This window comes from Orbicella franksi, chromosome 6, assembly GCF_964199315.1.
Source record: "Orbicella franksi chromosome 6, jaOrbFran1.1, whole genome shotgun sequence".
In the NCBI taxonomy this organism is placed as follows: domain Eukaryota; kingdom Metazoa; phylum Cnidaria; class Anthozoa; order Scleractinia; family Merulinidae; genus Orbicella; species Orbicella franksi.
This window is the reverse complement of record NC_138150.1, coordinates 15,345,974-15,628,893: the sequence shown is the minus strand read 5'-3', so window position 1 is coordinate 15,628,893 and position 282,920 is coordinate 15,345,974. Positions and strand designations below refer to the sequence as shown.

General features: G+C 38.7%; 22 protein-coding genes, 1 long non-coding RNA gene and 2 pseudogenes across 35 annotated transcripts in view; 11 read left to right on the top strand and 14 right to left on the bottom strand.

Annotated features, from left to right (window-relative positions):
* LOC145491074 (uncharacterized) overlaps positions 1 to 2,656 on the top strand; it is a 12,407-nt gene extending 9,751 nt beyond the window's left edge. The window contains exon 3 of the long non-coding RNA XR_014049769.1: positions 1,011 to 2,656. This is a non-coding gene — a long non-coding RNA (uncharacterized LOC145491074). The remainder of the gene's footprint in view (positions 1 to 1,010) is intronic.
* A 5,868-nt stretch (positions 2,657 to 8,524) lies between these two features.
* On the bottom strand, positions 8,525 to 10,437 carry LOC145490358 (uncharacterized; annotated as a pseudogene).
* A 667-nt stretch (positions 10,438 to 11,104) lies between these two features.
* Positions 11,105 to 16,271, bottom strand: LOC145489202 (uncharacterized). The gene is made up of 3 exons (XM_081468135.1): positions 13,515 to 16,271; positions 12,235 to 12,870; positions 11,105 to 11,674 (listed from the first exon to the last, which is right to left on the bottom strand). The coding sequence occupies exons 1-2, from the start codon at positions 15,154 to 15,156 to the stop codon at positions 12,263 to 12,265; spliced, it is 2,250 nt and encodes a 749-aa protein (XP_081324261.1). The 5' UTR covers positions 15,157 to 16,271; the 3' UTR covers positions 11,105 to 11,674; positions 12,235 to 12,262.
* Positions 16,272 to 16,364: 93 nt separating this feature from the next.
* On the bottom strand, positions 16,365 to 18,263 carry LOC145489204 (uncharacterized). Its single transcript, XM_081468138.1, has 3 exons — positions 17,431 to 18,263; positions 17,005 to 17,207; positions 16,365 to 16,723 (listed from the first exon to the last, which is right to left on the bottom strand). Exons 1-3 carry the CDS (start codon positions 18,181 to 18,183, stop codon positions 16,720 to 16,722), a joined length of 960 nt encoding a protein of 319 aa, XP_081324264.1. The 5' UTR covers positions 18,184 to 18,263; the 3' UTR covers positions 16,365 to 16,719.
* A 73-nt stretch (positions 18,264 to 18,336) lies between these two features.
* Positions 18,337 to 30,066, top strand: LOC145489203 (uncharacterized). 2 transcript variants are annotated; one of them, XM_081468137.1, is made up of 10 exons: positions 18,337 to 18,629; positions 19,752 to 19,813; positions 20,504 to 20,549; positions 22,857 to 24,076; positions 24,831 to 25,024; positions 25,577 to 25,654; positions 26,204 to 26,251; positions 26,598 to 26,679; positions 28,249 to 28,331; positions 28,938 to 30,066. In XM_081468137.1, exons 1-10 carry the CDS (start codon positions 18,391 to 18,393, stop codon positions 28,983 to 28,985), a joined length of 2,100 nt encoding a protein of 699 aa, XP_081324263.1. In that variant the 5' UTR covers positions 18,337 to 18,390; the 3' UTR covers positions 28,986 to 30,066. The 2 variants fall into 2 exon arrangements, with proteins under 2 accessions (XP_081324263.1, XP_081324262.1); XM_081468136.1 differs by lacking the exon at positions 28,938 to 30,066 and having other exon boundaries at positions 28,249 to 28,400.
* A 12,319-nt stretch (positions 30,067 to 42,385) lies between these two features.
* Positions 42,386 to 60,709, top strand: LOC145489795 (RING finger protein unkempt homolog). The gene is made up of 13 exons (XM_081468848.1): positions 42,386 to 42,532; positions 42,612 to 42,821; positions 42,941 to 43,209; positions 43,948 to 44,083; positions 45,804 to 45,921; positions 46,856 to 46,940; positions 47,250 to 47,299; positions 47,812 to 48,027; positions 48,575 to 48,652; positions 54,549 to 54,932; positions 55,743 to 56,072; positions 56,618 to 56,779; positions 57,940 to 60,709. Exons 1-13 carry the CDS (start codon positions 42,426 to 42,428, stop codon positions 58,114 to 58,116), a joined length of 2,322 nt encoding a protein of 773 aa, XP_081324974.1. The 5' UTR covers positions 42,386 to 42,425; the 3' UTR covers positions 58,117 to 60,709.
* A 62-nt stretch (positions 60,710 to 60,771) lies between these two features.
* LOC145489806 (uncharacterized) lies at positions 60,772 to 65,464 on the bottom strand. Of its 2 annotated transcripts, none has more exons than XM_081468861.1 (2): positions 65,444 to 65,464; positions 60,772 to 61,991 (listed from the first exon to the last, which is right to left on the bottom strand). In XM_081468861.1, exon 2 carries the CDS (start codon positions 61,963 to 61,965, stop codon positions 61,237 to 61,239), a length of 729 nt encoding a protein of 242 aa, XP_081324987.1. In that variant the 5' UTR covers positions 61,966 to 61,991; positions 65,444 to 65,464; the 3' UTR covers positions 60,772 to 61,236. The 2 variants fall into 2 exon arrangements, with proteins under 2 accessions (XP_081324987.1, XP_081324988.1); XM_081468862.1 differs by lacking the exon at positions 65,444 to 65,464 and adding an exon at positions 62,093 to 65,433.
* A 2-nt stretch (positions 65,465 to 65,466) lies between these two features.
* On the top strand, positions 65,467 to 75,809 carry LOC145489800 (uncharacterized). Its single transcript, XM_081468853.1, has 5 exons — positions 65,467 to 66,220; positions 68,387 to 68,690; positions 69,121 to 69,258; positions 72,905 to 73,260; positions 73,917 to 75,809. Exons 1-5 carry the CDS (start codon positions 65,901 to 65,903, stop codon positions 74,365 to 74,367), a joined length of 1,569 nt encoding a protein of 522 aa, XP_081324979.1. The 5' UTR covers positions 65,467 to 65,900; the 3' UTR covers positions 74,368 to 75,809.
* On the bottom strand, positions 69,327 to 72,500 carry LOC145489807 (androgen-induced gene 1 protein-like). The gene has a single exon (XM_081468863.1). It carries the CDS (start codon positions 71,974 to 71,976, stop codon positions 71,296 to 71,298), a length of 681 nt encoding a protein of 226 aa, XP_081324989.1. The 5' UTR covers positions 71,977 to 72,500; the 3' UTR covers positions 69,327 to 71,295.
* Positions 75,810 to 75,938: 129 nt separating the features above from the next.
* Positions 75,939 to 78,263, bottom strand: LOC145489808 (ADP-ribosylation factor 3 pseudogene; annotated as a pseudogene).
* Positions 78,264 to 78,405: 142 nt separating this feature from the next.
* On the top strand, positions 78,406 to 86,793 carry LOC145489803 (uncharacterized protein SYNPCC7002_A1628-like). Of its 3 annotated transcripts, XM_081468856.1 has the most exons (6): positions 78,406 to 78,540; positions 79,262 to 79,567; positions 80,533 to 80,726; positions 82,193 to 82,460; positions 83,824 to 83,966; positions 84,362 to 86,793. In XM_081468856.1, the coding sequence occupies exons 1-6, from the start codon at positions 78,408 to 78,410 to the stop codon at positions 84,383 to 84,385; spliced, it is 1,068 nt and encodes a 355-aa protein (XP_081324982.1). In that variant the 5' UTR covers positions 78,406 to 78,407; the 3' UTR covers positions 84,386 to 86,793. The 3 variants fall into 3 exon arrangements, with proteins under 3 accessions (XP_081324982.1, XP_081324981.1, XP_081324983.1); XM_081468855.1 differs by having other exon boundaries at positions 83,824 to 86,793; XM_081468857.1 differs by having other exon boundaries at positions 78,483 to 78,540; positions 79,266 to 79,567; positions 83,824 to 86,793.
* Positions 82,356 to 109,538, bottom strand: LOC145489794 (inactive rhomboid protein 1-like). Of its 3 annotated transcripts, XM_081468847.1 has the most exons (16): positions 106,627 to 109,538; positions 106,190 to 106,336; positions 98,698 to 99,016; positions 98,297 to 98,422; positions 97,808 to 97,971; positions 96,774 to 96,950; positions 94,070 to 94,181; positions 93,090 to 93,173; positions 92,519 to 92,680; positions 92,292 to 92,365; positions 91,688 to 91,754; positions 90,775 to 90,948; positions 89,768 to 89,868; positions 89,123 to 89,276; positions 83,431 to 83,577; positions 82,356 to 82,443 (listed from the first exon to the last, which is right to left on the bottom strand). In XM_081468847.1, exons 1-15 carry the CDS (start codon positions 106,809 to 106,811, stop codon positions 83,446 to 83,448), a joined length of 2,178 nt encoding a protein of 725 aa, XP_081324973.1. In that variant the 5' UTR covers positions 106,812 to 109,538; the 3' UTR covers positions 82,356 to 82,443; positions 83,431 to 83,445. The 3 variants fall into 3 exon arrangements, with proteins under 3 accessions (XP_081324973.1, XP_081324970.1, XP_081324971.1); XM_081468844.1 differs by lacking the exons at positions 82,356 to 82,443; positions 83,431 to 83,577 and adding an exon at positions 87,619 to 88,645; XM_081468845.1 differs by lacking the exons at positions 82,356 to 82,443; positions 83,431 to 83,577; positions 106,190 to 106,336; positions 106,627 to 109,538 and adding exons at positions 87,619 to 88,645; positions 105,521 to 106,174.
* An 82-nt stretch (positions 109,539 to 109,620) lies between these two features.
* Positions 109,621 to 112,135, bottom strand: LOC145489805 (small ribosomal subunit protein uS5). The gene is made up of 6 exons (XM_081468860.1): positions 112,083 to 112,135; positions 111,604 to 111,738; positions 111,206 to 111,295; positions 110,803 to 111,084; positions 110,495 to 110,654; positions 109,621 to 109,835 (listed from the first exon to the last, which is right to left on the bottom strand). Exons 2-6 carry the CDS (start codon positions 111,733 to 111,735, stop codon positions 109,666 to 109,668), a joined length of 834 nt encoding a protein of 277 aa, XP_081324986.1. The 5' UTR covers positions 111,736 to 111,738; positions 112,083 to 112,135; the 3' UTR covers positions 109,621 to 109,665.
* Positions 112,136 to 112,229: 94 nt separating this feature from the next.
* Positions 112,230 to 122,265, bottom strand: LOC145489804 (Golgi to ER traffic protein 4 homolog). The gene is made up of 9 exons (XM_081468859.1): positions 122,099 to 122,265; positions 119,802 to 119,880; positions 118,887 to 119,044; positions 117,996 to 118,075; positions 116,064 to 116,202; positions 115,377 to 115,520; positions 115,110 to 115,188; positions 114,635 to 114,713; positions 112,230 to 113,842 (listed from the first exon to the last, which is right to left on the bottom strand). Exons 1-9 carry the CDS (start codon positions 122,212 to 122,214, stop codon positions 113,757 to 113,759), a joined length of 960 nt encoding a protein of 319 aa, XP_081324985.1. The 5' UTR covers positions 122,215 to 122,265; the 3' UTR covers positions 112,230 to 113,756.
* A 63-nt stretch (positions 122,266 to 122,328) lies between these two features.
* LOC145489801 (diphthine methyltransferase-like) lies at positions 122,329 to 132,109 on the top strand. Its single transcript, XM_081468854.1, has 9 exons — positions 122,329 to 122,561; positions 123,691 to 123,741; positions 124,017 to 124,101; positions 124,374 to 124,456; positions 125,013 to 125,167; positions 125,592 to 125,664; positions 128,909 to 128,974; positions 130,287 to 130,459; positions 130,579 to 132,109. The coding sequence occupies exons 1-9, from the start codon at positions 122,329 to 122,331 to the stop codon at positions 130,821 to 130,823; spliced, it is 1,164 nt and encodes a 387-aa protein (XP_081324980.1). The 3' UTR covers positions 130,824 to 132,109.
* A 1,389-nt stretch (positions 132,110 to 133,498) lies between these two features.
* LOC145489796 (SEC14-like protein 1) lies at positions 133,499 to 150,357 on the bottom strand. Its single transcript, XM_081468849.1, has 18 exons — positions 150,273 to 150,357; positions 149,802 to 149,951; positions 149,367 to 149,498; positions 145,376 to 145,504; positions 144,746 to 144,959; positions 142,405 to 142,481; positions 141,853 to 141,888; positions 141,669 to 141,728; positions 140,794 to 140,923; positions 140,264 to 140,352; positions 139,544 to 139,614; positions 138,813 to 138,871; positions 138,068 to 138,246; positions 137,300 to 137,368; positions 137,061 to 137,189; positions 136,329 to 136,562; positions 135,390 to 135,532; positions 133,499 to 135,060 (listed from the first exon to the last, which is right to left on the bottom strand). Exons 1-18 carry the CDS (start codon positions 150,333 to 150,335, stop codon positions 134,949 to 134,951), a joined length of 2,076 nt encoding a protein of 691 aa, XP_081324975.1. The 5' UTR covers positions 150,336 to 150,357; the 3' UTR covers positions 133,499 to 134,948.
* A 585-nt stretch (positions 150,358 to 150,942) lies between these two features.
* On the top strand, positions 150,943 to 165,942 carry LOC145489797 (sodium-independent sulfate anion transporter-like). 3 transcript variants are annotated; one of them, XM_081468852.1, is made up of 4 exons: positions 150,943 to 151,836; positions 160,626 to 161,447; positions 162,622 to 162,910; positions 163,583 to 165,942. In XM_081468852.1, exons 1-4 carry the CDS (start codon positions 150,943 to 150,945, stop codon positions 164,212 to 164,214), a joined length of 2,637 nt encoding a protein of 878 aa, XP_081324978.1. In that variant the 3' UTR covers positions 164,215 to 165,942. The 3 variants fall into 3 exon arrangements, with proteins under 3 accessions (XP_081324978.1, XP_081324976.1, XP_081324977.1); XM_081468851.1 differs by lacking the exon at positions 150,943 to 151,836 and adding an exon at positions 158,751 to 160,518; XM_081468850.1 differs by lacking the exon at positions 160,626 to 161,447.
* Positions 165,943 to 172,859: 6,917 nt separating this feature from the next.
* On the bottom strand, positions 172,860 to 187,897 carry LOC145489305 (ER lumen protein-retaining receptor 2-like). Of its 2 annotated transcripts, XM_081468263.1 has the most exons (5): positions 187,702 to 187,897; positions 185,273 to 185,532; positions 182,991 to 183,041; positions 178,464 to 178,716; positions 172,860 to 176,747 (listed from the first exon to the last, which is right to left on the bottom strand). In XM_081468263.1, the coding sequence occupies exons 1-5, from the start codon at positions 187,790 to 187,792 to the stop codon at positions 176,713 to 176,715; spliced, it is 690 nt and encodes a 229-aa protein (XP_081324389.1). In that variant the 5' UTR covers positions 187,793 to 187,897; the 3' UTR covers positions 172,860 to 176,712. The 2 variants fall into 2 exon arrangements, with proteins under 2 accessions (XP_081324389.1, XP_081324390.1); XM_081468264.1 differs by lacking the exon at positions 182,991 to 183,041 and having other exon boundaries at positions 172,861 to 176,747.
* A 2,283-nt stretch (positions 187,898 to 190,180) lies between these two features.
* Positions 190,181 to 200,618, top strand: LOC145489235 (uncharacterized). 3 transcript variants are annotated; one of them, XM_081468182.1, is made up of 8 exons: positions 191,150 to 191,175; positions 191,213 to 191,489; positions 191,522 to 192,047; positions 193,034 to 193,114; positions 193,355 to 193,809; positions 194,815 to 196,169; positions 196,718 to 196,895; positions 198,117 to 200,618. In XM_081468182.1, exons 3-8 carry the CDS (start codon positions 191,810 to 191,812, stop codon positions 198,540 to 198,542), a joined length of 2,733 nt encoding a protein of 910 aa, XP_081324308.1. In that variant the 5' UTR covers positions 191,150 to 191,175; positions 191,213 to 191,489; positions 191,522 to 191,809; the 3' UTR covers positions 198,543 to 200,618. The 3 variants fall into 3 exon arrangements, with proteins under 3 accessions (XP_081324307.1, XP_081324309.1, XP_081324308.1); XM_081468181.1 differs by having other exon boundaries at positions 190,181 to 191,489; XM_081468183.1 differs by lacking the exon at positions 193,034 to 193,114 and having other exon boundaries at positions 190,181 to 191,489.
* Positions 200,619 to 200,700: 82 nt separating this feature from the next.
* Positions 200,701 to 206,492, bottom strand: LOC145489236 (uncharacterized). The gene is made up of 4 exons (XM_081468184.1): positions 206,102 to 206,492; positions 205,033 to 205,077; positions 203,408 to 204,504; positions 200,701 to 202,734 (listed from the first exon to the last, which is right to left on the bottom strand). Exons 1-4 carry the CDS (start codon positions 206,400 to 206,402, stop codon positions 201,979 to 201,981), a joined length of 2,199 nt encoding a protein of 732 aa, XP_081324310.1. The 5' UTR covers positions 206,403 to 206,492; the 3' UTR covers positions 200,701 to 201,978.
* Positions 206,493 to 209,397: 2,905 nt separating this feature from the next.
* Positions 209,398 to 225,133, bottom strand: LOC145489298 (uncharacterized). The gene is made up of 4 exons (XM_081468256.1): positions 224,238 to 225,133; positions 219,177 to 219,218; positions 213,116 to 214,242; positions 209,398 to 211,586 (listed from the first exon to the last, which is right to left on the bottom strand). The coding sequence occupies exons 1-4, from the start codon at positions 224,530 to 224,532 to the stop codon at positions 210,477 to 210,479; spliced, it is 2,574 nt and encodes an 857-aa protein (XP_081324382.1). The 5' UTR covers positions 224,533 to 225,133; the 3' UTR covers positions 209,398 to 210,476.
* A 3,355-nt stretch (positions 225,134 to 228,488) lies between these two features.
* LOC145489240 (uncharacterized) lies at positions 228,489 to 239,859 on the top strand. Its single transcript, XM_081468190.1, has 4 exons — positions 228,489 to 229,990; positions 232,706 to 232,750; positions 234,238 to 235,301; positions 236,302 to 239,859. Exons 1-4 carry the CDS (start codon positions 229,696 to 229,698, stop codon positions 236,836 to 236,838), a joined length of 1,941 nt encoding a protein of 646 aa, XP_081324316.1. The 5' UTR covers positions 228,489 to 229,695; the 3' UTR covers positions 236,839 to 239,859.
* An 8,936-nt stretch (positions 239,860 to 248,795) lies between these two features.
* On the bottom strand, positions 248,796 to 256,133 carry LOC145491037 (uncharacterized). The gene is made up of 2 exons (XM_081470175.1): positions 255,693 to 256,133; positions 248,796 to 252,155 (listed from the first exon to the last, which is right to left on the bottom strand). The coding sequence occupies exons 1-2, from the start codon at positions 256,114 to 256,116 to the stop codon at positions 251,671 to 251,673; spliced, it is 909 nt and encodes a 302-aa protein (XP_081326301.1). The 5' UTR covers positions 256,117 to 256,133; the 3' UTR covers positions 248,796 to 251,670.
* A 413-nt stretch (positions 256,134 to 256,546) lies between these two features.
* Positions 256,547 to 277,247, top strand: LOC145490969 (DNA excision repair protein ERCC-6-like). The gene is made up of 19 exons (XM_081470090.1): positions 256,547 to 256,870; positions 258,358 to 258,478; positions 260,104 to 260,191; positions 260,994 to 261,570; positions 261,847 to 261,981; positions 263,922 to 264,074; positions 264,541 to 264,676; positions 265,763 to 265,933; positions 267,676 to 267,852; positions 268,241 to 268,357; positions 269,079 to 269,174; positions 269,678 to 269,932; positions 271,086 to 271,196; positions 272,125 to 272,339; positions 272,760 to 273,547; positions 274,016 to 274,168; positions 275,001 to 275,208; positions 275,838 to 275,886; positions 276,205 to 277,247. Exons 1-19 carry the CDS (start codon positions 256,554 to 256,556, stop codon positions 276,577 to 276,579), a joined length of 4,242 nt encoding a protein of 1,413 aa, XP_081326216.1. The 5' UTR covers positions 256,547 to 256,553; the 3' UTR covers positions 276,580 to 277,247.
* A 782-nt stretch (positions 277,248 to 278,029) lies between these two features.
* LOC145490991 (nuclear pore complex protein Nup85-like) overlaps positions 278,030 to 282,920 on the top strand; it is a 44,112-nt gene continuing 39,221 nt past the window's right edge. Inside the window, exons 1-2 of one of the 2 annotated variants that reach the window (XM_081470124.1) lie at positions 278,030 to 278,295; positions 279,373 to 279,454. In XM_081470124.1, the coding sequence (XP_081326250.1) occupies positions 278,272 to 278,295; positions 279,373 to 279,454 (106 nt within the window). In that variant the 5' untranslated portion in view covers positions 278,030 to 278,271. Of the gene's footprint in view, positions 278,296 to 278,902; positions 279,455 to 282,920 lie in introns of those variants that run through there. The other variant, XM_081470123.1, reaches the window with a different exon arrangement.

The window sequence follows — 282,920 nt, the reverse complement described above, 5'->3', positions numbered from 1 at the left end:
AAATAAAAACTAGCGCTAAAAAGTCACGACGTTTCGACCTCTACGAGGTCATTTTCAAGTAAGTAAATTTTCTACAATAGCATATAGCCATAAATATGTTAAAAACAACTTAAAATAGATAAAAATGTTGTGAACGCTAAAATGTGATAAAATATGTGAAAAAGTGTTAAAAATATACAATGAAAAAATAAAATAATCTTAGCAAGTGGTGAACGCTAAAATGTGATAAAATATGTGAAAAAGTGTTAAAAATATACAATGAAAAAATAAAATAATCTTAGCAAGAATTGCTCTAAACAAATAATTGGGCGCGAATTGAATCGCACTGTTTGTTTAGCATTGGTTTCAGTTCTTTGATAAAGAAAAGAACATTTCAAAAATAAGGTAGCCAAATTTGTTCTGACACTTTCTTACGATTCGAAAACTCTGTGCGATGTCTTCTGGCTCCATATCGTGCTGCTCTCTGAGGTGGTTTCCGATTGCCGATCCTTTGTGTTCTTCAATTCGTTGGTGTAGGTGTCGGCACGTGTAACCGACATAGCCTGCATCACACAGGCCACACTGAAATGAATACACCACGCATTGTTGACTCACAAGAGGCTGCTTGTCTTCCCTGACCTTAATTTCATCCTTGATCTTTCTACTTGTGTAAACTGGGTTAATATCTGCGTTGATCTTCCGACTGAGGTCAGCCAGCTGTTTACGTACTACGTTTGCAGATTTCTGGTCCTTGTAGGGCAACACGATTCTGACTGGGGCTTCTCTTTTATCAGCCACTCGAGTATGTGAATCCTCGGACACTTTTGATTCAATAAATCTGCGAATGATTGACTGCACAAGGTCGTCAGGATAGCACAGTCGGGAAAAGATCTCTTTAAGGCGTTCACATTCCTCGTGAAAAAACTTCCACTTTCAAAATACAGTATGAATGTTTATAATTTGAATTATAATAATATTACTGTTGTACTTTAGATTGTAATTCCAATGCTCTTTTTAAAAACTGATTTCAGTTTCATTAGGTAGTTTGGTGCTTTGGGCCCAAAACAGCAGCCTGAAAACGGTCCTTGTAAGTTGACAAGCCCTTGAATAGCCAGGAAGTTTCAAGAAATGGGCCCTGAAGAGGCAAAGGGCCGACTTCAGACACAACTTAAAGCGAGTTTTAATTAGTCCAGCAAATTTATTTCACTTTCCGTAGGAGGAAGGTAAATTCCTAAAGATAAACATGAAACGAATTACTACAAATAACTAACTGAAGACGGCAGAAAACTAAGAGGAAAACACAAACAGACGATAAACTAAACGGCTTACCAAAATGCTGGCAACGGGGTTCAGGGAACCAAGAAGATACAAGTGTACCAGACGATAAACTAGCACTAAACGAACATGAAAGGATAACACAAATATATACGCAACGAAATTTACATACGACGCGAGAAAAAAAGCATGCAGAATGTGAAAAAATGCACTAACATACGGAACAAAAAAGGATACAAAGAAAACACGAAATAGCCGTAACAGGCCCCTTCACAGAAAGTTTCAGTTTTCCACAATATTGTTGTGTCTATTGATGAAGTAAATCCATCTCCATATTTTTAATAGCCTGGCCAAACCATACCTGGAGGCATTAGATGATATGATCGATGAGGAGGAGGGGGAGTTAGAAGAAGACAAAGAAGAAGAAGAAGGACAAGAGGATCAAGAAGAACAAGCGGAAGGGCAAGAAGAACAAGACAATGATGATGAGTTTAGTGACAGTGATAAAATCAGTATTTATTTCGTAGATTTTTTAAATTTTTATCAGGATTTCTTTAACAGATGTATTAATAAGTAATAATGAAGTAAATAGAGGATGAGTCTGAAATTGTTTTGATTGTTCTACATTTACAACAGCTTATTCAAATTAGCCCAAGCTCAAAGGCTGAAGAAAATATGTCATTACTTTTTTTTTTACTAAATGAACCACAAATCACTGTGTTGCCTGTGACTAGTTTGTTGGATCTAGATTTAAGGGACAAAAGAGTGACAGAACTTTTCATCTTTGTAATAAGAACCCAGCCACAGTCGTGCCTGACTAACTGTGTCCACCTTCCTTGGTTTAAATAAGCTAATCAAAATGCATGAATGGTGAAAATATCAAGCATCATGTAACCTGTTGATCAGTCGACAACTCCACCTCTCACATTTCTTTTCATAATTTGGATTTGCCAGATTTGAATGGAAGCCGTAGGAAAGTTGTTGAAAACATGTCAAAAAATGATGAAAAAAAATTAGTTTGGTGGTCTGTGTTAGAAGTACACCACTGTAAATGCAATGATAAGTATTATATTAGTATGTCCAAAAGGCATTTATCTGTCAAAAATAGAATTTCTCAAACTAATTCTAACTTTGGTTATTTTGCCTTTGTAACAATACAAATCTCAAGATTATAGTGGTTTTACAACACAGGCTAAAAACATGCCCTAAAATATAATTTTCGAAAATTTTTGGATAAAGCAACGGTTTGTATCATACGTGAGCATTGCAGATAATTCAAGCCAGTTAATTCAAGGTCACAAGTCAGATTGTTTTGGTTCGCCCGTGTGTAGAAAGATCTATACGATTCCAGTTGATAGTGATAATGGTAATTATACCTGCTCATGAAAACACCAGTTGTATAAATTCCGATAGAAATCTTGTGAGGTAAATGCTATTCTTGCAAATAGTCGCTGCATATTTACGTTCAGAGTCACTCTGGTTCAGAGTAAAGACATACAAAGTCAAATACTGCTTCCGAACGCTACCCCTCCAAAAATCAATTTTGCTCGAAGACCGAACTGCAACGGAGTTTAGTTACCAGTCTTATGCTGCGTGTTATTAGATAGAACGCATGATATGATTGGCTTCGTATATCACATTACGTCAGAGGACATGTCTGCTACATAGGACATAACTGCAACGGTACAACTACACTCCACTCTTCGTCTGCAAATCTGACTGGTTGACAACAGAAAACCGCCAGCAGATCACTTCGGCGAGTATCAGGTGCCAAAAATTCAATAAATTATCGAAATATCAACTTTCACACACATTTATGGTATTCTGATGCGAGCTCGTGATTATGGCTGATTCTGCCTGTGCTATGACAGAATAAACCCCAAACTCATACTTCACTTTCATCTACTACCGCAGTTCAAATATGAATTATTTCATATATACTTCACATCATTTCACTCACGGGAAGATATGAACTCAATTAATTGACCTCGCTCCCAATGTGTGGCTTCATAGCTCAGTTGGTAGAGCATCGCACCGGTATCGCGGAGGTCAGGGGTTCGAATCCCGTTGAAGCCCTGATTTTTTTCAGGCTTCTTCTTTCCAGTTGCTTAAATTGGAAAATTTACTGCGATGATCATACTTCACTTTCATCTACTACCGCAGTTCAAATATGAATTATTTCATATATACTTCACATCATTTCACTCACGGGAAGATATGAACTCAATTAATTGACCTCGCTCCCAATGTGTGGCTTCATAGCTCAGTTGGTAGAGCATCGCACCGGTATCGCGGAGGTCACGGGTTCGAATCCCGTTGAAGCCCTGATTTTTTTCAGGCTTCTTCTTTCCAGTTGCTTAAATTGGAAAATTTACTGCGATGATCATACTTCACTTTCATCTACTACCGCAGTTCAAATATGAATTATTTCATATATACTTCACATCATTTCACTCACGGGAAGATATGAACTCAATTAATTGACCTCGCTCCCAATGTGTGGCTTCATAGCTCAGTTGGTAGAGCATCGCACCGGTATCGCGGAGGTCAGGGGTTCGAATCCCGTTGAAGCCCTGATTTTTTTCAGGCTTCTTCTTTCCAGTTGCTTAAATTGGAAAATTTACTGCGATGATCATACTTCACTTTCATCTACTACCGCAGTTCAAATATGAATTATTTCATATATACTTCACATCATTTCACTCACGGGAAGATATGAACTCAATTAATTGACCTCGCTCCCAATGTGTGGCTTCATAGCTCAGTTGGTAGAGCATCGCACCGGTATCGCGGAGGTCACGGGTTCGAATCCCGTTGAAGCCCTGATTTTTTTCAGGCTTCTTCTTTCCAGTTGCTTAAATTGGAAAATTTACTGCGATGATCATACTTCACTTTCATCTACTACCGCAGTTCAAATATGAATTATTTCATATATACTTCACATCATTTCACTCACGGGAAGATATGAACTCAATTAATTGACCTCGCTCCCAATGTGTAGCTTCATAGCTCAGTTGGTAGAGCATCGCACCGGTATCGCGGAGGTCAGGGGTTCGAATCCCGTTGAAGCCCTGATTTTTTTCAGGCTTCTTCTTTCCAGTTGCTTAAATTGGAAAATTTACTGCGATGATCATACTTCACTTTCATCTACTACCGCAGTTCAAATATGAATTATTTCATATATACTTCACATCATTTCACTCACGGGAAGATATGAACTCAATTAATTGACCTCGCTCCCAATGTGTGGCTTCATAGCTCAGTTGGTAGAGCATCGCACCGGTATCGCGGAGGTCACGGGTTCGAATCCCGTTGAAGCCCTGATTTTTTTCAGGCTTCTTCTTTCCAGTTGCTTAAATTGGAAAATTTACTGCGATGATCATACTTCACTTTCATCTACTACCGCAGTTCAAATATGAATTATTTCATATATACTTCACATCATTTCACCCACGGGAAGATATGAACTCAATTAATTGACCTCGCTCCCAATGTGTGGCTTCATAGCTCAGTTGGTAGAGCATCGCACCGGTATCGCGGAGGTCAGGGGTTCGAATCCCGTTGAAGCCCTGATTTTTTTCAGGCTTCTTCTTTCCAGTTGCTTAAATTGGAAAATTTACTGCGATGATCATACTTCACTTTCATCTACTACCGCAGTTCAAATATGAATTATTTCATATATACTTCACATCATTTCACCCACGGGAAGATATGAACTCAATTAATTGACCTCGCTCCCAATGTGTGGCTTCATAGCTCAGTTGGTAGAGCATCGCACCGGTATCGCGGAGGTCAGGGGTTCGAATCCCGTTGAAGCCCTGATTTTTTTCAGGCTTCTTCTTTCCAGTTGCTTAAATTGGAAAATTTACTGCGATGATCATACTTCACTTTCATCTACTACCGCAGTTCAAATATGAATTATTTCATATATACTTCACATCATTTCACTCACGGGAAGATATGAACTCAATTAATTGACCTCGCTCCCAATGTGTGGCTTCATAGCTCAGTTGATAGAGCATCGCACCGGTATCGCGGAGGTCACGGGTTCGAATCCCGTTGAAGCCCTGATTTTTTTCAGGCTTCTTCTTTCCAGTTGCTTAAATTGGAAAATTTACTGCGATGATCATACTTCACTTTCATCTACTACCGCAGTTCAAATATGAATTATTTCATATATACTTCACATCATTTCACTCACGGGAAGATATGAACTCAATTAATTGACCTCGCTCCCAATGTGTAGCTTCATAGCTCAGTTGGTAGAGCATCGCACCGGTATCGCGGAGGTCAGGGGTTCGAATCCCGTTGAAGCCCTGATTTTTTTCAGGCTTCTTCTTTCCAGTTGCTTAAATTGGAAAATTTACTGCGATGATCATACTTCACTTTCATCTACTACCGCAGTTCAAATATGAATTATTTCATATATACTTCACATCATTTCACTCACGGGAAGATATGAACTCAATTAATTGACCTCGCTCCCAATGTGTGGCTTCATAGCTCAGTTGGTAGAGCATCGCACCGGTATCGCGGAGGTCACGGGTTCGAATCCCGTTGAAGCCCTGATTTTTTTCAGGCTTCTTCTTTCCAGTTGCTTAAATTGGAAAATTTACTGCGATGATAATACTTCACTTTCAAATACTATTTTTATCCCCGAGATTGCGTGACATCGTCGAAGCTGTCTATTTATAGTACTAAAATCGTGAAATCTCCGATCTTTAGTTACCCCAGAGAATGGCGTTTTCACGATTCGAAAGCCCAGTCAATTCCTTACAGTAACACTTATTTAGCTTGTCCACATCAGAAGGAACCACCGGCTTCGAAAGTAGTCACGCAATGAATCGGCAGGAAGTCCGAAGGAAACGAAAGGTTACGAAAGGTAATGTGCACACAACGACGGAACCGGAAGTCTAAGCAAGAATAGATAGGCTAAAGCGAGATTAAATCTGTAAACCGTACGGAGAGAAGGTTTCTCAGGTTTTACCTGTGCCGCTGCTTCCATCTTGCACGATCTAAAAGAAATGACCTGAAAAGATTATTTTTTTTACTTTGGCGGCCTGGAGAGGTACTTGCCACTGAATAAAAGGAAGGGGGTGACTGAAAATGGTGACTAAAAGCTACAATCATGGACAAATTGTGTTGGAAAATGCCAAAAACATGAAATCATAATCGTAATGCCTACAGAATAAGTGTCAACACCCCCATTCCCCCTTCCAATGTTGGAAAATGGTAAAATGCAAATTTGTGTCAGGTGAAAGTGTTTTTGTCAACATTGCACAGGGGTGGGGAGGGGCAAAATGTGTATAAAATGATTTTTTTTCCAACCCTTGTGACCAAGATTGTAGATGCAGGATGTGAAACCACCCTGTGAGCAGCAGGTTCTCCTACACTTTCCAGTCAAAGAGAAACTTTGTCTGGAAGTTTATGAAACTACTTCTTGTAGGTATATGTTGATCTATTGTTGTATATCTCTCCCAATCCACAAGTCAGTGTATACAATATTATTAGCCACTGGTATAATGTCAGTGGTTTCTCTTACACTTCCCATTGAAAGAGAAACCTTGTCAGGAGTCACAGGAATGCCTCTCCTCAACCATGATTTGTTAGAGCAACCTTGTTAAATGCCAGAGGGGTTGGGGAAGTGGGGCATTAGTGAAAATTTACCATACCATCCAGGGGCAGAAGTCATATAAATTTTGAAAACATCACAATAAAAATATTATGCAGACTTAGGCTACTCCTTTACATCCTGTGCATGAAGATAAAAATATGATGGCATGGCATTTAAGCTCTGAGTGCAAGGAATCATACTTCACAAATAGCATATTATAAGATGGAACATTTTATTAAAAACAAATTATTGAAATTATTTTTTATTGATTTTCTAGCAATGTACCATTATCATGATCATGTTTCACGGCTTACTGATATAATAGATGTCTTTAGCCTTGCAAATCACCAAAATAAAGACTATTTGTTGAATGTAATACTGCAGGTACCTTCTTCTAACTGGTTACATTTCACTGCACATGTTTCAGTGCCATCACTGACTGCAACTCTAAATACATGCAGGAAGTAGCCTATGATTGCAGCCTAACTTCCTAACTCCAGTGAAATTCATGCTGGGATGGCTTGTCATTTAAAACTGCCAGTACCCCCCCAGTACCCCCCCCCCAGTACCCCCCTCCCCCCACCCAGAGGGACTCCCATGTAAAAAAGACAGGGTTGCTTATCAGAAATTTGGAAAAAAAAAACCTAAGAGGTACCAAGATCCTACTCTGCAGGTGTGACTTGAATTTTGTTTTCACCCACAAGAGGTAATAATGTTATTCTAAGACAACACATTCTGGCATATTTTCTTCAACTCAATACCCTAAAAGGTACCCAAAAGCTCCTGCTGTGGACCTTCTGAGGCCAAACTTCCTAAAAGGTAACAAAACTGCTTTGTTAACCCCTAAAAGGTCTGACAAACACCCTGTCCTTTTAAATGGCAGTTGCCCCCGCCCCCGGTTGAGAGAATCTTCAGTTCTGGTTCAATCTGGTCGCAGCCTAACTTCTGTGCAGGTTTTCAGGGCCAGCATTTTTCTGAGAGAACGTGGCAAGGTATCCTTCTCTCCATCACCTACTCTAATAGTCTCCTTCGCAGCTATTATTAGGGTCGTCACGCAACGCTCAATAACGGCTGCAAAGGAGACTACTACTCTAAGAGCTATCTGTTAATGCTATTTAGAAAACAGCGCTAAGAATATATGCACACTGATTGGTTAAAAATGGTGTTTCTATAACTCTTTAGTATAAATCTACTAGCATTCTATGTATCATGAATGCCATTCTCTGATTGGCTACGCTACTCACTACCTATTCTGATAGATAGTGAGTAGCGTAGCAGCGTGCACCGTTTAACAAAATCATGGCCACTTCTTTGCGTTTTCGAGGGGTCTGTGAAGAGAATTTAGATAAAGTTTTGAGCGACTAATAGATTTATACTAAAACAATAATAGATTATTAGATTATTCGCTCTCGATTTCTAACCGTGATAGTTGACGAGGGCGATAGAAATCTCGAGCTCATAATCTAATATTGCTTAATAGAAACACAGAACTAGCACGAGCTTTTGACGTAATGATGGCGTGAGCAAAGACAATTTACATTTTGATAATCAAAGTTAGCAAGTTGTTTTCCTTTTTTTCGTTGTGGTGTTTTCTAAAAGAAACAGAAAACATGTTCTCCATGTTTCTATCGAGTTATAAAAAAACACTCACCTGCGGCTCGTGTTTCCACAGCATTTCTTGCTCTCCCAAACTTCCACTTGTGTTTCTATAACTCGATAGCAACACGGTACATGTTTTTTATTTCTCAATTATTAATAATAATTGTTAATAATGATAATAGTCACACTTGGACTGTTTTTTTACCATAATGAAGTTGTGTTCACCATGACAATTTTTAGTGTGACTGACAATTCAAGTGTGGCATGCAGGGTTGAACATCAACCAACGATGCACAAAATACATTATTGTACTCTAGAATTTTTTCTAAAGCTGTCATTTTGTCTGTTAGTCTCATTTAATGCACTATCGCACATACTGTAGCCTTGACTCGAAAGTTCTTTCCCTCCAGTTCATGACCTCCTCCACCGCCAGCATTATTCATAAACCGGTAAAAATCTCCCGCTTTAGCCTCGGCTACGACCGGATGATCTCCACGAATCACATTTTGTGCCTCTTTCTCGAAGTGCTCTGCAATACCGAACAATCTGCGGTACTCTGCAATCTTCATGGGCTCTCCTCTCTCTGCAGCCGGTCGCATCAACATCATGAAGATTTCGCCCTTCCTGTTGCCCCATCCCTAGTCTTTCCACACGACGGACACTTCCAGTTCGATCACCATGCCAGGAAGTATTGGTCCGTCGAAGTACAATTCAGGAGCCCAATGTATGTATGTATGTCCTCCACTGGGGCCAAAAATGTGAAAGTCCGGCCCCTTCCACAATTCGGTGGTTCGAACAACTTGGGGCATCATTGCATGCATATGTCGTGATGTTCTGCCCAAACGGACTACATCTTCTGGATCGAGAAATTTGATGATGTTTCGCAACACAACGTTATCGAGTCGCTCCATGTAACGGCTGAACTGTCCACAGTTTATGTTTAGGCTTATTGAAAGCTTCGCACTCGACTACAGACTAACAAGTTCGAAATTTTTGCCGAGCTGGTTTCTTTGAAAATTTTCCCCCGGAAGTCGTGTCACCTCATAAACGAAATCGAAATGCATCCAATGTCTATATATAGAGTCGCTGTGCGAACTCAGAGAACGTATATAGATACTCCTCTAAAAGGACAAAAGCAAAGTTTTCTATATCATTCCATCAAATAAAGTGATTTTTAAGGCGATATTTGCGTGACTATTTGCGCTATGTCTACCAGGTTTTCGCTCGGGTTTTCGCAACCTGTCGCAGCTGCTGACCGCTGATGCACGCGGGTCAAAACTACACTACACTCTTCGTCTGCAAATCTGATTGGTTGGCAACTGAAAACCGCCAGCAGATCACTTCGGCGAGTATCAGGTGCCAAAAATTCAATAAATTATCGAAATATCAACTTTCACACACATTTATGGTATTCTGATGCGAGCTCGTGATTATGGCTGATTCTGCCTGTGCTATGACAGAATAAACCCCAAACTCCTTCTCAAAAGTGCTGCTGAAAGGAACAATTAAAAGTGAGATGAATAGGTCCAAGGAGTTTACTGCACAAAAATCACAGAACAGACCCTTTAACAGATGCGCAACCTTTTTACTTATTTACTGACTATTTCTTTATAGCCTGTGGTCCCTGTGGACAGGCTCTGGCTGGAATGGCCAAAAAGGAACTGAATGAGAGTGAAGTGGCCGAGGGGAGAACGGGTTAGGGGTTGTGGCATCCCCTCCTCCTCTCTCTGCCATTCTTTCTCTTCCTGCTTTCTCTTCACCCCATCCTCGACAAGAGAGCCTGTTCACAGGCTATTTCTTTAACTTGGGGAGTGCATGTGTTTGAGAAATTGTGAATTGGAGGCTAACAGTGTTTTATAATTGAGTCACACAACATCACATAATACACATTTCTTGTGGTACTCAAAATATTAATGCAACTACCAGACATACTCAAATAACAATAATTTTACACCAAGTCGTGTGTTTTACACAGGCACATGAAAGTGCATATCTTTTTAATAGAGCTCAAACAATGGTATGTTTGACTGAGTTTTGTTTTTAGTTATTTAGTTCAAGATGAAAGTAGTCAAATATTTCAGAGAATTTATAAACAAATTCATTTGCTGTGAAACACTAAGACAGTTACAAAAAAGGAATTAAAACATGATAAAGTGCATGCCCTCAATTACATATTCCTTATTTTAAAACAGAATGCGGAAAGAGAGTGTCCTACTTCCGTTTTACAAATGACTGGATGTCTCTCCCAGTATTTTTAAGAAAGTCAATGCCATGTACAATTTTTAAGAATAACCTTATAAGGTTCTTAATGGATAAACATTTTTAGAAAAAATGACAGTAGGTAGTTTTGGTAGTTTTAGTAGTTTTAATTATAATTTTGTATATTTTATATTTTAGATCTGTGATACTTGTATTTCTTACTTTAGATTTTAATACTTTTTATTTTATAGAGGACCTCCCTGAAAACCACGTATTTACGTGACGGGCGCTTCCTCTTTAAAGATTGTTTTTATTATTATATTATTATTATATAAAAGATTCAGATGACAACCCATTTACAAAGATCTTACAACATAGTTTTGATCAGCCATATAATCACCCAACTCGATTAAAATTATTGCAGAAGATTAAGTTCAATAACCAATTTAGTTTGTTTCTTTTATTTCTTTAACAATGTTTGCTATGAAGAGTTACATCCCCAAACTTACTGGGCAGGGAACTATTACCAGAAATTTGATGCTTCTGCTTCATTGAAAAGCAGCGTACATTCACATAACAATCATTGGCAACAATAAAATTACAGTCCTCAGTTCTGTCATAATAGAACTTACATTAGCTTGAAAAAATAGGTACCAACATTACCATATAACTGATCAAGTAACATCAAAAGGACTAATTTAATGGTCTGCACTGTAATAAAAAAAACTACAGACAGCATCAAAGCTGTACATTTATTCATGACAACACGGTAATAACATAAGGTGGCAGACTTACTTCTGCCTGCACTTACAAACAATATAGTGTTTATGGAGAATACAGTGTCAAGTTCAATACCCTGTAACATTGTACACGTTTTTATCTCTTAGGCAAGGTCTCCAAAAATTCCCAGAGTTATTGTGTGCTTCACCGTGCAAAAAGCATCCTTTCATCTTACACCGGTAACCTTCAACGCAGACCTTGGCTCACTGTGATGTCTTCAACACCAGTCTAAGATATAAAATAAATGCATTTGCAAAGATTTTGGCAAATACAACTTACTTGAAAAAAGTACTAGATGGGCAGTGCATAGATACAAGCAAAATCTCTAATTTACTGTAGTTTGTGTAATAACATTTTGTTTTTGAGCTGACAAATAGAGGATATTACATGGCTTGGCAGAGATTTTCTCCTTGAGTGTTCAAAAATATTGTGTGGAAATACTTTTCAAGACAAGAAGAGAAATTCTGTATCTCCAAAAAGGTATGTAATGTCCTATTTATTATTATAAACACTGATGAAATACCACAGCATTTCACTTTCAATGCTAAAGGAACAAAGGCCAATGCTTGTCATGGCCAGTTACGGCCAGCACAGGTGTCAATGGGTTAAAAAGTTTTTTTACGTACTTGTCTCCAATCAGTTATAAAAACTTATGTGAGAATCCCCCCACACTGTAATAACAGTCAGTTGATAGGAGAACAAGTACACTATTTTGAACAACATGGCCAAGCAGGTGTCCTAAGGACAGCCTTTATCACTCATTACAGCTTTTTCCTTGCATCTCTCACCTTTAGCAATGTGACAGATTCAAGTGGCTCAAGACTCCATTGCACCATCTTCATCAGCATCATCAAACTGCCCAGTATCTGCCGGGCTTGGTGGCTGTACTTTGCATGGAGGTGGCAAGGAAGAAGAATATATAGCTGATTCATAGTTTGCAGTCTTGGTGAAAGCTTGAGAAGCAGGGGGATAACAGTACAGCAAGTTTTGCAGCTGGTTTTGAAAGTACACTTTGTTATAGCTCCTTTCTTTAAATGTTTCCAGCACAAGATTATAGGCCAAGGAATCTTGTATTTCCTTATCCCAATCTTCAGTCGTGTCCATGTTGTTTGATGGAGGGTCATCTGAGAGAGAACTTTCCATCTTCAGCCCTTTTGACTGAGGTCCTTCTGAGTCAACACTGTTGGATGGAATCTCATTTGCCATGTTTCTAATGGCATCTGCTTGATCTTTCAGCTCATTCAAAATCTCAATGTGAGATTCATTGTCAGGGAAAGCATCAGCATCTTCAAATATGTTACTGTAGAGGTTTTTGGAATGTTCAAGAAGGATGTCTCCTTCTTGAGGTTGGGACACTGAAGACGAATTTGGGATGAATTCTCTCATAGCTTGTTCTTTGACTTTAGCCTCCCTCTCGTCTGGGCCTAGCAAGACAGGTTTACATTAATGCTATTGTCATTTGTACTATTTTAGGATTGGGTAGCTGCACTGCAGAGCAGTGCTACAGTGTTTGCAGAGCTTCAAAAAACTTGAATTCCAGCTCACCCTTGGGACAAGTAGCTCTCAAATTTTGCTTGTTCTGGACAAGTCTTAGTTGCTCTTTTAATAACTTAGTTGGCGGATGACTTGCTTGATCCCTTGCCCGTTGGGCAAGTGAGAATGAAAAGTTACTTGTCCAGAAAGAAAATGTACTTGTCCAGGACACAGGGATGGCACTCTTGTCGAGACCTGGTTTGTACATGAAGAACGAGTAAATTGATTTGATTTTTGTCACACAGCATATCAGCACATATTTGAAACAGAAATAGATTTTATTGCCTTTATAATGCATGCTTCCGCATCCTATTAGTTGCCTTTCTCATTCCAGGTCCACTTAATTAGTATCTATGCAACTTAGGCAGACAAGGGTTTACATAGAGGATATTACATGGTGGTGCATGTGAAAAAATGAACTCTATTACTGAGTGGTAAAATATTATTAGGGAAAATAAAATCCATCTCTTCAAGCCACCACATTCAAATAATTGATGTGTTTCCTACATTTTGTGTGAAACTCTTTATGACTAACCTTTGTGTGACTTCCATATGGACAAGCTCCTTTTCATGGCATATTCCAATGCTGCTTCACTAAAATTTGTCTCCTCCCCATCCTCACCTGTGTCAGTTTCATCTTCACTAGCTCCGTCATCTACCTCATTTAATATCTCAATTGTCGTCACCTTGTCTGGCTCAATATAATCTTCCCTCAACTTTCCACGCCAATTGTCTTTAAGATTAAGATCTTTCTCTGGATATTTGACCTGCTTTGTCAACTTAGGAACTTTTTCCGCTCTCAGTTTAAACTTGTTCTTATCCAAGTCAAGTCTCAGAAGTTTTTTGAGATTTAGGAGTTCCTTTGGAATCTTTGTGAGTTCATTGTGGAACAAATCCAGGGTTTGAAGGTTGATCAAATTTGCAAATGAACTGGGAAGTTCTTTGAGATAGTTGTTGTTCAACCTCAACTCAATGAGACTGGTGAGGTTGCCAAAGTTTTCAGGAAGTGTTTGCAAGTAGTTTTGTGACAACTGAAGGTACCAGAGCTTGGTAAGTAAACAAAATGAGGGAGGTAGGCTTTGTAAACGATTTTGCCCAAAATCAACCCATTCCAAATTAATCAGTGAGCCAAAGTTTTCTGGCAATTCAACTAGCTGATTCTCGTCTAAATGCAGTTTTTGTAGGTTAACCATCCAGCCAAAACTACTTGGCAAAGTAAAAAGCCTGTTTCCATTCTGGAAAGCCCTCCTTTCAAGTTCACAAATAGTGCTTCCAAGTTGTAACTTCTCTAGCTTTTTCAGTTCTCCCATAGTTTCTGGCAAGTTTGAAATGTTATTTGCTGAGAGATCAAGTGTCTTCAATGACTTACCAGACACAGTTCCAAAGGAATCTGGCAGGGGACTCCCTAACAACTCATTATCAGCAATCCCCAGATTCTCAATGCTTAACAAATTTCCAAACCAGGATGGCAATATCTTAAGATAATTTTTGTCAACAAAGAGACTTTCAATAACTTCTGCAGACTGAAACTTTTCTGGTAAATTTTCAATGCTGTTACCACTCAAGTCAAATGTCTTCAAACAAGGGAGATTCCCTAGTGATTCAGGCAAGTCTGACAGTTCGTTGTGGCTCAAGTTGAAAATCTCCAGTTTGCTCAACGCTCCAGTATCATCTGGAAGGCTTGTAAGATTATTGTCTCCCAACTCGAGCACCTTTAAATTCTTCATGCAACTGAAAGAATGGGGCAGGTTCCTTAAGTTGTTCTCGTCCAACCGCAGTTCCAGCAGGCATTCCCCGAATCCTTCCTTCCAGGATTCGATTCCATTGCCAATGGCGTCCAGAATTTTCAAATGCTGGAGCTTTGACAAAAACACAGGCAATTCGTGAAGGCAGTTCTCGTTTAAGTGAAGTGACTCCAAATTTTCCAGTTCTTTCATCGTATCTGGAAGCTCTTGCAGCTGGTTTCCTGTAGCAGATAACACTTTCAATGACGATAAATAGGAGATTTCCTTCGGCAAGAACTTCAAGTCGTTGTAGTCGAGATTTAGAATAGTGACATATTGAAAAGTTTTTGAGAGAATTTCACAAGGAAACGTGTCGAGATCTAAAGAAGACAGCTCTAAACTGGTTCCTTCATTCAAAGCAGCCGTTTGTACGATTTTCTTCGCCTCTTCCATCGTTATATTTGGCAGCCAAACTTGACAGAACACACGTGTTTTGAATGAACCAAGGAGCCTCGTTTTGGTAAACGCGCCTTGTTGTTGATGGGGAAGGAGCGGGGAGAGGGAAGGGAGGTATCAAGCTTTTGTCCCTCTGAGGCCCTGCATTTTTCTGTTAAACTTACAATGTCTGGGAATAAACTATCACAAAAAAGTACACCTTTTGAAATTCACTTTGAAAACCAGTTCAGTGCTCAGAAATCATGTGTTAAAATAATGCTCTTCTATAAAGCTGAATCACATAAGGAAGTCTTAAAAAGACTTGAAAGGTCTTTAAAGGGGAAGGCAGAGACGGATTTGGCCAGCGTGTTTACATCCTTGGTGCCACCAAATTCAGACCATGTGATAATTCATTTGGGAGCCAGGTTACAATAGTGTAATTTATCACACGCAACTGATTTGCATGCATGTATAGTACAAACGGAACAATTATTGTAACCTGCCAAATGAATCATGACATGATCTGAATTGGGCGATAAGGATGTGAACATGCTAGCCGAATCTGTATATTGACAGGTAACAACAGATCACATAAATTTTGGTGATCAAATCAGACAAATCATTATTGTGTAGTTTCAGAAATTTCCATACCTCCCCTACAGAAGAGATTTTTTCTTAGACCCTCTCCCCACCCCTCTGAAAATTCTAAATAAGCTTCATACATTTCTCTAAATTTTTTGGTCTTAGAGAGCTCTACACCCCAGGAAAAATTCCAATCACTTCTGTGAAGGGAGTATGGATATTTTTGTCTTGGAACTCTACCTCTATATAATTTTTGAGCAACACATCTGTTGGGGAAGTATCAGCAGCATGGATGCTACTGTAAGCTTATGAGAATGAAGACAGCTGGAAGGGCGTGTTTAAAACACAAAATGACACTATGGTTATACTAAATAGCACTTTGGTTAGCTTAAATATCACTGACTTGGCAGTGGTTACCTCTCAGTAATCATAAGCGTTAACCCTTACAGACATCTGTATATTTCCACATTGACTCTTACCCGTAATAGCATTTTATCATTTTGCCCTCTCATGTTTTAAGCACAGCAGGACATGCCACATGTATGAAGAGTCATCAAAAATACATCTAAATGATGAAGCAATAAAATTCTTCACAGATTATTTTAGCTGAAAAAAATTTTATTTCTTTATATTCTTGATAAAAAATTTCTTTATCAATAAATTTTAATGTACCAGTAGCTATTTTTGAGTCAATAGGCCCTCTATTTGCATGACACTGGTTATCAAGCTTTCTGAGTATCAATATTTTACAGTGGCTGGAAACTTGATTTTAGAAAATTAAGCAAACTTCTTGTTCCTTGGTGACCAAAGGATGATTCATTGTGTCATCATGTAATTAACACTTTCTCCGTCATAAATTGTCAAGCAATATCAGTCATCACTGCCATGCATTTTCTATCTTCATCAATTTCACCATCATCATCAGCGCTGCCATTTTCATAGTTGTTGTCTTCATCACCATCATCAAAATAACCGCTTCGCCCAAACCAAAACCCAGCATTACCTATGAAAATAAAATTCAAAATCAACCATCTTCAAATATTTATTTAAACCTCAAATTTATGTCTTTCTCTTTCCTTACAAACCAAACAATATTGGCAATAAACAATTCAAAAAGGTGTTGGCCGCCTTTGTCTGGCCTGAGGAACATGGAATGGTATATCAGGTGACGCAGCATGACCTTAGCTAGCAAGCTTTTTTCATGAGAAGGCAAATGACCACTCAGAGAAAATCTCCAAGACTAATTTCTGCATTGGTTCTAGCAACACCAAAATCATCACTCACATTCTATATTCAGTAGAATGTTTCCAAGCAGAGGCATTTCCCTCACACAGAGCTTTAACAGCTCTTCTGTACGCTTCATCTGGTGTAAATCCCACCAGCTTAGTTCCATAAAGTTTGACACCTTCCTTTGCTACCAATTCTCCCACTCTAGTTTCTATGACTTCTGGACTTGTGTACTGAAAATGTCCCTCACTAGAAAGTTCCTGCAACCATAGTACAATTAACACCATTAACAAATAGACACTTAAACTGTTTGCATTTCTAACATCTGCGTATTTAAGCAGGTTAATGTAAGGGAAAAAGTAGCCTTGTAGCCCAATGGAAACAGACAGATTTCTGACTTTTGTTTCATGCTGCTGATTGGCTCCCAAGCCAGAAATCCGTCTGTGTTTGCAAGCTACATTCTCATGGTTATGTAAGAACTACCTTTGAAGCTTCAACATTACAAGCAATTTCAACTCTTCCCTCATGCTTGAACGCCATTGACTGCACCCCAGCTAGACCACCAGGAGATGATGCACGAATCGCACTGGCAATTTCCCTTCCAAGCCCCAGATCTTGACTGTCTATAGTGACATTGCAATTAGTTACGTATGGAATAGCACCAACCCCTGTACAACCATACCTCTGGGAGGGAGGGGTCCCAAGATCCCACCCTACCCTACTGAAATCCATACCATGTTGACCATAGTACCAGTTGACTGCTTTGCGTCGCTCAACCAGTCCCCTTACTAAAGGCTGATCAGCGTGACCAAACAAGAACACAGAGGTGCCTTTAATGTTGTTAACAAGGCGTCTTCCAAGGTTTAAGGCTATGTTCCCACAATCTGCAAGAGACACACTGGTGGTTATGGTATGGATAGGGATGAGATCCACAGATCCCAGCCTGGGATGCCCACCAGTATGCTTTCCCAAGTCTATTTCTCTGTAAGCAACTTGACAGGCTCGGAAGACACTTTCCTCTATGTTTTCCACTGGTGCTGCTATAGTGATCACAGATCTGTTGTAGTCATAGTCTGAGAAAATGTTCAAAACTGTTGACGAGCATTTGAGGCTTTTCGACTTGGAAGGGAAATTGATTGCTGCATTAGCCACAGATTCCACTATGCCCTTGTTTCGTGCTTCGGAAATGTTCAATAGACAAGCCACAAGACGGAAAGATGGGACACTGTTGGTCATCTCTGGTACAAAAGGGAAACGAAGACAAGCAGATACGGTGATTCCAAGGACTGATACTATTGGCTGTTTTATTTTCGCGGGTAAAATAAGCCAATCACGAGGCTCGGAATAAAATCTGCAATGATTGTGGTCAGCAGTAGACGATATAAAAACAATGGCGGTCGAAGCTGCGAAAAAACCTTGAAAACTTTGTAGCGGTTTGTGAAGATGTCTTTCATTCGAATACGTCTTACTTTTCAGCGTGCTCTGCCTCTAAAAGAGGTCAAGAACTGTTGGTTCCTTGTGGATACCTCCACTTGTAGCACGATCGCCGATTTAGAGTATTTGATAAAGAAGAGATTCATAGCGCTTTCCAAGAGCTGGAGCTCAGTGGACCTGTTTCTGGAGGACTACCTCCTACCTTCACAAGAGAAGATAGAGATTATTCAAAATAATGACAACATACGGTGAGTATTCTCCTGGCCTTACTTTTTTAAGTAATGCGACTCAAAATTTTGCTCAAATGTTCTTTGTTTGGATTAGACAGTAATAACTTTAATAAAGTCTTGTTCTACTTTATTTGCAATGAAATGTACAGTAGGCTTACGATTTAGTTACCTACAATCCCGAGTTGCATGATTTAGCTGATTGGTGTTCAGTCAGTGATGAATACGAAAAATGTAGAAATGGTGAGCTGAAGTAGGAAGTACTGGTAGTAATCAAAGATTAGAGCAGTGCGTTCACGCGCGTACTTTGCATGTTTGGTCTACTTCTGTCGCGTTCAAATGGCTCGATAGAAATAACGTTTGATCGAAATAACGATCCGCACGTGAAGTTGAAGCCTGCAGTAAAAGTGTTTTAATTAATTAATTATTAACTTGTACTGGACAAAATAATTTCCAGGAATTTGAACTGTTGGTGACACTTAGAATTCAATTTCAGATCGCCAACACTTGTAACAAACATTTCTTGAGAAAATAAAGTTTTGACCAGCGACCCTGCAAGACAGCACGTTGCCAAATGTTTTTAAATTTTGTGTTTGTATTTGTTTACATTTCTCAAATTTACATATTGTTTTCACAAATGAAAAAGGTGAATTAACCATTCTGACCACAAAACATGGCCTTTTGGCTAGTTACACAACACGGAAAGTTTGTTTCCTGACAACCAATTATGGCCACAATGGATTTGCTGAGCTACAAATCAGAAAAACTATTTTCTGACCACTAATCTGAGGGTAATCATTGTCATTTGCCGAACTACACGGAAGATTTGTTTTCTTACCACAACTCATGGCCATTTGCTGTCGCCGAGCTACAAGACATTCTTTCCTGACGACTCAGGCTTTAGTTACTTGTTGTTGAAGACTAGCAGGTCAAAATACATGCAGCTTTGCAAAAATCATACACACTTTGAATCTATACAGCGGGGGTTGTTGATTATACCCCCTCGACTCCTCAGAAAAATTAAAATCTTAGGCTCTCTAAGATGTTATTTTCACAACTCAAAACAGAACTTGCACAATGGTGATTATCGTTATCAGTGAACTAATTTAATTGATAGATTCAGTTGCTACTATTTATTTGTAGAGTGGAGGTTAGACAAATGATAATCAAGCAGGCAGGCAGAGAGGAGGACTGTGACGACCAAGGTGAGAGGAACTGACTGCTAAGTGTGCTTTCTGTTCTTTTAACTATAAGAACAATAAATACCATGAATTCTATTTGTGCCAAAACTTTTATTTTATATTTTAGAAAAAATAGGCAAAAACTGATTGGGATACAGGCACCTTTGGACTTGGGGGAGTGGTTACCTTCTTGCCTGAGAATATTGTATTATGCAATGCCAATTAAAAATATTTCAGAGCATTGTGTAACACTGAGATTGGTGAGTGTTAAATTGGAAACATACAAATGACCTCAAATTGCGGTAAAAACAGAAATGCTCATGATTATTATGATGTCTAATGGTTCTGTTATAATTCCAAACAATAATAGCTGTTTTGAAACCTTGCATACTCTATGACCTCGATCAATAGCCTAGTTGATTAAGTAAAATCAGAAACTTATATAAGAAAAAGTTATTTCTTCCTGATACAAGCACTACAATAAGAATTGTAAAATTTAAAACGGCTATATGTGGAGCCATTCAAAATGGCTCTTTTCAGAAGTGGCACAAAAATAAAAATCCATGTCCCTTCCACCCCCTCCCCAGCCCATATGCCTATGCAAAAATTATGATTAAAGATTGGGTTTCATATCAGTTTTTAAAAATAAAGTGTTACTTACAGTCTGATAGTTTAAATTAAACTGAAGTTGTTTTGTTTTATTTCTAATGACAGAAAGAGTGAAAAGGAGGAAACAGAACAAACGCTTGCCAGATGCAAGGTACTGGTATTTAAGTTTTGTTGTCCCTGTTTTAAATTTCAGTTTGAGTCCCTGTTGGCAATTAATTTGTGTTACAGATTAATAAGATATTGTGTAGAATAATGAGGAAAAATGTGCACCTTACAAAGTTGCTAATTCAAAGGCCTTCAGCCAACCCAGATCAAACATACTCCTTCAGTACCCCTTGTGAGCAGAGAGTGACATATTTATAAGCCAAATAATTTAATTTTGTTCGCATTTTAACTTCCCTTTCATTCAAAATGAGACAGAATTTTGGTTGATTACTGAAGCAGTGATATTTTAAGAATGTGATTTCCTTAACTTTCCAAAGTGATGATCCCAATAAATTGTTAATGACTTTTTTTGGCCTTTTCTATTTTTTATTCATGCATTTTGTAACTGCCTCAGAAATTACCAAAATCCCTTACCCCTTTTTGGTATTAAGAAAATCTTAAGAGGGTCTTGAAAGATAAGTGACAAAGATGACAGGACAGCTCTGTCCAATCGTCAACACATTCAGATTCTTTCATGCTTATTGCATGAAGTTCCAGTTAAAAGTAATTCTTCTTGTGCCTTGCCAAAATCTGTAGAGGAACATTTCCACAAAACATTTAACTTCTTTAATTTGTCATAAGAGTCCCTGTCCATAAAAATGGAAAATAACTCGGCAAGGATCGAAAATTTGATTTCGCTCATATTTTTATGGTAGACAGGCTAGGGCATGACAAAAACTACTGGATAGTTTTTTTGGCAAAATATCCTTTTATTTCAAAGAAATATGCAAATTACGAAATCCCGTTAAAATCGTCATTTGACGCACCATTTTATTAAACAAGTTTGAGAGCCTCGGATGCAAAACCACATCATTCTTCCATCTTTAAAACACTCAAATATTTTTGTGCAATGTTTAAATGTGTACTGGGTTGATTTTAGGGAATGTTGCGTTGTCTTTTTGGGTGCACAATAATTAAATTTCGAAGACATGTATTTCATTCACTTAAAAGTACTTCGTGAATATAATTAAAACTTCTGCTTTATGTACGACGAATGGTGATAGAAACACGTCAAATCGGCTTTGGACCTGCCTCTTACAGCAAATGAGGTTAGAACATTTCGAAATTATCAGCTCTGTGTCTATTTCAACTTAACATAGGTCAAGTCATGTGGCGCATGCTAAAATATACGTCTAACCCATAAATTGAAATTTGACGATGGATGGTCAAATATTTGCATTTTCGATGTACTTTGAAAAGCCCACGCATCGCTCACAATCATTTGCCCAAAGAAATTTTTACAGGAATCTGTAGACCATCCTTCTGCAATTCAACCACCAGAAGCTTGGTCCATTTGAAGGTTTAGCACATGGTGAAAATTAATTACATTCACGAAGTACTTTTAAGTGAATGAAATACATGTCTTCGAAATTTAATTATTGTGCACCCAAAAAGACAACGCAACATTCCCTAAAATCAACCCAGTACACATTTAAACATTGCACAAAAATATTTGAGTGTTTTGAAGACGGAAGAATGGTGTGGTTTTGCATGCGAGGCTCTCAAACTTGTTTAATAAAATGGTGCGTCAAATGATGATTTTAACGGAATTTGGTAATTTGCATATTTCTTTGAAATAAAAGGATATTTTGCCAAAAAAACTATCCAGTAGTTTTTGTCATGCCCTAGCCTATCTACCATAAGAATATTAGCGAAATCGAATTTTCGACCCTTGCCACGAAATTAAGAATTTGTCTGATTTTTACAGGCAGGCACTCATAAGTGTTTCTATTAGAAATCTAAGATATGAAGACAATCAATCATTTATTTTAAGACATTTTGTTGAGGAGCTAAGAACTGGTTCAAAATATAAACGTGTATAAATGAGAACTATAGTAATTACAGCTAATAATATTATTCTATTCTAGCTAATAATGTTGTTCTATTTTAAAACAACTTAATAGATATAGAAAAATTAGCGATAAATGCATATAATACATAATTTGCTGATCCCTGCAAAAAAAGAAAAAAAAGTAAAAAAACTGTAAGATAGCTAAAAACGTGACAGAGAAGCTATAAGACATGTTTCAGACATGATTGATCATTGCAGTTATACACACAACTTGAGCAGTTGTGAAATTAAAGCCTGACAAAAATTCAAGGCTGAATGCGGTTCAAACCCATGACCTCTACGATACCAGTGCAGTTCTCTACCAACTGAGCTATCAAGCTAACTGGGAGCTGGTCACTCAGATATATAATCTTTCATATATTCACTGTTATAGAAATCTAAGATGTTATATTTGTCTTCCAGTAATAAATCAAAAAGGAAACAGGTTGATAACAGTGAAGAAGCTTTGAATGAAAGAAAGAAGAAAAGGATTAAGCCACCAGAAAATGGAGTACAAGATGTTAATAATACAGAACGGAATAACAAAGCCAAGAAGAAAAAAAAATCTACTAAAGATAGGAAAAACCCAGTTAAGGAACCAAAGATGGCAAAACAAGTGCATAAAAAACACAAACCAAATTTATCTACACATATGGTAACAAAAAACAACAATGTATCATCATTGGCACAAGAGGAGAGAAAATCCACAAAGACACTGGCATTAACAGGTGCTGTTAACTCTCAGCAGAGCAAATCAAGTAGACCTTCAAAAGAAAAATCCAACATGGAAGACAAACCTGGTAATCCATCTCAGAGAGTTTCATCTAAATCAAATGTTGGTAAAGGTAAAAGTAATTTAGAGCCTTTGAAAACAAATTCAAAGAAAAGCAAGACCAGTGCCAATGGCAAGGGAAAAGACCTTATCACTGGCAAAAAGACCATAAATGGCATTGTCACTGGCAAAAGAGCTGTAGATAGTGACACTTCTTCCTCTGAGAGTTCAATAGAATCATCGTCATCATCATCTAGCCCAACAGAATCATCCTCGGAGTCAACAGATGAATCAGGGCCATCAACTTCACACTCAAAAGTAAATGGTACAGTATCTCGAACAGCCAGTGCTGAGCTAATTAACAATGATAAATTGCCCATCCATGAAAGGTTAGAGAAGGATGTTCAGCATAAAATTGCAAAAGATTCATCTGTTAGAAAAACAGGAAAGGATGAGACTGGGGTATCTTTGAAATTACACACTAATAGCAAAGGAAATGGTGCAATTAGAGAATCTTCCTCATCATCAGAGTCATCCACTGATACTGACAAGTCTGCAGATGCAGTAAGAAAGGATACCAGGTCTTTGTCATCATCATCGTCATCGTCAAGTTCTTCTAGTGAAAGTGAGGAAGAGAAAGCAAAACTTGATGGCAACAAGGAAACTTCATCATCATTATTACATCCTGTGTTGTCATCACCATCATCACAATCATTTCCGTCACCTTCATTACTTCGGGGGATACAGATGCAGGAGACAAATGAGACATCTGCTAATCAGTCTCCCATCCACAGTATTACAGAAAAGATCAGTCTCTTTGGACAAAAGCAAGCTCAACAGAGCACAAGTAGAAGACAAAATAAAAAGCCAGGTAAAACAGTTTATCGACAGAAAATGTACTCAAAACACACTAGACTTTCTGGCTTGGATATTCTCGGATAACACATTTTACTCTTACATTGTTCACTTAAGAGAATAGAATGGGTACTGTCAAATTGTTGGGGAACCTTAAAGTGGATTAGAATCCCAAAAACGTTAGTCATACTGTCGTATCAAACTACCAGTCCCTTGCGGTTTTTCAAGTGACTTTCCTTGACTAATTAAAACCAAAGTAACAATGGTATCCACTACCCTAGGTACCAAACGTGTTTCTTGTGCTTTGTGAATTGATCAGCAAAGACACTTACTCTCACAGTGATTCTTTCCACCCAGGAATATGAATGGGTATCAGTAAATTGTTAGGGAAACCTCACAGAATGTTGGGCAGTAACCTGTAATGGACTAGCATCCTATCCAGGGAGGAGTAGCAATACTCCTCAGGGGGGATTCAGGATTTTTCTTACGAGGGTTGCACCACTGAGGAATGGCACATTTGACTGGTGAGCTAAACAAATTTTAATAGCAAATATGTCATCTCAGAGGGGGGTGTGCACCCCCTGCACCCTCCCCCTGGATCCACCCCTGCTCCTAGCCACTTCATACTACAGAAACAGGAGGAAAACACCTAGAGATATGAGCCAGTTGGTCTTAACAGGCTTTACATCCTGTATTTCCAAAGTCTCAAGCAAGCTCACCTAAGTCATAGTGGGATTGTCTGCTCACTTTCACCTTGTTTTGCCTTCTAGATTCTAGAAATTCAACAAGCCACATCAGGTTTGATTCAGAAGAGTCTGACGAAGAAACTGTTGAGGAGCAGCAAGAAGTTTGTTCCACGAAGGATATCACTGATGACTTTAATAGCACTCCACCATCTTCAAATATTTCAGCAAGTGAGCAAAACCATCAGGCAAGCTCGGAGAAAGCTGCAAGTGAATGTAAGGTAATGCAACACCTTTGTGATGACTGTGATAACATCTCGATGTCGAGCCATTTTTATGATCATAAAGTATGTGTGTATGGAAGTAATAAAGGATCCTTCAGGGAATCATGTAAGATCCTTGAAGATCTTCGAAGACACAGATGAAGAACCTAAATGATTGTTAAGAAAAAAGTATGAGATAAACATCAATTTTGAATGTCCTGAACTGGGAACAGGACACCATTTCGACGTACGTGAAGTCCTACAAGCAATGCGATGGTCTAACAATTTGCAGAGGTCATAGCGAAGGCGTTACACTCTTCCTTTGTTACGGTATCTCCAGACGCTGCATGTTGGTCTGCACAGGGTTTCTAACCCAGCGCTCACCTCTCTCTCCTAGACAGGCATACTAAAAGCGAGTGCTTCCATCATAGTACTTGCAGTTGACTATTCCCAACGACCACACCCTAACTGCTGCCTCCAAACTACTGACTGTTATATCCTTGATATTCTGAGAGGCGAAAAATGTCAGCCGTGTAAAACATGCAATGAATTTTCGTTATTTATTTGCAGGAACCACTCCAGCGTGATTACAGTCTTTGTACGCCACTTCATGGCCCGCCCAGAAGTAAGGATAAAATAGCCTACAAGGTCAGTAATATAGGCGTCGTAAATCTCTTCCCGCGAAACAAGCACCTTTCATGGTTGAAATTCCGTCTCTGATAATGTAATTTGTGATAATCTCAAATAAGCTTAAATTACTATTGCCGGCATGGAGCAGAGGGCTGTGGGCGGGTTCGAGGTACGCAGTGTTCCGCGGGATTAGAGATTGAAATTAGTCACCGTTAGCAGGGTGAGACATTCTACTACACTTAGTTTTCGAATCTTTGTAACATCTGTTGACATTTAATAAATGGCACAGAGGCTTGACTGTCCAACGCGCCCAATTCAATTACGATGTGTGCCCGAATGAGTAGTGGAGGCAAGATTTAACCTTTTCGACCTCCATGGTGCGATCTGTTGGTGCTTTTAAAGTCATCTTTAGGAATGAGTTTTTGAAGTTTCGTCTTTTATGCGCTATTGAAATAATTGTCTAGGTAAAGTAAACATTCAGTGAAGTATTTAAAGCTGTTGCTATGCACGTTTATCCTTGTTTGTTTATTATGTTGTTCATTGCTATGCTTACATTACTTTTCACAGGTTCTAGAATTATCAGCTTCCTACACACCGGAAGTCTCAAGTTACAAGGTGCGTTTGATCTGAAAGGTTTTGTTTTTGTTTTCCCTTTCCGTTTTCTGTTTTTAAAACCAGTTTAACCTGCTCTAACCAATCAGAGCAAACGTACTGTGCTTTCTAACCAATCAGGAGCCAAACAACTTGACTTGCGCGCCGTTTTCCCGCGCGTGACGCCGATTGCATGTGTCTCTTGAGATTTCATTGGTTCGCTACCTTGGCTTTTGTGTGTTGTGATTAGTCAGTGTTTTCTTCTCGATTTGATAGCATTCATTAAAAGACCACTCCATCCCTCCAGCACTCCATATGCAGTAAATGCCCCCCTGCTTATTCTCCTTGTTTGTTTGTTTTTGCTTCACAGGAGGGTACTGTTGTCGATTTTGACGCAAGCAGTGGAGCCATAACGATAGAACTTTCAAAGGAGTCGCTGAAAAAGACGCGAGGTACACTTGCTGTTGTTACTGTATCATGCCGGTTTCGAAACAAAGTTTGTTTTCCACTGTGCCCGGACTGTAGCCTTCGCTCTGCTTTTGGTAGCCTATGATAGTAGGTCACGAAAAAATGGCAGCTTTCGACTTCGCCTCGCAATTATTATCATCCTCAAAAAACCTGCGGACAGTTAGCTAGGGTGGGGCTAAGAAGGAAACCGCCAAAAGTGCTCAAACAAAGAAACCTTTTACACATTTCTAACTTCTTCTTCCGTCGTAGAGGTATCTTTGTAGCACGCCATGTCGAGCGATTTGGCTCTTCTGTGTTCCTCTGTTCTTTGCCTCCTTCCACTAGACATTTATTTAGCGAATTTTTTCTTTTTTTCCGTTAAGGTATTTTCATTGATTTTCTTTGTCAGGAACTATCACTTCTGGGGTTAATTTTCTTTCTTTTGATTGATTTTGCCTTCCATTTGCGTCACTTTAACGTCGCGTTTTTTGCAAAAAACGACGTTCAGTAGAGCAGTTTTCAATCGGAGTGTCGTAAAACCAAATCATAGTAATAAACTCTGGCCAATCACAAATTACACAAACAGTCCAATGAGCCTTGGACAAAGTAAATACAGATTGTTTACCAGTTACCCCCAAAAATCCGGAAATTTCGGATGGAATGTAAATGAATTGTGCCTCCCCGAACGGAAATTTTCTCGGGGAAACAGGATTTCTTGAAAGGTTGACCAAAATTCCCAAACGGAATTTCCAAATGGAAAATGTGCGTTCCATTTGCCAGTTTTTACTAGTCCTAGGCCTTTTGGCTTGGATCGCCTTATCTTCCGGAAAAAAGCCGTGGAAATGGAACGAGCACATCCCCGTGGAAATTTCCATTCGGGATTTGGCGCGTCCTATTTACTACAACTGTCGACCAACCGCTTTTTCCGAGTAAATGGTATACAACCGTAGCTTTACGCCAAGCGCGGGAAAACGTGTACGCGCCAGTGACGATTGGTTCTGATCTGTCTTTTAATTTGATAACAAAGTAGCGCGAGTTTTCTTGTTTAAACCAAAGAATACGCGAATTACTTTTGACTCGCAAGTCAGTGAAAACCCCTCTAGTCTGATAAATCAAATTGCTGCAGTCTAAGCAAAAACAGGCGACTGGCGCTAAGTGAGATAACACGCTTAATTGACTAAACCAAGTCACCATTGGGTTTGTTTTTTCTCCTGGCCCGGGGGTTGTTCGAAAGCCGGTTAAGTTATAAACCGAAGTGTTAATTTTTCTTGTATAGAAATGCGTTTCGTTGCTTATTTGTTGTGTAGTTTGAGAATACACAAGCTTAAAACTGAAGGGCAAACAATATAATCAGAAAGCCTCATCAAAAAGTTACAAAACTGAAATCAAAATTCTTGCTTATCCTGGGTTAGCTTAATCGGACTTTGAACAACCTGGTGCTAGTGGTACTGGATACGGCAGCGCCTTCGCTATCTGTTAGAACCCTTTGCACGTGTTTCAGTTTGAGGTCAGCGTGTAGGGAAACCAACTTAAACTCGTCCATAAAAGTTTATATTTTCCTTCACCCTTTGTAGGTGATGGAAATATTACAGGAAAGTTTGAGTTGGTTTATGACGAAAGTGAAGAAAACGCGGACAATTTGGAAGAAGACCCTGAGGTAGGAGGTATTCTTGTGTTTTGTCGACGTATATGTTGCAGGCCTTACAAGTGAAAATTTATTTCATATTGTGATTCCATATTTCGATATTTTTTTGTTTCTTCTGTTGACTTTAAGAGCTTGACTTTGTTTATCAAGAAACGCCATTTAAAAAGAGCTCGCTCTTCTGGATTGCTGCCAGACACTGGCTTACAGTACGGAATCACCATATGTCTTCTTGGTATATCTAATAAACTTCAAATCTTCAAAGTCTTATGTACCACAAATATCACATTAGTTTCTAAAGAAACTATGATATTCGTTGCAAGCAGCAGCTCGTTTAATCCGCTACATTCATACATACATACCTTTTATTAACGTGTCTGGTCGCGCTAGCGCCAACGGCACTAACTGGGGACGATTTTGTTATTAACTTGAAAACTCTACTCCAGATCTTAAGAAATGCTCAGAGCCACAAAATTGGCTCGTTATAGTCGACTTCATTAAACCGGGATTACACTTGTTTTGTCTCGTCTCCAGTATTGATAAAAAGATCGCGGTCTTTGGGAGCGAGATTGCTGCGATGGTTAAATTGACGGTAATAGTTTTCATCTGATTTCCTTGCAGGTTGTCGTGCCGTGGAACGCAATGATAGATCCTGTTTTAATCGAGTAGGATAATTAGAAAATTTTCTCTTCACATGACTATGGCGCCTAACAGAATTCAACCACTGATGTGGCGTTTCTTCACGGCCGAGCAAGAGAGCGATAACTAGTACAGGAAGGTACTAGCGAGGGAGAAAACTCTGTTACAGAAAACATCGGTTTATATATTGTTCTACTTGAAAGGCAGATTGAAACTTCGAGACATTTATCACTAAGGTTTCCGTGTTAACGGCAAACCACGTTATTCTGACATCGGTACGTGGAATAAACAGAAATTTAGGATAAAAAGCTTTCTTGTAAATCACTTACGGGAAAGCCTACTTCTTGGCGTTGAAAACTCGTGTTGAGAACTCCGAAAGTGACCGTGGAGATTAGTCACATGACTTCTAGCGATTTGCCGTTTGGCATTTCCGCTGAAAACCTTGGTGCCAAATGTCACTAGTAATGAAGACCCTCAAACTATGAACACTTGGCTTTTTTCTGCATTTGTTTGTTGACTACACAATTAGGGCTCATGACATCAGACTAAAAGATAAGAATGAGGACCAGGCCAAACGGCGAACTTAACATGAGACGAACTAAGCTGAGCGAATTAAGTTTATCAGTGATAAGTTCGATGTTTGATCTCTTTTTATGTAAAGATCTCTCATCGGATAATCTTAATGCTCTGAAAATGTTAAGTGTTCATGGTTCGTGCTTCCTCTTTGTAAACGCTGGGAAAATGTTGAATAGCCTAAACTGTTAGTGAAGATTTTAATAAGCGATTTTATTCTCTTAAACTCAAGGAAACAGTTACTATTTCCCAAAATGTGATTAGGACCGCAAAAATAGTTATTAAGAGGCTGTCCGCGTAAGAACCGACCACTCGATTTTCGGCCGAAGACAGAATTTCATGTCCATATGATAAACAAAAATAGTAATAATTTGGCTTGTAATGCTATTTTTCAGTATTTCTGGTGATGATTTTCGAGGACGGTCCAAAACCGTTTTATAAATCGTTCTTTTTCGAGTCAAATTTTGGTGTTGCGCTGAAGGCGCTGAAAAATTACGCTTTTACTCAATTACAATAAAACTTACGGATGATTTTATTTCATGTTTCGTGTTTTGATTAACGTTAAAATATTTGAAATCAGGCTTAAGAAAAATTAATTATGAATTTTTGAAAATGCACCACAAAGAGCTTTCGCAAAATTTAAGCGGACATGATGCTGGTTGAAGGAGTGTTTCTCAAATCTCAAAAGTATATCGTTATCTGGAGCCCTGACCAATATCCATGTTTAGTGCTAGGGCTAGTGTACCGGGAACAGGAAAAAAGACTTTGGACACTACTCTAGTAACCTTTTTGAACTACAGGGGTTCGACCAACACAGCTAATACTCAGCCGCGAAAGCGTGCGTGACACAATTTTGCACCGCTTATTGTTCCTAAGTTTCCCACTTAAATTTTTAAGTTTCCCGCATAAAATAATATTACCTTGAAGGAAATATTCTCAAAACGTGCTCTTTGCTCGGGATAAGGCGTGATAGCCTTAAATTCACCAAAGGTTCCTCCAAAAGTGGAAATAAAAGCTAAAACGAACGGCTGGCGCGTGAGTTGGGTCTGTTGCGTAAATAATTCCAAATGTTAGCAACGTTTTCAAAAAACTTAACCCTTCAAGAGGCATTTGAAACCGTTGCACGGATAAATGAAGAGCCAAAAAGAACGGAATTCGAAGGTGCATTTTGCAAAAAAATTCAAACTGCTGGTCGATAGATTTTCATTTTTTCGCTAAACGTAGAAACAATTAGCGCGAACGTGCCAGTACTTACCCAGGGTAAAACGATGAGCAGGACAAACCGTCAAATTCTTAACCTGTTCTCCTAAGAGCTCTACGAAACTCGCTCCTGCCAGGATTAGATACTTTTCACAAACATTTTCTGTTGACAAGTGCACGTGGTGATTTTGAATTTGCGAACTGATATCGCTTTTGCAGCTGTTTCGGGCTACACAATCTGTAAAAATCCACGACTACTTCCGCACTTACCACCTGTAACTGCAGAGAAGGAACACAATACCACCATTGCAAACACCAAAAATAACGCAAAGCGCAAAAACTAAATTTTTTATCTCTAGCGTAAACTGAGTGACGGCTGTCTACAATTTGCCTATAAAGTTAAATTTAGCACAAAGGGCTACGCTAAAATAGCAATTCGAAAAGAATATTGAACCAAAAAAGACAAAGCTTGAAAGCAATGTCTAAAATCGCAAAATACGTTGTAGTACCCGGGATTTGGTCTCGCTTTTTAACGTGCAATGCAAAATAAACGAAAAGTGGATAAGCTTTAAGGAGAGCTGCCAAAAAAACTTTTCCGCGTCTTGGCCGACTGAAATCTACATCCTCCTATCTGTACAACTGAGGTATATTCGCGGTACATCATTATTATTTTTGGCACTTAGTCATATAACTTAAGCTTTTACTTGTTAAATATATTAAATATGGTGTTTTTTCATAGTCCAAACCTTATGTTGACCCAATTTCAGCACGTTTTGAAAAGGCTATCTTTAAAACGGGGAACGGGGAATCTTTAAAATGAGGAATCTTTAAAAGCGGGAATCTTTAAAATGGGGAATCTTTAAAAGCGGGAATCTTTAAAATGGGGAATCTTTAAAAGCGGGAATCTTTAAAATGGGGAATCTTTAAAAGCGGGAATCTTTAAAACGGGGAATCTTTAAAAGCGGGAATCTTTAAAATGGGGAATCTCTAAAATGGGGAATCTCTAAAATGGGGAATCTCTAAAATGGGGAATCTCTAAAATGGGGAATCTCTAAAATGGGGAATCTCTAAAATGGGGAATCTCTAAAATGGGGAATCTTTAAAAGCGGGAATCTTTAAAACGGGGAATCTTTAAAATGGGGAATCTTTAAAATGGGGAATCTTTAAAATGGGGAATCTTTAAAATGGGGAATCTTTAAAATGGGGAATCTTTAAAATGGGGAATCTTTAAAAGCGGGAATCTTTAAAATGGGGAATCTTTAAAAGCGGGAATCTTTAAAATGGGAATCTTTATTAAAAGCGGGTGATTTCTTGTCAACCACTATTTTGACTTTCCGTCCTTGTTCCTGGTTTTTGTGATAAAAACGGCTTCAAACGACTATCACATCTTGTTCGCCGAGATCATTCCACTTAAACTGTGGAAGACCTTCAGAGCGACCGATTCTTTCTTCTTTAAAGTGAATGCAATGGGCACTTTGAAATTGTCTTCGCATGACTGCATGGCGTAGAAAGAGGTATCATTAAGCACGCAATGACGGATTATACGCGAAATTCGCCGTCACATCGTTCGGGCATCGAGCATCGAATTGCTTTATTGCCGGTTTTCAGTGTCATGCAATTCAAAATAAGCAAAATAAAAAGCAAAACAGTTCAAACGATAAAGTCCAGAATCTTGAAGAGAAAGAAGGTAAATATGCAATGATTTTCGCTAAGATTCAGGTCACAGCAATGTTTCTTACGCAAGACATGCGGAGAATTTTTTTACCCAAATTTATAGAGATTTTGATGGAGACGCCATGCTGGCGCCCATCCGGATGGCGGCCGGAAACCAACAGAAACATCTGTCACTGAGTTTTGCTACAAAAGCGTGAATTTATCTCTTCAAGAACTCAAAAACATTTTAAAAATAATACTTTTTCTAATACATGAACTGTTCAGATAGCCAAATTCCCCGAAATAAGTCACTCTTTTAACCAACATGACAGCTTTCTTGCCCGTCATGTAAATGCCGCGTCACGCAAAAGATTAGAAATTCAAGCGCAGTCTATTACAAAACCAAGAACCCACTTAGAGCAAAAATTTGTATGACTATTAGTTTTCAGCTGCTCTTACACATCATGAAAGTAAAATTTCAGGATGATTAATAGTTTTGTAGTTTGAATTTCAGCGACGTCATCTGAGGGGACTGTTGATTTATCGATTAGACAATCAAAAACGTGTTTTCCCTGCCATATATTTGTCGTTAAGTCGTAAGTCCTTCCATTAGCACATGATAAGGCTACGACAAATATCCATCGCTGCGAAACTAAATGTCACAGTCCGGAGTTAAGATAAATCCAGGCGGTTAGATTCTTTGGTCGGTCTAGCGGATCTCAGAGTGAGAATCGAGATTTGAACCGCTCCACTATCACGCGAAATCGATGTGCTTTAATAGCGTGCAATAAAATTACAATGAATAAATTCCACAACTGTCTCTGTTCCTGTTGAGTTGATACATGTGAGAGAATAAATAGCTTCCGGCGGGAAACTGAGAGATTCTTGTTCACTTTTCAGTAAAGATTAACGCTATTAAATATTCCCCACTTTAAAGATTCCCCACTTTAAAGATTCCCCATTTTAAAGATTCCCGCTTGTAAAGATTCCCCATTTTAAAGATTCCCGCTTTTAAAGATTCCCCATTTTAAAGATTCCCGCTTTTAAAGATTCCCCGTTTTAAAGATTCCCGCTTTTAAAGATTCCCCATTTTAAAGATTCCCGCTTTTAAAGATTCCCCGTTTTAAAGATTCCCGCTTTTAAAGATTCCCCATTTTAAAGATTCCCGCTTTTAAAGATTCCCCATTTTAAAGATTCCCCATTTTAAAGATTCCCCGTTTTAAAGATTCCCGCTTTTAAAGATTCCCCATTTTAAAGATTCCCGCTTTTAAAGATTCCCCATTTTAAAGATTCCCGCTTTTAAAGATTCCCCATTTTAAAGATTCCCGCTTTTAAAGATTCCCCGTTTTAAAGATTCCCGCTTTTAAAGATTCCCCATTTTAAAGATTCCCGCTTTTAAAGATTCCCCATTTTAAAGATTCCCGCTTTTAAAGATTCCCCATTTTAAAGATTCCCGCTTTTAAAGATTCCCCATTTTAAAGATTCCCTGTTCCCCATTCCCCATTCCTCATTCCCATTCCCCGATTCCCCGATTCCCCGTTCCCCGTTTTAAAGATAGCCTTTTGAAAATGTTTGCTTCAAGGTAATAATATTTTATGCCGGAAACTTAAAAATTAAGTGGAAAGCTTAGGAACAATAAGCATTAAAAGCCAAATTATTGCTATTTTTGTTTATCATATGGACTTCTTGTCTGGCACAAAAAATTTGAAGAAATTCTGTTTTCGGCCGAAAATCGAGTGTTAGGTTCTTACACGGACAGCCTCTTAAACGGTTAAGCGCCAGAGAAAAGGTATAATGGATCTCAAGGCTTAAAACTTCATCACTCCTTTCAAAGAGTTTTATCCTTGTCATGGATAGCCATCCTCACTTTAGTTTCGTGTAATATAGCTATATCTTGCTGAGCTTCTTGAAGTCGCATTGAACATCGACACATGTTCAACTAATCCTACTGAAGCAGTCTGTTTATCGGTTCAGAGATAAAGGCTTGCTAAGACTTACTCGCATAACGGTTAAAAGTTTGGAGTTTTTTTTTTCTTTTCTTTTTCAAGCTATCGTAAATTTAGATGTTGGTTACTTTTGTACTCTGGTGAGCGAGTACCGTTTTCGGCAAATCTATGGAATAGTTCCCGACTCCTACTAGCTAATCAGATTTGCATAAGCACTACCGAGCCTGCTGAAAATACACATCGTTCCAAGGGTCATCGACGGAGAAGGAGACCGAAAGGGTACTTCTTCCCCTAATTTAATATAGATTTGATATAGATTTAATGATAAATAGGTTTCTCTTCTACTATGCTTACATCTCTTCCCCAGACCCTGCAATCGCGGGGCCTTGGCCCAAGGAAAAAGGTGGTTCGGCCACACATGGTTTGATAGGTTAGACTTTTGGACTCAGATTTTGACTAATTCGTTTGAGAAAATGTCCACTGGTTGATATCAAACTAAAACTCTTCGATTACAGCACCTTCAAACCTTAACAAATTTTAACAAGAGATCTAGAGTTTGAAACAGAAGTAAACCTCTGGTCCTGAAAGTCTGTCTGTAGGTGATTTGATGGAAAGGTTGTCGTTGGAGATCAGCTAATGGATAATTCCGGGAAGACAAATCAGCGTTGGATGGCTGAAAGTCTTAGTACAAGAATCCAGCCAATCAAATGTGTCTCCAGGGCCAACTTTTTCTCGTGCCAAGACCCCTTCGGCTAAGATGGACAGGTGGCTTTGGGTACGAGAATGAAATGAAAATAATTTTCAGTCCTTGTTGCCCCCATACAAGGATACTAAATGATCCCTTCACAGTTACGTTAAATGAAAGTGTTGTACGCTGGAAAACAGTTTGTATGGCATTCATATTAAACCTGATTTCTTTATGATGCTGTCATCAATCAGTTCATTGTTTGCTGAAGAGAGTTCCCTTCGAGACTGTAATAAAATCAACACCAAAGTGATCAAAGTGAGTTATCTGGGAACAGTATGACTACAGCTCCTACTGCGGGCGCTGCTGCCAAAATACTACCTATGGCTCGTTTTGACCTAACCTCCTATTCATATGATCTTTAGGCTTGTCACCCAAAAAGATTACGTGCCGACAGAAGTGGTGTCAGAAGTAGAAGGCTATAGTCGATTTCTAGTCCTCCCTCTGTCACGCAACACTAGGGTCTCGGGTGAGAGGGTAGCGTTGCGTGACAGAGTGAGGGCCAGAACTGGCCTAAGGAGGCTTATTTTGACCTGAACAAAAGTCAGGTCATTCAGTCTTCTATTAATACGACCACCTTCAAAGGTCTGTTTTTTTGTGACCCGTGGTCAGATTAATGGGGTTCTACTGAGGCCCCGTCCACACGACTCCGGAGAAATTTTAAAACACAGCTTTATTTCTACGGCTAGACCTACCGTCCACACTAATCCGGAGAAATTGTCCACCGATAACGGAACTTTTCGAAACTGCTCTTCAAACCGGAGGAGTTTGAAAACGCCGTCTTAACGCTTTAGGGTGGACGTCACGAAAAACGTTTTGAAAACGGAGCTTTTAGAAAAAGATGACGTCACGGCATAATTTTTCTGGCTAAGTCTTCCTCAGACACAAATCCGAAATGGCAACCGAAATAATACTGATTGCCATGTTATCTCGTTCTCAGAATCTGACGTTGAATGATTGTTTAGAGTGCTTGGAAGTTTTCAAGTATGCTTTGATATTTGTTTTGGAACGATATCAATTGATTTGTAGCGTAGTATTTAACAATAATTCAACCTAGTTGTCAGAAAACACAAAAAGTAGTATTTTTGTACTTTTCCTCTGATTTCTCATTCGTTCGACCGGACTGCCACGTTTTTCGTTCAAGGCCATTCAAACAGATGTTAAAAAAGGCGGGAACAACGCACACAATGTGGTAAGATCCTTTTAAAAAATACATGGCTGAGCTACTACTCGCGCTCTCATTGGTCGGGTGTGTTAAGACGAGAGTATATAAACACGGTTGTGACGTTTTAGATTCTCGCGTATTTCTCGAAAGTTATGCCAACCCGAGACGTAGACCTCTTCCAACCCTCTTCGTGTTTAGATGAGGCTATGTAAACACGGAAAAAGTGTTCTATTGCTTAAATTATGCGCATGCTCGAGGGTGTACTCAAGTGTTTCCGCTGCCACTCGTTGCTTTTTCAAATTTTTTCGGCGTGCTGTGGATGGGGCCCTTGTCCTTCAAAGACATGAAAGGTTTTTGTTTTGCAATGATAAAATAGCACGTGCGCAAAAGCGCGATCAGGATAATTTCGTCTACAGGGTGTTTCAGATGCCAAGCCCGAGAGACCCTGGGAACGAAATTGTGTTGTGATAGCGCTTTTGTGCACGTGGCATTTTATCATTGCATAACGATTCAAGGTTGGAGCGGGGGTGGGATTTGTTTTGTTTTCCAGCTGCATTCCGCGGATTCAGACAATTTTCCGAGTTGGGATTTGTTTTTTTTTTTGTTCACCCAGCTGCAATACTGTGGAGAAAGAAAGTTGAAGTGCCGAAGTGTCCCAAAATCATAGCAGGATATCAGATATGAACGGAAACTTGGGGGCTTCAATTGTCACGGTGCTTAAATTAAGCGGTTTAGAAACTTTTATATTTAGTCAGCAAATTGGTAAAAGTGTCAGTTTCTGAAACATCAGCCACCAAGAAACAACACACTTCGAACAGCGCTCAACAAAAATATTGGAAAGGTAAGAAAGATAAGTCGATAGTTTTTAATATTTCCTTATTAACGAAAACCTCCCGAATAGTTTACAAAAGCCGAGGGACATCAGACAGGGATCCATTCTTCTTTGCAGCACAGTTTTCACTGAAGGGAAACAGAACCATTTAAGAACAGAATTTCAAATTTCCGCAGTCTCGTTTTGGTTACTTCTGCTTTCCTTGCTTTTTCCTTTGCTCCCAGTCACTCTAAATGATTACCCTAAAGAAACCTCTAAATTAAACAAAAGCTTAGGAAAAATATTTAGCAGAGATTCCAAAGATAACAGATGGCGCAGTTCAGCTCCCTACACGAAACAAAAGTACTACGAGTCAACGACGGAACCAATTTAACAAATCGCTCCAGTGAGCAGATCGTTTCTTCGCTCGCACTAAGCAAGAGAAATACTTCTTAATTTCCAATACGCGATAGTGAAAGCAGTCTTTCAATGGGATTTTCTTGCCCCCAAAAAAGCAGTGGGGGGAGTTTTGTGTATCAATCTGTAATAGACGTAACACATTAAAGATAATTTCGAGTTCATCATCCCAAATCAAAGTTGTTTATCTTTTTTTTTCTTCATCTCTATCGCTATGTTATAAAGGGGGTAAGTTTCTAAAGAAACTGCTATGTTATAAGACTTGTTTTATGCTTTTAGCTGTGGTTGTTCTGATCAAGTTTAAATGCACTTGAGAAAATTCGAAGAGAAAAAAAATTATGTAGTCTGAACCATTTAAAGATCGATTCAAAGCAATTATGGAGTATCAATATATTAAAAGAGTTATGGATGAAAAGAGAAACAAGAGATGCTTGGGCTACACCTCGAAATACTGTCACGTTAATGTTTGAGTTAACTGGTTTTCCTCATTTCTCCGCCTGCTGTTCTTCATATCGCTTCTAATAAATGGTTGAGGTCGATGCCATGAGTCTCTATAGTTGACATTTTCTTATTTGGTTCTTTGCGTCTATCAGACCAAAAAATATTGAAACTTTTTATTTCTTAGCTTTTTATAGTAAGATAACTTTTCCCTTTTCACTATGAGCAGCTCAGCAACTTATTATTTATTTATGCATTTATTCATTTTCTTTCATATATTCATTTCATATTGGTATTTTTTTCTCATCAGTAGATCGTTTTATATGTACTAGCTTATACCGTCTTTACCATGATTGTTCGCATTTTAAAGTTATTAACTAGTTTGCTTTTTAAGTGAGCCTATTTTGGGGGAAAACCATCAACGTTCTCGTGAAATGTTTTGGGACCATTGTAAGTGTAGATCTCGTCTTTTGTGGCATGTTTCCTGTTTATTTCAAAACACGAATATGTTATCGCAGCTGCGTCTCAGATGTCTAGCCTCCTTATTTAAGAACTAAAAATAACGTTTTCAGTGTTTCTATGGAGGTTTAGTATAAATCTACTAGCATTCTATCACGAATGCCATTCTCTGATCACCCTGCGAGCAGAGCCTCTTTTATCGCTTTTTTGAGTGGACAGAAGACGGAAAGCATATGTACAAAGCATATGTACCGTAAGAAAAGGCTCTGCTTGCAGGGTGTTCTCTGATTGGCTACGCTACTAACTACCTATGTAAACAATAGCCTCCATTTGGCGCGAATATATGCTAAGATATTTGTCCGCGGACATTATTTGTTCCGAGAAGTGAACAGCTATAGTGCCAATTACAATTTGCGCAATTTTGACTTTGTTCCACCCAATTTAAATACCGTACCTTTTGGCAAACACTCACTTAGTATGTTAACATGTCTGAAGCTCTTAAGACTCTGATTGGTTTAGGAAACTTGTTCCTACAGACTGAAAGGCACCTCTTCCTTGTTGCTTTCAAGCCACTGGCTTAATGATGATATTCTCGAGCGAGAAGTGCGAAGAAGACGGAACCACGTGAACCCCGAAATGAAATGTACAAAGGGAGGCGGCCGGATCAGCGGTTATCATGGCTTGGCGAGAAATTTCTTTAGAACGAGACGTCATTGCCTTGCCAACAGGTACTCGAAGAAACTGAATTTTAGTGTCATAATCAAATAAACTGGCATATAATCAGACGGCTGGCACTTCAGACTAACAGCTAGGCAATGAACGCACGTTGCAAACGGCACTTGAAATCATGAAAACCGCGCAGTGACATAAACTTTGAGTGTGCCAATCAAAAAGGCCATATTCGTATTCCCGGTAGTGGACTGGACCTAGCTTGTAACTGAGGCTAATGAGTGGAGTGTTTTCAAATGTAAATAACATTCTTCTCTTTTTAATGATATTCCCCCCGCATGAGCCTTCATTGCAAGCTAGTTCCAGTCCAATACCGAGAATACGAATATGGCCTATTGTGCACACTGTTTTCACACGTGTGGCAAGCGCAGTCTGACGTCATCCAGATTCTTGCTGCTGGTGCAATGGTTACCGTGCTGGATTTATTATTTTTTTTTGCGATTTTTGCGTTTTTCATCACGATGCGCAAAAATAAGTTCTCGCGAAGAAAATTAAAGAGCGCGCAAAAATGTTCTACGCAAAAATTTACTCCACTGGCGAAATTATATATACAAACATCACACGTAGAATCTTGGTGGCATTTATTTCCTGCGCCTTTTAATAACATGCGGACTCTAAAATTCAAAGCTTAATCGACAAATGCGTTTTTCGCTACCGCAAATCAAATGTTCGGTGGCTCCTCCCAGCTTCCGACTACTGCCGAGCACTGTTTCGTTGTCTGAACTGTGCTCAGCGATTTGATTACCGCTCGCTCGGCAGTAGTCGGAAGCTGGGAGAAGCCGCCGAACATTTGATTGACGGTAGCGAAAAACGCATTTGTCGGTTGAGCTTTGAATTGTAGAGTCCGCATGTTATTGAAAGGCGCAGTAAAACTTCTCTTTCGTTCAGAAACAAAACTCAAGGGATATTCATCAAGTGGTAGTGCTGAGCCATTGCCGGAGCAATTAGCCAAACTGGGGCAAGATGTAAATGTTTTGGTAGTCGTACTGAGTACAGTGTTCTACATCTCTTCATGTTGTTTCTCTTGTCGATTGCATGTAAATGTAGTTAAATAAGAAAAATGTTTTAATTCCAATTAAACGCGACTTCGTAAAAGTTAATGCCCAGCAAGAAAAAACAGTTTTTCTCTTATCGCCGCAAAAATCTTGATCCTCTTTTATAGGCCATTTTACAGTTGTGTGCTTAGTCTACTTAGTTACCTGGGTCGGGTTGTTCAAAGGCCGGTTAACGCTAACCCAGGATTAAAAGTTAACCGAAGAATTAATTTTTCTAGTACATGTATAAAAATGACTTTCACTGCTCACGTTTTGGGTAGTTTGAGCTTACTCAAGCTCAAAACTGAAGGACAAACATAATAAACAGAAAACCTCACCGAAAAATTAGATGTCAATATTTTCGTCAGCTGGACACAGTATGACGACATACTAAAAGACCTGAAGACACGATAGGCTCGATTTCCGCCGCTTTCTCCAGTCCGGTCTACGTTCGCGGGAGGAGCGCGGGCTCCGATCCTTTCCCGAACAGCGGCTGGTAATCGAGCCTAAAGACACGATTGATCATCGCAGTTTATATGCACAACTTAAGCAGTTGTGAAATTAAAGCCTGAAAAAAATTTAGGCTTGAACATTTTCAGTTTTTCAAGCTTTAATAATTTCGCAACTGCTCAAGTTGTCTATAGAAACTGCGAAGATCAATCGTGTCTTCAGGTCTTTTAGTATGTCGTGTCTAGTTGACGAAAATATTGACGTCTGAAGGCCACGTTTTCGATCAGGAACTAACATTTCGCTCCTGACTTGAGTACCTTTCCCAATATTCTAACCTCATTAGTCCTCCGTCCTACGGACTTAAAACAACAAATTTATATTTTAACCTCGAATTTCGCAATTGGGTACATCTGTTCATTGCGCCCATCTGTCTCAGGACTAGCTCAAGCTAACTGAAAATATGGCAAACATCTGGCTAAGTTGTGGTCTCATACTGTCGTAAGACAGTTTTTATTCTTTTGTCCACTTCATCTTTTCAAATTTTGTTTAGAGAGAGATCTTCTCCCTTTTACTTCCTCTGGGAGGGGGGCGGTTGATATTTTAAAGGCTGTATGTCATAGTTTTGTTTGTTTCTGAGCACGATTTCCAGAATCTGATAGAAACTAGGAAAGCACATTTTTTGCCATGTTTCTGTCGTGAATGCCGGTTTCCTCTTTGTCACAGAAACAGCAGAAAAAAAGAGTTGCCAGGCCAGAAAAATAAATAAATAAGTAAAAACTAAAACACGGCTACCGGAAATAGTTGGTTTTCGAAACTCCTTTTACCCATAAGTCTCACGCAAATTCTACGCCCATTTCCCAGCGTGGGACGTTATATTTTGAGGTGCATGGACGGTGAGTAGTCGATCGAGGACTATTACATCGAGTTTTCTTGAAATTTTCTCGTGTGCTCCTCGTAGTTGTGTCGCTTTCAGCTTATTAGATTGCTGTTATATTATATTTTCACAGTAGATGATTCAGATTTGGCTGTTGTTGATCAGAACAGGTATGTTGATTTTGCGAAGTGTATTTTATAAATAATTGGCCGAAATTATGCAGGTTTGATTTCCGGTAATTTTGCTTGAATTTTTATTCATCTTTGTTATCCGCTGTTTCTTCTTCTCCTCGTTGTTTCAAGTAGCGAATATCACTGACTTACTGTAGAGCCATCACGACAGTTCTCTTAAATACTCGATTATTTCAGCTAACAATTTATTGTCATCGTTTTTCGTGCAAACTAGTGAACAGGATAGCCAAACTGGTACGCTGTAAAATATGGATTTTGATTTCACGTGAAATTTGATTTTCGAAAAGTAACTGGATTCCGTTGTCAATGATTATGACGGTCTGTAAAACTCTTTTCTTCTGCTGTTCTGATATCTGAGAGGGGGCCGGGTCAATCTGGGGTTCAGCTAGGGGTCAGTTGTCCCAGAGGGTCAATACCGTGTTTTGTCTGAAACAGCTGATGTTGTCTTTCAACGCGATAAATAACAGCAGTCTGAGAAGACTGCTATTACCAAAACTTACTCTAAAAAAATCGATACAAGAGTTTGTAGCCAAGAAAATTTACCTCAGCACTCTTCTTAACAGGCAATCATAGAATCAACATCCAAAATATTTTTTGCTGGGTCTCGGGTCTTTCGCATTGTTTACATACTTCGCCCTATTTGCCGGTTTTTTCTTGAGCCGAAAAGTGAGTCACGTGTCACGCTTAAACCAATCAAATCACTAGCTCAGTACAGCTCCCATGATGCCTTGGTTTGTCTATGTTGTGGTGCGCGCGCGTTTGGTTTTTCACGTCCCCAAAACAACATGTCGTCTTCCGATTCTCTAATGACTTCTCCTAGTACCATCATTTCTTCCGAAAATAAATTAGCTGCCTTTTCTCAAACTCAGCCGGAGAAGCCTTTCCACTACACGTAGGTGTATTTGTGATTTTCTGTGTTTTGCTTCCGCTTATACGTGTTGTCATAATTTTTTTCCTTTCGAATCGTCCAGGTACCTGAAGGAGTTTCGGGTCGAGCAATGTCCACTATTTCTACAGCACAAGTGTACAGCTCACAGACCTTTCACCTGTTTTCACTGGCACTTCATGAATCAAAGAAGGAGGAGACCGAAGAAGAAAAGGGATGGCACTTTTAATTATAGTCCTGATGTTTACTGCACTCAGTACGATGAAACGTCAGGGCTTTGCCCGTCCGGTGATGAGTACGTACCAGGGATTTTTTCTTGCATCTGCCTCGTTTATTTGCGGACTTGAGACGTAATGGTTGTTTATTTGTGGTATGATCGATCAATTGCTGAATAAAGGTGCTTTTCTCTTTCAGTTGTCCCTACTTACACCGTGTAGCTGGCGATGTGGAACGTCGCTACCATCTTCGTTACTACAAAACTGCAACCTGTGTTCACGAGACCGATACTCGAGGATATTGTGTAAAAAATGGTCCACACTGTGCGTTTGCCCATGGACCTCACGATCTGAGACAACCAGTTTATGATATACGAGAATTACAAGCCATAGAAAAGGAGGAAACTGAAGTAGGTCAGGCAGGAATAGAGAATAACAAAGCTGTTCTAGAAGATCCCCGCTGGCAAGGTTTGTGCAGTACTGTACGTTGCTCCAATGTACACAAGTGGTATCCTCATTTACACTTTCTTGGTGATTTGTTCACAACCGTAAAAGATACAGTTTTTGTCATTTCGCGCTGTTATGCATTTTAAAGCCTGCCAAATGAGTTTAACCTTTTAAGACTATGATACGACCTCCAAACAGAGATAAGAGTTTAATTGCGTCGTAGTTCTCTAGAATTTTACTTGACAATCCCGTTGTAAATAAGATTTTCTTTCGTCTCTCCATTAGAACTTCATTTTCGTTCAAAACATGGCGTCTAAATCGCTTCCTTTAAGATAATAAACGCTAATGTCGTGAAAGATTTCTCTTCCGTTTAACAAAGTTGTGGCCTAACAGAGTTATTCATTATTTATGGATTCTGCTATTGTCTTCACGGTTAAAATCTGATCGCTGTTAATCTTTAATCTTCCCCAGTTTGCCTGGGGGAGAGGATTTCCTATATTGTTCTCGATTTCCGTCAAATATTTATGGTTGTTCTCATTCACTGTAGCAGAATTAAGTCCTGGTTGGTAAATAGTAAATACCATTTTACTGCATGTACTGTGGTGTTGGTTGTCTGACTTGATCAAAATTTACCTGTGTGCAGAATATTTTATTGGTGTTTGTGACAAGTAGCAGTAAACAATAAATTCAACTGATAACCTCTTGAACTTGTAAGAAATGCAACATTCTAGTGACATTTCCTTGTTTAATGGTTTTTAGATACCAACTACGTCCTGTCAAATTACAAAACTGAACCATGCAGAAAACCACCAAGACTTTGCAGACAAGGATATGCCTGCCCACATTATCACAATACCAGGGATCGCCGACGCAGTCCAAGAAAATTCCGATATAGGTAAGTCGGCATCAGTTTATGAGCCTGATTTCTTACAGGTCATGCTACGATAAATTCAAGTGTGTTATGATAAATTCAAGTAAAATTCAATATGATAATTTAAGTATAAATTCAAGTGAAAAAGCAGGCATGAGAAATGGAAAATTTCACAATCAGTTGTGCTGGCATTGTGCTTCTTTTATGTATATGAACATCACAGATGCAAATTCCAGCGACCAAAATAAGGTATACTACAACAAAACATAGCTTCATCTTCTCTGGTTCTGTAATATTTCTTGTGCTTTAGTGCATGCATTATGATGTAGCATTTGTTAACAAATGTGAGCAATACTTTCATTTTAGTGCAGAGTGCATAAATGAATTAGGGGGCTATTGTCTGCTAACCTGCTATAATGTAAATATTGATAGTTGATTAATTAATAATATCAGTTAATTGACTAATTAGGATTGCAAAGGGGGTGTGGATGGGGGAGGAACTTGTGTTCACTGCAGAAAATGTAGAGTATCTACATTAATTCTTCTTGAATGTTGTATTTGTTTGAGAAAATCTCATATTCTCCTTGTCGTGGTATGCTCATATGCTGTGTTCAGAGAAAGCATTTTGCAGGTAATCCTTAGGTAGAAGATAAGTTTTTGTTACTGTTGACTACTAGAGGAAGGAATATTAAATGCTGGTACACATGCAAATGTTGCATTCTTTTTCTTGTGGTAGAATATATTTGATGTGTTGAGCACCTTTTATTGTGTAGTGCAGCTTCACATGTTTACTCATCATTTCCATTTTGAATACTGTAAGACTTTTTAACAATTTACAGCAACACCAACTACACACTAAAATGAAAAACAAGGTGTAATTTTACATATTATCTGCATTGAATTTTAACAGTGGGGCCTAAATAAAAAAATGGGGAGATATGCTCTATATTCATCATCTATTTTAGATGTTTAAGAATGTCCTCTGTATAAATATTCACTCCTTTGTTCATTATACACTAGCTGTTGATCAATATTCGAAGTGTTTATAAATTGTATTGTACTAATATCTTGATATCTGTTGTCTCTGTTCAAACACTTCATAAATGTTTTCTTGTTTCCATATGATAACCACTAAATTGACAAAAAATCTTGCAAAATTCTTAAGAACTGTTTCGTTCTGTGCTTGAACAATGAGATTGCTTGGCTTCAAAAAGTGGCACAAATTCAGGCATTATGTAAAAGTGTGTGCTTAAATTTTGTGATCGTGATAAGAGAAAGTCACATTTGGGTGCGAAGTAAAGGGGACACCATTTTGAATACCTTGAAACAAACTACCCAGTTTGAGTCAAGTGCCATGACCAGTTCTTAAATTTGAACAAAAAATATGGGTTTGTTTTGTACACTGTCAAGACATGAAATAGTTTCTATCTGTTTGTAGACACTCAACATGTCCTGCTGAAAATCTGTGAATAATTTTGGCTTCTTGGTTGTTGTATATTCAGTGATGAAACATGATTGCTTTTAGGTTTCTGACTGTTATCTCACATAGTGTGTACTAAGGTAATAACTGTCTGATTAGTAAGAGACTTGTTTTTATTTTCTAGGAGTAATAGTCTCAGCAGTATCCAGTCTATTTGCTCATAGAAACTCAGGGTTATTGGTCAAGTGTTTAGAGAATTCCATTAAAAGCTGATTGCTTTTTAAGTTCAGTGTTTTTCTTCAATTTGCTTTATGTCATTTGCAGATCAACTCCTTGTCCTCATGTTAAGCATGGTGATGAATGGGGTGAGCCAACAAATTGTGAGAGTGGAGATAATTGCCCATATTGTCATACAAGAACAGAGCAGCAATTTCATCCTGAGGTATGCAGCATTGTCAAGCTTAGGTCTTGAAATGTTATGTTGAGTAAACTGCAGGACTTGCAACTAACAGTATCTGACTAGCAAGGTTCTGGTAATGTACACCTTTGATAAATATTCATAACTAACATCAGAGAATAAAAGCAGTAGACTGTAACTACCAAAGTTATTGTGCAACATTAAAATGATCAAATTTATTTAAAATAACTCATAAACAAATCAAATATGTTGATTTTTCTTCTGTTGTTTGTAAAGTTATCTGTTTTCATACATTCTGCCATTAGATACCCCATGATAATGCTCCTTAGGAATTCATGTTAATATACAATGAGTGAGTGAGGAACATTCTTGATAATTTCTGAATACAACAAGATTTAAAATATTTCTCAGATTCTGCAAATTCAGTAGTTAAAATGACTTGACTATTTTCCAGTTCCTTGTTGGTAAAACGAAAACATATGACAGTTTTGGCGGATAAAAAATTTTTGTTGACTAAAGCAGTCACTAGCCATTTGGTTAGTAAGCTAAAATAAAAAAGTCATTCTCTATCCCCAAAAAAGAACTGTGAGTGTTTGTTTAAAGTCAGAGCAATACTTCCACAAGATTTTTGCACCTGACATTTAATGTCATCATATGAGATGACAAAATGACAATTTGACATGGTTGTCCTTTTTAAGCAGAATGTGTTTACTTGAGAGAATCTAACTCTGACTTAATTCAAAACACAATAACCACTGTGCAGGAAATAAAAGATGCTGAGAAATTCAATTTCCTTGTTCAAACACTTTTATAGACATATTATACATGTAGTTGACTTACATATAGGTGTCCTGTTCTTTATGTATACTGGTAATTTCTGGCCCCACTGGTTTGTTTCTTTAGTCTTCATTATGCTGAGTTATTTCAGTGTGTGTCTATTGTTGTGTTCGTTTGCCAGATATACAAGTCAACAAAGTGTAATGATATGCAACAGACTGGATACTGCCCCAGAGGACCCTTCTGTGCTTTTGCTCATGTAGATCGTAAGTATTTGTTGACGATTCAACTCCATGTGCATTTTGCCCTACTTTATAATATGAGTAAATCTTTTTCTGTACACTCGTGGCCTTATTGGTCAACAAAATTAGCTTTAGTGACCACTGCACTGAAACTATCCTCTGGCAGTTTGGGGTTCTTGAATTGGTGTAGGAAGGAAATTTCTTCAATAATGTCAAGTCAGCTGAATCAAATGCCCAATGAATATATTGAAGGTATTTTTGATAATTTCACTTAATGCAGAGGACACAGTATGCATATTGAGATAGTTTTGAGAAAATTTTCATTTTCTGCAGAGGACACAGTTGCCTCCAGAGAAGCTAATGGTGAACAAAGTTTTAGCCAGGTATGTAACTTTAACACACAGTCATAGTGGGGAATATCCACTGCTTGCACAAGCCTTGGAAAGGTCTTTTCTGAATAGATAAGGTGTTATAGACTTGGCAGTAAGGCCTTATGCATCCAATGGTACCAGAAGCACTCATGGTAGAGATGGGATGGTTCTCATGATCAGTTTGGGATAAGCACTCATTAAAAGATAAACACAAAACTGTTTTGATTTCATTATCTTGATCAAAAGTCTCTCCACCTCCCAGTATTGATCAAGGAGAGGAGCCTGGAATATTTCAAGATGTGTGTTGGAAGGCATAAATATAGAATTATTGTTTACTCTCTGCTACTGTGATTGGCATCACTAACCACTGGAATTACTATCCTCCTTCATAAGACAGGGAATGACATAGCCTGTGGCTCTGTTACTCGGAGTCGTAGTTTGCATGACAGAAACTTACCTATTGTTTGTAGAGTGACTAGAAACGTTTTCAACTAACTACAGTTTGTTTTGTCCTGTTTGTTCAGTTTTATTCAATGCCTTCATCACCTCTTAGTCCTGTTGATAATGGAGTTGGTTTGGTATCAAGTTTAGCACAGTCAATCAGCAAGCCCACACGATCCATGTCAACATCATCAGGAGGGTCATACTCAAGTGAACCATCCACTCCTTGTAGTATGTATCCAAAAGCGCCTGGCTCGGAGCGTTCTGAACGAAGTGGGAGTAGAGAAGATGAACAGCAGGTCAGTAGAGAAACTATTATTTTATTCAGGTATTGCTTTATTGGGAAAATGCATAATTCACACTTTTTATGTTAAAGTTACTCCACAACTGTCTACTTTCCAGGAGTGATAATTTCTATTTCCATTCTTTTTATATTGCACACAGTGGATTATTTTCTTTACATTCCCTGATGATGCTGCAGATCAGCGAAAGCTTGCAATTAAAAGAATAACAGTAGCTCAAGGGTTCAGTCCAATTGTCTATTATTACTACTCCAAACAAGACCACTGTCAAAAGCAGTTTGGTTGTGTAAACAATAATACTTGGATTGTTTCTGTCACCATGGGGGGAGAAAGAAACAAATTACCCCAATAACTGTGACAGATTTCTAGCAATTGTTAAATCAAAGTTGTTGTTTTACTTGAATGTTTGCATTGTCAGCATTCTTAATAATTTTGCTTGTCTGAAGGCTCTAGACACCATTAGATATTTAAGAGCATATATCAAATTATTTTATGATAGCAAATGTTTATTTCACGGTTTCCATAAAACTATTTTTGATTCCAGGCCTACCTAAGAAAACAGCTTTTGTCCATTGAAAATGATCCAACTTTAGATGATATGGAGAAAGCCAGAAGAAAGCAGGTATTCTATCTATACTGAGTTCCTATCAAGTCATGTTACAATGATTAATTAACAACAACTCGCTCTCTAATAATATTGTATGAACAAAAAAAAACAAGACAAATCTGGCAGTAAATGGGACCATGGACACTGGGTGCTCCCTGGGATAGCAGCGAGAGTGGGTGGTAGCGACACACCCTGGACAGGTAATTGGGTGGTTAGCGGACACACCCTACAAACAAAGTCGAGCGGTTAGCAGACTCAAACCCCAAAGCATCAACACAGCGTGGGGCGGTTAGCAGACACAAACCCCAAAGCAGAAACTTGGGCAGTTGATGGACACACCCAGTGAATGAATTGGGGTGATAGTGCACTCACCCAGAGAACGAAGCTCCCCAACCTAGCTGCTTAGGTAGCTAAGAATAAGGTGGGGTGAGGGACCCACTCAGCTTGACACAGGTGATAGCTAAGTGGAAGGTGTGCACCCAAATTATGCCCCAAATACTGCCAGGTACCTAGTGACAAATATTAGTGCAACTTTAACAAGGTCTACATTGTCCTGTGGTTTGATCCAAAGTTTGTAGTGGAGTACTATGGGTGGCGGCTAGCTGGGCAGGGACTGCTTGGAGTATTGAAGCAGGTGTCCTGATGTATTGGCTGTAGCAATTGCTGGACCAACGGCCAAGGGTTTGGATAAGCCAAGGGGGCAAGCTGGCCTCTGCAGCAGTAGTTGCAGCCCCGATTCGGAAACTGTGGGATGCATAAGACTCTGTGGCAAAACCCAAGCATTGAAGCTGGAGGCGCAGAATTGAGGTTACTTTGTCCCTGGTGAGAAATTGCCCTGTTGAGAAGAAATAAAGCGGGGTGGAATTGCCTGAAAGCTGGTGAGCCAGGTAACGGCGCATTGCCCGTACTGCACAGACTGAACGGCCAGAAGGAACGATCATAATGGAACAGCCCATGCGGAAGGGATCAGTTTTGGATGATTTTAGTTGCAATGATAAGGAGCCTGCAGAGGTAAAACTGATATCTGAGCAGGACAGGTGTACCAGCGGGTTGAAGTGAACTGAAGATGGTGAGGTGAACTTGCTCGAATGTAAGAAGGCAAAGAAGGCCAGAGTAAAGGCTGACCAGAGCATGAGTTTGTCCTGCGATGCGATTTGAGGGTCATCTGCCAAAGCTCCTTTTAGCTGGCGCATGACTGACATGGTGAAAGGTAGACGGTGGCAAGAGGAGAGTCCAATTGTCTGTTTGATGCCTCGTAGAAGTAAACAACGAAGGGGGCATCTGCAAACGGGTCTGCAAGGCTGTTTTTGATGTGGGCAAACCAGATACCAGCCAGATGCAGCTTAATGGTTGGGAAGCTGACTTGATCAGAGATTCAAGGGGCAAAATAACATAGTTGTAACTCTGATGCAGGGAAGGGGTTCCATTGCCTTGAACAACAAAAGGTAGTATACCTGCGAATTCCAGCGTAGTAGGTGCGACGTGTGGAAGGTGCAATGGTTTGGAACTGCAGAAAGGCTAGGCGACCTGCCAGAGGTTCGGCGCTGAGGGAGGCAGAGTCGTGGGTTCCAAATCTGCCTGCTGGGTGAGTTGACGGAACTGGAACATCTGAAAATGGGACAAAGCATCAGCAATTGAATTGTCTGTACCTTGAATGTGAGAGACAAGAACGGAGAATTGGTGGGATGCAGCGCAAAAGAAGATTGAATGAACAAGGTGCATAAGGAGGGTGTCATGAGAAGAACCCTTTGCCCAAATGTCCATGACTGATTGGTTATCACAGTGGAATAGCAGTTTCTTTCCCCTCCAAAGTGGACCCCACAGGAGGCAGGCAAGAGCTATGGGGTAGAGCTCCTTTCACTGGATGGAGCGATCAGACAGGTTGGAGGGCCAGGAACTGTTCAGCCATTGACCTTGAAAGTAGATGCCAAAACCAAGACCTCCAGATGCATTGAAGAGCTCAAGATCAGGAGATCTTGACCAAAAGGGTCAATCAAGCACTGTAGGAATATGCGACAAGCTGGGATGATTTGACAGGCTAAGTTAAGTTTACCAATAAGGGAGAGAAGTTCTCTTTTAACACACTTTTTCTGAGAAGACCAGGTATGAAGTTCAGTCATGAGCTCCGAGAGTTTATCAGGAGGTAAGGAGCATTCCATGAGATTGGAATCAATCAATATGCCAAGGAACACCAGACGAGAGGTTGGACCCTCCAGCTTGTTGGGGGCCAAGGGAATGCCCAGGTGGTCAGCAGTTTTAACCATGAAGTCGACTTGAGATGCGCATAGTGGTGACGATGGAGGACCTACGGTTAAGTAATCATCGAGGTAGTACATGAGGGCAGAGATAGCGTAATTGTGCTTAAGTATCCACTCAAAGGCATCAGTTAAACAGTTAAATAGGAACGGCGAGGAACGGAGCCCAAAAGGCAGGCGGAGATCCACATAGAATTTGCCTTGCCAGTGCATGCTAAGGAGGTCCCAGTCACTGGGGGACACAGGACAGAGATGAAAAGCATGCTCAAGGTCAAGCTTAGCCATGAGAGCACCAGTGCCAAATGAGGATACTAAGGCTAGGGCGTGATCAAAGGTAGCATAGTGTGACGTGTAATCCTCTTTAGAGATAAAATTGTTGATGGACGAACCACAAGGGGAAGAGAGATCCATGATAATACGCCAGGAGCCATCCTTTTTGGGAACAAGGCCTAAAGGTGAGCATTGAAGGGTTGGAAGGGGAGGAGATGAGAAGGGGCCTGCTGTGTGGCCTCTACTAACCTCTTTCATCAGCACCTCAGTGACTGCATTGGGGTGAAGGAGAGTAGATTTTAAATTCGGGGTGATTCTGTGTTAGTGTGGACCCTTACAGCCAAGGCAACAGCCAAACTGGAGATCATAGACCAGATCTGAAGCAAATTGACGGTCAGGGTGATCCATAAGCTCTTGAGCCAGGTTGGGGATGCAAACAGGGGTTGATGGAGAAAGGTGGGGAAGACTGGATGGCACGTTGTTAGACTCCTTTACGGCACTGGGTACTGGGATGGGTTCCACCGCAACCTTGGCTCTGCACATGTGCAGAAATTGGCAGTTGACGCGATGGCAGAAACAAGGGTTGAAATCACAGCAGGTGAGGTTTGGTGAAGGGGCTGAGAGGGTGGCCTGCAGGATGGTGATGGATGGCTTAGGTGTGCTGGGTTGGGAGGAGGTTGAACTAGTGGTAAATGGTGGAGCGTGGGCTGGGGAGCGATGAAAGGACTGGTTGGCCTGGGAACGAGGGGGGCAATTGATGGTGCGATGGCTGTAGGAGTGACAAGTGATGCCGAAGGGAGCGTTTCCTCTTTTAAGATGTCATTGTAGCGTTGGTTGTTTATTTTTTCCCAAGCCAATGATGGGTTGGAAGCAGCCATGTAGCGGAAGGCAGTATCATGCATAATCCATGTGGATGCTCTAAATTTCCTGCTGAACTTACATATCTGGTCCTGGTATGCAAGGAGGTCAGGGGTGAAGAGAGGGAAGTGGTGAAGGACTGTTTGAAGGTAGATATTCCAGGCCTCCAACCAGGAATGAAGTCCGTCCACCAGTCGTTTGCAGTGATGTGAGGGGACTGTGGCCAAGGCTGAGGAATCTTGAGGAAACACTGTACACTAGCCAAGGAAAAAATAGCTGACGTGCCTAGCGTGCTGCTTGTGCAAAGACTGGTGTAGCATAACATGTTCCTGAGTACTGTTTGTTGAGACCGGATATGCAACAGATAGTAAAACTGATAACGTAAGATGAGCACACAATAGTAATGGATAGGATTAATACCATTGACATGAGCCTTAATTGTTGATAAGGATACCAAGACAACATAGCTAGTAGTGTCCATTGTTTATGGTATCAAGTTCCTTGGCATGTTCGTAATGCACTTATACAATAACAGAATAGCATCTCTGTGGCTGAGACATATCGATAGACAGTAATAATAAGTTCTTGTGGTTAACTATACTTTGCACATAAAGTTTACATTTAGTTTGGGCATTAACTTTCTAAAGAATGCTTGAGAATTTAATTGTGGGGTCACTTAGAGAGTTCAATTACAGTAAGATGTTTCAAATAGTATTCAAAATGTTACTGTCCTATGAATAGACTTTTGGTAAATAACTTTTACACTTATTGCTCAACTTTAGCCCATTGATGCCTGTACCGTCTGTAACTGCCTGTGCGAAAAACTCCTCCATTTCCCTGTGCCACCCATAACTGCCCGAAAAAAAAGCACGTGGGGACAATTGTCTTTCCTACCCTTGCTGAAGATTTTTTGGTTCTCCTATTGTTGTATTGTTCTTGAGGACAAATAAATCAATCAGAATGGACTTTCAGAGCATATTTTTAGAGGACTTTAGGGGTCCTAGAAAGACAGTTTTTCTTCTTAAAATTGCGCGCTCGAAAAGTGCAGGTAATCATGGTGCGTTGCAGGCCAAATCTGAAAACTTCCAAGGTCTTGTTTTCATTCCTAACACGGATAAATTACTGCTTTGGGCTTTAACATAGAAAGGAAAAATACAAATCAATGTTCAAGTGGCCTCAGAATGGAGGATCAAGGAGTACAGAGTCCTCAAAACTTTCTGGTGAAGAAGTGTTTCTTCCTACAACCGCTGAGAAAACATGAAGATCGGAGCACTTTCAAGTAAGTTTTGACGACAGATCGCAGGTTTAATGCAGCTTTTCGGACTTCAGAACAAACGTGGTAATGTACATTATTACTTCAAAGTTGAATTCAACTTTTGGAACGATTGGTAAAGCCATGGGCGTTAAAATGACTGCAAAAGCAGTCGGCAAAAACTCAAGCTTTCATGTTAGCGTGAAGAATAATTTGAACATGCGGTCATGCAGCGAAGCACGTCTGTGAAATTTTGAACAATTTTGTGCTTTTAAATAGGTTTCTTCGCCTCAGCTTGAATGAAAATTTATTGTTATTGAGCTTCCTTTCACATTTCTTTCATTTGGTTCCCTGTATTTGGGAATTTTAGGTTTTAAAAGTGAACAGTAACTTGCACACTGGATTTCTGAATATTTAATTTATGGCGACCTCCAGGCGCTTTGTTTATTTAGTTTATTCGCTTTGTTCAAATATTTTTTGGAGTCTTATTCAGCTACTACAGAACAACTGAGAAAAGAACTAAATGGCCACTGATTTAACACAGTTGAAATATGACTGATCTCAAAATAATTGGCTTGTTTTTGTCGTCTTTTTGATTTACGACTTTCATCCTTCTTTCACAGCGCTGTAATATTTTGTCGCACGGCGAAGAAATTACTCGATTTCTTGTTTTCAGATTGATTTTTACATGAGTTCTTCGCTTTTATTTTTTGTTGTTTTCTCAAATGTTAGCCATTATAGTACAAGAATTCAATTTTGTTTTATTTGGTTTTGTTTTTGTCCTCCAAAGTCAATAATTAACTTATTTTCGCAAAGTCAATTTTCTCAGCTTCTGTGGGACATTTTGTCACACAGTAAAGAAATAATATAATTTCTTGTTTTCTCATCAGTTTTACACATTAGGTTGAGTTCTTTTTGCTAGTATTTTTTAATATTTTGACTCTTCATTTATTCAACTTTAAATAAACAATGTCTTGAAACCTGATCTTGTGTCTGTGGTTACTGCGCATATGGTTTATTTTCTTGCTTTTGCTCGCTCTGAAATATTTCACAAAACACTAGGGAGTTAGGGGTGGGTCACGGGCAATTTCATTCAGGCGTCAATGGGTTAAGCGGAATCTGTCTTAGTCATCTTGGCTAGAGGGGTAAAATCAACACACCTGGCCAGTTGGTCAAAAGGTGGACAACGCTATCCACCAGATAAATCAAGACAGTACCCTCCTTGTTGTCCTGCTGTGAAAGCTTAAGCTTGGTGATTTTTTCCCATTCATTCCAGAACATAGTTGGAACAAGACAGCTATTTTCCATTTCCAGTTCTGCCTCATCAAATCTCTCCTCGGTATCTGCCAATGCTCCGCCATTCTATCCTGCAGCTGACACAGTAGAGTCTGTGGTAGAGAGTGCACTAGATGACCTTAACCTTGATGACTTTGATGTCACTGAATTAGAGAAGGAGCTTAATAATGCCTCTCCAGTGTCATCAACACTAGGAGATTCCTTGTCAGCACTGAACATTACTCCAATGTGCTCAGCACCTGTTACAATTCCGGGATCTGCTGAAGCAGGCTCACCCCAACCATTCACACAGTCACCCACCTCACCATTAGGACAGTTTTCTTCTTCTTATAGCTCTACGTCACAGTTAATGTCTGGACAAAAGGTAATGCTTTAAGAACATTTTTATATTATTTACTATTTAGGACTTTTTAGATGTGACCTGTGTTGCACCATTAATAATCAATAGTATTTTTTTAATTTTTTATTTGGTACTGAAAAATGCCCCACAATACAATAAACCAGGAGGAAATTTGTGTAAGATCACTGGTTTTAAAAGAACTGTGCATTACATTATATATAATAAATGCACATTAGCTGAGAGACTTTCTGCTACAAATTAATGGGACTATAGCACAGTACTTAATCTGCAAGTCACTTTTGTTGTCAGATGGAGAGAAACTTCAAATTGATTTATTAATAATAAAGTAATATGATGATGAGGGCCAGCTTCTCATAGGCTGGGCAATTCTTTCCACTGGACAAATCACAATCTGTCTTACATTTGTAGAATATATTTGTTTTGCTTTTGTCCAAAATGGCTAGTGTTATCCAGCTTTAGAAAAACCAGAGCCAGGAAAATAGAAGCTACTCGTTAAGAAGTACATAAAATTGGAACAGATTGAAGTGTATGTAAACATGTAATTTCTATTTGTGTCCTTTCAAAATGCAAATCAAAAGTGTAAACTGTAGTTACTTAGAATCTGTTTTGGGCTTACAAAACCAAGGGTTTTTAGTTTGGTTGTATTTTTTGCTGCTGTTATTGTTGTTTCCATGATTTAGATTGTTTTTAAGACTTCTGTGAATGCTCAGAGTGTCAAGTGTGGCTGGTTTTGGTACCGACACTTCGTCAGGAACTGTTTTGATTTGTACTCTTTATTTGTTGTCACAGCATGGCATTTTGTGTGTTCCATAGGGCTCCAATCCATACCGTGCCAGTCCATTAGTAAGAGGCAGCAACCTACATTCATCTGTACTGGATCCACTTACAGCTCAACTCCATTCACCCAAATCACTTGGCTCTCCCCAATTGTCCTCTCCCTTGGGTCTCAGCAACAGTTCAAGTGAAATTCAGCGACTAAGTGAAGATCTCATGGCTGCCAAGACCAAGTTGGCATCATGGGAAGAGTCGTGGGCTCAAGCCAAGCAGGCTTGTGATGCTTGGAAAAAGGAAGCTGAAGAATCAGCTAAAAAGGCAAAAGAAGCAGAACAAGATAAATTAGAAGCTATTATGAAAAAGGATGAGGTAAACAGATGAATAAAATTTTAAGATTTACATGTGATTTATCTTTTTAGGGAAATAATGGAGCTCAATTTGTGCAGATTTTTATGATACGTCATCTTGATTTTTCATCCAAGATGAATAAATCTGTCCGAGAAATCAACTGGGTTATAAAAAGATTACTTACACTGATGCTTTATTGACAACTCCATACTCTCAAGGGAGTGCTAAACACAAAGGTTTCAACTCCTCATGTGTCAACTTTCCTGTGCTGATGTAAACACCTGTCTCTCCAAAGTTACATATTACAAAATACATACCGGTTTATTAGGAAGAATTCAGGATGAAGTTAAGGATGTTTTTGGAGAAAATGCAGACATTTTTTGTTTTGTAATTTTTTGTACAAATGTAGTTTTGTAAAGGTCAGGAACCTTGTTAATTTAAAACCAATTCAAACTTAATTTAAACATTTGTGTTGAAAAATAAAAACAGTTCTCAAGAAGATGGAGTTCTATAAAGAAAGAAAGGAAACATGTAGAAACTCTGTTGATATGATGCTTCTGTTATAGGTTGAATCTCAAATGGCAAGCTTAAAACAAGAAATTGAAGAAATTAAAGGTGACCCTCACCTTCACATACTAAACACAGTGGAAGACATAAGGGATCTACCACTGTTAAAAATGAAACAGATTCATCGACAGCTTAGTTCAGATTTAGACAAATTAAATCAGGTAGGTGGTCATGACAACAGGTAAAACCTTAAGCAGATAACTTGACTTTCAATGATCTGTCTAGGTTTGCACAGTCATTAGGAATCGTAACACGTCAAAAATACACTGTGTTGAAGTTTTTACTCTTCTGCAGTCTGCGTCTAAGTAATTGAAGTGTTCTACTTGAAAATAAATATATGTACAACTTTTATAAACCTACAAAGGTTTCAGAGTTAGCTGGATTTTTAATTCTGGTACCAATATCATGGGCCCAGGGCTTGAAATAATTGTGACTGTTAATAAAACCAAAACTTTTTCCTTGATGACTAAAATTCTGGTTTAGTCACAACTCTGGTGATGTATTGAGCTCTGAGAAATTAAAGGTATCAATGAGAGACAATTTCCTAACAATTATTGTTTTGCTTTTTCTGCAAAAAGAGTGGGTCAAATCACATTAATGGGCCATTCCCTGTATGAGATATGCCTGCAGGAAATCATGGTAGTTGTACTCATCATCTTGGACTGGATATTTGTCTTGATGAATACAACTACGATTCCCTGAATGAATACAGCTGATTCCCTGTAGGCACATCTCTTAGAAGGAATAGGCCATGTTCTATACATCAATATTCTAACATGGCTCTGAGGCTTTCAGGTCAAAATTTCAAACTTTCTAAGTTTCTCTTGTCCCTCAATTCCCAAAGGACTCTTGGATAGAAAGAAAACAACACCAAATATAGGCGTCTTTCCCAAAAGCCTCGGAGCTGTGTTAGAATATTGATATATCAAACATGGCCTATTAGCCATTGAGTCTGTTTAGCTTCAAGTGTCAATTTCAAACTACAAGTTTTGCAACATCACAGCACATTAACCCAATTATTGCAGGGGCAGAGTTTTATAGAAAGGTTGCCATGTTTGATTCCTTGTGTACACTCACTTGAAACATGAAGTCAGCATTAGATGCTATCCACCAGAACCACATCTCTCTTTAGACTTTCTCTTATATCGCTATGTTGACTAGGACCACCAAGTATGTAAACAAAAAGAACTACAATGTTGATGGTATCTCTGAGAATTGCAACCCGGGACAGTCATATCATGTACGAACATATAGTATGTAGACTATTTGTGAATAATTTTAATATTTAAATGTACAGATTCCTTTTTACTTTCTTTTTCAGGTGATGTACAGTAGAGTAGCTTTAATTTGCAGTCTTTGTGAAGAACAACAGAGATGTGTTATGACAGCGCCATGTTTACATTGTACAATGTGTGAGGCCTGCGCTTCACAGAGATTGGAATGCCCAACATGTCATGTTCAAATTGCACAAAAAACCTTGATAAATATACCTATTTGAGGACGTAATATATTGCAGTTAGGCAGCGTTTAGCCTGTTTTCAATTCCCTGTTAGGACTTGATATGATGTTTAAAAATCTATGAATTTAGCTTTTAAGGTATAATTATAATGCATATATTATTCAAAGAATATTTCTTAGGGATTACGAATGCTTGTTTCATCGTCAAATTATTATTATTAATATTATTATTTCCTTTCAAGTAATGAATTTATTGTGAACTTGGAGGTCGAAGCATTTTGTGCTGGATGTACATTATTCAGTGTATTTATCAGCACTTCTTATTCTAAGGATTCCAGAATAAATGTCAAATATAAGTTGTCCATTGCAATGGCAGACTGAAACAAAGAAATTAAACAGCTGTCAGGTCACAACGAATCACAGTTGTGGGATTCAAATCCTTTGACACACTTCTTACCTTATCCCTGTCCTTGTTCTTCTCATTTATTTTTTTGTTGTTGTTCTTACTTACTTCAGTTTTGCAAAACATTGGAGAATGCAAATCAGCGATAGTGAAATTGAACGTTTTGATGACTCCAACCTAATAATGATGACATGGAGTTATTGAAACATCATTCCATTTTACTATCGCTGATTTTTATACTTCCTCTTTATTTTAGAATGTTGTCTCTGCTTCATTTAACTGGTGACTAGACATATTCATATAGTAGGGGAATACAAAATTGGTAATTTTTGGGGTGTGAGTTGTGTTAGAAAGAGGAGGACATCTCTGTGAAGAGATTAACAATGTTATGTAATGATCTCTCAATTTGAACAGGTCATAATATTTGAGAAATTTATTTATCATATTGGTACTTGTAGATGTTTTAAAATTATTCTAGGGTTTCTTTTGCGCCCTACTCAAGGTGAGTAACCTCTTTCACCTAATACAAGTTACTCTACCTTTTACTTTTAGTATACTGTTTATTATGCATAGAGAAATGGTTATACCATGCAGTGTATGTTTGGGAGAATGGGAAAAACTGCATGGCTGTTTCCAACTACATTATGTTTCAAGTTCAGATTTTTAAATATTAACACATTCCTAAAACTCTATACAAACAAGGAAGGAAATCAATTAAGTTGCTCAAAATATATAGTGTTGCCATAGGGTACTTGGTATCTGGTCTATTTCATGTCACTAATCCCCTGCCCTCTTCAATACTCCTGTCTCGTACCAGTAATCCCACTAGAGAAGATTCCTGTCCAGTATTACTATGACATGATAAGAATAGTTACCACAGAAATATCCCTGGTTTTCAGAAATGAGAAATGAAACACGAAAGACCATGTATGACTGTATTTCCAAACACTGAGAAGAGAGTTGAAAATACCATTTGAAGTGGAGTATTTTTGACAAAATTTGGGGTGTTTTGGAAATGTGGTCAAACACTGTCTTGAGTGTTTGATGTATGACCGTATATCTTCTTAATCGAAAGTAACACTAAGGAGAAAGCTGAGAAATAAAATCACGAAAGTCTCTGCAAGCTATAAGCATGGCTTAAGGTGGCTGAACACAGTTTTTGATACCTGTGTTTCAGTCACCTTTTTCTCTAAAATCTTTGATCCCTCGGTCATCAAAAATGGCAGCAAGCAAGTTAACAACACTGTTGATGGTGAAGCGGACATATATGCCAATGGCTTGGCAACATGAATAAATATAAACAGGCCTTTAAAATCGGTTTTGTTTATTTTGTAGAAAATCTAGTCATTAGGTTTTCTTTGTAATTTGCATGCAACAAGCTTGTAACGATTCTCACAAGTTAACACCATTTTGCTAATAATTAAACAGAAATCTTTAATTATCCCTTGTTGAAGGTTCACTGGAATATCTAGAATTTCCTTTGTTAACGTTCAATTATTTTCAACACTCCAGTTACTTATTTCTTAAAGTATTTTCAAGCCAAATTTCGTGAAATTCTAATGAGTGGTTCTCGAGAAATAAGCGTATTTCCGAGAGTCCAATTTTTCATTCAATTGCAATTTTTTTACTATGCATGCGCTGCATTTAACTGGATTCTTTCAGTAACAAAGAAAAAGCTGAGAATTGCAAGGTTCTTTGCATCATTACCTTTTCTAACATATCTTTGTAATAAAAGACTAAAACCATCAACACTGCATTCAATTATAGAGAAAAATAGCACAAATAGTGTGGGTGTTGAGTAAATAAAATGATCTCTCTATTGACGGCATGTTTGTTTTTTGCAATCTGTGTGCATGCACTGAATTGTATCAGCAAAAATGCGTTCAAAATCTGTGTTCGGCCACCTTAACTGATTGTAAGCTTAATTTAACGCAATTTCAGAACAAAACTAATCACCACACCCTAAATTGTATTTACTTCTGAAATGCTAAAATCACAACAACATTAAAAACTCATTTGGGGGCTAAAAAGAAAAAGAAATTCCCTACACTTCACCTCCAATATTTTTTACGTCTTTCTTCCTGAATGTAGTGACTTTTATGAGCCTTAAAAGGTTTCCATCACTCGTCCTGTTTCAGCTTAACCCTATGACACACCTTGTCACAGCTGTGCAGCAGTTTTGACAGTTATGCACCCATACCTAACATTTCTGCATGGCTGTTTAGAAAACCACTGTCAAATGTTTCCTGAAACTGTGAAAAATTTCCAAAGCTAACATGAAGAGAAATGTGCAAGTTTTGACTGCAAGATTGACTTTATTAATGTACAATAATGTTCTAGTGTAATTTACACTAATTAGGTGTTGACAATAAAAAAGAAATAAAGATCAAAAATAACACTCAATACAAAAACAACAACAACAATATAAAATTACTAGTTATTAATTTCTAGTGAGAATTTTTTTTAAATTTAATAAATAACGTGAAAAATATTTGTGGGCTATGTACAGCATAGTTGAATAATAAATTAAGAATAAAATATAAAAAAATAAAAATAAAACGTTACTAGCTATTAATTTCTAATGACAACTTTAAGTTTAAAAATAATGTTACAAAGTAAGTACAAAATATTGGTGGACTAGCTACACATACTGACGGCAGCAGTTGAAATCAGAACACAACCAATCATCATCATCATCAGAACCAAGTAGTCAAAGGTAAAGAGCACCTGTCGTGCTAAAATTACTCACTCTGGAGTCTACTCTGGACTCACGCTTGGTAATTTCTCATCGCAAGATTTGCTGAGGGCTTCAGCATTTGACTTCAGAGACTTCAATAAAGCCTCGTCACATTTTCCATCCTTACTCAGCTCTTCCATCATGGAAATAATATTACCAAGTGCCAAAATATTCTCATTGCCTGCACTCTTTACCTGGGCTATTGTTTCTTTGACTTTTTCGACTTCTTGCTTCAACACATCTGCATTAATGAAAAGTTCCCCGTCATTTAAAGCTTTATGCATCTCTTCTTTGATGTAACCAAGTAAACCCCAAGTGATATCCTTTACAAGTGTGCTTGCTCCTTGGAGTGCTCTCTCGATGGTGCTATCCACAGCATTGCTGCTTTCCCTCTTGTTCTCTTCTTGCTTTTGACGTTCAGCTACTACAGCTTCCAGTGCTTTAAGCATGCCATCTGCTTGGACTTCATCATTCAGAGCTGTCAGTGTGTCATGAGCGCTACTGGCTTGCATGTTGCCCTTCTTGAAGTCTGCTTGTTCCATGGCAGTGCTCATACGCTTCAGAGTTTTTAGGTAGAAGGAAAGATTCCATCTTGTTTCAGTGCCAAAAATATTAATTTTTGCTGCTTGATCTCTAGCACCCTCCCTAGTGTTGAAGACTTTAGCAGAAAGGCTTGCCAGTGACAGTTTTAATCCATTATAGCACTCAAAAAGGGTGTTCAGTGCCTTTAATAACTGCTCAAATGCCATGTGAAGCTTGGGATTCAGTAGAAACTCTGAAAATTTCAACAAAGTGAAATACATACATGAACTTTTTGCAAATGATTTCCAATTTCTTGTCTTGAATTTGAATATGATTAAATTCAACATCTCAAACCCTATAATTTCCCAGTTGAGAAACTGGAGTTGAAAATGATGAAGAGGTTGCATGTTAGGTTGCATTCCTAAGGGATGATCTGGATCAGGCTTTATGATCTCAGATCATTTGGACCATGGCGTACCATAGGGATTTACTATTGTTTCAGGATCAGTTGCCTGAAGTGCTTCAATGATTAAATTGAAAAGGAAACTCAGAGCAGTCTCTTGCTATCAATGTGGAACCCCTTTCAGATCAGAATTGTTACTCCCAGGTACAGCTTGAACAACTCTTACACTTTTCACATCCTCTCCCTCTCTTAACTATGATGTGAATCCATCACTTGACAGACCAATCTCATCCCCAGAGCCTGCATGTATTTGGTCAGCAGTGACTGAAAGCCCAGTGCTCTGGATAAAGTAGAAGACCAGAACCAGAAAATCCTGGCTCCATTTTCATTGTGTGCATGGGTTCAGTTTTAATAATGGTTTCTGAACATGTGTAGAGCAAGTGCCTGCTGCAGCTAATGCTGGCTTATGCTTAAGGGGCGGGGTGGGGGGGTCAGAACCTCTCACTTCCCATACCCTGCTCTCCTGCTTCCCATACCCTTATCTCCCAAGCGTACATGGGGTGGGGTTCTCATGGGCCAAAAAATTAGATTGTGTTAACTGTAGGTACTGTTAGCTGACACTATCCACCAATAAAACAACAGACAATCGGTCGATACAGTAGTGGTCAACCCCGAGCCAATACATGACCAATGTATCAGCCAACAGTCGGTCAAGTGTCGGTTGAGTATAAGACATAGTTGAGTGTAGGGTTGGGTATCCATCGAGTATCAGTCCATACATCAGCCAATATGTTTGCCAGTCAAGTGTTGGTCAAGTAAGGACCCAAATTTGATCAGCATTCAACTGATACTCAACCATAACTTGACCAACTGTTGGCTGATATATTGGCCGTGTATCAGCCAAGTGTCAAGCAATACTTGGTCCACGTATCGACCCAGTGTCAGTCAATATATTGGTTGACAGTGCTGGCCTACAGTAAACATGATCCAAAAAATTTAAGTCAAGTATAAAAAGGATGAGGGTGCTTGTCATACTTTTTAGGGGTTAAAAAGGCAGCTTTGGTACCTCTTAGGGTATTCAGCCCCAAAAGGTCCACAGCAGGAGCTTTTATGGTAAATTTTAGGGTATAATGAGCTGAAAAAAAAAAATGAAAAGAGATATTTGATAATCAACTGAATTTTAATTTTGGCCCAGAATTGGTTCCTCTTAGGGGCAAAAAAAAAATTTCAAGCCATGCCCACAAAACAGGATCTTGGTACCTCCCTGGGGTTCTTTTTCGAAATCTCAGACAAGCACCCTAATCCTTTTTATATGGGAGTTCCCCCACCCCCCAGGAATTATGATGCTGAACTGGAATTTCTTGGGAGTTGAGGGGTTCAAACCAAACAACCTTTCATGAGGAGAGTACAAAGATTTTCTAGAATAACACATCCCAGACTTCAGACAATAAGAAAGAGTCTTTCAGCTCCTTTTAATTTCTGTATGTCATACTATATGGGAACTAAAAATGTAGCAGGTTGCAATGGAAAACAAGTGACTATATTGTGAACACACTTATCTTGAAATAAACTTTAATGTGGGGGTATCCAAATGAGCGTAGCCTGCAATACAGGCGTATTTTGGCGAGTGAGTACATTTGACAAAGTGAGCACCATCTTGGATTTAAACTTGGAAGAGGTCTAGGGAGAGATGAAAAAGTGTCCTTGGGAGTAGGAGTGAGGCTGAAAGAGGAGTAAGGGATCAGGAGAGGAGGAGGGGAAGGAAAAATATGCCTGCCAGCAGTCATTGTTTGTTTGAGAGATGCCATTTGTAAAGGAACAGAGTCTGTGATTGGTGCAGCATGGAGCTAATAGATTGATGCCTACCAATAAACTGTAAATCGATATATTGGAGTCACACAGACAATCAAGTCATCATGGATTAACACCACTATGAAACATTATTGAAACTCTGTAATGCACTGCAGACATTTTTGCGTTTCTTACGCAAATAATCGTTACTGTTGTTAGTGCAAGGGATTCACATCTGGATCACTCTTCACTAGCACAGACTGTACAGTAAAACCAGATTAGGCAGTAAATTCTCCCCTCTTCCAAAAAAAAAATTGTTTGTTTCAAAGGTATGTTTGCTGCTTAAATCAGTGTGCTTGTCAAAGATGTGTTGGTAAGATGCAAAATTTCCTGTCAGAGTGGGTTGGAGACACGATTAGAAAATCGCAGAGAATCATGCACAAATGGCGTAACCAGCTTAACTACATATTTTGGCTAGTACAACTCCAAAATCAATCCTGCCGTTTCAATGACTTGAAAGATTCTCAGACGAAGAATGGCTTTGTTTGCCAACTTTTCAAAACTTCACGTCATATTCTCACTGATGTTTGGTATCATTTGGACTCTGCATGTGTTTTTGATTTTAATGGGAATTGAATCTTAGCTTTTAGTTCATTTTCACAAACTGGTTGATCATTTCCGGAAGATCAGTGAACCATAACTGATTAGGGGGTGTTTCATGTTTCCATAGCCCGTGTGAGCAGATGTTTTTTCCCCACCTTCTGCCCCCACCGCCTCCCCGCACACTTTTCCTAAGCCAACATGGTGGCGAATTTACTCAATCACCAGCTAATACCGACAACTCATGAAACCACGGAAAACACCTGCACTGCAGGCTAAATGAGCTTAAAAGTTGCGCTGCAAGTTTGTCACTTAATGCACCTCTAATATCACAGAATAAACTCTGATGAACGCTCTGATTGGTACACAAGAAACCCTCAAAATTATGCTGCTCATGCAACAATTTGCACATTCCAACACGTCAGCTCGCACTATCACTTGCACTGTTTACATCCGTATGGACCATTCCATTTTTTATCCACCCCCTCCTCCGCTGTTGACGAAATTTTCTGATAGGGTAAAAGGGAAGGTCGAAATTTCTTAAGGTCATGGTCCGTAGGCGTAATTTACCGAGGGGTATAACGAATAAGTCGAAAATTTCTGAAGGTCACGAGGACGCTTTTGAGATTTTCTGACAAGGTTAATTACCTTTTTTCTGAGGGGTCTTGAAAACCTTTGATCTTTTTCTTAGGGGGTTGGCAGGGGGTTGATCTTTTTCTTAGGGGGTGATCTGAATCAGGATCAGTGATCCAAGACCACTAGAATCATAGGTCATAAGGAGCCGGTTCCTTTGATGCACCATGATCCGAGTGATCTTGGATCACTGATCACGCTGATGCAACATTACGCCCTGTCTCACTATTTAGTCTAGTGTTTGTTAAATCAAACTGTACAGATTAACTTAAGCCTACCTTCGTATGGATACTAGCCTGGGGTGAGCAAAAAATGGGGAGAAGTGGGGAGGGGGGTAAAAAAGTGAAGCAAGTTAGCTATGTATCACATCAAGTCACAACACTGGCGCAAACTGTTTAAAACAAACACCAAACCTTTGGAATTACAGTAAACTTACATTTTCAACTATTCTTCTAGTTGCTCACGTGAAATGTCTCCAGTCTGGTCTCCAGTCAGAGTCAGCTTTGATAGGTCAGCGGCGCCAGTCGAGGGAGTCGGATACGCATATGAAATACAAACACGTGCAATAATTTTCGCAAACGTATAAAGACGCCCTCTATATATTAGCTCTATTTCAGTTTTAAAAATCCACGCTCCTTGCGGCGCGTAAACGCACAAAAACATTATCCATCTACACAGCGCGGAGGATCTAACGTGGTGGACTGGAATCTAGTACAAATAATCTAAACATTCAAGATGGCGGATACCGGTGACTTTTTGACTGCAGACGATAAGGCCACAAACATGCAGTATGTGAATGACATAGAATATCTCAGTGAATGGCCTCCGGTAGAGGAAAGAGGAGAATCTGAAAAACTGACTCGGAGAAAAAGACAGAAAGTGGATCGTGTAGAGGAAAGAACTCTATGTGGTGGGTTAGAGAGTGAAGGCGTGTTGTGGGCTCGGCCTGCCCTGGCAAGATGGTGGAGAAAGAGACAAAAAGACAGAAATCATCTAGATTCCGTAAATATGCCAAAATCAGATAATCCAAATACATTGCTCAAATATGTTGCTAGGTAGGTATTACCACTGTCATTTTGCATTTTACCTCAGAGTGGGAGTGGAGGTGAGTTGGGGGAAGCGGCGCGGGGGGGGGGGGGGGGGGCGGTATTGGTAGGGGAGCCTGGTGCTAAATCATAAATTTGAGTGATCGATTTTGGACCTTGTACAGTCAAACCTGTGTTAGGCGGACATTCTCAGGACCCTTGCTAGTGTCTGCTTAATACAGGTTTTCCACTGAAAACAGGTTCCCCAGAACTCTTCCTAAAGGGCTCATATAATATTCCCTAGTATTAAAAGGCCTTGAAAGTAGTAATTATGTTAGTTTAAAATTCTTATAATAATACCTTTTTCCTTCCCAGAATGGCTAAGACCTTATGCCGTAATGTGTTTCACAGTAATCAAAATAAACTTTTAACTTTTTTAAACTATGGAAATTGATTTTTAACTTTTTAAAACAATGGTGATTAATTTCTAAAATTTCTGTTAACCGTTAGCTGTAAAGAGGCCAAATTATGAACTGTTAGCCGTAAAAGCCACCACCCCATTAAGCTTCATTGAGACCATCTGTGAAGGATCACACAATCATGAAACAAGAATTTAAGCTCTGTAAAAGCAAAATGAAATGCTAAAATGTCGCATTTCTGCGACAGCTCTATCTAGGGAAACGTGGGAAAAACATGCATCCTTTTAGCAGTGTCCTTTTAATACAGGTTTCTAACAATAGAAATAACAATAAAAGTCAAGTTTAAGTTTTCGTTGAATACTGGTATTTGTTATAATAAATGTGAGGGGGGGCAATGGGACTTCTGCTGCTGTTCGCTTAGAGGGTGTCTGCTTAATTTGGGGTCCGCTTAATACAGGTTTGACTGTATTGCACACACATCACCATTTTGTCAAGCACTTGACATACAATTGTGAGAGTGAGATCAGTTATACAGTGAAAACCAGTGTGGATCTGGGGGGGGGGGGGGAATCTCATATAAAAAGGACAGGGGTACTCGTCAGAAATTTTGAAAGAACTCCTAAGAGGTACCAAGGTCCTGCTTTATGGGCGTGGCTTGAAATTTTTTCCACCCCTAAGAGGTACCAAATTCTGAGACAAAATCAAAACTCAGGTCATATCTCCTGTCATATTTTTTTCGGCTCATTACGCTAAAAGGTGCCGCAAAAACTCCCGCTGTGGACCTTTTGAGGCTGAACACCCTAAGAGGTACCAAAAACACTTTTTAATCCCTGAAAGGTACAATGAACTCCCGCCTCCTTTTTATATGGGATTACCCCCCGGCCCCACCGTATGGATCCGTGCCTGAAGCCCCCCTAACCATTAGAACACCACACTTCCAGTGCTATTTAGACTAGCTATAATCTGTTATGCATTGTTGTATCCTGTCATTAAAATACTGGAATAATGTATTACTGGTATTTCCATGAACCTCAAAGTTAAAAACTTACTTTTTTAAATTAGCGTATAGCATGCCATAGTTTTATAATATGGTTTTTAAATTGTATTATTTTTAGACACTTTTTTCTTATATTTTATGAAAGCACTTTAGAATGTTTTATAGAAATTTTAGTGTTATATAAATCTATTATTATTGTTATTATAGGTTTTCCAAGGTGATTTTAATAAAGTTCTTGCTGTTAGAGCAGTTTTCAATTGAGTGTCGTAAAACCAAAACCAAAACCAATTACTTACCAATTAGACTTCTCAGCTAATCTCAAACTGTAGTAAAACCAAAACCAAAACCAAAGTAATTGTCTAATTACTTTTGACACTCAACTGAAAACCGCTCTATGAAAATTTATTTTAAAAGATATTAATTATAATAATTATAATTATTATTATTGCCATTGTCATTGTCATTGTCATTGTTATTGTTATTGTTATTGTTATTGTTATTGTTATTGTTATTGTTATTGTTATTGTTATTGTTATTGTTATTGTTATTGTTATTATTATTATTATTATTATTATTACTTTGCACCATTGGGCCAAGCAGACCAAATCATGTGGCCTTACTTTCCCAGATCTGTAAAGAAAATGTTAGATCAACAAAATAACACCAAACATATTTTCAGGATTGATATTGGCCACAAAACTGTAATGCTACAGAGATTGTTGATGTTGATTAATTTTAAGATATTTCTTCAATCCACTTCAAAAATTATTTTTTCAAAAGCCTTCCAGAAGGAAAAGCATACTTGAAGCAGCAGATTTATGTCTTAAAAGAAAAGGTGGCTTCACATCGTGGAAATGCTGTCCTCCGTGCTGCATTAGCTTCTTATCAGGACCTGTTACAAGATACCTCATCTGCTTTAAACAATCTAAACATTGCTGCCAAGCTGGATCCGCAAGATAAGAATATAGCCTGGCTACATTTAAAAGTACAGCGAGGCAAAGAGCTTGAGGAAAAAAGAAATTCCCTTCTTGACCATCTTGTGCAGTCTCCATCTTTTGAGCACAAGATGGCACAACCAGTTGAGGTAAGGTTTTTTGCCATGACTTTCATAATAATAAATATGCGTTTCTCAACAAGTATTTTTTGTCCATTGGCTGGCCCACCAAAATAAACAACAGTATTGCACTACTTCACCACATGTATAGCTGTAAGTGTTCCCAGTTGAGAAATGAAATTCCTACCTTTTTTATTTACCTGAAACTTGATAAAGGTACCTCTTTCGGGTGGAGTCTACTTGTATAGACCAATATACGCAGGACCCCTCAGGATATAACCATTGAACAAGGGTGGAATGATTGGAAATGGAGGAATATTAAAATAAGTGAGCAGCTTTTTACAGATCAAGTGAAGGCTGTAGTAGTACTGTTCGACAGCAAGGGTGTCAGAGGCATTACCCTTTAAGCCAGCCAACCTTCCATGACTGCCGCTGTTTATGTTAGTGACTTACCTTTCAGGTAGAGCGGCGCCACTGTAGTACCCTTTGTGCAAGAGAGTTTCTGTTTGATTATTGCATGACTGGTACCCCTGTTATCATCACAGGGATTGTCAAGACCTTGACTTCTGTTCCTTGGAACTTTCAACACATCAAAGAGGTGAAAAACCATTCACTGTCCATGTATTTGTTTGTATTGGGAGAATTTGTTTCTACAACACAATAAAGTGGAGTGCACTTTCGTGATTTGAAATTAAGCAGCATAGACTCCCCTTTAGAAGTAAACCACTATGTGTTAGCTGAAATAAAAATCCAACAGGCCTTGTTAAAACAGACTGTGACTAACTTCAACAATGAGGAAATGACAACTATTTCAATAATAATCATATCTATGACAAAATTCTGGATCATGATTGGTTCTCCACATGCCTATTTGTCATGTAATGAGTTCACAATCGTGTGGGTGTCCAGTTACACTGGTTTCGACTTTTTGTAATAATTGGATACAGTAGCCATTTTGCACTTCAATTACGTGACCTTCATTGGCTTCCTTCTTTGTTCCCTACAGTTTTTACAGCTTATGGGAAACACCACTGACTTTTTCACTCAAAAGAAGTTCTTAAAGGAGCTCAGTCATGGTATTTTGAGTCACAGTGAAACCTGTATTAAGCGGACCCCCAATTAAGCAGACACCCTCTATTAAGCGGACCCCCAATTAAGCGGACACCCTCTATTAAGTGGACACTTAGCCTAGTCCTGAAATTAACGTGTTATATTTCCCTTTATAATGAGCCTCTGTTCAGCGTACACCTCTATTAAGAGGACGCAGACTCTAGAATAAATCGTATGTGGCTAATTTCTATTGTTAAAAACCTCTATTAAGTGTACACCGGACTGAATTGACAATGTGGCATTGGATGACGTCCTTGAAATAGTTGATTAACTGTACCTGTATTATCGTTGCTGTATAGAAAGGGCATTATTACAAACAAATTAAAGTTGGTGATGAAAGCTTATGAATTTGAACTCTGGATAGCTTTGTTAACAACCTGGAACTTTACTACAGTACATGGGAACCGTTGAATGTTAATTGTTAACAAACATTGCACAATTGTTATAAACCTTTATTAAGCGGACATCCTCTTTCAAGCAGACAATTGGGAAGGTCTCAAGGGTGTACCCTTTACAGAGGTTTCACTGTATTTTGGCCACATACAAAATTACCTTTAAATGGTAGGAAACCTGAAAATAACAGTTTAATAAGATAGAAAAACACCAAAGACATAATGATAACCCATAAAGGAACAAGGATGGCTAAGGATGGAGAAGATTAACACTGATTACAAAAGACAAATTTGAAAAATTGAGGCTAAACTTTTCAATATGCGCAAACTGTGACTGAGCTTCTTTAAAAGACTTTTTCAATCTTGAAATTTGTTATTGATACGGTTAATTAGTAATTGGACCTCATGTTGTACAATTCAGGGAGAAAGTTTGCTTGTAATTTAAAATCAGCCTTGCACTGTGCACTTGTCCGATTTTAGCCTGCAATGCAGGCGTATTTTGGCAAGCAATTGCACACATTTTGACCAAGCAAGTGCCATCTTGGATTTGAACTTAGAAGAGGCTAGTCAGATTTTGAAATTTCTAGAATTGTGCTCCACTCAGTCCAATTGCTATTACTAATAATATTGACTTTATTTAAGCGTCAGCGTTTCGGTTGGCAATAAAATAATGGTATCCTGTTTTCTTGATGTAATGCTCCTGACATTTTCTTTTCAAATTACTTTTGTAATTTACTTGAGTCTGGATCAGTTAATTAGAGTTTATATTCATCATTTGTGAGAGGTATATCTTATATTTATACCTTAAGCTTGATTTAACTTGAATATAAATTCCTCGAGGGTCTTATTTTCAAATCTACTTGGGAGACCCAGCATTTATTTGGGGGGTGGCATTTAATCGGGAAAATAGGGTACATGTATTATGTAGTTGGCTACACTAATACAGCAAACAATAACATATCTTCCCAAAAAATTCTGAAACACTTTTTTAACGTAGACAACTGTCAGACAATTTTTTTGTACTCTGTCACGCATGTCCCTATCTTGTCACGGAACTCCTATTAAGAAACTACCTGTCACGAACGTTTAAATGCTGTCACGAAAGCGCAAGTCACATGAAAGTCAGTTAATTGCTAAGCTGTTTTCTTTTCCATGGAAGAATCTTGTCCCCATTTGCGTACAGCTACCCACTCTCCAACGAAGTAAATGAACAATGAAACTGCAAAAGCTGAAGCGAAGAAGGCAGCAATGAAGAGTGAGTCCAACTTCTTCAGGAATGGATACACCCAAATATCGGCAGCAAACGCCACCCACAAAACCCAAGCTGTGTAAGCAACTGCGAATCCTAACACGGACAATACTCCTTTCTTTCTTGACGGGTATTTGTGTCGAATAAGACACAATTCTAAAATCGTGACCAAAGGGAACGTGTGCATATAGTGATTGAGCCATGAGGGAATTTGTTGGGCTTCCTCGGGCGTTTGGCAAGAGTACGGATCGGCTGCATAGAGACCCCAGAATAACACACTGACAGTCGTACCAATCGGAAAGACAAAACAGGCGAACGTGTAGTCGCACAAAGACGCGAAGATCTCGCTCTTTCGCTTCCTGACGACTTCGTGAAGCTCGGTGACGGTGGCCATGTTGAAATACACAAGTTGTAACACCATGTTTATGAATGTCAGGAACTTGAATCTTCCTCCATATGTCTTGTGAGCTTCCAGGTTAATCTCCGAGAGATGATAAGTTACTCCAATCAGATGTACAAGGAAGCATAGATAGTGAAAAATGAATGCATGCCACACACCTGCCATGTCTTCTGCTGTCAAGAGTTCGACACGCGCTCGTCGTTATGTAATTCGTTTCCGGGTGTAGCCTGCAGAACAGGCGGATTAGCGGGGCGAGACGCGATACACGGAACACGTGGTTCCGGGTCGCAGATTTTCTCCTGATTTTTGTCTATCCCATAATTTAAATTAAAACATGTGGAAAAAGTTAGGAGAACTGTTGTTTGAAAATTAATCCAATTTCTTAGCTCAATAATACAACATACTGTGTTAGCCCATTCTTAGCTATCGAGCACAAAAAAATAAAACAGTGTGAAGACAAAATTAATTTGCTCACTTGTCTCTAGGCATTTCTTGAAATCGTTATTTCTTGCAGTCTTCATGCCTGACTTTATTTTGTTTGGATAAAAATTGAGTATCAGTCAAGTTTTGGATGGAAAGGGTTATTATGAAACAGTTTAAGAAATAACTTGCCATGATGAATTATAGAACACAAAGGGTTTTTCCAGAAAATCTCCAAATCTCCAAATGGAAACTTTTGGTTAAGCCCCCCCCCCCCCCCCCCCCCTCCATACCCCTTTGGAAATTCCAGTTTAGCTTCATACTTTTCTTTAAAAATTTTGGCATTTGAGACCCCTCACCCCTTCAGAATTTCCAATGGCCTACCAAGAGGTGGAGGGTGGGGTGGGGTGTAGCCGTTACAGATGTTCCTTGGAGTCGTCATGCAGCTTTTTTCTGTGTGGGAAGGGACCTTTATGAGACGTGAAAGATTGCACAATGAGCTTAAAGAGCATCTGCATGGGAGACTAGGGGGAGGGGGCATGGATATTTTCTGGAACTGGACAATGACCATGTAGTTGTGCTGAGACAGTTGTCAAGTCATTTACTATTCTTCTTTTTGCGAGAAAAAATTTTCAGAATATTTATATCACAAGTTTTCTTTTTATCTTCACAGGTAGTTGGTAACAAGACTGCACCCCTCAAAAGGATGGTGAAAGAATCCACAGAATGGGCAAAGCTTGAATCGGCTTGTAGCATGAAAATATGTGACTTTATTGACTCCCTGCAATCATTACAGGAACCTCTTTACCTGTTTGACTGGAGTATACCAACACATGCTCCAGAACTGGCCAAGGAACTGGTAATTCCCAAGTATTTTGCTGGAGATTTCTTACAAAGGACTTTTCCAGGGTCTCTCTACCAGGATAGTTGGCCAAGTCTGTTTATTGCACCTTCAGGTTTACACAGCGATCTTCATGTGGATGCATTTGGTTCAAACTTCTGGATGGCACTCTTTCAAGGCAGGAAAAGGTCAGTAATGCATGGTATATATATATCATCAAGTGTAACTGACAGGTCATAATGACAGACAGCTTTAAACATAGCTGCCAACACAGACACTTCCTTGGCTCATCAAATAGTCTTTCCTCAATTGAGCATCTGCAAGGGGCTATTCAGCAAATTTCTTCAGACAGACACCTCTCACATAATTTATGTCTTTTGAGCAATATCAAGCTCTTAGACAATTAAAGAAAAATGTTTGATTAATGATCAAGGATTAGATATTTTCTTTTGAGCTAGTTTCCCTATTTTAGTCATTGTCCTCGGTAAAATTATCTGCATAAAGGGTTTATCATTATTCACACATTACCACAGAGAAACTGGTCTTCTTAAGTTCCAAAGCTGACTTGTCCATTAAACTTCTTGCGTCAGGAACTTTGGAATTTAAGAAACTTCTAAAAGTGCAGAGCTCTTGCTTTTAAGCTTCACAGTCCTTAGGCAAGAAGTCTGTTTCTGAATTCTTACTTTCAAGTTTTTTAGCATGAAAAAATAAGCAGCTCATCTTAATTAAATATGCACATCAACAGCACATTCTCTCTCTTCAGTATTTAATAACTTATAAAATAAATGTATGGTTAATAGAATTATTAGAGACTCTAACATTAACTGTTACATTTCTGTCACAGGTGGACCTTCTTTAGTAAAGAAGAGGTACCCTTACTTTATCCACACTATGAGGATTCACTAGACCTCGTATTTGATGTTGACCTGAGTTCTCCAGACTTTGATAAACATCCTCTTTTAAGTAGGGCAACTCCTCGGCAGTGCATTTTAGAACCTGGAGAACTTCTCTTTGTTCCTTATGGTTGTCCACACAGAGTAGAAAACTTAGAAGATTCTTTGGCAGTTTCAGCAAATTTTGTTGACATATCAAACTTTGAAGTTGTAGTTGAGGAACTGAAGGGAAATGCTTTGTTAGATCCTCAAGCTGAAGATCTTGTGATACAAATGACAAAGGACAATTTTCCAGTAAAAATGTTTAGTCAGCAAAAAGATTTGCCATGGGATGAGTTCAAGATGTGGCCTAGAGTTGAATACAAAGAGTATGATATTGATATCAGTGATTCGCATAGTTGAGGGCTCTTTACAACACATTACATTTAGAGTACTTTTCTTTGTGAAATAAAAAAAAATCATATACATACATGATGGTCTCACTTTGTTACTATGGAAACCTGCTGGGTCCAAACCTCCAGACAATAGATCCAAAACTATTCTATCATTTAGAGCAGTGGGTAAAAACATGCTTTATTTGTCACCAAATGTCAACAACATTCAGTGACTGATCAGCAAAATTTCAAGTAAACCCTTAGTCAGCAAAGTCAAGAACTTAGTGTTATGGACCAGAAATCCAAGGTATGCTGACAGATCCTAGTTGAATGCATGCCAACCAAACATCACAAATTTGATGACAAGCATCACTTTCAAAAGCATAGCTAGGGGGGTCCTTGGGTGCCCGTTAGCCCTCCTTTTGTAAGCCTTTTTTAAGCAAACAACCTACAGCAGGTAGCAAAAACACCATGACAATCTGGTAAGTACCCTCACTTTGACACAGTGTGAGCTCCCTTTGAAAAATCCTGGCTACGCCCCTGACTTTCATGCAATGTGGTGCCACTTAGACACAATAAATTTATTGTGACGACTTTGTAGCATTATGGTGTACCTTTGCTCATAACAAAATGCTCCTAGAACACCAAGATAAAGATATGAATTCTTGAATGGAGAGCAAATTGAAATACATTTCTAGTAATATTTTTCCAAGACATAACCATAGAATTGAAAAAGTCTGCCAGACGTTTTCAATTTGGATGTGTTAGTTATACACCCTTGTATAGCCTTGTATAGCCTTGTATAGCTTAGGTGCACCAACATAATAATTTTGTTAAACTCCAGATCAAGTGGTCCAGGTTCTTGAAGCCCTCGTTAGGATCTGTTATAATGTGATGCGTGACGCTGTATAACTTAGCAGCATGTGAGTTCTCTTGAGACCTGCTCCTGCGAGTTCAACCTACTTAAATATTCGTAGTCAGTTGCAATGTAGATTTCACTGAGTAAACGTCTCTTAGTTTTATCCTGGTCGTCCTTCATTTTATGACTCATCCCTATTGTGTTAATGTGCGACTGTAGGGTTGGCCTTTCACAAGAGACCATGATCTGCTCTTTGTCAAGGGGCACCTTAGTCAATGGCCCTATTTGCGAATACTTCTGCTATTTACCCACGGCATTGGAGGACAACCTTTGGACAGTAATAACGATCCATTCCTGCTACTGCTGCCCCTTTCTCATTTCTACTTATCTTTTTGCAACATTCTCTTTGAAGTTTTCCCAAGATGGCTTTCTTTTTGAAATTCTTACACTGATCTGCTTTATACTGTGCAATTTACTGTCACTGCATTGTGGGATATCTAATGTGGAAATGCCTAGTGGGTTGTGGCCTCTCTGGGCCTATGGCCACCATGGGCCTCCTGCATTTTTTTCTTTTTTCATAATAAAAAAATAAATAAAATAAAACAAAATAAAAAGAAAGAAAGAAAGTAACAATAGAAAAATAAATTAAAACAAAAAAAGTTGTTTTATAAAAAAGAAAAAAAATAAGATAAAAAAAATAAAACAAAGTAAAAAATATCGGTAATAAAAGACGAAAAAAAAAGACAATAAAATAAAAAATTAAACAAAAACATTAGGAAAAATATCAAAAAACACTATGGCCATAATGGGCCACATTAGACATCCACAGAGCTAACCGGCCCAGAGATTCAGCCCCAAAATACGTGTTTTCATTGTTCATTTGAGGCATTACATCAAGCAAGGGAACTCTGCAAAACAAAGCAACTGAAACTGGAAGAAAAATTCGCAAACAGTAGTAAATACACTTGTTTGTGGTCACACCTGAATAAGAAAAGCGGGGAAACATATCAGTTTATCTGTTGAAGACTGTTTCACTCAACTCATATTTTAAAGCGTTGAAAGCTTAAGCATGTTCTCGGAGCCACTGCAATCAACAATATCAAATTGTTCATGTGGTTTGTTGACTTAAATGCAATATTGATAATTTATGCAGTATGAATAGTTGGATCAGTCAGGACTGTTAGGAAACTTGGGACAATGGGGACAACTAGGACAGCTGAGACACTTTGGGAAACCAGGACATAAAGGAAAATTGCTTTTGCAGGACTGCTGGATAGAAAAACTGTGGAATGGTTTGTCACTTGACACCCGATTCACTTGAGTAGTACTGGGCATCACCTGTAAAAATGATATCTGAATTACCGGGCAGCAGCTGTTATCGTACGCACTGTAGTAAAACTATGGAGTTGACTATAGATGACTATGAATACGACTATGCACTAAGAAACTTATAGCAAGAATGGCGTGGACATACAGCCAATAGATAGGGTGGTGTTAACACAACTGGAAAACCTTTGTATTATATAAACAAAAAACTTCATACCAAAGCAAATTTACTGGAGAAAAGCTGAGAAAAGACGTGGAATGAGACGGCCCTAAGCCAAAAAGAACCCAACCCTTTGGAAATGGGGGTCCCAAGGACCCTTAACTATCAAAACTAGTGCGAACTCGGGCAATACCAGGCTGCTCCTGGCACATCCTTTTTTTTATTGCCAATGCAGTGAAAAAAAAAAATGATAAAAATAAATAAATAAATTGTTAGAAACACCAGTCAAGTCTACAAGTCCAAATAGATTGATATGATTATAGAATTAGAGGTAAACTATAGTTTCTTTTACTACAGATATATACACCCAGTTTATCTAGCTTGTTGCATAATTGCTGGTTTTTATAGTTTCGTGCTGCTTGTGCATGGCATTTTCATTAGGCTGTGTAAACAGGAAGCAGTTATCTTCTTTCTCTTTCATGAAATAAAGCCAAAAAATGTAATGATATGTCCTAACTCAACTTCAAGTAAAACAATAATAACTGCACAACCAGTCTCTGCATGATCATCATATGATCAAATTTTTAAAATGTTGAATCTAACCTGAGTCTTTACAAATGTGTGGGGTCAGAAAATATCCATACCCACCCATGGGAAGGGCTAGGGCTCCCAAAAGCCACATTTTTAAAGGATATTATGAACCAAAATATTTTCTGACCAAAGAAGACAATGCTTAAATTTAAAGACAACTTTACAAAGAGGCTGTTACCTTATATGAAGTGCCGTTTTTTCTGAATCGTTAAAAAATGTGTTCCATTGTTTCAGAGACAAGTACATATTAGTTTATTATTACCTGATCAGTGTTAATTTCTTCGTTCAACTATTTTCATTTATAGTAATAAGCTTAATTACTTCCATCCTCAACAGCTTGTTGTTTGGTACCTTTCCTGTCCACATAAATAAGAACCACATATATATATATTTCCATCTGTTACTTTGTCTGCAGAATCTTGTTATGCTCAGTTCAAACCCAGGATTTCCTGGCTCTAATCTGAGATGCCATCCAGTCCAAACCTTCGTATAAACCTTCACCTTTTACAGCGCAAGAGGACTGCACAAACCACGGCCTTTCTCGCATGTTTACTAAACCAAGCTTTTCGCGAATCTCTGAAGTGCTCATGGCATCTGGCATGTCCTGTTTGTTGGCAAACACAAGAAGCACTACATTGGCTAGCTGTTCTTCGCCCATTAGCTTGTGCAATTCTGTTTTCGTTTCTTCGATTCGTTCCGTGTCGGCGCTATCTACAACAAATATTAGGCCCTGCGTACCCTGAAAGTAAACTCTCCAAAGACTTCTTATCTTGTCTTGTCCACCGATGTCCCAGACTGTGAAGGATATGTTCTTGTAGGTAACGGTTTCCACGTTAAATCCAAGAGTGGGAACTGTCGACACTACTTCTTCAAGTTTCAATCGATACAAAATAGTCGTCTTTCCTGCATTATCCAGACCGACCATTAGAATTCTGACATCTTCCTTGCCGAGAAGACGATTGAGAACATAAGAAAATAAGTTTCCCATGCTTTGCAAAGTCGGAAACTTGCAGTATAGTTTGATGCAAAAGTGAGGACCCAACAACAAAAGAAGTAACACAAGAACTGACACATCACTTCCACATCACTACATTTTAAAAGAATTCCGCTGTACAACTGCGTGCTCATAAACATGACTTCTAGCAGGATGAGTGCAAAATCAACCTGTCTTTTTACGCGTTTATTTGAATCTAAAAGAATTATCAGCCCATTATTTGGCACCTCTAATGCATGCAACCGTTTTGAACGTAGAAGTTTTCAGTCAGGTATGGTGTATCTTTGTCACGATCAGCTGAATGGCAGGGGGGAATCGCGCGAAGGGTTACATAAGCTTGTGCTTTTAGCTAAACTTTATTAAGCCTGTCATCAACAATATTGAGAATGCCAATGTCTTCATAGCGGGAAATTTCAAATAAGCAACGTAACGCAATGAATTTTTGTTGTCGTGATGTTATTGTTTAAAAAATGCTAAAATATTTACAATCAGAGTGATGCCCCCCTGCACTGCACATAGGAATCCACGATGAGATGTCAGTGAACTGTTCGCTTGCCAAACTCTTTCCTCCTGATTCATTTAACCCTCCTCTCCCCACCACCATTCTCCTTTTGCCATTAATTTCTTTGCCTGATCCCCGCAGCTCTTTTCTTCCAGGACATCAACAACCCCCCCCCCCCCTGCCCCGGGACATCCTGTGTAAATCAATCTCGTTAAACTCGATAAACAGTAAACTCAACAGAGCTTTATTCTGAGAACAAAGCACTGTTACATGGCCATGTTGTAAAATAAACAACACAACTAGAGCATATGGTCGGACTTAACGCTGATTGGCTGATCTAGACAGTATTGGCAAATTGTCACACCCCATTTCTCCCAATATACTACTCTGATGCATAACTTAAATGTTATCTGACAACTTACCAGTTTTGTCTTAGTAATAATTCCAGATTTTTGTAAGAATACTGAGTGAACGTTTTTTTTTTTTTAAGCCAGCTGGCAATGTCTTGGCAAGTTACCAGTTGTACATCATGAAGGCTTCACTTGTCAGTGGCCTGAAAAGCACAGATTCAAAATGGCAAAGTTTATTAAAGTCATGGACTGGATTGTTAGAGACAACCTGTTGGAATCCATACAAATCTTTCAGCCTACTGAGGCACCCTATGAAGCAGTGACACAAATTCATGATTGTAACTACACAGATGGTTTTATTCATGGAAATGCTCCTTTGCATGAAATGAGAAAAACTGGATTTCATTGGTCTGAAGGACTTGTAAAGAGATGTTTCCTTGAAGTAGGTATGATTTTGTGTGGGTACTTGTTTTAAGATTAGTTTTGAGAAATAAAGATTAAATGGGGTTAGTTCAATTTTGAGAAGTCTCAGCTCTTCTTTTTACAGACCTAATCACTAGAGAATGAAAAGGTTATCCCCCCTTGCTCAGAATCTCATCCCTGAGACCATGCATTTTTGGTCAGCGGTGACCATACCAATGACAGTCTAGGCAAAATCAAAAACCGGAACCAGAAAATCCTTATTCGTGTTTGATTGCACTCATGTATTCAATTCAATTCAATTCAGTTCAATTCAAGTTCAATAAAGGTTTCTGAACATGTGTAGAGTCTGAAAGAGTAACTGCTGTCACTTTCCGATTTCTCCAGAGGTCTTTATTTCTTGGTGCGATCCAAAAACTCTGGGAACGAGATAATTAATGTCGTACTGATTGCCAATGATATTTTCTTTTTAAGTTAGTTGTCCATAACACAATATCCCTAGCTGATGGTTTTCAGGCTTACTTTCAATTGTTACATGGGTAGCTCCACAAGTGGGCAAAATCAATCCAATCCTATGTTGAGATTGGCTAAGTAGGAAATTTGAGCTACTTGGCTTGTGCAGGATTACATCCTGTTTCTCACTAAAGAAGTGATGTCCACCATGCCAAATAATTAACCCTCTTCCAAGTTTATTTGAGCAAGATAGCCAGATACTGGCCACCCTCCTCTTTCATGTGATTATGGACTTTGACAACACTTCAGTCCATAAACATGTGAAGAAGGAACTTGGCCAACATCTAGCCATCTTGATCTCAAGCTTGGTCAATATCCAATAGTTAATGGTCTTGTTGGCTGTTTTTATATTATAGAGAGAGATAAGTATTTAAACACTCTAGCTTGTGAATCAAGAATTTGCCATTCTTTTTGTTGGTGGTCTAACTTTACAGCATAACACCTGGTAATAGTGGTCTTTTTTATCAAAATATTTAAGGTGGCACTATGCTTGCAGCCAAGCTAGCAATGGAGTATGGACTGGCCTGCAGCACTGGAGGTGGGACACATCATGCCTTCCCAAGTCATGGCTCAGGATTCTGCATGTTGAATGATCTGGCTGTCACTGCCAGGGACATGATCGATAGCAACTTAGTTAGCAAAGTACTTATTGTGGACCTGGATGTTCATCAGGTATAGCTGTAGTCAAAGTTTGTTTGTTGCCTGGTGGGGGCAGGGGTACAAAGTATTATGTGGGAAGGCTCCACTCAAGGTCTATCCCCTTACCCTTTTGTATACCGTTTTGACATAAAAGGTACAGTAACCCCTTTGATATACCTTTGATTGAAAAAGGTAGCCCTTTCACATACTTTCATAACCAGCTCGTATTATGAATAAATCACCAAGAAAGGAAATCTTGTTGTCATTTTCATGAAGCGCTTAATTAAATGATGCAGCCACTGGCACAAGGTGCTTCTGTTCGAAAGTTATGAATTAAAGGCCCTTTTAAATAACTAAATGAGAGATTTTCCTGCCCTTTCATATACCTCAACTTGTGAAATCCTGACCCTTTTAAATACCTAAAGCCTCAAAAAGGTACCCCTTTTGGGCGGAGCCTCCCTTTATAGGCCAATATGGGGGGGGGGGGGGGGGGGAGGAGGGTGGCACTGCCACCATCACATTATTTCTCATGCTTTTTCACAAATGTGCAGCTGGGGTGGAGTTGAAAAGTTGGCAGAAGGTTTTACACAATGCATAATATCAATTGCATTTTCAGACTGCATACTCAGGATAATTTCTCTCTTCTTTTCTTTTTATAATTAGAAAGAAATGACGAAATATGAAATGAAGTATTAAATGAAACAAAGACAAAGCCAAGCTCTACTTAATAAAATTAGGAAATGCTTCGGTGGTGGTATAGACTGCGAGCAGTCTCTCTTTATCCTAGGGTAAGACGTGAATGCTGTGGAATTCCGATTTTTCTAACCTCCAGGGAGGAAGAAAATTGGTTTGAAAAATCAGGGGTAAAACTACAGTGTTAGACTGTGTTAGACTGGGAGAAGAGAAACGACTTTTGGCTCGAGTTATCGTGAGGTTCGTAAAATCAAGGGTTCTTTAAATCGCCGGGATTTCACTGTTTAATTTAGGAACATGTATTTTAGCTAATCAGAACACGATTGATTACTTAACAGGGGCACCCAACGACCGTTTTCTCTTGAGTGCTTTTAAACACTGTTTTAGGCTATCTGGAGTACTTTTAAAGTTCTGTAGGTTAATTTTAGTTTGCGCTAAAAAAAATTGTCTGCTCGGTTATTCTAGGGGAACTTGAGTATTCTCAAATTTATTAGGGCTTTTTTGTCCATTTCCCGAAAACCTTAGGTCTTGTCGCCTTTCCAAAAATGATAGCTGACCTTTTTTCGGTACCCAAAACGACATTTTCAACAATCCGAAAACAACAGACATTAAATTTCTCATATCACGAAAGTTCGAGATGACAATTCTCTTAAGAAAATCAGATGGGATTAAAGGCCTTCTGAACAGATAATTTACCAAAACGATCCATTGGGTGCCCCTGACTTAAGCATCAGAGACATCCAAAAACCAGATAGGCGTCGAGCTGAGGAACATTCAGTGGCCTGATCCAAGTCTTTCTTCTGCAGGGAGATGGGACCGCCTTCATCTTCAAAGATAATGATTCTGTTTTCACGTTCTCCATGCACTGTGAGAAAAACTTTCCGCTCCGGAAGCAACAAAGCGATTTAGATGTTGGTTTGGACTGTGGTTTGAATGACGAGCAGTATCTGAATACAGTACAGGATTATCTGCCTTGGCTTCTTGATTCATTCAGACCTGATCTCATCTTGTATGACGCTGGAGTGGATCCACATCGAGATGATGCGCTTGGCAAACTCTGTTTAACAGATCAAGGTAAAGGATCAATGTATTGAACGATTGTAAGTGGTTTGAAGCTCGTGCAGATCGTTTTTACCTACTTAAGGTCCCATCCACAGTACACCAGAGGAATTCGAAAACGCAGCTTTTTTTCCACGGCTAGTCCTACCGTCCACGCTAATCCGTCACGAAAACGGAGCTCTTCGAAAACGCTTGTCAAACCGGACGAATTTAAAAACGCCGGTTTTCCGTTTAGTGTGGATGGAAAGAATTTGAAAACGGAGCTTTTCGAAAATGATTGCGTCACGATTATCCTGTGACAACACTCACCGAGTTTTCCTCAAACACAAATCCAAAATGACCGGTGATTGTTGCGTTTTCAAATTTCTCCGGCGTAGTGTGGACGGAAAACATTGGATGCGTTTTCAGAGTGAAACTTCCGATTTCAAATTCCTTTGGCGTCGTGTGAGTTAGTGTGGACGGGATTGAAATTTTGGTCAGTTAGGAACAAATTATAACTAATTGGGTCACGTTGCGATCAGTGTTGCAGAATTAGTATCGCTTTCTTCCAAAGACCTGGCCAAATGCATGCAACATTTTAGTCTGTACACAGTGGGTATTTTTCTGCCCGTTGCTTTTTGCCTCGTTCATGTCCCCTGCGGTCAATATTTCGAGTGCGATCTCGACAAGACAAAATAGAGGGTCTATGGACAGACTACCAACCCGGCTACTAACATTTTAATGCAATATATTGCAACATTGTTTCGTGCAGCACATTTCGGCCTCCTGGTTGTACCATCGAACATCTTGCAACATATTGCAACAGGATGACCAGAAGAGTGCAACATGTGCGCAACCTGACAATGTTACAATGTTTTGCCTAGAAATGTTTTGCGTTTGGCAAGACTTTTATGCACGTTTGGTGTGTTTTCTATCTGCAACATTATGTGCAGTGGTGGAGCAAAACGAAGTGTCTCTTTGATTTCTAAACTTTTTAATATCATACCTATAATATCATATGTCACGGATCCTTGACCGTCATGGGTTTTAGCAACGTCCCCTTTTTGATATTTTCACATGTATCCTCACTCAGAGCAAAACCATTTATAACAGCTGCGACGTGCGTTAGATAGCTCCTGATAACATACGACACCTGTGAATTGATTGATCAGATTCAGCAAATTTGAAATGAATCCAGCAACACAGTCACTGTCGAAAGCCGGAAAATCGTTATTTTTTTGTTTTGCCTTTGTGGTGAGGAAAGAGAAATTCTTGTCATGTTACTACGGGTCGTATTCTCGCTTCCAGCCGAAATGGTGTTTGGGAACAATAATTTAAGTCTTTCTTTGAATGTCACAACTTACAGTACAATTGACAGATACATGATGTTCTGTGACAGGGTTATTTGATCGTGATCTGGCCGTGATACAAATGGCTCTCAGCAGAGGGATTCCATGTACGACTGTGATTGGTGGAGGGTATGATGACGACATCAGTGTCCTTGGCAGACGTCACTCAATCATTCACAGGGCAGCAATAAAGGTGAATGATGAAAAAAAAAAAACCCCAGCAAGATTGTATTCATTGGGTTTAGGGAGAATACAGGTCGTGTGAGATAAGGGAAAGCGCTGTGAGGTCGTTTTGGTGTTGTGTAAAAATGATTCTTTTACATGAGAGAGGGCTTTATATTTTTTCTCACAATGTAGGTAAATTGTTAGCAAGCACACTGCGGGATTGAACAACTTCCTGAATTTTGGGATATTGTCTTGATTACCATCAAATTTCTAGAACTGACGCTAAGATCATTTCATGAAATAGTGTAGAAAAAGAAAGAAGAAGGAAAACCCTCGGGATGCAGGAAATGACACTTGGGATTATTTCAACAAGATGTCGACTGTTTGAATCGACTGATACTAAGTATTTTTCCAACTTCAAAGGTTTGGAATGACAGAAGACCCTGAACGGAATTCACAAAAGGAGGTGGAAAATTGGCAAAGCGTTCCCTTCAGGACCAGGGTCAGGAGAGAATTGTGGTAGCCTATCAACAATGGAGATTGAGTCATGTGATGAGAGAAATCCAACAATGAGTGATTTTAAACCTTTCTAGTAACATTTCCCTTCTTTGAAGGGCAATACTGTCTCCTTCGAAGAGCCGGATCTGCGAATTCCTTTTGTCGTGGCTGATGTCGCAGAGTTTGCTAAAAATGCCGTGTTGTCTTGTTGAACTTGACGATTCGGTGAACAAACCATTTAATGACAGAAAACGGTGACAGAAATGTGCCAAACAACTTGAGACATGTTCACATTTTGATGTGAATGGAACGATGGACTCGGATATGGTTTGGAAACTAACGAGATGAGTTTTGTGGAGGGATGATCAAGATCATATTGAAATGTTATGTAACAATATTAAGAAATAAGAATCAAATTAAACGTGAATGATGGATTTGTGTTTGCTCTTTGTTTTTCGTGTATATTCTGCTTGCCATACACCATAGTTTATTGCTATTAGTTTTTTCATATCACACCTAGTACGCGTAAAATTCGTATTTTTTATTTGTCAAACGGTATGGCACTTTTGTTGCTCATTACAAATGTCGACTTTTTTTTACAATTTTTAATGTACCAAACAAAATTTCAGGACACACTAGGCGTCCATGCATCGATATTAGGGAGCTTTAGCAATGATGGTGGCGACGCCGAGGACGATGCCTTGTAAAAACATAGGCACGTAAGGCATGCAAGACTTATTTGTTTTTTTTGAGAAGTGTCGGAGATAGGAGCATTCATGGAGCTGTTTACAGTAATGATTTGGTTAATTTGACAAGTTTTTTTGGTTGCGATGTACAGCAAGAAAGAAACTGGAAATTTATGATGTACATGCGATGTTACATCGGTCATGGTAAGATAGCTAAATAGTAAGCCATAAAATGTTTGACTGAACAAACTACAGCAATCTGACACGTCTCCAGATTACTGTAGATACCATCTTCTTTTCTAACACCCAATTTGGTTCGTTCTTTGTTACAACCCACACCGTGATTGGTGCGACGCGCGCACATGCATAACTCCCTCACTCACCGATCACGTAGCCCTTCCAACCCCCAAGAGGAATTTTTGCTCAAAGATACTCAAGTTAAATAAGAGACCTTTTCGCATTTTATACGAGTCGTAAGTTTACCCTCTTTACACAACACAACACTACTTCACCGAAAATAGAAAGACAAAAAAAACCTCTCTGACACGTTGAAAGTCTGATTTAATTAAATTGCACTTTAACTTGGTGCCACGCAGTCTTCAAAGAACATTTGAGCAGTTTTCATACTTTTTACCTGAAAAAATATCGGACTGAATGAATGTCATCAAATAAAACTATTAAACGGCTACTGCAGAGGCGTAAAAACCGTCCAGAAATGAAAGCTTCTTTTTTGTTTAATATCCCGAAAACAATAGCCGATAACTTGTCAGCTCTAATTGAATTTACTTCCATATAAAAAACAAAAGTGTTAAGTTACCATTTGTAACTTTAGAAAATATCTTGTGGGAAAGAGTGGTGACGATTCGTCAGCTCTAATTGAATTTACTCCCTTGCGAAAAACAAGAGTGTCAAATTACCCTTTGTGACTAAAAAATAAAAATATCTCGTTATATTTGCATGCATCAAGAACAAAACAATCGTTACCTGCACTTACTATTGTACACGTTGTAACTGTTTTAAATCTAAATAATCTCGTCTCCTCTAAAACATGTCTTAAGAACTAGAAGCGACGATTCGTGACCTCTAATTGAATTTGCTCCTTGTGAAAAACAAAGTATCAAGTTACCTTTGTAACTAAAAATGAAAATATCTAGTTGCATTTGCATACTAATAACTCACGTCCTGTTTCAAACCTCAAGGCTCATCTCGTTCATTTAACTAAAATCCTCAGCCTAACCCACAGAAAATGTCGAAGTAAACCCAATATATGAATACTTCCTCCTCTTTTATAGAAGTATAAATATGGCCGTTCTGAACTGTATCGGGATCAAATCTTCTCACATACCATTAACCTTTACAACAAGAAATTTGATTGGCTGTTTATAGCAGATCCAATCTGATTGGTGTGACATAAATACATCTCTCACTCACTCACTCACTCACTCATCCATTGACCCATCCATAACATACCCCGAAGCGCCGACTAAGAGGTATTTTTTTTACAAAAAAAAACTCAAAAATGGATTTATATTTTACCCTTGAATGTCACAACCGTGAAGATCTGTTAAGTACGTACGCCTATCGCTCTAAAAACTTGCTCAGGCTGAATATGAAATGACAGCGTTTAATTCCAAAGGAAGGTACGAAAAGTTAGCCATTGCGGTTCATGTTTTCCAAACTACGTAGAATTTGGTCATTTCACGTTGTTGTTTGCAGATGACGGGTAAGAAATATACCAAGATTCAAAACGCACGTGCAGAACCATTGCTCTGGTCATTAAACCTTTTTTTTGATTCCGTTCTCGTTGGCGTCGCCGTCGTGGTATGCTAAAGCTCTTTATTGTCTCGGTTTATAGATGACGTAAAGACAAGCGCAAACTATCAGTTGTAACCCAAGCACAATGAAATTTTTCTATTCCTTCAGCGCTATGTTCGCATGTATGAACGGGATCCTGTTCAAACAACCTGCACAGTGAACTATTTTTAGCGCACCTTGAATTCCTTTCAAATCGGGAGAGAGTCCTGGGGACGAAGCTAAGGAGCAATTGGGCCGAAACCAATGGTACATACAACAGCTGCGCAAAGAATTCGTTTTTACAACGTAACATATAAGCTTACTTGCTCTCTTGGTACGGTTTTGTTTAGGGTGGAAATCACACCATACCCTGGACTGTGCAGAACTCTGAAAATCCTATTTCTATATCCAGTTAACACTTTCAATTATGGCTTACGTTTCATTCTTTGTTGTTGGACGAGTCTCTTTTCTTAAGGGTGAAATTACACTTTACTAGAAATATAAACAGGCAGCTGAACAGGTCCGTACTTTACGCTTCGTTCTTCGTCAAAACGCCTAACACAAACCGGCGTTCGTGTATCACGTGGGCCGCTCAACTTGTCAATCAAATTTGACGCAAAACCTTACAATGGTTTCCTATTCGTTGACCTTTCAAGGAATGAGGCGGACGGATTCTGACAAAACTAAATACAAAAAGAAAACGATTGCAAAGTCTGTTTTAATACATATCTTGAATTTTCTCTAAGATCGTCCCGAACACGAAACAAAAAGCAAAATGAACAAGCGCGGTCTCGCGTGTTCGCTTAGTTCACTCCAGTTTACTACAATAAAAGCAATTGTGGACAGACTAAAGATTGCAATGAGAAGTGAATGAATGCTAGCTCGTCGTAATCACTGTACATCTTCCAAGAGTCGAGCACAGTTGTGTCTACCTAAATTCTACATACATTCGTGACCTTAAAAACCTAGTTTTATTATCATTTTTTGTGACAGGGTTTGCGAGGCAAACAGCAAGTTATTCGTAACTACAAAGCCGTATTCGGTCAAGCTTAAACTGTCAACATCAAGCATACATTTTCGGATGCATGCATGCGCCGGCATGGAGTTCCTCTGCATGTGCTGTTACCATGGAAACAACAGACAGATCGAAGAAGTGCGGTCTCCAAGCAACGTCGTGTTTTTGAATGCGCAAAAAAATTTATAGAAATATTCTTTACCAATGGGTAAAGGAATTGCTATGGCACGCAAACAGCAAGATCCAGAATACACTCTGACATCTTAACTCTTTTAATTTACTCTTCTACTGCGTCCTTGGCTGTGGATTTTGTCCGCCAAGCTTGCAGAAATCAGGAGTGAAGGGGATACAGTTCAGGTACTCACAGCCATTGCACCCAGCATCTTGACTGATGTAAAACACCAAAAATCCTACAACATACAGCGTTATAACCAGCACAAAGCACACGATAATCTGAATCTGCTTCCTCCGCCGGTCGAACTCGCCAAATGACACGTAAGGAAGGAAGATGAAGGCGAGCAAAAACCCGAACAGGAAGCCTATCATGTGAGCAAAGTTGTCCACGTAAGGCAGCAGGCCTATTAACAAGAGCAGCAGAATTATTCCGCAGAGTTTGAACAGAGCTGTAAACGGCCTGGCTATGATCTGCCAACTCTGAAATAGCTCAACAAACAAGCAGGCGATCACACCAAACACGGACCCTGATGGACCAACCTGACGAATGTAAGTCACAAATTAAAAATAATTAACAAAGAAGAAAAATCTAAAGCCACAGCAGTCCGAAACAGTCACTGAGGCAGCAAATACTGCAACAAACAAAAAATTCCTTTCATAACAACCCAACCACTATCCCCTCTCCCCTCTCTCCGACTAATCCGCAATAATTTACTGAACGAAAAAACTCTTAACCAAGTTATTCTTTTTTTCGTAATTTTACCGGCGGTATAAGAGATCAAGCCGGCAAAAAGGAAGCCCTTAACCTTCCTACAAAATACAGTATCAACGAGATAAAATACGAAACAATCTGTGCATCGGAAGCTTATACTAGTCGAAAGACGAAAACATAAATGTAAGTCCATGAAAGGGAAGGAGGAAAGAAAAGGGCTCTTGTTTAGCGTCTACGTCTTTTGTAAGAAACACAAAGAAGACGAGCGATTTTTATAAAGAAAAAAGGAAGCAAGAGTAAATTACCTCTGCTTGGTAAGGAAGGAGAATTGCACTGTACAGGTATCCACCAACACCACTAAAGATATAAATGATGGCCAGTCGTAGCCAGCCCGCCATCTTTTCAAGATCACGCATGATAGTGAAGTGAAAGATGAAGGTACAGGCCAGATGAATGATCCTGAAATAACAAACTCCATTGATTATTGAACACTTGATTCTCATATTTAGATGAAAAAACTACAAAACAAAATGAAATGAGCGACAGGCGACACTCCCAGATTTTTGGTTAGTTAACTTGAAATTGTCAGTCTCTTCTCTCCCAAATTAAACGCCCTCGAGCCACTTTTCGGTTTTGAACCTAATTTTTTTTTACAGTTTCAATTCATTTTCAAGCGGGCAAGTGTAGAGAGTAAAAAAGATCACCAACTGTTGCCTCAATGGAATGCACCTTTTTTTTCGTGACTTTCAGTGGTTATATTTTTATCAATACGCTGACGTCTATGTACAGTTTTACAGTCCATCCATTACTTTCTCTCTCGTGCGATTGGTATAAGTTACCTCACGCTACCATAGCTTGCCAATATCCGATGAGGTTCATATTTACGCGCCAACCGAAGGCTATTGTTTATATAATTCTCGTTTATATATTGTACTATAATGTTGGTATACCCAGCATGAGCGAAAATTGCCATCCAAAGACGATACACTTGGTCTGGCTGTTCCTTGCGGTGGAAAGACAACATTCCACACGTTTGACTCAAGCAATCCACCTGGGAAAAGAAGAAACGTTCACCGCATTAGTTCGGAGTGTCAACTGTCTTCTCGGGCTTAACCCCCAGCCTGGGGTCCCCGGAAGACGGCTGACACTTCAGAATATCACTACACTGACTAAATTAATTCACTGCGTAAAAACACAACCATTCAAAAATTCCTTTCAGTTATTGGATCATGTGATTATTCAAGAATCAGAACCATTTCTAGACCCCCATGTTTGACGGTGTCACGTGTAGCAAGAGAAACTCGTAACTCCATTCCCTTTCCCATAGCCGTCTTTCGCTCTAAGCCAGCGGGGGACCTTGCACCAGGATAAGGTGGTTCTGGAGACACATTTGATAGGCTAGATTCTTGGACTAACATTTTCAGTATATCAGAGCTGGTCTCCTTGTCAAAACTATCTCCTAGTTGATCTCTAAACTAAAACCTTTCGACAATCAATTCACCTACAGACTTTCAGGGAGATTGAAATTGGCTTCGTTAAAATTTTATCTCGGTTTTTAATTCCCTTGTTAAAATTTGTCAAGTACTACAGGTGCTGTAATCGAACTGTCTTAGTCAGAGGTCAGTCAGTGGACATTTTCAGGAAGGAAACCAGCGTTAAGTTGGTGAAAATCCTGGTCCAAGAATCTAGCCAATCAAAGGTACGTTTTCCTCGCTCCAAGCCCCCGCCGGTTAAGATGGGGGGTGGCTCTGGGGAAGAGAATGGCACGCCTCAAGCTTAACACTTATGACACGTACTACAGCGATCCTGCAAGAAAACCATAAGGCCTCCCCTAAATGTTGCATACGTGTCTTCAAAAGTGTGTTAGCAATCCTTTCATGCACGTGCCGTAGACTCTTCGGCTAAGAGACTAGTGCTCAGTCTCCCCACCTTTCCTAGAGCGAAGCAAGCTACTCACCTGAGAACAAAGCGTGTAATTTTCATGGTATCTTCCGCCATAAAATTCACACTCGTCCTTGCTGACAATCTTACATATAGCCTCGTTGCCCATACAGCATGGGCGGCCGTGGATTTCACATGTCATGTGTGGGTATTCAGCCGGCGATAAGTTAGGTTTAGATTCTTTACAAACCTGCAATGAAAGATCTCCTCTTGTTATCTATTCCATGTTTGAGACAAAAGTAGCAGCCAAAGACAATTTGGCTCTTTTTTATATATATGTATATATCCAAGAAACAGCAAGCTACTAGTGCGCCATACAAGTTCACAGTAACTTAAACCCATTCAGTCTGAAAATAAAACCAAAAATCAATCCCAAAAATCTCTTAAAGCCTGAATTTTTCAATACTTCTGATCCCAGAGGTCTGGGTTTTTTTAACAAGCCATTTCACGCACCGTTGGCTCAAAAACTGCAATCAAGTGATGATGATTTTGCAATTCTTCACTGCAAAAAGTTCTGACTTATGATAGACTTGGTAACTGTGGAAAACAACCCGACAAACTAACATAATACTGTGACAGGCACTGGCGGGAAAGAGAGAGGCTTGATGAAATTCCAAGAGCTTTAACTGAAAATGCAATTGAACTCCACTCTCTGAACTCTAAAGGGACGCAACAAATAGTTAAAGATGGCGGGAAAACAAGATAACCTAAAGTACATGACTGAAAATCATATCCAAGGGAAAAAGATTTGAGTTGAAACGTGAGTTCAAGAAAACTGAGTCCATGATAGCAAAGGTTTCATTGTGTGTATGATCATCAAATTCATCATCTCATGATCATTTAAAGAAAATCATCTCGCATGTCCTTCCCACAGCAAACTTGGTCAATACCCATAAATGACAAAGACACTTTAGATGAGCAATACTTACAGGCCATTTGGTGATGTCTGTAGAATCCCATTTATAGGGTTCCACTGAGGGAGGCTCTAAACACGTGCTATTCAACAAAAAACCAGCTTCAGTAATCAGGAATTTTTTCCGACTTAAGTTTACGAACAAGTCTAAGAAATTCAACAGATATGAACTATATCAATAAATGGTTAATTCATTGTCTGATGAAAAAATCAGATCTTGTTTTTCGCACAAATTTGTTCATGTGAATCGTAAACAAAATATGGAATTCAGGAGCCAAGTAACTAATTTGGTTGACAAGTAATTACAAAGGCTCTGGAATTCATGACAACAGATTTGGCAAGACATGATTTGTGTCTCGCTTGTGCTATTTGCTGGCCTCTGTTTAAAGTGGTCTGAGTTCAAGCTTAGTCCTAGCTGGGTTACTGTGTTGAAACACTTAACTCTCACAGCGCCTCTCGAGATGCAGCCGGAAGTAAAAATGAGCTCCGCCACGGTAAATGCTGGGGGTAACCCTGCGATAGACTAGCTTTTAGGGAGAGAGATGGAAATACTCTGGAGAAAAGCGTGCCCATTTGACAGGCCAGGAGGAGTGAGTATAAACATATTTTTGAATACTCACTCTGGGTCTTGTCCACAAACAACTCTTGTATTGTTATCCTTTTTGGAATACTTGTAGAAGTAAGCGAATGCTGTCTGCAAATAAAAACCAAATTATCCGTGAATTAGAATCCAGCTACTAATCAGATGAGGCCAGGTTTACTGAAGTACTCATTTGCGTCGAGATTACTGATTTGAAAGAAATCAGACGGTGCACAAAGGGGTTTATGTTTGGTGAACATGACTCACTGAACACTCTTTCTCTGACGTCTGGATGCATCCTGAGTCGTCTGATTTAACACAACAACCTGTGTCACTTTCAAATTTCTTGTCTTCTGCCAGCAGTTCTTTCAGTCGCTTATCACTGCGCATGCATGGAGCAAACTTAGCCCCCATTTTGATCAAACCCGCCTGAAAAACAAAACAAAACAAAACATATTAATAATGTTCAGCACAAGTTCATCAAGTTGTCGTTTTGAAATCACATACATGAAAGAAATAGAAAAATTAAAGGTGCTACGCACACACTGCAATGTGGCATTTTTTAGGTTTTTATTTTCTTTGTAATCTAAACCATCTGTATTTCTTTTAGCATTGTTACCTGTGAGTTACACCTTAGTACAGAATTTCATTCTGAGCAGTCTTTACACAGTCATTTTTGAAGGGAATTTTGTACATTATCACAAAAGATGATGTAACAGAGCAAATCAGTATATCTTTCCTTCTATTATATTTTGCTTCTGATTTGGCCTATTAAAACATATGACTGACTAACAGATGGGAATGATCACTACTATGTTCAAAATTTCAACATTCTTACTTGATCAGGACCAATCCAGAAGTTGTCAGGTACTGCCCGTGCCACAAACGTAGGAATAAGTGTTCCTTTTTGACTTTTATCAATCTACAATCAAAGCCAAAGGGAAGGCTTTCAATGATAACAGAGAGCACAATAACAATAATATTATTATTGCTATGCCATTTATGTTAAACTGGTGATATTTAAGTTGAACCATCAACCTAAATGAGCTTTGTGTTATCAATTCTTTCCTCTACTTGAGGATATCTAAAGTTTAACCAACAAAATTCCAAAGTGATGAATAGTGATTTAATGTCTGGGATTGGTTGCTATTTAATACACAAGAAAACCAAGTGACGTAAATACTAGAGAGACCCACCATGGATCTCTGTTGTGCTACATAATCAGCATGGAAAAGATGTTTTGGACAAATCTCGAAAGAATCTCTTCCAGGGGAACAATAATGTTATTACACCTGTAAAGGGAGAGGTCTGTCTTTCTTCTCAGTCACCACAGATAAAAGATCAGGGTTTTTTTGCAACCCCAGCCCTTAAGGGATGTTTTACAAAACAGAATAGCCTTGCATTTCAGAACTGTAGCAGATTAAAATACGTTTGGCAGACATTTCTTAACCAACGGATCAATAGTTACCACATTGATATTAACTTTCATCAGTGTATCAAATCTTGAAAACTAGTAATATAATCTACTGGGGAAATTTTTAATTTGTTATGCCTTTTGGTCTTTGCTGAAGTGAAACCCAGGTATAATTTGCACATTTCACAGTGTGAAGAGGTTGTACTTGGAGGTACCGTGAAAGTAAATTGTATTGCTCAAGAACAAAACACAGCAACACTGGCCACCACGAGGTCCATTAGACAAGTGTACATCCCTGCTTAATACAACTTCTTCTAACCTTGGCTAGTTATTTTACATTATTCAACAAATTTCTAGCAATTTTAATCAGAGTAGACTACAGAAATCAACTAATGTAAAATTACCAACTCTTCTTTTATTGTCTCTGTGAAACCAATGGGCGCAAATCCATGTACGGCCAAGCCCACGATAAGTACAATTAATTGTACAAAAGAAATCCAATACGTAAAGAAAGGTCTGAAAGAAAACAAAAATATTTTAAATATCTCACTACATGCCCTAGAGCAGTTTTCACTTGTCTATGAGTATCAAATGAATGGTAATTCACATCAGCTGTGATATTGCATCAGGCCCCAGTTGTTCGAAGGCTGGATAACCTATCCACTAGGTTAATCACTATACAGTGGATAAGTGCTGACAAAACAAACCACAAATGCACAATCCACAGTATAGTGATTTATCAGGTGAATAGCATTATAGGGGGATTCATGCTGACGTCATTGTTTACATTTTTGCTCATTTGCATACAGCTTTGTGTATGGAAGGACACATGTTAGATATGAATTGACTCCAGGGAGCTAAAGAGCTGGTGAAACTTAAAACATGGTGAAATTTTTAGCTCTTTGGGTCTAATATTCAAGGAGATATTGTCTTTCAAAAACTGCAAAATTTCTGGGTGGCAAAAGCGCTAATGAGCTCACACATTCTTTGTAAAATTTTGAGTTTTTAAACCTGTGTTGCACAAAAAGTATTCAAATATACATCAGGCTCATACTCATTGGCAGAGTTAATCGTACTATGACCTTTCAATATTCAGAACTGATTTATTTGTACCTCCAACAGAAACTGAATTGCTTATGCTAATGAGGCAAATATTGTAAACAAGGATCTGGGCCAGGACATTAAGAGTATTGACTTAAAAGACTCCAAACCAATAGTTATTGTGACTTGTGTGCACAGGTTTCCCATGCTTCATGATAATAACTGTGATAAATAATAATAATAATCATAATATACATGAAAAAATTACTTGACTCTGATTGGCTGAGAGCAGTGCAGTTCAAGTGTAACACCAGTGCAAATTACACATCATAATTCTGGATTATGATTGGCTGAAAGAAAATGGGAAATTTTCAAAGCCAATGGTATTACGTAAAATGATGAGGAAAATTTTGTGCGGAAACTTTGAAAAAAGTTTTCTTGATTAATGAGAAAAAATGGCTTCAAGAAAGGTCTTCCGGCACTTCCTCCACGCAAGTTTTTTCATGCTTATATTATTAATGAGTAATCATATGGTTTTTCTCGTTCAATTTGGAATTAATTTGCACTTGTAAGTTTTTCAAAAAGCTCAAATTGCACTCACTGAAGCGGCTTGTGCAATTTCAGCTTTTTGAAAAACTCACTCGTACAAATTAATTCCAAATTGAACTCGAAACCGTATGATTACTAATAATAATAACAATAATAATAATAATAATAATAATAATGATAAATTATCCCATCCTTCATGACAGTTATTAAATGATAATAACTTCATTCTGCTAGATGTATTGCCTCCAGTTATGATTGGTTCACTGTCATTCACTGGATTGTCTGCATCCTTTCTGATTGACCAGAGTGATAACTTTGGTTTTTGTTATGGTTTTACAAAAATTGAATTGCAAACCACTCTTATACTATTGTCTGATGAATATGATAGCGAGAAAACACGTTTTGTAGTTAATTTTTGATCTCAATCAATTTTTACTTTTTTTTTTTTATTTTGAGTTAGTTATCGGTTTTTTTCAAATTTATCCCTAGTCAAAGATAACTACTGATTAGGGATAAACGCAAAAAAAGTTAACTAAACTTATTACAAAAGTTAAGAACTGACAAACAATGCTTGTCAAGCATTTCTACCGGCAATGAGGCAATGAAGTCAAATGTCTTCTCTTCAGTTTTCCAAATTCTCAACCATTAGCAACACAAGAATACAATTAGGCTTCACAAATTTGCACAAAAGCAAACCTTGGTTAGCAGCAATTCCTTGGTTGTAAAAGATGAATGATGAAAAGAATGAGGTGTACAGCAAATGCTAGTGTTACTGTATTGTGCTACTGATGATAACCAATGAAAATGTTGTGCAACCAGCCAAATTCTCACATGCCTGTAACCAATCTATCTATCTTCTCAATTAGAAGAATAAACTCTTCAGTTGAGAAGTGGAGGTCTGACATAAATCTTAAAGTAATTTTTAATTGATAACTTCAATATCAAGAACACTCGGTCAGTTTTGACTGACATTTTTGGACACAAGACAAAGGAGGAATTATTTAGCTGCAATATATTCTTCTTTTATTACCTTGGTTTTTGCAATTTTCCACTCAGCTAAATGAATTACATTCTCCAACTTGCAAATGTAATAACCCCCAAATCACACATAAATACATGGTCCATTCACCTTACAAAATGTCAGCTCAAGCACACCAATAAAGGATCAATAAAGGTTTCCGCAATCTGGAAATGACCACATCGCCATCCCAGAAGTCTACAAGTTTTTGGCACGTGCATAAGTCTCACGCTACGTTTTCTTCAAACTTCATGCAGAATTTTCCTCTGAATTTTCCACGTGCTGCTTTTTGAATCATGCATACTAACATTAATATTTTCAACTGATGAAGGCTCAAGCACCAGCCGAAACATCTTGAACAATACATCAAAAAATAGTCAGTGTCAAACCATTAACTTACAACACCAAAGAGAGTGGGAATGAATGTTAGATGTAAACAATTTCCTGTGGGTATGCTTGTGTGCTAGTGTTCCATAGAAACTTAACAACATTACACCTACCTATGATCAGTAAGTGATTCCATCTGTTTTTTGATTGTGCTTGTCAGACGTTTTCGCTTGATAGTTCTGTTTAACCATCTGCCAACCAGCCCTTTACCATATTCACGACGATTGGCATTAGTGACTCGGGGTCTATCTCTAATCCTCTGTCCTCGAGTGCTGCGAATGGGTGGCCTCCTGCAATAATTTATTAATAATTACAATAGAGATAGGACCCTGCACGCACCCTAATTGGTCAAAAACCCATGTTCTATCAGAGGATAAAACATAGAAAAAGCGAGTTTTATTGTTTTTCGCCACATTAGCGCTATATCATAAAGCAAATGAAGAAGCCTAAGCTGTGTATTACACTGTGATAAAACACTCTGAACATTTGAGAACACTTGAAAAATATAGAAAACAATCGCCTCAGGCTCGTGTTTTCTACATTTCACTCCTGTTCTCAAATGCCCATCGTGTTTTATCACAGTGTAATACACGGCTTAGGCTTCTTTATTTGTTAATAATTATGGTATATCATGATAACTGATGGCTCAATCTTTGACGCAGAACTTACATTATTATATCTCCCTGTTATTACACACACTGTATTCTACCGAGTGGTCTGCAAAAATGTGAAGCTGATTTATTGGTTTCTTAGCAGGGCAAATGAACATGTAAAAGTTTTTGGTCATGGAATCCTTGATTTTCTATGCCCTTTTGAACTTAGTCAGGCTTGTATCATTACACTTTTAAGAGTCTGGGGCTGTATTATGATTTTCAATGCATAAGTTGCCATAAAATGGGTTCAGTGAACTCAAGCACAGAGGTACAAGTCAGAACAAATTGACTGTTTGTTTGGTCAAGGTGGCTCGACTTCTTTTTTTACATGATCACTGACTTTGATTGCACCTCAGTCCATAAACAGATAAAAAAAATATCTTGGCCAGTATTAAGCAATCTAGACCACATGCTTGGTCAATAGCCCATATTTATTTATTTTTGACATAGCGTTATCATTTGTTCAACACTTTATATTATTATTCAAGACTTACGGGGGTCCCTCAACTTCATCTTTTGCTTCCTGTGGAACAGGTGGGACAGGTTTCTCTTCTTCTTGGATTCCAGGAAGAAATCCTGGTTTGTCAAACCTTCGTCTAGGTTTCTCACTCATAAAATTAAAGAAGACGTCATCATCAATGTCACGATGGTCGATTCCCTAAAAAAAGTAAAATCTGTTTTAAAACAATAAGTAAAATACATTCACAGGATCCCATCAGTATCTTACGCTCCTGTAGGAAATCACAGGTTTTGCCACTAGTATCCCACCAAAGAAAAAATTCTGTAAAATTTAAAATGTAAAATAAATTGTTGACAGGATTTGAGGGGTATCTCTAGTTCTTAAGGGAGTTCTTAAGGTTCTCTCACAGGATCCAACCTCCATCCCACCCCCAAAAAGTGGTTTTACCATGATTACAGTAACTTAAAACCTTACACAATGTTTTTTTTTTCAAATATGATGCAAAACAAAATAATTAACTTACACCATCACCAGGAAAGGCACTGTCCACTTCATCACCCTCTGATTGAGACATAACAGCTGGTGAAAAGCTCCGCCCAGCCTCCAGTAATGTACTAACTGGCTGGGACCTTCCAGGGGATTTAAAAGTCTGTAGGGAAAATTTGGAAAAGAAACAGCTGGGACTAATTATTCTCTTTTATTATTTTACATTTCTTCAACCAAATTATCTTCATTATCACTGCCTTCCTAACAAACTGTTGATTCATGATTAATGTTTAACTGTGATGCCATATCTTCAGAAAATAGTTCAATGAAATCTATGCAGATCATTGAGCTGAACTTCAAGCTTTTACAACTTCCTCACTAACCATAATGCCACATATTGCTAACAGCACATAACACAAATAAAGATTAAAAAGGTACCCCAGGATCATTTTTAATCTTCTTCATCTTTTTCCAAGCCATGGTGGCTACTGATTCCCGTCTACTCATCGTTCGTACAAGATCAGGGTCAGGTGGATGCGAGCTCTGATAGCTGCTAATACTGCCTGTCCCAATTGTTCCACGTTTGCCTGATTGAGGGAAATTATCCACGGCATCTTCAGCATGGGCGTCAAACAGAAGACCATAACGTTTGTGGTAGTGCCGTTTTCTTCTCTGGGTCCACTTTCTTTGTAGATGGTCATGTTGTTCATCACAGTCTCCAAGGCCAAAGAAGTTTTCAGTACCTTTGATTATCTTCCTGTTGAGAAGGGAAATAACACAGATGGCTTTCAATTCAAGTTGCAAACACAATCTTATGTTTTGACCAGGCTGCAGCCTTGAAGTAATGCACTAAAATCCAAGTACCGGTAAATGTGCCATTGATGGTGCACAGAGTCAGGTCAGGATTAAGTGAGCAATGTTTCAATTGAAGAAGCTAGTCATAAAAGGGGATAAGTGATGATTTTGGTTGCTTTTCTTTTTTCTTGCTCCAAATTAGCTGAATTTTTGCATGTGGTCTTCAATGTAATAGAAAAATGTGGTTCTGTATTTTTGTCGCTGGTTTTTGCTTTGTTTTCGAGTTAAAACGTAGGCAAAAAACTTGGCTTTTCCTAGCCATGTCTTTAGGAGTTTATTTGTTGAACAGCAAACAGGCAGACTGTTTATAGTGTATGAAGTCAAAACCAAATCCCACAGCATATAGAGCGGAAATCTGGGAACGGATTGTTTACACCGGTTATTGTGACGTGAACACAACACGTGAATCGATCGAGCGTCAAACAAAATGCCATCAAACAAAAAAGAGATGTGCCGTATTAGAGCTCTGTCAACTAATATCTTAAGCATTGTTTTAAAGTACCTTGTGTGCCTATCTGGTGGTTGAGAGGCATCATAAAGCCTCGATAAACCCGTAAGTCATCAGCACGTTTTAAAGAATCAAAATGTGTTCTGAAACTTCGAAGGCAGCTGATATACCGTAATCGTGTTATCGACGTTCGAAGTCAGATCGAGCCAGGTAGCAAAGTCCAAGAGCAGTTCTTGCCCAAGAAAAATACCCTCTGGTGAGTTGTGGCCCATTTGCCAAGCGTTGCTAGCGTCAAAGTTTGGAAAGCGAGAACTGGTTTTAGACTTATAAAATTTGTCTTGTATCGACCGCCATGTCTTCCCGCGCACGAGGTGTAAAGACCCTTCCCGGCATGCATTGCGATTACGTTCTGCGGACGTTTCTCGAACTGGTAACTAGATTTAAACATAATAATGGCCAGCAAGTGGCGATCGATTGTAACAGATCTGTGATCCAGTTTGCGTTGATTTTATTTCAAATCGGCATGATTTGTAGTGTTTTGAGCTTCTGGGATCAGGGGACATGCAGATGTATGGAGACCCGTACGTTGCGCAGAAGGGTTAATCTGTTAATCTGTCAGCCCTATTTATAGAGCGTTTTCACATGGAGTCATCAAATTCTTAAATCCAAAACTAAACAGCCGCCAAAGTTGTTGTCCTCATCAGACATAAGAGGTACCAGCGCATTTTGAACTTGGAAGTTATGGCGGTGCGTGACATAAAGCTACGATCGCGTTTGTCGAAAACTATATTTTATCTCGTGATTTTTTAGCCATTGAAGACGTTGCCGTATTTGAAAAAGTGTTCATTGAAATGTTTATTTGTTTCATTTTATTTTTATTTACACCTTTTTTTGACCTGAAATCAGCATTTTTGAGCTTATATGTTGCGTGAAATTACCATTTTCAGGAGCCCATCACAGGCTCCTACTATTTTGCCGTTTTCTAAGTGAAACCAACATCCTTGCCGTCACGCGTTAACGCGAAATCAACATTTTAACCTATTTAGACCTGAAATCAACATCATTGAGCTTATGCGCTGCGTGAAATTGACATTTTGCTGGTCTCTAAGTGAAACCAACATCCTTGCCGTCACGCGTTAACGTGAAATCAACATTTTAACCTATTTAGACCTGAAATCAATATCATTGAGCTTATGCGCTGCGTAAAATTGACATTTTGCTGGTTTCTAAGTGAAACCAACATCCTTGCCATCACGCGTTAACGTGAAATCAACATTTTAACCTACTTAGACCTGAAATCAACATCATTGAGCTTATGCGCTGCGTAAAATTGACATTTTGCTGGTTTCTAAGTGAAACCAACATCCTTGCCGTCACGCGTTAACGTGAAATCAACATTTAAACCTTTTTTGACCTGAAATCAACATTTTTGAGCTTGTACATTGCGTGGAATTGACATTTTGCTGGTTTCTAAGAGAAATCAACCTCCTTGCCATCACGCGTTAACGTGAAATCAACATTTCAACCTTTTTTGACCTGAAATCAACATTTTTGAGCTTATACGTGGCGTGGAATTGACATTTTGCTGGTTTCTAAGAGAAATCAACCTCCTTGCCGTCACGCGTTAATGTGAAATCAACATTTCAACCTACTTAGACCTGAAATCAACATCATTGAGCTTATGCGCTGCGTAAAATTGACATTTTGCTGGTTTCTAAGTGAAACCAACATCCTTGCCGTCACGCGTTAACGTGAAATCAACATTTAAACCTTTTTTGACCTAAAATCAACATTTTTGAGCTTATACGTTGCGTGAAATTGACATTTTGCTGCTTTCTAAGTGAGATCAAAGTCCCTGCGGTCGCGGCGGACCGATCCTTTGTTATGATAAACCAAGGCGAGACTTCGACTTATAACAAAGGCTTGGCTTGGTTATTATAACAAAGGATCGGCTCTGTTTATCATAACAAAGGCCCGGCTTCGTTTATTTGCAGCCTCGGCGGGAAAAGGGCGTTAGGTATTTTAATCAAAAGTGAACTTTGTCGAAAACGCTCCAAATTTCGCATAGAGTTTTGTTTAGGTATGTTTAGCAATGTCCCGTAGTTTTTGCGCTAAACCTTGCTTCGTTTTCAGGATATTGCGTATGCAAAAAACCACGCAGTTTTCCTAGCGGCGTCTTTATAAAGCGAAGCAAAAACCAGCAGCAAAAATACAGGAACACGTTTTTCTATTACATTGAAGACCACATGCAAAAATTCAGCTAATTTGGAGCAAGAAAAAAGAAAAGCAACCAAAATCGTCACTTATCCCCTTTTATGACTAGCTTCTTCAATTATTGACAATCAAATATTTAAGTTTTTTCAGCTTGGAAATATAATAAAATGAAAAAAAACACATGAAAATTAACATGTTAAGCCCTTTGACCAGTTTAATTTTTGTTGGTTAAACATATCTTAAACAAAGCTTGATTTTGGCCATCATCTTGGATAAAATAACTGACCATGTGGATTATGCACTTACATTATTGTATGTTATTTGTTCATCGTGGTTTTGACTTCATTTCAAAAACTACAGTCAAGGATTGTAGTAAACTTTGACCCCTCGCCCTTTTCAAGTTCCTGCAGGACCCCCATTTACCAAACAGGAGGGCCCTGAGACCACCCAAGGAAAATCCTGGTAAGGACATTGCTGAGATAATTACCATCAGATGGTTCTTCAATTCCCATGAACCATTAAACCCAAAGGAAGTGTGATGCCATTATTGTTATACTAAAATGACAGCCTCTGGATCAAGCATTGGGTCTGTCCTTGTGTCGTGTTCATGGAAATGGCTCCTAGTTTACACTTGTTGTGCCTCTCCCACTAACTGTGACCAGCTAATAGTTTGGGAGAACAGCAAAAATGCTGGGAAAAGCAACATCTCCTCTAGGGGTCAGGGGCGCAGCAGAACAGGGAACTGAAAGAGTATTTAAATTTTCATTTTACCTTTGAGGAATATTGGTGATTTAAGTGGAAAATTACAATAGTGCCTTCAATTCTTTTTCAGTAATTTTTATACATAACTAAAGTTTGTATGCCAAATTTGATGGCAATTGAATGATAGATCCTGATGCAAATCTCAAAACAAGGTATCTCTCTTTGACCACTCCCTTCTTCCCTCTTTGTTATTTTAAAGATTCAACACAAATAGATTCATTCAGATAACAAAGCTCTACCAGAGATATGAATACAGTCCCTCAAACTGATTCTTTAGTATTCAAAACTAGGCAGCAACCAATCAGACGTCAAGCAGATTGCTGTTTTACAATGTTATCAACAGCATGGTATTTTGGGGTCAAATTCTAGACATCTCTTAAGCAGGAGAAGAATTGAGTGCATGAGGATGCATCACAATGTCTGCTCAATGTATATCAAAATACTAATACTGCCTTTGTGCCTGGGTCAACCACAAAAGAAAAATCTTGTCGACTTCTAAAGTACCGTAAAAACTCGTGTATAAGCCGCACCTTTTTGCTGAAATTTTGGGCTCAAAATGGCGGGTGCGGCTTATATACGAGACCATTGCTTTCAGAGGGAGCTAATTGCCTAGTTAGTGGTCAGATATAGTACTTAAAAACGTAAGTAAATAAACATTCAACATTTTGAAACCTGTTGCTGTTGTTGATCATTGCTTTTGATAGAAGTGGTGGCTCCTAAAGGAGCCTTTGTCTCTTCAGGTTTTAAACCTGAATCTTCTTCGCGAGTAGTTCTTTCAAGCGATTCATTTGTACTTCCTTTCATTTGTACTTCACAACTTGCACCGCGTGTTTATCCATAGGATTGTTAAACTCGCGTCGAGCAACAAGTTTTTCACCAATTGAAGGCTTCCATACATGTTTATAAACATGGTATCCACGCACAGCTGATGTGAAATGGAACTTTTCCATGTTGTTTATCGTTCGTTCGATCGTTCAATTCGATCGATCTACGTGACTCGGCCCAGACTTCTTATCGGTTGCGTGTGTATTTCTCTTGTGTCCAGACTCTCTCTTTAAATGACTGCGTGGTTACTAAGCAATCATTTTGCATCGATCGGTCAGAGATTGTTTTGCTCGGATTTCCGTTTGAATTTCATCGTTTTCCACTATCGCCTTTAGCAATAAAGGCAACATCTTGTCAAAAGAGCCTCTCTTTAGGAGGATATCAGAAATTGCGTTGAAGAATAGCTTGTAAAAGGTATTTCAAGAGTTATTTAGCTCGCAGCAAATACACAGCATCAGATTTGACCAAGCTTACAATGTACAAGTAATCACTTTCTTTTGCTCAGCGCTTTTTAAAGAGTTTTCTTTTTTTCAAAATCAAGCTCGAAAGTTGGGGGTGCGGCTTATATACGAGTGCGGCTTATACACGAGTTTTTACGGTATCTACTTTAATGAGATAGTTATCACCGGAAACTGCTGACATATTACACATTAGGTTTATTATAATTTTTTTCCTTGTAACTACACGTCAAAACATGAAAATTGTTTCCACAAATAAAGAGAAACAAAGTACTTGCAGAAAGAAAATAGTAATCTCGCTCCATTGAGGAAGTATATATTAAATTAAACTGACATTGAGTGAACAGCTTTTATCTTCACGAATGCTTGTTTCTACAGCTAGGACAAATTAGAAAAGACGTAAATGTGCAAGTGTACTGAAATTAAAACATGGGCGCACTTTTTCTGGTCTGATGTCAGCAATAATAATTATTATTAGTGTTTTACCTCTGGACTTGAGTATCAAAATGAAACAGAAGTTGAATGGACGGTTTTATAAACAAAGAAAAATAACAAATCTGGAAGAGATAATACTCTTGACAATCTTAGTGAAAAATAAACTTTTCGCTAAAAGTTAGGTGTATTTTAAAGTAAAACCAAGTCTTTTTTTTTTTAAAAAGGTTGTGAACAAGTAACAAAAATCATTTACCTGTCAACGGGATTATAAAGCTTTCAAAATCACATATGGACGTCTCTATTAGTATTGAACTTACAAAATTACATGTAATGTATCTGGGAAAAAAAGAACATTTTTTTCATTTGTGGCTGTCTATCCATATGCATGCTATAGTTTAGTAGTCCTTCATGAAGGTAATCTTTTTACAGTATTTTGTATTTTCCTTTGAGGAAAAAATTTGTCATTACTAAAAAAAATACGACAATCTGCAAAGTTCAAACATTGACTCCATTTAACTGCCACAGTTTGAGCTCATCAAGCAAATTACTCTTTCTTATAGATTTTGTCATACTTTAGAGATTTTATGATTGGCAGTTATAGCAATTGTATAAATTCTTAGCTGTAATATAGTTAATCGTTTAGTAGTTAGATCAGGAAGTCATACATTTTATCTTAATTGTTATTCAATGCTGTATTGCTTTGCAGAATGTTAGTTACTTTGGTTCATCTATTCCATTAGCTCCACAGACTATGTTAAGGGTCCTAAACTCCACACAATTAACATTGTATCTAGACTAGTTTCCTTTGCTCTTCTCTTTTTTCTCTATCTATCTCTAATATCAAAATTATGACTAATTTTGAATTTTTGCCATAATACTATTTATGATTCTGTATAGATAATTTAATACTCCCTTAACGTGTTTGCGCGAGTTGAATAAAACTGACTTGAAATTGACTTTTAAGTATTAGTCCTGAAGTCACAATCCAATGGTCATCTAATCTTCTTGAGTAAACAAAAAGATCCTGACTGTGTCATGTCTGCCATGAAAATAATTGTTTTGACAATTTTTTAAGGTCACTTCAGCAAATTACTGTGTAATCAAGAGTCAACGCCCTTCTGCGTCAACACAAACACTGTTAATTATTGAGGCCATTTATAACTAGATCACAACCTGCTGACATTAAATAATTGTGTGAGCAGTCAGTCATGTCTCTCTGATTAAATTTTAGACTTTACTATCTCCTTCAGTTTGAATTTCTTACCTCTTCCCACGCTTAAGAGTGTTTGATATACTTGCTATGCTAGGCCTAGCTGCCATTCGTGGAATGCTAGTATTCCCTATACTGGGTCTTGGAGGCCCCCTGTCTTGAAAATACTGAATGAACTCAGGGTAATATTCTTGTTCAGACAGATCATCGAAATTTAGGTGTTGCTGGGTGTAGAAAACACTGGATGCACCCGAGGCGATCGAGCCCCGACCCGAGGAAGCCATCTTTACGACGGATTGGCAAATAATTTTTGTTATATTGAATATTTTATAGATATGGTTTCGCTGCTGAATCTATAATATAAGCTATGCATGAATATTGCTTTGCGTACAAAGGCCGAAGACATGACAGGGCACAGAAAATGGACATCGCACACGCGATTTGGCAAATTCGTTTTAGAAGATCATCGCTATTTTACGGTTTATAAAATGATCAAAATTCATCACCACTGTGTTTTGATGGTAATGAAGCCTTCCTCTGACCCAGATATACAAAGTTTTCGACAGCAAAGTGTTGTACCGGAAGTGAGTAACATCGCAATACATGTTTTCTACCTTGCCGTATATGTTATTGACCGCCATATTTCAACTCCAAGAACAATACCAAGACCACAACAATTGGACATCTACAAATAAAAATATCATCAGCGAATGGTATACGCACTTTTTGATTGTTTGAGCGCGGCTAAGCTTGCTTGGAAGAACAGCTCCTGTAAATGGTGGAAGATGGTGTTCCGAACCTGTAGGAGTGTGCACAGCACTGCCGTCTTCAGTTTGAGCACTTTGTCTTGAAACACAGCGCGTAAGAAGCCTGGAAATTTAAAAGGACAAAGATAAGAAACTGTATTTTTTCGTCCACAATCATCAAGAAGGGATTCAACTTAACCTTTGACGACCTTTGAACGCTAATCGTGCAAGTAAATTCCCAGTTGAAAGACTTGGAAATCGACAACTTGAATGAGTTCGATTTTGGGCTTTGAGAAAGGTGACGATCGATAATAATGCCCAATATTAGATTTGGTAAATATTTATGATTTAAACACTAAAAGAAGATCAAATTATAAATTTGAAAACGATGAGTTAGATCATCATAGTAATTACCACTGATTCACTCCATCGTTCTCTTCTCTGTTCCTATTGCTTGTAGCTTCGTGCTGACGGTTTTGTCTACGTTCATTCTCGAAGCCGCGATGTCTTCGACCGTGAAACGGGTTACAAAAAGCGGTAGCACCGTCATCTTCCCTCTCTTCCTTCTGAACTGTTGTAGGTTGGTAAGCACTTGCCATGGCTGGCTTTACAGCCAGAAGCAACTTAAATACAGTATGCTTGAATCTTTTCTATTTTTCCCTCCACAAGCAAAATTCCAAAGTTTGACTATTGCTGAAACTCACAGAAGTCTGGTGACTAACGCCTGCCTGCGCCTGCCACAACCGGAAAGGGAGTGGCGTTCAGGGGAACACCTCGATCGACTAAAATGAAAGGACAAGTGGTAAAAATAAACGTTAGTGCAATAACAGCAGAGTAGGAGAAACGTGTGAAGAAACAAAAGAAAAAAAATACAGATATTTGCATTTCCACTGATCTTATGTCTTCTCAAGAGAGACTTTGCACTACAGTTCACACCTGCTCACACAGAATATTTAATAAACACTGGAACCAGTGGTATAGCAAAAAAGTCGAAATTGTGCTTGCTTTATCAAAAGATGGAGGGCAATTTTAGGTCTTGGTTTAAGAAAGAGAGGGATTAGAAAAGGTTTTATTTACTTGTTTTCTTTTAACAATATTTTCCCTTCATATTTATTCTAGAAGTATAACATACTCGTCAAGAGCTTTTATTGATTTGTGTATGTGTATGTGTTAACTTAATTGGTCACTCCCCATTGGGGCTTTTCAGGACCAATGTAAACAAACAATGACAAATAAATATTCAAATAAACATAACTAGGTTAAAAATCCCAACTGGCGGGAGGCAGACCGAGAACAACATCAGCTAGTGGTCAGAACGGTTTTCAAATCCGGCGCTCTAACCACCCGCCCACGATGCCTCCAGCAGTTTAATTCTATACTTTGCGCATGGTCTCATTCATCTTTCAGATAAGCCGGGAAGAAGATTGCAGTTTACACTCAGTGGTGTAAGCAAAAAGAAAACAACAACAACAACAAAAACAAAAACAATTAAAATACAAGAAAACGAAGATGCACCAAAAACAGTATGTAAAAAAAATTATGAAAAGCAGTTTGATTGAGATAAATGACAGAACGGACTAATTTGTGTGTCAACAGTTACAGGAAACACCATTTCGAAGCCAGTCAGTCTTTCTTTTGTCACGTGTTGAAAGCCACTTATCTCTTACCAAGTGTGCTGTGATTCTTTTATCACCGAGAAATTGAGTATGTAGAACAGAACTTCAGTTTAGCAACTTCAAGACCTCATGAAGGTTCATTAGAGCATCAAATTTGAATGGATACAGGTACAGGAAGTCCAAGACTAGCCCTGGTTAAACAATGGACGATAGTTGATGGCCTATGACATGCTTCTGTTTGGCCACCAACTATAACGGATTATCATTCACTTTGAGCTTGGTCAAATTTTACCCGCGAATTTACTGGACAATGAGACAGTCAAACAGAGGAAGATCAAGGACAAACATGGAAAAAATTACACAGCAGATAAAAAGAAGGCATTGGCAGCTGATTGGTCATGTGCTGATGAGGAATGCAAATGAATACCCAAAAGTAGCACTAACTTGGACCCCAGAGGGAAGATGTCAGAGAGGAAGGCAGGGGGAAACTTGGAGATGAACTTGGAGGGAAAGAGGAGCGTTCAGATTTCAAGGCTCACTGGATGTTGGTTAATGTGCTAAGAACTAAGAAGCTTGGCAAGCTAGAATGCAAGGCCCTATTTCCAATTGTAGGGAAAAGGACATGATTTTTTGACATTCTTTTTTGCATAGATTGCTTTGATAAATAGGCCATACAGTCGAACCTCCGGTTGCAACCACCTCTTGTAAGCTACTACCTCTCCTCAGCAACCAGTTTTCCAAAATACCAGAAGTTTCAAAGTCAGATCACTATATTTGGAACCTCTTGAAAGCGACCACCTCTCATAAGCAACCACGACCACTTTTAGAACTAAAAGTTTGAAATTTTCCCTTGTTTTTTACCTCCCATTAGGGACCACTTAACAGATAATGGAGCAAAAAATGGATAAAAAGGTGTGACATTATTGTATTCCTGGCTAGTACAAGAAATGGGAATTTCTCAATGGGAAGAACCGGATTTTTTTCTCGAAATTGACTTTTACATGAATAAAACATTGCATCAGCATTGGCACATGGGTCAAGTCTCGGCAGTAACCATATTCTAATTAGAAAAAATTTTGACCATTATGGTCTAAGCTCTCGTAAGCAAACACCTCCCATAAGCCAGCACCAAGGCTTGACATTTTGGCTGGTTGCTTATAGGAGGTTCCACTGTATTCGTATTCCCAGTATCGGACTGGAGCTAGCTTGCAACTGAGGCTAATGTGAGGAGTCTTTTCGAGTGCAAATGACATTCATCTTTTCTTCATGATATTCCCCCCGCATGAGCCTCCATTGCAAGCTAGTTTCAGTCCAATACCCAGAATATGAATATGGCCTATTTGTTAACCCAACACTTCCATGGGGAAGTATTTTCTAACCACCCAGGTGCACCCAAAATGGGGAGAAGGAAGAGACCCCCATCCCCCAGGAACAAGACCCTATAGACTGTTTTCAATATACTAAAATGCAGCTTGTCAGTGAGGCCCAGAGGACACAAATAAAGGGCATTGAAGGACAGGACTGTTAATTCATTCCTTTTGTTTGTGTCCTCTAGGCCTCACCATCAAGCTGAATTTAAGTATGTCAAAAGTGACCTATTGAGATACAAAGTTTACTAAACAGAGTAGTTTCATGGCAGTTATGTTGGTGCTACAAAACGATATTACAGGAAATGATTGCATAAGAAAAAAACTTTCCCAAAGGAAACAATGTTATTGTTGTGGAACACCAATACGGCTGCCATCACATCAGTAAGTCAGCAGCAGATTAGCAAGATTAATCACACAATAAGTTTACATCTTTTGTGACTTTTATTTCAGCTTTTCTTTGCTTTCTTTTACTGTTGTTTTATGGCTTGTTCCTTGGCAACCACTCTCTGTCCACTTTGGTTTTTTGCCAGGAAGTCTGTAAACTCCTGGTATGGAGTCTTGGTAAACACAGTCTCCTTCCACATGTCAGGGGTCAAATAGCTGTAGGTCTTAGAGATGGCTGCAAAGGTAGCTTTGGCTGAAAACAAACAAAAAGTAACGTTAGTCACAAATCAACACCAAATTAAATTATTATTAGTACAAAAAGACCATTCTAGTCCAAAGAACAAGAGGTTTTAGATGGCTTAGATTTATACTCTGTCCATGAAGAAATACAGGGGATTGCTACTACTTCTGCTAAGATAGGACGCTACTCCAATACAGCAAGCATTCTGTCCAGCTTTACTAATGATAAACTGATACAGACTTATAACTCCTAGCCAGAGCTCACACCCACAACTGTACGATCTAGAATCCAGTGCAATTATCAGTTTTGAGTAGACCCAAAAAATCCTTAAGTATAAATTAGCTCTGACACAAAGATCAAAGAAAGGACTCTAACTGGCTTTACAAGCGTAAAATATTTTGGAGCAAGTCTTAGGTATCCCTCCCTCCCAGGTGGTACAGTTGAACCTCTACTAAAGGCCACTTCCCAACAACAGCCACCTCTCTCCACAATGAGAGCTGGACTGGAATGGTCACCTCTCCCCACAATGGCCACAATTTTTTTGTCCCAGTAAAGAGATTTGCTCTTCACAATGGCCAGTAAACTCTGTCCCTGGGGTGGGCATTAAAGAGAGGTTCAACTGTAGTTTGGAAGGGTTATGGCACTTTGTGTACAAAATTAATTCAAATTACCAAAATTGCCAAGAGTGGCTGTCTGTCCGCGAGCTGATGTGTAACAATCCTCAATACCAGCCATCTGAAGCAGCTTCTTGGGGACTGGGGCAGACACAATGCCAGTTCCTCTTGGTGCGGGAATCAAACGTACACGTACTGAACCACATTTGCCTGTCACCTTTAATAAGTAATTGCATAAAGTCAGTCAGAAAGTCAGGGTTTTAATTTGAAGTGAGAAAATTACCTTGATATTCACTGTAACACCTCAAAAGATCAGACACATCAAAGCAACAGTATAAGAGAAGTGGATGATGGCAGTGACAAACCTTGCATGGCACAGTGTGGGGCTGACCGATCTTGTTACCCCAGTAACCACGGCGCACAGGAATGACAGACAATTTAGCAAGGATGATGGCACCACGAATAGCTGTTGCTACCTCCTTGGAGCACTTCACACCAAGACCAACATGTCCATTACTGTCTCCAATGGCAACAAAGGCCTTGAAGCGTGTACGCTGTCCTGCTCTGGTCTGTTTTTGCACTGGCATGATTTTGAGAACTTCATCTTTCAAGGCAGCCCCGAGGAAGAAGTCAATGATCTCATGCTCCTAAAACGCAAGAAGCAGGTATATGAGTCAAACTTAAATCCAAGCATAACAGGAATCACAATCTTTAACAAAAGTAACTTGCTCCTCAACATGTTATCAGTGAACAGATGCATGTGAATACCTTGATGGGAAGAGAAAAGAGGTATATCTGCTCCAAAGTTTTGATCTTCATGTCCTTAACCAAGCGGCCAAGTTTAGTCACAGGCACCCACTGAAAGTAAAGAAGGAGAGTTCACATCTAAGAGTTGAAGATCTTAAATCTTCTAACATCGATTGTTATGATCATTATTTGATATTAAACAAATTAATAACTATACTGTTAAATATTGAATTTTGAATCTTTTAAAACAGAACAAAAAAATAAATAAGCACAATTGAGCACAATTATCAAGAGTACACAAATGGATTCGATTCCATCCCCCTACGTTCAGCTGGGACAAGTGAATATGTTGACAGTCCCTTTAACATTTTCCACCATATTTATATCTTTAAGAGCAAAAGTTTCGGATATTTCTGTACCTCCTTGTCCTCGGCTTTACCCCTTCCACGACCCCGTCCCCGGCCTCGACCACGGCCTCTTCCACGGCCACGGCCGCCGAATCCTCCACGAAAACCTCCGCGAGCACCACCGGCTGGTTCCGAATCCGCCATTTGCTAGAGGAAGAAAATTCAACGATTTTCACTTTACGTTAGTTTTATGCTTTCGTTAAAGAAGATCTTTAACAAAGCTAGCCAAAGTAGCTCAACTGTTATATATTTTCATTTCCGTTAAGCTCCCCTCGTGTCACCTAGCTTCTTCAACATATACGAAAGCTTTACATATACAATGAAACTCTATAATCCATATCGTTCTAAAATCGTCGAAGAAACGATAAAAAAATTACTCAGTACTACTTAGGAATAAAGAACGATTATTTAAGGGCAGCAAATCCTTTCATAGAGACGTGTTGATAGCAGATTGAACTAGATTTTCAATCCAAAGGTCTCACCCTACTTACGTGATGTCTTTGAGCGACTGAGAAGGAAGAGAAAAGGCCGCTCTAGGTACTTATTGTAAAATATATTATGGGATGGTACACTTGCGTAATTATTTTTATGTCCTTAGGGCGGAGAAGGAGGGGTTTGATTCGCTCTATAATCGGTTGATAAAATAGTCGGGAGCGCATCAATCTGAACGTTGGAAAATTAAAACATGAACTGAATAGTGTTTTCTAATGCACTTCTCCTTTGCTTTTGTTTTACGCTGCCAAAAATATTTTAAAATACGAATCTTGTAGAAAATAGTCAGTCTGCAGACCGGTGCCCAATCGTGTCTTTTTACTGGCCCTCTCCCGTTTCTTCCGGTCTTGGCCGTGTAGGTAGGTAAAACGGAGCCTGGGGAGGGTGGAATGAGAGCGCCCGGCGTTTGTCCTCCTAGTCCTGGTGCCCTCCGCGATCTTTCTTCCTTTCTACCCTCACCCCGGCCCTTTCTAGGAACCCTTTGCGGAGGAAAGATATATTAATAGTCTGCAGTCGACTCCATCATCCTCTCACCTCTTGTAGGTTTTGGTATAGAACAACCTTATATCCGTTGCTGCTCTCAGGATGAACGAATGTTGTCCACTCAGACTCCAAAAAGGCGTAGAACTTGCTTGCGGTGGTTGCACAAATTTAATCAGAAAAATAGGTCCGTTATGCGTACGTGTGTGACCACGAACTACCGTTGCCACAAAGATTAGTCAGAAAATAGAATGCTAACTTGAGGCAGTGTATGCTAAGAAAAAATGTAGAGCAAAATGTTCACATCACAGGTAACAACATGACAATATTAAACACTTGTTCCCAGAGTTTTCTTTACAAACTTTATCACTTCAGAAGACATCAAAGTTTTGCAACATAAACACAGGAAATGTGCATTCCCAGATTCCAGAGAATCATACTTCAAAAATAAAAACATTTCACCACAAAACAATGCTATTTATTTTACACTTTTTCAGCTTTGTGGTAAAAATATATGAACAATCCAACTGTTCCTAATTTCCAATGCATATTTTATTTTATTTATATTTTTTTCAAATATAACTCATCAAGTTAAAGGTATTAGTAAAAACTTTCTATCTCTAACAGACTGTCACTCTGACCTCTACAGTCAAGGGAATGAGTGCCTCTTTTCATGGTCCAAATCCAATGTTCAAGAAGATTGAGCCTGTGGTCTAAAGCTCTTAAGCTGCTTGGTGACATGAAGTACACCTACGGCACAGTGCTGGTGTGATGGCTTTTGGGATACTCGTATTACTCTTTTTTTTTTCAATAATAAGGGCCAGAAACTATTTGAGCCATTCAGTAAAGATCAACCCAAATGGCCCATCTTTTCAAGACTATTTGCTACAGTCAATTTCTATGTTCCTATGTTTAAAAGAAAGAAAAACAAACTCAGTTTTCTAGTGAACTGGAGAAAATTTGGTAGTCTTTGTACTTCTATTTCCTTTTCCTTTTCCACTTGTGTCAGGTTAACACAAGTCCAACTGGAAAACGAGGCCTTGAGGCATAACTGAGCAGCTTGGAAGATGGCATTATCAGTCAGTCTTTGTCACTGTACAGAGCGATAAACCAGGACCTTCTACCACCAATCTCAGCCTATGTTTGTTAATGGTCGTTGATATAAAAAACCCTTTGATATACATGAGTTACTATTAGTCCACTTCTTCTGACTCAATGGTTGTGTTAGATGCTGATGTGCCACTGTTCCCTTCACCCATCAGTGTCTGCATTATGTCACCTGAGGAAAACAAGATAACATTTTCAACTTTCTGGTAGAGTTTACAACACACTTTTCACTGCTACGACAAGATTCTTCTCAGAAATGTAACTAAGAAGAAAACTATGATGGTGTGTTAAAAGACCAGACAATGTCTCTGACCTGTGCACCTTCCATATTAACTCGTCTTTGTTTTCTAGTCCCAGAGGGGATGAAGAGGTTTGAACCCAGGAAGAACTGAACTATGAACTACTGAAGAGGACTATGTTAATGGTAAGTTAGTTTTCTAGTGAAATTTGTGCTGGTGATGAGCTCCCTTTCAAGCTATATCCTAAAGAAGCATCCCTAGATTTTATTTCTCAGAGGGGATGATTCTCAAAATGGAAGTGACAGCAATGCTTATCATGTCTTTTGAGGGTTAACAATTTGCATGTTTTCCTACCCATTAGATTATTTACCAGGTATTGTTATGGTTACATCTCCAGCTCAAATGTTAACTACCTTTACATGGCTATGTGCTTCTAAAAAAGTTAGGAGTCCAAAGAAGTGGGCAATAAGTTTGGAACCAAAAGAAAAAGAAAAAATATTTAAACAAAGATTGTAACCAGAAAGCAGACATCAAAACATGTGCCAGCAGCCAGTGACTTTGCTGTCTACAGTCTGTTGTTAATCATTTAGTCCACACAAGTTCTCTGCAAGAGCGCACCCCTCACCGCTCCTCCAGCCAGCAAGCAAGGCTCTTACTATTCCGCCTTCTACGACAATGCTGATATCAGGTTGGGAAACCACAACCATACTCCATACAATACTCACCAATAATTCCCTCCATCATTCCTTTGTTTGAAGGCTTTGGAGTGAGACCAAAGAAGAGCTGTCCAATCCTATCTAAATACTAAGAGGAAAATGCAATTATTAGTTCCATGAAGATAGACATATAAAAAATATATATATTCTCATCTCATTTAAATGAGTAACAAAAAGTTCCTTGAATGTGCACAGTAGCAGAGATTTTGGTACAATATTAAAGATATTACTTCAGTTCAACCCAGTGAAAATGGTTTGAGATGTTGGGGATTCAAGATGGCCAATAATTATTGATTCAAAAAGAAAATCCAAGGGAAAATGATTTGAGTTCAAGATAGTGGGGAGTTTTAGATAACTGAGTTTGAAAAAAGTGAGGTTCTACTATATCCTCATCCCAGAAAAAGATGGAAGAATGCAACAAATAGTAATCACTTTCTTTTAAGTTGGAATCTTCTCACTACTTGTAAAACTAAAGAGAACTTACCTCTTTATATACTGGATCTCTTTCTATGGAGGGCTGATATTTTTCACACAGCACTGTAAACTGACTTAAAGATCCTTTCCTGTAAAATCAAAAATATTTCTTGAGCTTTACTCCTTAAACCTGAATAAGTCTAGTAATGCGAGAAAAGACAATGTTCCTAATAAAGCAACTGGATGTGACCAATGTTCTTCGTACTTAAAAGATGTTAGAAAGCCATGAGTCTATCCCATGATTATTCCAAACATCTTTTCACTTTGAAGTACACACCTTTCTATAACTAGAAGCAAGAACCACACAAAATTAAGAAGGGGTTTTTGGTATGGTGGTCCAGTTCCAGAGAAATCTGGATGTTGTGCTGTATATTTGAAGAACACTAAGTTGGCAGTCATGAGGTTCTGTAGGCAAAGAAACCTGTGGAACAGAGTAATGTCTCAATTAATTGACTTGCTTAGTACAAACAAAATAGGCTGCCCTCTTGCTTGTTTGTTCATTCATTTGTTCGTTCGTTCGTTCATTCGTTCGTTGGTTCGTTGGTTTGTTGGTTTGTTGGTTGGTTGGTTGGTTGGTTGGTTCGTTCATTCGTTCATTCGTTTGTTCATTCAGTAACTGAATCACTGTGAGCTTACTCTTCCAGATGAAAAAGTCCTGTTGATATAACAAACTTTTGCAATTGAAGAAAAAGTTTCAAGTCAAGTACTCATCTCTCAGCTACTCATGATTTATTGTTGTCAATCTGGCAACACTGCACATCCTGTATGTTTTTAAATAAAATAAAGAGTGCATTTAATACTTTGAAGTATATCTTTCTTTTTGTACAAAATATCTGCACTATAGCTATGTCAGTCCAAAATACTAAGTACTGTTCCCAAAAAACGAAAATCCAAGGCATTTCATAATGTCACATCCTTAACTTTCTGCATAATCTAAGCAGAGGGTCAGTGAAATTAGACATACTGTAGAACTGCTTGTGTGACAAATAAATCTGCCTCTCCTGGAAAGCCAAGTGTCGTAGCATTTTCCACCAGCATTGTTGCACACTGTTGCCCATCCGAAGTAAACAGAAAGTGATATTGTGAATCACTGAAGTTTTTCTCTGTTAAATGATAAAAAATCCAACTTAATGTGAGAATCTTGACAGAACAACTCAAACACTCTCTTTTTCCACAGTTTTGAAGCTATTGCCAAAGCTCTGTTAAGTTTGAGCTTAATTCCCTGAAGCTTCAAAAAATTCACTTCCCTTTTTCCTTCAGATTTTAAAAGCACATTTGTTTGACACCTGACTGCCAAAGTCTTGAGCTTCAAATTTTATCCAAAGGCTGTATTTCTTTGAGTGCAAGTTAAGGATTTCACAGTCCACCATTTCACATTCAAGACTCAGTGACCAACTGAACCTCAGAGGGTTGGATTGAGGATAAGATGACGTCAAAGACTCACTAGCTTAAAATTGCAGCGTGTAAACGCAGCTTATTGTACATGCATAACACGAGTTTACAAGTCTGAAAATTCGAAACTCCTGTGCTGCATATTAATTTAGGCATGTACACACGCATTACATTTTTAAACTAGTGAGTCTTTGACGTCATCTTACCCTCGATCCAGCTCTCTCAAGATTTTAAAGTTAGTAATGGTGCACCATTAATTATGAAAATTTTAGTCAAAATAGACAGGTCTCTTTGAAATGAAGGCTTAAAACTTCGGTCACTTAGTGGTTCACTGATATAGTTTTGAAATACAAAGAAAAAGTAGAATTGATTTTTGTTCCAGTAGCACTTTAAAGGGGAGGGAGGAGGGAGGCTTCTAAAATTAAGTCTTATGTTAGACCTTTCCCACATTCCACTTGATCAATGCATACATGAATGATTGAACCAGGTTTTTTAAAAACCTGCTTCTGGAAAATAAAACAACAACTTTCAGAAAATAAAACAATTTATTTTCTTTAAAAAGTAGGTGTCCACAGGACACCTGGTTGCACATCTGGATAAAAATTTTATCCAGATGTGCATCCAGGTGTTTTTTTTAATCCAGATGTGCATCCAGGTGTCCTGTAGACACCTACTTTTAAAAGAAAATAAATTGCTTTATTTTCTGGAAGTTAATTTATAAATTGTTCATTTGAGCAGACCCTATAGCACATTTTGGAGGCCAACTTTTCAAATTCTTCCAAAGAGCCTGGATTGAACCAAACCGAGGTAGGGGTGCACATTTTCCTACATTTCCTGTATTTTTGTCCACTCCAACCTCGCCTTCGCACCAGTGTTTGTAGGAATGTCGGCAGGGTCTATAAGACTAGGAGAGGTGTGGTGGCCTCATGGTTAGTCTGCTTGACTTTGGATCGAGTGGTCCAGGTTCATGTCCTGGCTGGGGACATTGTGTTGTGTTCTTGGGCAAGACACTTTACTCTCAAATTGCCTCTCTCCACCCAGGTGTAAATGGGTACCGAAGAATTTAATGCTGGGGGTAACCCTGTGATGGACTAGCATCCCATCCAGGGGGGGAGTAAAAACACTCTTAGTTGCTTCATGCAACAGAAACTGGCATAAACTCTCGCCTGATGGGCCAGTTAGCTTGTATGCAGACTTTACCTTTACCTTCTTTAAAACTAAGAGACAAATTAAAAGAGGAAATTGAAAAGGAACTGGATACAGAAATTGAAATAAAACACACACGATGGCTTCATTTGTCACAATTTATAAATACTCCTCAGCTCATGGAGTGAACTTGCTTTTGAATGTCAGGAACACAACATTCCAAAACGTTTCAGTTGCTCATGTCACTCAGTAGCTATATAAAACACCTTTCTATCAATACTGTTATATGATTCCATTACAAATTAGCAATGTGCCCTTTATGTTGCTGTGTTTGTTTGCATATTTCAAACCATCTCACCTTTCCAAAATATATGTGCACATACAAGGTGAAGATCAGGATGACCATATTTAAGGGATGAATCTGTATCAGATGTCCATCTGTAAAAACACGACAAATTAATAAAAAACAAATAGGCAAATACAGTAAATGAATGATCATGGTAAGGCCATTTGAAGCCGGTTTACTGCCTAGTCCAGTTTCTCTATTTGCACAGAGAAACTGTTAACATTAGTCATGTCACTATGGTCTATATTATAGAAGCAAATGTTTGATGAGCTGCAGCTAAGCTAACTATGGGTCAAATTTAAGAAAATGACAGCAGGAAAACATTGCACATGGACCTAAAAAAGTTATTTTGGATATTTTGGATATTCCCTTTCAAGTGTAAGTGCACATGATCATCGGCTATCAGAGAATGGTAAACAGTAAGAAAATCAGTAACATTATCAGATTTACATTTAACATTTTAAACTGTTAACTTAACGTTTAAATAACTAGCTTATAGCTGTCAAAGAATGCAGCCCCAACTGAACTATTAATATATCGGTAAACCAAAAGCAAAATCAAGCTTTTAGCCAGATAGGTGTCCAGATGTCCTGTGGATGGCCACTCAATAAAGAAAATTGTTTTATTTTTCATATGTTGCTTATTAATTATTCATTGAGCAAGCCCTTTGGCACATTTTGGATGCCCTCTTTTCAAATCCCAGCTAAAAGCCTGAGTAAAATATTTCATTTGTAAATGGTGTGCTGTCATGTTTAAGATACAGTATTTGCATCATTGCCAGGAGTATGACAATTCACAGTGCAACAGTGTCAATAATGTAATTAATACTAACAAAGCTAAAAACACTATTCATTTGAGATTGAGAAATCAAATTCACGCCATTCCTATAAAATTTCCACTTACTTAATTGCTTCTCTTATAAAACCATATCTGTCCAATGAACCGGGCTCATAAAGTTCAAATAGACTTCTAATTTTATCCAAGGCATCGTGTCCAACAGGTACCTCTGCTGTGCGGAAGCATTCAAGCATCAGCAAAGCAAGATCATTACCACTTCCTTCCTAAAAAGGCACAAGGTTTACATACAGTTATCAAAATGTAAATAAGTGCTACCATTTTCACCTGTGTTGAAGATTGTCGTGTACATCATTGTTCAGTAACATGGCAATGGGTAATTTGTTCAAGTTTGTTTCATTGACAGATAACATTGTTCTTGAAAATTATTTCAAACTACTTCACTAAAATGGGAGGCACAGTAGATGGAGCTGTCCCCATTCAAGCCCTGGTTGGGGTTTCATTGTTTTGTGTTCTTGTGCAAGATACTTGTTCACACATTGTCATCCTCCACCCACATGTGTCAATGGGAACCATTAAATTTACTGAAAGTAGCATTGTCATGGGCTAGCTTCCTATCCAGGGGGGTGTAAAAATACTTATAGTCACTTCATACTACAGAAATCAGGATGAGCTCTGGCACCTGTGGGACACCTGCCTGATGCAAACTTGACCTTATGAATACTAAATGTACTAAAATAATATATGTGTTACTGCAATAACCCTTTGATGATGTACTATCTCTTTCATGCATCTTAAAGTCTAATCAGTCCAAGCATCTTTGAGAGAAAACAAAAAAATACTTCATCTACATGTTAACTTGAATTTTCTTCACTATTGCATTTCAACTAAGTAAAAGCCCAGATAACAAAATAATAATTTTATGCCCAGACAGAAGAACTCTGCATGGCTTATCTCAGTTCACTGAGTGAAATTATGTAAAATTCTGCTCAGTGGAGGAGAGAGATCTGTCCAGATAGTTACCTGTTTGTGTTTCAGGAATAAGCAGGCCCCATTGTGAACTATCTCAATAGCTTCATCATAGCATTTCTGGGAAATATACCTAGAAAATGGTAAATTCAAAGTGTGATACTAATCCTTTCAAGAAAACCCAACCTTGAAGCTAGCTTAGCTGTTAAAATGTTAAACCAATAAATTCCTATAGTTATGTGATATCTGAAGTATAATGCAGAATATGGACTGAAATTCATTCATTTTAGCTTTAAGGTTAGCTTTTAGAGTAAAAGGGTTGGTATTCAAGTCAAGGGTTTAAGTTGGTTTTTGGCTAGTGCTTTGGTAGGATTAAAGTACGTCTACAATCTACTTTTTATAATAACTGCTTTATATTGATTAAACCAACTTGAGGTTTGACTCTGTTACAGATAGCAGGCAGGCTCCCATTTGATTTCACACTCACAAGCGGTAAAGCTACCAAATTGAGCCGACAGGTGAAGCCAGCTGCTCTGGTGGGAAGAAGTGATTTTGTTCTTATTGGTGCAAATTTTGCATTTCCACCCTAGGAAAATTCACAGTTAAAGTTAACAGTCCAGATCTAATCACTTCTGGTTTAACTTCAAACGAAGTTACTGCCAAGGCAAAGAGGAAATAAATTAAATCACAGTGATCAGAACAGGTTAACATTTCAAACTACTTCACTACTGTACATTTTTAATGTGAGCACCTACTCAATGGAATAATCTTAAGTATTGCAAAATAGAACAAGGGTCTTCATGGTATCACAAAGGTTGATAGAATATCACAAGGGTCACAAGAATTCAAAGAGGATTATAACAGCATACAATGTATCACAAGGTAACACACAATATCTTTTACAAAGCTGCTACATCCTTATACAAGATCATCTAAGTCAACTCTCCTGGATTATTTGGGAGTTTCTCGGATACAGTGCAAATCTACTGGTCTCCTAAAGGTCACCAAATCTCTAAGATACATTAGAAAGCTCTCAAAGTACATTTTTCACACTTATGTTGGCCAATTTTTGGCATTTTCAGGGTGAATTTTTGGAAAATTCACATATTTTTAATTCACATTTTTTTTTAGGGTTGAGAATTTAAATTCGCAATCTACCACATTTCATTTTTTTTAAGGTTGGCATCTTGGAAAATGGATTTCAAAGGGAAAGGTTTCATTATCACAGCGTGTGGACAAAGAAGAAGAATGACAACAACAGCCGTTTTTGTGCAAAAATGAAGGAAGTGTTTGAAGTGAGTTGCACGTTGAACAAAGTCTGTCTTCTTAACTTTACTTTGATATATTCAACATCTGGGCCACCTGTGATATAACATGGAAGGATATTTTGACCAGAAGTTGCTTGGAAACATAACGTAAAGATAGAACACAATACCAGGTGTACTTGTTCACTAATTTCACTATCATTTAAAGCAAACATTTTTGTTTCTAAATACCACACAAACTCTTACATTTTTTTCACAATAAAACCAAGTGCAATACGGTGTGATACCTTGTGATAATGTGTGATGTTCTGGTGATGCCCATGTGCTGACAAAGCTTTATTTTTGGCTCATTGTTTCTCTACCCAAAAATATTGTGATACTGTGAAACCTTGTGAGAGTCACAAATATTACAAAAACAATCTTTTTGTTGCCAAATCGAGCATTACTCTTCAGTGGAAACATGAGCCTGCCTATGGGTTTGACAGTGGCAAGAGTAAGGGTTAAAGACCTGTCAAGAGTGGAGCCAAATACAGAACACAAAACTAAGTTATATGCATGGTACATCAATATCTGAAATTATACATTGGCCTCAATGTGTGAAGTCACTGAACAGTACAAAAATACCACTCAGAATTTTAAGGTACAAGTTACTACATTCCCTTCATCAATCATGTACAAGTGTGCAATACAAAACCAACAGCTGGATTCCATGCTGTACACAACATATCGTACGCTTAACGTTTTCATAATATAAGTAACTTGAACATATGTGTTTTTCGTTTTTACAAAAGTGGAATATGCAAACGTAAGCATGTAGAGTTGAAATCTTTTCACGTAACTATCCTTCTACGTTTAGCGTGGAATAAGTAAATTCCTCCAGCAAAAATGACAATCATCACTCAATTACACTACTTAATAGAAAGGAGAAAACCAAAATTTACAAGGGAAATTGTTAATTTAAATGCTTATTTATAAGCGACATAAGAAGTTATTCAATATTTCAACCGGTAAACATCGACAAGGTACAAGAAGTATTTCACTCCCGTCTCTTGCAATCGCATATTGAAAACTTGAAAAAAAACTTACCTAAAGTACAGCGTCCTTATAAGCTGATGGGCTTCATAGTATTCTCCATCCTCTATCGACTTATTTAGTTTCTGCAGAACACGCTGAGTTCCGCCGCTTCGCGTTTTGGCCGCCATCTTGAATTTAATTCCCTTCTCCACAGTCCTTTGCGCGCGTGAGAAGAGGAATTACCATGTTGCATAGCAAGCGATTGTAACAAGGAACGCCTGGGAGAAATTAGCTTTTTGTCGATGGCGACGCGTACGAAGACTTTGTGCTCTTTAGACACTGGTTATTACGCAGATACTGTGGAGTGGTGCCCTGTCGAAAGTTTTCAAGACTACCTTGTTTGCGGAACTTATCAACTTTTCGAGAAAAACGACGAGCATAACGAATCTACGCCATGTCCTGAAGAATGTTCAAGCACTGGTAACGAACGACTAGGCAATGTACAACTGTATTGTCTCGATAAAACGCTTGGAAGGTTTGTACATGAGTTACCACAAATGTACCACATATGCACATACAGGATGTATGCCCTTCATCTACCATGCAGCCAGAGCAACATCCCGGTTTCTGGAGCATGAATCGACTAGGAGTATCTAGATAATGAGTGCTCCCCCTTTATGGATGCTGGCCTTTCAAAGAGCCCCCCCCCCCCCCCCGCCCCAGAATAAAGAGAGAAATATAAAGCATGTGGTAAACAATGGGTAGGGCTGGACAAAAAGTAACTAAACATTCCATTTTCTCATCGTTCTGTGCGCACCAGCTTTATGCCCAGCTTACTGTATTTTGCGAAACGAAACGAAACAAAACGAGTAAACCCGTACTGTATTTTGCAAAACGAGCTCTTCGAAGACTCTAACGATATGTAACTTATTTCTTCCGATTCTTTAACACTTTTTGTAGATACAACTCAGTGCAGTGATGATTTACAAATTACAGATTTGTAAATCTGTAATTTGAAAAATGGGACACTTCTGACCTTTTGGCTTGAACTCTTTGTTCAAAAATCATCACTGCAAAGAGTTGTATCTACGAAAAGTATTAAAGAATCGGAAGAAATAAGTAACATATCGTTAGAGTCTTTGAAGAGCTCATTTCGCAAATTACAGATTTACAAATGTGTAATTTGCAAAACAGGGCAATTCTGATATTTTGGCTCAGACTCTTTGTTCAAAAATCATCACTGCGTGAAGTTGTATCTACGAAAAGTGTTAAAGAATTGGAATAAATAAGTTACATATCGTTAGAGTCTTTAAAGAGCTCGTTTCGCAAAATACAGTATGGGTTTACTTGTTTTGTTTCGTTTCATTTCACAAAATACAGTAAGCCTTATGCTCTGACTTCCCTGTCAATCTCTCTGTTATGGATTCCCCTTGTTAGCCTCTGAGAGAATGAATGATCATTTTTGATATTCACCAACGAATTTTAGTGCATATCAAGAGAACAGGTCATGGGAATTAAGGAAGTGACCACCATGTAGAAAACACTCTCACTATTTTACTCACCCTGTTCCCTGGCACTAGAATTTTCAACTCCTTTCTCATGGGCTCAGGGCACTGTCAATGGTTGTGCACATTAACTCTGTTAACTTACTTCTTTATCTACAGATTAGAAAAACTGCAAAGTCTTGAAACAGCTGGCATTTTAGATACAAAGTGGTAAGCTTTATTTACTAAACTGTGATCCTTTTGTATCGACAAAACATGTCTGTTTTAACACGTGCAAAAAGCAATATGTTTCTCAGTTATGGTGAAAGCAAAAGTTTTTCATTTGGTCACCGAATGACAACATTTCATTACAAATGTGGATGGCAGCATTTTCATCAACAACTGGGCAATGGCTGGCATGCCCTTAGTTTATTTGTTCTTATTCCAAGATCAGGTCCTTGTAATATATATTCCTGTTCATGAATAATGGCAACAAATCTTTACAGGTTGTCAAAGTCTTTGAATGGGCATGCTGTACTTGGTGCTATTACTTCAGCTGGAGAATTAAAGATCTTTTTCCTTGAAGAAAAGGCATGTCAAATAAAATTTTAGTTCAGATTGATTTAAGAAACTGTTGTCAGTCATGATTATGGCAATGATAATGATTTACAGAAGGGCTATGTTTCTGGCAGTGCTGATGACTGTGAATCCCATTATGTTTTCCTCTTCCTTTTCATCTTCCCTTTCATTACAAAATATGTATAATTCCTCCCTACCACCATCCAAAAGACTGGAATAGTGTTGTGGTTAAGTTATTAAGCTTACTTATCATTATAATATAATTTTTTATTTGATATTTATAGCAATTAACTGAAAGTGCAAGCTACTCTGCAAGTCCAGAAAAACTATGTCTTTCAATGGACTGGTCATCAAAAGATGGAAACAGGTACAACTTGTTTAAGTCATGCCTTGGTAGTGTTAAGGATGGACAACACTATCCGTTTGATAAATCACCATCCATTGCATAGCATGGCTTGTTTTCTATTGCCAACAGAAGTTTACTGGAAGAGCAATTATTTTATCAGGTAGATAGTGTTATTTAGCCTTTGAACAGCTTGCTTAATCTAGAACGCAGACCTGACTCTGTTTGATGCTTAAAAGCTTGGTTATGAGAGATCTAGATTGGAGATTTTAGCTTGCCTTGCACATCATTTTGTCTTTTGCAGTAACTAAAGTTGATTTTGAGGGAGGTAAACTCTGTGATTGCCAATACTGATTAACTTGTACTTTCCCCTTGCGATATCAGTCAACTGTCAAGCAAACAGGGTGTTATTCTGACAGTTGTTGCATGCTCAGTTTATCCATTTGGACATTAAAGGTGAAACACTACTGATTCCATATAGCATTACCATGCCAGTCCATTATAAGGAGAAGACATATTTTGAACTTGAGAAAGAAGGGCTAATTTTTAATTAGAGATATTTGTTCTCTCCCTGTTGTAGCTTAATTGCAGTGAGTGACTCAGCTGGTCAGATAGGCCTTTGTAAATTTAATGAAGGTACTTCCAGGCTTTGCCAAATTTCACAGTGGATGGGGCATCAGTATGAGGCTTGGATTGTGGCATTTGATGCTTGGAATTCTTCCACTGTATACTCAGGTTAGAAGCTAACTTCAAAGGATTACTATTCTACTAATTGAAATTTTAAAAAAATGAATTGAAATTAGAATAATGTAATTTGGCCAACATGTCTGAAACATTTTGGGTGAATGATTAGTACACTTCATTCCAAAAACAAATAATTCCAAATCAAAAACTGGGCACTTGCATCTAAGTTCTACATGGTTTCTGAACGTGCGTAAAGAGGGAAACCACTGTCAGTGATTAAAATGCTGGTTCACCTTCTGATTGTGCCCTGAGGTGAAAATTTTGGTGCACTCCAAAACTATTGTGAGTGTCACTATGGGAGTATGTTGAGGGGCCCAACGGTACTAGCAGTCAAGTGGTTTATTTGTCAGGTTGGCTTCTTTCCCATATCTCAACATGGTAACATAACTTATTTTATGTTTACTGGCCACACTAGGTGGAGATGATTGCCTATTTAGAGGATGGGACACTAGAACAGACTGTCAGAAACCCACATTCACAAGTAAAAGGTTTGTTCCAAGATGTTCTGTGTATCAGATACATGTAATAATAATAATTTATTGCTGATAATTGAAGGGGTGAGTGCAAAACCATGCTAAGTGACGATTTGGGTGAAAAAAAAAATTTTCGCGAAAGGGCTTGAATTTTTGCATGCGGTCTTCAATGCAATAGAAAAACGTGGTCCTGTATTTTTGTCGCTGGTTTTTGCTTCGTTTATAAAGACGTCGCTAGGAAAACCGAGTGGTTTTTCTGCATACGCAATATCTCGAAAACGAAGCGAAGCTTAGCGGAAAAACTACGGGACATTGTTAAACATACCTACACAAAACTGTATGGGAAATTTGGAGCGTTTTCGACAAAGTTCACTTTTGATTAACATACCTAGCGCCCTTTTCCCGCCGAGGTCTTCAAATAAACGAAGCCGGACCTTTGTTATGATAAACAGAGCCGACCCTTTGTTATAATAGCCAAGCCAAGCCTTTGTTATAAGTCGAAGTCTCGCCTCGGTTTATTATAACAAAGGATCGGCCCGCCGCGACCGCAAGGACTTTGATTTTACTTAGAAACCAGCAAAATGTCAATTTCACGCAACTTATATAAGCTCAAATTTATTGATTTCAGGTCAAAAGTGGTTAAAACGTTGACTCATGTTAACGCGCGACGGCAAGGATGTTGATTTCTCTTAGAGAGCAGCAAAATGTCAATTTCACGCAACGTAAAAGCTCAAAAATGTCGATTTCAGGTCTAAATAGGTCAAAATGCTGATTTCACGTTAACGCGTGACGGCAAGGATGTTGATTTCACTTAGAAAACAACAAAATGTTAATTTCACGCAGCGTATAAGCTCAAAAATGTTGATTTCAGCTCTAAATAGGTCAAAATGCTGATTTCACGGTAGCGCTTGACGGCAAGGATGTTGATTTCACTTAGAGAGCAGCAAAATGTCAATTTCACGCAACGTAAAAGCTCAAAAATGTCGATTTCAGGTCAAAAAAGGTTTAAATGTTGATTTCATGTTAACCTGTGACGGAAAGGTTGTTGATTTCACTTAGAAAACAGCAAAATGTTGATTTCACGCAACGTATAAGCTCAAAAGTGTCGATTTCAGGTCTAAATAGGTCAAAATGCTGATTTCACGTTAACGCGTGACGGCAAGGATGTTGATTTCACTTAGAAAACAGCAAAATGTTAATTTCACGCAGCGTATAAGCTCAAAAATGTTGATTTCAGCTCTAAATAGGTCAAAATGCTGATTTCACGGTAGCGCTTGACGGCAAGGATGTTGATTTCACTTAGAAAACAGCAAAATGTTGATTTAACGCAGCGTATAAGCTCAAAAATGTCGATTTCAGCTCTAAATAGGTCAAAATGCTGATTTCACGTTAACGCGTGACGGCAAGGATGTTGATTTCACTTAGAAAACAGCAAAATGTTAATTTCACGCAACGTATAAGCTCAAAAATGTTGATTTCAGGTTTAAATAGGTAAAATATGGCGGCCGGAAAATAGTGTTAACATCTGGAACTTACTTTGGTTATCTAGGACAATGACTATCTGCACTGAACAAATAAACATCAAATAAGCACTTTTCCAAATACAGCAACGTCTTAAATGGCTAAAAATCACGAGATAATACATATTTTTCGACAAACGCGATCGTAGCTTTATGTCACGCACCGCCTAACAGTTTAACAAATTAACCCTTCTGCGCAACGTACGGGTCTCCATACATCTGCATGTCCGCTGATCCCAGAAGTTCAAAACACTACAAATCATGCCGATATGAAATAAAATCAAAGCAACCTGGATCACAGATCTATGTTACAATCGATCGCTACTTGTTGGCCATTATTATCTTTAAATGAAAAAAGCCGAAACAGTCTAGTTACCAGTTCGAGAAACGCGAGCAGAACGTGATCGCAATGCATGCCGGGAAGGGTCTTTACACCTCGTGCGCGGGAAAACATGGCGGTCGATACAAGACAAATTTTATCACTCAAAAACCAGTTCTCGCTTTCCAAACTTTGACACTAGCAACGCTTGGCAAATGGGCCACAACTCACGAGAGGGTATTTTTCTTGGGCAAGAACTGCTCTTGGACTTTGCTGCCTGGCTCGATCTGACTTCGAACGCCGATAACACGATTACGGTATATCAGCTACCTTCGAAGTTTCAGAACACATTTTGATTCTTTAAAACGTGCTGATGACTTACGGGTTTATCGAGGCTTTATGATGCCTCTCAACCACCAGGCAGGCACACAAGGTACTTTAACACAATGCTTAAGATATTAGTTGACAGAGCTCTAATGCAGCACATCTCTTTTTAGTTCGATGGTATTTCGTTTGCCGCTCGATCGATTCACGTGTTGTGTTCACGTCACAATAGCCGATGTAAACAATCTGTTCCCAGATTTCCGCTCTATATATGCTGTGAGATTTGATTTTGACTTCATACACTATAAACAGTCTGCCTGTTTGCTGTTCAACAAATAAACTCCTAAAGACATGGCTGGGAAAAGCCAAGTATTTTTGCATACGTTATAACTCGAAAACGAAGCAAAATCCAGCGACAAAAATACAGGGCCGCGTTTTTCTATTACATTGAAGACCACATGCAAAAATTCAAGCCCTTTCGCGAAAATTTTTTTTTTCACCCAAATCGTCACTTAGCATGGTTTTGCACTCACCCCTTCAATTGTAAGTGATTAGCAGGTTAATTTATAACCATTTATTGATACCTATCCTAGATGTACTATTTAAGTTTAAATTACTATTTGTTAATTAATGAATGGATTAATTAAAACTAATGATCAGTTTGTCCAGTCACCCTCATAAGCTAATGTAAACTAGTGCATGTAAGCTAATCTCATTCTCAGAGATCTGGGAACAAGATTACATGTAAGCATGCATTGTGTTTTTTAAAAGCAACATACATGGACACAATGAGATGTTGATAATGGACCTTTTCCGCAATTGGCGGCCATTTTGAAATTCTATTGTTTCAAATAGCTATTATGGGATGCTTAGGGTACAAATACATACTAATTTACCCTCTGAGCATCCCATAATAGCTATTTAAAACAGTGGAATTCAAAATGGCCACCATATCGCCAAAAATGTTCATTAGTTCTTTTTGTTAGAAAATTTCCTAAGGCATCTACATATGTTGCTTATGCTTAGATGCTTATGCTCTAGTGAAGATCAGTCTTATGACCGTCACATTAGGGTTCTCTTTGATGTTACATTCCAGGCATGACATGGGTGTGAGCAGTATTCAGTGTAATCTCTCTTATGAGCACATTATGGCAACTGGCAGGTGAGAAGGTTAGTTTGGACAAGTGGCAGGTATTAGGGGAGGGGGAAAGGAGGGAGGAGGCTGTATTTGACCTCTCCTACCCCTTCCCTGTTTAGGCATGCTACGAAGACCAGTTTGTGCGACCTGGATCCTATAATAGGGCAAGGATACTACACTCTATTGAGCAAATGTTATCAGCATTGACCAAGACAAGAGACTTTGTTCACTACTTTTAAATTGCCTTTTTAAAGGCACCCCATTAAAGAAGCTTTTAAAGTGCCTATGAAGTAAAAAAAAATCCTGCTTATTTGAAAGGCTTTTCAAAGTAAAGAAGAATGGCATTTTCCTTTTTGGAATATCTTTTTTCGTTTTAGAGATATTTACGTTTTTGTATTATGCAAATAAGGAAAATGATGACGTCATAGGTGGTTCCACTAAAACAGCACAACACTCAATCGAGAATAACTCTAGAAATATTAAAGCAGTGTTCTTTAAACTTGGCACCAGAAATGTACATCACAAAAGAAACATAATGACACCTGTCGTTTCATTGCCATGACAACAGTTATGCGGCTGGTTCTGTCTTAATTAAGACTAAAATTTCCAGATTTTATCTTAAACAAGGATCATCCAATCCCACCAATCTAATGGGGAGAGTTAAGACAATATGGGAACCATGTGTGTTCTGAGCAAGACCCTCTGTCCCACTTTAAAAGGTTGCAAATGGGGATATTTGGTTTTTCACAGAAAGAGACTGGAGCCAAGAGTGTTGCCATGGCAACAGCATAGTAGGTGTCATTCTGTTTCTTTTGTGATGTACATTTCTGGAAGAACACTGCTTTAATATTTCTAAAGTTATTCTCGATTGAGTGTTGTGCTGTTCTAGAGGAACCACTTATGACGTCATCACTTTCCTTATTTGCATAATACAAAAACGTAAATATCTCTAAAACGAAAAAAGATATTCCAAAAATGAAAATGCCACTCTTCTTTTCTTTGAAAAGCCTTTCAAATAAGCAGGATTTTTTTTACTTCATAGGCACTTTAAGAGCGTCTTTAATGGGTTGCCTACAGTCCATTAAGTCCAAGACATATCATTTGTGCTGTGGGATAACATTGCAAACTCTTCTCCTTTTCTAACTCTTAGGTGAAGTAAAGTTTTATTGTTGTTGTTGTTGTTGTTGTTGCATAAAGCTTAGGCATTTATTTACAGCCCAACAGAAAATGATTAGCACTTCACACTAAATCTCATGAAATCTGAGTGAGTACTTTTAATAGTAAACCTTTAATATGTAGAGTTCCATTCTGATTTGATTTGTTATCCAATGGGCAGCTATGATGAAAACATTCTTGTCTGGGACACCAGAAATATGAGACACCCATTATGTTCATCCCACCCTGGAGGAGGGGTGTGGCGAATCAAGTGGCATCCACTACATGGCAACACAATGTTGACAGCTTGTATGTACGAGGGCTTCCACATCCTTAAATTCAGCAACAGCAATGGTATGTTCTGTGATGTTTCTGGTGCAAAGGCTGAGGACAAGTTTAAAAATCTGTTTTTATATAAAGGGTGAATTTAAGGTTTATAACAGCTAATGATATTGCTCTCTTTCTACTATCAGGAGAGCAGTGCTTAGAGAAAGTGGTGTCTTACGAGGAGCAAGCATCTTTGGCTTATGGTGCTGACTGGTGCAGGGAAGATATCCAATGTTTAAAGGAGTTACACAGACAGACAATTTCACAGTCAGAAGGAAATGAGGAACTTAAAGGTTTTGATTTAGATAAAAACGATGAAACTTACACAGATCTTATAGCAACTTGTTCATTCTATGATCATGCCTTAAATTTATGGGCAGTGAAACAGTAATATACAAAGAGAAGGCAGACTTGAGACAGCTGTGGAGATTGAAACCTAGTTATGGGATGAAGTGTGGAACAATGAAAAGTGTGTGGAAGATGAAGGGATGTAAAGGCTGGCTCATTGACGTCAGGACCATATAGTCCAGGATCTTGTACTTATTGTTGTTCTCCCCACTCTACTTGTCTAATAATTGGAACCAACTGTTTGCCGGGAAGGCTGGAATTCAGGAGAAGAAATACAACATATCCAAAAAGGTTTTAAGTTACTATTGTAAAAATGTACAGAACAACGTACTTGATGAAATTATTTTTTGCTTCAATTCCATGTAAACAACTTCAGCTTTCATCCATTGGATTTCAAATGAAGAGAACAACACACCAAATAAGATAATAACACAATGTAGATTTTGGCAATTGGCATATGGATTGAAGCATGATATTCTGACATTTTGTATATAGTTGGTCAGGAAAAGTTTATTTTTATCAGGGAAAAGTCAGGGAATCTTGAAAAGTGATGCCTGTGGCAACCATGAGTCAAATGCCTTTATCTTAGTTTGGAGAAACACTGAACTAGAACAAGCTGATGACACAACTAATGATTGCACAAGTAAACAAATAGTTTGCAATCATTTTTGAAAATTGAAGTGAATTTCCTTTCTTTTGCAAGCAGTTTTTTTAGAGAGCTTTCCTTGTTCTCCCAAACTTCCACTCAATCATGTTTCTATAAGAAATAATTACAGAAAATGTTTCCAACTTCTTAAATGGTAACAACTATGAACAAATAAAAAAAAATCACTGCAAAGTTAAATGGAAAAACATTACTACATTTTATTTCAAATTTATTTGCCAGAATTAAGATTTACAGAATTGATCAATTTTGAATAATATACATAACCTGTAGCATCATAATGGCCAAGTTATTCTACAACACTTGAAAATTTAATCTAACTTATAGACAACAAGTAACCTCAAAATAAGTGGAACACTTCAGCCGTTTTAACTGAAACATTTCAATGCCCCTCTTATCTTCAAATTACTTTAGTTACGTTAATCCTTCTTGAATAACTACTACATTAACATACCTACAACTGTACCGTAGAAACTGTAACAAAGCAGGCATTTTACAAACCCTGATTTTTGACTAACAGGAAAAAGCCTTTTCTAACACTTCCAGTCAAAAAGTTTTGATTTCTCAAATTACACGCTGTGATTTACCTGGGTATTCCTATAGAAATAAAACTTACTGATGGAAAAGACTCATTATAACTAAACACTAATATTATTCCTCGCCAAAAATTCCCATAATTAAATAATTATTTAAATTTTATCATTGCTACTATTTTATGTATATTCTGAACCTCAACAATTTTTAGTGTCAAGAAAATTCTTAAAAAGTATTTATTACATAAATAAAATGGTGGTATCGCATTACAATAGAGTCCTGCATTTGAGTTGGTGATGTAATTAATTTTTTACAATTTATTATAAAAAACCTAGCATATCCATAAATTGAAACTTCCAAAATGTAGGCCACTGAAAATATGGAAAAATTGTTTATGGTACTCCTCCATATTTGAAAATTTGCTTTATTTATACAACCTTTTACGTTTAAAGAAGCCAAATATAATTATTGCATGGTTAGTTTCCATAGTGTTGTCATCAAATTGTTCCCAACCACTCCTTAGTTTATAAAGCTTTGTTTTACATGTTTTCGTTCTTATAAATATTAATCTTTTGTTTATCAAGTTGTTTTGGAATTTTAACATTTGCACAGTCACACACACATGTTTCTTAACTATTAGAATTAAGACTACATGCTACCTATAGTTTCACAGCTCAGAGTATTTGCAAGCTAAAACACAGGCCCATTTGATTCTAATGTACATGAAACACAGTGCAAAGTGAGTTGACGACTCTTACAGGAAATTCCTCTGAAATTTTTGTGGTCAATGAAAAAAAGCAGCAATAGATGGGGGTGAAATTTCTCATTAGAATTTCATTTGTATGTTCCAACTAATCAGATCTTTGTAAAAAATATGTGAAGACAAAAGCTTCCAAGTAAAAGTAGTTGAGATATTACAAAATTTATGACATCAGCTTCTAAACCATCTCAAAACACTTCTTTAATTTTGGTTTGTTGCTTCTTTTGCTCCCCAAAACTGATTACCAAGAACAGCACTGCTTGAAAACTAACTTAGATGTTGTTGTTGTTGTTGTGGAAATCCATACTCGAAACATTTATTACAACATAGTCATCTTCCAAGCTATATGCTTCTGTGGTCATGTATAATGTGAAACAAAAATAGTGTTAAGAATGTGAACTAGCTAAAGGCTTACCAGTTGGGTATTAACAATAACATGGTTACAAAATCAAACCTGTACATACAGGCTAAAATACAACTAGTGAGAACAGTACAAGAGCATGAATCCAGAATTCTGGATAACATTGTTAAGTCAAGCACCTTGAGCAATCTCAGGGAACAAGCCCAGCCAAGCTGCCTGTTGTTCATACAGTTGATAATCTCAATCCTCATACAGGATTTTTTTTACTATTTTCCTTAAAGAATTGTCATTAAATGGCAACTCAAAAAGGGTAATTCCATGTAGAAATTTTCTACTTGGTGAATTGTTAATTGAGGGGCTCACCTCTTTCTTTAGTGTGTGTACGAATTACTAAAAATATTAAAAAATATATCATTCAAGAGAATAGCAGAAAGTACAGAAACAAGACATGGGAAATTTTAAGATCACAGTTCTTAAAGTACTGGAAGAACTGGAGGCACAAGGAAACAAATGACTGCAAATTTCAAAATCTTATATGTACATGTTCAAAGTTAAGTCTAGTATTTCTAGCTGCTCTATTATTTCTCTACCTGCTATGAAAAAACACTGTGACAAAATTAGCACCAGGAAGCAGACTCCCTATTCAACAGTATGTCAAAATAATTTCAACAACAAACAATAGGATGATTGACAAATCATTTTTGCCTGCCAGCAGACAAAACAAAATACAGGGTATGGTGTTTCCATCATTTGAACAAGCCAAATAAATTTTGTAGCAGATAAAAAAGTGAGAATAACTCATGTCCCAACCTGCGATCAGACATTCTTTTTTTTCAAAAGAACGCCTGATCCCAGGTTACTCCAGTCATTTTCAGGAATGAAGCATCTCGACTCTCTTGAGCGTTAAAATAATTATAAATATTTTGTCAGGAATTCAATGCTCTGTCAGAACTCAAAACAAGGCAAATCATGCACATAAGACAGTCTTCACAAAAGTGAATGATCACATGAAGCTTTAGGTACCTACTTCGTGTGCGACTAAAGATGTTTGATTTTACAAATGATTTACATTCAATGCAATCAAACTGTTGGTTTCTGCCAAACCAAATGGAAAAGGAAAACAGTGAAGCAATGTGAGTTGCTGCTTTGCTGAGTTTTGGAAGAACTTGAATCTTTACACTGCAACCAGGTCACACCTGGTGCAATATTCAAATTTCTTGTTCATCATTCTAGGTATTATCCTTGCATGTGAACCATAAACTGTAATAATATTATCCTTATATCTAATCGTTCCTTTCTGGTACACTTCGGCAGCACATCAGGCAGATTTGTTTGAGTCGTGGTTTGTATTTTGGTGAGATGTAATCAAACAAAAATAACCAAACGAGCCTGATACATGTATGCCACCAAAGTGTACAAAAAAGATACGATCAGTTATTTGTGTACCCAAATTTCGCAAAGTAACCATGATATCATAGCCATATTAGGTCAGTGACCTGTTATTGCAGGATATCATGACAATATGCATGGCGTCTGATAAGCTAATGGTGAATTTGGGTACAGTAAATTGCAAAAGTACTTGAGACAGCAGATTTTAATTGTGTGACAATTTCAGGTGGAGTTACATGAATGCTACTTTCTACTGTTTACACCAACACTGACTTGGAGATGAGAGGATTATGCACAAATCCTTGGAAACTGGCAATTTTAAGAATGATACTCTTGGTAGGTTCACCAGGAGGAACCACAGGGCCTTTCATCGTAGGTCTTGTTGTAATCCCTTGGTGCTTTCTTGCGTGACATGTGATTTGGGTGTACTTGGTGATTGAGCCCCTCTTAACTGTCGTTGCTATCTGGATGGGTGGGAAGAACTGCTTGCTCCAGAAGAGTGACTTGCAGAGGTCGATACACTAAGCTGAGAGAAACCACTGTGGCATGACTCCAGACTTGATAACGATCCCCTGAAAAAGTATTCATAGGAAAATTAAGTATAATTATTATAATTATTCTACTGTACTGAAATACTTAACAAGTTTCTCACATATCTTGTTGTTAGTAGAAGTAAAATTATACGTTTTAAAAGAAACTGGAAACAACTTTTGAATGATGTTTGGGAATGACTCATGCCATCTTCAGTTTATTGAAACTGAATTGGATGATCCTATATGTCTCGCTGAATTACAATTAGTGAAAATAGTTATGAAAGTTTCCTGTAATTTGTCAAACCTTGAAAAATGATTTAAAAATACAAACATTCACGTATAGGGTTTATAGAAGCCTTTCATATTACCTAAAATCCCCTGAGGGAAGCACTTCATGATAGTACATGACCTTAGCTCTGGTGTGCCGGCCATGAGCTTGACCTGTTGGAGCTCCTGATTTGTATTTCCACTGTAGAACATACACACCAGGAATGGAACAAACGTGGGTCCCCTAACAGACAGAAATAATCACAGTCAAGTTAAAATAACGTAGTTGAATCAAGATCAGAGACACCTTGAAATTAGTATGCAGGCTCAGAAAAGTTGCCAAAGACTGGATTTGAATGTTTTTAATTTTTATTCAATTTTGTTGTAAGAGTTTGTTTTCTTGTTGATTGACATTGATTGGTTTCAACAAACACCCCTCTACCATCTTTGGAGATTTGAGAATGAAGAAGAACATAGTTCTAGACAGGTCCATGTGAAACTAATGTAAGATAGGATCCATAGAGAAAAGAGATCTGGAGGTTTACTCAACACACCTAGATGATTTCATGTGAAATATAAACCAAAGAAATCAAATTCTGAATTTGTACTTATTTTCCATGACTTACTTATCTATTTATTACAAGATGTTGGCAAAGACCAGAGGAAATTGTGATTTCACAGGTACGATTACAATAATTATGATTATACCTGCATAATTTTAAAGTTCCCATGTTATTGTGATAATTTAACTATAGGTCCATAATTACAGTATCAAACCAGGAATGTTAAAGTTCACTCTAAAATCTTTACTCTAGGTCAGTTGCTCTTCTCTTTTTTTCCATTTAAACTATATTCATTTTATATCATGCCATAGAAATTACAGCCAATCAGAATACAGAAAAAAGCCATTGTATATTCAACAATATTCCATCATGCACCACACGTATGTCACATTAATTGTGTAATTGTGTATTTTAATGATGTATTTTTTATGGCATGGTATTCCATGGAATATCCCACTTGTCATTTGTATTATATACCTGTATGGATTCGCCATCAAAGCAGTGCCTTGGCTTTTCAACCACCACAGCATCTACACCTGCAATGACTCCAGACTGATTTAGGGATACATCACTTCCAAAACTTGACAAACTAGTGCTGCTGACTGCTTCACGAGGACGCTTGTGTCGGAAAACTGTGTATTGAACATCTCCTTTCATGACATCAAAATCCCATGTAATGACAGACTGTGATTCCTTGATTGTCACCAAGACCTGTTAAAGGTTAATTTAATGAATGAGAACTTGAATCTGTGCACGTCAAGAGCCCCTTATGCCTATAGCTGACACTTCCATGGTATAAAGTGCCTCATTAATATTAATGTAGACTTTCTCCTGGGTTGCATCTGAATCCATCATGATTAAACACACTTGTACAATTTAAATTTAAATTTTTGTATATAATTTATACTTTTTAGATTTTGCAATTGTAAATTCTATACCTGTAATTCTTTATTGACTTTTTTTGATGCTTTTTATACTGGTCACCGATTAATACCAGTCAATCTATATATTGATCGACTGACCGGTCTTTACCAGGATAAATAAAGTTATTATTATTATTATTATAAACCTGAGAATGTTTGTCAGGTTAGCCAAATAATTTATGGGTACCCAATCAGACATTCTAGCAAATGAAGTGTAAGTGACCTGAGGCAATAGAAGTATTATTAAATCCATCATACATGAATAATGTGGCTCTCTGCATCTTACCTCAAGGGGTGATCCTTTACTAACATGGGCTGTTTGGTAGATTTCACTGCTCCAGGATTCTTCCCCTTCACTAAATTCCAGTGATCGATACAGAGATTTGGGCACAAGTCCTCCATCCTTGATTTGGCACTGCACAACAGAATGAATTTAATTTTTCCATTCTTAATCGCTCTTAATAATTCTTAAAAATTAATGATTATTAATTCTTTCCACTTGTTTCTTATGACTAGACTCCTTACCTCATATGGACCACCAAGGAAGTCTGGAATGTATTCTGCATCAATGTAATCAGTCAGACCACCAGGATCCTTTAACACAGAGAAGGAAAAAATCAGCATGAACACTATACAATAATAAAATCTATCTGAACATAGGCTAAGTCTGCATACAAACCAAGTAGCCCACCAAGCCAGAGCTTATTCCAGTTTCTGTAGCATGAAGCGACTAGGAATGTGTCTACTTCCCCCTGGATGGGATGCTAGTCCATCACAGGGTTACCCCAAGCATTAAATTCTCCAGTACCCATTTATACACCTGGGTGGAGAGGGGCACTGTGAGAGTAAAGTGTCCTGCCCACGAATACAACACAATGTCCCCGGCCAGGCCTAGTACCTGGACCACTTGATCCGGAGTCAAGCACACTAACCACGAGGCCACTGCCCCTTCACATTGTAGTCTGCTCCACATAGCAGACTACAAAATAATAATGTGTGAAATGGGTGGAGATATTCCATACTATTTGTACTCTAAAGACTGATTTACATGTAGCACGTTCTCTGTCTTTCTCTTAATTGTTTTGGCCATACAACAATGACAAACACAGTTGACAGTCAGGATTTCAGGAATGAAAAATGACAGACAATAAATATATATCTCATTAGACATTGTGCTGTGAAGTATCACTGCACATTTTTACTGTACATTTTTTGGTCAGACTGACTCACTCTGGACTCACATTAATTTAGCTAGTTTTGGAAATATAAAACCAAGGTAAACTTAATTTGTACCTGATAATCATTCCCGCCATAAATGAGAAACTTGTTCCTTGTGTTTTCGTCAATGAAAGGACTAACCAGTGTCCATAGAACACCAAAGATCCTGGGTGCACGTACAATCAGTAGCCGACCCATTGTTTCAGGGTAGTTACATTCAACAACTTCAATCACCTTTAACAAGGCTTTGATGCCTGCAAAATAAATGTTATTTGACAAAGTTACAAAGTACATGTAGCAATATTCACCCTCTCTGTCTTTGGTTTCAGAGAAATGACTTGCATTTACTGATTTTTAGAAGGCCCTGAATATTGATCTTTTACTTTATTTCCTAATTCTGAAACCTAACATAAAAGTAAGTAACTAGTGATGCTAGACAGGTTTACATTGACGTTTACAACAGACAGCAAACAGTCTGTTTTCTGCCTTTTGTACACTTAAGTGAGAATATTTACATTGTGTTTATATATTTTTCCCCTCTTTTTGTGTTGGATTTTTGGAAAAGAACACAAAACCAGAGGCATTTGGTGCTGTTTGCAGGTTGCCATAAATGTCATTCTTAACCCCTCTTATACTACTAACTGGCCATCATTTTCACATTTTGTCATGTTTCCCTAGCAATTTGCTGGTACCCATTTATACAGTTGATAACCAGTTAACCATGCCCTTTCATAATTATACTGTACACTGAAAAACTCCTACTTTTATTAAAGCCCTTTTCTCCTTTATCGTAATTGATATGTAGTTCAGAACTACTCACCAGGTCTCCACAGATGTCTCATGCTCAAGCCTTCCAGATCACAAAGACACGTCCATGAGCTGAAAACACAAATTAATGATGTGAAGTATATATGAAATAATTTAATTCATATTTGCACTGCGGTTGTAGATGAAAGTGAAGAATGATCATCTTCACTTTCATCTACAACCACAATGCAAATATGAATTAAATTATTTCATATATACTTCACATTATTTCACTCCTCACGGGAAGATATGAACTCAATTAATTGACCTCGCTCCCAATGTGTGGCTTCATAGCTCAGTTGGTAGAGCATCGCACCGGTATTCGCGGAGGTCACGGGTTCGAATCCCGTTGACGCCCTGATTTTTTCAGGCTTCTTCTTTCCAATTGCTTAAATTGGAAAAATTTACTGCGATGATCATTCTTCACTTACACAAATTAATGTTAGTGTAACGTACAATATATATTTATTTACAGACATACAATAGGTTGCAGTCCTTTTTGATTTATCCAAAACATGATGTTGAAAACAATGTGACAAGTGAAAAATCTACTATTTCAGTTTCAAGGAATAGTGCCATTGAATTAAGTTACAGACAATGATATTATTTCCCAAAAAAGACTATCTTAAATCACCAGGGAAAAAAGTAATATGAGTGGCAGAGTAAGTGGTTGAAACAGACTTACAGTATCAGAGTAACAATTAATAAATAAGTCATTCATTATCAACTGGAGTGACATATTACCTGATTGGATGTCCTGTCTTTTTGGTCAGTTCCTCTGTCATTTTAAGTCCTTCTTCATTGATTGACACAACCTTTAGAGAGGGATTTACCAAGATTTAAACTCTACTTATATTATTGAATAAAATTCATCGTCAAAGCTCTCTTCAAAATTTTTATTGACAATTTATTATGAACATTAGTACATGTTTAGGGTTCGTTCTTAATATCTTCCTTTGTTAACCTCTACAATTAAACTGGCTTCAACTTTAAACAACTTTTTTTTGTTGTTTTTTTTCAGGGCAGTAATTTGTAAACTTACTATACTCCTCAATTTTGAGTGAACAGAGAATCAAGGATGCTCTTGAAACAAAATAATCACTCTTACTATATTTAATTCAAATATAGGTGTTGCCCTTGTTAAGCTCCACCCTCAAATTTTAAAACATACTGCCCTTGAAAAAGCACTGCTGCCATACTTTGGCAAAACATGGTACATCATATCCAGAAAACCACTTACAGCAAAGTAAGTTTGACTTTGAGAATCCTTTACACCGTAATGTGAGCATCAGAATATTACAAAAATTTAGCAGCATCCTTATAACGAGTTTTCCACTGCAAGAAAACCCTTCGCTCATAGCTTAGACTGCAAGTCCTGAGGTAAGGAAACTGCACTGTCCATTGACAAAATCTATTAAGGCAGTGAATGGCCACCCTAAGTTTGCACTCTTGAAGACTACTTACATGCTTTAAAAAGCCATCCTCCCCCACAGCCTTCAGCAGCCCTTTAACATCCATGGATCCCAGCCTGAGTATATACAATGGTCGGCCCTCTGTGGTACAACAGTAAGAGCAATCAGCATGGAAGGTAAACTCTTTGGTCATGTACAGGACTGCATCTCGCACGTATTGTACCTCATTGTGAAGGCAATTTTAGCTCTAATCTAAATTTGCTTATGTGGCATTGAGACAAATGTGACGGGAGACTTTTTTTTTTTCGATGCTATTTTAATACATTGAGAAACTATGGCTATGTGGGGATACATCATTCTGATTCCCATTGGCACATGCTCTTGAAACTAACAATAATTTATTTCAAAGTGATGTCAGTTCCTCAGTATCCCATTCAGTGTGCTAAAAATAAGATGTTATCATGGCCGTAGTAATGTTTTGCTGCTTTTCTAATACCTTAAAATAGATTGCCAAAAGTTGTGAAAATGAAAGGGTGTTCCAGCTGCTGAATCAAAAAATTTCACATTGACCAACAAATATACCTTTATCTGTGTTATGCCAGCCACCACAGTAGTAGTTTAAAAGAGGTCCGGGAGGGTGCCAAATTTCTCTTATATTATCTATATTGTGATGTCGTCGCCATGCTAGAGACTCACACAGCATTTCATACACCTGAAACACAATAGAAACAACGTTTCAAAAATAGAGCCCTTATGGAATTTAACCAGCTACAGTGTATAATGAAAATTTCACTTTTTAAAATATGAATTAACAAATTATATCTTGATACATTCAGTTTTTCTCTCAGTGAGAGAAGTATTCTCTACACATTAATTTTTTAGGCTGCCGTTTACTTGACCATGGAGGTGTCCAACCAGAAAGCTCTTGCTACTTTGGCCACCGTTCACTAAAAAAGTTTTATTTACTTACAGCTTCATATATCTTAATTTTTTTTTTACTATTTCATTAATTATCTTTATGTATCTAAATTCCCCATACAGTGTGAAAAAATAAAGAATTGAAAATTGAATTGAATTGAACATGTATGTGAAGGTGTAAAGACAATAAAAATTCAAGCCCAACTAAAACTATGTAAGTTGACCCTTTTGTTTCATTATGAATTCATAAAATGACATGAACACTCAGTTATTTTACTGTAAGTTGTTCTTTTACAAAAATATGTCAAGTAAGAAAATGGGATTGTGCACTTTGCTCTTTGTACTAGCATAATGGCACTGCTTATCTGATAACATTACGTCTAAATTCATCAAGTCTGTTGTTGCTAATCCTTCACAGTCTTGCCCATCATCAAGCTCAACCATGTTGATATGATTTTTTCCAAATTTTCATGGCTTCCAAGCCAAACTTTAATAGAAGAACCTGTAATATTTACTGTTATAACACAACATCACAATACCTTGTCTAAATTGAAGTCTCGTGCTCTGAGAAATCTTAAAAGATGAGCGTCATTTGGCATCTATAAAAAAAAGCTATCATTTAGTAAAAGATTTAATATAATAATTGCTTAATATGTAAACTTACTATAATTGTTAATTAAAATATGCACAAGGCTATCCTGAATATAAAACAAGAATTTTTACCTTTCCTTGATGAGTAGAACTTAGTTTCTTGCGCAGCTGTAGGTGAATAATGAACAGAACAACCTGTTTACTGTTGTCAATCGAAAAAAGATCCATTTAATACAGCACATGCTGGGAACTGTGTTGCCAAAATGTCATGATTGTTAAATTGATGAAGACAGATTTTGTGTAGTGACTTGAGGTAATATATCAAACACAAAAGACCCTACTTGACTGCATTTCCAAACACTGAGAAGGGAGTTAAAAATATGATGTATAAAAAAGTATTTTTGACGAACTTCAAGGTGTTTGGAAATGTGGTCAAACACTGTCTTGAAAGTTTGATATATTTTCTCAATCAAAACTGAAACTTATGACAAAAGGGAGAGTCGTAAAAATATATGCTAATTAAGATCAGATACCAAATACCGTCAAGGTCCTGATTTCTTTGTTTAAACTTGATAAATTAAAAACTGAAGCATGGCTTTGGCTGAACAAGAAGAATATCTCAAGTTGATAGATTATTCTGGAATTTCAATTGTGAATGAAGCTTGTTTAACATTCACCACTAACCTTAATGAGTTGATTCTCTTCTTTTGGGCTCAGTTTCCCAAGGAACCTCTGGATGTAGTCATCATCAAGCTTGTAATCTGAACAAGTAATCAAAAGCATTTTGCAATAACACACAATGCCATTTCAGGGCAGATTGTGCATGTTAGTCCGGATTGAGGCCTGACATGCACAAGTATCAGCAACTCCACATTGAAAGTGACAGCTGCCAAGTATCTCCTTCATGATGCCATTTTGCAACTCTTAGAAATGTCTGTACTGTTATTTTTATTATTTTAGCCCACTTTATGAACATCACTGAACTTGAATTTACTTTTTTAAAACTCAAAAAAACAACTTCTTGGAGAAGGAAACATATTTTACCTTTGCATTTCATTAACTGCCTGTTACAACATTTTTGTCAGGTTGCTGCACAAGTTTTCCTTTAACATCATTGAAGTCGAGTGTGACTTTTTTAACACAGAAATTTTTTTCGTGGGAGGCAAAGTGTAATTTTTCTCTGCGTTTCATATAACGTTTTCAATTACAGTCCCAACCTCAGTTAAGGTGACCGCTGTTTAGATGCTTTTATAATGAATAAAAGAACTAACATCTCTTAGATTCAGATGCTTCATCAATATTCATACAATAAACAGAACATTACATCGCAGCTTGGTGACGTGAACTTTACCTTCTCGTGTTGATGGCATCTCTCACTGATTTGCTGCCCTCACCCATGAGAGATACCATCAACAGTCAAAGATAACATGTGTATCCCTAAGCTGCCTTATAATATTCTCTGTGTACTTGAAACTAAGACTTAAAAGCTACTATTTTACATAAAAAGAAACATTTTGAAAACATATTGTCATGTCATCTCTAAAATGGTAATTATCAGCCTTTGCTAATGATGCAGCAAAAATTAGTGTTTAGTCGACGTTAGTAATAGTTACTAGTGTTAATGTTTCAGATGCATGATTCCTGAATGATACCTTGAGATATAGGATTCTCTGACTTCATTTGTTTACATGTAACAAGTACTAAAATGTTGTTTCAGAAGGAGGATGTGACCAAGTGTAAAGGGAAGCCTTATGTCCTGCATGGGGTCTGTCCTGGTCATGCCCAGTCAAAACTGTTTACTTAAGAATTTATCATCAGCCAAATTAAGGTCATTTCTATCAAAAATTTTAATTCAATTATGGCAGTATGTCCACAACAATGACTGCAGGTGCTACTTATGGTAATTTAGCAAAAGATGTCTGAATTGTGCCTTTGACATTTTGGTTTTCTTATTCCCTTTCTTCCTATATTAAGAATAGAAGTTTGGTCAATAAAAATATCATAATTATACTCTTTTTTGGCTTGTTGCTCATGTTTCATTAACTGCATTTTATACTTGGAATGACCTTTGAAATGTTATTACTCCTTCTGTCTTTCAGATTTTTTTAACCAAAATAACTTGTACATCAGAAACAGAACTCATCATCCAAACTGGCTGCAAACTGAAAGTAATTAATTCCCTAACTTTTCTCAATCTCACGCAAATACTAGAATTTGCTAATAAGGTACTACAAAATTTCAAAGCTAGCACATGGATTCAAAATCAACATGTCATCAACATGTCATCCTAAGCTCATCTAGGGATCATCTGCTTCTAATAACAAGGGCTTTGGCAACGAGTACAAAGTACAAAATACAAAGTGGCATGCCTAATCGACCTCATATGTTTTACTGACGTAGTTTTGAAGATTTTTACATTTTTTACTTTTTAAGTTTTACAGGACCCCTTTGACAATACTATCATAATAAGTATTGATGGCTTTTATTATTATCAGAATTATTACTATTACTATTGGACTGAGTGGAATCTAATTCAGGGAGTAATCACACAAGCATGATAACGGCCTGAATTGTATGACACAGCGTCCAATTACTAATTAAATTGAATCTATAACAAAAAAGTCTTCAGAGAACTTCTGTTGAGAGAAAAAGTCAGTAATGCTTTCCATAAGTGTTAAAAACCGTAGGGAACATTAAGAAGGAAACCATTAAAGCATGTGTAATTGGTGTGTGAATCACGCAGATATTACAGGTATTCAATTACAACTTTTTGTAATTGGATACCTATAATTGGACACCCATGTGATCGCATGCGGATTACATTACAACTAGGCCCCCAGAGAACCAATCATGATCAAGAATTTTGCTATATATGTGATTAATATTATTATTAATAATTTATTATCAAGCTACTACTAAAATGGTGTTGACTTAAGCTAAAAGGGGTCTATCCCTAGATTATATGTGTTTCACTTAAAAACTCGGCCTTGCGTATCATTTGCATTTACATGTGCTCACTCCTCACCTGGTCTAGAGGCAAGTGGTAATGTATCGGCAGCTTCTATTGCAGAACTAGCAATAGGAAGAGCGTCAGTGCCATCCTCCTCAATTTGGTCTGCACTGCTCACTGCTTCTGCACTCTTTGTCCTGGACCGTCCATGGGAATTCTCAAATGGAGCTAGGTATGTTACCCCTTCACTTATCAACTCATCAATGTAGTATTGGATCACTTCTTTACCCTGTCAAATTAGAGATATACAAAATGATCAAGGTCAGGGTGTTTTCTGCTTTACCCTTGCACAGCCTTGCTACAGTTCTACATAAAAAAATATTGATAAAAACTCTTCACTGCTTTTAATGCTAATTTCCAAGTCAGAACATTTTTGTTTGGATTGATTGATTTTGACTTCTTGTAATCTTTCAGTGTTAAGAATTGTAGTTGTGGAGAAGTGGCTTGCAAGCCTTAGTGACAATATACAAGCATATATATACCATATGCTCCAAGTATTCTACCAAGTTATAGAAGTCCTTGATGCTTCCATCAGTTATCACTTAATATCAAGTTATCCTCCTGTTTCTTATGACTGTAGTGTGATTAGAAGTATGATGGATTTAAGACCCAGGTGAAGGGTGATTGTGGAGAACCTAAGCTCACCTTTTTGATATTCTGAAGATACAACTTAATTGCTAGCTTCTCTATAGCTGCCTCAAAACCAAAGAATGACTTGATGTCCAAAGTTGCATCCTGCTCAAAACAAGTCCAGTCAGGATTATCTGGGTGAACCTAGAGAAGCAGAGTAGTGTTGGGATTAATGGAACTGACATTCCAGAGTTATTTAGAGAATATGATCATGAAAGGTACAGTGACCAAATGTTTAGCACACTGGATTCAGGATTGAGAAGCTAGTTTAAAGGAAGACCTTCAACTAGTGTTCTTTGCATGCTTCTGTTGCTGTTATCATCCAGGCAATCATTGCTTCAGCACACATCTCACTTACACAATAATGAATATATCGAAGAAAATGACATTGAAGTCAAGTGCTCAGGACAGCTTATAAACAGGGAAAGCCAGATTGAATAAAGCAGCAAGATTTCTTTATTAAATAAATGAGGGTTTTTGGAGAATGTTCTGTTAACTGCTACATTGTTGTGAGAGTTCAAACACATTGCATACAACTTGGTCACAGTGGGACACAGTAGTATTACATTGGTTCACTGTTTGCTGCTTTTTATTCTTATCTCCTTTTTTATTAGATCTGGCTGCTAGTTAATTTGGTTTGGAGATGATTTATGATGATGAAAACTGCCATTTAACAGTTGCTGAATATGCTCTCTTCTGGCATGGCTATGGCTGAAACAGATCAGTAACTGTTGTTTAAATCTGGCCTTTAGTCTTCCAAGTCTGTTTCATGACTGTAGTTTTTTTACAGGGTTTTTATACTGTTCTTTTGCAAACTTATCTCAATGTTTTGACTGGCTTGATTCAATATGCACAAATTCAACGATGATTAACAGCAGACTATCATTTCTTCATCATCAAATCTATGTCATTTTATACGTCATGGAAATTTGTTATACATGGATTTCTGACTGCTGGATATCTACAAAGTAGTTGTGGATATTATTCTTTGAGAGTTGACCCTGTCAGTTAGAGCACAAATATTTTCCAAGTATCTAAAACATTGAAATTTTAATGTATTCCTAAGCTCAAAGAATGGTTCAAATACAAAGCCAAAATAATACTTGAAATTGCTTGACATGTCTAAACAAAGATCTACTATTCTAAGAAGAAAATAAACGAGATCAATATCTCATGGAAATTCTATAAGAATTTCATACAACCGGATAAGCTAGGTTTTTGAAAACAAATCCCAGCCGCTGGGTATCCACATCAGAATATCCCACCAAAACACACTCACTGACTGATTGTGGCTCACTGGCTCAGAAAAACCTAATCAATAATCTTGAATAGTGATTTGTTATTCTCGCACAATGATTTCGCATTCTCAACAGTTGATGTTGATTTCTCGATAGCTTGCTACATCAGTAGTTTTCTTGATTAATGGTTTTCATTCTCCATGGGATAATTTACAACCTAACTGCCATGACAGTTTTTAATTCTCATACTGTGATTTCATTTCTAATGCAGTGATTTCCCAATCTTGCATAGTGATTTCCCAATCATGCATAGTGATTTCCCAATCTCACATAGTGATTTCCCAATTGCACATATCGATCACTGAAACTTGATACGTGATTTTGAACTAAACCCACTTTTGTCATGTTTGGCTTGCCATATGTTTCTCCTCAACATGCTTGCCATTACATCGTTTAAAATTGTGTAGTTCTTAAACTTATTAAAAATACATCAAGTATAAACAAAGGAAAACAAGACCATGCATATGACTGTATTTGGATATCTGATCTTAATTAGCTTGAGTTTTGATTAGGAAGGTATATCAAGCACTCAAGACAGTGTTTGACCACATTTCCAGACATCTAGAAGTCGATAAAAAATACCCCACTACACATCATATTTTCAATTCTCTTCTTGGTGCTAGGAAACGTGGTCAAACACGGTCTTTCTTAATGTTCAATATGTATAACTGGTTTAATAATTATTCATACTGCTTTGGGACAGCCCCGATAAAATGTTTCCTTTCCCATCACCCTCAACCTGATAAAAATAAGTCTGCCTGTTGGTTCAAATTAAAATTAAAGCAGCCAGAAGAAAACAATCTTCATTGACAAATTAGCCTGGATAATCTCTTACCCATGACTGCCATTTTGCACTGGAGCCATGATCACTTCAAAAGGTGTTTGAAGATGTTGTTAACAGGGTTGATTTAGTCATAAAGACAACTGAAGATATAACTGAAGTGTATTTTTAAAGCTTGGGATCACCCAAAAAATGGCAGCAGGCAATGAATTGGTTGGGCAATGGAAAAATGAAATGTTTCAGGGGCATGGCCTAATAACTGTAAAATGGGGCTTGGAACTGGTGTTACATTTCGACCAGGTAGTTTCAGTTTCCCTTAGGATATAATGTTTCGATTCACACAATTCATCTCCCACCATGAACAGTTATCGCAATGAAACATGTTTCATTTGTGTTCAGGCTAACCATGCTCCAGCCTGTAGTGTGAACACAGTAAAAGTTTTCATTTCTGATGTTACAACTGTCTAAAATGCAAGCTTTTGCCATCACTGCGACTTGCAGTACTGCAACTGTACTCTGAATAACATGCTAGTCCAACACAGGTTGTCAGTGTAAAGTAGGGGTACTTATAGCAAATAGAATTTTCCTTGTTTTTATTTCACGTGTTTGCATTACCTCTGGGGACCATGTAATCTACTCATTAGTACTTTACTTATCATCATTATGCATAGTTTGGACTTCATTTTTCGTCAGTGCTTGTTTAGCGGCTGGAACTTCAGTTTTCTCCGGTTTCTATCATGTTTTTGCTAGCATTTAACTTGTTGTGAGCGTCTGAATTATTATTCTGAAGAGTTTAATCCTGTTGAACTCCCCACAGTTTGTAAGTTCATTTTATTCCACTATCAGTTTTTGTTTTTTTTTTGTGTTATATTATTGCTCGCAATTTTCAGTTGAATCACACACTCACTCACTCTTGCGCATTTCTATGCACAATGATCAAACTGTGCATTCAAACTGTGTCGTTTGTTATCTGTAGTGTCTACTTATACCTGTACGGTACTTATTTATCAGCTATGTTGAGTTGAATAAAAGATGCTGCCACATTACAGACATTCAGAGGTGTTTCTAAGCAGTATCTATTAGAAAGTAAAGCTTGTCTAGAACATACAAATCTACATATCATTTCTTTACAAAGTCCTGCTTTTTAGTTTTCTCTGATTTATTATGCTACATGTAGTCAAAAAATATTATGTCTGTTTTTACACAACTTTAATTAAAAGAATCCCATGCTGCAGGAACTAAGAAACCTCTCAGCAAACTCAACTGATCAATTTAAGCACAAAAAAAATTCTATATTTGACTGGAACTTCTGAAGCATGCAGATATTGGAAACATGGTCCTTGATGTTACTAAAAACATGATAAAGGTTCCAGTATTTTTCAGTTTGTAGTTCAATATCATGTTTTACTTTCCTGTCGGATATGATACAAGAACCGACCTGAAATTAATTTCAGGCAGAAAAATAATAATCATAACTGAATAAATAATTCATTGTTTTCCATTCCAAAATTAACAGGTATGACAACAATATATATATGCCCAAGAACCTAGGAAAAGGAATTTAGTGGTCAGTTCTATTGTTATGTAAATATTCTCATTGGGACATCATACAATTGGTAACGTAATAAGCGGCAGTCACCACATTAAATATGCATGTGACATCAATATAGATGCCTTTGTTTATTTTGAGCCCACACTTGTGGTGTTTGCCTTTGCAGTCATTAGCAGAATCTCAAAATACATCATCACTGACGCAAATCAGGCGAACGCAATTTCAAGGAAGCGTGTTGAAAATCACTACACTTGTGAAGTTTGTAGACTGAAAACGGAAGACGCACGCACCACGAGGAAAATGCGACTTTGTCGCAATGGAGTTTTCTCAATTTCCTTTTCGGCTTATTTTTAGGGAAATAATTAATTCACTTACCGAATAATAACAGTGTTCTGTGACACCAACACGAGATGAAAAGCTCTCGTTGTGAGCAGTGATGGTTAGAGTTCTTTCTCGCCTGTCCAGGCAGTTGGTTTGATTGAAATAGACATATTCAACGCCAATGATCTGTGTGAAGAACAAAATCGTTAGAGATCTTCATTACAAGCCAAAACTCGTTAACTCGTTTGGTATCGCCCATCATCTAACCTTAACCGTGTTGGGCTTGAAATACTGTTGAATTCAACGATTAATTTTCGATCGACGTGTCCAATTTGCTGATCACTAATCATCTGCTGAGTAAATTTTAGTCATAATCAACTTCTACAACTAATCTCTATCACTATGGAGTTATTATTAGCTACAAGCATATTTTCCCCCGAGAATCAGTCGTTCCATCCGTCCTCTCGACATCCTAGAAAAGTGACTTACTTTCTTTAACAAATACGGCGCGTCTACATCCAGTTTACACCTCCTCTCGATGTTGTGTATCGCGCCATCTTCGCTCTTGTATTCAGACAAAATTTCGCTGCCAAGAAACACGGGAATCATATGACAAGTAGGGAAGCGCTTTTCGTATGCCTGCCAGGAAAAAACGATGCACTGATTATTCAAACCCACAAAACGATTTCTCGATGGCAAAACGTTATCAGATGGGCCATAAAGATACGGTATTATCACAAATCATCGAAGCCGCCTCCAATGACACAATTCCTGATTACACAATTCTACTTCAAGAGACTCAGCACGTTATACCATGAAACGTATGATTTACGATTACTTGGCACCTTTGAAACCTCTTCGTTCATACTCGAGATGATTACCAATTAGTGTGAAGGAATCACGTCTACATGAAAAGAACCAGCCACTGAAATAAAATGAATAAAGCGAGAAATTACTTACCGCCATAACAATCTCGAAAGGGTACTTGTAAACCCTAACCGGCGACTGGTATTCTTGCACCATCGTAATTCTAGTAAACACTTACACACTAGATCTAAGTTAAAAGCAAAATATGAACAGTTCGTTCAAATTAAAACCGATTTTACAAGACACACCGGTGTCATCATAACACAACGACGTGTGTTCGTGCGTGAGCTGTATGCAGGAAGGCGTAACATTATATACTTTGTAGGGTAAGGTGGGAGCGAGTGGGAGCAGGAAGTGAGGTCATTAAACACAGCTACCAGGCCTTGTTGCACAGTGGTCTCTTTCAAGAACAATTCGTGATTCATGTATGGGTCAAATATACAATCTAACTTTGTTTGTTCTCCCTCGGATTCCTTTGGAGGGACGTCTTGTTCCGCGCGAGCGATCTACAGAGTCTCGTGACACCGTTATGATAGTTTTTGTCAGTTCTCGTAACTAACTGCTGCTACCTTGTGACAGTTTTCGTAACTAATTTCTGTCAATCTTTCTGCCTTTGATGACTTTTTGATTCAGCTGTGAAGGTATTTTCTCGCGCATGTGATCAAATCACCCGATTGCCTCATAAAACTTCGAAAAAAGGTTACCAAACCGGTGACGAACACCTTGCGTCGGTTACGTAGCACAGATAAGGACATCGAAGATCATGAGGGAATCCAACAAGCTCCAAAGCGTGGCTACGGAAGCATCGCCCTTACTTAGTTATGAAAGCAGCGATAATTCTAATGCGGAAAGGTACACGAGAGTCGGGGAGGCAGCCAAAAAATGTCTTCTCACACACGTTCCAATGGCGTCCTGGCTTCCAAAGTACACTTTTACCAGCCTGCTAAGGGACGTAATCGCAGGGTTGACTGTAGGTTTAATGGTGGTTCCGCAAGGATTGGCCTATGCCACTATTGCGAGACTCCCCGTACAGTACGGGCTCTACTCTGCTTACCTCGGTTGTTTTGTTTATTGTGTGTTCGGTGGAAGTAAAGATGTCACCCTTGGTCCGACAGCGATTATGTCACTGATGGTGGCCCGCTATGCTAATGGTTCTACACTACTTGCTGTAGCTGTGACTTTATTTTGCGGTATCATCCAGCTCACTTTAGGCCTTTTGCGGCTTGGCTTCGTCGTACGATTTATCTCTTTGCCAGTAATTAGCGGTTTTGTGTCTGCCGCTGCCATTACCATTGGTTTTGGCCAAGTGAAGAACGTGTTGGGATTGAAGAACATAAAAAGAGCTTTCTACTTGTGTGTTTACGAAACATTTGAAAACATTGCAAAAACCAATCTCTGGGACCTTTTACTGGGCTCGGTTTGTATTGTACTTTTAGTTATCCTAAAGAAGCTGAATAGAATCCAGTGGCATGAGGACAAAGATGACACCACTTTGCAGCGAGTATGCAGGAAATTTTTGTGGGTTGTGTCTACAGGACGTAACGCTCTAGTTGTCGTTTTAGCTGCAGCTGTCGTGAAAGCAGTGCAAGCAGCAACCGGACGCCTGGACGTATTTTCCATGACACCTGAAGCAGAAAAAGGAATTCCAGATTTTAAGGTTGGTGTATATAAATTATATTGGTATATTCAAATGTTGACAGTAATGTGAACTGAAGCAACTGGAGTGCTGTGACTCTTTTGCAACAAAATTGGAATTTTAACGAGGGGAGAAGGGGGGATCAAACCTAAATTTCCAATTAATGTTAAGTGGAGAACAAGTAATTTTAAGGAAAACGACCAATTTGTTGAGTTTGAAAGAGATGTTTCGACAGAACTTCGGTCATCTTCAGTTGAATGAATGATTACGAAGCAAGTTGAATAATAAGTAGGCAAAAATGCTAATTAAGACAAATAGTAACAACAGAAAGTGAAAAGGTGTAAATTAAAAGGATAATTTTAGATTTACATGGTATACATAGATACACCATGTAAATCTAAAATTATCCTTTTAATTTACACCTTTTCACGTTCTGTTGTTACTATTTGTCTTAATTAGCATTTTTGCCTACTTATTATTCAACTTGCTTTGTAATCATTCATTCAACTGAAGATGACAGAAGTTCTGTCGAAACATGTCTTTCAAACTCAAAAAATTGGTCGTTTTCCTTAAAATCTTTGCATGTCTGCTGCTATCTAGACCTTTTAGAACAAGTAATCTTGTTATATAGCTAGCGTTTTTTCCGTTGCAGCGTGCCCATTCATTGTCTAGTTCATGGTCACATGACATCTAACAATGAAACTGTTTCTCGCCAAATGCCATGAGCGGACAACATTGGACGTCATTTGTCAATAAAGTGATTATTTGTTTTCCACATGTTTGATCCATTTGTTTTGCTGTATAACAAATCACTTCATGACTGGTCCCTTGGGGAACAGTGAATTTTGTTTCCCTCAAATCTCAATGTTTCCCTCGACTTCATGTCCGGAAACATTGAGATTCTTGGGAAACAAAATTCACTGTTTCTCTTGGGACCAGTCATTAAGTGTTAAATGTTGACTGCCCTTAACTTAAGTTCCCGCTTAAGTTCCACAGCAAAAATGGGGTTGTCACCCTGTTAAAACACAGAGCAGACCACCTGAAAATATATGGAAGGGCAAAGTTTCAGAAATTTTTGTGGCTGGGAGAACTTCTTAAATATATAAAATGAAGTTTATTGTTATTTAAAAAAAAAAAAAAAAACAGTTAAAAACAACATTATGCAAACAACTTATTGGTTTGTACAAATTTCTTAAGTTTAGTTTATAACAGGCTTATAAGTTGTTATAAGGTAATACTACATTAGGATAACACAGAGTTGCATGGTCTGAAATCACCAATCCTAGTGTGCAAGCAGTGGCTTTGCTAGCAACAGCAATAGTACCAGTGGAATAACTTCATTCTCCTCACATTGCAAACAGGGTGGGAAATCAACTCTCACCATCAATCTTTATCATGTACAACAGTGAGGACTTCATTCTGACATGTTCAGTTCCATCTTGGCCTTTCTAGCAATGGCCAAATCCTTCTCAGTCCTTCCTTTCAGCCAGGCTTTTAGCCAGATGGGTGTCCAGGCATCCTATGGACATCCACTTTTTGAGGACATTGTTATAATTTTCACACGTTGCTAAAGAAAAGGTTAATTTGCCCAGACCCTATAACACATTTTGGCTAAAAGCCTGCTTTTAGACAAAGCCTGTTCACAGGCCATGGACGCACCAGCCAAAAGCCTTACTTCCCACTTCAGTGTGCAATGTCCATGGCGCTTTAGCCTGTATGGTTCCAAATCTTTTCCCCTCTGGTGCTCAGGTGACAACACTGCATGGGATCTTTTCCTTGTCTATTTGGAGGACAAGATCATACAATCCTGCCTGCTCTTTTTCACTACGTTGCTGCTCAGCTCACATTGCCAGTGGCGGGGTATTAGTGAAGGGTAAAGTCTATTTCAATCCCTAGGATTGCGCAAGCCATGAGATGAAGATCATCATGTTCATTGTGGATCTTAAGGTCACTCATTTTTTTGGGAAATAACTTCAGAAAATTGAGATGAGAAATTTTTTAGTTTGATTTTCAACAAAGAAAAAACTCAAATCAGTGCTTTTAAATTTCCTTTTTTTCCAAGAAAATGGACTAGAAATTTCTTTGTTTAAGTTTATAATTTATTCAAGTTCAACCCAACATTTCAATGTTGCCATGATATCATTTTCATGAGTGAAAAATTCAAACTGACCTAATTAAAATATATGCAGTGTGAGGTGATACTGGTATTACAATAAGTAATGAATTTAGCATTGTATGTATGGGTAGACAAATAGTTTTGTTCAGATGGAGTTATGTGGTAAGGCTAACCTCCTCCTTTGAGAAGAGCATCTCAAAAATTAAAGTCTACTTTTCCATTGCATTTTTTTAAGATGGAAAAGTTGTTGGTAGGTCGCTGATGGTTTCAATGCTGTGGTAGTTCTTTAAATGCTTGCTAATTGCTGAAAACTGGTTTTGTTACTTATTATGTTTCATCACCTCACACTGCATCCCCGAAACGTAGGTCCCCTTGGTGAAACTTCATTAAGAAGTCAAGAAGACTGAAATTAAAAATTGAACGTTTGTGGTTTCATCTTTTGAAAGACAAAATTAAACAAAAAGGCAAACAATAGTTTGGTAGTTTTCACTTTAAATTTGTTTCATAATGAACAAGAAACTCCAATGAACAGGAAACTTCTTTGGGTAAAATGCTACAAGGTGTGTGTGTTCCTCATGTGCAAGTTCTTGTTCTTGTTGTCGCACTCAAATGGTTGGTTTCCACTGACACATAAGCATAAGCATAAGTGTAAAAGCAACATACACAAACTCAGTGAGGTGCTGCTAAGTAGCACCTTTTGTTAGGAGATATTGCTAGTAAAATCCACTAATAATGGACATCTTATTGTGTCTGTTTGAGTTGCTTATGGTTATACTTCTGCGCTAGTGGAAACAAGCCTAAAATGGTTTATTAAATTTGGGAGCTGTAAAAGGGTGTCATTGATTTCACAAGGTAACATAATGCATCATGAAGTATCACAAGGTATCACAAGGTGTCACAAGGTGTCACAAGGTGTGACCAGGTGCCACAAGGTGTCACAAGGTAACAAAAGGTGTCACATGGCTGAGGGCACAAGCAAGTGGTTGTTATTGCTTTATTTTGATGAACAAATTTACCTTGAAACCATTAAATTATTACATTTAACTTCATTTTTACTCGAAAAGTGTGTCATAATCTAGATATTCTTATTATGAGATCAGAAAAATAACTTACAAGAGAGCACTTTTTGAAAAGACATAATCCCTCTCTCACTTAGTGATTTTAAAAACAACCCAAAGTTGAGAAAAACAAAGATCCTCAGTACAAGGAGAATATTTTAACAATTGCATGAAAATTATAAATAACCTTATACATCAACACCAGGATTCATTTAAAATGTGTTTCCTTTATTTCAAATCAAGCTGCGATTTTAAAATGTGTGCAAAAGTGTTTTAACTGATTGGTCTCCATAAGCTTATGAGAACCAGATGGCAGGAACGAATCCGGACACAGATCCTCTCCCATGCTAACATGCCCAGCACACACACCCTCCTTGAGACAGGGCCGGCCATGGGGGGTAGTGTTATACCTGAAAAAAACCATTATGCCCAAAATTTCCCCTCAGATTCATGCGAAATACCAAAATTTGGAAAAACAAGGTATACTTTATACCCAGAAAAGGCCTAATTTTGGCGTCAAAATACTGTATACTCAATTTAAAATCCCCCTTTGTACCATACTGATATCCCAAAAACGCTGGCCCACCTTGTTGAGAAGGCAAAATGGGCTGGACTTTTATATGGCAAACTGGCAGAAGGCAAGCGTCAAGTTGGAAGACCGAAGCTTCGCTTCAAAGACAATCTCAAGAGCACCCTAAAAATTCCTGTCGAAGCAGGGGAAGATCTTGCCTCAAACCGATCATCATGTGGCAGCTTGGTCAACAGAAAAGCCAAGAGAGCTGAACAGCGTCGCACGGCCACGACCTAGACTGCGGGCAGTCTCTATTTTGCTCGAAATTCCATGGGGAAGAACGCAGAGAAGAACTTGTTTTGCGTTCTTCCCCCTGGATTTTTGAGCAACAGAGAGACTGCTCGCAGACTAAACCACGGCCAGAAGCAAACGGGCAGCACAGGACGCGAGAGCTGTTAGCTTCTCTACCGCGGTAGACAGCTGCGCACCCAGATCGGATTAATCAGCCACCTTCTTATACACCCAACCAACCAGTGAAGTCGCAGTCTCCATCGATGAACGAACATCACAAAAATAACTTTTACAACGTGACGCGAAGCTCAAAATAGATTTAAAAACATGATCATTTCGCACGAGGATGTGTTCTCTGAGATCGTCGTCTCTTGATCTCAGTGCTTAGTGATTAAAACTAAGAGACATTCAAAATCGATGTTTAGCGCACTCCAAGTAGTAATAAGGACGTTTTATTCTTTGATTATTTGCATCACATTTCATCGGTTGCATTGGCATTATGCAGTTAAAAGGAACAATACATGTTTTTTCTCTTCCATTTTCCATCAGATATCTAATTTTCTTCCATTTATCTTCAGCATTGAAAAAAAGAACATCTCTATCTCTACCATGTTCTATACCTTTGCGAGAAAAAGCGAAAAAAACAAAAACAAAAACGAGTACCTAATCAAATACGGTGTACGAGAAATATTGTCACGTTTGCTACTTCAACGTAAAAAGAATGGGAAAAAAAACGCAAACGCCACAGTAAACATAGACACGCAAGGCGTGCAAGAGTTATTTTTTTGTGTGAAGTGTCCGAGATAGGAGCATTCATGGTACAGTAATGATTTGGTTAATTTGACAAGTTTTTTGGTTGCGATGTTACATCGGTCATGGTAAGATAGCTAAATAGTAAGCCATAAAATGTTTGACTGAACAAACTACAGTAATCTGACACGTCTCCAGATTAATGTAGATACCATCTTATTTTCTAACAGGCAATTTGATTCGTTCTTTGATACAACCCGCACTGTGATCGGTGTGACACGCGCACATGCTCACCGATCACATAACCCTTCCAACCCCCAAGAGGAATGTTTGCTTAAAAATTCTCAAGTTAATTTAGAGACTTTTTCGCATTTTATACGAGTCGTAAATTTACCTTTTTACACAACACAACTTCACCGAAAATAGAGAGAAAGAGAAAAAAACCTCTGACACGTTGAAAGTCTGATTTAATTAAATTGCACTTTAACTTGGTGCCGCGCAGTCTTCAAACAACATTTGAACAGTTTTCATACTTTTTACCTTTAAAAATATCGGACTGAAATGAATGTCATCAAATAAAACTATTAAACTGCTACCGCAGAGACGTAAAAACCGTCCAGAAATGAAAGCTTCTTTTTTGTTTAATATCCTGTGTAAGAATTTGTGACAATTGCATCACGCGATTTCGAGACCGCGTGCTCGTATAAGGTGTAGAGTTTCAATCATTGTAATGTGTGATCGATAGAATAAATCAGTGTGTTGGAAGACCTCGTGGTTATCGAGTCGATTTTTCTGAAATCCTGGAAACAATAGCCGATAACTTGTCAGGTCTAATTGAATTCACTCCCATATAAAAAACAAAAGTGTTAAGTTACCATTTGTTACTAAAGATAGCAAACATCTCGTGGGAAAGAGTGGTGACGATTCGTCCGCTCTAATAGAATTTACTCCCTTGTGAAAAACAAGAGTGTCAAATTACACTTTGTAACTAAAAAACAAAAATATCTCGTTATATTTGCATGCAACAAGAAAAAAACAATCGTTACCCGCACTTACTATTGTAAACGTTAGAACTGTTTCAAATCTAAAGTCTCGTCCCCTCTAAAACATGTCGTAAGAACTAGAAGCGACGATTCGTAACCTCTAATTGAATTTACTCCTTGTGAAAAACAAAAGTTTCAAGTTACCTTTGTAACTAAAAGTAAAAATATCTCGTTGCATTTGCATACTACTAACTCACGTCCTGTTTCAAACCTCAAGGCTCATCTCGTTCATTTAACTAAAATCCTCAGCCTAACCCACAGAAAATGTCGAAGTAAACCCAATATATGAATACTTCCTCCTCTTTTATAGAAGAATAAATATGGCCGTTCTGAACTCTATCGGGATCAAATCTTCTCACATACCATTTACCTTTACAACAAGAAATTTGATTGGCTGTCTGTAGTAGATCCAATCTGATTGGTGTGACATACATACATCTCTCACTCACTCACTCACTCACTCACTCACTCACTCACTCATCCATTGACCCGTTCACAACATACCCGACGCGCCGACTAAGAGTTATTTTTTTTTACAAAAAAATAACTCAAAAATTGAAAGATGTCTTGACTAACGATTATTGTATTACTAAGTTATTTTGTGCCTAAAATGAAAATACACCCATACGCTCATACACAGCTAAGTTTATGACTTTAACACGGAAATCTTGTACATATTTTACAACGTGGCGCGTACAAGTTTTCTGTCCTGTCCATTCATATTTGGCCCAAGTCAATACAGATGGGAGTGAACATTGGTGGGCACCTGTATGACTTCTAGTGGGGACTAATGTGCTGCATTTCAGGTTGAAAGTATTCAAAAAACCTTCGTCATTGTTGCCTGGCTATTATTGGCGTTGCTTCTCGTCAAACCAATGCCTTAGGTTATTTCGGTCACTTTATGCTTACGCCATTTCGTAGTCCACATGCTTCACTAGCCAATCAGAAGCAACCTGCCATTTTGTCAACCTCGTTTTGTACCCGAGATGCTGGCCAGTGTTTCATTGATAAAAAGAAAGGTGTTGCATTGCTACTTGAACATCTTGAACTTTTCAAATATATTCAAAAGTTGGCAACAGTTCGATTTGTCTCCCTCTTTTCCTCTGTACGCTTTCTTCCAGTCCCGTGTCTGATGTCAGTCGCCTTCTCCAGTCCCTTAATGTTTATTGTCACCTACAGAGTTGAAACATCATTGAAACAAATAAATTAAATTCTGCTCGTTACAGGTAGACGATAGTTTTTTGAAACAGTTAAATAGAGATTGTTAACAGCTGTGGTAAGGAATTAGTAAGAAGTGTTAAAGCATCGAATGGTTGAAAATTTTAAGTGAACATCTAGAGAAAAGCTACGTGATAAAATGAAGAAACAATTTTCATTCGTGTGCTTATGCCGGGAAGAAGTATGCGTTAAATTGAAATTTATGTGCATAAAATGCTCTGACTATATAGTAACCTGAAATTCATGCCACAGGCTGAAGGGTTTTCGACGCGGTGAGTTTTGACCTCCTGTGTAGTGACAGAAACATTGTGTACTTTAACCTTCTTTTGATTGTGTTCTGCCTGTAAGACGAGGGTGTATTTTTGTAATTATCGGGTGAAGCGAAGAAACGGTGAACTGAGTAACAGGTGAAACTGTGGTCTGTTTTGGTGTCACAAGTTTCACAAGCGAGTTATTTTGGATAACCGCACCCAAATTCACTGTATAGCCAAACAGTGATTCAATTCATTGGTTTCCAGTGGTTTCCAGTGAAACACCCTTAGAAGGTGCGAAAATGTCACTGCGAAAATGTTGTTTTCTACCAACACCGACACGCTTTCGAAACTATTTCAGTGCTCATCACAAGTGCTTCCATAATTTTCAACGACCCCGTATAGGAATCACTTCAAGTCAGGTACATCTGTTCAAAATCAGGGCTATGCAAAATACACCGCAGGTGCAACTGTTTACTGTTAAAGTGCCGGTGAAGATAACATTTTGATTTGCATATGGTTCACTTGATAAGTAACGTTAGTGTGCAGTGGTTTTCCTTTCTCCCCCTCTTTTAAGGATTTCATAGTTTGCAAACAGAAATGCGTTTGTTACGCCCTGTGGGATCATCTATAATGATTTATTCAGGACTTCTAGTTTTTTTTGTGTTTGTCATTATTATTAAAATTGACCATTCTATTGTTTCTGGAGTACAGAGGTTGGGCATAATATATTTCACTGGGTGAATTGATTATGTGCTGCTCAAAGGCGGTGATGTTTTTTTTTCCTTTTTAAAGAGCTATTAAATGATAAAACTCGCAGTATGCCTGCCGTCGCCTCAACCTTTTTACTGTAAAACTGATTGCCTCTAAACCTTACAGATCTCACTACAAACCTTCAAGTTACGTAACAGACCACAAGTCTACGAACACGTTACAAATCTGATATTAGTCCCGACACGATTCCATCATGTGGCGGTCATCCCATAGACCCTGCTGAGGAAGTCGTCACAACTGCTGTTCACATGTTTCACTTATTTTGATTATCAAGGCTCTTTTGACCGTCATGAGTTTTGCTGGCATAGGATACTGATGAACGGGTGAAACACGCGTTTCAAGGTAATATTTAAAGAGAAAAAAAAGCCACCCACGACAGATTGCCGAACGATCTCGCAGCCCGTTTAGTTTAATGGTTTTCCGCGAGATTTAACGAGTAATCCGAGTCACGCCGTCGACCGGCCGGCGAAATATTCTACAAGTGAGTTTTCCTTTATTCTTATTATTTTAATTCTTCAGTTGAAGCTGGATTTTCAACGTTGCCTGCATGCAAACATTGCTTCCCTGCTTGTTTTTGTATCGCAGGCAACCAAGTGAATACATGAATAAATTCGTCGCGCTCGGCTGATTGGTGGAATTATCCGGTGACCTGTTCGCTGTAAGCTCAAACAAGATGCTGAAATCAAAACAGGTGATGTGTCAATTCGCTTGTAACTCTCGAACGGTCCCGTCGACTGCATTCCGCATAATCTTGATTCTATCGTCTGCCATTTTAACATGAGTTGCTCGGCTTTACAGGGAAAATGCTTGGAACACTGTCACCCGCACATGTTGAAAGGATATCTCAAGAAGCGGTTTCCGATCACGGCTTGGCTGCCAGAATATTCACTCAAGACTCTTCAATGTGACATAATAGCTGGGCTTTCAGTTGGCCTTATGGTCGTTCCTCAAGGCCTGGCCTACGCTCAACTGGCCGGCCTTCCTCCTCAATACGGACTATACTCAGCGTTTCTGGGTTGTTTTGTGTATTGTTTTCTTGGGACGAGTAAAGACATTACACTGGGTCCGACAGCGATTATGTCACTTATGGTATCGGCGTACGGCAAACCTGAAGAACCACAGTTTGTTGTCGCTTTAACATTATTCACTGGAGTTATTTTACTTTCTATGGGGCTTCTTCGCTTAGGTTTCGTGGTGAATTTTATTTCAATTCCAATCGTAAGCGGCTTCACTACATCGGCGACAATAATCATCGCATTCAGCCAGATTAAAGATTTACTTGGATTAGAAAATATCCCTCGTCAATTCGCCAAGAATGTCTACTACACCTTCAAGAATTTAGGTCTCACGAGGAAGTGGGACATAACTTTGGGAATAATCTGTATATTATTTCTGGTAACTCTCAGAAAGATCGGTCGTCTTCAATGGGTCAAGCAGAAAGATTCGAGCGATTCAAAGTGGATGAAGGCGGCAAAAAAGACGGTGTGGCTCATTTCAATCAGTCGAAATGCTCTTATAGTTCTGATAGCCGGCGTAGTGTCTTCATCGTTTTTTAAACACGGCCATACCGACATTTTCACTTTACCGAAGCATATAGACCCCGGTTTGCCACCTATACAGGTATTTATTAATAATGTTTACTTGATATTTTTCTTGTTTGTGATAAGCGGCGCATCATTGACCGAACAATGCAGTACCGTCGAGAAACTTCAATTCGCATCAAACGCAATTAATCTCTGAATGCTTTGCAAATCTCAACTAAATCGAGTTCGTTAAATTTTTCTGTGACTTAAAGAAATTTAGCCTTTTAGTTCGTGTTTTTTTCGTAAATAGAAATTTTGCCACCGAATTTGTTCTTGCCCCCCTTGTTTGATACAAGTACTTATATTTTTTCAGGATCACTGATTGGTCGAAGAAAAAGAATTCTTTCAAAAGCGCGAAAACCCCATAGAAACGATGCATCTCCGTCATTTCATTCAAAAAACGTTGCTTTCACGTTGCATTCTTTTGCCATACACTCTACATCAAATAATGCTCACTACGAAGTTTTGATAAAATGTTTCTTAAGAGGACATTTAACTGTATATTAACATTCGGTTTAATTTAACTTTAATGAAGTTTTCATTCATTCATTAATACATGTATTTGGATAAACAAGTATATATAAATATATAAATATGAATAATATGAAGAACATACACTTGAATTGTAGTGGAAACATCCATTGAATGAAGTGATTTAATGGGTGAGAAATGTCAAGTGTACCATTGCTTAAACATTAAGATTTTTGTCTGTCAATAGTTTTTACCATTTTAGAACTTTATTTAACATGTTTAGTTTGTGTCAGTAAGGTGCATGTATAACTTCCTTATTCGAAGATGTGGTGTTCACTGTTGGTCAGGAATGGGGGAATTATGAAGTAAATGACAGGAAATTTTGAGGAAGAGATGTGGGTGGGTGGGTGGGTTTGTACAGAGAGGATGGGTAGGTGAGTGCAGAGAGGGTTGGGTGGAGAGGAGGGGTAAGTGAGTGGACAGGGGGTGGGGGAGGAGGGGATAAGGTAAGAATTTCCAAGGTCTGGGGGAAACCATTGTGGTTGTTGGAAGAGTGAACACAAGGGAGTAAATTGCAAAACTGAATACTTTTTTCCCATTTGACAGAGCACTTAAAGTCAGTTGAAAGGGCAGACATCATGAAAGATATGTCAGCAACACCGCATTTCGTATCACAATCTAATAAATTAGTTTTCATTAAAAAATATTGAAGTGTAATTTCAAATTTTATTTTAAAATAGGCACCTGCGCTGAGCTTCCGTTACGAGAACTCCACGTTGACTCCAGCTGAAGTACTCAAGGAACTTGGGCCTGGCCTTGCTGTCATTCCTCTGATTGGCTTTCTTGAGAGCATCGCAATTGCCAAGGCTTTTGCACGGAAGAATCGCTACACTGTTGATGCCAGTCAAGAGTTGATTGCTCTTGGTATTGCCAATTGCCTCAGCTCTTTTGTGTCTTCATATCCAGTGACGGGAAGCTTCTCAAGGACAGCGGTGAATGCTCAAAGTGGGGTTGCCACACCTGCTGGAGGTAAGTTCATCAGTTTTACCATGCTAGTTGTTGCTGTACAATTGAACACTTTCAAGCAGCCATGTATTAAACTACCACCTCTATTACACTTAAGATAAATCCTAATCTTATACAAATACCATCTCTACTAAGGAGCTGCAGCCATCTTTTGGCAATTCCAATCAGGGTTTTCCTTTGCCGTTACCCTTTTTACATGGCACAAGGAATTTGATACAATTAGTTTGGCATTATTTTCACAAGGTTGAGGACATGTAAACTAGAAGGCAACAACTGATGAAAACTTTTCAATGCATATTTTATCTTCATGAGATTATACATTTTTTTCCAAGATAAGTTGCTATCCTAAAAAAAAAAGTTGCTATCCTTTGATTTTCTGGCAAACACATTTACCAGGCCTCATGCTAATTTCAGATGCACCACCAATAAGCGGCCAACCTCTATTAAGTGGCTTCCTATTAGAGGTTCACCTATAAATGGTAAACACATCGTGAGACAAATGATGATACTTTATTATTTTAAGAATTTGATGTTTTCCAATATTTGCACACCTAAGACTGCAGCAAATGTTAATAAAAGTTTGCCCACAACTTAATTCTTTGTCATTTACTTTGATCAACAGTAATGTGCTATTTTGCAATTGATCTAACTTTCCCTTATTTATCTTTGTCATAGGAATTTTTACTGGGGCAGTTGTTCTGTTGGCCCTTGGTGTGCTGACTCCATCCTTCAAGTACATTCCAAAGGCATCTCTTGCAGCACTGATCATGTCATCAGTGGTGACCATGATAGAGTATCACATCATACCAAGTATCTGGAAGGTTCGACGCATAGACCTGGTGCCACTGGCCGTCACCTTTTTTGGTTGTTTCTATGACATTGAAGTTGGAATTCTAACTGGTATTGTTGTTGCTCTGTGCATCCTTCTGTACCAAGTTGTTTGGCCATCTGTTCAAATGATCAGTAGAGGAGACTATGTCTTGCTCAAGGTTCATGGCAATCTCAACTATCCTGGTGTTGAGCATGTCACCAATGAAGTTCAAGCAGTTGCCATTGCCGATCCTCCACCACCTGGAATTGTTCTCGATTTCTCTGTGGTCACTAGTATTGATTATACAGTCACTCAATCACTTCTGACGGTACTGGAAGACATGGACAACAAGAGAATACCAATCTTCTTCACTGGTGTCCAAGATAATGTGCGTGATATGATGGTTAATTCTGGGATTGACCCGGGAATCATTAATCAAGGTACCCAGGTTATTGTAGATTCAATTAATTCACTGGAGGTAATTGCACAGAGTTAAATAAATATTGTCACATTACTCTTTTCAGTCCTTAGCAGTGAGGCTGTGAAGACATTAGGCCATCCTTCTCTTACTAAAAACCTTAGTGTTCAGGTAAAAATCATACACATATTATTACTATCCACTACAAGCAAAAATAGTGGCATGGCATGGCCAATCAAATTTGCAAATTTAAAATAGACCATGGCCTTTTTACTGATACTAGTTAGCTACTCTGGGGCACTTTCTAGTCAAATCAGCTGTGAACCTGACACTGCATTGATATTCTGAGGAGAAATTAGGGGTTGATCTCTGTCTGGGCTCAAAAAGTAGACAACAATTTCACTGGGTTAGATGTCATCATGTAGAAATCTTGGTTTCTCTGTATGACTATTTAAGAAATGGAAAACATTTTCAGTGTTTTGAGTTCTTTAAACCAGAATGATTCTATAACTCAAAAGAAAAACCAAATTGTTTTCCCATTTCTTTTAGCAAACACTCCCCAAAAAAGAATGGAAAATTGCATGTTTATTTTGGTGACTAAAATGTAAATGCTCTTCATTCATGCAACACATCAACAGTTCATGCTAACTCTGTGTATTGAGTAGGAGTATGACTTTTAGCATGTGCTTTCTTACAGTTGTTTTCTATTTAACTGATTCATACAAAAAATTATTTAGGAGGTTAACAGATTTCAATGTTGTTTCTGGATTATTTCTACTCTTCCACAGTGGACCCTCACACACAAGATTTTTTTGGGATTACAAGCCTGTTTAAATCCAGTTAATTATGGCTCCTTCAGGAAACTAAACTTATGGTTTTCCAGTTTTTAAACTTATGGTTTTCCAGTTTTGCATTAATGATTACAATTTGGGAGACAGTTGTCCACTTGACGACCACACTTTGTGCCACTGACCTCCGAGTCACCTCTTGTGAATATAAATCTCAATAAATCTCAAATTATTTTATATCTTTTAGAGATTTAAAGATTTAAAAGAGTCAGTAAATTTTCAGATCAGTTTTTGCGTCTCCTAGATATTTTGAATATTTCTGCCGAACAACAGGCTTCCTACAGGTCCACGTATGAAACAGACTTTGGGTTATCTTTAGGTTGTCACTCTGCAGATAGCAAAAAAAAAAATTATACAAGTCGTGTATTTTATTTTTGATCTCTTGATGAGTAGAAGTAGTCCATGCTTTCTCCTTTTGTACTGTGCATTAGAAACAAATACTTTTCAATGATATTATATTCTGTATATTACTTAAATAATAAAGTGGTTAGCCAGGTATTCGCTATTTAAAGTTAGTTTTTTCATGTTAGCTATGGGGCAAAGAAGAGAACAAAAAGTGAATATAGAGTTTAGTATATATTTTATTATAACGTATGCTTTTCATATATTAATGATACTGATTTGTATTTCTGTGAGAGGAAAGCTCACACAATTTAATACAGAGCTAAGATTCAAGGTACAAAATACTTTGGGAAGAGCTTATTGCAATTTAACAAATAAAATGAAAGAATTTGGGGTTGAAAGAAATTCAATATTTTTAGTAAATTGGCAAAATATAGGATAAAAGAACAAAAACGATTTTATAATATTTATGTTACAGCCCACATGCACCTAAAAATGTCATTCTTTGTCCAGAGTCATATGTTAATATGACTATTTATACTATATATACTATATATACTATTTTTCATTGAACACATGGCACTGGGTGCATGCTATAACTTGTTAGGTTGTGGGGGGGGGGGTGGTATGGTGTACAATGCAACAAAAGGTGCATTTTCCAATAGCAGACTAGAAAACATTTTGGAAAGGAAAAATAGTAATAATAATTTAATGATTATCAATAATGATTAGGATTTATTCATGGTTGTCTGCATAGCAGCTCTACAGCCTGTCGTAGTGTTTCCAAAAGTATAACAAATAAAGGAGCAACAGATGCACTTTTACTGCTGTATGCTATATACTCTAAGTGATTCTTATAATATTATTATGACAATTATTAAACACTATTATCATTATAATTTATTACATTCAAACTCTGTCAATACAGACACCATAGCAACTATAGAGGGTTTTCACATTAACAAGGTGTCGTAAAAGGTGGTTGAAAGAAATTGTTTAAGTTCAGGATGACAACCTGTCATAATAAGTTGTCCATAAAAAGCAGGTGCACGTAATGCAGGATTTGACTGTATTTGAAAATATTAAGCAAAAAGGTAAAGTTATATGTAACCCAAACTAGCATCCACCAAGGAAAAAAAACAGAAGTCTTTAGCTTGCCACTCAGCAACCAACTGTACAAAACAGACCGAGAGGGCAAAATCGTTGCACAAATCCAGCCGTCCAAGACAGGGAGTTTTTACTTTGGAGGGTTAACCTGCAGCCATGCAGGTGAAACAGCAATATCCAGTCACTTATGGAAACTAATGTAAATTTCCATCTGTATGGATCAGTGAAGCTAAATGCAGGCTATTTTATGTCAACACTTTTCTCAAACATAGGCTTAAACCTTTCAAGATCATAGTTTTGTTTTTGCAAAATGGATCTTGCTGAGTTGCAAACTATCAATTCTCTTCCTCATTCCTAACACTATATTTAAAATCAAATGAAATTACATTCAAACAGCCACAACATTCAGGTGTGGAAAACCAGGTTTCATTTGGATCTGACTGGTTGAGAAAATGCCACAAAATTTTTAAACTGGTCCAAGTGCAGTTAAGGAAAACTAGTTTCAAGTTACTTTGTACATGTACACAGTGTTAGAAAATGATACTGAGAAATATATGGAGAGCTGGAGGGATTATGTTGCTGCTTGAACACACCACCAGCTCAAGTGTAATGGGCCTGACTGAGTGACTTACAGATACATTGCAATCTTTGCAAAACCATATTTTTTTGGAAAGATTTTTGGTTACAATCAAAGCTGCCTAACAGAATACTTAATTTACAATAGTTAAATTTCTCAGCTATTATTTTAACGGGAACATTTGCACTGAGAGTGGGATGAAATAAATGGTACAGAAAAGATGCTGTCTCTTTCCTTTGAGTGTACAGTGTCAATTGTTGTAAAGTAAGTTTTGCTAGATTATGTTGCCATAGTAGCAGGTTTTTAGCCAGAATTTGACAAGTGGCCATCCAAAATGTGCCAAAGGGCCTGCTCAAATAAGCAATTGATAAGGCAACATATGAAAAGTAAAATAATTTTCTATAGAAAATGGCCATCCACAGGACGCTGGATACCCATCTGGCTAAAAGCCTGCATAATGGCTCTAGAAGGCTGAATACGCTTGCTGCAAAACCCTGTAACATGGCCTTGTCAATCACAAAAATAAGTGGTAGCATAAACACAGTTGATGCAGATTTCAGACCTCATTCTTTGAAGACTTTTCGAGGGCAATAGACCAATTTCGATGTATATTAAAATTCAGTCTAAAACAAAAGACCTCAGTACGAGGCTCTGAGGAATAACTACAGATTTTGTGGGGTTTATTTCCCAGAGCCTCATGCTGAGGTCTACTGTGTTAGGCTGAATTTTAATATATTGAAATCGGTCTATTCAGGACTTGTTTTCCCAAGTATTGGCAGGGGTTGGGGTTGGGGGCGGAAGGGGAGGTGGGGGGGCACAGAATACAAAATACTTCAAATCTTTACTTACACTGTTTGGAACTTCAAATAATTTAGTCTGGTATCATCAAAATCAGCTTTTGAGACTAAAATGTCTTTTCTTTTTAAATTATATCCATATCCATTGCTGCTCCCAACATTGTTTCACTAGCAGAAAAATGTTACTTTTTTTCCCCTGTAGTTTCAAGCATTTAAGGAATTTCCAACACAATTTAAGGACTTCTGGAAGACTTTTTGAGAGAAAACCTTTTTCTTCATTTTTAGTGCAGAGTGCACTATTGGGATGGTTATGGGGGTTGCCTGCCGCTAAGGAACTAAGGCACTATAGCGCTATGGCACTATGGCCCTATGGCGCTAAGGTGTAAACATTCCTTGCCTCTAGACTAATTAATTAATTTCAATTAATTAATTAGTCTAGAGGCAAGGAAGTAATGGGAGTAGGGTGGGAAAGGTACATGTGTACTCTATGTAAAACACATTCCATCGCCGTCACTTAACTTTGAACATCGCAAAGCTATATATTTGTTTCAGGTAACCCCTTGCTCTCCTTGTGGTACCATTCTCCTTAGAACAAAACTAATTTGCCCTAAACGCATGCGTAGATTACTTAGGGTTCGTGGCTTCTATATTAGGTGAAGGATACATTGCATACGGAATCACGCACAAATGTTGAGTGGTTTTCCTTATGGTAGAGCTCAACATGTAAGACGCATGCGTTCTAGCATTGTTAGTGTTATACACTATCTTTACACGCAGTATTTTATATATCGTGTCATGTGACCAAGGACGGCAGTTATTTTTCAGGTAGCGCCAGTTGTCCCTTTTTATTGCAAAAGTGAAACGTTACTGTGGCTGCGTAGCTTTTAGAATTACAAACAGGTCAGTTCAACAGGTATCATCTGTTTTCAATCTACAATAGTGTGCTTGTCAGAGTTCAAATATATTGCTTCTCCTTAGCGACTTGTTTATTTCTTGCCTTAATTGTGTCTGTAAGAGAGACCAAAAAGTTCTCAAGTTAGTGGCGTTAATACTCCGCAAATTGTGAATTTGTAACAAAAGAAACCAGGAAAATGCTCAAATATTGCTGCAGACGCCGTGGCACCTAATGAAAGCGCAAATTAATTTAATCAGTCTTTGAGGAGACTCACTCATATCGGCCAAGAAGCGCTGTTTATCTTCAATACTTTTCGTTGAAAAGCTTCTCAGCCATCAATATCGTTGTGTGTTAATTTTGAATTGTTTTATTGTTAACAACAAAGGTGGCAACAGAAAAAGAAAGTGGTATTTCGTGACTATCTGATAATTAAATTAGTTCTTGTTCATCGGTAAAAATTTGCATTTTTAGTAAAACATCGTCTCTGTTCCGTTTCTTCATCACTACATCAGATATTTAACTTTCTTTCATTTATCTCCAGAAAACAAGGACATCTTCCGTATGTTTTGGAGAAAACAGGGGTTTCATATTACATGGCTTTGCGAGGAAAACAAAAGTATCAAGTTACAAAGTTGGCGTGAAGAGCTAAATTGTCACGTTTGCTACTTCAGCGTATTGTTGAATTTAAAATGAACGAAAATCAACTTAAAGCACCAGTAGTAATTAATTTGTGCGTAACGTTTGGACCTTGAATGAAAATACAACCTTGAAACATACACACTGCAAAGGGGAAAAGCCGTAGCAGACTACCAAGATAGACACAAACTGGAAGTGAACCGAGTAGGGGTGAGTACTTATGGGACTACTGTACCAGAGCTATCAATTGTGCTCTGCACTATCTGAGATTGTCTCACTAGTTTTCAATCCCTTTTTAAGGATATTTCAAGGCCTCTTTGAATCATGCCCAAATTTTTTGCCAGATCTTTACTCCATGTACGATTGCCATTGCATGAAATCTGACACTTTAACCTTAGTGGTGTTGAAACTACAACCTAAGGGAACCTTTCTAATTTTGCTACCCTTCTTACAGTTCTGGCACTTATTTTATATGTTATCACATACTTTTTAAATATAATTCACAAGACCACATTAAAAGTTTCCTGGAAGGGCCTATTTTTATATACAAATTCTACCTTGGCTCCAAGGGTTAGGGGAATAAAACAAAGTAAATCAATTCTTCATCCAATTCAATGTGATGTCTTCACAATATTAGTTTACACCTCAATTCCTTGGAGTAAAGTTCAAATTTTGATCCAAGATTAAAATGTAATGTGTCTCTGTAGCGGGGTTTTTTGTCTTGAAGATTTTAAATATAACTCTTAGCACGTATCTTAAGCCTGATGCCTTATATCTTAAGAGGATGGGCTAACAGGAACATTTCCTGAAAAGCTTAATTTGTGCATAGCAGTCTATATGTCTGGTAATGATACCACAAAACATATAATTTACGCTTTTGCAAGCATTATTTAGCTATTGTGGGTCTGTCTATTCCAAGCCCGTCCATCCCCCCTGAGGGCATTTGTCAGGCATCAACATTTCCCACCCCAAGAGTAGTGCATTTGCTATGACAGATCAGCCTCGCAATAGGGCAATGTCAAGGGCAATTTTGCCTTTCAGTTTTTTAAAATTATACATACATCTTCCGTCATATAATTTTACATTTTCTGATTGCCCTCAGTATGAAACATATAGAAACTGAGTAAATAAACCTTGTTGGATTCCTGCACTTTTCAAATGACCCCATACTCCCCTGTCACCCTCGCATGCGCAAAAATTTTGATTGCAGAAAGAAGCCTCATAAGCTTTGAAGGGCAAGTTGTGCAATGGAAAGTGCTTGGTTGTTGTTGTTGTTATTCAATCAGAAAGTTCAAGCACTTTTTATAGAGATCAGATTCTGTGAATGCACTGACTTGCTGACTGCAAAGCTGTCTTATCACTGGTTGTCAAACATAGAAATATGGGCATAAAGTCCTGCCAAAATGGAATGCCACTTGTTGTGTAACTTTCCGTTTGTTAAGTTTTTGTTTTACTTTGCAGAAGTGCATTGCTTCCAAAAACCATGGTAACTGAGAAATTAATTAAGGTCCATGACTTTAAAATGGATCTCAGATAATAAATTGTATATGAGAACAATTATTTCAACAATTTTATATGTAACATTCATCAATCAGAAAAACCGAATTTTAACCTTGTCCAATAGGCCAGGCATTTGCAGTCACCGTGGAGATTTGCACCCATGAAAACAAATATCATGCATATATGTCATATCATGTCCACCCCTAAAATGAACTGTAACCCACCTAATCCCGGAATTATATTTCAACATATATTCACAGAAAGGTCAGAAATTGAAATGCAAAGAATGCTTTTTTACTTAAAATGCATAATGCAAGCTATAAAGATTGAGAAAACACAAACACGACTTCCTTCGAGTTCGAAGACAACTGCATACAGGAAAACTTAGTTTCATCAATGTTTCATTCTGTTGTTTTGTGTTTGTGCTGTTCCTGGCTATTGGAGTGTATCCTTGCAACATGTAATTGAACATAAACTATATTAGCTTACTATCAAGCTTAAAAGTTTAAATAACTTACCGTAACCAAATAACCCTGTCCTCACCGTCGCAGCTTCGGAACTCTTGACGTCCGCATAGTCCTTTTCGCTTCTCTTGGCCGGCGGGGCCTTGGCACCAGAATATGAGGCTTACTCGTGCCACTTGCTTTAGAGCGCGGGAAAAACCACTACTAAACCAAGCAAGTATAAAATGCAAGCGTAACGCTAGATAAATGACATAAAGTAAACAGGAGTGCATATTCACTTCCGGGTTTTGCAGGAGTGCAATTCGATCTGACCCTTATATTCTTGTGATTTATACCCGTTTACTTGTTCTCGGAAAGTGCGCGTTATATGATACTTTAAATCGAGTCATTGTCATCTCTTGATTTTTCTGATGTAAGGTTTGCATTTAGTTTTTTGGGACTTCAGTATTTACGACCCTTTATCAAAACAGATTGACACACAGGTTTAGAATTCCATCTCTGGAACGCCACCACCATCACCACAATCGCCACCACCCGGGGGGGGGGGTGGGGGGTCATAAATAGGGTAAGGGTTTTAGGAAATGGGCCGCACACCCCCACCCAACTTTTCTGGGAGTAACCCCTCCAGGCGCCACCACCACCGCCACCGCCGCCTCCCACCACCACATACATACATATATACATGCAAACTTTATTGAAACTCCTTAAGTGGGTTTTTCAGCTACAATAGAAACGAAAACTACAAATTGAAAAACTATAAAAATACAATTGAAATTCTGTAGTAGCAATAAAATACATCAAAGATAGAAATGCTACTTTCCATATATTAAAGATTCAAAAATACAATAAAAAAGGAAAGACATTTCATTCAACCTACTAACAAAATGCATTCAACTATTCAACAAATGTGCAAGTTGACGCTTGAAGTTCTTGGGGCATTTTAAATACTTAAGATTGTGACTTAAAGAGTTCCATAGTTTGGCTCCTCTGTAGACGAAAGAGAGCTGACCATTTGATAAGCGGCAAAGAGGTATGTCCAGGGTGTTAGACGATCTAGTTTGTCTATCGTGGACGTGGGAACGTAACTTAAACTTATTTGCAAGGTAGCCCGGGACAAGTTTGTTAATGCACTTGAACACCATAGTTGCGTCATTCAATTTGAGTCTGTCTTTAATAGGAAGCCAGTTCAATGATCGCAGCCCGTCGGAAATATGGTCGTACTTTTTAAGAACAAGAAAGATTCGTCCAGCAAAGTTCTGGGCCTTTTGCAACTTATCTATATTGCGTTTGTTGGTGCTGCTCCAAACAGTTGAACAATGTAGTAGTTTGCTAAAGATAAAGGTATTCATAAATAGTAAGAGCGTCTTCCTATCCAGGAGATTCTTAATTCTGTTAATTTGTTTTCGCTCAATTCAATTAAAGAATTTGAACCGGGATTTTGATATGTTCGTTATAGTTGAGGCTTGCGTCAAGGTAAACACCTAAGTCTTAAACGACAGGCATAGTCTTAAACGACAGGCATTGGTTATATTTCATTGTCAAATAGTGCTATTCTAAATGATGGTACTCTCTTCAAGAGTTGTGGTACTCCAACAGCCAGAACTTTTGTTTTATCCGGATTGATCAAAAGGGAGTTTCTACAGCACCACTGACAAATTTTTTGTAAGATCGTCGTTCATTGCAGAAATGGATTTGGCTAACTCATCAGGTGGAAAGGAAAGGTACATTTTGCAGTCATCGACATGGGAGGCAGATATGCAATGTTCAGGTACAGAAAGAAGATCATTGACATAAATGGTAACAGAACTGGACCCAATATAGAACCTCATGGGACGCCAAACGCGAGTGGAAGTGTTTTAGAAACTACATCACCTATTCGAACGCACTTATGTCGATTGGAAAGGTAACTCCGAGACCAATCTAACGCATGCTGGGAGAAGCCAATATTATGTAGCTTAAGTAATAATATATTGTGACGACTGAATACTGTCAAATGCTTTGGACATATCCAGCAAGACCATGATCGAGACTTTCTTGCAGTCCATAGCTTGAAGTAACTGATCCGTGACGTTCAGCAAAGCTGTTTTTGTTGAATGATACTTTCTGTTTCCACTCTGGTTTACCGCCAAGATAACATTCATAGATAGGTACTCCATAAGTTGTCCATGTATCAGTCTTTCAGTGATCTTTGAGATTATTGGCAATAAAGAGATGGAACGATAATTGTTAGGGACTTCAGGGTCTTCACTTTTAAGGATAGGTGTGTTTTCTGCTGTTTTCCATGCACGTGCAAACGTGTTGGTTGTAAAAGAATTGTTCACAATGCGGGTAACTGTCGAAAGTGTAGAAGACTGTCTTTTAAAATTGTAGGCGTTATTTTGTCCATTCCTGGAGCCTTGTTAGATGGTAAACTTCTGATCACACTTTCCACCTGACTTTTGATGACTTCATAAAGTTTGAACAATTCTGCAATGCTGTTGGAGGAGGTAGAAAGAGGAACTGGCGCTTCAAAAGTCAGATTTAGCCCATGGTGTGAAGCCAGATCACTTGCGGCTTTTTGAGCAGTAACGCTGCCAACAGAAGTGAAAAATTCATTTAATTTGTTAGCTAGTCCGGTGGGAGTCTTCATGAGTCGTAGAACCACCCCCACCGCCAGCACCACCGCCAAATTCGTCAAGACAAGATCAATTGCTACTGTTCGGCCAGAAACTGCGCTTAAGGCTGGTTTGACTTTCCATATGATCACTACGATCACTGCCGCAAAAACTTCAGCCATCGTAGTGATCGTTTGCAAACCGGTAGTCGTAAGGCCAGGTCGTAATTTTTCTGTAACGATCACAAAGATCGCAGCCATCTCAGAGATCATATGGAAAGAAGCCTTAAATTTAAATGGGCACTTGCATACAGGGAGAAAAGCTACAGTCAGGGAGAAAAGTAGTTGAGACACTGCTCAAAAACAGTTATTTTCTTTTCAAACGTAATTTGTCCAATCTTTACTCCTCATATTTGGTCCCCCTTCTCAATGTTGTAACCACATGACAGTCTCATCAAAGCTAGTCTGTCCTTTGTTTTCTTTGGAGAAAAGGACGCTTTTTAGTCCCCTCCCCTTATGCCATCACCTTGGGAATTTTCCGTTTCTCGAGAGACGGGGAAAGAAGTCCACAGATTTGACAGAGCCCCTAGTTTTGTCTTTCTCCAGAGCCAGTCCCTTACGTTCGAGCTTTTTTAAATCCCTTGCGGTTGATTCTTTTGCTTACGATCTCGACGAACTCAAGATAAAGCCCGTTTCAACATTTATTGGGAGCAGGGGGGTTTGGCTATCGACGAAAAAGATGTTGAAGTTTCTTCGTCATGGGAAGCACGGTTCTTTGTTAGAGAGTTTGATTTCCTGAACTGTTTGAAGACTTTTGTCCCTGATTGTACGTCTCTCCGCCTTCAGTTCACACCCAATATCCTCCCACCCCCAAAAAGAAAGCAACAACGACAGGGTGATTTGAGGTGCGACATACTGGGGAAGCTATGCCTTAAAAGAGATAGTGTATCCAGCAAAAAAAACTTGCCTTATTTTCTCTTACTGATTTTCTCACTGTTCCCAACTTATTACATACCTGGAACAGGCCAGAGCGAGGTCAGGATTGAAATGAGACATTCTGGCTACCCAAGACTTCTAAAAGTCTTATTTTGCTTTGATAAAGACTTCCATACGACTCCATTAGACATTAATTCAATCAAGCAGTAACTTTGACAGGCTGTCACTTATCATCAGCAGCACTCAGCATTTTGAGGCACATGTATTTCACATTTTCAAGAATAAAATATCGACATCAAAACCCGTCCCTCAAGTTGTACACAGGTGTTTTTATTCATCAAAAGATTACCAGAAGCTGTGACACCTCTTAACTCCTCATACTGTCTGAGGACGTTCTTCCTTTTCACAGTAAATCCCCATAAAGTGCATGGTTCAACCATGCATTTAATAGGAGGAAGGGAGACGTACATCAAATTAATTATCTCTTGGGATGACAGTGGAGCTCACACGTGTGGAAGAGGAAGTTCTCTGAGTGGCAGTACGTTGTCATTTTCTACGTTAATATTTTTGTTCGTGGATTCTCCCATCTACTTGTTTGTAGGTTCTTGACTCTCAAAATGTGAGGTTGTTGATACACAATATTGAAAGTGATCTAGGGTGAGGAATAATTTAGCCATCACAAAGCAATATTAATGTGAATGAGAAATTAATGAAAATAAGCTAAAACGACTTAAGGGAAAAAACACTAGGCATTTTAATGCTGATGTAATCACAGCATTAACAGCTGCAGTCTTGGAGAGAGATGAGAGGCGGACATATGTAATGATTACATGCATGTTATACGCTTGGTAAATTCTAGAAATAACAACAAGGAACAATGCTTGGGAAAGCAAAACATCTTAAGTTATTTAATAACATTAAATATTAATAAAACTGTAATATTAATATTTAACATTAATAGCATCCAACTTAAAAAAAATTGCTCATACATATTTAAACTCATAATATCTCACTAACTTAAAGTAAGCATGAAAGGTATTTCAAAATAAAACAACCATGGAAGGAATCACAATAATTTTGAACTTTTAACTGCTCTCATTGTACATAATAATTATTATGAGTACTACAAAATAGTTGAATGAGTAGCTGTTACTTTCCAGAATACCCTAAGCTTGTCCTGTTCCTTTATAACAAGGTGTGAAAAAATACACTCCCATTTAAGCTCTGATCCATGGCCGTAGTAGTTTGCAGAATGGAATTCATAAATTGCACAATTTTTCATTAAAACACTGCATGAGAGGTACTGCCTAATGCCATGCACTTTGGCTCTGACTAACCTTGATGTGTAGTTTCATACTACTAGGTCAGACAGGAAGTCAATGAAGCAAAGCAGTTACGGTTGGCAATGAGAAGTAAAACAAATTTTAACTGACATGAAAGAACCTTTGTAAATTGTCTGAATCATTAATTTTATGAACATGCAAAGAAAAACTTCAGCAGTAAATATGCAATTATGTTTCAATAACCTCTGAATTTCAGGATTCAATACTATTATGTTTCTAACCCTGTTAAGTTCATTTCAGACAAAACTTAAGACTACACACTACAAAAAAACCTAACTGCCAATGACCACATAACCACACTGGCTAAATGTGGGCCAAACTTACACTAAAAGAATAATTCATATATTAATTAGCTCAAGTTAAATATTTAGCACAATGTTCCAATACCTACATGAAATCTTGTGAACGGGTTAAAAAGCTTAGATGCTTCATTCAGAGATAAAAATGGCAGTGTTAATTTTAGAGATATGCTTGCTGGCAAGTAGTTTGACAAACATCTTCCTCCAATGAACCACTGGTCTCTTGAAGTCTTGTCAAATTAAGCTGGTAACTTCAGAGACTTTCCCTTGAGAACTGCAAAAACAAACAAGAGTGTCCAACAAGTTATTTCTTGAAATACAGTCGAACCTCCCATAAGCGACCACCCAAAATGTCAAGCCTATGTGGTCATTTACGGGAGGTGGTCGCTTACCAGAGCTTAGAACATATTGGGTCAAAATTTTGCCTCATTAGCATATGGCAATTTCAAGACATTTAGGTCATCTCTTTTAAGACTGCTAGAGTACAACATATGTGCATTTTATCTTTAAATTTTCAATGTTTTATTCATGTGAAAAATCGATTTCAAGAAAAAAACCGGTACTACCCAGGAACACAATAATGTTACAACACCTTATTATCCAATTTTCACTCAAGTGGTTGCTTATGGGAGTTTAAAAAGTGGGCGCTGTCACTTACAAGAGGTTCCAAACATAGTGATTTGACCGGGAAACTTTTTATATTTTGGAAAACTGGCCGTTGAGGAGACGTGGTCGCAACCGGAGGTTCCACTTTATTAACAATTGATATATTGTGATGCAGGCACGTGGGGAGAAAAAGGAAGAAAATCGTCTACTTGGGATGTCAGGTTTTTAGTAAGATGACCATCCAGGTGTTCATGGGCATCTACTTTTAGTGAGCATTACTGGATTAATAGCCGGGGTTTCATTAACGTCTTCACAGGTGAGCAAACTGTTTGAACTAAACTTCTACCAGAAGAAAAACTTTCTTCTAGATGGTCAAACTAGGCAGGCAAAATCATCCTCACGACTGGTCGATTTGCCTGGTACCCAGCCCTTAATGAAACCCCTGTAATAGTTACAAAGGTAAAATGCACTAAAAATTGCAGATAAATACACCTTAAATGTGTTTGAATTTTGTCCTCAAATCCACCTCTGAGGGTGGCAGCTTATGTTCACTAGAAAGTTTTGGATGAACGCTTTTTAAAGGAGAAGGTCACTCCAAAAAACGTTTATTTTTTGTCAATGCTAATGAAAACCTTGCACTAACTTAAGCCACTCACCAAAGTTTCAACTTCTTAAGTGCGGGTTTTCCTTATGAAATTTGTCTCCAAAGAAGCCCAAAATTCAAACATCGTTGCCGCCATAATGAACAGTATTCAGCAGCTAGGCTGCGTTTTCGTGACTTTTTTCCGTCCAAGAGATTTTGTCCAAATGGCTTCCAAGCCTTTTTACTACCATTCTGGGTTATGGCTGCCCTTGAGCCATATTATTTTGAGCCACACATGCTCCAAACACTGAGTTACTAGCACTGAAGATAGTGAAGTGGTTAATCACTTGGGAAAAACATGTTTTGAAGCCAAGGCAGTTGCAGGTTTTTCTTGTTCCCACCAATTTCGAGTAGGACGAATGATGTCACATAAACATGGCCTGGCTGCCAAAATAGTTTTAAAATGGTGGCCTCTGAAGTCACTTCTTTCAAGAAGAATTTATTCAGGATAGCAGGCACTTCAGAGGCTAAAGCTTTGGTGAGTGGAAAAGCTTAATGTTTACTTGCTATAGGCAAAGACAAAAAAAGTAAAGTTTTTGGAGTGACCTTCTCCTTTAAATAATTTCTCAAGCCTGATACAATACTAGTGCCCCTAACACACTCGCCTACACTGTAAAGTGGCCAAGATCTTGATACTTTACGAGTAATTCAAGTAGAGCATATTACCAACAAGAACTATTCTTGCTGTCATACTCTATGTCCATCAAACAATATTTTAACTGCATGTTAACTTTTCATCACCTTTTGTAATGTACAAGTAGAAAAAGTCACAGTATAGCGCTGTTTGGACACATCCAGCTACAATGGCAATAAAGTCATAGAATCCCTCAAAATAGTAGCGGTAGATCCAGTTGATGATGTACAAGGCACGGTAGGCACCCAGTGCAAACAAGTAGTGGCTGGTGATGGTCTCTGCCTCACCAGTCTTGGAAATCATGAACAACTGCGGCAAGATGGCTACTGACTCCAGGTAGATGGAGAATGTCCACAGGATCTGCAGAAAATAAAGACAAGATAATAATGAGTTTTCCTCACGATTTGTGTTTTGTTGCTGAAAAGATACTAGACAGGATATTTTGCAATCAGCCCTCATGAAGGCTGCATCTGTTCAAAAAGTAACTTTTCTGTGGGAGCAAAAATATGATTGTATGGAAAAAATATTAATTCAGGTATTTCAACAGCTAATGGTAAAACATGTTGTGTTAAATCAACAGTTAGAATTAAAACATATGACATTTCTGTAGTTAACAGAGAAATAAGAATAAACAGTAACACAAGGTCTTCATTTAGAGCTCTCGCGGGAGACCTCATGTGACAGATTAATGGAAGTCCTTCAGCAATAAAGAGATATTTAGTGGTTAATCACATGTTATTGTAAGTTTGCAAAGTCATTTAACAGCATTTATTGAATGTTTAGTCATGGTTAGAAAATACTGTTAATATTGACTAGAGCAATCTTCTAATGACTTCCAAAATTAAAAACCGGATTGCTTCAATTTGTGCACTTGATAGTATTTTGCCACAATGAGTGTGGTTAAAATCTTAAATCAATCCTGATTTGGCTATAATTTTGAAACCTTTTTCAACACTTGCAACACAAACATAGCTTTGAAAGACAAGTTTATTAACCGCGCGGCCATGGGTCGAGCGCGGTTCATAATCTACCCTTGGTTTATTATTATTATTATTATTTTTTTTGTTGGTGACCAGACCCAAACTTCCTCTTGGCCAAATTTTGAGTCACGCAATGTGTGATGTTTATTCGCTAAAAGCTGTTATAACATTAATACACGGACAATTTTACGGATCTTGTTTTCTATGTTGTGGGTAAAATATATCTTCTTTTGGTTTTATCGAAACGTTGGATTCAAACGGAATAATAAATACGCTAAAAAAGGTATTACGTCAGCCATGGAATGCGTTGAAGTTGCAGCTTTCACTTTCGATAGGTGACAAATAAGATCGTGTTTACTTTGCAAGTTTATTTCGCCAGAAGCGATGGTCATTAATTTATTTGCAATTTTGCGAGTATTTCTTGTGGTTTTAGGCAAATGAAGGAAATTCTTTGGCTGTTTCATCACAGTGAGGTCATAAATCAGAAGGAAAATTAAATATTTGCAAGCCAAGCAAAGAACTTGCCAGAACACGCAAGGATTATGTCATTAGTAGGAAAATAACCACCATACTAAAGATAGCCGTGGATAATGCAATTTTTGAATTATGTGACTCGTGTGACTTCTTTGCTAGCCCTTTACTCAAGGGAAAAAACAATTAAATTTGATCGTGAGTTTTAAGAAAGAAAGCTGTTGTTAATTTAACTCATCTCAGGTCCTGACTTTCGCGGGAAAAAATTAAAAACCCAGTGCTCGTCAAAAATTATATTTTTTCACCAGAAATTTAGCTTGGAACATATACATATTTATATTCGTTTGAATCGTCGACGAAATGACCTTTTCCGGATATTTTTTCATTCAGGGTCAACAAAAACTTCCGATTACAAAATCATGCCGAACCCACACGTTGCAAAAAAATCTTTTGAAAACCCTGAGTTCGAAGCGATATATAACTTTAGCGTTAATAGCTACCACACATCGGCAGAAAGTAAATCTATTCCTTAACAATCCAGCTTTATCGTGTTAAAATTTCAGCGAAATCGAACAAAACCAGAATTACTTAGAATTTTTTTTGTGACCTCACTTCCCAGACTTGACCTAACAAAGGAAGCCACGGTCGCCCATAGCAACCGAAAAACACATAACAAAGCCAACGTTTCGGCCAAAAACTCCAGAATTATCGCCTGAGAGCTTAAACTTGAATGGGAACATCTTTTTCGAACTTTTTTCAACTGATTTAGACGAAAGAATGGCCTTGGTCGGCTACAAAAAAGACCAAGAGAAAAAACAGAACAGGAGAACATAACAAGCCGATAATATTTCACCGTGTGACTTTCGGCACGAAAACGAAAATACAGCTTACTTCTGGATAAATTCAGCCTTAGAAGCCAGCAACTGGTCCCAAATTACTTTCTGTATCCTTACAAATGTCCTGACTTCCATCTCCGAAAGATTTCGCCCCAATTTTGAGCAAATAAACACTTCGCCGACGGCGACCGCCATTACGGTGGCTTGCATACTAAATTAGCTAACTTGACAAAATTCTCCCGAGGGGGGGATATGACGAAAAGAGCTGAAAAATGGCCTGTAATTGGCTAATGATGAGATCATCCCACTGTCCAAATTTGGTGAGAATCGAAAGTAACGCCAATTTTCTGTCACGTTTTCAATCTACGGTCGGGATAGAGTTTAGTGTTCGTATCTTCCTGCCCATACATATCCCGAAGAAAGTTCCAAACTAAGACCATTACGTCATCGGAGAAAACGGCTATGACTGATGGTGCAATAATAGAGTTTGTGTTGATCAAGTGATGTGATGTCTACAGTAAGAAAAGAATCATCAAGGACTGCTTTGGAATGTGCATTGCATTGCAACTGTAGCGCTACCAAAACAGTTAAATTTTAAAAGCGCGGTTATAAGATCTAACAGATCTTCTTGTCCTTTTGTGATTTACATGTGTGTTTTGTTTGTTAACGAAGATCACTCTAGAACTTGATTCTCTGTTTAGTCTCAAGGCTAACTTACATAAATGATTTATTGGCCTCACTTCTTGTTTATGGTAGCGGGAAACAAATTGCTACAGTGTTCAGTATAACACTGCAGGAGTATTTTTGGTGAAACATTTTTTTTAAAAAAAGTCATGGGCCAATATGGTAGGTAATAGATCAGTTAGCTAGTATACAGTAAAAGCACTGCAGGTGTAATTACTTGGATTGCGATCAGGTATACACCAAATGCCAAATATGGCAGACCACTTGGTCGGCACCCAGGACAAGTCGCATAAAAGCGAGGCTAGTCCGGCTTTGATGTTTTGTTTTGACAATGCTTCTCCAGAAAAGTCTTGCTTCATCATCGATTTGGTCTGTTTTGTTTTGCCCTCCCTGCATGTTTTTTTGTTCCTGAATGCCACCAGAAGGGAGTGAAATCTTCCACAGCAGAAAAGGAGTTTTTTCTTCAGTTTCCCTGTTCACCTCTGAGGGGAAAACAGGCGAAGGAAAGGAGTTCACGATTGCTGAAGGAACTGTTTAAGTTCAGGCTGGAAGATCTCAGGGTCCGTTCCTTTGGGGTGATCTGGATCAGGATTAGTGATCCAAGATCACTTGGATCATGGTGCATCAAAGGAACCGATGAATCCACTCTGGACATGGGTTCATCGGTTCCTTTGATGCACCATGATCCAGACAGATCTTGGATCACTGATCCTGATCCAGATCACCCCGAAGGAACGCACCCTTAGGAAATGTGTAAGCGATTGCATTTAGCTCCGAGTCATTGTCATTGATGCTTTCACTGGTTTCAACAACAGTGCAGTTGAAGTCCATTAGCTTGGCTTTTACCTCATAGTATTTGTTCTGTGTGATTCTGTGCGAGTGGACGCAGATGTAAACAACTTCTTCTTTTGAGACAGAGGTTGTCTTTCAAAAGGCATGTATCTTTACCTTGGGGAAAGTACTGGCCATACAAATCATGTTCAAACACCACTAGACACCACATAAGCTTGTCATTTAAATGATTTTTCTAAGATCTTCTATCCTGAAATGTAGCAAACAAACTTTAGTTCCCGTGGCGATCCTGAACTTCATTCCTTCGTCTCAACAAATTGCATTCATCCACTATTTCCCTCTAGAGGCGAACGGTGGAAGATTTCTATCCCTTCTTGTGGCATTCAGAAACACAGCAACTCGTAGGCACAGTGAAATAACACAGACCAGTTCAACAACGAAGCAAGACTTTTCTGTCAAAACATCAAAGCCTGACTAGCGTCGCTTTCATGCAGCTTGTTCTGGGTGCCGAGCGAGTGGTTTGCCATATTTGAATTCAGTGTATTGGTTTTCCAGATACAGGTGACACTGTCCTTGAAAATTCAAGGTTCAACTAGTGCAAATCTGTGAGGCTCCCAGGGATTTATTAGACTAGAGTCACGGACACATTGCACTGATTCCCTTCTCAATTTTTTTGGACCAGAGGAATTGGAGCCGACATATCATTATGCGTAAATTAGCCATTACACAGGTGATTGTTTGGTTATCAGCTTTAATTACTGGCTAATACACATTAGGATTCATTTTATTTAGAATTATTAGTCAGTGTGCCAGTGGTAAAACAAAGTGGAAATTTTACTGATCGTATTGCTAGACAAGTCAAATAACTTGCCTCAATAGCAACTTGGAATGCGGGGTGCGGAAATTTTAGCCCTTGTTGGTACTGAAACAAACAAATGACTTTGTGTAAATACCAAAATTACGCCCAAAAAAAAATAAATAAATAAAACATGCATGGTACTATTTGTCTGCTTTGTGTAAATATCAAGGTTAGAAGTGAACTGTAGGTGACTGTCAACATTGCTTTTTTAGCACTTGTGTAGTAATTTTAATAACTGAAATGAAAGCAATCGATATTTTTTTTAATCTCAAGCAACCTAATAAGCATTCACCAGTTATATGGGTGTATCAAAGAAAAGTTTATGTTAAGTATATAATAGCCTAAACTCATATAAACTCATTCATCCTAATAAAAACAATGTTACAGCTCTGTAGTGGTGGGTAGTTTAATTCATTATCAACATACAACAAAACTTATAACTTTATTGATCAATTGCCAGGGAAAAGAAAATGAGTTGCAGCTCAAAGTGCTAAAATGTGTACCAGTTGATTTTGAATTGTTGTAGAAAAATAAATACATGTACATGCATTTATTTAAACATTTTTAACAACACAGTAAATGGTTTGAACCCAGGAGTATCAGTAGTTCGTATTGTGTGATCGTCCGGGTGAGTGTAGTTCTGAAAAGAACTGTTGTTGGTGACTGACGTTTCGACAACCTGAGCAGAAGTCATCTTCAGAGTCAAGTGAATAGTGTTTGTCAGTCGATGATCTTATAAGTCTGGTCTGTAGAACGTGATTGGTCAGTATAGTCATGATGGTATTGGCTGAAAGACTCGTGCAAAGTTTGTCATCAGTCATTGGTGGGTTTCGATCCGTCTGTTGTTAGTCAAATAGGTCGGTTTTTGGTCCGTGTATTAAGTCGGTCTGTTAGAAGTCTGTTTGTCGGTTTCGTTTCTGTCATGGATAAGTCGTTTGTAAGGCGCCGGTAGTTGTTGACATCTGTTAAGAGGCGTTTGTTCTAGGTTAGTGTACCAGCTTTCCAGAGTCAGTCATTGAAAATAGTTTGTACTGTAGGTTAAGCACTGAGCAGAGTCCCAGTCAATGTTGTGGTTTGTCAGTTGATGATGTACAGCAATGTGATTGTTGGCATCACCATTTCTCGTGGCTCGTTTATGTTCAGACAGTCTCGTGTTAAGGTTTCTGCCAGTCTCACCAATGTAGAAAGCCTGGTAGTCGGAGCATTTGATCTTGTAAACTGCTCCCTGTCTGTTATTAGGTTTGTCTCTGTCTTTCACATTGGTCAGTAAGTGTTGTAATGTAGTTGTAGGTTTGTGGGCTACACGAATGTTGTAGGGCTGTAGGATCCGTGAGATGGTCTCAGAAGTGCCCTTAATGTAAGGTATAGTCACTGTAGTGACAGGTGTAGGGTTCCTGTTTGTAGCGTCAGCTTCAGTAGGTCAGTAAATGTTTAGTCTAATAAAGTCAGCGTTGTAGTTGTTTTTGTGAAAAACACGTTCAAGGTATCTGTTTTTGTCACGTAAGCTGTCCGGTGTGTCACAAACTAGTTGCGCTTGTCTCGTCAAAGTCTTTATAGTCGTGACTTTGTGTGAAGTCGGGTTGTAGGATAATTCGTCAAGTAATCTGTCGGTATGCGTCGGTTTTCTGTAAACTGTCGTTCGTAGTTCGTTGTTGTCGTGGCTTACCAAACAGTCTAGAAAAGGAAGTTTTCCATTTTCTTTGATCTCTTTAGTAAACTGGATGTCGGCGTTCTGTTCATTTAGGTGGTTGTGAAAATCGTCAATTTCATCTTTGTGAACGGCGGTAAAGGTGTCGTCAACGTAGCGTAACCAAAGCGGTATCGTTTGTCAGCAAGTTGCAAGGGCGTGTTCCTCCACGTGTTGCATCACAATTTCTGCGACAACAACAGAAACAGGTGACCCTATTGCTGTTCCATGCAACAGTTTGTAGTGTTTACCATTGTACTGAAAGTAAGTTGATGTAAGGCAAAGGTTCAGTAAGTCCATGATGTCTTCTGTCAGTAACGGTAGTTTAACAGTAGATTGTTGTATAGCGGTCTCGGTACACTGTAATGCTAATTGAAGTGGAATACTGGTGAACAGTGATTTAACATCAAAAGACACAAGTTTGTAGTCGTCAGGTATCTGTACTGTCTTAATAGTGTCAATAAAGTTCTCCGTAGATTGTAGTTTGCATCTTGATTTGTCAGTAAGGGGTTGCAGTAGGGTTGTCAAGTACTTAGATGGTATCTAAGTACTTGATGACCAAAGGTATATTTAATATTCCTTACTAATGCGCTGTGTACAAGCCTACCTCCAACACTGAGAACTCATGGTTTACTAAACACGCCAGTCCAGCGACGGGTATCAGCAAGAACTCGATCCTGAATGTGTCATGGTTGGAATCGTAGGTTGCCTTAAACTTGACTAACATCAAATAGACCGTAGCATACGCACATACCAAGTAGATGACTTTCATCACAGTGTTGTACACTGAGATGAATGTCAGAACCAGATCGAGGTATCGTGTGCTGAACACCAGGGCAAAGAGAATCTGACTTTTGCCTGACAAGCCTGGAAGAAAAGAAAACAATAACTTTATATTGGAAACAAAATTTTCATATTTAAGTGTAAACACACACAGAAAATCACCATGGAAACAATAACAAGTGCCTATTACGCTGACCCAGGGTCCGAAATTGCGCTTTCCTGGTCGCCAATGCGACTAAAAATTTTGCACTGGCGACCAGAATTTTACAACTGGTCGCCAACGGGCGATTAACTATTTCATGCCACAATAATTGCACAAACAAAAACTTTGATTTTCAGCCAAATCGATTAAAATAAAATTCAAAGCCGCCCACCAATTGGTCACTTCCATTTTACCTTGCCGCTGCTTTTGAAGTATAAAACCAATTTTCCTGTTATCATAAATCTACCACAACATTTTACAGCTACGATCAGTGCGAAGCTTCGCCGCCATGTTTTTCCAGCGGTTTCCCATAACATACGTATTGCGGGAGCAAAGGAAGCCCCATGCGTTCTTTCGCCATGAGTATTTATTCAGGCGATGTGGTGTCGAAAGATGTTCTTAAATCTTTCCGTAATTTATTACAAAGTAGAGACGGAACATCCGCGAAGAAATTAGATGAAGATTTAGATATTCTGTGGGCATCAAACGGTGGAAATGTAGATCTGTCAAAGTGGTCAAAAGATGATTTCAGCACTGGTTTGAGTCCTGATTACATCGAATGCAAATATTTTGCTGGCAAGCCTGTGGCGACCAAAAATTTTGGTTTTTGTTTCGCTACGAAGGAAAAATTTTAATGACACTTTTTGGCGACCACATTTTTCCATATGGTGACTGCAAAAAAAAATTTCAGTCGCCAGTTGGCGCCTGCCAAAAAAAGTTAATTTCGGACCCTGTGACCTTGGACTTAAACTAGGAGAAAATAAAACAAAATTGCCACAATGGGTTTTACATTTTCCTTTGTGCAAAGCAATGTTTTGACTTTGAAGTTCCTGTTAACTGGACAAAGCCACTTAGACTTAAGACTTCCTCATGTTATTGGAAACTTGAAAGTATGTCTTGTACAAGAGAAAAAGTAAACTACATGTATGTTTGCATCACCAATTTTGTAAAACAAATTTCACTCCACGAAAAAGAGTTTCAAAGACATGTTGGGATGATGGCATGATAGGTCCCAATAGAGCAACTGACAGGTACATTTGAAATGTAACAATTATTTGTGCAGTGTGTTTGTTAAGCTTTCATATACTTCTCTTGATGTCCTCTAGGAGAATTTGGCATTATATAAAGAGATAACCTTCTGTGTTCTTGATATTTATTGCATTGCCAAGTCACTGATGTTACAGAAACTAAATTCTGCGAAATCAATGGCAAGTAACCAATCCAATTGTTATCTCATAGTAAAAGGGCAAATAATATTCTGACTGGTCCAATAAATTGAAATATACAAATTTATTCAAAAAAAAAAAATTAAGGAAATATTTTGTCTTGAAATTTTCAGCCCTCATCTGTTGTCCAAAAATTCAACTTACAATGATTTTCCATTAACTCTTGTTCGTTTAGAAATATTGAATTGAAGTTTTCCTGCCAAACGTCACTCTGACAGTAATACTGGATCTCAAAATGTTACTTTTATCTAAACATGACAACTTTTAGGGGGCTGAAAAGCCCACAAATGTTCAAAGGAACGTCTGAAATTTCGAGCAAGTGATATATGATGACTTATGATCGACAACGAAGCACTTCAGCCGACGATATCTGACATTTGATCTTTGAGGAGCAGTATTGACGAAAACCGTCAGGCGACTCCAGAGACACAACACAAAGAGTAATTGAAAATGTGCAAATCCAACTTTAGGTACACGAAAGAGTTTCTTCGTCTGGAAAACAATACCCCTAGGCTTGTTGAGCTAAACGTATTTAGGATTAACGAGCTGTTCAACAAAAACATGTAAAGACACAAAGACATGTAAAGCTACAGTTGTTACACGTGTACAAAATCTAGTCAACAATCCCTGATCATTCAACCATCGATCCGAATATCTTATTGTAGGATTTCAGCGCAACACACTACTGCTAAGCTGCTAACCAAAAAGAAAACAAGAATTGAAACCCCTGTTGTTGAAATGTCCTTTGCCAAAACGTCTGAAAAGCAATTTCCCATAAAAATTGGAGCCGTTATAGCCTCACAAAGCACAATTGAAAAAAGTTACCGGCGCACGATCTCGTTTTCCATATTTTCCACAATAGCGCAAGGATGGCCAGAAGATGCGAGAGATCTCCTGTTAGTCTGAAGACATTCATTCTGTTCTCATATGGTTAAACACTCTTGGTGGAAAACGGCCAACCAACTGCAGAAAACTAGGTTTTGTGAGCACTAGAATTTGATTCAGCCGCAGGCCTCTCAAATAAATGTCCGCCACGTCGGCAGCTCTACATACGGGAGCTTTTGTGTTCTTCGGAGAATAACGAAGATAAACGGAGATTACCGACGAATTTCAGTCACGAAATCTCTTTTTCTATATCGGACGTTGTCGATCACAGTTGGGTTTTTACAAATCAGTCTTCGGCTTTTACAGCTTTAAATCACTAGTATCGTCGCTCCCTAGCTCAAACAATAATTGGACAATATTAAAGAAAAAAAATTGGCGCGAAAAGTGGAACTGAGAAACTAGGCGCGCTTGGACACGTTGGGCCAAGCGCGCTTCTTGGAACTAAGACTGACAACTTAGAAGATTTCTCACTATCTTTAACGAATACGAGGAGTGAAGATAGGGTAAATCGCGCTTGAAGGGAAAAGCTTTTTTTAAATTTGAGTAGCGTTTCAACTACTTTTCCCCCTGATTGTAGCTTTTCTACCTGTATCCAAACGCCCCATTTAATTCAAGGCTGCTTTCCATATATCGCTACGACCGCTGATTGGCGCTTAAGTTTTTTGGCAGTGATCGTAGTGATCACTATGGAACCTTCAGCCAACTTCGTTCCCATGGCCTCTTCCCTTCACGATTCATCTAAAACTATCTACACTTTTCTAAAAACCAAGTTGAAAATCAAGGTGAGTTGTTATTGTTTTTGATGTTATTTTTCTTTGAAAGATGGGAAATTTGCTAATCTCTGTTGCATTCACAGGCTAGTCGTTAAATCTCGCTTTATCGTTCCTCTGATCTACTAAATCTACCAGACATCGCAAATTTTCTTAACACGTCTGATTGTTCCAGCTATTCCCAGTCCCACACGTGACAGACTGCACTGTTTCTGATTGGCTAGGCAAAACGAATAGCGAGTAACAATCAATCACTTTATCAACAAATTGTTGCAATAATTGTTTAAATGTCAGAAGTCTCTCTCGAGGGGAACACTGAAAGAATGAAAACTATATGAAAGATGACTGTCTTCGGCAAAAGGTGACTCAATCGCAGTTTTCTAGATCTTTCGCGTCACGCACGACGGACTAAGCGAATGGGGGACTACTCGTAGTCTTTAACTTTTCGCAATCAAAGCAATGGCTGGTCTCAACGCTCTTCTTCTTGCAAACACCACAGCTGATTTGGCTTCCATCGCCACTTTGTCGAACAGCGAGAAGACTCAACAAACTGTTGTGCAGAAAACTGCTAGGCAAATTATCGAAAATGTTTCCTTTAGGGAAGTCAACTTCTGCTTGACACTCGGGACAACGAAATTTCCCTTGTCTTTGGCGGACGTGTTTCTCCAAGCACTCACAGCAGAAGACAAGACGATATGAAGACAAGCTATGGTCTGGGGTTTGGAGTAAGTGTCCAAACAGATCGAACAAGTAACTTGTTCCTCCTCAGGTTTTTGACGAGAGACTACATCGAATAGACAAATTCGGCTATCGCGCATGTGACATTAAATTGGGTGTTTACATTGCGTGAAAACGAGGCTCCCTTAACATTTTCCTTATTATTCCAGCCGTTTGTATTTGTTGTGTTAATTATGTGCGTTGCTGTAGTTGTTTATTCAATAAAGAATAGAAATGGTCAAAATCCTCGAGGAATTTTCCAAAATTTGGCTCAACGAGCATGGTCTTCGTGGCTCGAGCAAGGCGGAAAAAAGAATACTGGAGAGAAAAGCTATAAGTTCTTTCGTGAAGCTAGGATATGTTTACGATGTTTACACGTGTCAGTAGTTCGAGGATTTCTATGTCAGGGCACGTTGCTAAAGATCTCCGTCTAAGAAAAATTGAAGAGCCTCATTTTAGCCGTAATCTTTAGGGCGAGCGATGGCAGGGCAGAAGAACGCTCTTCGTGTAAGGGGGGAAGCGGTGGACATTGCAATCATGTATTTGCATTATTGTTCCGGTTGAATTATTATTCATGTTTTAATATCAAAGACATCCCGAGTGATGCAGTCTTTACAAGACTACCCCAGTCTTGGTATATTTCGAGATCAGTTTCTTTGTGTTAATGACACTTGATTTTCTTGTTGTAGTATCCCACTAAATCTGCATTTTTCTATCTAGATTAGGCAACAGAAATTGTAAGATAATTATGAATTCACCATGACTGTGAAAGTGTAATAAATTTGCCCTCTTTCTTTGAGCTGCACATTCGGAAAGAAGGTAAGATACAGAAAAATTATGAAACCAGGGAATTCTAAGATGTTCATCTAATTAACTACAGATTTCATCCCCAAGAAGTTTGTGCCTTTCGAGAAATAAACTTTTTGGTCGAGACCAACGTGACACATTCTCCCTCAGATGCTGCCGAATCCGTTGCTTCATTTTCTTTTCTGCTTTGATTCATCTTTTCTGAAGCGTACCTCTTCACCGCTTGGACCTTCTCCTGCTTATCTTTATCCCACGAAAAACAAAGGAACTGCATCGGCCTTCAATCGATTTTTACTAGTGTAAGGATTGATAAAATCTTCTGATGTAAAGTGTTCGCTGCAGTACTGGCGTTGAAATATCGTGGATCTCTTTTCATTTTCACGATCCAAACAGAGACAAGACTTTTAAAATTTGACGGAAACCCGTGAAACCGCAGATCTTTTCGGTTAGCGAAGCTGTTCTGACAGTCTCCGGTGCAACAAAACCGCGGAATCGTGGCTTATTTTTCTCTAAATGACAATAGGAACGTGCTTGTTTTGGTGGCTGTGACTAAAAGTGGGACGGGGACTTGGGGACTGGGACATAGGACGTGGGACGTGGGACGTGGGACGTGGGACTCGGGGACGCGGGGACTCGGGGACGCGGGACGCGGGGACGATTATTATATTTTCCTTATTTTTAATTAATGAATTTTTTTGTAATAGTGTGCGATAGTAAATATGTCTGTAAATAGTGTCAATTAATAAAATCTGAAATCTGAAATCTGAATCTGACGTGGGGTAGAAATCGTTGGTAATAACATTATTTTGGGTTTGTCGATTTGTCCGTAGTGAAATTTGCTTGTCAGCGAAAGTAGAAAATTAAATGATTCAGAAATTGAAAAATGACTCTTTCTTTCATTTTCTTCTGGTTCCTATCTACATGTAGGCTTTCGCTTATGTTTTTAGGATAGAATTTTATACCGTGAAAGTCGTTTTAGATTATATCGGCCCGAAAATTCGGGTTAGTTAATCTCTCCGAGTGAAAACCTGTTATGTTCGTCCTATGAGAAATCGAGGTTTTTCGACATAAATTCCTCATGTAGAACTGAAAGTTCGTTGTCATCGATAGTACCGTTTTCGTAGCTCAAGCGAAACTGGTCGTGGAGCTCGTGAAAGGAAGACATGACAAAATTTTTCGATAGTTTTAGGTCGATGTTTGCAAGGACTCAGCTCTATTTACATGTACTTGCACTTAGTTTTCACGCCGTGAATGACGTCCTCGACCCAGTCTTCCAAAAGTTTTACTCATCATCGTCGTCTCATTCAATTCATCATCGGTGCTTAAGGTCCCTATTACTTTTCACTTGACCACCGAAAATTGTATTTTACAAATTCAGCGCAAAAATCAGGTGATGTTTGTTTATCACGTCCTCCAGTCCCCGCGCGTGCTCGCGTCCCACGTCCCTGCGTCCCCACGTCCCCGAGTCCCCGCGTCCCCGCGTCCCCGCGTCCCCGCGTGTGAGTTAGCCGAATTTGTCTATTCGAAATGATTCGAAATTAGCGAGAACCGAAAAAACTTGAGTTTTGGGCTTTTGGCATAGGTCCGGATCGAGAGCGGCCAAATATGAAGGCGAGGCTGCTAAGCAGACCTTAGCAGTCCTGCTGAAAACGACGACTAGCTATAGTCACGAGATGCGAGCTACTTTCTATTTCTATAAACCTCCAAGGACGTTGTTTTATCTTCTTTGATAATGGAGTAACATCTTATTCCTAATGGTTTTTTCACTGAAAAATATCGATGATGCGGGGTTTGGACTTCGCGATGGCTCGAAATTGGGAAGCCTCATTAACCGGAAACCAGGATCGTCTCGAGATCAGGCCGAGTTAGCGAATGTCTGGGGCAGCTGTGGTCATGTTTTTGTCGCGACCAACGCCGGCCGTAACTTGCATGCTTTCGAATCCATTCCTCGATCAAAGTGGACACCTGAGAGTGAAAGCCTTCTGTTGCAAGGTAAGGCTAGGGGCGTTCAGCTGATTAGGGGGTGGAGAATTCAAGTGTGATCTTCATAGGACTTAATGGGTTACTATTTAAGCTTAATTAAGTTCTTAAGTAAAACATTTTTATTAACATTTAAGCTTATGTTTGTTCAAACATCATAAATAATGAAATTGTGTTGTAAATCTCATGACACGAGATGTGATGTTTTTGCATTTTGAGGGGGTGGGTGTGTGGGTGGGTGTATCCTTTCTTGTGGCTTCTTTTGCACCCCATTGCTGTAATCCCTTTGTTGTGGACAAAGCAAGCAATCAGTTCATTGATGGAAACTGGATGGGAAAGGAATGCCTCGTCCCCAGTTGTCCAAACCAGCGAAAGTAAATTAAAAGTTAAATCCACGAAAATTGGGGGAAGGAAAGATGGGAAAGGGAGGAGAAGCGAAATTACTAATAAGTAATTTCTCACAGTATAAAATTGTCAAGCAGATAGTACACAGGTGATAACAATGAAGAATCCATCAACTAGGCGATATTGCTTGATTTAACACCAAATTCTCAGAATTATCAGTTTTAGAAATGTATGGCGGACAGTAAGGAGAATTAACATTGAGATCTTGGGAGTGAAAAAGTTAAATGCTGGTAAATGCAGTTTAACAAGTTTAACAACAAAATGTAGCTGGTACTTCTGATCAGCAGTATTCATATGGTAATGCAGGCTCAGTGCACTTCATCATTGTACTAGCGTGTTGCAGCCTGGCAGACCCTGGAACGTGGGGGCTCATAGCTGGGTTGTGGGGATTGCCAGCCATGGGGGCGTTATACTGTCTAGGGGACGGCTGGTCACAGTGGAAACCCCTGGATATCCCAGGCTACCATCTTCCATACAGCATGATGCAGTTGTTAATGTTGCCCCCCTGCTCCATTCTGCACTTGTTCCCAGCTCACCCTGATTACACTTCATGCTTGGTTTAATTTTAATTGCTGATTGCACTCCATGCTCAGGAAAAACATGTGAAGGAGGCAGGAGAAGGTTGTCCTACAGAAGTATTAAAGTGCACGAGACTGTGCCAAAAGCTATCATAGGTAGAGTTTCCAATTAGTTTACCTTTGTTTGATCAAAGTTCACATGATGTTGCTTCAGGGCAAAGGCACAAGAAAACACATGTCAAGTACAGCTTGTCATGATTTTTACATTTAGCCCTGAGACACCATGAACTTCAGTCCATTAGTGGTAAACTACCACTACCCATAACAATGTTTGGCATTGTTGCGTGTGATTATACAGTGAATATTAATTGTATTAATGGTTTCTTTTCATTTCAGACCAAGAATCTCCCATTGTGAGTGTCTTGTCTAGTGTCGAAAATCCATTGCTTGTCTTCATAGTTCACCAAAATAGCATCACAGAATGTTGGGAATTTACTCAGTCAAACTACAAATGGATTAAGAGAAATGAATTTCAACTGAGTAACACAAAAGGAGTTGAAATATTGCATGTCATAGTCCACCCCCTGGTAAATGCATTCTTCTGGTGCGAGCGTCGTTCAGTCTCCGCATCAAATTTAATAACCTGTTGTGTTTGTTTGAGAGATGTGACTGTTTCTGAAAGACTAGGAAACAATACGGTGGTTTCTGTTGGACCCTTGGTTGTGATTCTTCATGGCTGTCCTACCATGTCTTTGCACATCATTGGCAGAAGCGTTTGTCTTGTTCCTGACTTTCCTGAGGAGTTGAGGAGTTTTATTCTCTTTTGGACATTTGTTCAGCGGTCCTTAAAGGTTTGTTAAAAAATCTCTAAATATGATATGCAAAGCAATCTGTACGACATATTGGCTTTCACAAGAAAAAGAAATGACTCCTACATCTGCCAACTTATCTGCCAACTTTTTCCGATTTTTACCTTGGGAGTTCCAGTATTTTTTAAAGAAGGAGCAACCACATTCAAATACTTCCAAACACTCCTGTAGACATTTTGAAGATTTTCAAAGACATTTTGATCACTTACCTGTCCCAGCTGCACCAAAATACCACCAAACATAGTACCATCAAAAATAACTCCAACAGAAGTACTTTTCCTCTGAAAATCGCAGAATTGGGGAAAGTTTATCATTCAATATTTACCAGCTGTGCATGTTTCTTTTCTTGCCTTGGTTCGTATGAATTATTCCTTTTTTTTGAAAATGTTTTCATTTAAGGCTGTAATACCTGAAATGTTTCAACTAGGCATCTACAGGGGGGAGATTGAAGCTTTCTGCATGTAAGAAAGAGACTCGCGTTTTGGACAAGATTATTATCAAAGACTTAATCATAGTTTGTAGAGAGAAATGGTTGTGACGCCCGGCAAACATCAAAGGGGCAAACAAAGATGCCAACATTTTTGTTGCAAGGTCCATGACGGTGCGCAATTTTTTGTTTTGCACTCATACACTATGCATGAATTACGTAACCAAAACGTTTCTGTTGGTAAATTCCTCAGTACGGAGTAAACAACTATTGAGTTTCGTGCATGGTCAAGGCTAAAAAAGAGAATGAAAATATACAACAGAGAAATTTGTTGGGTTTCATAACCATTCCCCTCTATTGACTATGGCTTAATTTAAGGTTTTCGCGCTTATTTTTGAGTTGAAGGGTCTCTCTGTGTTTAAGAGCACTTATTTTCAGATGATTTAAAGTAGTTACTTTACTTTAAACTGCGCATTCTGAATTTTCATCTTGACTTAAAAGTAATTATTATTATTATTATTATTATTATTATTATTATCATATTTTCCTTTTTGTTACAGATTTATATATGGAATTATGGTTTAATTGGAGATGTAGACACATTTGACTTCAGAGCTGTAGTTGCAGAGTTAGTTTGTCCATGGACGTCAGGAGCAAATAGTGGCAGGCACCATGTCATTGCTATCACATCTCACCCTACAACTAATGAACTTCTTGTACTCAACAGTGATTTAGAATTGTCATATTTCAAACTTGACGACAGAGATCCTGCTCTAACACCCCTTGTGAAACTTCTGCTGGATTCTTCATTTACCAATGGCAAAATTTCATTCTTCTTTACATTTGATCTTATTGTTGGACTGGTGTGGGACTCAGGTGTTATTGTGCTTCATGACATTTACAGTGGAGCTAAAATCTGTAAGCTTGAAGACTTGCAAGGTCAAAATGTTCACATATGGAAGAGTTTTCATTTGGCTAATTCCGTTGGATTTTGGTCAATCAGTGGAATTTGGAAGCTCCAATCTGGATCAGTTCTTGAAATTTCCGAGTGCATTAGATCTTCCATTTCTTTGGCAAACATTGTAACTGGAGAAACCAATTCTTCAGTGATTCAAGGAAGGCTAAATGAATCCAGTTCCAAAACCAGGGCTTCGCACAAGAATTGTTTTATAGCCGATGACCCATCCTTGAGAACTGAATTTGACAACTCATCTGAGAAGTTTGTTATACCTGAACTTGTACAAGAGCAAGAAATGTTTTCTTCCAGAAGCACTACTGAACAATCTATGAACACTGATGAAAGGCTATTTACTGGCCCACTTTTGGCAGCAAGTCACTTGATGAAGTGGAATTTGAATCACAGGGCAGCCAAGCTTGCACTGGACTCAGTTGTTTGTTCAACACTCTTGTCAGATTGTGCTCTGAAAGATTCAGAGATTCCAAGATACTTTCTTGATCTCTTAGTAAGCGAACATGCTCAGGACCCAGTGATAGCCCTTGCTTTACTCTGGGAACATCCAATGCACAGAGAATTCATCCTTCAAAGGCTTGAACAATATGTGGGTGAAAGCATACACAAACCTCACAAGACATTTTTAAATGAGCTTTTGCATCCATACTTGAGTGAATTTGTTTTGCTGGGCAAGCAGTGTAAGTCTGCAATAGATTCTGGTTTCAAAGGAATGACGCAGTCACCCTCACTTCCAACAAACTCTGTCAGCCAAGAAGTTCCTGCTTTGCTGGAGGCATTCAACAGTGGCCCACTGGACATGACATCACTGGAGAGGCTGAGCACATTAAGTCATCAACAGCCCCACAAGGTTCTAGAATGTGTAGCAGAGTATTTAAAGATTGATTCTAAGCAGGATGACTCACAGGGACATCAATTGGAGCAGAGATGGAGAACAATTTACAGGTACGTCTGCTCAACAATCTTGTTTACTGTCAGGCAACATCCTTTAAAAGGAAAGTATATTGCTCTGGAATGCCTCAAGTCACTTGGCAACAAACTGCATTATTTTGATCTTCTAGAGACTTTCCATCTGAAAGCAGACACACGTTTTGTGGCCAAGTAAGGTTACACTCAACCCCCTCCCCCAACCCAACCTTCCTCTTTCTTCAGTCCAACTTTTGGTGAATTTTTTTATGGTGGTTGGGGAGGTGGGTGCTTTGTACCCTGTGGGGTTATTTTGAAATGAAATTAGTGAAACTTGGGATTAGCCATGAATGCTAATCTTAGAGAGATGTCCACCATTAGGACAGGCATCTGACTTTTGTGGTAACCTTGCAAGGCATTAACGAGCAGATAGCTGATAACAGACCAACAATTACCATCTACTCAATAACGTCTTGTTATATCTATCACCAAGCATTTAATAAGGATTTAATGAGGAGGATAATGTAATATTGTAGGGTTGCAACGGAATTACGATTATTATATGGTTTTATCGACATGTCTTTCAGACTTGAGTGGAGAAATGGCCAGTGGAAGAGGAGTAGAATAGCTCTCAAAGATCCTTTTAATGCCCTTTTGAACATCCTCCTACGAATCTTTTGCGATTCAAAATCAGAATGGCTCATGAAGATGGTGGAGAGAGGAATGGATACAATTCAGCTGGCAGAGTCAGATGAGAGAACTGAGGTCTGGTAAAGATAATTGATAAATTTAAAAGGGCCTGTCGATACCATTTAGACAGTGAGTTGACCAATCAGAATGTTACTTGAGAACAAAGGATAGTGATCTTTTTTGTAAATAAACCAATAACATTGATGGATACAAACAACAGTTCTACTACAAATTGGAAACCCAACAAAAGTGTGAACTGTTGTGAACCTCCCAGGAAACTTTGCCACTTGTTGATTGGTTAGTTACAGTCCTACACTTTTTGTGCTCTTTTCAGTGGTTTCAATTTAGTTGTCATGAAATTAGTTTTCAAGCTAGATTTTTCGAGCGAAATTTGTAATTTTGGAAATTCTCCATCAAGGTATGAATCTGTAGAGTGTATACAACACAGAGGAGTTGATGATATTCACATGTTCATGTCAAATGAAGCATTACTTGAATTCATGAAAAAGACAGCACTCCATAGTTCTCAGTTTAAGTTCTGATTGGTTGGTTTTCTTCTATGTTGCCCGGTTCAAGTAATTGCACTATAAGTTAAATTGAAAGGGATCCCAAGCACCCCTCAGACACTTTCAGTATTGGCTGAGGAAACAATAGAACAAACAACAGAAGCTGTAAACCTAGCCGTTAAAACAGTAAAGGTGTGTGAAACAGGGAGCGAATGAAATTACAGTCACGTTCTGAAGAGTTGCATGTTTTTACTGTAGTTATATAGAAGGGCTACCTTTCTTGTCAAAAATGGTTTAAAGTTGTAAAAGGACAAAGGATTGACCCCAGGCAGAGCCTCCCCACATAAAACTTTTTTAGTACTCCTCCCTCCACGTGAAATGTGTTTGGGCCAAATTCAGTGATGGTAATAACGTGGTGGCTGCATTAACAGGGAAATATGAGGGGAGGCTGGGTTCCACCGTACTGATAGGCAGTGTTTTGTAGGGAAAAAACTGATCGGGTTGTCAGATAACAGTGGACGTTTTTTCAGAAAATGCTATGCTTCTTTTAACGAAAAGGAAAATACAGGTCTTTTGTACACGTATTTCATATGATGTAATGAAATTATTACATTAGTTGTTTTAGACCTGAAGAGACGCTCTATCTCACATTACTACAAAAAAACTTGTCAGAACTTTCTTCCAAACTAATTTTTAAGTGTTAATTTCTCTGCAAGCATCAAAGACCAATGATAATGGAAAGTTGACTGAAGGAATGCCATAAGATTTCATTTTGATTTTTTTTCTGTAGGAGTATCTAACCCAGTCTGTGTTGGAGTGTCTTCCAGTTTTGCGTACAAGACATGTAAACACTAAGTCCATGTTGGTTCACTCACAACTCTGTTACTCTATTGGTCAAGAGACTCAAGCTTTGCATCTCCTTCTAAGCAGCAAAATGTGGAAGGAAGCCATTGACTTTGTTTCCTGTTGTGGAAAGAGCAGTGAGAATTCAACTTTGCTTTTCGTCATGTTGATAAAGGGACTTCAGAGCGGAAGAGCTTCCTGTGAGATGCTAGTCGAGGCCCTCAACATAAAGCCCAAAGGTTTTAGTACCTATGAACTGCTGGCTATTATGAGGGACCAAGCTCCGGTTGCTAAGGAACCTTTTCCAAAGGGTGCAAGACAGGCAACTGTTGGTGAAGTAAGGCCTTTCCTTGCAGCCCTTTTCTCGTCTTGAAGCACAAGAAAACCTAACCGTTCGTGGAAGTGAGATAAGCACGAGGAATAGAGAGAGGAACTTTTTCCTTTCCTGGAGCTTGTGCTTTCTCTCCTTACCTGACAAGTTGACCAAACACGGCCACGTCTGCACGCGCTTCACATTCCGAGATCCTTTCTGACATCAGGTTGGACCTCACTCACGCAAAATCGTGATTGTAGGAGCCCATCTACACTACGCCGCAGGAACTTGAAAACACAGCAATCACCGGTCATTTGGTTTTGTGTTTGAGGAAAACTCGGTCAGGGAAATCACATGACTATCGCGATGCCATCGCTTTCGAAAAGCTCCGTTTTCAAAATGTTTTCTGTCCATACGAAAATGAAAAGCCGGCGTTTTCAAATTCCTCCGGTTTGAAGAGCGTTTTCGAAAAGCTCCGTTTTCGTGACGGATTAGTGTGGACGGTAGGCCTAACCGCAGAAATAGAGCTGCGTTTTCCAATACCTCCAGCGCAGTGTAGACGGGGCCTGAGAATAGGGACCTTAAGCAAACCACGACCGCAACGGCAACGAGAACGCCATCAAACAAAAGACTTCACGAGCAGAACAGTGACTGTACACGTTTGTTATAAATCTTTGTACATTTCTTTGCCGTCCTCTTTAAAACAACAACGTGAAATGAAAGTTCTGCGTATTTTGGAGAACGTAAACGACGGCGGCTAATTTTTCGTAGTTTAGATTGGAAAGTTCGTCATGTTTCACCTACGAAGTGAAAAATAAGAACTTTCGAAACGCTGACGATAGTTCTTCCCAGTTCACGTCAAAAATGAGCCGTGGTAAAGTGTTTCCAAGTTGAGCGTATTTGGCGGTTGTTGCTTAGCAAACGTGACAAACTTTTTCTCCTGTTGTTCCACTCAGGAAGTAAAGGACGTTTACCTTCTTTCTTTAATAAGAACAGAAATTCGAGAGGGCGAGAGATTCAGTTGAAACTGTACACATCCGAGCAGTCGGCGAGTTCCTTCGCTACGGATTATGCTAAACTTCAGCCAGTTTCTGGGTTTTAATTAGGAATAGGAATATAAATATGTAGCGTGATGAAAACTCTAGAGAAAGTTCGGAAGGCTTGGGAAGTTTATGTAAACCCGAGTTGCAGTCAAGGGTTTACTAGTTCCGGAGGGTACCGGGGGAGAGCTCACATGTGAAAAGGTCGGAGATGCTCGTCCGAATTAAACCCCTTGGGTGTGGTTTGAGCTTTATTTGACCCCCAAAAGATACCACTTCAGAAACGGACAGGCAGCGTTGGTTTCATTATTTCTTCGGGTGCAACCCTAAAAGACTAAAAGTCTGTGATTTACACCCTTATAAGCGAGAAGACGAACATCCACGACTTTTTCTCTTGGAAGTTCCCTCCCCCGGGTTACTAGTCATGGAAGGAGGGAGCGTTGCGTGATGACCCGACGACGACTGTGAAGGATTCTACGGGCTTACATAAGTAGTTTGAAATTCTCCCGACATTTCTTTAATGTCCGCATCAGGTTATGCTGGCTTATGCAAAAGAACCGCCAATTTTTTTTATAGAGATTTTATTTTGTAAAAATAAAGTCAATAAAATGCAATGGAATATCAGATCTTTGTTAACATAGCTTCATGCAAAACGAATACTTAGCGAATACCCATGTATACAATAATGGAAACCTTTTTGTCAATGTGAAAGCGCGAATTTGAGATGACTCGATGACCAACAGAATCTATCTACCACTGCAGATTCAGATCTACTGTGATTTGCATGTAAGCAGATGAATTTTTTAAAAGTTTAAATATTTCAGGCATTAGATTTACGGTTGTAAATGAACAATTCGATCTACACAGATCGTTATATTGAATAGAAGTTTATTTGCCAAAATTAAATTCTGCCAGGAAATGAACAATGTAGATCAATGATGCGAGAAACAGTACACTGTTGTTAACAAAATATTAAGAGGATATGATGAAATGTTGATCTTCTAATTTGTACATTGTAACATATTAAAATCTAGTTTTATATTTCAACAGAATGCTTTACAGAAATTCAAATTATTAAAGTTAGCTTCAATTCTTATGTTCTTCTCCTTTTGGTGTCTTATCGGTTACCGATTATGTGGAGAGCAATTTTCTCTTGGTGAAGAGGGAGTGCTTCTTTCATGTTTAAAAGATGCATGCTGTTACACGAGGCAATGGTTTGTGCAGCTTGTCACCCAGTTGTTTTGTGCAATAAGCCCTTTGCGTGAGCGTGTCACGTGACCTTGTCAATCATAATTAACAATTAGATTATGAGCTCGAGATTTCTATGAGGTGGTAGTTGATGGGGCCAAAGGCAGAGTCAACTATCGCCTCATAGAAATCGAGAGCGAATAATCTAATTGTTTTAGTAGAATTCTAATTGAAATTAACGCAAATAACGGTTTCCAAATATTTTTGTACGCATTATTGAACTTTACACTTTAACAAAATCGCACGTGTTGAAATGTTCTTGGTAAATTTGCGGGTGTTTACGCGCGCGCACCCGTTAACTCAATAATTTCAAGCTTTGAAGGTCAAGAAACCATTATTATCCTTCTTTTTGTCTTCTCAGGAATTTAATTACCCATTTACATCTGAACTTTCTGCCAAAAATTCGGAAAAACGATAAAAACGTCGCATTTCGTAAACGACCGATAGCCACTGCACTCTAATGGCTGATAGTATACGAGTAGCTCAGCCAATCAGATTACAGCATTTGCATTAGTATACTAATAGAATTCTACTAATGTAAAATAGAAACCATAAATAGAAAAAGCGTGATGAAATTAGTTTGAATTCCAATTTTGTGGCGGCAACGTTTGAATGTGAGATGTTACGGTTATCTTAAGGTTAAAAAAATAAAACAAGACTTGTAAGGAAAAATGTTGCTGGATGGCAATCTTTGCCGTGCAACATTGAAAGTGTCCTAAAATCTCGCTTCACTATTTCCGTAACTTCAACGTTGGAAATTTTACTAATTTCATCCCGCTCTTTCCATCCTGCGACTGACGAGGTCACGTGACACGTTCATGCAAAGGGCCTACGCGTGCCTATTGCACAATTAGCGCGCGCATACATCTACTATTTCCTTAGAGGAAAAATGTAAAACAACCGCAGTTTCCAGAAAAGATATCTTATGTACCATTTACAGGTTTTCGTCGATTTGATCACAAGTCATTACATATTAATAATGACCACTAATAGCGCGACAACTGTAGACTACGAGTAGTCCCTCTTTCTCTTAGTCCGTCGTGCATGACGCGAAAGAAAACATGGCCGCGGAAAATCCTAGGAGCGAGGATCCTCGCCCCCAGGATTTCGCACGGCCATTATTTTCTCGCGGTTTTCTTTCGCGTCACGCGCGGCGGACCGAGTGAAAAACAACTGTTCTTGGCCTTTGCGTGACAAATTTCGTTATGTTACATATGGTCCGATCTGGAGTAGTCCTGTGTGTACAAGATTGGCTCGGTGAGACGTCGATTGCGCCGCTCACCATCCCTTAGTCGGAATGCGCGAGTACGAGCGCGGAATTGATTTTGCGCGGCTTTACGATCGTCTTCGAAAACTTCCATTCCATCACCAGTAACTGTACCATGACTGGCTTTCGCGCCGTCCTCTATTCCGTCCTGTTCTTTTTTCGCTGAGTTTGAATCCTGGCGATAAAACGGAAGATATTCACTCACCGTGGGAGCAGACATCTTGCGACATCCGCGCTGTCTGATATCAGCTTTGGGGCCGTCGCTTGATCGGAAGATCGCGTCGCTAAGCGCAGCGGGAAACGCATCGCCAACGCTTCCCATTGGCGGGCACATGGTGGCCAGCAGTTCGAATGGCAGGCTTTGTTTCATTCTGTGTCGATCCAGACTCCAAGCGTTCAGGTTTTCAAGTGGCAAGCTTTCAACTTCCGGTATAAGTTTGGCCAGTCTCTCGTCAAAGCTCCTACTTTTGCGGATGACTTTATTCCTGGCTCGGGACACCTTGATTTCCTCATGGTCGGTTCTCATGACTCGTCTCTGGATACTCCCCACGAGTTCCTTTGCCGCGCGCTCTTTTCTCCAGTCGATGATCAAGCCGTCGTCGTCTCCAGTCCCACTCGGTTCAGGATCATGAGAATCCTGCATTTGACTTACGCCCTGGTGGTCACCTTCTTCCAAATAAGGCTTTGAGGTTAATTCCTGATAAGGAAAGCACAAATAAGAAAGTAAATAGTTTATCGAAGAGAAACTAAGAAAAAGGAAGGCTAAACTGATGATTATGTATAAATTAATCCATGATTTGATTAAGACGGATTCCGCTCAAAGTTCCAGCAATAAGTGCATAAAATTATTTACTAAAAATCTACTTATAACACGGTAACTTTTTGAATACTATTTAAAACAACTTACTGTAATTCATTTCTCAAGGTGACCCCGCGTTTAAATCCCCAAACATATTCGAGAAATTTAATTTCAAACCTCGTAAGAATGCTTAAAGCGTGTGTTATTGTGTTTTCAACTAACCCGACAGGTCCGTTTTATGAGAAATATGGATAACTTCAAGTTCAGTTTTCTCTCGCGGGGTCAGCCTGAGAGCTAAGGTCTCGATAAGATCTTCCTACCTTAATTCAACATATTACCATGCCATGAGGTTTTTTTGGTAACTTAATTTTTGCCATTATTGCTCGAATGTTCTGCGGAAATCATCTTAATTTAGATGCAGTTGGACCCTGCTATTTCAAAAAACCCAAGCATGCTTGCAGGCTAAGTTAAGGACGTAACACAGTGAGTGACCTGAGCTCGGCCAGGTTCACAGTAAACTACTTTAACTATAAGGTCACAATACCTCACACAAAACACCTTTGGGAATTACCTTTTGTTTTAACTCTGTCTCCAGGTTAGAGATCCTCTTTCTTAGTTCTTCGTTCTCTGCTTTCTCTTGGTTTAGAATCGTCTTTACAGATGCAAGTTCCTCTTTGGCCTGATCGTATTTCTTTTCAAACTGTCGCAAGTAGTCCGTCTGCTGTCGAAGACTCAATTCTTTGGACTCCAAAGTTTTCTTGTGTCGTTGGGCAGCTTCTTCCGCCTCTTTCCTCATCTGGTCGAGTTCCAGGGAGGTATCTGTCATGGATTTGGAGTAGAAATCCCGTTCTTCTCTATAAATCTTTGAACTTTCTTCCGCTTCTTTGCAGTTTCTTTTGAGTTCTTCCATGGCGCGTTCCTTGTGGTTTAGTTTGATCATCAAATCAGAGATTTCATCTCGCTGGCGGGAGCATTCTCTGTCCACAACTTCTTGATTTTTTAGTAACTCCTCTTTCTCGGCCTCTACCAGATCAAACTGTGCCTTCAGAGCTTCGGTCCAGCGCTTCACCTCCGTTAAATCATTCTCTTTTTCCTGCAGCTCACATTGCAACTTCGCACTTTCGAACTGCACTTCAAGTAGTTTCTTCTTCAGGCTCTCGCAGGTCTTCATTTCTGCTGATTGCGATCGTAGCTGCTGAGACAACTTAGTGGTCTCCTTTCTCTCAAACGCGTAGTCCACGTTGACTTTACTCAACTGCTGGTGCAGCTCGTCTCTTCGAGCGTTTACGTCTTCCATCTGATGTCGAAGTGTCTCGTTTTCTTCGTGCGCTGTCAGTAGCTTCATCTGTAACTGGATTATAAACTGGTTTGTCCTGCCCTCCCGCTGAACCTCTCCAAATCTCTGAAGGAGGTTCTCTCCCGTCTTGTTGGCACTGGACCGCGCCTCGTTAACCAAAGCGTCTTCAGTGTCTAATACCTGCTTTTCTAGTGAGTCGATTCTGCGTTGTTTTCTACCTTGCTCTAACAAGGCTTCTTCAAGCTTTTTCCTCAGCTCGTGGTTGTCTTTGAGAACTTGGTCATGATGAAGGGTCAGGTCCTGTAATTTTTCAGTGAGTACCTTTGAATAGTTGCTCAGGATGTCCACGTCAAGAAAGCTAGACCCTCCACCTTGATAAAATTTAAAAAAAAAAAAGAAAGAAATAAGACACGAGAGATCCTCGCACTTATGTGCACAATTTAGGCAGTTGCGAAAGTAAGCCTAAAAGAAATTCACGCCTCTGGGATACTAGAATCCCCTTAAATTACAATATTCAGAGAGAAAGCCCCATCAGCTTTGGTCGATTTGAATTTTGGAGATGTTGGTTTTTGTGGAGGGAGGAAAACCGGGGAACCCCTAAAACCCCGGAGAAAAACTCTCGGAGCAGGGAGAACCAACAACAAACTCAATCCATGCACATATGGCACCGGGATGGAATCAAACCCGAGCCACATTGATAAAAGGGGAGCGCTCTCACCACTGCGCCAACTCAACTCCCCTTCATCCTAGCTATTCATTTAGGGGAGATCACCGTTCGCGCTTGACGACAGTAATGTCTACCACCCTCTAAGAATTCTACATCGCCTCCTAGCTGAAGATATAGCAATTATCCTTCATAAAAATCAAACACTGAACGAGTAGATTCTTGTCCGTCTTACCGCTGATTAAGTGACTCTTCATGTCCGAAAATATGGGATTGCTTCCTAAAGAAACCAAATAAAATCAAGTCATCTTTCATCTTTATGGATTAATTGAGTGGGGTCAACTTAAGAGGGCCTCAATGAGGTTGATCGTATACGGCTAAAAATTTATCAAAATTGTAACTGACAGTTGAGAAATGAGACGTTTTTAAACCAATAAAAGACATCTGGGACTTGCAAAATTTGTTGATAACTGAGAGATGGGCTTAAATGCTGACTAGTAGCTGAGGCAGGGTCCACACTACGCCGAAGAAATTTGAAAACGCAACTTTATCTCCACGGTTTGGCCTACCGTTCACACTAATCCGTCACGAAAACGGAGTTTTTTTAATCGCTCTTCAAACCGGGCAAATTGGAAAACGCCGGCTTTGTGCTTTCGTGTAGACGGAACACATTTTGAAACGAAACTTTTAGAAAGAAATGAGGTCACGATAATCATGCGATTTCTGTGAGCGAGGTTTCTTCGAACACAAATCCAAAATGACTGGTGATTGTCGCGTTTTCAATTTCCTCCGGCGTAGTGTGGACAGGGCCAGAGGAATCCAGCACCAAACATCTAACTGACAACTGAGATTCCAGCTCTCCCACCCGGACTAACAATTAACTCATGCTAAAAGGTACTTTATTCTTAAATTTTTCAATGCGGCGATCGTCTTTTGATTGAAATGAAATATATTTTTGCTTTGCTCTTTGTCGTTGTTCACTGTTAGAAAGTGTACAACCTGGATGCAAGGTTTCGCATCCTATTTAAAAACGTGATTTTCACTACTAGAAGGATGAAAAGCATCCTACTGTAATCTCATCCACTCCTTCGCCTGCTGAAATAGAGCTTTTGTTGAACTATTGAAGTGCGAAACTAGAAATTATTAAAATTAGGAACTTCAGGTATGGAGAAAAAGGTCGTGAAAAGTACTTATACTGGATAACAGAAGGGGCTACACCTCTTGACTTTAAATCAAATCATTTTGCCAAACGGACAAAAGTTATCACGGAAAACACTACGAAGAAAATCACAAAGGCTACTTACTTTTCGTTCCACTTTCCCCGGTCAACATCTCGTACAAGCTCGGATTAAGAATCTGTAAGGCGTCAATAAAATGGTAGAACGCTCTCTCTCCCTTCATTTCTAAGATATCTAGAAACCTTCCCGCTTTTGATTCGCTGGTCTTCTCGGCTTGAATCAACTCGAAGTCCGTCTTATCAAAAGACGATTTGCTGATTAGGTAGTCGAACATGAACGTTCGATCCATTTGTAGATTTTGCACGATGAGCAAGCGGTGTTTGGTTAAGATGTCGGTGAAACTCTCGTCTAGGTCGTGTACTTCCATGGCAAATTGAAGAAAACAATTCGGAATTAATAAACAAAAGTGACCCCACAGAGGAATCAACTTTATGGTTGAAAGGCAATGTGTGAAGCGCTCATTGAGCACATCAACGAGTACAAGAAAACGAAAACACGCTCAAATGCTGAAAGTGTTTTAAGTTCTTCATCGTATCTGATACGGAACTTTCTTCCCTTTGATTGTCCAATCAACGTGCAGTTGACAGGAATTAGCTTAACTTGTTGCATATTACAATTTAATGAAGTTAAAAAAGTCCATAAATGAGCAAGAATTGCGGATATCTAAAGCCAGAGAATGTTTCGATTCCGGTTTGCTAGAAGTAAGATCGAAAGTCTTGAATTGTTTCGAAAGCTGAAGCAGATAGCCTTATTGGTGATGAATTGGCCCTAATTCAAAAAGGAGCTGTATATTAATGAAGCGAGAAGCATCCATAAATGAGCAAATAAGTGGAATCGAAAGGAAATGTTTTGATTCCGGTTTGTTAGGAAATATGATTCAAAGATCGATAATTCTCTTCAAATACCGAGGTCGGTTGTGACCTGTATGAAAAAGCAAAATAATAAGTAGAGAAAAGAAAAAAATGAACTGCCGAAATTTTCCTAACACTAAAGTAAAGTCTGCGTACGAGCCAAGTGGCCCATCAGGCTATAGCGTTTATCTCTGGTTTCAGTAGCATGAAGCGACTAGGAGTATTTCTACTCCCCCTGGGTGGTATGCTAGTTCATCGCAGGGTTACCCCGTGCATTGAATTCGCCGGTACCCCGTTACACACCTGGGTGGAGGGAGGCACTCTGAGAGTAAAGTGTCTTGTTCAAGAACACAACACGATGTCCCTGGCAAGGGCGCGAACCCGGACCGCTCGATCCGGAGGGGAGCGCACAAGGAATGAGGCCACCGTGGCTCTACTCCTGTCACTAAAGAGAAGAATAAACCTGTACTATCTATATCACAAAATAACTTCTTTTAAAATAATGTTACTTACATTTTTAGTTTCACTGGAAATGATTTCTCAATAAGACAGACATTTTGGCTACCCTAGTTGTAGAACGACACACCGATAATGGCAACCTTAGAATGCAGATATAGAAAAAGCTCCTTCCAAATCTGGAACTAGCGTCTTTACTTTCGTAACGTTACGCTAATCTTTCGCTTTTTACTTTTACAGGCACGGCGGCCCAATGTTGGCCCTAGACTCTGGATCAAGTCCCCGGGCGGGATCACTCTGTTGTCGTCTTGTGCAGGACACTATTATCACAGTGACTCTCTCTATCCAGGTGTTTACATGGGCACTGGCCAATTTAATACCGGCGGGAACCTTGCAATGGACTAGCATCCCATCCAGGGGAGAGTAGAAATACTCCTAGTAGCTTCATGTCACACAGAAATCGGGATTAGCTCCTCTTGTGTTCAGGAATGGGCTTTTGGCCCGATGCAGACTTTACCTTGCTGTACGGGTCCGGACTGTGATATTCAATAATTTAGACTGGCTAGTGACTCCTTCGCTTTTAGCAGTTGTCATGTAAAATCGTGTTTATTTGTTTATTGACTTATGTGTAGTTGTGGGATGGAGCTGCATTACGCTTTGCACATCTTGAAAAGTTTGGCCAAAATTTTCTAAGTTCATCGATCGTAATCCGTGTTAAATTCCATCTTTGTTCCTCTACGGCTTATTATTATCTCTTTAGTGCTTTTGTATCTTAGTAAACTACTATTTTCAGGTTTCCTTCAATTTAAAGATAATTTGTACGTGGTCAAAACAGGTCAAAATACCTTGACTGAACCCCTGTAACATATTCTCTTTCGCTATCTTCAATATTCACGTCTCCTTTACGAACAAGGAGAACAAAAAAGGAAACGTGTCCACCAGATCTCTAGAATTTAGGACGATGTCAACAAGGTCACCGCTAGTCCAGTTTCTGAACTTTCCTTTCTTCCCGCCCCATATAGGGGCTGAACCCGGGCGGGCGAAAAGAAGACTCTTCTTTTCGCCCGCCCGGGTTCAGCCCCTATACGGGGCGGGGAGAAAGGAGAGTTTAGGAACTGGACTAGCGGTGCGCGAGCCTGGAAAGATTCGTTGCGAAAGCAAAATTTGCTTCTCGGAAACAGGAAAATGTTTTTGCCTCAGCCAACATGTTTGCCTTCTGCGCACAAGTCTCGCTTCCAAAACATTTGTTTCTAGTCTAGCCAGAGTGAAAGTAACGTGGACTAGTTTGCACGTTGTTTCCTAGCAACGGCGAGTGGCTAAAACTAATAAGACAGCGGGATAAGTGCTTTAATTTTGTTTTTAATTCTCCCATTTCATAACGATGTTTTCATACTTTTTTGTCGCAATTGATGCGTTGATTGTTTGGCGAAATTTTGTTCTATAAACAACTACTTATGAATGGGACATTGTAGGAGATAGATGGCGGGGTTCATTAGAGGTTTACATAGAAAATAAAGCCCTGGTCAAACGGGCTCGCAAGTAGTCGCAAGTAGCCACAAGTTGAACTTGCGTAGAGACTTGCGTTGGGTGGCCAAACGGACTCGCAAGTTTCCTCGCAAGTACACGCAGGTCGCAAAAAAACCCATTTCAAGGCTGACATATCCTGTATTTCATTGGCTAATAATAGGTTAATGGACGTCACTCAACTTGCGTTGACTTAGGTTGGGTGGCCAAACGGTGAAAAACTTGCGTCTACTTACGTGCAAATTAGATCTCGCCCAAAGTGAGCGCAAGTCATCGCAAGTCATCGCAAGTCAACGCAATTGCACGCAAGGCCTGACCAAACGGAGTCGCAAGTAGACGCAAGTTGAGAACTTGCGTCTACTTGCCACTCCGTTTGGCCAGGGCTTAATCCATGGGCGCGGGTAGATATTGAATTTCCCTTCGAGTTTTCGACTCCATTTCTCACGGGTGAGATATAAAGTTGAACGGGAGAAGGTAAATTCCACATCTACAAGTAACCACATATCATTTTCTACCGGGGGAGGGGGGGGGGGCGGGCACTCACATAAAAAAGACGGGGGTGTTCGTCGGAAATTTTGAAAACAACCCCTAAGAGGTACCAAGATGCTGAGGCACCAATTCTTACACAACACATTATCTCCTGTCATATTTTTTTGTCGGCTCAATACCCTGAAAAGTACCGCGAAAGCTTCCACCGTGGAGCTTTTGAGGCTGGACACCCTGAGACGTACCAAAACCGCGTTTTTAATAAGGGAGCCCCCCCGGATTTTCTACATAACTGACTTTTGGTGTTCCTGAAGAAATAGCCATTTTCTCTTTATATATGTTTGACAAGAGCCACACAATTAAACCCATCATCATTTTATTTACAAATCTGCTTTAAGATTACATATAACACTCTAGTAAATAACACTCTGCTTGTAAGAAATGTCTGATTCCGGATTTTACTTGTTTCAGCAGCACTCTGCGTAACACACTCAGAACTCTGTTTGTTTCAACTAGTTATCAATTCCTAACTTCTCTATACCTACCATGGCATGTTAAATATAACAGGTGAGGAGAGTTTGGGACCTGATACACTCAGAAAAAAATATATTTACTTAAATTAAATTCTTTCAGGTCGAATTATAAAATATAAAAATAGTAAGGAAACAAAGACTATCACCTTGGAACGCAAATATATTTTCGTCAACCTGGCATTGTAACAAATCTAGATTTCTAGAGTCTACCTGTAGCTTATCACGCGTAAGGCACCTGATCAAGTCGTGCAAACCTGAACTTCTGCGGGTAACTAACATCACTTTAAGTAATTTTACAGTATTTGTACAAAAATTAGTACATAACTTTTTTTGTCTTAATTGACCCAGGCTCCCTTAAAACACACATGCGCAACCAATCACGCATTCACGTGACTTTGTGCGGGTTAAATAGAGCCGAGCGTGTGCGCGCGCACATGCCCAGAGCCTTGTTCATTTGCACTCTGCCAGACTAATTAAACCAGGAGCTAAAAATAACGCTCTGTTTACCAGTACAGCTCTTATTGCACATGCATACTCCTATTTTTCCGCTAACGTCATTTTGAACTAACTCAATGATTCAGGCGGCGGAAATCAGCCAGATGTACTACTCTGAACATCGACTTCCGGCAAATTGAAATCAAACCCGGGGGAACTGGGTGCTGAGGAGCTCCGAGCTCTCTCTTCTGCGGTCACTGCTCCGGACCTCTCACGAAAAGGTTTTTTAAGCGTCGGAGACATAAGAGCCTCTGCTACTTCTTCCATTTCCTTCTGCACTCTTTCATCCTCCTCTTTTGCGTCATCCGTGGAGAGGAAAAGGGAATTCGCTAGCAGTTTTGAGATGCCCTTATTTGAAGGGTTGCTGGCGGCATCTTTGAACTTGCGACGAGTTTGCTCTCCTGGGCCATCAGTTTTGTTTTCATCCCTCAAAGAAGACCTCTCTTCAGATGCACGACTCCCCAGAGACACCTTGCTTGTCACAAAGTTCATTATCTTTGACGGAGAAGAAATGCTTTTGTAGTAAGGAGGTCGGGTTGGACTCTCGTGGGACTGTGACTTTTGTCGGCTTTTGTCGGATTCCTTCGGCTTTTCGTCAACTTTGGGATCGTCATTGGCTGCCGGCTCAAACGTATCAGATTCCAGGCTGATCGAGAAATCTGGCGATGATTTTGCGGAATCGGAGAGATTTCTCGATGGCAGACTGGGAAAACCACTATCACTGGAACGAAACGAGGAGTACAGAGAATTGTTGCCGTCGAAGGGGTTGTACAACGCCGAGGCAGTGTTACTAACGGACGAGCCAAACATATACTCCAGTGTAGTGTACGTTGGAGGGCTCTTAAACAGAGACCTGTTACGATCCATGCTCAAGCATTTCTGGGTTTCAAGCGAGAGGCTCTTAACTTCTGGACAAAGCTCCCCCAGTTTCTCGTCCAACGACAAGCTCTTTTCAGGACGCCCGTGAAGTGCTGTTGAGCTCGAGGCTTCCTCTTCTTCGCCATCTCCTCTGTCCACGGCTGGAGATTTCTTCGGGGCAACCCGCTTTTTGACACTCTCTATGACTTTAGAGGTCGTGCGTCGCAATTTCCAGTCATAAGAATCTTCACTACTGTTACCAGGCGAGTCCTCTTCGGGGTCAACACTCCCGTCCAGTTTGGCCTCCTTGGCTTTTCCAGTGTCCAGGAGTAAGTTTATACCATTTCTCTGTCGAAAATGAGAAAAGTGCTACGTTGTCAGATTAGCAATAAGACCCAACACATGGCAAATACTTTCCACCGAGTAGATTTTACATTTTCTCGGCCTCACCTTTCCCAAACTCCCTCCTATCTACCCGTCTGGCTGATGCTACGCTACACGGCATACAAAACCTGAGCGGAAATTAGCTACCTTTGTCACCAGTCGACGAATAACCGAATGAAATTATAGCTTAAGAAATTGTGCAATAGTTATCAGGAGGAACGGGAAATATTATGTAGTGTCCCCTGACAACAAAGGCAAGTTTAGCTCCGACTCCACTCCTCATCTCCTAAAAATTATGACCACCCCCCACCTCACCTACATTTATAGTAAAAGCTTAACTCAGTGATATTGCATCGGTGACGAAACCGAGGTTTCCTCTTGTATTTTCAAAGTTAGTCCAAACCTTGATATTGCGTTTCTAATTTGTCTGGCCTTAGCTATAAGAAGTCGCTCGCTTTTGTTGTGCTCATATCTTTTCCTGTTTCTTTGTTTCTGGAACACTTTGTTTCCTCGCAACCGTTTCATTAAAAATAACGTTGCACGGTTCTGCCATTCTTACATGACCACTGTTAACTCTCGACGAACTTCTAGTAAATGTCGGTTTATGAGCCTCTATTGCTCAAGTAAATTTTTATTTCGGGTTTCGGAAATGCCTCTTAAATTGATCATCAGTGTTTGGAGTTATTAAGGTACCAGAAATGTTACTAGTGATTAACGACGTTACCTCGAGACACCTCGGAACACCTGGGGTGCTAATCGGAAGAACGAGGAAAAAACCGTTAACTTTTCCTGAGTTAAGGTCATTCCCCAGTTTTGCATTACGTATCCCTACTGCTCATAATTTCACGCGTGATTAGCGCGCGCGCATTAAAAAATGGCGGCTTTTTGTTTACAGCTGGACCTCGCAATAGAGTTAAATCGTCATTTTCTCGCAAACGAGTATGGTGACCTATCATTTTTTTCTGTTGTTTTGAATTGAGTAATAAATTTCTCTGTGTAAAATAAATATGGACCAATTCTCAGTGTAGAACAAAAAGCAATCGTCGGAAACATGAATTTAGCAAGCAATCGTGACTACAATCATGGTGCTATTTTTAGGATTTATATGAGTATAAACAAGGTGCTGTTGCTCCTAAACGAACAGGGGGACCCCCTCATTTTTTTTTCAAAATTTAAGTTCCTATAACATAAACAATCAATAGGCAAAGTTTCACAAAAATCTCAGTGCAGGTTCAATTTCAATGGAACGACCTTAAGTCCCGGCATGTCCTGCCTTTCAATTATTGGATACGATGCTTTCTGTTCAAAGTGCAAGAACTGTTCTTGTTTGAAGATCTATCTATTTTCTCTATAAACTGAAAGATTGCAAACAAACTGAACTGATTAATTAGCATTCGCTGCGGCTTCCTGTGCTAGGAAAAAGCTCCCAGAACAATCAAAGAAAGCGGTATTTCACTTAGAGAATGCATAAAAAAAATGTATTCTTCACTAACCTTAGCAATCTTCTCAGTGAAAGGATGGTCGTCATCAACATCGGACGGGTTTCTCTGAAGCTTAGTCTTTCTTAAATCTTCCATCTCCAATTCTGTCTGATAGAGGCGTTCTCGAACAGCGCGAAGTTCTTCAGTGGTTTTCTTGAGCTGCACCTCAAACTGCCGGCTGTATTCCATCTGCCTGTTGATGGCTTCGTCTCGACTGCGAATAACTTCCGCCAACTGCGCAGCAGTATCTTCCCTATCCTTTCTAAGTTGCTCTCTTTCCGCCGAGGTGTCCTTCCACGCTTTCTCGTACAGATCCCTCTGTTCCCGGTAGGTGTTGGCCGTCTGTTCCAAGTCCTTGCATCGCTTCTTCAAGTCATTTATCTCGCGCGCGGATATCGTCAGTCTCAGTTCCAGCTCATCAGCTCTGTCTCGGAGATCCGAGAAATCAGCCACGGTAATCTCGTGGCTCTCCTGCGTCTGCTTTCTGTCTTCTTCCACGATGTCGTACCGGGCTTTCAGTGCCTCCGTCCAACGTTTGAGCTCTTCCAACTCCTTCACAGCTTCGTCTTTTTCCGCTTTGAGCTTTTGGTTGCTGAACTGGATCTGGCGAAATTTCATTTTGATCTCCTCGGCCTTTTGAATGTTATCTTTCTGGTGTTCAAGTTTCTCGGTCAACTTCATGGACTCGCGTCTCTGGTTATCGTAGTTTTTGGAAATCTGCTTGAAGCGATCCAACAGCTGGGTCTTCTCCTGGTTGCTTTCCTCTAGTTTCTTCTTCAGCTCGTCCACTTCCTCTTTGGTGGTGAGTAGCTTCATTTGAAGCGCGATTATGAAATGAGTCCTCTCCACCATTTCTCGATTTCGGACCTGGCATTGGAGGGCAGCGCCTTCGGCCATCTTCTTAGCGCTAGAATGCGATTCCATTAACAAAGCCTCTGTGTCGAACTTTCGCTTTTCTAGTTCATCAATCAGCCTGTTTTTCTCCAGCAGTTCAAAAGACGTTCTTTTCAGCTGCTTCTCCAGCGCTTCGTTGTCTTTCAACACTGTGTCGTAACGGATTGTCAGATCTTGTAGGTCTGTGGTGATTCTTACCAAGTGGTTGCTCATAATATCTAAGTCTGGAGCTCGGCCATTTGATCCTGGTAACACACAAATATAAAAACTGAACTGATGAGATTTGTTTCGCCCCAGTCGAAAGTGAACCCGCTTTCAAGTCGCACACAGGAACACAGAAAATGTTTTGATCACCTAACCGGATGGCGAAACTTTTAAGGAGGTAAAAACCCCTTAAAAGGTTATGCCGCGGGTGTGCGTCAGAATATAATTAAGCGACTTACAGGAACTAACAACTATAAGCAAACTTGGGTGGAAGCGCCTCTTAATAGGAAAAAATGTTCTCATCTACCGTTTGTATCGGTTTAAATAACTGTAAATTTGAATTCGGCATTGCGTTTTAAAATGATCGCATAATAAACAGGTTTCAGCTAGGTTCCTGAGAGGCCCGGATTTAAGCTTCGCTAAACAAACAAGTTTGCAGAGACAGACACTGTAATAAAATAGTCTTCCTCTCGTTAAAAGACCCATTTACACTTCAACCTAGTCAAATAGCTTTTTTTTTAATCTCAAATAGCTCGTGCGGAGTTTCGCGTACATGGGCCCAGACTTTGAACACTTTTTACTTACAATTTATGGAGAGGATCTAGAAATAGAAGAAAATTGAAAATTGACGAGCAAAACTGTCCAGCCTTATCACACCACGAAAAAAATCGTTTATGGTATTATAAACATTTTCCTGTTCCAAAATCAAGTGTGTTCCACTCTGCGCGTTCAGTGGCACTCAGATGAGTACTGATATCTTATCATATCTGCTTTAGCTCGTTTGGCGCCCTTTTTCGCTCCAAAATGTGTCGTATCACAATATATTACGTTATCAATTGTATTTAAAATTGGAGATTAGTCGGATAGACCGTATAGGTAAACACAGATGTTGCCGACGACACAGGGAGTTTATAAAATCAAACGACAAATCTGAACAAAGAGTCCTCGACCTGTAGCGCAAAGGAATGTGAACGCTTTGTAAGGTGAATTGTTTTGAACTTCAGGTGGTCATGGTTGCCACAAAGGAAACGTTAACAGCTTACAGACCAACTTCCTGTCTTCCGCCACACCCCCTCTTAGGCCCAGTCCACACTGCGCCAGGGAAATTTGAAAACGCAGCTTAATTTATATAGTGGCTATATACTGTTAGGCCTATCGTCCACACTAATCTGTCAAGAAAACGGAGCTTTTCAAAAACGCTCTCCAAACCGGAAGAATTTGAAAACGCCAGCTTTTCGTTTTCGTGTGGACAGAAAACATTTTGAAAACGGAGCTTCACGAAAACGATGGCATCACGATAACCGTGTGATTTCCCTGACCGAGTTTTCCTCAAACGCAAATCCAAAATGACCGGTGATTGTTGCGTTTTTAAATTCCTCCGGCGCAGTGTGGACGGAAAACATTTGATGCGTTTTCAGCGTGAAACCTCCGCTTTCAAATTCTTCTGGCGTAGTGTGGACGAGGCCTTGGCCAACATTTTTTTCGTTGTTCCCTTGTCTTGATGAAGGACTAAATCGCAATATTGCCAAAGCAGGTTGAGGCAGTTGTGAACCCTCAGACTATTCCCAAGATAATTCAATCAGTTGTTTACTCGAAATAATTGTTTAAACGCTCTGTGCGTAGCTAATTTTTGATTTCACTGGATCGAACGCAAGCTTAAAAGTCTTAAAACTTTGCTTCATCGTTGTTCCGCTGAAATATTACAAGAAGAAGAAAATTTTAATTTCGCACGGCTATCCAGTTGAAATCATCCGTGCTCAGTTTATGAAAACTAAAAACCAATACACCTTAAGGTCATTCCCCTCAATAAAACTGTCAATAGATTTTTGTTCAAACTTTGTCCACTGAATATTTATCAAATGAAAACTTTGATTATAAAATAAAAAAGGGGGGGGTGTCAATGCTTGTTAAGGAGCAGTGAGGCATTGAAAATGTCCCATTTTGGCATTATTTAATGCTTATTACAGGAACGCATTCCATGTTATTGTAAAATCTTTGTGAGCCCACACTCATGAAAACGCGCCTCAAACTACAGTCAATACTTGTGCCGGACAAAAATAAACTTTTTAATTTTGATTTTGACAGACAGCTGAATCCTTATTAAAATACTGGAACCAAATTGCTTGCCACGGCTATCAAACTGCAAAATAGAAAAGACTACAGCTCAACTGCTATTTTCCTTATTTCTTCAATTTTTAGCAATAGAAATAAGATCAGTCTTTTCTCACGCAAAGCTAATGATTAGTTGATTAAAACGACTGGAAAAAAATTGGGGTGCCCGAGCTCGTTACTGAGCTATGGCCATTTTTTAACTGACAGAACTCAATATCAAGGCAAATCGGCCATGTTTTCAATGTGCGCGTGGACGAGCGCACGCTAGTGACGCCATAAATTATGCGCAGTAAGGATGCGCAATGCAAATATGAGGAATCCCCTGAATTTCAACAAAGCGAATTTAAATCAGGAGTAAACTTCTGACCGAAGCGGTGTACATATCTTTTGTTATGGAGGGTGCCCTAAAGATCTGAAGATGCTGTGATCAAACGGTTTTAGTTAGATATCAACCAATCATCTTTTCGCGAGGAGTTGAAGTAGTGAGAACCTAGCTAGTAAAATCGTGTGTCTCCAGTCCTCCAGAGCTCTCCAGAGCTCCTCCAGAGGCGCCCCAGAGCGACCTTTCTTCTTGCCAAAGCCCCGCTGGCTAAGAGGGACTGGCGGCTCTCTAGACGAGATGCGCGAAACACGAAAACCCCTGGGGAGACTGGGGAGCAGCGCGTTAGAACGAGGTTACACTGAAGTGTCCTTGTTTTATACAGAGTTCTTCTACAAACTCGCATTATACATAGAAAACTGCACGTTGCCAGGCATGGGTAAGGCAATGTCACTGACACTATGAAGCCATGCTGTGGGCTCAATGATCTTTTCATCTGGAGTATACAGAGTTGCCGAATTCAGCCTTTATAAGGTTGGGTATTTTCCTTTTGTTTTCTTTTGAACTAGCCGTTTTTCACATAAGAAAGCCAAACTAGGGATTCAGTCAGTCATTTGTGAAAGGGATAGGGTAGTGAGTAAAAAAGCTATGAATTAAAAAGAAGTGAGACATGACCGTTTAATTTTAATATTAAAAAGCTTACTGAAATATTATTAAATGTTGAAAGTCCATAACTGCAAACTGTTACAGTATGCAGTCGCAAATTTGACATAATTTACAAAAGAACTTGATACTTGCGAGCAGAAATTATCTCAGTAAAATCTCAGTATATGTGGTTTCTGATTGTCTAGTAACAACCAATAAGAATTCTTTTTCTATCTCTGAGGACGTATGGAGCACTCATAAAAATGTTGCTGTTCTTTCTGAATGACAAAAATACTGAACTATTGATCTTAAAGAAAAGCATTGCTGAACTTTGCTTGTTACACTGTTGTTCAGTGGAAATGAAAGCATGTTTTGAAGTAGTGCCGTTCAAGCAAATGTAAGACAACAGAGAGAAATCATTGCAAGAGCAGTTTGAGCCAATGGAAGGTTCCCCATTATTTTTTAGTTGTCTCTGAAAATTTTGCCAAATTTGTAAACTGATGCAGGCATAAGACATTTTCCATATATTAAAATTCTAATATGGCTCCGAGCCTTGGGGGAAATTAATTAACAAAGGAAATTAATTGTTCATCCTTCAACCTTGATGTGATTTCTTTTGTTTTACTCCCCCAAGCCTCTGAGCCAACTGAAAATTTTAATATATCGAAAAAGGCCTATTATGTCTTGCCCTTTATATTTGAGGCTATTAAGTGTAGAGGAACCCTGCTACCAAGCCAGGCTGAAAAGTAAGCTACTTTTGACAAGTAAATTAAATTCCTCTGTATCTTCTTGCAGTCCTTTACAAGAGGTGGCAACACATGATTTTTTTCAAATAGCAGCATTTTCTTGTGGTCGGCTATATATGGCTACAAGCCATGATTTACTATAACTTACAGTGATCATTGAAACTTAAACCAAAGTTATAAAAAGATTTAGCACTGACTGAAAAATTTCTTATTTCTTTCAGTTGACATTACTTTAAATTTTCAGAGCCAGGGTGGGGCTACACTGAAGGGATGTATTGATGGGACTAGAGAGCCTGTGGCTCCTCCCTGGATCTGCCAACTACCTATAAAGAATTGGTTTGAGCTTAGCTTGCGTATCGAGTTATGGATGCATGCTGGAAGTTTGGGGAGCACAAAAGAAGCATAAGAGATGCTCGAGGTGATAGCCAAGAGCAACTCTAGCTTCTTGAATGCTCTCCAAACTTCCCAAGTGCATCCATAACTTGATATACACACAGCTAAAAGCATGAACCAATTCTTCTGTAACATGGTGACAACATATTGGCTGCTAAAACATGTTTTATTTGTGATTGACTAAAAAGTTCTCAAAATGCACAGTGAAGGAAAACAAAGGTCATTAGGATCCTAACACGCCAGAATCGGTTGAGCAATATTTGAAGCAAAATGCTCACTTGATTTCTAAAATTGTCAATGAAAAATTTGGTTCTCCGAATTAATTCTAATGAAAAAGTATAGAAAAACAAAGTGAAAATACTCAAGTTTACATAAACATCTTAGCTTCGCAAAACTCAAAGGTTTGAAATACATGTAGGGTTTGGATTGTTCAGAATAATCTTCGTTGAACAAAAGGAGCTTGCACTAATTAAACTCGATGGAAAATTTTCAGCAAAATTGAAAATGCATACGTCATGTTATATATGTGTGGCCGTGCATATACAGAGATTTCATTCATGATGGCTCAATAGGAATTAGGTATGACTAGCATGTGCGCTTTGTTATAAAATTTGAGTCAGTTTACTTAAGAGATCTCTTGTGTTCAGTTATATTTTAAACTTCTTATTCATTTTTAAAACACAGCAGTTTGGATGTGGCATGTATAAAAGAATATTTAAAAAAGTATTAAAAGTCATAATTTTTTAGGAAACTGCCTTACCTAAAAAGAAGTTTTCTCTTCCAATCATGAGAGGGCTTGGTCCTGTAACAAAAGAGGAAAACAAATGGAAATTTAGATGATGATGATGATGCCAGCTTGTTTACAGACACCACATAGTTTCAGTGGGCAAAATAAACATTTTTTTTTTCAAAAAAAGTCTATGGAAATAAAGAAATAAAAGTGCTGGAGATTTTTATCAGAAGAGAGGTGTAAATGAGGTGTGAAACATAATTCAGGCACATGGGAGGTGTTTTTAAACCGTTAGATCTCAGAGGGAATTTGTCGTAACTTAGTAAAATTTGAAGATACAATGAAGATTAACATATTAGTGGAAAAAATGAAATTCTAGAATTTCTATTTAACTTTCATGGTAAACTGTTAAAGGAATTCCCATGCAATCACTCCAGTTCTTTTACAGGGTTTCATTAAAGGCTGGACACTGGGCAAATTGACAAACTAAGAGGATGGTTATGCCTGCCTGGTTTGGCCATTTAGGGGCCAAACCAGGTTTTCCCTGCCAGTGACAACCAGTTTCCCACCTACTGAAAACATTAATGAAACCCCTGTTTTACCCTCAATTTATAGATTGTGCATATTGTTTTAGTGGAATAAAAAATTATTATAGCATAACATGCACTCTAGTCCTATCTAATTCCTATTAAGCCATCATGAACAAAATCTCTATGTACGCATGGCTGTGTGTATATAAGATGACGTGTACAGTTTCAATTTAGCTGCAAAATCTCTGTCGAGTTTAATGCAAGTTCCTTTTGTTTAAGTTTTGGCAACGTGAAGATTATTCTCAACAATCTAAACTCCACTTTGAGCCTTTGACTTTTGCCTGACTGAGACGTTTACCGAAACTTGAGTATTTTGACATTGTTTACATTTTCATTGAGTATTTTTGGCTTTGTTCACCTAGATTTTCATTATAATTAATTCAGGATGCGACTTTTTCATTGACAATTTTAGAAACCAGGTTAAGCGTTTCTGTTCAACTGTTGTTCAACTGATTGTGGCGTGTTAGGATCCTAATGACCTTTGTTTTCCTTACTGTGCATCGTGAGAACTTTGTAGTCATTCACAAATAAATTTGTTTTAGCACCCAAGTTTTTGCCATGTTATGAAAGAATTGGTTCATGCTTTTAGCTGTGCATATATCAAGTTTAATGGATGCACTTGGGAAGTTTGGAGAGCACTCAAGAGGCTAGAGTTGCTCTTACGCTTCTTTTGTGCTTTCCAAACTTCCTGCATGCATCCATAACTCAATATATGCACACTAAGCATGAGCCAATTCTTTCATATTGGAAAACCCCATTAAGAAAGACGTTTACCATCTTTGATGGTGATTACTGCAAAAGATCATGCAAAAGACCAGTCCAGCAAAATGATAAAATCATAGAGAGGTCACATAGAAAGTTGACTGGAAAATTGCACAGAAAATTTAGGTTCAACAAAATATGGAGTTATTTGAATCTTATGGTAGCCAATTTTGTAAGCTTTAATTTTAGGTAGGGTTAATAAACCTGTGTGATATATTTTGGATGCATCATGCAGTATGCACAAAAGAGAGCCAACGGGGCATGTCCCTCCAGGAAATTGTTATCCAGGGTACAGTTTCATAAAACAAAACATGGAAAAATGTTGAAGATTTAGGAACTTAATTAACACTAGGTTCAAATTATAGGAGAGACTAGAGACTGTCAAACCAGCTGATTGTTAAAACATATTTTTCGCCAATACAGTGGAACCCTACCTTATGGCCATCCTGGCAATCAGGGCCACTTTATTCTGGCCCAAACAAAAGCTCAGTCAGTCATTTTCTTATTTAAAGAATCCTTTGATATGGCCACTCTGTTAATTCAACCAAATTTTTGTGGCACTTTGGTGACCCAATAAATGGGGTTCCACTGTAGATATATTTAAATGGATCTCCAGAGGAAATATGCACGTGTGTACATATATATATGGTCGTTACTCCCCTGCCATAATTATGTTTAATGCTGGAGACACCCCAGAACTTATATGGTAACCTTAAAAATGAATATTCATTTTTTTCTTTCAAAATAATAATCACTGTTACTTCCTATTGTAGTATTTGTTTGTTAATTTGATGATCAAATTTATAGTAAAATTAGTATGCTACATGGTCCTCCATGTTATTATAATCACATGAAATGCAATGATTGCCGTCAACCAAGATTTACATTCCAATGAAAAATGACAGAAGTAGCCAAGTGTCTATCTTGAACTTAAACCTACAGATACTTGCTAGGCATTAAACTTCCTTCATCAAAATGAAATGAGAAGTTTTGAGGAAATACCATTTTAGCATTTTAGACAGAAAATACCTCTAGTTACAGCCCAAAGCTGCTATTAATACATCGGGAAATTGCTGCCAAAAAATAAATCATATATATCTTATCATTTTAAGGTCTGTAACTCCAGTTGTTTCAAGGAATATTTCCAACTCTGATAATTTGTTAGTAGCTGTTGAGTTGACTGGTGGAAAATTTTTTTTGTAAATGTGTACAATTTTGAACCAAAATTTGAATAGTGCTTGATTGCCTTGATTTGTTTGGTTCTAGAAATAAGTAGACCTACATTCTTGTTTTGATGTTACGGCCTGACTAGTCCCAGGTCCAAACCCCCAGCGGTTTCTGACCCAACAGGAAGTGAAATTTCACATTTTCAGATGGTGAAAATATGACAATATCCATCTTTTTTTCTTTCGATTTCCACATCACGTTCTCATATAAATTCCATCAAGCAAATAAAAGAATATCTGTCAAATACGCTTTAAGGACTCAAAGCTAGCAAAAAGCACACTGAAGCACTTGCTGCAGAAAAAGATAAGAAAATTCATTAATTTATTGCAGCTTCTTGTAACAGGCTATGTATTAAAAAACAAATAACCACACAAGTATTTTTTTTCTGATATTGCCACCGTAAAAATGTTTTGTCTGGTTGCAGTCCTACTTTTTCTATCAACTCTTAGAGGGAGGTATATCTCATTTCAGGAAAAGGCTGTGTAGCTGCTTAAAGCTAATCTGAAATGCTGTTTTAAAAACATTTATTTTGCTTTTTTAGCAGTGTTTTTTTTCTTGAAACTCGTCATATGATACGTCTGAGAGGTATATTACATCAAGAACAAATATCAGAAATGGCCCTTTTCACTTATTATAAGTAGAGGACTAACAATATGTCTGCTTTATTTTTAGTGTTTATCTTTCAGTGAGTAGATAAATCCAGCCTAGATCAATACTTCAGGTAGTTAAACTTTAATTCCTTGGTACGTAGATTTGTTGTTTTTTGTTGAAAAGCAAAAGAAAAATCATTTTGACGTCAAATCTGCAAAATACGGCAGCTATATTTTTTTTATACACGTAATCATAGGCGTTATAACCTCTTAAGTTACTCTTCAACAGCTAAATTTATATATAAAATTAGTTAGATCCCTTGTTCTTTTGTTTAACTGATGATCAAAAGCAAAAGAAAAAATCATTTTGACGTCAAATCTGCAAAATACGGCAGCTATATTTTTTTATACACGTAATCATAGGCGTTATAACCTCTTAAGTTACTCTTCAACGACTAAATTTATATATAAAATTAGTTAGATCCCTTGTTCTTTTGTTTAACTGATGATCAAAAGCAAAAGAAAAAATCATTTTGACGTCAAATCTGCAAAATACGGCAGCTATATTTTTTTTATACACGTAATCATAGGCGTTATAACCTCTTAAGTTACTCTTCAACGGCTAAATTTATGTATAAAATTAGTTAGATCCCTTGTTCTTTTGTTTAACTGATGATCAAAAGCAAAAGAAAAAATCATTTTGACGTCAAATCTGCAAAATACGGCAGCTATATTTTTTATACACGTAATCATAGGCGTTATAACGTCTTAAGTTACTCTTGAGCAGCTAAATTTATATATAAAATTAGTTAGATCCCTTGTTCTTTTGTTTAACTGATGATCAAAAGCAAAAGAAAAAATCATTTTGACGTCAAATCTGCAAAATACGGCAGCTATATTTTTTATACACGTAATCATAGGCGTCATAACGTCTTAAGTTACTCTTCAACAGCTAAATTTATATATAAAATTAGTTAGATCCCTTGTTCTTTTGTTTAACTGATGATCAAAAGCAAAAGAAAAAATCATTTTGACGTCAAATCTACAAAATACGGCAGCTATATTTTTTTATACACGTTATCATAGGCGTTATAACGTCTTAAGTTACTCTTCAACAGCTAAATTTACATATAAAATTAGTTAGATCCCTTGTTCTTTTGTTTAACTGATGATTAAAAGCAAAAGAAAACATCATTTTGACGTCAAATCTGCAAGTACTGTTTTTTTGTTTACACAGGTAACCATAGGTATTAAAATAACTCCACTCTACTTTTATCAGTTTATACTCTTCAACAGCTAAACATAGTGCGTGTAGCAAGCAACAACACAACACCTCTCCGTCTCGGAAATTAATTACATGAAACTCTGCCAAAATTCAGAGCTACTGCAAAAAGAGCGATCGCTGCATTAGCTTGCATCTGAACGCACACGTTTTCTTATCTCAAGTGGCGTGACATAAAAGGAAAGTTCGAATGCTTTAATTTACACCTACACTGCAAATCAACTCTTGGTGTTTTTAACTGTACATGTTTCAGCTATCGTCAGAATAGTATACTACTAGAGATCTGTTTTTGTGAACGTATCCGGTTGAAGTTTAAAAATTTTCGTTGTTGTGATTTTTTAAAAACGCAACAATATCACACGATATAAGATTAAATGCCTAAGGTAATGATTTGTGACAATGGTGGCACCCAACCCTACACATACACACACACGCGAGATCTCCGATGAAAGCTAATAATGTCAGCTTGGCAAATAAATTTAAGTCCCCGGCTCAGATCAGAATGTTTAGACGTTAGAATCTCGACATCGCATTTGATTATCAAGTCACGAACGTATTTCTATTCACTTGATCTAGCATTATAATACAAATGGCAACACAAATTTTGTTTCTCCCTGTAGACACGTAACCGACTACTCACTTGCAGTGGCTTTTTCCCCTGTCATCTTCTCAAACAAATGCGGATTCAAAAGTTGGATGGCGTCGACGAAATGCGAATAGCCCTCATCTCCTTTGGTCATAAGAATGTCGAGTAATTTGCCAGCTTTCTGTTCACGAGTTCTCTCCGAGTGCACGAGATCGCAATCACCGATGTCGAAGACAGCTTTGCTGCGGAGATAGTCGAACAAAAACGTGCGATCTAGCTGCAAACATTGCACAATTTCCACCCGGTTCCTCTCCAAAATATCTTCAAAGGTTTCCTCTACCATGTCCATACTCAGCAAAATGCTTAAGCGTCAAAATTACGGGAGCTCGAATGACCGTGCGCTTAAATATCATCTCACGTTCAACAGGAAGTCGAACTACTGGGGCGTAACGTGACAGTGATTGAGTCGCAAGTTCTCTAAACTGTTTCAGGCGCTCAGTGGTCGGTGGTAGTATTTCTCTATCATGTCTACAAGCGCTAAAGAGAAATGTGCTGTCCCAAAGGGAATGATTTTTGAACTGTTCTGTTCTGAAATGGGGTACATTTTTAAAGGGACTGCTACACAAAAATGTGCGTTACATAATAAGGATATTTCAACATCTTCAGACAAATCGACCGGCGGATATCATACCAAGGCCGAAACTGGAAACGGGGAATTAATATGAAGAGGGAAGGATGCTATAGATTGTATAGAAGGGACATTCCAAGACTGAAACTGGGTACAGGTTCTAGTATCTGAAACAGAGTGTGGCAAATGTTGGGATAACCTTTAGGGGGTGGCAAATGAGAATTAAAAACGCGACACAAACTTTATTACCTGCTTTCAATAGCGTGGGAGTTCATTGGTGACACGCTACGCGTAACATACTGAATGTACAACACTTTGATTAAAACTATTTGCATTTTTTCAACACATCTCTCAACATAAAATTCCGTGTTTTCAGACATGACCGGAAGTTTTGTTTGACCGACGAGCTTCTTGGAAAACGAGACAAAGAAAGGATTTGTTCAGCAATTGTTTATCTATTTAAAATTAAAAAAAAAAGAGCATCAGAATTCGGCTGCTAAGAAAGGCTACTGTTTCCGCTTTTGGGCTGAAATCACGTATTATGTATTTGTTCCTTGTTTGCAAGCTCCCTTGATTTTCAGAGAAGTTTTTAAAGTTGTTACTAAATTATTTTTTGTAGTTAAATAATGTTTTGCATGTTTGCCTTGCACGCGATCTGCCAGGTATCCGGATCTGATAAATGTCCAAAAATAACCACTGAAAATGGGATACAGGGGAAACCCCATTGTCGAAGATGTAATCAAAAAGGGTAATTCTGGTGGAAATCAGCGTGAATTACTTGGGTTGATATTGAGTTAAAGTAAAACTACTGATGAGGTTTGCAGACCTACGTGGACAAATAAAGATACTTGGAACAATAAACAGTGGACAACAAATGGCCCAACAACAACACAAGCAAAAGTAAAGTGCACCTTTGACGAAGTCAATTACGTCAATTACGAGGGTTTCCAATTCACATTTATTCGATTTTTTGACGTTGTTCTTCTTTTTATCCTCAGACAGGTTCAGTTTTTTTCGTTCCTTTTCAGCACTGTAATAAATTTCAGGAAGACATTGATTTTGCATTGGAAAGAAAAGTCGACTGTGGGTCCGTATAGTTGATTTTCTGGCACACTGTGCTATTTTTTCATTTCCAGACCGCCTCAGCTCCACAGAAATTACGTGAATTTCCTGACGGAAAAGTTGCCTTATTCGAGGCAAAAGAAAAAAATTCAGTTCACTGGTTTTTCATTGGATTCCCAAACAGTAGTGTGTTTTGTTACTTTTTATTTTCCCCATATACGGTACGGCCCTCTGAGTCTTGAAAAAAAAGGAATCGAAAATCCCCTCCCCGTCGTTAAACGCCCATCTTTGAGTTTTTCTTTCGGAGAGGATGGCTGTACAACAGCTACACATAAATGGTCGCCCCTAGGGACGGAGAGGGAAAGACTCCCCGAGATTTTTGGTGCGGGCGAACGACTCGTTCCTTCAAACCCTTGCCAAAGTTCAGACTAATGTACGTGATTTTCTCATCCCATTCTAGACCCGTTGCAAGCTTGCCGTTCATGCCCACACGTAGCGTTAGCCTGTTTCAGACTAAAAATAGTCATTTGCATGAGTGTTCCTGATACCCAAAATAGTTTCCGTTGAAATTTGTTAACATTTGTTTTTGTTTCTTTTACATTGTAGAAACTAGACACAATTCTAGACAAGAATCTATTTTAGACCAAAAATGGTCATAATCTACCCTAACTTCAGACCAAAACGACTGAAAAAGCCGGCTCGGGTAAACAAGCCAAGGTAGCGATACACTATATCTCTTTTTAAAAGGAAGGCGTCAAACACCGACCAAGACCACTCAAGGAAATTGGCTTTCTTCATAATTTAGGATTCAAAAGTGAGGAGAATGAGGGGAAACTTGTTTGCTATACTTGTTCATCTTTCATTTTGTGATTACCGCGGGATTTCACCAAGTTCCCAAGTTTACCTTGTTTGGACGTGACAATAAATTCAAAGTCACTGATCGACACCTGTATTCTCATTACTGTACACACATAGACTGTAATTCGTGATGGAAGAAGTTATTTCGTAGATAATAACGTCTCAGTCACAAATACCACCGTTCCCTTTCGTTCATAACAGCGTCGCATGGCCGCCGTGCACATACCACCTTATGCAAAGTAACACTTTGAGCAAAATGATAATAAACCGTATAGCTGTGTTTCTCTTTCAGACAACGGAACAGCTTGTCTCACTGTGTGAACTTTCCGGAAACGGTCAGCTGAAAGAGTACTTGGCTCTTTCGTCGAAACGTTTGTACGTGATGTAAATAATGTACGGACGACATGACAAGTGTTTGGATCGTCTTTCAGCTAGCGTCTACTTCCTTTTGGAATAAATGGTCAGGTCAGTGTTTAGGTTTAAAAGTGTTACAAACAACCCTAGCGACAGTTTGACGCAATTATATGCGGGCGCTGTGTTATATGTCATGTAAACACGGAGAAAAAGGTGCGCTAAAAACTCAGTAGGTCGTAACACAATCTGGCTTGGTTCAAAATTTCCACCGCTCCCTGGTACGAAAATAAGGAATAACGCTTGGTATGCACGTATAAAATTATTATGTTGAAAAGCAAACCTGCCAAAAAGGCTAGGGTTCAAAAGGAGTTCTATCTATTATTGTATTATGAGTGATCGCTTCGGTCCTCTCGTACAGCGTATGTTAAAACCGTATGTTCTAACCAAACTTCTCAACACCCAAATCATCCCGGAAACGACACACTTATTTCTTTTTGAAAACAGCTGCTTGTTTGGTCTTCTGCAGCCTGCCTGGCTGGCGGCCCGGGATAACGTGCGCGATTGCTATTCGCCGGCCCAAACGAAGACACTCACGAACTCGCGCGCTAGCTAGCTGGGACGGGAGAGCTTTTGAGGCGCTTGCCTCGTAACATTGAGAGCATTGAGGCAATGACAATGAAACCTGGAGTTAAAATAGCACTGCGAAAAATATGTCCTTCTAGGAACATAACATGAAAAGGTGACGTCATATGACGTAGTAATGACGTCACTATAATCATAGACCAGCCATCTTGGATCTGCCATCTTAGATTTCATGATTGTTCAAAACATTAGAAAATCAGTACACAACTGGCTTTAAAATAGTGAAAGCCAATAAAGCAAGTGTAAGTTACCTAAAGAGTAGAAGTCACTGCAAGAAAGCTAAATTTTCTCTTTAATATTAGAAAAAGATTCTTAATTTGAGAAACAAGCCGTCAAAATACAGTTGCTATAAGAATATCAAGTTCCTCGACCAATCGCGTTTTCCCTGAGAAATTGTAGGAAAAGTGACCAAATTTGGAGTGTTCAAAGTTGGCGAGGCCCTCAAAAGTATCTTCCGCATTGTTTCGTTTCTTTTCTTAATTATGACCAATATGGGCGCTCATCCAGCTCATCTCTTGGTACAAATGCTATGTTATACCTGATGAGAACTGAATGAAAATCAAACCGGTTCAGCAACTGACCGCAGTTAGCTTGCACCTGAAACAAAGTTGTTCAGCAAATAGTCTGTAACATGAGCGTGTGGTTTAAATTAGCGATTTCCTTACGCAAAGCTTAGTCAACAGATTTTAACAGTTGAACTCATTCCAGATATTTGTCGTTGGAGATTTAGGTGTAGAGCTTAAAACAATAACACTTGTCTACTTATTACTCTTTAACGTGCGTCATTTAAAAATTTTACAAGTGTGCTTTTGTCATAGATTGTGGTTTTAATCGCATCCCATTCAGTCTAACTGTCAATATCGTCACCTGGATCTTTCCATGGCAAGTTACTCTACAAGTGTTTCCTCTTTCTATGACGAATGTTTTTTTTTTAAAGCAATGCTCATTAAAATGACAGAAAAGGCCCACCCCGAGAGGATGTTTTGCTCGTTTTAAAACTATCCACTATCGGTGTCTGGAAAACCCGAATAGCGAATAGCGAATAGTTCCGGATAGTGTGAATAGTCTCGAATAGTGCGAATAGTGGCGAACAGTCGCGAAAAGTGGCGAATAGTGACGAACAGTCGTCAATAGTTACCGCTTTAGATCTAATATCCTGCATTAATTAATTATCCAAATAAGCAACAGAATTTCAGTGAATTTATTACCTTTTCTTCTCCGGACTCAGGCTAGGGCTATCCATCGCCGACGTTAAGAAATCAGAAACCACATACTGGGTACCCTATTTGCTACAATTTGCCACGATTTGCCACGATTTGCCACTATTCGCCACTATTCGAGACTGCTCGCCACTATTCGCACTATTCGTACTATTCGCTATTCGCTATTCGGGTTTTTCAGACACCCATCCACTATACTAGCACGCAAAACCTAGCATTTCATTACACCATGACGATGGATAGTTTTCTGACTCAAGAAACAGGTGACTAGCTCGTGTATAGCATGTGATTCATGGCGCATGCGCTGGAATTTTAAAAGTTTCTTCGAATTATTCTACTTCCTGTTCACGCCCTGACATTTCCAAGGTTACGAATGTGAAAATAAACGGACACAAAAAGGCGAAGTTCCAAGCGGTTTCATCTCTTTCCTTCACAAACCTTCAAAGCTCTTCAAATTCAGGGCAATCTTCAAACTTTCTCTGTATTCTGGACAGAGGATTGCAGGAATCAGAGGCCGGAAGAAAGTTTTAGAATCAGAGGAGAAATATTGTTTTAGAAATATTGTCAAAACTATAAAACAACAAAGTCGGGTCAAAGATCTTCGGAGATGAGATTACAAGAAATTAGATATTTATAGTCCTAACGTATCAGGAATGGCAGGGATGTTTTGGTAGCTGTAAAAACATTCTCTCCCTTGATGGTGGTGTGCATTTTCCATGAGAGAATGTGAACCTGTCGAGATAAAGCGATGAACTCTTCAGCGGAAGAAGTGCGGGAGAAGTTAACAAGCCATCGAGTTCAAATTGTTCAGGAACTACGCGTAGATCGAGCTATTCTCTACGATTATTTGCGTAGTAAGGGTGTTTTCGACAATGAGGATTGCGGGATTGTGCACGCTGAGAAGACGAACGAACGCAAAGCTAGCAAGCTGTTGGACATTCTTGAAACTAAAGGGACAGAAGGTGTGGAACATTTCCTAGATGTTCTGCAGCTTCTAAATCCAGGCCTGTACGAGAAGTTAACGGGGCAGAAAGCTACAGCTAGTAAGTGTGACCTTTATTATGTATCATGGTTAGTTTGAGCTGTGCAAGTGTTACAATGGCGTGAACTCTGGAATAGGCTCATTATGTGCTGTCCAAACAGTTACTCGTTCTGTTAGCAGACGTAAGCCATATATTGTGTTTTATGAGAACAGAACCACGGCCGAAATAACAAGATGTGTACAATGGGAAACGAAGAGAATATAACTAAAACGAGAAGCGTTACCGCTATTAAATTGTACCGGAAGAGTTAGCTACTAGCTTTCAAGCATTTCCACGCCAAGTATATTAACTTGTGTAAGGAAACTGTTCATGTCTTTCGGATGGATGCATTACTTGACCGTAGAAATTCACGCTTGCAAGATAAATAACCTTTCGATTATTATGCTCCCGTCAGCAAATTCTTTTTGTGTTAGGAATCTAGTGATTGCTCAGTGTAATACTATCCTAGTTGACATGTGACTAACACAAGAGGAGTCTGCGTGGGATAATAACGATTGTAAGCGAGGTAACACAAAATGGCGCGCCCAGGGTGCTTGTTATAGGCTAGCCTCCCATGACTCATCCAGACATTTTTTGGGTACGCGGTGAAAAAAAAAAAAAATAGAAAAGCAGTATGTGTAGGAGGCTAGCTGAATGGCTAGCTGTGGTGTAGAACTGGACTTAGTTTCTTGGAAAGAATCGAACGCGTTATGACTATGAGTCTGTGTTCGAAATTCGCCCAGAACGAAAGCAAAAATTTGCATACTACTACATACATCCGTCACCGGACATTTGTGTCTATTAAAATGACTGGAGATACAAAGATAATAAGGACAGCCTGACCATATATGGTGAACTGCTGTGAACTGACAATGCAATTATAGGGGTTTTTGCTCAAACGAAACGATACGACCAAGCTCGAGAGATCGGCACTTCCCATTCACAGATCATTGTCATGTACGAAAACAGTTGAAATTGTGTGACAGTTCGGCCGGCGTTGCGTTACCAGTATTTGGAACTATAGTAGAATCTTTGTTTACCGACAATATTTTAGCGCTTCAGTTTTTGATTGAGCTACAAAAATATCAAAAGGCCATTTCCGAGTTGCCTTGTGGCTCTGTTTCAAAACAAGTCCTCGTGCAAAACGTTTTATGAGAAAATTAGTTTGATTTGCACGAAAAAGAACCTGTAGGGGGAACACATTTTCATATGAACGGTTTCGTGTGAAGACTCGTTTTGATACAGAGGCAAAAGGCCACTCGAAAATGGCCTGTTCTGATTATTGAATGGGCATGGCACGATTAACTGTCCCAAGGAACTTGAGCCCGATGCATGAAATACCTTTCGTCTGTTTCGTGCGACACAACATGAAAAACCAGGAGCCTCCATCCGCACTGTAACGTAGGGTCAACCCATTCCCGTATCATTCTATTTTTAGAACTGTATTAACCGCAAGGGTCTCTTGGTTTCCCACGAAATATCTTGTTCCTACAGATAGAAAATGCAAAACAGGGAACAAAAGTGGGATTTCAGTCTTTGTTATAACAAAGAATGGCCTTAGCTCGGGTATAATTGGGTATTGAATAGGGGTCATGTGAAAACTCCCACGAGAGCTGTTACTAAAAATAGAAAAATACGGGCAAGGGTTGACTCACAGGGTTAGTATGGGAGATAGAGGCTCCGGGATTGGCTCCTGGAAAAACTCAATATTTTACAAAGAATGTATGGACTCATAGCGTTTTTGACACCCAGAAATTTTTGTGCAGTTTTTGAAAGACAGCATCTCCTCCAAAATGGCTAAAAATTACAGCAATTATTAATGAGTTTCACAAACACTTTAAATGGTCTGAGTCAGATCGTATCTAGCACTATGCCTCTATTGCCTGATTTCAAGCCGAAAAGGACTAGGTACGAGTCTTCAGATTATGAGATTAGCAGCTACTGATCCACAGTCATAAAGTGCACACCAAGCTTTACAAAGTCCCCAAGTTTGGTGCCACTAGACCTAATGGCAAGCAAGATACAGCCATTTGAAAACATCAACATTTAAAAAAAAATGGCCATCCGGACGTTGTGTCTGGATGACCAAATATTTCTGTATAATTTTGGTGTTTTTAAATGGCTGTATCTCAGTCAAAACTAGCCTGATGTATTAACATTAAACCCAGTTGGGGATTTTGTGAGTCTCGGTGTGCTTTTTCTATGGATGTGGATCAATAGTTACTAATCCCATAATTTACAGACTCATACCTAGTCCTTTTCGGCTTGAAATCAGGCAATGTAAAGTAGAGTGTTAACCATGCAAAACGTGAACAATACGGACGCCAGCGAAAGAGCGCTCTATATGGAGGGAACAAAAACAATTTAAAGGAAGTCTTTCTGGAAAAGGTTTTTTAATTTTTAAACAAAATGTCTGCATTTCTGTGCGAACAGGATGGTTAATACCCCAGGGTTTTGAAAAATGATTTTGCTCAGTTACACGGAAACATGTTGCGCAAAGCTTTTTCACTTTTAATTCATGAACCGCGCACCTCTTAAGCAGACATGGGTTCAACTTTCCGCAACACGTTGTCACAACTTGCAACAAGCCTGTTATAGGCATAATGCTTTTCGACTTTTTATGCAACAGTGTTGCACGACAAGTTGAAAGAAACTTTTGCATATATTACTGTGCCTTCATGTCCAGACTACCTTTACACGTTGGAGCTAACAATGTTTTGTTCGTTTTAATTATAGGAGAGAATCCCATACTCAGTGACGTCGGGGACAAGTCTTTCACTGGTAAAATGCAGCACGTCATTCACCTTGCTTGTACTTAAGATGACACAATAACCATGATTATTATACCTCGCAACTCAGATAAGTTTTTCGATTGGAGGAGAACGTGTCACGTGTCGTTGGTCAAAACTCACTAAGGCCCCGTTCACAAGTATCTGGACATTTTTGAATACACTCTCCAGAGTGGAAAAAAATAAATCCGCAACCAATCCGATAACGGGTTGACAGTGAATCCGGATATTTTCGAATCCGATGACGTAGTAAAATCGTGTCCAGTCTCTTACCGAACAATAAACCAACAGGCCTAGTTTATCTGGAGGGAATCCGGATACCATCGGATGCGTGTGGACAGGCGAATTCGATTTGAATACGCTACGTGTGGACGGGGAAATTTTTGAATCCGGAAAGAAAATTAAAAGTTGCGGATTAAAAAATATCCGGATACGTTTGGACGCGGCCTAACTCCCCAGGGCGAACAAACTCACTAACTCTCTAGGGAAACAACAACTTGAACTTTCGACTCGCACGTAATCAGGTCCTGCTCCTTGAAACTGCGGGGAATTTGTGTGCCAACCGGCGCCAAGCAAATGATTTTTTTGCATTTTTTTTTTGTATTTTTGAGTTTAGGGGAGGTAAAACAAAACACTTAATGACTGGCTCCGCGGGAAACAGTGAGTTTTGTTTCCCGTCGACCTCAATGCTCCCCTCGGCTTCACCTCAGGAAACATTAAGGGTCTCGGTGAAACAAAACTCACTGTTTCCCCTGGGGCCAGCCATTAAGCGCTTATTAGTTGCCTAAAATAACAGGGCATAGTCGCATGTTTCACTGTGGTTAAAAAAGGTTGAGTCTTTATGAATTTAATCTTGTGCCCAAGGCAAACCTCAATCCGGTTCAGCGGTTTGGGCCAGTAGCATACAGTGACAAGGAGTACTGCCAATACCCCCTGGGTGGGATGCTAGTTCATCGCAGGGTACCTCCCAGCGTTTTTAGACCTCTGGTTGTCGGTCTTTTCTCTTAGGGTCCGACAAGTGTTATCCGCGGACGCAAACGCGAAGAGGGCGGCATGGACGAGAAGGAGCTGGGGCGAGACGAGAAAAAAACCATGACTGTAGATTGACGGCCGTTAAAGCAGCACCCTGTCTCATCCCAGTCCCTACTCTCTTCACACTCCCGCCTGATTTCGAGAGAAAACATATTATCAGAAGTCTAGCGTTTTCTACTTATGTTTCCCCGACAATTATTCACTCAGTTTTCATTTATGTCACCAGGTGAAGAAAAGCATTGTGTAGAAAAGATCACTTATTGGGGATAGCTTACGTACAATGATCACGACAGTATACTAATCAAACACACAGCATAAATCATGATACTGTCTTTAAATTCGATGGATCTGATTGCTATTCTGTCCGTCTCAGAGACCAATACAACGAACACAATAGGTCAAGAGAGCCCGACATTTTATTTTAATGCAATTAATTTTGTTTTGTAGATGTTCATCCCCAATTTGATTTGGACATTCTTAGCAATCACTTGAAAAGGGCTTTGAAGGATGTACAAGAGATGAGCCTCATGTATCTCCACCAGCTGAAAGAGAACCGACAGCTCAACCAAAGTCTCAGCAAAATAACCAGTGATCTGGAATTGAAGTCTAAGCGCTTGCAGTATTCGGAGAGAGAGATAATAAAAGCCGAGGAGAGGGCGAGAGAGGCACGCTACAACGCTGAGACAATCGAGGAAACCGCAACTTTTCAGATAAAAGAATACGAGAAGGCCATGAGCGAGTGGAATGCTTTAGGTTTTGCTCTGTTGATGAAGTTACTGTCGTCGGAACAGCAAGTGGAAGAAGGAAGGAAGAAGAATGAAGAGTTGACCTGCAAGCTAAGAGAGTTGTCGAAGAGTTTTGACCAAGCGCGAAGGCAGTCCTTGATGTTGTCAGAAACAATAGCGCTACAGCAAAACAGTGTCAGAACAGCTGAAGACCTAACTAATCGCAATCACGAGCTTCAGTTTATCACGCAGAAACTACAGATAGAGAAAGACCAAGCTATTTCTGAGCTTAATGAGCTAAAAAGCCGGACTGACGCATTAAAGGCACGTTACGATATTATGGAGAAAAACAAACAGCAATGTCAAGAAAGTTATGAAAGTGTTGCTGAAGATTGCTCACTAACCAGAAAGAAGATGCAAGAATTCCAATTCCAGTTGTCTGTTTCTCAACGACGAGAGGAAAGCCTCAAAGAGCAAAACGACGAGCTCACTCGCCTCACGAAGAAGTATCAAGAGCAGCGAGATTTTTACGGTGAGGAAAGGAGAAAAGCCATGAATGAGCGAGAAGAGGCCAGGAAGGAAAGAGACGAGATCACTCAGAGATACAGTGATGTCCTGAAAGAAAAAGACGAGGCGGTGATAAGATTTCTGCAGGAGTCGAGGGAGTTTGAACGTCAGCGCGAATTAGACACCACTGAAATGCGTGCTCTGAGAGAACGCCTGATACGAGCTGAAGAAGGGTTGAAGATTTTAAAGATGGAAGGAGAATTGTCTTTAAGGACTTCGGTGAGTGACTGTATCTTGTTCTTACGTCCCAGTAAGTATGTCTCTAGCTTTGCGGCACGACATGAATGACAGAATTTCCGTTATTGAGATCTGATTGTTAGTGGCGTGTACATTAATGGGTTATGGAAAGCCAGAATCTTTTCATTGACCAGTCTAAACATGCTATTGAAATATGATTGAAAAACGTTACTCTGGTTTAAAAAATGTAAAAATGTTAGTAAAAATTTTTTGTAAAAGTCCCAACGTCTCGGCTAAAACTTCAGCCTTCATCAGGGGAAAGTGATAAGGAATTTGTAAAAAGGCACGAGTAACGTTTTTCAATCATGAATCAACCACCTGGTTACAGGACCATTTTTAAAATGCTATTGAAATGTTTTCCGAGGTATGTGAGGCCGATGCCCGAAGATTACCCGAAGTTAAACGATGGTCCGAAAGAAACCAGCAAATTCTCTCGAATGTTGATTAGCTTTGAAGGTACTTAAACCAAAAACAAACACGACTGTTTTGGGTTGGGGAAGATTGAGACGGATTACGAGCACGAAGGCTTAGCTTTTCAAAATGGCCCCATTACAGATTGATGCAGCGGCACAGCCTCCAAATGTCATTAATAGAATTCTACTAGTATACTAATGCAAATGCTGCAATCTGATTGGCTGATTGATGGTACATTATCAGCCATTAGTGTGCAGTTGCTAAAGGTCATCTACGAAATAGTGACGTTTAGGTGCAAATGGTAATTACATTTCTGTCGTAGATACTGAGTACTGAGGCCAGCAGTGTGTGCTTGTTAAAAAACGGCGGTTTTCGAAGAGTCTGTGAAGAGGATTTAGCTAAATTTTTGAACGACTAGTAGATTTATACTTGAACAATTAGATTACTAACTCTCGATTTCTATGGGTGATAGTGGACTCGGGCTGCGCCTCGGCTGCGTCCTCGTAAACTATCAAGAGATAGTAAAAACTCGAGCTCGGAATCTTATTGTTAAATATGTTCTCCACAGGAACAAGCATCAGATGACAACGAGAATTCAGACGAGCGGACCTCAGACAATGGTGTTCAAGATGATGAAGAACGCTTTAGCAAAGAAGATGGGGCAATCCAAGCTCCAAATTTCAGAACCTCGACGGATATTCTCAAGAGCATGAAAAACCGGTTTTACCAGACGGTCCGGGATTTCCCTTCCCTCGAGATAACTGATAAACTGGACTCACAGATCCGTTTTGCCGAGTGGTTATATCGCCTGCCTCATCTTCTTGGGAACCCTGTGGCTTGTTCGACGCCTGGTAAAAGCCCACTGGATGAGGTCCCTGCAATTGGTAAAATACTTAATTTCAATTGGTCGTCTCCTCCCTTTCCAGCCACCTACGAAACCAGGGAAAAGTGTCCAGAAATGCAAATAACACTCGACAGTCTTGATGAATCGAAAGGCAAATTCCTTGGGTCGTACGCCATTGATGACAGCATCATCCCAGAGCGCCGTCCGAGGGCGTATGACCTGGATCGAACCAAGACAACTCGGCGCCTCCGCCATCCATAACTCGAACTTTCAGGCGTTAGGTACAATTCCATTACGTCAGGGTGATAGGTTGAAAGTACCCGTAGGGAAAGTTGAAAGTAGCACTCTGGTAATGCCAGGGTGATAGTTTGAAAGTACCCCCCCCCCCAACCTCCTGCCTGAGAAAACGAATCTTTCCGGAAGTGATTACTTCATTTAAGGGCGACCGAATTCGTACCGAGTCGGTTCACATTCGATTTACCATTCGACCGCTGGCGAACAAGGACTAAGATGCTTCTAATAACAAGGAATAACTAAGCTTACACTCTGATGAGGAAACAATTCCTTTAGAGCTTCTTGAATTTTTTTTCACTGGTAGTTCGGTTCTCGAAACTATTAATATCAGACACTGTTTCAGACATTACTTTAAACGTCAGCGCCCTATTTCTTGTGCGCAGGAATAAAACAGTCTTGTAGTTACCTTTATGTCTACAATGCACGTCCCATTCAGATCAGAAAGGCAAACTGCGAAGGATAGTTGGCAAGTTATAAATCTATTGCTATTTGGGACTAAAATACTCCACAGTTATGTCCATGTTTTTTTACAGGGGGCTCCCCCCTTACAAAGACACTGTGATATGATATGATAACTGAATAGAGTAGGATTCAGTTGAGCGTCGAAAGTAATTTACATTGATTACCACGCTAATAGATTAGCTTAAAACACTCGCGCCACTTTTTTAACCAATCAGAAGTAAGATCCAAACCAATCGTGACTCGCTGGCACACGTTTTTCCCGGGCTTCGTATCTGCTACATATATTTGCTCGGAGTTTACATTGGTTCACTGGATTGTATATGCCCATTGTGATTGGCCTTAGTGGTTACTGTTCTTTGTTTTAATTTGGTTTTACGAGACTTAATTGAAAACTACTTTATTGATCGATTAAGTCAGTTTAATTGAATTGATTCTTTTATTAGTAAAACGGTTATTAAAGCAGGTGTTTAGGTCAACCTGTAATAAAACCGTTTTATAGGGAAATCGAAATTTTGTAAAACTGTTTGTTATGAGCTTTGTGTATGTATTTGAATTTTATGGAAAGGTTTTGGATCCGTATTTCCAAGATTATAGGACAGCGTTTGTTTCTTGGTTAAAGGGAGTGTTTCAAGGTTCGGTGAATGTGTAAGCTGTAACATTAGCCCATTTGATTTTTATAAATTACAATGTTTAGAGAAGAAGCCACCTCAACCTTGGCTTGTTTACATGCAGGTCCCCTAACCTGGTCAAATACGCCACATATTCGTATTCTCGGTATTGGACTGGAACTAGCTTGCAAGTGAGGCTAATGCGGGGGAATCTTTTCAAATGCAAATGACACTTATCTTTTTTTAATGATGTTCCCCACATGAGCCTCCCTTTCAAGTTAGTTCCCGTCTAATTTCGAGAATACGAATATGGTCTAAAAAAGAATTTGGAAATGTTGGTTTTTCGGGAGGGAACAAAACCCTCGGAGCAAGGAGAGAACCAACAACAAACTCAACCACTATATGACTCCGTACCGGAATCGAACCGGTCCACGTTGGCAGGAAGCAAGCGCTCTCATCACTTCACCATCCCTGCTCACTGTTTCATGGTTTATGAAACGAACAAAAGCGAGCTGATAATTTTGGCGGGAAAGTTTTGTTAGAAAGTCGCGAAAACGCTGCGATAAAGATGATATTTCTCATTACAATTCCTTTTGTTTGTTCCAATTCCTAACTACCACCCAATTCTACTGTTTATAAACCAATCAGATGCGAGTAGATAACTCGTGGATGTGTCCACAAAAAAAAATAGGTCCGCAATGCGAACTTGTGTGGGATTTCAGTCAAATAAAAGTTGATGCGCTATGGATAAATCAGAGAAATTGTAGCTTTACAGTGCATATTTAGACATTTTGTCGTTTTGTAGTGATGAACGTCGAGTCAAGATACTATAGAGTCCTGGTTATAAGATCCCTAGCTACAGACGAAAAAACGGTTACAGAAGAAACATGTTTGGACTTTAGTTTCCAGGAAATTCGCTCCCTCAGGGTTCGGTTACACGGAACTCTTGACCTTGGTAAATGACCCTTTTACCACGGGAAACTGCATTTAGTGAGTATGACCAATATTTCCGGAGGTACATTTCCCGAGGCTAATACCCATGGATACATCAAAAAGATCACATGCAGCGCCCTTGACATTTAATGTAGTAAGTTGCATTGGTCTTTTGATGTCCAAGGTATTACGAGCAAATCACGTTTCTCCGTTTGTCATCGATATGCAACCGAAAAGGAAAAATGGTTTTCCCCCGTGTGCCATTTCTGTTACCTTGGCAAAATCCCGTGTAACCGTTGTTTCACAACGTATACTAAAACCCAAGAAAAAAACAAAAGACAAAAGTCAGCAGACATATATGTAGCCCCAAGTTATTGTGGGGGGTGGGGGGGCACTGAAAGAGTCATTGAAGTTAACACATTTTGCAGGTTAGGCTTGTTATTCGCAGCAGGGACGAAAACAAATGACATCATCGAAAAGCAAATGTACACGAGAAGGTTTAGATTTTGGTTGTGATTCTGGACCGTGCAATCAACAATAACGTGGCCTGTTTCTTCGGGATACCAGATGACGTGTTACACAACTGGGACAATTAATGTTCACGAACACAACTTTTGAATGATGTTGGCTTGGGGATGTTTACTCTGGGAACAGCTTTATTTCATGGGCTACATTTGTCCTGGGATGTGTCGATTAGTTCCAGTGGAGACAAATAGTTCAGTTAGCCTCAGCTCTTACGTAGACGCTCCCCCCGCCTCCCTCCCCCCCGCCTCAATCATGGAACGGCAACAGAAATGTTGTCGACTTTTATTCATTAGCGGAAATATTAGAATCGGTCGCTGTTTGCACGGAGTTTCTTTACGATAAATCAGCTCATTCGTGCTTCCAGCTGAGAAAACTGTATGTAAATTATACCCTTAGAACTTAGCTTTTGTGCTTAGACCAGTAAATGTGAAAATGTTTAGCGTGAAGTTTGAAGGCAAATGCAAATGAGATAAGCATAACACAAGTGAAATAAGTATAAGCACAAGAAAAAGAAATATGTTCCTTTTTTCTTGTGGTTGCGCTTATGCTTAGTTCACTTGTGTTATGCTTATCTCACAAGTGTGAACCAGGCTTTAGTTCTTTTAAACTTGTGAGCCCACGGAAACTGCACCGTCACGCAACGTGTCAAGAAATCATGGTTTATCAGTCGAGAGGACCTCAACTTGCTAACCATAAATACACATCAAAATACTGGGCTTTGTCATTATGTTATATCTGTCCGTAAAACTTCGGTTGTTGATATAAAAATGCTGATTTTAGAGGCCCAGTTAGGGGGGGTACCCATGTCCCTTGTCTGAAATTCGCCACCAGCCATGTCGGCATTTCGCAAGATTCCTATGTCGCCTGTCGGAATTTCGTCTCAGAGGAGTTGGGTCGGGAAATTTGACCTTGTTCGATTAAAACGAAGCTACACATATAACACATCGTAATACCTTTGTTTATTAAAAAAAAACCGACACAGTGCTCTCAAGTCTCACGCATTGAGCATGAGGCTCACGCAAACGAATTCAATCTTGCGCTCTCACGCTGAAACTATTATTTCTCACGCATTGAAGGTTCCTTGCTGTTTTAGTCCAGTACATATATAATTAAGTATCTCTGGATATAATTTACTCCCTGTATGCTTTGCACTTGCTTCGAACACTTTTCAGCACTAGGAATTCTTATGCAGAGCCAGCATTTCTCCGCTCAGTGGGTTTAATGATTACTTTAAGGTTACTTTTAAAGCATCACATTTCGACTCAGAATGAAGGAAAAGACTTCTTAGCTACTTCAATTTTTCAAAATTTTCTAAGGGGCTGGGGGCATGCTTTCTAAGGGCTTGGGCTTGCTTTCGAGCGCTGAAGTTGCTAACCCCCTAGGAGATGTGGGGACATGCTCCCCCGGGAAATTTTGAAGTTTAGACGCTTGGAATTGCTATTTTCAGTCACTTTCCAGTCAGTATTTGGACCTAAAGTACAATCGAACCTATGACTATTTTTACTATGTTTATGTTTAACAACCGTTCTTTAACTCAAAATCTCAACGGCCTCAATCAGATAATCTCTCCTATCTACAATCTTCCTTTGAATTTGGCGTAACCCTTACTTTCTGCTGAAGACGAGAAGACCTTGGCAGCTTTCCCCTGTCTCTTTTTTCCTTCCATAATGCCATTTGTTGATAATACAACTTCATATTCTTTTACTGGTGACCCACTGATAAAAATATGAAGCAGACTTTCGAAGATCTCTTTCCTTTTTCCTTAAGCGTGTTTTTAGGCGTTTAGGCCACTGCTCTCTCAGCTGAGAGTGGGAAAAAACACTCAACAATGACGAACTCGATTTATTCGACGTGGACGTTTTAGCATATATATAAGAAAGCCTGTGTTTTACGACCCGTCGACATCGCGCGTGAGAGAGGAAAATTTTCCCATATGAACACTCCAGCCCGGGTAACCGGGACGAAACTTTTTAGACGAAATAGCTTCGCTTTCGCAACATAGCGGCCAAAATGGCATAATTTTTGGCTTGTATGTATTTCCACGTTAGGAGTAGGCGAATTAGTTTTATTAGTAATGTTACAAGAGTCCACAAAGCTGCGACAGCCGCGAACGATACAAGTTTATGTTCCACCATTTTGGTTGTGTTTCTTGGATTTTATCCCGGTAGACCGGGCTGAAATTTCCCATATGAACAGACAACAAAATTCGTCCCGGTAACCGGCCACTCCGGTTACCGGGCTCATATGAAGAGGCCCTAAAGGTCGGACGGCGGAAGTTCGCAAATGCGGATCTTTTTTAAAGGTTTCTGTCGTTTCTCCTTTGGTATGTTTAAAAAACACGAACTGTTCTGTTTTTGGATCAGAAGAATTGCTAAGCAATGCGGGTGGGCTCTGGTCAGTTATTCTTCCATTATCGGCGCATAAAATGATGAACGAGATTGTCGAAGAAAGTCAGAGGTCAGCGAATCCTACTTAGCAGTGATACGAAAAGACAGGTTGGGTGACATCAATTTGCCGCTATCCAACATGGTATCCGTTCCACGAAGAGGTCACGAAGGAGAGGAGAATAGAATAAAAATCCCAAGACTTATAAGTGCTGCTATGTCAGGATTGCCAGCGGAAATCTTTCTTGCGATCAATGTTGTTTTTGTCGGCGCAGGTTAGTATACCTTCCGTTCTACCTTCCCAGTTTTAAATGGACACGCGCTTGCTCGCATTTACTTTGCAGTCCCCTTTTCCATATTGAACTGAAGTAAATGCAACTCTGTAACTTTATTTATACATGTACAGGTTGAATTGTCTAGAATTGCGGTGCCGTGATTGTGAAATCTACACATAATCCGTTTGTCAGTGATCTAATTAACCTAAAAAGATTGAAATATACCTTGTGCCGTGAAGGTACTTTTGAATGTATGAATAAACTCCTGTTATCATTTTATTTTTCTTTAACAGAAGCATATTGACCTGCAGAACGAAAATATGATAATGAAAGAAGTTAAACCGCTTTACTTCAGCAGACTCTCTTGGCCTCAGAAAAACACGCAAGAATTCGATTGTTTACTTCGTGCTGATGTTTTCGTTAAAATCCGGTTATATCAGCGGCGCGTTAAAAGCCAGTCGAAGGATAACCCAAGCTGACTTTGATAGATGTTTTACAACAACATAAAAGTGTTAAGTACAAGGAACTAATAATACAAGGACTTTAAACGCCTATACCCGCTTGCCCTCAGACCAACGCGCAGAAGTCCATTGTTTACTTTTCGTGATCTTTCAGGTAAAATCATGGTTTTTCAGCCGGGCATCAAAAAGCACCCGAAGAATAACCCAAGCTGATTTTATGTGAAGTTTATATGAAATAATTCATATATGAACTGCGGTTGTAGATGAAAGTGAAGAATGATCATCGCAGTTAATTTTCCAATTTAAGCAATTGGAAAGAAGAAGCCTGAAAAAAAACATAGGCACGCAAGGCGTGCAAGCGTTATTTTTTGTGAACTATAAGTCTCAGAGATAGGAGCATTCATGGAACTGTTTACAGTAATGATTTGGTTGATTTGACAAGTTTTTTGGTTGCGATGTACAGCAAGAAAGAAACTGGGAGTTTATGATGTACATACGATGTTACATCGGTAATGGTAAGATAACTAAATAGTAAGCCATAAAATGTTTGACTGAACAAACTACAGTAATCTGACACGTCTCCAGATTAATGTAGATACCATCTTATTTTCTAACAGGCAATTTTGTTCGTTCTTTGATACAACCCACACTGTGATTGGTCTGACACGCGCACATGCATAACTTCCTCACTCACCGATCACGTAGCGCTTCCCCCCCGGGGGGGGGAAATCCCTTATATGGGTTATATAGGTCTGTTAGGCCCCGATGGTATGGTTTTTCAGCCGTTTTGGTCATGAATAGGGTATCGATTTTAGCTGTTTTTGGTCATTTTGGTCATAAATAGGGTACGGTTTTTGCACTCTAGCCTTGATATGGGTATGCTTTAAGAAGAAGCCACTTTTTCATCATTATCGGAAAGAAAATCAACAAAAGCCCTTCAAAAATTTATATCTTTACGATAATTTAACATTGGTTTGAACTAGCGAGCTAATTATAACGCAGGTCTGAAACAGGGTTTTGATTTCAGGGTCAGGTCGTAAATAGGGTTTTGAATTTTTGGTCAGGTCATAAATAGCGTAAGGAATATCGCAGATTTTGGTCATAAATAGGGTAAGGGTTTTGGGAGGCGGGCCGCACACCCCCAACCAATTTTTCTGGGAGTACCCCCTCGGGAGCCCTTCCAGCCCCCAAGAGGAAATTTTGCTCAAAAATACTCAAGTTAAGAGACCTTTTCGCATTTTATACGAGTCTTAAGTTTACCCTTTTTACACAACATAACGGAACAACACTACTTCACCGAAAATTGAAAGAAAGAGAAAAAACCTCTCTGACACGTTGAAAGTCTGATTTAATTAAATTGCACTTTAACTTGGTGCCACACAGTCTTCAAAGAACATTTGAACAGTTTTCATACTTTTTACCTTTAAAAATACCGGACTGAAAAGAATGTCATAAAATGCCCATCAAATAAAAATATTAAACTGCTACTGCAGAGACGTAAAAACACTCTAGAAATGAAAGCTTTTTTGTTTAATATCCTGGGAACAATAGCCGATAACTTGTAAGCTCTAATTGAATTTACTCCCATTGAAAAACAAAAGTGTCGAGTTACCATTTGTAACTAAAAATAGCAAACATCTCGTGGGAACAAGTGGTGACGATTCGTCAGCTCTAATTGAATTTACTACCTTGTGAAAAACAAGAGTGTCAAATTACCCATTGTAACTAAAAAATAAAAATATCTCGTTATATTTGCATGCAATAAGAACAAAACAGTCGTTACCTGCACTTACTATTGTAAACGTTACAACTGCTTCAAGTCTAAATAGTCTCGTCTCCTCTAAAACATGTCCTAAGAACTAGAACCGACGATTCGTGACCTCTAATTGAATTAACTCCTTGTGAAAAACAAAACTATCAAGTTACCCTTTGTAATTAAAAATGAAAATATCTCTTGCCATTTGCCTACTACTCATGAACTGCTTCAAAACTCATGAGTCACCTCGTTCATAACTAGCCACCATTACACTGAAAATTATGCACTCTAAAACAACCCAATGTACGTATGTAACTGTCACACTCCCCTCCAAACCGGACTAAAAATCACAAACCGGCAACATACACGTCACTCTTTATTTTTCAATTACCAAAGTCCTTGTGTTTATACATACCTTGTGTTTCTCACGTACCATTTACCTTTACAACAAGAAATTTGATTGGCTGTTCATAGTAGATCCAATCTGATTGGTGTGACATACATACATCTCTCACTCACTCACTCACTCACTCACTCACCCATTGACCCGTCCATAACATACCCGACGCGCCGACTAAGAGGTATTTTTTTTACAAAAAAATAACTCAAAAATCAGGGCTTCAACGGGATTCGAACCCGTGACCTCCGCGATACCGGTGCGATGCTCTACCAACTGAGCTATGAAGCCACACATTGGAAAATTGGAAAATTCGAAAATTAACTGCGATGATCATTCTTCACCTTCCTTCCTTCCAAGCTGATTTTGATACATGTTTTACAACAACAAAAAAGTGTTCTAAACGCGAAGTTTCAAGGAATTTGGAGTTATGGCACATGTCGAAAAATATCTCTGAATTTTATTCGTAAATTAGGAATTCGACCTTTTAACTGAAAGGGATTTTTTCAAAAATTGTGTGTTTATTCTCAAATGGCGCTCAAGTCAAGTTCTAACCTGATTTGGATAGCTGAATACTTTGTCTTTCAAGAAAAAGTATCGATAAGTGTCGGTTCCTCTTTACACGCGGACGCAAATCAAGTTTAGATTACTAATTTTAAGCCTTTGCGATCGGCCACTTTGGTGACCGTCGAGGCGAAAATCGTTTTCCTCGATTTTCTCGAATTTAAATTGCTTCGAGCTCCAAAAAACTATATCACGTTTCATATCTACCTAAGGGCTTTTTGTGGACGAAAGAGAGAAAAATCGATTTTTCGACTTCTGCCGCTAAATTCAAATTTTGCTTGGTTTTCGGTGACATTTGCTCTTAAGTTTGTTTTAAAATTATGCATCGTGATTCCTTAGATCAGCGGAAATCCGGGATATAAGAATAACAACAACAACAACAACAACAACAACAACAACAATAATAATAATAATAATAATAATGATAATAGTAATAATAATACCAAAATCTTGCTAGTTCCTTATCGATTTCAAAGGCCCTACTAATCCTAAATGTGAAGAATATCGAAAGTTCTAATCCTAAAATCTTGCTAGATCCCTACCGATTCCAAAGCCCCTACTAGTCCTAAATGTGAAAAATATTAAACGTTCTAATCCTAAAATCTCGCTAGTTCCTTATCGATTTCAAAGTCATTATCTGTAATGCTCAGCGGAGCTCTTTGCGTACAACCTGAGCTTCTCAAGCATAGTAGCGCAGACCTCAAAAAGGGCAAATGAGACTTTGACGTGAATCCATGACATTGTAGTACTATAATAATAATAATAATAATAATAATAATATTATTATTATTAATAATAACAATATTAATAATATTGATAATAATAATAACAAACTTTATCAATTATTTTTTCATACAAACTTGAATCTTACATGTATCTGGTAAAAAATTCAGAAATTCTGTTGTTTCTTAAGTTTTTTCCCTAAAATAATTTCTGTAAAACAATTTCAATAGCCTACCTACATAATTATACTCTGTGAGCATTTTCAAGCATTAAGTGGCTATGTACACAAGTAAAGGTAAATTATAATAATGATAATTATTATGATGACATAAAACTCGAATCTTACATGTATATGGTAAAAAAATTCAGAAATTCTGTTGTTCTTTAAGTTTTTTCCCTAAAATAATTTCTGTAAAAATTGCAATAGCCTACCTACATAATTACACTCTGTAAGCATTGATGATTTATTCATGAGTTTGAGAGTACTTTTTTAAAAAAAAAAAAAAAACACTATTCATATACTAAAGTTTTGATGAAAATAAAAATGTTAAAAAGATCCTTAAACACTAATTCCCAAGTTCACTCCATTATTCACTTGGTTAGCGTTTAAATTGAGCGGCAGTCATCAATGAAATCCTCTTGTGGAATTTTGTGGAAAGGTGTCCTGGAGCCCCTCACACATGTGTGTATCGACGTTAAAACCTCAAAGGAAAGCAATGTTCTTATCCAAGTAATAGTAATGTGATAAGGTTCCTCATTCTTCTCTGAGAGCTTCTCGGCTGGACGTTTGAGAGAGCAATTACAATCGGCTCCCATCCCACCGTTGGTTCCAAAAACTCGGGGAGTTAAAGATCCCATTTCAACGTCTAGCACCCTCTGTTGGTACTTCCGCTTTTTCTCCTCCTCCTGCTCCTTAAAGTTTGTGGATGTTGCTTTTTCCTGGTTACACTTGGAGTTAACATGCGTTACTCTGACATCAAAAAGTGCTGTAACTCCTCGAGACCAAAAGCCCCCTGCCTTCATGTCCAGTCTTGTCTCCGGACTTGTCACCGCGCTTCTGAGGTTGAATCGCTCATTATCGACAGTTTGTAGTTGTGGTTTGACTTCAACGTTGTTGCAAACCTTACCTAGAAATGAGGTAAGCAGGTTGCGAACGCCATCGTGTCTCTGCGCTACAAACCCTACCTTTTTGCAAGACAGGGCTGACGGTATACTTATCACCACAAACACGCTTCCTTGGTAAATCGGACAGGTGCACATTATACCTTAAACGCAGAGTTTCTGAATAATAATAACAACAACAACAACAATAACAATAATAACAATAATAACAATAATAATAATTTTTTTTCAGATAAAAATATAATTCTTTATTGAGCTCATTCAAATTCTTCACTAAAACTTTACGTAATAATAATAATAAGTAATAGTAATAATATTAATAACAATAAAAATATTTTTAATTAATAATCTAAAACTTTATTATCACAGAACGAAATAATAATAACAATAATAATAATAATAATAATAATAATAATTATCTGGCATGTATTTCTTCATTAAATAATGAACTTCAAAAACACCGTGTGGTTCATCAAGGCTATATCTTACTTCGTGCTGCTACGAAGCCTTAATAATAATAATAAAAATAATAACAACAACAACAACAACAACAATAATAATAATAATAATAATAATAATAATAATAAGTGATAGTAATTGGACCGAGTGGAGTACAATTTAGGGAGTAATCGCGCGAGTAATTTCAAAATCGGACGAGCGCTAAGCGCGAGGCCAATTTGAAATTACGAGGTTGATCGCTCCCTGAATTGTACGACACGAGGTCCAATTACTAATTAATCGTATTTTTAACAAATTTTGAAATTAAAATGGTCTTTGGAGAACTTCTTTTGAGCGAAAAAGTCATTAGCGCTTTCCATAAGTTTTAAAACCTGTAGGAAGCATTACGAAGGAAGCCATTAAAGCGCGCATAATTGACGGGCGAATCACGTATGTATCCAATAACAAAAAGTTAAAATTGGATACCCACGTGATCACGCGCCGATTACGTGACAAATAGGCCCACGGAGAGCCAATCACAATCGAGAATTTTGTTATAGACACGATTATAATAACAATAATAAACCCAAAAGTGTTAATAAATAACAAACATACAAGAATAGTGAGGAAGATTAGAGCAGACTTATCAAGCGTGTGTGGTGAACATTTCCAAAACAAATTATTAAGCCGTTTCAAGATTTTGGAAAACGCGTTCAATAAACGATGAAATGAACTGGACATTTTAACCAGTCTTTCGTATTTTATTCCATCCTTAACTTTCATTCACTTTCATAAACATATCCTCGATAATTTTATTCCTATTTTAATTTTTGTTATACGTTTATCTTCCAGATCTTGTCCCAAAACGAGATTTGGACTTAAATGGCAACCACATAAAAAGGGCTGGGACAGCCCAGCGAGAGATAACCCTCCGGGATGACTACCTGTTGAAAGAGAGTCAACAGCTCAACCAAAGTCTCAGGAAAATGGGTAGTGATCTGGATTTGACCTCTAAGCATTTGCAGTGTTCACAGAGAGAGGCCATGAATGCCAAGAGGAAAGCGAGCGAGGTCTACAACAATGCTGGAACAATCCAGGAAACCGCAAATTCTCAGACTGTAAAAGAATGCGAGGAGACCATGGGCGAGAGGAATGCTTACGCTGTGGCTCTAGTGATGAAGCTGTTGTCTTTGGAAGAGGAAGCCAAGGAGATGAGGAAGCAAGCGGAAGAAGGAAGGAAGAAATATGAAGAGTTACTTTGCAAGTTGAAGGACCACCCACAAAGTCAACGAAGAATTATTACCAGGATCTTTAATCTTGTGGATAATTCTGATACTGAACATCACCAGTCAGTTCAGCCATACGAGTATTTTCCTTTGCGTATGTTGTGTCTTTGAGGATCAGCAGACAAAGATTTTTACCTATTTGCAGTTTTGTTCTAGTTTAATACTCTCTGAAAAAGATCAAAGTAGATGGCTGAAAATTTGATTATTATTTTTACGATGTTGCCATCAATTTTTACTCACAATTTTTTAAGTTTCAGAACTCTCTTTAAGTCTTCCTAACAAATGACCGCTCAAGCAATAGTACACGATTGAGGCCCTTCTAGGGGTTTTAGGGATAAGGGATAACTGACAAAATAATTTTAGGGATAAGGAATAACTGACTAAAGAATTATAGGGATAAGTGAGATAGTTCTAGGGATAACGAAAAGTAGCTTTGATTTCTCAATTGGCAGTATTGGGTTATCTATTAAGAAACGGGTGGCTTTACACTTTAAAATTGCCACCTATTGTCAAATTCCAAAGATAAATAATTTTGGGGATAACAGTCTCGGCAATTTTAGGGATAAGGGATAGCTGCCCCAGGAATTTTAGGGATAAGGAATGACTAACCCCCCCCCCCCCCCCCCCCCCAAACAGAGCTTCACGATCATACACTTGTGACGACGGAGCTTATTTCATTCAGGACGGGTCCCTGTAAATCAATTATCTCCAACGTGTTTTGTCATGTCATGGTGTAAATAATCGTGTTAACTGCCCCAGTTCCTTCACTCCCCTGTTAGCGCCAAAAAGAGAAACTGAAGCATACAAACATAACTTGAAGTAAAACAATTATATTGCGATTGCAACTATGTAGTTGTCGATGTCGTTGTAAATATATGCGTGTGATTCCATCCATGCAAAAGTTGTTACATTTCAAGATTTTCACCAATAAAATTCCTTTATTTTGACCCCTCGGTCAAGCTATTTTCTCATTAGTTACAAATCGAGCTTTATTGCTCCACATTACTCACCAATTAACCCGGAAGTAATATTCATCTAACGTTGTAAATTAAAATTAAACGGTTGGCAAAACGGACTTGTCTGGTAAAACCGATATTCAATGCTCTTGAGAACATCCGTCGAAGTGTTCAACTTTGGAGCCTGGATTAGGCACTTTTAGATTGCGCTAGCACAAGTTTTGGCATCAGTTAGAAAAACGAACATAATTTTTGCACTTTTTGTAAAAGTAGTACTGCTAGCATAATCGGCATATTGCTAAAATTTTTGAAAGGGAACATTACCAGAGTCCTTGCTTGGACTGTAAGATTGATTATTTTCAAGTTCTGTCCATGGGTCAGTCTATTTTCTACTTTGCAATGTCTTGGAGAGGACTGGGGAGAAGGTTAGCACAGTACTGCGTCATTTGTCGTCTAGACGACTGGGCACACCGGAAGTGAGACTGTGTCGGTCCCAGTTCCCGCATAACAGGTAACAAAATGGCTTCGAGCAACTTACAGACGCGAGAACAGCCATCCGATAGGCCAGAACCCGCTCAAATTAATAGAGATGGGAGCCTGAAGCAAACCAAAAGCAAATACAACACCAGGGACACCTCATGCGTTAATAACAGTAAATATATAATTTGGACTTGTTTTGTGTTTCTTTTTCTGAAAAGAAAAAGTAGCATAATTTTTAAAATTTTCATAAAATTTAAAGCTGTTTTTGTTGCCAAAATGTTTCGTGATTTATCGCCAAGCCAAGTGTTCTTAACATTTTTAGCAGGTAAAAGTTTAAAACTTTCTTTTACTTCTGAAATTGTGTATCAAAACCTACTAACAATTTCAAATTGACTAGTTTAGCTTTCGAGGTGCGTCAGAAATTTGATACCGTTCTGTGTTAATAGAAATCGTTCCCGAACCCGTCAGAGATATAATAAATATCTTACTAACCTCGTTTTCTCGGTCCTTACTGTAAGTTACGGATCCTCGTTTTTTTCCCCATCGATTTATGCCCCCCGCGCTTCGCGCTTGGGCCATAAATCGATGGTGGAAAAACCTCGGTCCGTAACTTACAGTATGGACCTCGAACTCGGTTAGTAAGAGGTATACAAACAATGAAGAAAAATGTCTGTTTTCCATGAATAATGTGTGTTCATGACTATATTATTCAAATTATTCAAGAAACCGCCGCGGCCAGATATAAAACTAGTGAGAGTTTGTGCTTGCCGCAGTTTGACAGGTTGACAGGTAAACTGTTCCACAGCTCTGCAACACTATAGCTGAAACTGTTTTTCAGAAGGTTGTTACAAGGCAGTGCAACAGCTAGTTTGTCAGTGTTTGCCTTTGTAGTCCCTTAGTGAAGCAAAGTAGTTTTTTGTTCCATTTGAAACGCTCCTGTGCTTTTAAAATGCTATAGTGCAACCTACCCTGCAAACAAGCTCCCATAGGCCCAGCGAGGGCGGAAAAAAATTAAGCGAGCCTTACAAGCGCGAAAAAAAAAAGAAATCCACAGGCGAAGCGAACTGGCCAGTCTGCTTTGCTTGCCAAATTCTTTTTTTTGTGCTCGTGGTCTCTCGCCAAATGTGTTTTCTGCCCACGCCAGGCCGCCTGTTTGCAGCCTTAGTGTAACCCCACTTCGATTATTGTAGTGTTGTTTGAGGAATTACAACAACATGGAAATTCTGAAAAATGGTACGAGATATATAACAGTTCAATTACATCCAGTCGTGAAAAATAATATCATTTGCAAAGGAAGTATTAAAGGAGTACAACTTCCCAATACATGTAGATACTATCTGGGCATGTAGGCCTGAGAAAATGGTATGTAAATTAAAAAAGTATATTTATAAGACTAGTAGAAAATCTATCCACTCATGGCGAGTAACTTTTATGTTCTCTGGCACCAGTAAATCTGAACAATATAAGGAATGGTAAATGTGCCTTTTTCCTGCTTGTCATGTTTGCTCAAAATTAATTTAACCCTGTCTATTGTTCTTTGTTTTTCTTCCTTACTTAGCACTGCTACGACACTGATAGACATGATTCTGTTTATGAACTCATCAAAGTTAAAAGTCTGTTCCATTTTGAAACTTTCATCATTATTTATGGGCCCAAATTTACCAGATGCACTTAAGACTTTCTCCCATTCACCCGACTGTTGGTTTGGTGTATTGGATTGCTTATATAAAGGGAGGACAATTTCCTCATCCAGTTCCTTCACCCAAGGCAGGGAGCGGTCACGCCTATTCCATACCAGACCAAGCTTGCCTCCTGGAACAAGTACACGGTGAATTTCAGAAATGGACTTGTCATTGGCAAACCAGTGGAAACTTTGAGCAGCAATCACTGCATGCACACTAGAATTAGGTAAATCTGTAAAATAAAATAAAAAAGTTATATTTGTACGTGTAATAACACTGTTCTACCCACCCACAAAAGTTAATGCTGACATATTTTTGATAAGGGTCTTAGTGTCCTTGCTATGTTTTGTTTGATTTGACTGATCCATTTCAAAGTTTGCAATAATATTATTGCAAATAATATTTTTCATTGTACTTACAGTAATTCCACTTAGATTAAATTTTTAAAGTAACTCATCTTGAAAGAACAAGTTGCCACCAATTTTTTTCCCTAGGACATGGTTCTTAAAACCCTGTTATCCCACATGGGCTCTTCCAGGATACCTCCCTATCCTCTGCTTATCTAGTTGATGGCCATGGAAGCCTGCCTTTCTCATCTCTGTTTCCACTGTACATTGCTAGCTGTTACTTGGCCCCCCTACCTCCCCTTTTGCTTCCACTGTAGGTTCCATCAAGGCATGCTTGGTGATGTTGGCCTTATACTGGGCAAAACAGGATCCTACTCCATAGGTAGCAGGAAAGCCACATCACGTGGTGCATTCTCACCTACATGCCCTGAGTAAATAATAATTGTCCCCTTCAATCACTCTCAATAATAGGATCTATGCTAGTGCAGTCAAACTCCTGTTAACTTCTCTTATAGACTAGCACCTTCTGTAAGAGGGGAATTAACCATGGTTCAAGCCACACACAATACTCAGCTTTAGTGGAATTCTAATAGTATACTAATGTAAATGCTGCAATCTGATTGGCTGAGCTACTTGCATACTATCAGCCATTAGTATCATCCAACAAGTGGACTAATGCAAATTCTGCATTTTAATTGGCTACGCTACTAGCAGACTATTAGTAATAGTCCTCGAGTAACAAAATTAGCACAATCGAGTGTGACGCTTTTCTTTCCTTTTATTCTTAAATAAAGATTTCTTCAACTTGCATTTGCTAACTTTATTTTTGCCTTTTCTGTTGGACTAGTTGGGTGATACTAAAACAATTGAAGGCTTTCGTGCAAAAAGGGTGTATATAGCATTTTGGGCCGATTTTTATTTTTTGCAGAATTGAGCTAATTTTTGGCAGACTGACTTGTTTTGACATGAAAAGCATTGTTGCATAATTGTTTTTGCTGATTTGAGCTTCGTTTTTGAGAAATAACGTATGCAAAAAACTCAGTTTTCCAAGGGTATCTTTTGGAGATCTTTTGTTGGAGATCTTTTGTTGAGATCTTTTGTTTCATGGGCTATTGACCTGTAGCCCTTGCGGGCTGCAGGTCTAATTGTTAATTGGTATAAATCTACTAGCGTTCTATTACAAATGCTGTTCTCCGATTGGCTACGCTACTCACTATCTATTCTGTGATAGATAGTGAGTAGCATAGCAGTGTGCCCTTGTTAACAAAATGATGGCCGCTTCTTGGTGTTTTCGAAGGGTCTGTGAAGAGGATTTAGATAAAGTTTTGAATGACTAGTAGCTTTATACTAAAACAATTAGATTATTTGCTCTCAACTTCTATGCGTGATAGAAATCTCAAGCTCATAATCTAATTGTTTATTAGAGTGCAGTGGCTGGAGGTCATCTGTAAAATACAACATTTTCTCATTTTTGCAAAGTTAGAGAAGAACATTTAAATACAAATGGATAACTAAATTCCTAAGAAGACTAAACTGAAGGGCATTCACGGTTTTGTAACTTAAAAAAAAAACGAGAAAATGTTGAAGAAACTGATGAGCACGTACACAACAGGAAACTCCAAACGACAATTCAGTCCGCGCGATTTTTCTACAGCGTTAAGTTAAATACGATATACGAAAACAATTGGAAATGGTTTGATGAAGAAAATTTAAGTAAAAATTCTACTAAAACAATGATATTATTTGCAGGGCTCAAGACTAACTTTTCAGCTTGTTAACCCAGTGGCTAGTGACAGGTTTGATTCACTAGCCAAAACAAATTTTTCACTAACCAGATGCAGACATTTGCAAACATAGGCATCGATGTTATAATTATAGGCGTCGCTCAACAATGACAACTGAAGTTTTTGCTTTTGTGAGAAATTCCCACAGAACTTCGCAACTCGCCGCCAAAAAACATTCCTTTCTTTCAAAATGCAGATTCACGATTTCTCATGAACACAACAATTCATTCCATCTTAACTTTATTTACAAGTTGCAAAAATAGGCATCAATATTATATAGGCATCATTCAAATTTTCGAACAACTGCGAATTTTTTAATTTTTTGAACGCGTAGGTGGCCTCCAAATGCTGCGTGCATGAAACATGATCCCTAGAGTTCCGCATGATTTCACGCTTGACTTATCATTAGTGGCAAGCAGTTTGTTTGTCATTCATCGCTTTTTACTAAGGGAAAAAAAAAACAAACAAAAAAAGTCATACATTATTTCGCATTTTAGTAATTTAAAGTTCTTGTTTGGGCCAATAAATTATAAATGATATTTATTACAGGCGATGTTTTAAATTCTGCACGCTTTGACTCAATTTCATTTTGTGAAAAATTTGAAATTAACTTTTAATTGGTTCCCTCTGGGTCTCCAGTGCTCACAAATTTTCATTTTCACTAGCCAAAATGGCTAGTGAAGCACAAAAACCACTAGCCAAAATGGAATTTTTTATTAGTCTGTGGCTAGTTGGCTACCGTTAGTCTCAAGCCTTGATTCGCTCTCGATTTCTATGAGTTGATAGTTGACTCGGCCATGCTGACTTGGCCTCAGAATGCTGTAAGTCTCAATTCCAAGGACCTCAATTTTAAAAATTTTTCCAGTGCAGGATGACCCCATGCCCCCTACAGGGGATCGCCTGCTTGCCTGTCTTATCTTGAACGCCCTTCTCTAAAATCATGTGTCCGCTTAGGGCTTGCCACGAGTTGCTCGAGATTTCCCAAAAAGTTGCTCAAAAGTTGCTCCAAAAAAAGTCAAAAGTTGCTCAAAAGTTGCTAAAAAAAGCAAAAACGTTTTTGTTTCTCTCTTCTTTCATTTGGTCTGATGCAAAAATATGCAATCTGTACAACAAAAGTAACATTTCTAAGCATTTTTGTACAATTTTGCATTGTAACCAGCGTCGCTAAATAAATTTGCTCACAATATGTATGAGTAAATACTGCGCATCAATATCAAAATTTTTTAAAACTTTTTAAAAAAGTTTTTAAAAAATGTTAAAAAATATAAAAAAAAATTTAAAAAAATTCTTTCCAACAATTTTAAAGAAATTTTAAAAAAATTAAAGAAATTCACAAATTGTCTACTGAAACATTGTAAAATATGGAAGCATGTCCAATTAAAGCACTAAAAGCTGCTCCGATATCTAGAAAACTAGAAATTGCTCAGAATGGAAAAACTTGCTCGAAACAAAAAAAAGTTGCTCGAAATACGAAAAGTTGCAAAAAAGTTGTCGAGCAACTTGTGGCAAGCCCTATGTCCGCCCCAGCTACATGCTACATATAAATGGTATCGACATCGAAGCATTTTGCAAATGTCTTGGAAATAAACATTAAGAAAAACCAAAGAAAGCAAACACGTTAACTTATCTATTTCCTACCGATGTTTTCGGCTGGAAAGTCCTTAAGAGATATGTCCGGATGTTTCTTCCCAAACTCCTCTCTCATAGAAATCAACGGTTCGCTCGCTATGATTTGCACTTTGCTGTCACGAAGCACATCTTGTAAGGCACCGGTGAACTTTCCTGTTCCTGCTCCAAGCTCTAAGATTCGCAATGGCTGATTTGATGAAGCAGCAAAAGGTGCAATGCCAAGTTTATCGAGAAGGAAGTGTACAACCTCTCTTGAATAGCTCGGTCTGCACCGCTCATAAATTTGAGACGTGTCGCGCTTGTCAAACCCACCTTGGGCCATGGGATGTACACTGACTTCTTGTGACATTCTACGTGGCTTTAGCTTAAAAAAAGAAACTGTAATATTCTTCCAGACAGTTGCAGCCCTGGAAAGAGAGCGAAATCTAATCATGAAAACGGGAGGCAGAGATCAACAGTCACCGGAAAAGTCACGGGAAAGTCATGGGAAAGTCACGGAGAAATGAGTTACCGTTCATTGCGTCCAGCGGCTTTAGCCTATATGGCGGCACATAGGTGGTGTAAACATCCACTCAAAAATAAATATGGCTGACTCGACGAAAGTTGTATGTTTTCGAGATCACAGTACGAGCGAAAGAAGGGCACACTACTTGAAAACGTTCTTATATTTATGAGAAGGCTATAAATGTCACTTGAAAATCGCTAAAAGGAAAATATTTTTTTTCTTGTCAAAATTAGGAAACGAAAACTAGAGATGCATTTGCACAATGGACAAGGCTGCTGACAAAGCTTACGTAAGCTTATCCAAGTTTTGACAAGACTAGTAACTATACACGCTCTCTCAACCCGTTCTGTCTTGGTTGAAACAAAATGGATGCATCCATGGAATGTTTAGCGGAAAGACCAGAGGGAAAGAAAGAGGAAAACGCCATGGAATGTGAAAAGACTAACTCCGGTAGCTACAAGACAAAAAGCTATGGTATTTCAATCGACTCTGGTTTGATTCGCTCTGTACCGGTGGAGGAGCAGGCTTCAGTATTAAGAAACTTGGGTGTGAATGTGTTCAATCAGGATGAATTTGAAGAAGGAGTTTTAAAACAGGTCGACGAGGCCATTGCTGTGAAAGAGACCGAGGAGATCGTGAGAGGATGGGAGAGAAACTTGAAAGCTGTTGATGAAGATATCAAGTTAGTATTTCGATAGTATTGCTAGTATATAAGTGACCATACAAAAGATATATTAACTAAGGAGGGTGAATAAAATACTCCAGACATACAAGAGATTCAAATTCATCAAGCAGTGCTTTAAAGAAAGATTTTAAGCAGAGCTTTAAAAAAAGATTTCAAACAGGTGGCTGCCCTGCTGAGGGACCTGTCAGTAGGCAGTACTAAGAGAGGCCTATTTACAACTTTCTGCAGAGGGCAATTTTGGAAATGCTGAATTTTGTGGCTGGTAGTTCACAACAGAAGACTGCAACCAGTAGAGCCTGGCAGGTGCTGGGTCTTCTTGTACGTGCTAAACAAAGTTGAGTTTCTTTTCATTTCTCTGATCATTTCATCACCATCTCAGTAACCTGAAGGCACAGTAAACAAGGGCAATAATTTGGTCTTCTTTGTGCATCCTGCAGAATGAAGAAACAAATTAGAGGGCTCGGAATTAACTTTTTCGTTTGGGAGCTAGCTGGCAACTAATGGAAAAAGTTTGGTTGCCAACTTATTTTGTATATAACTCACACAAGAACATGATATTATACGTTAATTTGCATGCAAGAAAAGTCACAATTGAAGAGCGAAAACAATTAGAAACAACACGAGTAACACTTAGTTATAAAGCTACCGCTGTTCCCAGGTGATATGTCTCTGGTCCGAAGGTGATGGTTGTCTCCATAGTCATTTTAAATGAAACGAAGCATAAAACGTTTTAAGTCTGTGATTTTCATTGTGAGACAAATACGGGTCCTTGCGTATTTGTGTATTTTATTCAACAACTGATGAAGGATTCAAAGTTTGGATTAACCTTTTGGCTGAATCTTCATTCCCGGCACATAAAAACTCATGTAATTCCTTCAACTGATTGGTATCTGCCACCATTTTGGCGGCAAATGAAAAGCACATGGTGTTGAAATGTGCCTGCGATCCCAGTTTCGGAAGAAGCCACTGAAACAATATTGTGGGTTGTGAGCGCAGTATCGATGTGTCAAAATACGTTCAATTTTTTCCATTATCTTGTAATATTCAGACATTATTTTACTGGGGACCAAAAGGTGAGTTCTGTACTAGCTACCATATCCGATTGATTTCCTAATATAAAGATTTAAAAACAAAAGTTGTGTCGTGGTTTTCTTTAGTTATCAGACAAAACACAAGTCGCCAGCTGGCGACCAGTTCTGAAAATTTAGTCACCAGTGCTCAAATTTTGGTTGCATTGGCGACCAGTGAGTCGCAATTTCGAGCCCTGAATTACAAGTAAATTCCCACAGGCTTCCTGGGAAAATACTCACATGTACCCCTACTTGGTCCTATTCTTATCATTGACTTCCATCCGATTGTATTATTTATTTAATTGGAACAATGAAACGAGATTGGCTGAAGTCTCATTTTACAATGTCTCTAAGGAAAACAGACAACAGTTTACCTATAAACATTAGTACATTACTATTGTTGTTCTTTATCAGGTCTGTGGAAAATGAATTGCAAAAGATTGACAAGATACTGGAAAGACTTGAGGGTAAAAGTGCAACAGGTTATGAATCATGGCATAGAGCCCAAGCAGTGCAAAAGCAAAGAGATAACAAGGTGCATATGATCACACGATCACTTACACTTAAACATTCACATAATTTTATTCACTAATAATAATCATGGATTAGTTGAGTGTGTTCGAGTCAATACAGTTAAGGAGGCTTAGTATGGTTTTGATGGATTAAAACAGCCCAGCTTCTAACTCTTTTGAAAAATGTTCCAAGATGTTTTTCCTTCCTTTAGTTACTGTTTGCTAATAAGCCTTTTACCACTCTGTGTGAAACTTGAACAATTAAATGTCAACAAATGGCCAAAATGAACTACCGAGTACCTAAGGAGACACTGGGCACTAGTAGGTTAAATCCAGTTTTTCTCAAAATCTACTCATATGACCCCACCTTAAAATTTCAGGAATAAGAAATTGGCTCTGATTTAGCATTCATGCAAAGTGAAATAAAAATCTGTAAGACAGATTTTGCGCTATTTTCGATTTCACATTTTCTTAGTTTGCGAAAAATCTGCACACTATTCATAAACTGGTATGTTGAATTAGCACACACAAGATCAAGATCGCTTATTTAAAGTTGAATAAATGAAGGGCCAAAATATTAAAAAAATATCAACAAAAAAAAAACTCAACCTGATGTGTAAAACGGTGGAACGATGGAACCAAATGAAAAGAAATGCAAAAGGAAGTTCAATAACAATAAATTTTCATTGATGCGAGGTGAAGAAACCTATGTAAAAGCAAAAAAATGTTCAAAATTTTCGCAGACGTGCTTCGCTGCACAACAGCATGTTCAAATTAATTCCTCATGCTAAGGCGGAAGCTTGAGTTTTTGCGGAAAGCTTCTCCAACTTGTACAGTCATTTTATCGGCCGTGGCATTACCAATTGTTCCAAAAGTTGAATTCAACTTCAAAGTAATACTGTACGTTACTATTTTTGTTTTCTAAAGTCTGGGAAACTGCTTAAAATCCGCAATCGATATTCAAAACTTACTTGAAAGTGTACAACTGATCGTGAAGGTTCGAGGACTCTGTACTCGTTGATCTTCCATTCTGAGGCCACCTGAACACTGACTTGCATTTTTTCCTTTCTATTTTAAATCTCAAAGCAGTAATTTCTCCATGATAGGCATGAAACAAGGCCTTTGAAGTTTATAGATTTGGCCTGCAATGCGCCATTATTATTACCTACCAAATTTCACATGAGATCAAGGCCATTTGTGCCAGCCAGCCACTTCAAGATGGCATCCAAACCCTGAAATCATATGGCATCGGGATCGATAATTGCGGGAGATTGTAAATCCTGTAGGAAAAATAGTATGCATTCTCCTTTGTCGAATGTAATTAATAACTGTGGAGTAAATTAATATGTAATATCATTATGTTGGTAACTGTACATGTACATGTATGGTCAAACCTGGTTATTACACACATTCAAGGGTCAGGGCAGAGTGGGTGTATTGTGGAGGTGTTCATAATATAGTGGTATAGATCATAGGAATTCTGGTTTCTCTGGGACTAAATGAACTGTCTGCAGTATTGATTGAAGTGTCTTTGTTGTTAAGGTGTCTACTACACTAGGAGAGGCTGGACTACACTGTTTATGAACTAAAAACTTGAATATATTGTTGACAGAGTTTCTCGTTTTATTCTATATTCTTATTTGAACAGTTGCGACAGTTAAAGAAACTACAAGCCACTCAAAAGTCATTGCATCACAAGTTAGGTATCAGCAAGGAGGGTGAAGAAGAACAGGAAGGTAATTCATTTGAGATGTGAATGACTTAAAAATATGTCACCTTAGGTTGTACACACTGATCAGAGCTACATTACTGTGTCTACAAATCAACATGATATCTTCACACTGAGTTTAGTGAGGAACCATAAAGAAGGGGGTCTTAAGAATTTCTGTTAACTGGCAATAGATGTTATAAGTAAACATGATTATAGATTATATTAAGTCCAGAAGTATGTGAACACATTTCTTGAATGCTTTTCTGTTAGTTTATATGACTTATTGCTTGTCTGCATGAAAGTGTTTTGCAGTTAGCTGTGATGAAAATAGGAATTAGCGACTTAAATGACCTTACTGTTTACATAACTTTTATAGAATCACTTATGAGTTTGGGAAGACTTGGAAGTCTTTGAGACTTTCAAGCTTGGCTAATCTTACTCCAGTCAGGGCTCATAATGTAAATTCGTATGTTTTTTCTATTACTATCCAAAGTACAGTTATTTTAATTATAACTCTGTCAAATTTGACCCCACGGTAAGGTAGACAACTCCTACGGCAGGCACACTGTGTGCTGGTATTACAGTGTAACTGAATTTCACTTGTTTCTTTGCAACTGAAGTTCCTATAGGCAGGCACCTCTTCTGAAGCAGATACCTAATGAAATAATGAAAGATGCGAATGCAGCCATAACACTACTGGAAAAATGACCTGAAAAAATTTGCATCTTTCATTATTTCATTTAATTGCTACTGTTGGACATCTACTACCACAGATACCTAATATTTACAAGTTCATCAGTAAGCATCTGTCCTCGTTTGATTTTTAGATGAACACGAGACTTCTGGTGGCAATTCTCAAGTTGATAAGGAAAGCAGTAAACTTCTGCTTCCTGTAGGAAATCAATCAGAGCAAGATAAGTTGATTAAGACTGGAGAGATGACACCATTTGGAAGGACTGTGCAGAGCGCTAAAGGAAGAAAAGAGCAGCATGATGGAATCACAGACTGTGGTCACAGTAGTACTGATCTGAAGGATGCGCGAGATCCTGAGTTGGATTGCAGTGCAACCCAGAACGTTAAGGCATGTCAGGCAAACAACAAATCTCTTGCCAGATCTGTAACAGAGAATGATGACAATGATGAAGATGTTTACGATGATGAATATGTTCCAGATGAAAGTGAACTTAAGTACAGCTGGTACGAGGATGAGGATGAAGAGGGAACAGAAAGAACGCCAACAAAAGCAGGGAAACGAACGACAAGGAAACATTCTTTGAACGTTGTCTACAGAGGAGAAGACAGTCCCAAAGCAAAGAAGAAAAAGCTAACTAACAAGTCTGTAAGAAGGACTGACTGCAGACCTGTTGATGATGGAAGTGAGAAAGTTTACCGCCAAAGAATCAGGTAAATTTTACATGCACATATATTATTTTAGGCATAGCATAACTAAAGGTAACTCCAATTGCTATGGATTGGTCTCATGGAATAATAATTAGTATTATGTCTAAAATTCAGAGCTTAGTCAAAAAGCTAGATTATCCTTGGGAATGCATTTATTGTACTTGTTGCAATATTTATAAATTGTAAGTAAATTAAGTTGTCGCAGAAAGTTTGGTTGTTAGATGTTTTAAAAAAAGTGGATTTAAAATTTTTGAAATTACCTTTTATCTTAACATTTAGGGAGCTGCGAATCAAAGAATTGCTCAAAAAGAGGAGTGATTCCCAAGCTGAAGAAAGTGACGAAGAAGAGTTTCCTGACATGGAATTTGACAAAGGGCTTAAGATTCCAGGCAAAATATGGCACAAATTGTACAAGTAAGTCTTGGCTGACTTTTTCAGCTATGTCCACAGTTAATCAATTGATCAACCAATCAAGCAATCATTGAGTCAATAGGTTTTGTCTGTCCATCCATCCGTCCTTCCATTTGTCAGTGGGTCAGTCAGTCGGTCAGTCCATCCATCCATCCTTCCATTGGTCGGTGGGTCAGTCATCGGTCAGTCCATCCATCCTTCTATTGGCCAGTTGGTTTGTTGATTGATTGGTTAGTCTGTTAGCTAGTTAACCAGTCAGCAAGCCAGCTGGTGGGTTGGCGGCTTGATCGGTGGGTAGGTCATACCTCTTACTAATTGAGTTCAAGGTCAGCAGTGTAAGTTATGGACCAAGTTTTCTCCCCTTAAATTTATGGCCCTAGAGTGAAGTGTGCAGGCCTTAAATCAAAGAGAAAAATTGGAATCAGTGACTTACAGTACAGAATGAGAAGACACGGTTAGTAAGATAGTTATTATACTCGTATTATGTCTCTACCATGTATCTGACATGTTTGGGAGACCATTTTGAGTCATGTGGAATGGCTTCACGTGTCTGACATCTGTCAAAATAAAAAAGATTAAATTCAAAATCGTTACTAAGTTGTTATCAAATTTAGTCAACTCGTCTATTTGCCATGAATGTTAGGAAAACTTGGCAATGAATGATGTGACATTTTCGTAACAAAAACAGCTTCAAATTTTTAGTGAGCTGTGCAGTGCAATAAAGCCTGCTAAAATGACCAATCACACTGCACTTAGCAATTGAGGAATACAATATTTAAGGACAGTGCCTACTTTTGCTAATGCGCAGACATTCTGCGCAACACGCAAGGCATGGTTTAAGTGCCTCATGCGCGCTGGTTTGACATGATGGAATCATTTATGCCACCAAGTACATGACTAAATTGAAAGCAAAATTTTCCTACTGTGACCAAATCAAGTTTAATGAACCTGTACTTAAACCAGGAACACCAGAACAGCAGCATATCGCTAACCACTAACTGTTAACGTCTTCCAGCTGAAAAACTAGCTGTTATCTTTCAAAAATTATACTGAAATCCAACTTTAAACATGTACCTGCAGATGGCGTAGTGTGCGTGCAAAACAATTGCAAGATATGCAAATGTTTTACTTACTGGGGAGGTGACAGGAAAAAATGTAACAGGCACCGTAAAAAGTTTAAAAAGGATCAATAACTTTAATAAACGTGTGGTTACCCCTATATTTTATGTTATGAAATGGAAGTGGCAAGCCTATTCAGCAGTTGATTAGTTTCTGGTTGTGAGCAAAAGATATTTAGACTGTATTTTCGCTGAAACAGAGCAAGGCTGTCAGAGACGCTAAAAGTGCTGTTGCAATGATTTTGTCATAAAAACATCCCAAAAATGGTTTTTATGTTACCATTTACCATGTAGTTTTCAGATCGTTATAAATGTGTTTGCTTTTCTGTATTTAAAGGGGAATTCTAAAGAAAGCTGTGAAGAAATATCCTCTCCTTCTATTTTCAGAAAAATGCTGATGTCAGCATTTTTGTTGAGATTCAAGGCTAATTATCTCGCAAAAATGTGTGGCTACCCTCTTTTTTCTTTGTGGATTCTGATAGCCCTTGCAAAGATCTACTTTTTCCGCAAGGTCCTAACCTGGCGCAAAAACCTTTGTATTTAGTAGGCACCGTCCTTAAGTGTACATGTAACTTATAATCAGTATTATTCAAATATGACAGTCAGGTAATCCTATCATAACTTGATTGATAAGTGACTTAGTAATTTACCAGTAACCACTTAAGCATTCAGTTACTGGTATGAATTGAACCTGAAGAAAGCTCTGCGAATAATCTTGTTCATAGTCAGTGTGACATGGTTGACATATTAGTTTTGTATGAGGGAAGCCATGCTTCAGAGTATTATTTCAAAGTTAATCGTGCATTTTCAATCCCATTGCTCCAGATACCAGCAGACAGGAGTACAATGGCTGTGGGAACTTCACTGTCAACAGGCTGGCGGCATTGTTGGTGATGAGATGGGGCTGGGGAAAACTATTCAGACAATTGTTTTTCTAGCTGGGCTGCAATACAGCAAGATATCAGCAAAAAAATCTAAGTGGGTACTCCTTTCACATATTGTTTTTTTCCTTTGGAAGCAAATAATGTTTAAGGAGAAAACTTATTGTGATCGTGTTTGAAAAGCAATAATATTAATTTATCTCTTTCAAAAGAATATTGACCTCTGTAAGCATTTTTGTGATAAATTTGGCTGAGAAAATTACTACTTTGTGTTTGGCTTTGTTAAATTCTAATTACATTGTATTGAGAATAATTTGCAATACAAGTATAGTACACTAACAGGAATAGTTTTTACTTCTTAGTCAAATAGCAAATGAGTAATCACAAATTATAAAATTTCCAACAATTAAAAAGATACACAGTGTACAGTATTAACTCTGACTTGCTTTTACAATTTTGAGAGAATTTTCAAACATTACCTCGTGTGATGAGTTTGTTACGGTCATTAACATCATCAGCAAATAATATAATTTTAATTGATGGTTTGTGTGCTGATATGATAGGCGAGGTGGCCTGGGTCCAGTGTTGATTGCATGTCCAGTCACAGTTCTTCATCAATGGGTGCAGGAGTTTCATATATGGTGGCCAGAGTTCAGGGTGGCTGTGCTTCATGAGACAGGAAGTTATCAAGGATTCAAGGTCAGTTATATACAGTTTTATACATAGTGCTTTTTCTTGTTAGGCCTGACTGAGACATGTTTAGCCCCTGGGCATATAAGTAGGGGTGGATACCACTCTCCAATAGTGTTTATCCCTATATTTTGAAATGAACTTTTACCCTGTGATGAGGGGTGTACAGGGGGGTTCTCTGGCATGGTTCACGAGCAGAAAATGTAGTGAATCACATATCACAGAAATCTATTTTTCATTTTCCTGAATCACAAAAATAAGCAAGTATGGTGCTTTTTTTAATAACTTGCTCTTACACTAGCAAGTGTGTTGGAAGAAAGCAAAATTGTGAAAGGCTAATAAAGGCCCCTTATTACAAATCACATGCCTAAATCACTTTCGATAGACGACTCTAACCATTCAGAGGACTCACATCTCAAAATCACCAAGAATAGAGTGGTGAAATCATGAATGCCATTTAGTAATTCAAGTTCTTCGCGGGTCACGCAAAACCTTGAGGTGATGGATCAGGAAGAATAATTTCTTAAATTCATGTTTTACGAAAAATGAAATCAGGTAATCACGCATCACGAGAATAACCCTGTATGACCCTCTGTGATGCTAAAACTTTCTGTAGTTGTTTATCTAAAAAATTTAACTTTGCCATGGCATTTGTTTTTTGACATGCAGGTTAAGCCAGATTTCATCTTTTTGACAAAATTCTTTGTTTTTTGTTGTCTTTAGCAACATTGCAGAATTAGTACTTCTTTATGTTGCATTGTCATTGTTGATTTTGAAAGTACTTGGTGAAAGCTCAGATCCAAGATGGCAGACTTAATGATGCAATGTGCATCACAAGGCCATGCCCAACAAAAGAGATCTTATCTTGAAAGCTGAGGGCTACAGTGTTGTATCTGTTTAATGCAAAATAATTTTTCATATGTCTTATTACAACAAACTCCTAAGAGAGAGTGGGGGTATGGATTTTCTTGCCCTGTCACTAAGATTAAACCACCGTAGATAAGCTTCTTGACAACCGCATTCTTGCACTACATGTCACTGTTCATCCTGTGACTGTAACAATTCATTCAGTGGATGATCAATCTTTTGTTGCAGCAAGAGCTGATAAAGAAAATCTGTAGTGAGAATGGTGTGTTAGTGACGTCTTATTCTGGACTGCGTCAACATCAGGAACGCCTTCTTGCACAAAGGTTTGACTATGTCATTCTGGATGAGGGACACAAGATAAGAAATCCTGATGCAGAGATAACCTTGGCTTGTAAACAGGTAGGACTGGCAGATCATGGAACCTCTGGAATCAAACATTTTTCTCAGCTCAAAAGCAAAGAAATTTTTAGAAGTACAGTTCAACTCCATTAAATGACCACCCTCGGGGAAATGGCTAGTGGCTGGTTAAAAGGGGTTGGTCACTTAACGGAGGTAAAAACAATAGAAAATGCCTCTTTGAGACTTTGATTACTGTTCGCCTAATAGGCGTGGCCATTTAATAGTTGGCTGTGTAATAGGGGTTGGACTGTAGTGTTTATAACTTAAGCAAGTTGTCATCAGTTTTTCATGTTATGGATCATGAATTTTGTCATAACATTGTCAAAGTAACTGTGGATCCACAAGGTGATAGCCTAGTGGATCCACATACTACTTTGGCAATGTTATGACAAAATTCATCGTCAGTAACAGGACAGACGCATGAAAAACTGATGCCAATTTTTCTTTTTTGTGATAACAAATTGTCAAATTGTCCACTCTCGCTCGTTGATGCATTGCGTAATTATAAATTCATGTGTCTTATTGACAATGAAAATTAGCCAATAATTGCGAGAATTTCTGCAGTTATCGTAAAATTAAGTTTTGATAGACAATTGGCCATCAAAATCTGGTCACAATGACAAGGTGGCCATATTAATGGGTCAAGACTGAGCTGGCTGGAATAACCAGATGGATGAGATTACCCTGTGCTTACAGTGCATTTTAATTCAAAAATTAAAAAACAGATACATGAGCCTAGAATGGAAAAAATGTCTTTAAGGGGGGGGGGGGGTCCTTCTTAACTACCAGTTTGTCATGATTTTGTTGCTATGGAAGGTTTCTAACCGTTACATTTTGAAAACCAGACCTCCTAACGATAATCTTTTTGCACAGGTTTGTTCTATTGAAGAGCCCAGCAAAAGCTTCAAATCACGGCCATATTTGACCAGTCATGTGACCAGAATAGAAAAAACCCTAAAACTTGAAAGCCATCTAAATCCGTCTAGGTGCTTAATGCTATGTATGGGTTTTATGAAACTGACATTATCATTTAAGTTATGAGGTAATAAACTCCCGTATTAACATACTTTCTAAAGTAGCTTTCCTCTTTTACGTGAAAACAGTAATTTCATAGTACGGTTTTAAAGAAGACTAAGTTATTTTTTAATTCATAAAAAAAAATAAGAACTCTTCTTCTTTTCTTCCAAGTTTTAGGGATTTAAAATTCTAACGCGTGGTTTGGGATAGGCACTGATTACGCATGCGAAGTCATGTTTTTTTCAAAGCAAACGTTCCTTCCTATAAAATTTATCATCTAGCACTGCAAAACGCTCCAAAATAGCTTCTCTGTAATTATCGCCTTCAGCAATGCCTTAGCAACTGCTCTAAATCTGTAGTTAAGAAGAACCCCCCTTAAAAGGAGTGTTTTTCTCCCATATTCAGGGATCTTAGTTTATTTTAAAGTATTGACACATTAGGGCTCAGGTACCGTCAGCATTTTAAAGATGTTTGATTTAAAAAGACTAACACATTTTTTTAGAAACTGTATCATTATGTGCACTCACAAGGAATTAACTTCTGAATAGAGCGGTTCATTTGAGTGTCAAAAGTAATTAGACGATTACTTTGGTTTTGGTTTTGGTTTTACTGCGGTTTGAGATTGGCTGAGTAGTCTAATTGGTAAGTAATTGGTTTGGTTTTGGTTTTACGACACTCGATTGAAAACCGCTCTAATGTAAACTTAATCTAATTTATTTTGTTAGTTCAGAACATGTCACCGCATCATCCTGTCAGGCTCACCCATGCAGAACAACTTAAGAGAGCTGTGGTCACTGTTTGACTTTGTGTTTCCTGGCAAGCTTGGCACCCTACCTGTGTTCATGACTGAATTCTCTGTGCCGATAACTATGGGAGGATACAGTAATGCTACTAAAGTGCAGGTACTGACCTGTTATAAAGGTCAATGGTTGTAAATAATTGCATAGTTGCCTTGAAAAAGCAGATATTGCTGGCTAATTCCTCAAGATGAAATATGAAGCAGTTATTACATTTAGTACTTACAAGCATATCCTCGCCTCTATATTATAAAGTGATGCATGAAATTTAAATAGGCACTTACCTTTTACTGTTGTTTGTGGGTTTTTTCTTTTTGATTCCCTTCGAGAGAATCCGCTTGCAGGTTGCAAGACTTCTCTTGCTTTCACTTGTATGCTTCCCTTACAAGGGGAGCCTTCCCACATCAAAATGAGCGTCTGCTGGCATAAAGTGCATCCTCTGCTAGCTAATGAGCAGTGATGAGATCATAACACTGATTTATTGGATTGGCAGGTTGAAACAGCGTACAAGTGTGCAAGTGTTCTCCGAGACACGATCAACCCGTACCTGCTGAGAAGACTGAAGAAAGACGTTAACATGAGTTTGGAGCTTCCAACAAAGAACGAGCAGGTTTGAGTTCCTTTAAGTCGCTTATGTTGCCTTCACACAACTTTCTAGCAGAATAGAGGGTGCTTACTTGCCAAGGAACTGCTGTTTTAACCTATCAGAGGGTGTTTTATCAAAGGCATTTTTTCTGCGTGAAATATGTCCAGTGTTTTAACACGCCTTGGTACAATGGTTTGTCTAGGTATCTCCAATTCTCGTGCCCTGTTCAATGTGGGTAACGAAACAGTGGGTAGATTCGTGTAAATAGCATATAGTTGGTGTGCCCAGGGGAACAGGTCTTTTTCATAAAACAGATCCGGACAGGTTAAATGGAAGTTTTGTTATTTGTAAAGAAAGAAAAGTTATCATATCATGGACGAGATCTACGCGAGTTGTTCGCTAGTTATCGAACAGTACAAGTACAACCAGAGTGTTTATGAGTGGCACAGTTATAACAGTTTACTCATGAAACCTCAGTCAAACACATTCCCAATCTCTTCAGTCTCTTCTTCTTAGTTCGCAACTATGATTTCCCATCTGTGCTACCTGAATAAAACTCACCGCTACCTTAATAAAACTCACCAGTGTAAGTAAGTGTTTAATTTAAGTGTCATACCAAAATAGAAAATGGCAGTACTAAAACCACTAAATGGGAACACTGTCAGAAAACTAGACCACTTGATTGTGGTCTGTTTTCTAACAGTTTTACCTGAGATTGTTGATTAACTGTTTCTTTTTTTTACAGGTTCTCTTCTGTCGTCTGACTCAGGAGCAGCGTGAGCTATACCAGCAGTATTTAGACTCCAGTGAAGTGCAAGCGATTCTGGCTGGAAACTACAAGGTTGGTGCGATGTCGTCTTCAGGACAAAATAGCATTCAACACATTCTTGTTTTGCTTTGTTGCATCACACCGCGCCATTGTGACCTACACTCAGGTTTTCTGCCCTGTCCCTCTTGATCAAAATAGATGATCAGAGAATCCGAATGGAATTGCTCACCAGTTCATCATTCTGTCGAGTGACTCTAGTTTCCGTAGCATGACGCGATAAGGAGTGTTGTTATAGCTACTATCCATCATTATACTGAAATTATACTACTGAACAGCATAGTTCATCGCAGGTCCCCCGCCTACATTTTGTGAGGTTGTCAGACTATGCAATTGGGGAAGGGGGGATGGGGGTGGGACTTATAAGCGGAATTTTACAGTATTCCCAAAGATTAGCATGTTTCTAGTCACATAATTTACGTTAACTTTTTATAGGTTTTCTAACAATTTAAAAAACGGTACCAACTACCTCACTTTAAGATCATGAATTTCATGTTCTGCGTTGTTCATCCTGACAGGTTTTTCCGGGTCTGATTATGCTGCGGAAGATTTGCAATCATCCTGATCTAACATCAGAGGCCGGCTCTCTATGGAAGGCCAAACAAGATGCTCTAAAGGCTGAACTTGGGGAGGGGGGTGAGGAGGACGAGGTTGACTCTGATGAGGGGTATGGGGGTGCGAGACGATCCGGAAAGATGATCGTTGTTGAAGCTTTGTTGAAGATGTGGCATGAGCAAGGACATCGAGTTTTACTGTTTTCACAGACCAGGCAGGTCAGTAGAGGATGTTACAGTGTTGAGACTTCCCTGTTGCACGTTCAATTCTTCCTCCGCTTGACAAAACTGTAAAATTCCACCTAAAAAATTCCCTCGTGATAACAAAGCTCTTAAGAGATTCGTTTAGGTCTTCGGAGTTGTTTTTCTTTGGGCGTGAAAATTCATAGTCTGACAGCAACCAATCAGAGATGCTACTTGACCACTTGAGCAGTTTTCTGTAACTCTAAACTCTCTGCTCTGACGAAGGGCTAACACTCCAAACGTCTGCTTCGGTAACTCGTTACGGCCGTTAACGTCAAGTTTATCAAAGTGTTTCACTTGCCCACCAACACAGCCCAACAGTTTCTTTAGAAACTACATTACTTGCCAAAAATCTCAGACGTTAAAATTTCGGCTGTTTTATCTAACCCTACGTTCTGACAAATTTAAGACACTTAGCTGAAACATAGCTAACATAAATTTAGGCCTACAAAACACGTTTTAGGGTCAGGAACATCTGTGAAAATGATAGTTTTAATGCACCATGGAGGTTTTACAGATAGACCGACGGGAAAATAAGAACAATTCTGTCAAGCCGTTTCGTATTGATCTCAAATGGTGTCTCAACAAGAGTTCTCTCCATAAAGGAAACTAAATTGGAGCGATATAAAAGTTATATACTGTATCGTAAATAATTCGGACGCTTAAACTAAGTTTCGGACGGTTTTTTTGCAACTGAGCAACTGTAAGTAATGTAACACCTTTGAAACTGCTACGCTACCTCACCAATTTGGAACTTTACAGGTTCAATTTCGCACGCGTCTTGTCGAATCTTATTCGAATCCTAAAATCTCTAGCAGTGAAGGCATAGGATGCGCTTAAGAATATACGTTTGTTTATCTAGGCTGTGAAAAAGGGTTTTAATGTTCTTCTAAGTCGAGGTGTTAGTTTTGGTCGATAGAAGCATGTTTGATAGCTACTGTTCAACTGCTCATGACAAAGTTCTTACACTGACTTGGTTGTTGGGTTTAAATGCGCTGATAGGCAGTGTGCTTCTCGGAGTAGGTGATCGGTGTTCAACGGGAAAAGGGTTTTTGACGAATCTTTGATAACATAACGTTTTACCAGCGTATGTTTCAGCTTTGTAACATCTTAAAATTTGATCTTTCAGATGTTAAACATCCTAGAACAGTTTGTTTCATCCAGAGGCTACACGTACTTCAGACTTGATGGTTCCACACCGGTTGCCTCAAGACAGCCCTTGATCAAAAACTTCAACGAGGTACTACCATACCAGCCTTTCTCCGCGATCGATTCATCTCTTGTCATTCTGTTGTCATCCACTGGACAAATCATAATTATTTGCTTTTTCTTGGAAGCAAATTATTCCAGAAATAAACGAGGCAAAGTACTCATGTGCAGCCAGATTGCACGTAAAGGCTTTGACTCTCTGATTGGCTTAGTAATTTTGGAAAGCCAACAAACAGGGGCAAAACTTTGCGGCATATACAGTTGCCGGCTATGTGATTGGCTGAAAAGTTTAAATAGCTTTCAAAAGGGTCAGAAGTTTGCTTGTGCATTTGATTGGCCGAGGAGTCTGATAAACCGTGACAAAGATATATTTAAAAAATGATTGCACTTGCGGCTGTTTGAGCGCAGAAAGCTGTCGAAGTGCTTTGCACATATATACCCGGAACTCAGTGGACAATACCCATTTTAATACGTTAATCTACGATGTTCAAAATGGGAGGGACAACAAAAACGTACGCGTAGACCTGCGCTCAATGTTGGTTACAATATTGTTGTTTTCAGTCCATAAGAGTGTGAGCGAGATTTGTTAAGTCAAACATTGTCCGGATTCCAGAAAACAGGGCGTTGCCGTATATACTGGTTATGTAACGCTTTCGAGTGGTACACCATGAAATATCCCACGGGTCACTTGCATTTTGTGGGTTATTCCATGGTATACCAACGTAAGACATTGCATAACTTTTTTATGCCATGTCATAGAAAATACAGTGGCGAGCACAATCAGTGCGACATAAGCGCAGTGAACGAGGGGAAGGTCTGGTGTAATATCTTCAAGTATAGAACGGCTTTCCTGTATTGTAATTGGCTGTACTTTCGATGGCATGGTATAAAACTTGATGTTTTAATACAGTACGTAGTGGAAAATATGTTGATAATTGGATCCTTTCTTCACTTGTTAGGATCGTTCAGTTTTTATGTTCATTCTCACCACTCGTGTTGGCGGCTTGGGCGTGAATCTAGTGGGCGCAGACAGGATTATCATTTATGATCCTGACTGGAACCCGAGCACTGACACCCAAGCACGAGAACGAGCCTGGAGAATCGGTCAGAAGAAACACGTGACCATCTATCGTCTAATTACTAGTGGAACAATAGAGGAGAAGATCTACCATCGGTAAGAAATGTAATGCTGTTTAGTCAACTAACAAGCTTTTATGAAATTATGGCGATAAAAGGCGTGTTCTTGCTCAAAGCGGTTTTCAGTTGGCTGTCATGACACCAAAACCAAAGTAAGAAGATATGGCCAATCACAGCAAAAGCAGGTAACACAATGAACCAATCAGAACACGAAGCGACAACGTGCAACCGGCGCTAAGCGTGGGAAAACGCGCGAAAGTCTAGACGCGATTGGTTTTGGGTCTACTCCTGATAGTTTGAAACAACAGCATGTTTGCTGGTTGTTTAGAGCAAACCAATGATCTAGGGCGCAAATTCAAAATCAAAGGAAGCATATAATGATAACAGCTTTCGACAAAAAGGCAAAAACCCTCCCACGTACAATACTGACACCAAATTGTTCTGTTTTATTTTACAGACAAATTTTCAAACAATTCCTCACTAATCGAGTGCTGAAGGATCCAAAGCAACGGAGGTTCTTCAAGTCAAACGATCTTTACGAGCTCTTCACTTTGGACAATTGCGACAAGCGATACGGCACTGAAACTAGCGCCATCTTTGCTGGCTCGAACTGCGAAGTCAAAGTCCCTGGATCCCGCAAGAGAAAGAAGAAGGAAACAGAGCGAGAGGAACTGGAAAGAGCTAAATCTGCGAAGGCGTTGAAGCAAACGGTGAAAGAATCCAGCAAGACAGGGCTCGATGACGAAACGAGTGGAGGAGCGTTTTCCATCGACTGGAGAGACATTGAAGAAGCACGAAGCTTGACAAAGGATAAAGAAGGGGAGGAAGAAATAGAGAAAGAAGCAAAAGGAACTGAGGAGAAAACCAGCGGAGAAGAGGTTACGACGCAGTTAGTCCTTTCTAATGGCGGAAAAGATGACATAAGTGGAGCACTGGCTGAAGTCCCCAATAAAGATTTAGTGGTAGAACAAATAGAATCTGCTTCATCTGTTAATGACGTTTCGACATCTAAAGCAGATGAAGGGCGCATTCCGAGCCAAAGTAAAAAAGAAACGGAACCAAAGAGAAAAAATACGGTGACATTTGCGGAAGACGACCTTGTTCTTAAGGAAGGTGACAAGGCCAGTCCACGAAAAGCGACTGTTACATCAAAAAAGGGCAAGAAAAAGTTTGCGTCCTTGAGCGACGAAGAGCTAAAAAAGCGAATTAGAGTGAAACAAAAGAAGAAGAAACGACGACGGGCAAGTAAGTGTCTTGTTATCAGTTGTATTTGAAACATCAATTTCTTGGCCATTTGCAGTTTAACTCTTATTGACTGGGAAACCGGCAGCGAGTTAGTTTTAATTCTCGTGTCGTGATCTTTGGCAAGATTTTTTTTGGAAACCACATAGAGTTTCATTCCAAAGAAAATATTGCAAAGTATCTTATTCACAACATGTAACATTAGTTAACATAACAATTTCACGTACTAACAATTACACTGTCTACTTTTTTAAACATTGATGTTCAACGAAAGTAAAAGGAAGATGCTTTACTTTGACAACGGCGGTATCTCTCTCGACAAAATGTTTACAACCAGAAAAAATGTATGTGGTCGAGGAAAATAAAGTACGACAAACCAGCATCCCATCCGCTAGGGAAAATAAAAATACTCCAAGTTGTTGTACTCTTCGAGGTCCTTCAATGGTTTGAAACATTTGTTTCGGTTTACAGAACTGGACGGTAAGCACATCGACCACCTGGACTATCATGAGATTTACAACCCACAGAACACGAGCCAGTCAAGTGCAGAGGAAATGGAAGAACAGAAAAAACACAGCGCTCGTCAGGACGAGTTTATTTTGAAACATCTCTTTAGGAAAACAGGTTAGAACGTTATTGTTGTTGTATCCAGTTGAAGAACAAGTCGGTTTTCGGCAGAAATTCCTTCTCTGACATTTGGCTGAGCATGCGCTTTTTGTTTATGAAGATAAGCAACATGGGGTACTTACCATTTACGTGGGAAAACCGGAAATTCCACTTGGAAAATCAAATGGTTCGCGCCATTCCGTTTGGGAAGCTTCAGAAAATATGGGCTGTGATTTGACTTGATGCCATTTTTCTGCTCTTTTAAGTCTGTCTAGCTGATGTGGATATACTTTATAGCGATTCCCTCTCCCGCAACGACGAATTTAATTGTTTAATGTTTATGCCTGAAATTTCCAACCGGATGGTTTTTGTAAATGGTAAGCACCCATGATTATCTCTTGACGTCATACTGACCTGTCAACTTCGGAGTGCTCGAGGATACTCGTATTTCATTTGAATTGGCTACTGGGAATCGGAAACTTGTCGAGTGCTTCTACGAAGGTATTATATTTATGTGTGATTCGAAAGGATAAACCCTGTGTTGATTATGTTAATTTCGCCTCGTGCGCAACGCAGAAAGCCAAGCGGAGCTTGATTTGACTCGAAGAAGTAAACAAACAACATCTGGATCTCAGGCTTGGACAGTAACAACTACATTTTAATTGTTATCTCTTGATTACTCATCCCCACTTAGAAAACACCACTCGTCTCAAACAATGCCCGAAATCGTTTTCTTTCTCCTGTATGTAGGTTTATAAAACGTTTAAAATTACACCTTGAAATAAAACGTTTAAGGTTGCGTGCTGGAATATTGTACATTTACTTACACTGGAAGAATTTATCTTGATAGGTGTACATAGCGCCTTAAAACATGACGTCATCATGGAGTCAAGTAATCCCGACGTAGCACTGGTTGAAAGTGAGGCTAACCGTGTTGCAGAGAATGCTGTCAAGGCGCTCAAAAAGTCCCGCCAACGATGCCTGAGTGCAGTCAGCGGTGTTCCCACTTGGACAGGCGCGTCAGGCTCATCTGGTCTGTCGGAGCTACCTTCAAAGAGGTATGGTTGTGGAAAATATAAATTGTACGCAGGATACAGAACGGTTTTCTCATGGCGTTATAAAACGAAAACTATTGTAATGAAAATAACATTCGGACATACTCAATGAAGTGCAATGAGCCAATCAGTAAGACATGCAAGCGATGGCAAGCGCGGGAAAACGTGCGCGAGTTAAGTCACGATTTGTTTGGATGTGACTCCTGATTGGTAGAAACAACAGTATGTTTACTGTGATTGGTTGAAGACCCAGTTTTGGCCAAGATGCTTTGGGCGCTGTGAGGAATGGAAAATAATAGAAACCTCGCTATCATGTAAACCAAAACAATAACAGACCCACCAAAAGAATAATGGTTAATACTGGGTCTTAAAAATACCTTACACTTGTATTATAACCAAAGCAAAAACACTTTCAAGTCCTTTAAAAATGGCGATATTTTTTTGGTTTTTATTCCTCCCAAGGTTTGAATCCATTAAATTTCTAGACCCTCTAGATGACGTTTACCGTAGCTTCTACTTTTCTACTTCATCGGTTGGTCGTAAATTGTGGTTGTTCATAAGACAGGCTGCCTATCCAGCATTTTTAGTAACTAGTTTACGAGGTGTCAATACGTGTGTTTTTGTTTGACCAGGCCGCGTTTCGGACAGAAAAAGAAGCTTGGCACAGAGGAAGGTCCAAAGGTGAGGATACTTTTTAGCCTAGCTTGTTTTATTATTTCGCCAATCGCTTGCTTTATTTTTCCTCGCATGCTCTCGGTGAATGAATGAGAGTTTGCGTTGTGTAGAGAAAGACTATTATTTTTGATTGATATATTGACAACCTAAGTGACAATCAGCTCCAGAAGGGAGTCTACTTTTGCTCAGGTGGTCGAAATGTCATTCACCAACGATGGTGTTTCTCGACCTTTACTTCTCGCAAGGTGGTCGACCTTGCCAAATCACACTTACTACACGATCACACCAGTGAAATGAGTTTGGGGTTTTGTTTGTATTTACCAGACCTCCTCCAGTGTGGAACCCAAGCCTCACTTCAGCGGCGATGTGATGGGCATGAGCAGTGCCACAGTAGAAGGCTCAGAACCAGTTCACTCCAGTCAACTGCTGGCCAAAATGAGGGCGCGAAATAATATGTTGCCTAGCGACGACGCAGGGAATAAGAATGACGATTTACTTGTCCAAATACGGAATTTCATTGCGTCACAATGCACAACGATTGGACAAGCTACCACGCAAGAGATTCTGGATGAATTTGGTTCAAAACTTCCACAGAGTGACTCGGTCGTGTTTCGCTCCATGCTGAGGCAGATTTGCACTTTTACAAGAGATTCTTTATCGGGAAAGGGCATTTGGTTGTTAAAGGAAGAGTTTAGATAAAGTATCCCTCGGCTCTATAAGAGAAGTCAAAAAGAAAAAAAATTGCGTTCAAGAAAGTTTTAATCTTGCGCAGAAACGGCAAGCCAAAAGACGGAAAATCTAGTCAGATTGCAAAGCACCTGCTGGTACTTTGTCTATTGGCGGATAATTGTGAGGTGTAGAGAGAGCTATAAACAAGTATTTTATAGCACGAGTATTGACTGAAACGATTTTTAGATAGGTTTCGCAAAAGCGCTATATAAGCGTTTGAAAGTTTTAAACGTGCTCAGAGTAAGACTTTGAAGTAAAGAAAAGTTCTCTTAAATCGAGATCTCTATGTCACAACGAAAATGAAAGACTGTAAAGAATATATACGACGTGGTGTTGATATCTGCACGTGATATTCACGTGACATCTGTAGGTAACACGTCCTTACCTAGCACGCGATAATGCAGTGGTCACTTACTGGCTCCGTCTTTTTACTTGATCTACTTTAGCAGAGTACGAAAACTTCATAGAGAAAAATTCTTCGAATTCAGGTTTTCTGACTGCGAAAGTATCTCGTCAGTTACGAATTTATACAATAAAATGAAAATACCTTAGATACACGACACTCTTCTTATTAAATATATACTATCAGCTGTACTATTCCTGATTAAATGTCTTTTATTTATGAATGGTTTGTAACTTTGCTTTGTCTCTCGACAATTTCTAATATTTATTAATTCCTTCAGCGGTTTTCTCTCCAGTGATACTCCCAGTCGCTCGAAGCAACGTAAACTGGAGATAAGCGCCGGCCCGTAATGGGACTGTAATGGGCTACTGGTCTTGAACCCAGATTTATTTCCAACGATGACCAAAGAACATTATTGAAAACCTTTCGAACATTTCCGGATAAGAGCCGAAGACCTCTGAAATTTCCGAAGACAAATAAGAAGATTGCCGATGGTCATCGACTATTTCTGAAGACTTTCAAACAATATCGACAGAAGGTATGCAAACAAAGACTTCAAATTCCAGAGATTTCACTTAAATTTTGCAAGCGATTTTGATAGCCTTTTAAAAATTTCCTCGTACTTGTTTATTCCAAATTGCACTCGAATTCATCGATGTAATTACCCATACAAAACAGTAGAACGGTCGTTGAATGAGCATGAAACGTCGCTCGGCCCACTACAAAAACAACACGAAAAATTTACAGTCAAACCAAGTGTAGCGTACCCTAAAGATTACATTAATGAATTGATTATTTGAATATTGAACCCGCTAGTCGTTTCAAGAATGCAATAATGAATTAATTATAGGAAAATTGAACCCACTAGTCGTTCCAAGAATACGGCTAATGGGTTTAATGTTCAAAAAAATCAATTTAATATTTATTTTTGAAATGACTAGCGAGTTCAGTATTCAAATAATCAATTCATTATTGTATTGTTGAAACGATTAGCGGGTTCAATATTCAAATAATCAATTTCTTTAAGTAATCTTGAGGGGTACGCTTCACTTGGTTATTCTTCCTTTATTGCTGGGCTATCAAATAGCGAGTGAGCATATTTTTCGCCGGGGTAGGCGGACGGGGGGCTTGTTATATCGCTCGAGGTTTCGCATTTGCTGTAAGAGTTGGGTGCTTGTGTTTTTTCCCGCCAAATCTATTCCCCTACGTTGGGGGACTGGTGTAATAGCCCAGAAGACAACGCGGTTCTATGAAACAAGATGGCGGCCACGGGGACGACCACGGTAGGATATTTCCTTGAAACTATCTAAATTTTCCACTTTGTAAATGTAAACGAACTCTTGTGTAATTAAGTGATAGATTTGTCCGAATTTTCTCATCGTATTTCCTGGTTCAAATTCTGGTAAAGATATACAGACTGCACGTGTGTTGCAAATATGTACGCGAGCTTTTAGTCCCCTTCTGACATGATTTTATTAATTAAGTTTGCAGATAGATCGAAGGAAACTCCTCTGGCAGGGCAGTATTCAGGATTTAAAATGCATTATCAATGCTCTTTTAAGTCAGAAAGACTGCATCTTATTTAATTTTTTTGGTATAGAACGAGAAAATATCAAAAATGTATCGCACAATAGATCATAAAATCCAATTGATCGTGAGACTGCAAAACTATCCGCTCTGATTTGCGCCAGCAAAAGTGAACAAAAGTGGCCTCATGGTTAGTGCGCTTGATTCCAGATCGACCTGTCTGGGTTTGAGCCCTTGTCAGGGACATTATGTTGTGTTCTTGGGTAAGACACTTAGTTCTCACAGTGCCTCTTTCTACCCAGGTGTAAAAAAAGGGTACCGACGAATTTAATGCAAGTAATCCTGTGATGGAATAGTATCCCATCCAGGGAGAGTAGAAATATTCCTATTTGCTTCATGCTACAGAATCCGGGGTAATCTCAAGCCTGATGGGCCTCTTGGCTCGCATGCAGACTTTACCTTTTCCTATGTGACTGTTGATCCCACTTTGTGGGTGTGAGTGTGGACCATGCACTATTGTAGTGTAGCGGGATGTGATGAGAAGTACTAATTAGTTGTTAGGTATTCTGAAGTTTATCCTGGAGGCCCTATTAGGAGTTTTCGGGATATGGGATATTCAGATGATAAATTAACAAAATACAGGATATTTTGGGGAAAATTAATGGGATATGGGATATAGAACAGATATCCCGGGATATCTAACAGGAAAATTGTTTAATTTTTGCAACTGGAATTAATGGGATACAGGATGTTTAGGCCCAATGGGGCCTCAAACTGGATTTCAGCTGTCTGTATTGTTTAAAATGCTAATGTCTAGCATCTTTTCTGAAAAGGTGATTCCAGGATGTCAGAATCTCACAGGGTACTGGGCTCCAGGTCATGGAATACTTGTACACACATCAGATGGCAGACCAAGTAAGATGCCAGTTCAATGTGCAGCATGTAAAAATATTTAAGTATGTGAGCTGGATGGATAATTAAAATGACAAAAATTGATGTGAATGATGAAGTCTGAATTCTGAGAAAACTGCTATACTGTCACTCATTAATTCCTTTCTCCAAGAGAGAGATATCTGACATTGTGGGGCCCCAGAAAATATTCATACCCACCCCAAGGAAGGTTGTTGGAAATTCCAAGGGGGGTGGTAGGGTGTCAAAAGCCAAAATTTTTTAAGGAAACCATGAGTCAAAACTGGGATTTCCAAGGGGATTGAGATTGAGAGAGGTCAAACCATAAAGCCCTCCATGGGATCAAGGTGTGGAATACAGTCGAACCCCCATTGAGCAGCCACCCTCGGGGAAATGGGAGGGAGGTTCTTAATAGAGGTTGGCTGCTTAGAGAAATTTTGTATCCCTGTGCAGTCATGTAATATCCTTTATGTGTTGTTAGTGGTTGCCCAGTTCTCATTATTTATCTAGCTTTATAGCACTATGATGGTGATTATTGGAAGGAATTTAGAAGATAGTGTTTCTGTGTAATTGGCTTTTATGTACTGTACTCTGATACAGTCGACTCCCGATAACTCGAACCTTCAGGGGAAATAGAAAAAGGTTCGAGTTGTCGGAAGTTCAAGTTATTGAGGGTAAAATTATATAGAAATTGGCTTGAAGGGAAATGAAAATTACTTCAAGTTAGCGAGAGGTTCGAGTTAGCGAGGGTTCAAGTTATCGGGAGTCAACTGTACAGGGCCAAACATGCAAAATATATCTAATGGCTCATTATTGTGTTCTGTATTACATAGTGAAGCTGCAATTAACTAAACTGTGTTTGAACGTTTTTATTAGTGGTCACTTTTTATATTTTGGAGTCTTATATGTCATCACCTTTTCCAAAACTAGATCAAGCTCTTTGCATTCAATTTTGGGTGGCTGCATTATAGGGGTATGGACAATAAAAAACTCCCATCAGGGAGACCAATTTAGAAGGCTAATAATAGAAGTGATTGGTTAATAGAGGTTTTATCTAGAGCACTTACTGGCAATAATTTTGGGATTTTGATAAGTGGTTGCTTAACAGGGTTGATCACTTAACAGTGGTCCAACTGTATTTTTGAGCTCAAATCAAAGGTGTCCATTGTAAGAGGCACTTGTAGGGAATGAGCATGTCATTCAAGGTGTGTGCATTATTGCGAGTAAGATCTGGTGGAGGCCTTCGCACTACAAATCGCAGTTATGACAATCAGCTATGGACAGATATACATTCAACTGTTTCTGATAGAATGCTATAAAACCAACATTAAAATAATCAGTTAACTATGTGTAGTGTATTGAGCCAGCAGTTGACATTATGAGCATGCGCACTTATGCGCATTCTGTTCCATGTGCTTCGACTTGCAATAAACCAAGTACATGACAGTGGCGACAAGGATGAAGTCGTAGGAAAACGTCGAAAAGATGACTGCTATTGGGAAGATAGAGAGTTTTGATGAGACACAAGAGAAATGGGAAACTTATGCGGAATGTGTAGAACAGATTTTCTTAGCAAACAACATCGATGAGGACTGCCAAGTGCCAACCTTGTCAAGCTTGATTGGCAGCAAAACGTACATGTTGTTGAGGGACCTTCTTTCACCAGATGAACCAGCCACGAAGAGCTTCCAAGAGATCATCACGACCCTTCAGCAACACTTAAGTCCTAAACCATTGGAAATAGCAGAATGCTTTCGTTTTTACAAACGAAATCAGCAAGAAGGAGAAACCGTGTTGGCCTATGTAGCAGAACTGAAGAAACTAGCGACTCACTGCAACTTTGGCGCGAACCTTAACGAAGCTTTATGGGATAAATTGGTCTGTGGCCCTCAAAATATGCAGATACAAAGGCGTTTGCTTTCAGAAGCAAAACTGAAATATTCCAAGGCTTTGGAGATAGCCGTAGCGATGGAAACTGCTGTTCGTGATGCTTCGGAACTGCACGGTGAGCTGCATGCAGAACCTCGAGTTGACAAGATCTCAGATAACAGCAAACCACCGCCACCACCGCCACTGCTGCCAAACCTCTTGCCTAAAGTTTGCTATTGATGTGGAGGAGACTCGCACGCATCACACAATTGCAGATTCAAGGACCAGATATGTTATCATTGTGGGAAGGTGGGCCATATTTCCAGAGTTTGTAACTTGAGACGACAAGGTAAGCCAAAGCAACCACCCAAAACACCACAAAACACTCAAGTCCATACTGTTCAGTACATTGAAAGTGATGAATTTGAAGCACCAATTGCTAAAGAGTATCTGCAGACCATGCTAGACAAATACTCTTATGTTTTTGAAGATAAACTTGGAACATTCAAATCAGCTAAGGCAAGGCTAACCCTCAAAGAAGATAGCCAAGCTCATTTCTGCAAAGCTCGTGCTGTACTTTACACCTTGAGGCCCAAGGTTGAAAAAGAACTGAGTAGACTTCAGAATGAAGGTATCCTCACGAAAGTTGAGTGGAGCGACTGGGCAACACCCACTGTACCTGTCCCAAAGAAAGATGGGTCTGTCAGAATTTGTGGTGGTTACAAAGGCACAGTGAACCCAGAACTACAAGCTGAGCAGTATCCTCTACCCCGCATTGAAGATATCTTTGCAAAGCTTAGTGGTGGGCAGAAATTCTCAAAGATTGACCTTTGTCAGGCATACCACCAACTAGAGATGGAAGAAGATTCCAAGAAATACCTCACCATCAACACACACATGGGTCTGTTTCAGTACAACAGACTGGTGTTTGGCATCACATCAGCACCTGCAATCTGGCAGCGCACCATTGATCAAGTGCTGGAAGGAACATCTGGCACAAGCTGTATCCTTGATGATATGATCATTACTGGCAAGGATGATGCAGAACACCTGGCTAACTTAGAAGAAGTTTTGCGATGGCTTCAGCTTCATGGGTTGAGAGCAAACAAGGCAAAATGTGAGTTTTTCAAGGGGAAGATAACTTATTGTGGACATGACATCGACAAAGATGGCCTACACAAGTCAGCAGAGAAAGTAGAAGCAGTATTGAATGCCCCACGTCCAAACGATGCAGCTAAAGTGAGATCTTTTCTCGGGCTAATCAATTACTATCACAGGTTCTTGCCTAACCTATCGACAGTAGTACATCTCCTGACACAACTTTTGGAGAAGAATCACCAGTGGAAATGGACAGAACAGTGAGAGATAGCATTCCACAAAGTAAAAGAAATGATCACATCAGAGCAAGTTTTAACACATTATGATCCCAGCCTACCACTAAGGCTTGCTTGTGATGCATCCTCTGTTGGTATTGGAGCGGTGCTGTCTCACGTGATGCATGACAGTACCAAGCGACCCATAGCTTTTGCTTCAAGGACACTCACCAAAACTGAGCAAAAGTATGCACAGATTGACAAAGAAGTCTTGTCAATAAACTGGGGGG

What these genes read in the sequence shown, in the direction of transcription:
- LOC145489202 (XM_081468135.1), bottom strand. Translation starts at nt 15,156, where the DNA reads ATGGAAGAGGCGAAGAAAATCGTACAAACGGCTGCTTTGAATGAAGGA. An exon ending in CATATGGAAGTCACACAAAG is followed by an intron (nt 12,871 to 13,514) that starts GTTAGTCATAAA and finishes CTGTCTTGCTAG; the next exon opens with GCCCAGACGAGAGGGAGGCT.
- LOC145489204 (XM_081468138.1), bottom strand. Translation starts at nt 18,183, where the DNA reads ATGACCAACAGTGTCCCATCTTTCCGTCTTGTGGCTTGTCTATTGAAC. An exon ending in GTAATGTTGAAGCTTCAAAG is followed by an intron (nt 17,208 to 17,430) that starts GTAGTTCTTACA and finishes CTATGGTTGCAG; the next exon opens with GAACTTTCTAGTGAGGGACA.
- LOC145489203 (XM_081468136.1), top strand. Translation starts at nt 18,391, where the DNA reads ATGTCTTTCATTCGAATACGTCTTACTTTTCAGCGTGCTCTGCCTCTA. An exon ending in CAAAATAATGACAACATACG is followed by an intron (nt 18,630 to 19,751) that starts GTGAGTATTCTC and finishes ATTTATTTGTAG; the next exon opens with AGTGGAGGTTAGACAAATGA. An exon ending in AAGACAAAATAAAAAGCCAG is followed by an intron (nt 24,077 to 24,830) that starts GTAAAACAGTTT and finishes TTTGCCTTCTAG; the next exon opens with ATTCTAGAAATTCAACAAGC.
- LOC145489795 (XM_081468848.1), top strand. Translation starts at nt 42,426, where the DNA reads ATGTCGTCTTCCGATTCTCTAATGACTTCTCCTAGTACCATCATTTCT. An exon ending in GAGAAGCCTTTCCACTACAC is followed by an intron (nt 42,533 to 42,611) that starts GTAGGTGTATTT and finishes CGAATCGTCCAG; the next exon opens with GTACCTGAAGGAGTTTCGGG. An exon ending in CCAAGAAAATTCCGATATAG is followed by an intron (nt 44,084 to 45,803) that starts GTAAGTCGGCAT and finishes TGTCATTTGCAG; the next exon opens with ATCAACTCCTTGTCCTCATG.
- LOC145489806 (XM_081468861.1), bottom strand. Translation starts at nt 61,965, where the DNA reads ATGGCATTTGAGCAGTTATTAAAGGCACTGAACACCCTTTTTGAGTGC.
- LOC145489800 (XM_081468853.1), top strand. Translation starts at nt 65,901, where the DNA reads ATGGCGGATACCGGTGACTTTTTGACTGCAGACGATAAGGCCACAAAC. An exon ending in AGATGGCACAACCAGTTGAG is followed by an intron (nt 68,691 to 69,120) that starts GTAAGGTTTTTT and finishes CTTACCTTTCAG; the next exon opens with GTAGAGCGGCGCCACTGTAG. An exon ending in CTCTTTCAAGGCAGGAAAAG is followed by an intron (nt 73,261 to 73,916) that starts GTCAGTAATGCA and finishes TTTCTGTCACAG; the next exon opens with GTGGACCTTCTTTAGTAAAG.
- LOC145489807 (XM_081468863.1), bottom strand. Translation starts at nt 71,976, where the DNA reads ATGGCAGGTGTGTGGCATGCATTCATTTTTCACTATCTATGCTTCCTT.
- LOC145489803 (XM_081468855.1), top strand. Translation starts at nt 78,408, where the DNA reads ATGACTTCTAGCAGGATGAGTGCAAAATCAACCTGTCTTTTTACGCGT. An exon ending in ACGTAGAAGTTTTCAGTCAG is followed by an intron (nt 78,541 to 79,261) that starts GTATGGTGTATC and finishes TTTTTTTTTAAG; the next exon opens with CCAGCTGGCAATGTCTTGGC. An exon ending in GAGATGTTTCCTTGAAGTAG is followed by an intron (nt 79,568 to 80,532) that starts GTATGATTTTGT and finishes AAAATATTTAAG; the next exon opens with GTGGCACTATGCTTGCAGCC.
- LOC145489794 (XM_081468844.1), bottom strand. Translation starts at nt 106,811, where the DNA reads ATGGCAAGTGCTTACCAACCTACAACAGTTCAGAAGGAAGAGAGGGAA. An exon ending in TCTGGATTGGTCCTGATCAA is followed by an intron (nt 92,681 to 93,089) that starts GTAAGAATGTTG and finishes TTTGTTTTTCAG; the next exon opens with GCGGGTTTGATCAAAATGGG. An exon ending in GCAATTTTCGCTCATGCTGG is followed by an intron (nt 89,277 to 89,767) that starts GTATACCAACAT and finishes TTGTTATTTCAG; the next exon opens with GATCATTCATCTGGCCTGTA.
- LOC145489805 (XM_081468860.1), bottom strand. Translation starts at nt 111,735, where the DNA reads ATGGCGGATTCGGAACCAGCCGGTGGTGCTCGCGGAGGTTTTCGTGGA. An exon ending in GTAAAGCCGAGGACAAGGAG is followed by an intron (nt 111,296 to 111,603) that starts GTACAGAAATAT and finishes CTTTACTTTCAG; the next exon opens with TGGGTGCCTGTGACTAAACT. An exon ending in AGCCACTCTTGGCAATTTTG is followed by an intron (nt 109,836 to 110,494) that starts GTAATTTGAATT and finishes GTTTGTTTTCAG; the next exon opens with CCAAAGCTACCTTTGCAGCC.
- LOC145489804 (XM_081468859.1), bottom strand. Translation starts at nt 122,214, where the DNA reads ATGGCGGCCAAAACGCGAAGCGGCGGAACTCAGCGTGTTCTGCAGAAA. An exon ending in GTCACACAAGCAGTTCTACA is followed by an intron (nt 115,521 to 116,063) that starts GTATGTCTAATT and finishes TCTGTTCCACAG; the next exon opens with GTTTCTTTGCCTACAGAACC. An exon ending in AATGATGGAGGGAATTATTG is followed by an intron (nt 113,843 to 114,634) that starts GTGAGTATTGTA and finishes TGTTTTCCTCAG; the next exon opens with GTGACATAATGCAGACACTG.
- LOC145489801 (XM_081468854.1), top strand. Translation starts at nt 122,329, where the DNA reads ATGGCGACGCGTACGAAGACTTTGTGCTCTTTAGACACTGGTTATTAC. An exon ending in CTCGATAAAACGCTTGGAAG is followed by an intron (nt 122,562 to 123,690) that starts GTTTGTACATGA and finishes CTTTATCTACAG; the next exon opens with ATTAGAAAAACTGCAAAGTC. An exon ending in TTCTTCCACTGTATACTCAG is followed by an intron (nt 125,168 to 125,591) that starts GTTAGAAGCTAA and finishes TGGCCACACTAG; the next exon opens with GTGGAGATGATTGCCTATTT.
- LOC145489796 (XM_081468849.1), bottom strand. Translation starts at nt 150,335, where the DNA reads ATGGTGCAAGAATACCAGTCGCCGGTTAGGGTTTACAAGTACCCTTTC. An exon ending in GTTCTACTCATCAAGGAAAG is followed by an intron (nt 141,729 to 141,852) that starts GTAAAAATTCTT and finishes TTTTTTTTATAG; the next exon opens with ATGCCAAATGACGCTCATCT. An exon ending in TCCTTGGTGGTCCATATGAG is followed by an intron (nt 137,190 to 137,299) that starts GTAAGGAGTCTA and finishes TCTGTTGTGCAG; the next exon opens with TGCCAAATCAAGGATGGAGG.
- LOC145489797 (XM_081468852.1), top strand. Translation starts at nt 150,943, where the DNA reads ATGAGGGAATCCAACAAGCTCCAAAGCGTGGCTACGGAAGCATCGCCC. An exon ending in AAGGAATTCCAGATTTTAAG is followed by an intron (nt 151,837 to 160,625) that starts GTTGGTGTATAT and finishes TCGGCTTTACAG; the next exon opens with GGAAAATGCTTGGAACACTG. An exon ending in GGTTGCCACACCTGCTGGAG is followed by an intron (nt 162,911 to 163,582) that starts GTAAGTTCATCA and finishes TCTTTGTCATAG; the next exon opens with GAATTTTTACTGGGGCAGTT.
- LOC145489305 (XM_081468263.1), bottom strand. Translation starts at nt 187,792, where the DNA reads ATGAATGTCTTCAGACTAACAGGAGATCTCTCGCATCTTCTGGCCATC. An exon ending in ATGAGTTCTCAGTGTTGGAG is followed by an intron (nt 183,042 to 185,272) that starts GTAGGCTTGTAC and finishes TGTTTGTTTCAG; the next exon opens with TACCAACAAGGGCTAAAATT. An exon ending in CATTCCAAGTTGCTATTGAG is followed by an intron (nt 178,717 to 182,990) that starts GCAAGTTATTTG and finishes TATTTTCTGCAG; the next exon opens with ATCCTGTGGACATTCTCCAT.
- LOC145489235 (XM_081468181.1), top strand. Translation starts at nt 191,810, where the DNA reads ATGGTTTTTTCACTGAAAAATATCGATGATGCGGGGTTTGGACTTCGC. An exon ending in TGAAAGCCTTCTGTTGCAAG is followed by an intron (nt 192,048 to 193,033) that starts GTAAGGCTAGGG and finishes CTCCATGCTCAG; the next exon opens with GAAAAACATGTGAAGGAGGC. An exon ending in AGTCAGATGAGAGAACTGAG is followed by an intron (nt 196,896 to 198,116) that starts GTCTGGTAAAGA and finishes TTTTTTCTGTAG; the next exon opens with GAGTATCTAACCCAGTCTGT.
- LOC145489236 (XM_081468184.1), bottom strand. Translation starts at nt 206,402, where the DNA reads ATGGAAGTACACGACCTAGACGAGAGTTTCACCGACATCTTAACCAAA. An exon ending in CGGGGAAAGTGGAACGAAAA is followed by an intron (nt 205,078 to 206,101) that starts GTAAGTAGCCTT and finishes TGGTTTCTTTAG; the next exon opens with GAAGCAATCCCATATTTTCG. An exon ending in GAAGAGTCACTTAATCAGCG is followed by an intron (nt 204,505 to 205,032) that starts GTAAGACGGACA and finishes AATTTTATCAAG; the next exon opens with GTGGAGGGTCTAGCTTTCTT.
- LOC145489298 (XM_081468256.1), bottom strand. Translation starts at nt 224,532, where the DNA reads ATGGACATGGTAGAGGAAACCTTTGAAGATATTTTGGAGAGGAACCGG. An exon ending in AGGGGAAAAAGCCACTGCAA is followed by an intron (nt 219,219 to 224,237) that starts GTGAGTAGTCGG and finishes CTTTTGTTACAG; the next exon opens with GACCAAGCCCTCTCATGATT. An exon ending in AAGAGAAAACTTCTTTTTAG is followed by an intron (nt 214,243 to 219,176) that starts GTAAGGCAGTTT and finishes GTGTGTTACCAG; the next exon opens with GATCAAATGGCCGAGCTCCA.
- LOC145489240 (XM_081468190.1), top strand. Translation starts at nt 229,696, where the DNA reads ATGAACTCTTCAGCGGAAGAAGTGCGGGAGAAGTTAACAAGCCATCGA. An exon ending in CGGGGACAAGTCTTTCACTG is followed by an intron (nt 232,751 to 234,237) that starts GTAAAATGCAGC and finishes TTTGTTTTGTAG; the next exon opens with ATGTTCATCCCCAATTTGAT. An exon ending in AATTGTCTTTAAGGACTTCG is followed by an intron (nt 235,302 to 236,301) that starts GTGAGTGACTGT and finishes TGTTCTCCACAG; the next exon opens with GAACAAGCATCAGATGACAA.
- LOC145491037 (XM_081470175.1), bottom strand. Translation starts at nt 256,116, where the DNA reads ATGATTAGATTTCGCTCTCTTTCCAGGGCTGCAACTGTCTGGAAGAAT. An exon ending in CTTTCCAGCCGAAAACATCG is followed by an intron (nt 252,156 to 255,692) that starts GTAGGAAATAGA and finishes TTTATTTTACAG; the next exon opens with ATTTACCTAATTCTAGTGTG.
- LOC145490969 (XM_081470090.1), top strand. Translation starts at nt 256,554, where the DNA reads ATGGATGCATCCATGGAATGTTTAGCGGAAAGACCAGAGGGAAAGAAA. An exon ending in ATATGGCACAAATTGTACAA is followed by an intron (nt 261,982 to 263,921) that starts GTAAGTCTTGGC and finishes CCATTGCTCCAG; the next exon opens with ATACCAGCAGACAGGAGTAC. An exon ending in TTCTGGCTGGAAACTACAAG is followed by an intron (nt 269,175 to 269,677) that starts GTTGGTGCGATG and finishes TCATCCTGACAG; the next exon opens with GTTTTTCCGGGTCTGATTAT.